Source organism: Lissotriton vulgaris, chromosome 11 (genome assembly GCF_964263255.1).
Source record: "Lissotriton vulgaris chromosome 11, aLisVul1.2, whole genome shotgun sequence".
Lineage (NCBI taxonomy): Eukaryota > Metazoa > Chordata > Amphibia > Caudata > Salamandridae > Lissotriton > Lissotriton vulgaris.
In genome coordinates this window covers 114,923,318-115,211,675 of record NC_141699.1, presented here as the reverse complement: position 1 = coordinate 115,211,675, position 288,358 = coordinate 114,923,318, and the positions used below count along the sequence as shown (strand labels likewise).

The 288,358-nt window shown below is 47.0% G+C and overlaps 1 protein-coding gene across 3 annotated transcripts; it reads left to right on the top strand.

Moving 5' to 3' along the window:
- The first annotated feature begins 62,810 nt into the window (after window positions 1-62,810).
- CABP1 (calcium binding protein 1) lies at window positions 62,811-272,116 on the top strand. 3 transcript variants are annotated; one of them, XM_086942850.1, is made up of 7 exons: window positions 62,811-65,084; window positions 253,597-253,773; window positions 256,517-256,547; window positions 263,555-263,698; window positions 266,085-266,194; window positions 267,384-267,531; window positions 269,702-272,116. In XM_086942850.1, the coding sequence occupies exons 1-7, from the start codon at window positions 64,038-64,040 to the stop codon at window positions 269,725-269,727; spliced, it is 1,683 nt and encodes a 560-aa protein (XP_086798976.1). In that variant the 5' UTR covers window positions 62,811-64,037; the 3' UTR covers window positions 269,728-272,116. The 3 variants fall into 3 exon arrangements, with proteins under 3 accessions (XP_086798976.1, XP_086798977.1, XP_086798978.1); XM_086942851.1 differs by lacking the exon at window positions 253,597-253,773; XM_086942852.1 differs by lacking the exons at window positions 62,811-65,084; window positions 253,597-253,773 and adding an exon at window positions 205,935-206,157.
- The last annotated feature ends 16,242 nt before the right edge of the window (window positions 272,117-288,358 follow it).

Genomic DNA, 288,358 nt, shown 5'->3' with positions numbered 1-288,358 from the left:
GAAATTTGCAGAAACCAGGCTGGATGATTATGAAGAATGACTGCGTCGCAATAACGTACGGATCTTAAGTGTCCTGGAAAAAAACAGAGGGGCAGGCCACAGATCTCTTCGTGGAAGAACTCATTCTTAAACACCTGCAACCCAAGGGGCTGGGAATTTTTTTTCGTCATCGAGAGAGCCCATAGAGTCCCCGGAGGTTGGCCGAAACCCGGGCCCCCCCCTCGTCCAATCCTAGCCAGAGTCCTCAACTTCCGAGATCGAGATGTCATACTTCACCTTGCCAGGGCAGGACCGCTCTTGAAGTAGGAAAACGCAGACATAACATTCTTTCCAGAAATTACCCAGCTAGTCCAGAGACAGCGACGCTCTTTTTTGGGGATCAAAAAGACGTTGAGAGATAAAGGCTATAAATACGCCATGCTGTTCCCAGCCAGGCTCACAGTGGAGGCAGACGGTAGGGCCTGGTTCTTTGAGCACCCAGAATCAGCGGCGAGTGGTTGGAGAGTCGCTGACCAGTGGTCCATTTGACGCTGGGGTAAAACTGGTAGCGGGGGTGGGTGGGATCCGGAAGGCGGAGGAGACGCTGATTTGGGCCTACATGCTGTACTGATCCGGTTGGGAATAGGACCTAAAGAGGAGGCACACCAGCGAGTATATTCATGCGCTTTGGACCTTAATGCACATTATTGAGTGATATTTTGAGTTACCTGTACGAGATTGCGTAATTGTTTTTGGAAATGGGGGGCACCACATACCCCACTTTTCTACCTTTAGTTATCTTGTGGGGCGACGGGCACTCTGCAAGTTTAATCATGGCGCAGTTCGAAGCCCAGAGTGCAGGGGAGCAGGGAGGGGGGCGGTTGGGAGGGAATGTTCATTTTGTTAGGATTTCATTTCTTTGCAGGATTAGCTCAATCAACTACACCTGGTGGTGACAAAGAGCGGGAGCAATGTGCGTATGCAAGTACAGATGGGTACACAGTGGGATGTAGGGATTAGAGTCCTTAGCTGGACCGTCAATGGGCTTGGCGACAAGATTAAGCGTAGTATGGTCCATCAGTATATCAAAAGACAGGCCCCAGATGTTATCCTGTTGCAAGAAACTCATCTGATTGGGAACACATGCCAAGCAATGAATAGTGGGGTACAAGTTAGTAGCACACGCAGGCTTTACGCCCGAGTGGTGGGCGTCTTGGTTAAGAACTCATTCCCCTTCACTGTACAATCCACATGGTCAGATAACTGGGGTAGATACGCAGGAGTCTCTGGACTGTCGGAAGGCTGGACAATTTCACGTGTCTCGAGTATGTTCCCCCTGGCCTTCAGAGTGATACATATCAGGATCTGGGTGCAGTACTGCTGTCATTCCCCAAGGCCTCCTCATCATAGGGGGAGATTTTAACGCAGTAGTATCCAGTGAGGGGGATCGTCACCCCCGCGGGACATTAGACCTGCACAGCGGTGGCTATCTAACTTGCTAGAGGCAGTGGAATTGGTAGATGGATGGAGGATGCATAACCCAGATAGGGCCCAGTGCACCTTCCTGTCCCATATCGACTATATCCAAGTCCCAGCGACGCAGACACGCGATATTCGAGAGATCCGCCATCTAGGCAGGGGCATCTCAGACCATTCTCCGGTTTGGATGCATATGGTCCTGGGCCAAATGAGTGCAGGGAGAATTGCATGGTATCTACATGACCCCGAAATTCGAAAGAAGATAACTCAGACCACAGATCATTACTTCCGAGACAATGAGGGAACTGTGCAATCATCCCAAACGTTATGGGAAGCCTACAAATCAGTCATCCGATGGGAAGCCATATCCCTTGTTACGGGTAACAAAAAAGTCAACCAAAAAGACTTTGTGAGGGCGGAAGATGAAGTGCTTAAATTGAAGAAGAGTTGGAGCATGCAGTGACTCCTGAGAATGTGCACTTCCTAAGCTTAAAGCAAGACAAATTCAAAGGCATAGCAATGACAGAGCTAGGGCGCAGGGGAGGGAAACGCAGAGTAGACTCTATGAACAGGGAGATAAGGCAGGGAAGTTGATTGCATGGCTGGATAGGAAGGAATGGGCTGCCCGACTGGTGCCCGAGCTGATTGGAGAGGGAGCCAATCCAATCACAGACCCGCAACACATAGCAGGCAACTATCAGAAAGTATACAGTAAGAAGGGGCAGTACACGGAGGGAGAAAATGTTGCCCTGCTCCCGGATATTGTGCTCCCCACCCTGCCGGACGAGAATCCTGAGTACCTTGAGTCCGCTTTCTCGAGTGATGAGGTGGCTCAGGCAATATGGGCACTTAATTCCGGGAAAGCGTCGGGTCTTAACAGCATACCGATCGAGTTGCACAAGATGAAACTGGACAAGATAGCCCCCTACCTTCATTCGATGTTTATGGAAAGCAGAGAAAAAGGGACACTTCCTATAGATCAGAGGCTTGCCAACATCCGCGATTAGTCATCATTGTGGTCATTCATAAAGAAGGTAAACCTAAAACCTGTTGCACATCCTATAGACCGATATCACTGCTCAATGCAGAACCCAAGATCCTAGCTAAAATGTTGGCGACACGCCTTGTAAAAGTGATCGATACCCTAGTGCACCCTGACCAATCAGGCTTCATGCCACACCGTAACACCGCCTTAAACCTGCGGAGGCTGCATGGAGTGTTGGACAGAGCTATAACTATCTTAGAACCCGCAGTATTAGTATCGCTAGATGCCACCATGGCATTTGACACGGTGGAGTGGCCATATCACTTTGCTGAACTAGACAAAATGGGATTTGGACCCCAATTTGTGAGCTGGATCTGGCTATCATATTCAAAACCAATGGCCCAAGTCGTAGTGAACAACTGCAAATCAGAGGCATTTTAACTCAGCCGAGGAATGAGTTAGGGGTGTCCATTACCACTGCTCCTATTTGCCTTAGCACTGGAGCTGCTGGCGGCGTAGATCCGGAGAGATCTAATGTTTCGCGGTATACGCTGGTCCCGAACTGGGAAGATAGGATATCGTTATATACAGATGATATTCTGCTGTATCTGACCTCCTCGAGAGACTCTTTGATATGCCTTCTAGACATCCTTGCAGTGTTTGGCAGATACTCCGGATTTACCATAAACTGGTCTAAATCCGTGATCTATGTCCTGCAGGGAGTTCTCCCGAAAGGCTGCCCGATACAGATAGCCTCAGATGGCTTTCGCTACCTCGGAATATTCATTACATTGAACTCCTTGCTCCGCTTCACTCACAATCTCCTACTGCCAATTCAGAGATTGAAAGGTGATATCAACCACTGGAAGTCTTTGCCTCTCATTGTTGAGCAAAGCTGTCCTTTTTAAAATGATGGCTCTGCCCCGTTTCCTCTATGTCCTCCAGAACTCAATGGATCCAGTTCCTAAATCATATTTTAAAGAGATAGAGAATCTTCAAAGAACTCTCTTATGGGACGGCAAACCTCGGATTGCCTTAGCTAAACTCACTCTCAACTGGTACGATGGTAGCATCAGTCTCACAGACATTAAAAAATGTTATTGGGAGGCCCATCTGGCAGTTGTAAACCAGGGGATGTATGGTCTCCAGGACGATCCAGGGTATGCAATGGATAGATGGCTCCTGATAGGTGGGGACTATAGTAGAGCACTCTATTCTAAACCCCGTAAATACCCCCTCGCAGGTCAGACTGCGCATTCAGTCCACGTATGGCATGAGGTGAACAAACACCTGGGATGGGATCGTAGCCTCACACTGGCAACTACCCTCTGAACTCCGAAAAGCTGGGAGCCTGTGACAAACTGAGGGGTTTGACAAATGGGATTCTATTGGTATTTCCCAGATCAAGGACCTCTGGGTCGAGGACGAAATCCTCCCCTTTGCCTCCCTTCAACAGCAGTATAGCCTGGCAGGCACTGAGCATTATAGATATCTTTAGGTCCAACATGCACTACACGCTCACCTCACTAGTAAGTCCTCCCTCCCTGATGCCTCCTCCCTTGAGGATGGAATACTTGACGGCCATCGTCCCGAAAAAACATCTCTGTGATCTACAAAAAACTAATAAACAATATGGAAGACCCGCTCCAGTCCCTTAAGGAAGAATGGGTTAAAGACGGCCTAGAACTGGATGAGGAAGACTGGCGAGAGGCAGTCTTCTCCCTGAGGGAAGTGGGGGTCCAGGCCAGGTTACGGTTAGTGCGGTGCACAGTCTAAATATCAATTCCTAAATATCGACCTACAGTAATATTGAGTTGGAAATATCGAAGGTAAAGAATATCAAGGTTAAGAATATCGTTGGACAGAATATCGACCCTAAGGTAGGTAATATCGATTTTTTTTATATCGATGTAAGTAATATCGAAGTTAGTAATATCGATATCAAATATATCGATGTTACTAATTTCAATGTTACTAATATCGATATTTGTTTGTTGTTATGTATTTTATTATGTATTTTATATGTATGTGTTATATGTTTTTTGTTAAGTATTTAATTTGTTTTAAATTATATGTATACTATTTTTTACATATTAATAATGTTATGTTTAATTTAATTTTATGTTTTAGTACTGGAGCGGGTTGTGGGTTTATAGGGGAATAGGGTGGGAAGTAATTTAATTATAGTAAATTAATTATTAATTTTTAGTAATTGTAAATTAATTGTAATTAATTTTTGCGTTTAAGTTCTGTAGCGGGTTGTGGGTTTATAGGGGAATTGGATTGGAAGTACTTTAATTGTAATTAAGTAATGATTTTCTTTTTATTGGTATTGATAATTATTTTATTTTTAATAATTATTAATTAGTAAATAATTATTTTAATTGGTAAATAATTTTTTTAATTGGTGATTAATGTTTGTAATGGTAATTACATTTTTTATTGGCAATTCATTTTTTTATTTGGTAATTACTTTTTTTAACTGGTAATTAATATTTTTAATTGTTAACTTTTTATTATTTGGAAATTATATTTTATTAATTGGTAATTATTTGTTCATACAAAATATTTTTTGATTTAAAAATAAATTTATTGTTTACCATTTTTTAATTGTTAATCAATTTGTAATTATTAATATGTTTTTTGTTCTGAAAAATATTTTACTGTTCAATATTTAATTGGTAACTAATATTTATTAATTAATATTTATTGATATTTATTGTTAATTTATTGTTAATTATTTATTCAATTGTAATTATGTTTTTAGTAATTAATAATGGGTATTTGCAGTGGGAATAGTAATTTTTACCCCTACGCTATCCAATGCTTTCCCTACAGTTGCACTCTCTGGAGTGGGAATAGTAATATTTACCCCTACGCTATCCAACGCTTTCCCTAGTATTGCACTCTCTGGAGTTAGAATAGTAATTTTTACCCCTACGCTATCCAACGCTTTCCCTACTGTTGCACTCTCTGGAGTTGGAATATTAATTTTTACCCCTACGCTATCCAACGCTTTCCCTACTGTTGCACTTTTTGGAGTTGGAATAGTAATTTTTAACCCTACGCTATCCAACGCTTTCCCTACTGTTGCACTCTCTTGATTTGGAATAGTAATTTTTGCCCCTACGCTATCCAACGCTTTCCCTACTGTTGCACTCTCTGGAGTTGGAATAGTAATTTTTTCCCCTACGCTATCCAACGCTTTCCCTACTGTTGCACTCTCTGGAGTGGGAATAGTAATTTTAACCCCTACGCTATCCAACGCTTACCCTACTGTTGCACTCTCTGGAGTGGGAATAGTAATTTTTACCCCACACTATCCAACGCTTTCCCTACTGTTGCACTCTCTGGAGTAGGAATAGTAATTTTTACCCCTATGCTATCCAACGCTTTCCCTACTGTTGCACTCTCTGAAGTTGGAATAGTAATTTTTACCCCTATCCTATCCAATGGTTTCACTACTGTTGCGCTCTCTGGAGTGGGAATGGTCATTTTAAGTTCCATGCTATCCAAAAATGTTATTACTGTATTTTTTTTACTTATGGATTTTGAATAGCATTTTTATTTATTTAGCTATTTAATATTTTTTGTATCATTTTAGATAATGTAGTATATAATTAATTTTAAAAATATTAAAAGTATATTTATGTTTTTTTAATTTATTAAACATAGTTATTTCCTTTTTATTTATGTTTTTGTTTTATGTTTGTAAATGTATTTGTAATTTATAATGTTTTTGATTAATTTATAAATTATTAAAATAATTATTAAAACCTATTGTTAAGTACGTATATATTATATATTTTCTGTATATGTTTAATTAATGTATTATTATTATATATCTATTATTTATTAATTTTAAACCTTATTAGATATTTTTAACTATGTTTATTTTATTCATTAGTGTTATTTACTTTATTTTACATTTATATTTTTACAGAAAAAAACGATATTTTCAATATCGATATTTTTAACATCGAAATTTTTATTTCGATATTTTTGTACTTACCATGTTGTAGATAGGATGTTGATATTCTTGCCTTCGATATTTCAGCATCGATATTTCTGTAGGTGGATATTTTCTAGGTCGATATTTTGTCAGTGATTCGGTTAGTGCAGCTAAAAATTCTACACAGAATTTACATCACTGGGCCGGGTTTAGTCCGTATTGGCAGAATGGATAGTGGGTAGTGCAGACATAGGAGTGGGGAGGTGGGTACATTTATCCACATTATATGGGAATGTAAACACATACAAATATACTGGCGTGCCTTACATCACACTTTTCGTGAGGTACTCGCAGTCGATTTGCAGCCCAAGGCACGCAGGTGCATCCTAAGCATTTGGGAGCCAATTGACCTTACCTCTTATACTAAGCAATGGGCAACCCTGGCATTAATGGTCACTAAAAGGAACATAGCACAAAATTGGGGGGCTCACCTACCGCCAACACTAGGAAAATGGAAGGAAGATTTGGATAGGTGCATGTTCCGGGAAAAGACAGTCTATGTAGCCAGAGGGTGCCCCAGGAAATGGAGCAAAGTATCGGGGCCCTGTAACTCATGTAGAGGAAATATCTGCACCCTGCCAGCACCCCTGAAAGATGGCAAGACTCTAATGGTCATGTATTGTCTATTGTGAATTGATTCTCTGTAACCCAGGTTCGAAAATCAGACGATGTATTGTCTCCTGCTCATGTAGCAAAGTGGTGTGTTATGTCGATTTGTTTAATAATAAAAAAAAATATTTAAAAAAAAGAATGTGCTTCAGTGGCCCATCTACATACAAAAAATTGGACCTAGTGAGTACTGAGTACCTGAGCACTGACTCGTGACATGCAAAGCATGTCTCCGGAAACTGGCACCCAGGTATCACCAAACACCCTAGGGTCAGTTTCCAATTTTAATACTAAATTCTGCTCTCAAGCCAGCCACTGGGAACAATCACCCTGCCAGGGTTCTGAGAAGGCTTGTCCTGAAGAACTCCAGGATCCTGGATAGGTTCTGTTCACCTTGGAGATATGCTAAATTTAGTCGAGGTAGATGCTAGTCTAGGTATTTCTGACAAGCTCGGACATTTGGTTACTGCTTAACCCTACCATGCCTCTAGATGGGTGGAGCCTCTTACCTATCGGACTCATCTCTGCAGCATCATGCATGAGTCTGTGGAGCCTGGTGCCAGTGGAATAGAGGCTGATGGTCTGACTGCCTCTAACCTGCCGCAGTACCATGGTACAAGCTCCCAAGAGATGTGCCATAAAGTACAAAGTACCATGGTGCAAGTTTCCAAGAGATGTGCCATGGTGCAAAATACAAAGTACCATGGTACAAGTTTCTAAGAGATGTGCCATGGTACAAAGTACCATGCTACAAGCTCCCAAGCGCACCTTGGCAATCTTCGGGACCAGAGCAAGAGGAAGCAGCAAACGTCACCAGGAATAAAACTGGAAGACAGGTGCCCTGCTTGATGCACATACCCATTTATTCTACTCTGATATGCCCAAAACCTTACACAAAGCCAGGATTGGCAATCCAGTCTGAAACCTACCAGTCCTTTTGATACCTGCCCGAATACATCTTGCGGGAGTACAGCAACGGACTACAGGGTTCTTGGTCACAAAGTGCCTGAATGTGGTGCAGCCGCTGACCCTAAAGCATCAAATTCCCTGTCGTCTACAAAGAGACACCAGGCAGTTACCCTCTGTGATACTGCAAGCTGCCCTTGTGTGCCTTGAGCATCTCCTGGTAGTGTTTGGAGAACTGAAGCTCCATTGGATAACATTATGGTCATCAAAAATTGTGGCTTTTCCTGATGAAGGCACTCCTGTGCCGAAACGCGTGTACACACTATACGGTTTTCAGGCACTGAGAGTTGTCGAAATTAATTTGCTTTTCAACCTTTGTTTAGAACCTGGCTTTGAGCCATTTTTGATTATACCATGTTTATGTATACACAGGAGATTCTTAAGATGAAATATGTATCGTAAATGAGAAAAGAACAGATAATTTCATGTTTCTTGTTTATGTCTTTGTATGTTTTGTCCTGATTGTACAAAAAGATGTTAGAGTGAATGTTGATAGGAGTGGAGTACGTATGTGGATATTTTTATTATTAATATGTATTGTATTGCGTCAATAAAATTATTTTTTGTATTGATTTATAACATGTTGTCCTTATCTGTTCACGTTCAGTTATGAATTATTGTCATGTTTGTGATCAATTTTGAAGTGCCCTAGGTTTTTGCAATTATATTATCTGAGATTTTGTTCTTCTTATTTGTGGCTCTTTTTTAGGATCTATTGATTTTACAAAAATTATATGTACAATGTACTTATTTATAGGGGTTTTTCATGCAGCCCTCTTCATCCGTTGGTCTGTCATTGCATCATTCACGTGTTTTTTCAGCCCACTACGGAATACATCATTGGTCACTGGGTCAGCCCGCTTTCGCCACCGGCTATCTTGATTGTGAGTGACGACATTCTGAGCTTTCACAAGGAGCACGTCCACTCATACAGTAGTTCCCTTAACTGCCAAAGACTTCCATGCCAACATGTGCTTTTCGAGGCCAAATATATTTTTGGTGTCAGACAATTTTTCTTTTAGATTGATGAGGGCCCCTTACCTTATACAATAATAAAGTTTTGCAAACACAATAATAATAATAATAATAATACAGCGTTTTATAAAGCGCGAACAGCTACCTCACATGGAGGTGTCCTGGCGCTAGAAGAACAAGGACCAGAATTAAGCACCTAGGGCGGTTGGGTGAAGAGCCAGGTCTTCAGCATCTGCTTAAAGCAGGGCTCGGAGGGGGCCTGCTGAAGTGCTGGGGGCAGGGTGTTCCATAGTGCCGCCACATTGGCCGAGAAAGATCGTCCTCCCAACCAAGCCCTTTTTGCTCGTGGAACTGCAAGCTGAACGCGGCAGTTGGAGCGGAGAGAGCGGGCCTCGGTGTATCTCGGCAACCGAGCTTTCAGGTAATTCAGGCAGGTGCCATACAGAGATCTAAAGGCCAGCGTGAGTGTCTTAAATTTGATTCTGCTGGCAACTGGTAACCAGTGAAGTGAAAGAAGGTGCATGAAGAAGGTGAAAGAATGACAAACCAAAATAGCATTGATAAAGCAAAAGGGTTGTCAGCTAGTGCCAGACCTATTTGTTTTTGCCAATTCTTGCTAATGTATAGTATTTGTGCAATGAATTCAAAGTGCTCAGTCTTTGAACTTCTCAGACTGATGACTATAGTTTAATCAAGTGGGCCACAGAGCCTTCATTTCACTTCTGCAGCCGCAGAACCCTTTTTTCATGTTAATAAGGAGCCCCTGTAGAACCACCAGTGTGTCTGGTACCTAAAGACTCCATGGACCTCATTTATGAGAAATGACGCATCGTAGCGTGAAAGCAGCGATGCGTCACTTCTCAGTGCGCACTCCTTGCGACATTCCTGATGTGTCATATTTAATGTATTACGCATCATGTCGCAAGGAGTTACAGATACGTCAGTATTTCTGACGTATCTGTAAGCGCAAAAGTCACGCATTGCTGGAGTGTGTCACAAAAGTGACGCAACTCCAGCAATGCGTCCTTTCACATGGGGCAAGCACCATGTGAAAGGGCCTGCGTCAGTCTTACGCCTGCTGTGAGGCAGGCGCAAGATTTTGACGCAACGGCGTCCTAAAAGTGACGCAGTGAAATCTCATAGATTTTACTGTGTCACTTCTACGACCCTTTCTTGCGTGAATACACCCCCCTTGCATACATTACACCTGGCGCAGGTATAATGTGGTGCATGGGTTTACAAAGTGACGCATCTACCTAGATGCGCACTTTGTAAATATGGCACAACAAGGTGCATTTTTTACGCCACTGGTGCATCACAAAAAGTGACGCACCCGTGCGTAAAAGTGACGCACAGCCTCATAAATGAGGCCCCATGCTTCCTGGATCTGGGTAATGAACTGACCACCTAACCATTTTTGTGAACAGAATCTCTGACCAACCAGAGTAGAGGCAAAGCTGATTCAAAATTGAAGGTCATTTTCTTACAATTGTATTTGGCAGCTACAATCTAGGGTCAAAGCTTTATTTTTGTGTGTTTTTATCTTGTTAATGTCATGAACGTGCTGAGGTTTTAACTGGGTGCCACAAAGGAGTAGCTCACTCCCATGTTTAGCCCAGTGGCTAAAGCCTCTATTCCCACAGGCTTAGAGAAAGTTTGCTTAAACCGAGGCAAAGCACGTCATTTCACATCACAGCCGGTTGGTCACCTTAGAATGTGGAGAGCCACAAAGCGCCCAGCATTCTGCAGCACACACAAAATGGGGAAAATGCCTTTGAAAACTGTTTGGTGCACAAAGGTTTCCCTGCCTGCATAAAAAGAACCCTGCCTGTAACGCAGACACCCTTGCATCATATCACAAGTGTGCCTGAGTTGGCGCCAGGCAGTGCACAGTTTGCCAGTGCAAGTAGACTGCAGGAAAGCTCCATGTCTTTGTAAATATGCAGAATTTCTGCTGTCTCCCTTTCACGCAATGCAGCACCGCAAGTTGTCTTGCTGTGTTGAGTGGCATGAAATGTAAGTAAATCTGCTGCATTGTTTTCAGTTGTGCTACTCTGGTAGTTCACTGGAATCAAAGCAAGACTACAGCACCCATAATGCATTAGATGATCACACAAACATTCAGGACTGTAGGCAGAGTCTGTAATGACCTGGAGGATGTGGTCGCTGTGTTCAAGAGACCTACGTTACCAAATGAAAACCCGTCTCCCTGTGCCATCCTCCAGTTTCCGCCACAGTGTGGTCATCTGGAAACACACAAGAGCTTGCCTGATGACCCAGCAAGACTCACACGACACACACTATGGCTCCAAGCTGGCTTTGGTAGAATCTATCTCTACCATCATCTTCCTTTCATCAGCTGCTTCAAAGCACACATGTGACGCCTGACTGCCAGCATATGGGCAAGGACCCCCTGGGGCTGCAGCGGTACTGCATTTCTGTCTGCCTGCCACTTTATATCACATACACAAATCACTTCCTGCATCCTGCCTCATCAGTTAGTAATTAACTCCTATCTGAGATAAATAAACGCCTCTCCTGAGAAAGTCCACAAGAGTCAGGCAAATGTTTCGCTCAATTCTTTCTGGTGGGTTCATTAGAACAATTTGTAAAATTACAGTATTTCATCACCATCAAAATCTTCTTTTTTACAGTTTATAAAATAACAAATTAAACTTAGGAGTTTGAAAATTAACCAAGGCTGTGTGAATGGGTTATTTTACTTGTCCTGGCTGTTCCTGCTAGATGCATGAAGGCTCTTTGGTGGACCAAAATGGTGTTACTATACTTATGTTAGCATTCACTTATGGTATGGTATATTTAGGTTATGACACTTCAGCGAAGTTGCAAGCTATGTTGTGACCTTATTTATTTATTTAGTTATTTATTTATTTGTTTATAAGGTTTTATAATCATCATCATCATCAATATCTTTATTTCGGTTAAAACAACCATAAAAGAATACATACAATATTTAAAAACATTCATCATAAACAGGATGTGCCAATTGAATGAAGTGGAGTTGGTACATACATACGCACATGAAATATCTACTCAGTAAAAGATAAAATTTGAAGGACACACAGTTTGTGGAGACATTAGAGATTCTTCCGGACACAATATAAATTCATCAATCCTTTGCATCAAGTCCAAGCATCCGTGGGCGAGGTAATACATATATAAAAAGATAAATATAATAAATAGCTTTTTTAAGAGAAGAACTTAAAAATACCAGGAACTATTATGTTAAGAAATGTTAAGAATAATGAGTATTTGAATCATGGCTATCTGTAAGACATTACACATGCTGTAATTAAGGTAAAAATATATAGAGGGGACTTTAGTAAAAAATCCACCGTGCTTAGCGTATTTTCATTCAATGGATTAAGCTTTAAGGCCAATACATGTCACATCAGTTCTTGTCCTGATAATACTGTTATATTTTTACGTCATTTCTTTTCCTAACTATCGCCACAGCAAGGAAAAAACGACTCAGACTGAATACTATAGTCTGTGACAAGTCGCCCTTGAACACTCTTTCCCCATCTTTAATATGCTGAAAGCCTAGGAGGAGGCAAATGGGTTTAATCCACTTTTTCCTTGCCTGCAAGTGTGGCAGGGCATATGAATAGAACATGGGCCTCGTCCTCCCTAGCACCCATGTCACACAGTTCACACAGGTCAGATTTGGTTCTGCCCCTAGGTCCTTTATTACACGCCCACGTTGATGTTCTAGATTTGATTTGTAGAATGCCATAACGGTACTTTAGATACAATGATTTAGCCACAGGTTTTATATAGCGCGAAAGTGACCCACAAAGGTTTCAGAGCGCTTTACAGTATATAGTTAAAGACATAGGAAATGAGGTAGTGTACATGCATTGACATTCATCATTACTCACAAAAGAGGTCAGAAGTATGAGATAAAAGAGGTATAGGATAACATAGGTAACCAGTGGACGACACGTGAGAATAATAAAGGGAAAAAGCATATTACAGTTTAAGCGATTATTACACCTTAGGTCAATATTGTGGAAATAAATAAACATATAATGATCTCTTACAATCCATGCGAGGTAGCCAGTTATGATAACGTCTTAGGATGTAAATTTGTTCATTAGGAGTATTTTTACCTCCTTTTTGAAGGCAGAAAAGGGAGAGATTCCCTGCACCACTGGAGGTAAAGAGTTCCAATTCTTAGGCGCGATCCCTGAAAAGGCTCTGCGACCAGTTCTCATTTTATGAAAGGATTGTGGTTTCAGAAGTAAAGACCTAACGCTCCTCAATTGTCTGCTACCTCTGGATCATTCAAGCTTCAGGGCTAGATAAATGGATGTGTTGTGGGGACTCTCTTCGTGTGTACCTGCTGCCCGTTTGCTGGTGGAACAGCTTTCTCCTTGTGGACCCAGCTACTCCTCGCCGGACCCGCTCCGCGGGTCCCGCTTCGTTGCTTGGGAGCAGAGGAACATCGGGAGTGCGTGCAGACGCCAAGGGTGCCGGTAAGCCTTGCAGGGCTGCGAGCAGCGTGGTCAGGGACTCCATATCCCAGGAGTCCCTGATAGCCCGGCAGCAAACACCTGGGCCGCTCTCCCTGCAAGCCCCGCCCCTTCACCTACGGAGCTAAAAGCCATCGCTCCCACCGCCTCTTTGGGACTCTCTTCGTGTGTACCTGCTGCCCGTTTGCTGGTGGAATAGCTTTCTCCTTGTGGACCCAGCTACTCCTCGCCGGACCCGCTCCGCGGGTCCCGCTTCGTTGCTTGGGAGCAGAGGAACATCGGGAGTGCGTGCAGACGCCAAGGGTGCCGGTAAGCCTTGCAGGGCTGCGAGCAGCGTGGTCAGGGACTCCATATCCCAGGAGTCCCTGATAGCCCGGCAGCAAACACCTGGGCCGCTCTCCCTGCAAGCCCCGCCCCTTCACCTACGGAGCTAAAAGCCATCGCTCCCACCGCCTCTTTGGGACTCTCTTCGTGTGTACCTGCTGCCCGTTTGCTGGTGGAACAGCTTTCTCCTTGTGGACCCAGCTACTCCTCGCCGGACCCGCTCCGCGGGTCCCGCTTCGTTGCTTGGGAGTAGAGGAACATCGGGAGTGCGTGCAGACGCCAAGGGTGCCGGTAAGCCTTGCAGGGCTGCGAGCAGCGTGGTCAGGGACTCCATATCCCAGGAGTCCCTGATAGCCCGGCAGCAAACACCTGGGCCGCTCTCCCTGCAAGCCCCGCCCCTTTACCAATCACACCATCTATATACAAACGCTTGCTCCACCGCTACGCGGGAGCGAGCGGGAGCGCGCCGGGAGAAGCCCGGGACAAGGGCGGGACCGTCTGTGGCCGTCCGGGGCCGGAGGAGGCCGGGCTGGGCCACATCCCTTGGCTCCATAAAGCGGACATCCAGCCACCAGGACTATGGCTTCAGGAACTCGGTCTTGCAAGACAAAGAAATCTGCTGGAGACGTTGTTTTAGGTACTATGGACCAGTTCATAACCCGTGCTGTTTCCATAGTTGAGAAGGAGATAATCTTGGCAGAGCGAAGGTTATCTCGGGACTCATTGAGCACGTCTAATAAGGGCTCTTCTTTGGGCGCCATTGCCCTAGCTGATAGCCCTGGTCATATTCCATCAACTCCTTTATTAATAGTTGATTCTCCTACTATTGATGAGAGAGTGAGTCGGATTAGGGCTAGCCTAGAAAGGGTAACCACCACAGCACCAAGTATTGTGCTCGACCCGACACACTCCATTTCCTCCCTTCTTAGTATCCCATCACCAGAGGGGCAGATTTCAGATTGTAATCCTAATACCCCTGATGACTCGAGCCCCCATGTGCTTGTTAATATAGCTGTGAATTCCCCATCCACTGCAGGCCATTCTGATACTAACACTCCTAGAGTAGTAGCCCCTGAAACTGTACCTGTAGGGAATCTAACCCTAGGCACTGTCCCTCAAAAGAAGAGAAAGCGCCCCACTAGTCCCCGTAGGGGAGGCTCTCTAAAACCTCACAGTAAGGTTAGTAGGAACATCACATCAAAAGGGGGTATTACCCCGAATCAGGTTCCTCACTTAAAACCCCAAGCGCCCCATATCGGAGACTCTACTGTCGAGGGTATTCCTGGGCAATTGGCTCCTATAGATGCTAGCATTTTCCCCCAAGTCGAGAGCATTATTAAGTCTGTGGTGATGCCACTCGTAGACAAGATCGATGGCCTTACACGCAAACTAGCCTCACTTGAGCAGTCAATGCTGGACAACTTTTACGCAGTGAAATCGTTAGTTAAATTTCACGCTAAAACCCAGGTTGAAGAAAATGGTGGGCTAAGGAGTGGTGCTGCTCTTACAGTTCCCCCTATTTCGACAGCCCTCCCTGAGCCCTCACCTAGTCAAAAAACGCTTGCCTTGGCTAAGGCTCCCAAACCTCAACAACCCAATACTGGAACCATACCCCTCCCATTGACCCCTACTCCTGAGTCTAGTGTGGCCCGTCCAACGAACAAATCCAGCACCCATGCACCAAAGGCACCTAAGGTCAAATTTGCTGCAAACCCCAAGCCTACCACCCCCAAAACTAAGGCAACCGGAGATACAGTGACCGTAAGCAAGGGTGCCACAATCACAATCACATCTCCTCCTACTTCTGCTTCGCATGCAGCGCCCAAATCTCCAGCAAAAACCTCAATAAAATCCCCAGCCAAAGACAGGATAAAACGGCGTACGCCAAATGCTAGCCTTCCGCCTGGCTGTAAGCCTTATGTGGTTATTCTAACAGGGGTACCCGAGCTTGAAGAGGGTTCTTGTGAGTCCTACTCTGAACTCAAATACAAGACGCTCTCCTGGCTAAAAGCTAATAGACCCCTCCCAGGGCACATTGATGGCAGAATAGCCTTCGTCCGACGGGTGGGTTGGATCGGTAACAGACGCAAGGCTATTACCGGGGACTGTGTGTTGATCAATTTCAATGATCCCAGAGCTGCTGGTATGATTTGTAGCCAACAGTCGCATCACAACTTTTGCGACATACAAACTAGGGATTTGGGGTATTTTTACCACCCCCCCCCCCCCTTAATGGGGCTCAACAATAATAATTTCTTCCAAGATGGGGGTAGAGGCGTATGGTTCCCTCATTACCCAACCTTGGATCCTAGAGCAAGGGTATGGACTCCCTCCCAACCAGCCACTCCACAGGGCTGGGGCTGGTGACTTAACACCTCAGAGGTAACAAATGTCTCCCCCCATAGGGCTAATACAACTTCTCTGGTAGGGGAGGTACCGCCGACCAATATTGTTGTGCCCCATCCCTCGCCTACCCCAATCCTACCCATTCCTTCAGGCGATGGGACAGATAAACTTGAACTAGTGGCTGGACCTCAAATTCCGGGTCCACAGGGTGGGAATAGCGGTTGTAATGAGCCCCAGCATCATGCCCCTTTGAAAATCATTAGTTGGAATGTGGCAGGCTTAAGCAGTAAGCTAGATGTCCCAGACTGGGTGGCGCTCGTTGAACCCCACTCAGTTTGCGCATTTCAAGAGACGTGGTGCGTAGAACCAAGGCACCGAGTAGGTAATGCCACCTTTTTTGTCCCGGCAGAAATCCCAGCTTCGGGAAGAGGTCGCCCCTATGGAGGTCTCTTGGTTTGGATAAACATCACTCTGGGATGGAGGGTACACCATCACCCCCAAAAAACTCCAGATTTGATGCACCTCACTGTAACTTGCCCGAGGAGAGCAGAAAAACTGGAGATTATTAACATCTATACACGAGGGGCCTCCGGGAGAGCCTTGTCACCAACGCTCTTGGACCTGGAGGTAGCCCTGGGTGAGTGCTGTAGCGATTCCCTAATTTTGGTTATGGGGGACTTCAATTGCACATTCGAGCCTTTGTTACCCGATGAATCCCTGGATCTAAATGATGAAGATTCTAGGAGAGGCGTCCCGTCACTTGACTTGCCCATCATAAATAGTTGGACCCCCAGAATCATCCAACTAAATTCCCTCACTTTAGAGCACGGCCTAAGGGCAGCCAATGGGAGGACACCATCAGACTTAGTGGGGGCTCATACATATAACAGGGTCGGTCATTCTTCCCGGATCGATTATATCCTTTTAAACTTTTCTTTGTGGGCACATATGAAGGATATGGTAGTTCTACCCTCCCTGGACAGTGACCATAATGCCCTTTCTTTGACCCTATCAACCTGGTGGAAAGAGAACTTCCCTGGAAGTGGAAATCATGATGCACTTGCGACAGGGCCATTGGGAGGAGTGGTTCCAACAAACTGCTTAAGACGCCTGAAATGGGACAAAGTGGCAATAGATGAGGAAAAAATGGCATGTATCAGAACTGTTACTTCCACAGCCTGTGCCATTTTAAAAAGTCAGCCTATTTGCCCAAATCAGATTACAGCATTGTTCTGTGAGGTCTCACTCTCAATTGGGGACCTTTTCAAGGCCAAAGTAAAAAATGGGAACCCTAATCGCAATAATCAGCAGGGCAAGTCAGGATGGTACACGAAGGAGTGTCGTGCCAAGAAGAGAGCCCTGATACTGGCGGTGAAAAGCGGAGATGCCACCCTAATATCCACCGAACGGAAGGGCTATAAATCGGAGCTTAAAACAGCAAAGAGAGACTGGGAAGACAAGTTCTGGCAGGATCTCCGAACTGCCAGCGGCGGAAAAAACGCAAAAGCTTTTTGGGACTTAGTTCACAAGAAAAACAGACCCCTTGATACAGTTATCACCTGTAACATAACCGAGGACTTATGGTTCACACATTTTTCGAAATTGTATACGGCAACCGCAGTTGAAGCGTTGGATTTCGTGTTACCACAGCCCTCTAGAGTGATGGAAAGACCCGAGGAAAGTCTGTTTACTAAGAAAGAAGCGGAAGGTGCAATAAAATCTCTGGTTCCACGCAAGGCGGCTGGCCCCGATGGTCTTCCGGGTGACTTGCTCCGAGTTGACATAGACGATTGGAGCACGCTGATCTCCTCGGTTCTGAATGCTGCCATGGTGGGCGCACCTCTGCCTGCCTCTTGGATGGCCGCTGAAGTGGTCCCCCTTCACAAAAAAGGTTCGAGAGAAGATCCAGGGAACTACAGGCCAATTAGCCTGATCGACTGCTCACAAAAAGTCGCAGGCAAGGTTCTTTTAACAAGAATACAGCAATGGGCAGATGAGAACAGGATCCTTTCGGATTTTCAGGCAGGGTTCCGTGCTGGCACTGGAACAATTGAACAATCGCTAAGGCTTCTTATGATCTACTGGAAGGTCGTCACAATTGGGAAGGGTACATTATATTTGGCTTTCATCGACCTCCGGACGGCCTTCGATTTGGTCCCCAGAAATAATCTATGGAAGGTTCTTAATGATCTTGGCCTGCCACCTTACCTGCTCCACCTGGTCATGAAGTTTCATGAAAACAACTACGCCCAAATTCGCTGGGGTCCCAATGGCCAAAAAACTCGAAGAATAGATGTGAACAGAGGAGTGCGGCAAGGGTGTGTTCTTGCCCCAACACTCTTTTCGCTCTACGTTAATGGGGTGGTGGACCACTTGTCAAGGATTCCAGCAGATGCCCCTCGTCTGGCAGGTCGTTCCATTCCCACCCTGCTTTTTGCGGACGATACTTTGCTCCTGTCAAAATCGCCAATGGGCCTACAACAGCTTCTCTCAGGCTTTGACGATTTCTGTAAACAAAGAGGACTCTGTATAAATACAGATAAAACAAAGTACCTTATTTTGAACCCTCCGCAAAAACTGGGCCCTCCGCCAACATTGGGCTCCGTGGCATTGGACAGGACTAAAACCTTCGATTATCTGGGCATCAGGTTGGTGGATTCCATGAAATGGGACCAGCATCTGCTCAAGATGTTGTTAAACCTAAAAAGAGTAACCGGGACCCTGCTAAAAGAGCAGAGAGCAGCCTCAACTAAACCCATAGCTGCAGTATTGGACATCTACGCGGCCAGAGGAGTAAGTGCTGCCTTGTACGGGGCGGAATTATGGGGAATGTCGAACTTGAAAGACCTTACTCGAGCTGAGAATACCTTCTTGAGAAGCCTGATGTCCCTTGGCCCTTCTGTCCCCATCTTGCCTCTGCAATTGGACATGGGCTGTCGGGCTATAGAAGATCTAGCGAAGATACGCCCTTTGCTTCTGTGGGCTCGCATCTGGAGAGTCCCTGAACTCTCAAGTTATGCGGATGGTCTACGGGAGATATTAAGATCGACAGGGTGGGCGAAAATAAAGTGGCTAACGGATATTAAAGCCTTACTTACCAATCTGGGGCTGGAAGAAGCATGGCACCAACAGTCAGCCCCCCCCAAATCAACAGTAAAACAACTTTATTGGAATTGGGTAACAAATAGAAGGAATTCCTCCACCTCGATATGCAAGTCGACCAGAAATTTCATGGAGTCCAAAGATACCCCCTTTAGAGAACTGTATCTGGACACTATCTCAGCCCCTTGGGAAAGGTCCCTGTACTTTAAATTCAGAACTGGTCTTCTCCCCGTAATGGAATTTACTAGTCACTGGAAAATCCCATACCAGACTGCTCCGTGGTGTCCGTTCTGCCCACAGCGCCGAGAATCTGTCCCCCACTTTTTATTTGAGTGTCCTGCATATATAGTCCCACGGTCAAAATGGCTCAAACCCATGTGTCGCACATTGGGCACTAGGCATTGTAACGTGGCTTTAAGGATTCTCTATTCGGACACTCGTACTTTTTACGCATGTGCCACCTCGAAGTACCTTGGGTGGGCATGGCGAATCCGGTCAAAAAGACTTAGGCAAATTGTTTAATTACATTTTTTACCATGGTCTGTTTTAAACTAAATGCTTATTTTAAGAAACTTATAGATCCATTTTTTGATAGCAGAAACTAACGGTTTATTTTAAAAATAATGCACTGAAAAGTATTTTTTATTGTATGTACGCTTTTTAAGATATTGTTATATGTCGAAATAAAGCCTTTTTGACTTGACTTGACTTGACTAGATAAATGGATGTGTTGTTATACAGTGCTTTATGGGTCATGCAAGCAACCTTTAGTTGTATTCTTGCCTCATAAGGCAGCCAATTCAAAGTTTTCAAAGTCGGGGAAATGTGGCTATTTCTTTTTGATGCTGATACCAGCCTTGCTGCAGTGTTAAGTGAGGCCCTCAGCAGAGCCAGCTTACATCTTGGGAGGCCACAGATAGTGGTGCTTGTAGATCTTGACTATAGCTGCCACCTTATTTTATGTTTACAAGAGTATTTTACAAGCACCATTTTATCCCTTTAAAGCAGAACCCGCATATGTAGCTTATGGCTGGCCTCTTTTGCACCCTGTTCCTCATTTATGCTACCAGCATGGGTGTGCTGTGCAGAGAAAATTGTCTTCCTTATCCACAATTGATGGTGTTGCAGAAGAAACTTTGATCCTAACCTCAGTTAAGATTTAAAGAAGGGGTACAGACAAGCAAACGTTATGGGGGCAACCGGATTCGAAAGAACTCGACAAAGCCTCCCGATCTTATCCGAAGAACCAATGCTAACCACTTGTCCCATTATCACCCCAGAAGTCACCATTGCAACCATGAAGTCCATCCACTCAGAATCCCCATCGGATCCATGACGCACCACGCTTACTCCAGAGGACTGAAATCCATCAGCACCATGCTCACACCCATTCTGAATGCCTCCACCTCTGCCATGGTCTTTCCACATGCTTGAAAACTCGCAATTGTCTACCCACTGCTGAAGAAACTCTCTGTGGACCCTTCAATGCTCACCAACTGCAGATCAATCTCTTTGCTATCATTCCTGGCCAAGGCCTTAAAGAAAATCATCACCTGACACCTCACCAAATACCTCAACGACCACCAACTCCTCTCCATCACACAGTCTGGTTTCAGACCCAACCACAGCATGAAAACTGCCCTCATCGCCATTGCAGATGTAATTGACATGACTCTGGACAGAGGAGACATGGTGAACCTCATGCTCCTGGACTTCTACGCAGCATTCGACACGGTCTCCTATCCCATCCTCATTTAAGGCCTACATGACATCAGAATCCAAGGAGACGCACTCCGATGGATCTGCTCCTTCCTGACTAGAAGGACCCAATCAGTCAGCCTGCACAATACACCTCAGATGCCCACAACCTCATCTGTAAATTTCTGCAAGGATCCTCCCTGAGCAAGACCCTCTTCAATGCGTACATGTTCCCTTTAGCCAGCACCATCCGATCTCACAACATCAACATCCTCTCCTATGCTGGCGACACATAGCTCATTCTCTCCCTCACAGACAAGATGTCCAGTACCTGGATCAAGTCCAATGACAAATCTCCCACTGGATGAAGACCAACTATCTAAAGCTGAACACCATCAAGACTGGTGGCCAACAGAGCTAGGACCGACACCCATCCCCACCATTCTATGCAAGAACCTCAGAATCATCATCAACAGCAAACTCAACATGATCATCCAAGTCAACGCTGTCACCCCCTCATGTTTCCATACCCTGAAGATGCTGATGAAAATGTTCAAATGGCTCTCAATTATCACCCGGAAAATCAAGATGCACACTCAGGTCACAAGCAAGCTGGACTATGGGAACACCATCTATGCTGGGTTCAGCAAAAAACTTACCAAAAGGCTGCAGATCATTCAGAACTCGGCTGCCAGAATTGCTATCAACCTCCCACGCCATACTCACATCACACCACGGTAAAAGGAACTCCACTGGCTTCCCATACACAAACGAACACAATTCAAACTCCTCACCCACACTTTAACGGCACTACATAGCACTTTCCAGCATACATCAACAACAGCATCTGCTTGTACAAACCTTCGAAACATCTCCGCTTATCCGGACTCCAAACCAGATCCGGTGGTTGAGCCTTCTCCTACATCACTTTTAAAGTATGGAATGACCTGTGGCTTCACATCATAGCCTCCTCCTCACTTCTTGAATTCCACAAGAAGCTGAAGACCTGGCTTTTCGAGTAGTCCCACTAGGCCCTAGGCTTGGCTGGGCTCAAGCCTGCTGAGTGCCAGTGTACCCTCCCCGTGACAGTGCACTTTACAAATCTGCATAACATACCATCTGCATAGCATAGTTGTTATTAAATTGTCATTAAATTGTGCAAACAGTCTTTAGGAAAATAATCATATGTAGTGTAAGGAAGTTCACTGCTTACCAATATGGTAACTATGAGGTACCCCAAACTCATGTGAAATAGCCTTAAAGCAATGTATTGCTCCATTTTAAACTATTTGACTGAACCTCAAATATAAATAATATAATTTGTCTGTTGAATGGTAGGGCATTGTAGAAGACGGGTGCAGGATACAGACGGATGTGGTATGCGGAAGGATGCGCAACGATGCAGGGTGCAGGAGGACAAAGGATGCAAATGGGTGCAGGATGCAGAAGGATGCTGGATACAGACCAATGCAGGATGCAGACAGATGTAGGATGCAGATGGATTCAGAAGGATGCAGAAGAGTGCAGGAAGTAGAGCGATGGAGAGTGCAGGAGAAGGCAGACTGCATGCAGACAGATGCAGGATGCAGACAGGTGTAGGATGCAGATGGATACAGAAGGATGCTGATGCAGAAGAATGCAGGATGTAGAGCGATGGAGGATGCAGGAGAAGGCAGACTGCATGCAGACAGATGCAGGATGCAGACAGATGTAGGATACAGATGGATACAGAAGGATGCTGATGCAGAAGAATGCAGGATGTAGAGCGATGGAGGATGCAGGAGAAGGCAGACTGCATGCAGACAGATGCAGGATGCAGACAGGTGTAGGATGCAGATGGATACAGAAGGATGCTGATGCAGAAGAATGCAGGATGTAGAGCGATGGAGGATGCAGGAGAAGGCAGACTGCATGCAGACAGATGCAGGATGCAGACAGGTGTAGGATGCAGATGGATACAGAAGGATGCTGATGCAGAAGAATGCAGGATGTAGAGCGATGGAGGATGCAGGAGAAGGCAGACTGCATGCAGACAGATGCAGGATGCAGACAGATGTAGGATACAGATGGATACAGAAGGATGCTGATGCAGAAGAATGCAGGATGTAGAGCGATGGAGGATGCAGGAGAAGGCAGACTGCATGCAGACAGATGCAGGATGCAGACAGATGCAGGATGCAGAAGGATGTAGGATGCAGATGGATACAGAAAGATGCATATGCAGAAGACTGCAGGATGTAGAGCGATGGAGGATGCAGCAGAAGGCAGACTGCATGCAGACAGATGCAGGATGCAGAAGGATGCATGATGCAAAAGGATGCAGCACGTTAGAAGAGGAATAAAGAGTGACAATGGGGTGGTACAGCAGAGAAGACAGGCTCATGTAGTAGTTGCATCATACAGAATGCTAGTTGAATGATGCTACGTGATAGATGAGTAACACAGGTTGCTAGTTGGTGGTCTCTGGCGAGTTTTTGCTTCATCCAGAAGTTCCCCGTAGCGTGTTTCTGTTAGTTTTTTCTTCACTTCAGCAATTATGATAGTCAAGTCTGTGTGTGTGATGAGGGTAATTTCTGATTTGGGATGAGACTCGGAGCATGGCTTTGTGGTCTGATGGGGTGTGCCAGGTGTGCCTTCCTTTTCTAGGTGTGTTTACCGTCCGCTCACTGCGCTCTGAACTGACAGTGATGGCAGATGCATTTTCTAGTGCCATCTCTGTGTGCCAATGGCAGGCCTTTTCACCTGCAGTCTCTCAGGGTAAGTTGTTTACTGGCTCATACTTAGCTCATGTTTTGAATGTGTATGTCAGTCACCTGCAACTGGGCCCAACATTCCATCTATATAGGACACACATGTATAGTAAACATATACAGTAGAACGTGTGCGGACGTGCTGCATGTGACTGTGGCAACGCAGAAAACCATTTTGATTTCCTGAAATAAAGCGGTATATAAAATGAAATGGAAGATGGAGGAGCCCCAGACTGGAAGTTGGATTGCAGGGCTGATCCAAAGAATCCTAAGGTGATTTTCAGTGGCCTACACTCCAGGGAGTGGAGGACAGAAGGCAGGGTCTTCATGAAGGTCTGGGAAATATCCCTGCCCTTTCCTGCTCAATGGTTCTCTAGAAGTGTTACCCCCAAAAGACTGAGTTGAAGTTCACTGGGGAAGCCTCTCCCTCTGGTGCTGTTGTTTTAGGGGGTCCCTTGATCGGGCCTGCCAAGCTTCCCGGGGCCATGCATGATCTGCTGCTCCAGTCCAGACTTTTGCCTTTGGATTCTGGGATTTGCAGTCTTATTTATTCCATTACTAAACTGGACTGGAAGTCCCCGAATTCAATGAAAAAACCTGGACTGGAAAAGCACATCACACATGGACCTGGGAAACTTGGTGCTATGGCTCACACTGTAGGGCAAGGACTGCGGTGGGACCAGTCTGTGAGGGATGAGCAGAAGCCAGGAACTGCCTGAGACTCATCCAGAGTGGACCTGTGGAATGAACAGATTGTCTACAACTGTGATATAAGTATTGAGAAGAAACAAACAGCCAGTGTGCGAGTATTTCTCTACTGGAACCCGAGGTACCCAGACTAATGGCAAACTAAAACTTTTCTATGCTCTAGAGTTGAGGGAATTGACTGCCAGCTTCCCTTTGCCAATTTTAGGTGCAGGAACCTAGATGTTCTGCAGATCTTCCAGCTAGAAGAGCCTGAGGCCTACAATAAGGGAAGAGTGGACTGACTACTGAGGAAGGGTGCTGATGGGGTCCTTTTCCGAAGAAGACACTGCCTTGAAAACGAGGCCTGCAAGGAGCCATGGTAGGTGGGGTGTAAAACAGCCTACTGCTAACCAGGGAGAAATCTGCTCTGCCAGGCCACCTGGTGACGCGTTGAGGCCTCAATGCTTATGTCATGAGTGGAATCTTGGCACTATACACTTCCTCTCATGGTCTCATAGCAAGGAAGCATTGGCAGCTGCAACTCCTGGGGCTCCTGAAGACTAGAAACCACTCTTCGGTGGTCACCTCAACTGAAACCAAAGACCCCAGAGAATATTTGTATTAAGAGGAGTCTGCATATCGAAATTGCACATTATAGTTATAATCAACCTCCACTGGAGGACCAAGGCAACCAATGCATGGGCTCTGCACCAGGCTTTGCGTTTGGGCCCCAGGAAGAACCACTAGAAAGGACCTGTTCCTGAGCAGGACTGGCTGAGCGCGACCTCCATCTTACCAGTGCTGTCCCACCGTCTTCCCCCGAACGAATGGCTGGGCAGAAGATGTAAAGGCAACAGCATGGCATAGGTCCGTTAAGCTCTACCATCGGGCTATCTGTCGAGCTCGAGCGGCTTTTTATGCCGCAGAATTCTGGAACAGTGCTAATCCGTCAAAAGCCATTTTTAAGGCCGTAAAAGATCTCATGGCAAAGCGGACTACCTCTACGACCGTAAGTTCCCTTTCCCACTGTGAATCCCTTGTTTCGTATTTCCTGGGGAAAGTCCAAGCTATTTATCGGACATTCCCTAGCATAGGGTCCGGTCGGGAAAGCACCAGTGGGACTCCCCATCAGACTACTCTGCTTGTCTCCCCCCCCCTTACCTTGGACGGGTTTGATAAACTTGTGTTGCAAGTCAAATCTGGATCCCCATCTGATCCAGTAAGGCCTGCTCTCTTTCGAGATCAGGCTTTTATGGGACGTTCAGTTGTATGTTCCCTTGTTAACCTTTCCTTGGAAACGGGAGTAGTTCCAGCTAAGTGGAAGCAAGCTGTGGTGTCCCCAATTATCAAAAAGCCCTCCCTGGACCCGTCCAAGCCTGAAAGTTATCGCCCCATTTCATTGCTACCCTGGCCAGCTAAGATCACAGAGGCCCATGTCAATCTGGCCCTGTCTGAACATCTTGTACGGACCAATGCCCTCGACCCCACACAAAACGGCTTCCGTGCTGGTCACAGCACGGAGACCGCGTTACTTGTGATGGTGGAACATCTCCGTGCAAGGTTGGATGCTGGTCAAACGGCGGCGCTTATATTGTTAGACCTTAGCGCCGCCTTTGACACGGTAGACCACAGCATCCTCCTGCATCGGCTTGAGGAGACTGGCATTGGCGGTCAGGCGTTGCAATGGTTCCGCTCCTTTCTAGATGACCGCTCCTTCTGTGTTGCCATCCCTCCCTTCAAGTCCAACTTCCAACCGTTGGCCATGGGGGTTCCGCAAGGGTCCTCGCTGAGTCCCACGTTGTTCAATCTCTACGTGAGACCGCAGGCTGATGTCGCTAGGCAGTGGGGCCTAACTTTGGTCTCATATGCCGACGACACACAGCTGGCGGTTACTCTCAGCGGGGACGCGGAGATTGAGGCCCCTAGGTTTCAGTCTGGACTGAAGGCGGTGGCTAGCTGGTTGACAGGCAACTGTCTCCAGCTAAATGCCACAAAAACGGAGGTGATGGTTGTCGGTAAGGGAGTGGAGATGTGGGGTGACGAATGGTGGCCTTCAGAGCTGGGACCCACTCCGACCCCGGTACCGGAGGTGAAAAACCTGGGGGTCTGGCTGGATGCGGGCCTTTCTTTTGTAGGGCACACTAAAAAAACTGCGGCCTGTTGTTTTGGACTGCTAAGGGGCCTGAGACCTGTTCTCAAGTTCTTTGACGCCCCGACCAGGCAGCTAGTGATCCAGGCAACTATCATCTCTCGCCTGGATTATGCTAGCTCTCTTCTGGCTGGGGCCAACCAGGCCGAGTTAACCCGTTTGCAGCGGGTTCAGAATGCTGCGGCTAGGGCGATTGTTGGCTTGTCCAGATTTAGCTCGGTGGCAAATGTCCTTCGTTCCCTACACTGGCTCCCTGTAAGGAAGCGCATCCTCTTTAAGGTTCTGTGTCTTGCCTTTAAGATTCTGAGAGGTATAGGCCCGGAAATTTTATCTAGCTGTCTCTCCTTTTACCTTCCCACCCGTACCCTCCATTCCCAGGGCTTGGCCCTTGCTGTAGTCCCCAGATTCAGGCTCAGTCGCATGGGAGGCTGCTCGTTTAGTGTAAAAGCTGCGTCAGCATGGAACTCCCTTCCTGTTGAAATCCGCCTGCTGGAGGACCTCTTGACTTTCCGGAGGGCTATAAAAACATTCCTGTTTTAGCTGCTTTTATGTTTTTCCATTTTCCCTGTTGTGTTATGTTCTACCTTGTCTCTGCGCCGGGACGCTCCTTGGCTGGAGTATCTGTGCACATAATAAATTAATATAACATAACATAACATAGCTTGAGCCAAACCACCATGACTGCTCCTGGCAGGGTGTGCAGGACCACCACCACAAACCATGCAGCTTGATCCACAGCAGAGAGGAGTGGACTGTCCTACCCAAGAAAAGTGGAGAGGAGCAGCATTGGGGTAAAGGCTACACTATTGTGTGATGTCTTTGAGTAAAAGCCCAGGCTGGACATTGATGTATTGATAAATATGGGAATGTAAGGCAAAGTAGGTAGAATAAATGCCTCCACTGCTCTTCTCCCCATTTCTGATTCTGGGAAAGGCCAAATTCAAGTCACAATTGATAAAGAAATACCACATATAGCTGTGCCTGTGTAGGCACCCTTGGTGGATTGTTGGACCTGATACTCGTCAGGTGGCATTTCCTTACACTTTTTTTCTTTTTCCGCCTGGGTTTACAGATTTTCTTGTGTGGCCTTCGGGCTCTGAGCACTTTCCCTCTGTAAATACAATGTGAAACTGCGGTTGACCTTCATATCTGTGTTGAGAGGTGGCACTGACTCGACATTTTGAAACACGGGCTGATCTGCCATTGCAATACACAATTCATGAGCCGCCTGCCATGGCAAGCCACTGTATGAGCGCACCTGCACCTATGGTGCTCGTGAGTGCGATGGCAGGCTTGCGCGTTAGGCCTGACACTCGTATTAGCTAAACCCATATCCAATCTGCAGTGGCAGACTCAGGCGGGCGCACTTGCACCCCTGGTGCTGGGGACTATGTGTCGGACCTGACATTGAAGGTCCGTGTGCGCACTAGCGCATGTGCGCCCCAGTAGTGAGTAATACCTGTGGGTGTTTTCACTCTCTATGAGGCTTGCTCTTCTCATAGGTAAGCATGGGGAAGTAGTTGACATTATTTCAGGCTGCAATAGTGGATTGCAGTCGAGCAGCCTCATAATGTTTCCGATCAATGGATTTGCCATGCCAAACCCTTTCCAATGGTAAAGGGGGTATTGGCATAACTCACTTAGAAATGCACTTCTAGAATACAGACCTTTTTATGCTCTTGTATGCCATGGTGCCTGGCTTCAGTGGACACCAGGAGTTGGGGGAGAACATTTGCACATTCCCCAGTGACAGCCATAAACAATGGGCATCCACGGGAACGGCAGACCTCTGCAATTTGGGATAGATTGGAGAGAGAGCTTTTGACATGTAGCCTTTAGGGGCCGAATCATGGTTCCACTAAAGATTAAGATCTGCATTCCATGGCCCCATGGCAGACATTCCTACAATTTAGGGGAGACATCTGTGATTCAAAGGGAAACCCCTTGAACCACCCCGAACATCAAATGCACACAGCAGTACACCTACTGGTGTCATCCTTTAGCAAAGAGTGAGATACGCTTGTGGGAACGTGGGACCGAAGAACCCGGCCTGTGTGGTGCACATTGCCAGAGGATTCTGTTGTGCACATGGAGGTTAACTGCCCATGAAGGGGACCACGTGCCCTTTCTGAATAGTGGCTGGCCTGGGCCGAAGACCTGCTGAAGTGTGGCGCCATGAAATGTGCTCTCCAAGGGACCAACCGAGGACCTTCTGTTCTCCTTGAGATCTCAGGGACATCAAAGATCTCCTGCGAGGCACCTACACCATCTACCTGTGACATCTAGAGAGCGATGCCCTCTCAAGTCTCCACATAGGCTACTGAATCCCAACTGGTAATGCGGTGTGAGGGTGTAACTAAGATTTCTCTTGGAGATCGGATTGTCTAGCGCGAGGACCCAGAAATCTTGCCCGAATCTAAGGCATGTGGTTCCTGTACAGCAGGGACTCTGACACTCATAAGCATCTAGTTGGTGGTGAGCGAATGTACCAGTTGCAGGACCTGCATGGCCCCTTTCATCGATAGTGCTGCATCTGTCTCATGCGACATGCCGACTGCATGCACATTGCTTGCGGCATCCGATTCAGAGGGTGCAACCCTCGGAGGTGGGGATGCACCCATAGTTGTGCCTCATTCCACCTCATGTGGCTTTACTGAACTTTTGCCTGTGTGTTTGACCGGACTGGTCTGGTGTAACCTTTATCATTGTGCACTGGACGCTGTGCCTCCTTTCCAGGGAGGTATGGAATTTGCAACTCTTCAGTCAGACAGTCAAAAGCAATGTTTATTTAGACCTTAGTCTTTAAACTGCAATACCCAACAATATAAACATTAAAACAGGGATAAATACGTATTCAGTAACAAACAATAAGAAACAACATAATCATCAATACATTCTTATTCCTGGATATGCTTTTTGATGACCAAATTCAACTGCCTGAGCACGAGACCTTATTTCATATTTTACAAAAGCAGGTCTCAAATGCAATTTACGCTGGGGTATAAGCGCCATACAATCTAACAAAATATGCAGCATGTCACCCTTATTGCCTAGCAAGCATTTACAATTCCCATTGTGTGTGACTGGAATTGCCTTATGCAACCCATATCAATGTGCACTGGTCACTGTGCCCCATTTCTAGGGAGATATGGAATTTTCAACTCTTCTTGTTGGACATCTGAAGTGTCTGGCATGACTCATACCAACGCACACCTAACTCTGAGCCCAAATTGCCTGGGCACGACCCTTATGTTACTCCCCAATTATCAGTTGTTCCCTCTTGACCTTCATCGCAGCGGACCAACTGCCCCCTCCGCACCTCGCACCTTCTGAAGACATTTTGGCGCCAGGTAGTAGCAAGAGTGATTGGCTGGGTTTAACAAGCGCTTCAAAGACAGTTTGGAAACGGGTCAAGATACTGCATGACTCCATTGTGTTTTGAGACCTGGGGGTGAACTTCCTGTGTGTCTGCTGAACTCCCCTTGTTTACGTGTACCTCCTAATTAAAGCTTGATACATATCCCCACCTGCTCCCGAAAACCCAGACTAAGTGTAACGTCGGCCACCTGCGGCCTAGTGTCCGGGTGGCGGGGCTTGTAATCTTCCATTTCGGGGGTATAGATCAATTGGTGTGAACAAGAGTGTGGAGGGAGGCCGGGGCCATGGAGTCTGTAGGGTTTCATCCACTGACCTGCTAGGTACCAGTGGCACGGCATTAGGGTGCCTAGCGCATATGTGTGGAAGAGCAATCCGTATGGACTGTCTGATATCTGTCGCACCGTGTAGCGGTGCAGAGTGAGTGTGTGCAAGTGGGAGCGATCATCTACAGACTGCCTGTGATTCATAACACTGGCTGGCTGTGCCACTGTAAACGTTGGCCTAATGCCAAAAGCACATTACATTTGACATTGGGTTTACCCGCGTGGCTCGGGCCCGCTGTGCTGCTAAAAAGTGTTCTATGTTTTGTGTATGTACATATCTTTGATATCGTTGTGACCTAGGTTGTACCCTATAACCGTGTGGGACTTTATTATTAGGACTGTTAGGGTGGGCCTGGGGTGGATAGCATGTCAGATCGCATCAGTGAGCTCACTCCATTGGGGGATTAGATTTGGAATTTTCCACCTTGTGCACACTATTAATGTCATACCAATACGAGTGAGCCTAGTACTGCTAGTAATATTTCCAAATGCTTTTCATGCCCAAAAGAATATGATTTTATGTGTGTTGAATATAAATGTTATTTACATACATCCTGTGTGAAATCTATTTTGTGATGCCCAGTGTATTTATCACAAGTGACTGCTGTGCCTTTTTTTTACACATTGCCTCTGAGGAAAGCCTGACTGCTCAATGCCAAGCTACCCAAGGGTGAGCACACTTTAGACAGCGATTGTACTCACCCATCCTTGATGGGAGCAGTGGGTTTTTGCCTGGCTCGGGACATCCTTTCAGCCAATCACAAAATGCCAGTACCAACACCAAACTGTAAAGGTTTGGAGGAAACCCACATACATTGGGAACATTTCTTTAATCAATGTTATCTGCATGTTTAATGTATTCCACTTCTATAGCAGCTTCTTAGTCAAGGGTTGCAATTATCCATTTATCTTATCCTATTAAACAAATTAAACAACTTCTTGGTCTATGGCTCCAGTGGAAGAAAATAGTCCACTATTATATGAATTAATTGAAATTGAAATTGAATTGAAATTAAAATTGATATAGAAAAATTCAAGAAAGAACTTAAAAGAATTTTTGATCAACAAACTTTAGCACAAAGTGTTTCTAATGAGCTGCCAGACATAAAACAGAGGAAGAGAGTACCTATATTGAACAATTTCAAAGATTGATGTTAGAGTTAATTGGCCTAAAGAAAAAGAACTGCTGTTTTCTATAAAGGCTTACATGAGGAATTGAAATGTGTACTGCCCCAAATTCCAGATAAACATAAGGATACTGAAGAATTAATTGGTGTACCTATAAAACTAGATCATGGGGTGCTGAAAGAAAAGTTCAGAAAAGAAGAATGGAATACGGAATAAGATGGTCTGATAGAAACATCTCAAGAAAGCAAGTTTGCTTTCCATCCCCTGAACCTATGCAGATTGGTGCTGATCCTCCATATCTCAGTAAAGAAGAAAAGGAGGTATGCAGATCACAAAATGTATGTTTTAATTGTGGCTCAAGCAAATATTTTGTTAAACTATATCCCCAAAAAAAGAGGAGTTGGGCAGGATGGAAATTGCTCAGTAAAAGTGAGGGGACAATTTGTTGAGAATTTGAGTGAGTAGTCCCATTCAGGAAATATTATTGAATACCTTACAACCTGGGACAGCCTATATTTGTCTTGATGTATTCTTACATGAAAATGAACAAATATGTTTTGACAGTTAATAGCAGTAATTGTTTCATGAAGTACAGGCAACTTAATAGACTGGGGGTTACATCGTTATTTAGATTTCAAACTCCAAACAATAGAAAAACTAGAACAAGTCAGAGCTGTAGACAGTACATCCTTTACATAAGGATGGATAGCACATTCCACTGTACCCATGCAAGTTATTCGTTCATACATACATAAGGAAACCTTCTCATTTGATGATATTGATACACCACACTTTCAGTTGATCTTGGGGATGTATTGGCTAACCAAACATAACCGTTCTATAGATTGGGTAGAAAGCAGTTTTTCCTCTCCAGTTTGTCAAGAAAAATGCAGTGTTTAGGGTTTTGAATGAGAATAAGGAGGAGGTCATCGATACTCATCAACAAGCAGCCACCATCTCTGAAACTCTAAATCAAGAGAATTTGAAGAACCTGAGACGATCCCTAGAGAACATCATGACTATATTGATGTATTTGGCAAAAAAGAAGCTAATAAATTACTACCACATAGGCAATGTGACTTTTGTATTGATTTGGAGCCAGAAGCCAAACTCCTTTGTATATACATCCATGCTCTCATTGAACAAGAGACTGAACACTTAAAGTATTATCTGGAAACATTTTGGCAAATGTATTTATCAGACACCGACAGTCTCCTGTGTCATCACCCTTATTCTTTGTACCTGAAGAAGACGGAGATTTTCATACATGCATTAATTATAGAACGATAAATAAAATAACCATTAAGAAACTTTATTCACTCCCCTTCAACTCAGTCCTGTTAGACAAAACAAAGGATGCACAAATATTTACCAAAATAGATCGAAGAGGAGTTCACCATCTAGTTCGTGAATGAGAGGTTGGTGAGTGGAAGATGGAAATTGGTGAAAAATGATGTCAAATTTCATTGGAGTTTTGATATTGACAATGCCTTTGTAGAACTGAAGCAACAATTTACCTCAGATCCAGTTTTAAGACATCCAGAGACAGGTTTATCATTCTACGGGGAAGCAGACACCATAGATTTCACTGTAGAAGCTGTACTTTTCCAACGACAACCTGACAATGGACAATTGCATCCAGTGGTATATCTTGCTAAAAAAACTGAGCAATTCAGAATGTAATTATACAATTGATGAAAAGGAGTTATTGGACTTCAAAACTGTATTTTCGGAAGGACAAAATTATTTATTTGGAACTAAAACAGCTGTTCATGTTTTCACTAACCATCTAAATTTGTTATTCCTAAGGTCAGCCAAATCTCTTACAGACAGACAAATAAGATAATCTCCTTCATTTTCATAATACAACGTTGTCATAACATTTCAACCAGGAGAATTAAACAAGAATGCAGATGCCTTATCTCACAATCTGGTTGCTGAACTATCTACAGACATGGATAAGGAAAATACAATTATTCCTGCAAATAACTTTGTGATTATGTCAATTTTTGATCATGTTAAAGAGGAACATGTCTTCAGAAATGATGACAGAGTGGGCCAAGGAAGGTGGAAAAAGACAGTTAAAGATGAATTCGCATGGTATGATAGAAAGCTGTACCTTCCAAAACAAAATAGACATCAATCAAATGTTAAAAGAAACTTGTGAATCACTATTAGTAGGCAATCCAGCTACAGTGGAATTTGTCAAAATAATTTTCTGGTTGCAAAATATAGAGAAATATATTATGGAGTTTGTCTTTACATGTGATATTTGTGTAAGAGATAAGAATAATCTTCAAACAGCATGGGTCTATTAAACCACTGGCATACTGTAACCATGGATTTTATAGTAGTTCTTCAATCAGGCGATGAATTTACTAATAGTTTGGTGGTTGTGGACTCATACACCAAAATGCCATATTTATTCCAACCAAGGCAAAGCCAACAGCATTAGGAAACAAGATTCCATAAACCCATCTGTTGAAGAAAAAGTACAAATTCTAAACAAAAACACACAAATAACTAACAGAAAATCTAACTAAAGCCAAGATAAATTACAAGAAACAAGCAGACAAAAGAAGACGGTACCAAAGAATACCAATATAGAGGGGTACTGTCATGATCATGTATAAGGTTAAAGAGGAATAATTGTTTGTGACAGACTCTTCCCTCCGCATCTTTCACCTGGTCTTGTAATTGATCCACTCACCGCTGTAGCTGGGCCATTTGTGTGGTGACTTGCTCATGGCTTGGGGTCAATGTCGAGAGTGTCAGTTTATTTGTTATGACCCTATCAGATAATTTGTGATAGTCATCTTTTAACAGGCTAACATCCGAAGTTATGGCCCTTAGTCATTGCTCCATCACCTGACGCGATTCTCTGATTTCTTCTAGAATTGTGTCTAGATTATGTCTAGTAGTTTGTCCAGTGTGGGTTGGTGTGATTGCGGAAGTGGCCATGTCTGTGTCCGCAGTCTTAATCGAGGAGCCCTCAAATGGGGGTGACTGAGAGAGAGCTGATAAAATCGCCCTGTTGGCTTTAGTCCGGATGCACCCCATAGTCGTCTTTACCCACCACAAGATGACCCCGCTCTCCCAGGTCTATAAGTTTACTGCTGCCTTGCGGGTTTCCCTAGGCGAGGTGCCATCCACCAAATCAACATCACCTCCAGAGGGAACCCCTGGGGGGTCCCTTTGTGTAAGACTTGTCTAGGTGCACCTGCTGCCTTAATTAGAAGATTATGGGTCCTGTCAAGGCAGGGTCCAATCGAGGGGGCACCTGGGTATTACCGCTAGACCAGCACTCTCTGTCCGTGCCCTTGGGTGCACCCATTGTTTGGTTAGTGTCTCCTCTTTCCTTGCCGGTGTATGCCAGTTTATTCAGTTGCACCCCTCACCAGAGCTCCCACAGCCCACTCTCTATGCAACCAACCCAATTGCACCTCTTTCTTGTAGGGGTCTCAGCAGCAGCAAGCTGGTGGCGGGGGGAGTAGAGGAAGCATGGAACTAAGTGGGGCCTCCAATTCACTGTTTTGACTGCCACCTCTGTGTGGTGTCCACTTTGAGAGGCCTTTGCTTCCCCAAGACCCCTGCAGGGGCCCTGCCTATGTGCTTCGGTGTCTCCTAGGTTGTGCAGTAAGTTGGGCCTCCACCACCTTGTGGTCCAGCCAATGCGTCTTACCAGGGCAGTTGTTAGGGGTCCTGTATTCTACCCTACTGGCCTGGTCCAGCCTCCAGCACGTAGCACCCTCCTCGGAGCCAGTAGCTCATCAGTGTGCATATCCCTCAATTTCACCTCTCCCCATTATGCCTTCTCCAACATTTGAGTCGTTCCAGGGGCCGAGCCAGGAACAAGATGCCTGGCAGGCGACTCGCCCCGAGGAAGCACAAGGACCAAGGACGGGCCCTCCCCCTGGCTTACTGGCCATTCGTAGGGTACCCTCTCACCTCCAGGGCACACACTAGGGCCCTGGAATATGTTCTTGGTTGGCCGCCCTGTCAGTGTTCAACCCCCCGCTGTGCAGCTCCTGTCTCCACAACGCCAGATGCAGCCAGCAAGGACAACTCTAGCAATTCTTCCGGGGCACAGGCAGGCCCCTTCTCCGGGTCAGCCTCTGCGATGCATATTGCAGCCATAGGACGCACACTGCCATAGTCCTCAACCCCCTGGCATTCAAGGGGTCTTCAGTGATGGACAGGCTGGGGCGCAAGGGCCACCAAGCCACAGGAAGGCCATCGGGGTCACTGGTAATACACACCCTGGGCACCTCTGTCACCTCCCAGTCCGCCACTGGATCAGGCATCGAGCTTCCATGCCACAGGTGGTAAGAGCAGCCCGGAGGCCTCTCATCTCCAGGCTCCGGCAGCACTTGTCCATGCAGGCTGCCGGGAGCTGCTAGTCGCGTCTGGCCACCCAGGAGACCCAGTGCTCGCCCCTCGTGTCTCTCACTGGGGCCGTCCTCTTGTCAGGATGCCCCACCCTCCATCTTAGTTTCTCTGCACAGCGGTTGGAGGAGAGGAACCAGTCTCCACCGGGCCCAGGTCACTCCGTCGCTTAGCTCTCCTCACCGCTAAGGCCCACCGCAGCACGGAAGAGGGTCCGTTAATGTTAGAGCACCTCCGGTGTCATTGGTAACCTCCATCCCATGGGGTCAGCCGCCGCTCACCATTTTGTCAACGAGGTGCGGCTCCCGGCTTGCTCACATCAGGAGCCGCATCACACCTCCTTATTGCAACTCCGGTGTGCTGTTTCAAAGCACCACGTCCCCTGGTGGTGTTGTTTCAGTGGGAACTGGTGATGGCAGGATTTAGGGAAAGATTTTGCTGGAGAACAGGGCCCGTTGCCAGACCCCTCAGTCTACACTTCTTCCATGCGTGGATGCTGTCCATGCCCCCTTCCCAGAATTCATAATATTCATAATATTTGCACTTTGGAGGGGTTAGATGTAATATTCCCACTCCAATGTAAGCAACAGTACGAAAAGTGTTGGACTTTGGAAGTGTTCGATTTACTGTTTCCAATACAATGGAAGCAAAACCAAGGAAAATATTGGACTTTGGAAGGATATATTTATTATTCTCATTCCAATTAAAGCAACAGTAGGGAAAGTTTTGAACTTTGCAAAGATTATATTTACTATTCCTACTCCAATCTAAGTAAAGGTCGGGAAGGTATTGAATTTTGGTGATTCAGATTTACAATTCCCAGTTCAATCTGAGCAAGAGTAGGGAAAGGGTTGGACTTTGGATGGGTTACATTTTCTATTCCCACTCCAACGAAAACAAAAACATGGACAGTGTTGCACTTAAAAAGGGTTACGCATGCATTCCAACTCCTACTCATTAAAAACATCTGATATTTAGAAACATAATGCCATAAAACTATTTTAAAAAACTTAAAAGAAATTCTATATACTATTTAAATAAATTGAATTAACTGTCAAAACATTAAAAATACAAAAAAATGTAATAAATAATAACAAAATAAATACATTTAAAATGAATACATTTTCCCTACTACTATTCAAAAAAACATTTACAAATTATAAATAAAATTACAACATTAAAATATTAATTAAAAAAATTAAACCAATAGCAACTATAAAATATATTTTACAAAGTGTATTATTATAAAACTCATGAATGTCAAGTCAAGAATAACTTTATTTCGGTTCAGAGAACCATAAACGTTTCACAAAAAAAATATTTACAATTCCTAAAACATCAATGAGAAAAGATAAAATACATAGGGGCATATTACCAAGGGGGGCGATAGGCAATTATCGCCGGTTTAGCGGCCGTTTTCGGCCGCTAAGCGGCGATAATTCTATCGCTATATTAGCAAGCTGTCGCTAACTGATGTTAGCGACTGCTTTTAGGCGATAGCGAGCGGTTTGGGGCCCGCTTTGCATGTCAGCGATATTTATCGCTAATGACATGCAAAGTGGGCGTACCCAACCTGTTAGCGACTGAAAACAGTCGGTAACGTCGCTATCGCCTATTAGCAAGGCGGGCGTAGCGATGGAAATATTCCCGCTATCGCCAAAATCTAACGCCTGCTCAGACCAGTTCTTAACCATGTTATCCAATGGGAGGTGGATAACATAGCTAAGAGCATTTCATCGCTAATGCGTGAATATCGCTGTATTCTCAGCGATATTCACGCTATCGCCGGAAAAATTATTGCTTTGGAGATAAACGTTGCTAATAGCACGTTATCTCAGCGATAATTTCCGGCGATGCTTAGCGATAAAAAAATCGTTGCTAAGCCTAGTTAGCGATAAATATCGCTACTCGTTGGTAATATGCCCCATAATGTTTCAGCAGAGGGAATTTATAAAACATCATATTACTTCCTTAAAAAACAAAGCCATACCCTGATAATCCTATACCAATTTCACTCAGAACGCTTTCTAATCAAAATAGAGCCCCTAATAAAGTTTGCTACGGCAATGCAGATATCGGAGGAGGCCAAAGTGTGCAAGTAATTAAAACCATCATTATATGAACAAGGACGAATATTCCTAAATATTGGAAGCAGGAATCTGATTCTCACCGACTTATATAATGTACAAAATAATAAAAAGTGTAACGTGCTTTGCCTAGAAAAATTATCACACGGACAAGGCATAAGCTCATCCGCCCATCCTCCTTGACAAGGAAACGCCAACAAAAAGTGCACAGTGCATAATCGGAACCTAGTCAGGTAAAATCTAATCTGGGATTTAGTAGAAAACATATAAATACAATTGTGAAGGGGCAGAAGGCAAATGAAACACCCCCATATTACCTTGCGGTTGACAACTACGGGTATTGCCCGGGTAAAAAAAGCCTTTTTAATGATGGCCTTAGCATTCGGAGGGATTCTTTCAGGATTTATAAAGAAGAGTCCTAGATCCAGAGGCACTTCCTCCACTTGGACGGAGGAGTGTCGCCTCACTGCTTTCTCGCTGTACGAGGTAGCCAAAACATAAAATGGTAATAACTAAAAGTTATTACCATTTTATGTTTGCTTTGAGCATTGCGGGCGGGTGGGAGGGGCTGCTCTGCTGTTTCAGCAGGGTAGCTGAGCAGGGGAGGAGTGGCTTGCCCACTCCTGAGTGCACACAGACTGTTTGGTCGGCCCTCTTGGGCCGCCCAAACCAGTCATGTGCACTCTGCCCTTCTCCATGCAGGTTGCATTGCAGCCTTCATGGAAAACATGATCACCCCATAAGCCCCTGGCTGGGTGAAGTCCCACCCAATCACAACGCTGCTTGCAGCGTTGTGATTGGCTATGGGGAGGGAGTCTGGCTGCCTGCTTCCTGTTCCTGTCGGAGACAGGAGAGCAGGAGCCGGGAAGACGTGGGACCCGGCAGAAAGGTAAGTTTAATTTTATGTATTTATTTTTTTAATTTTTGATGCGATTCCCCCATGACATCCCCTGCGAATCCCCGACCCCTCGCACCCACTCACCCACCCACGTGCAATGCCAGCCGCTTCTGCCTAGACCTATCTCTTGAAATTTTTCCCTCACAAAGCATAGGCAAGTAATATTTAGAGCATTATACGTATTAAGGGAATCCTTAGTAACATCTCTTGAAAACTCTAGGTCTTCTGAGAGCCAAATCTTGGCCCATAAACACAAAGGCAAAAAGAACTATTGATGGACAGAATGCAGAACAATGCCATACATTCACCCCAGTACAGAGATCTGGGCCAAAATCCATCGTTTTTTTGCTCACCATGCCATTCCAGTTTGGACCCAGCCATATTCAAATCAGTCTTGATCCTGCGCCCAATGGGAATAGTCCAGCCCAAACTGCCAGGCCAGGTCCTCCCTGGAATGGAAACAAGCATCCTAGGACCGGTTTCAGGCTTTCAGCCCTCATCAGCCAGAATAGCTTGACTCCAGTGGCATGGAGCGCACGGGACTCACGTCTGAGCATACCCGTCCCACTTGGGGTGACAAATGCAAAAAGAACAATTGATGGACAGAATGCAGAATAATGTCATACATTCACCCCAGTACAGAGATCTGGGCCTAAATCCATCGTTTTTTGCTCACCATGCCATTCCAGTTTGGACCCAGCCATATTAAAATCAGTCTTGACCCTGTGTCCAATGAGAATAGTCCAGCTTGAACTGCCAGGCCAGGTCCTCCCTGGACTGGAAACAAGCATCCTAGGACCGGTTTCAGGCTTTCAGCCCTCATCAGCCAGAATAGCTTGACTCCATTGGCATGGAGAGCACGGGACTCACGTCTGAGCATACCCGTCCCACTTGGGCTGACAAATGCAAAAACAACAATTGATGGACAGAATTCAGAACAATGACATACATTCACCCCATGTGAGAAAGTGCCATCTTTCTTGCATTGGTATGCCCCCACATTTTCCTGAACTGCTGATGTGCTTTGACTGAGTGTGCCCTGGGTTCCTGCCATCCAGGTACCCATCTTAGAGATGCCCTCCAAAACCCGAACCTACAATCCACGTCTGGGCTGAGTGGTTGCAGAGGCTGCCACACAAGCAGGCATGTTGCTGGACCCCTGGGTGGAGAGCCCCCCGCTCTCCTGGGCCTGCAACAATGCACATCCTGGGCGAGGTGCTATGTCTCCTCCTCCAGGATGGACAGGGGGAAGCTTCAAACGCATGCCGCCTCTGAGAGCTTCTCCAGACCAGTTCTACCCCCACATTGGCGGGAAGACTGGCGGGAAAAACTACGTCAGGAATGGGGGGTGCCAACCTTTGCCAACTCCACCCCTCAGGTGGAGAAGGCGAGGTGAAGCATGACCCCGGACCCCGGCCATCTTATATATGGGGAGCCCTGCCCAATCCCAGCTAGACTCCTGCCCCCCCCCCCCACAGGAGAGGAGCAGGCAAGGGGGTGTACTCACCCCAGGAAAGGGACCCATTGTCCCTGCCCTTGCCCTACCTGTAACACCCCTAAATTTAGTATTTAGGGGCTCCCTGAACCTTCCTTCCTCTGATCCTGATACCAAAAAGAAGAAGGAAGATCAAGAAGAAGAGGACCCGCCGTGCAGCTGCTAACAACAATACAACAACAACTGACTTGGCCCCAGCCCTACCGGCCTGTTGATCCTGGAACCTGCTCCTGCCTAAACCTGGTGATCCCCGCGGACAGCAACCTTGGGACACCCAGAGGACTTGCCTGCCTTGACCCTCTTGAAGATTGGGACTCCCATCAGCAGAGGCTCTGCTGCAACAACCCACCTGGTGCCCACCAGGAAGCTCCGGAGCAGCCCAATCTGCACCAGCCAAGCCCGGGCCGGGCCAACCCGAACCAAGACCACGAGGATATCCCCGGGGTGACTAGGACTCAAAGTCCAATGCCCAATGATCCTCCTCGATGAACCAGCCAATGCCTGCAGACTCAGAACCAGGGGCCACCCCAACCGTGACCAGCAGAGGGTAAGCTTTTCCGACACCCAAAGACACCCCTGCACCCGGCACCCTACAGCCCCCTGTGCCTTCCTTTGGGGTACCTACCTGTGCTCCAAGATCCCAACTTACCTCTCGAAGTGCTGATCGCCCATGGAGAGTCTCCGTCCCCGAGCTTGCAGCCTTTGTTTCCTTTTCAAGATCCTCATTGGATAACATTAAACGCCCGACGGCTCAAAAGCACCCTGCAGCCAGCCGCCCGGGTGCCACTGGCTGTGACCCCTTTGTCCTATCCTACTTCCCCCCTTGCCCTGAGCAAGTGACAAGGAGCCTGGCTCCCTGAGCCACGTGGCCTGCTAGCCAGCAGCCACCAACCTAAGGCCCCCTTTCCCTCATTAGATATCATTGGGCCTACCTACCTCTGCACCCGGCCGCCCCTGTGCCGCTGGGATTAAACTAACTGTACTTACCTGACCATGGGAAACCCCTGAGTCTATACCCGGCAGGAGACAGCTGCTAAAAACTTCCTTTAATCAAAGAGGTATCAGGACAAGGAGACAAGCTGTCCTGGCATGCTTTGATCCCTCATCACCACAACTGAACACTAGGTTAGTTAAATTTCTCGAAGCAGCTCGCTTAAAAATGCCAAACTGATTGTCACTTTGTAGTCTATTGCGCTATGGGGGAAATTTCACTAAGTGATTGGATAAATCTTACAGCGGATTACACCCTTTCACAGGCAGTAAAGACAAAAACATCTGGGACATTTAAATTGTATTGACATTGAAACGTCCTTTGAAGCTCATGTTGCGACGCTCATGAGGGAGCATTCACTTTTAATTATGGAACATTTTAATATGGTTGTATTAATTGTATGCATTGCAATGGTTTTAAGTAACTATGCAAATAAAGTTTTACCTGATTACCTGATTACCTGAGTCTATACCCAGAACCTTAACTTTACAAACCAAGTACTCACCTGGAAACCTGTAATTCACTTACCTGCCATTGGATAACATTGACCCCTTTTGACTCGAAAATGTTTTACGTGTGAAGTTTTGAAAACTTAAAATATTCACATAAAATCAGCCAAAGTCCGAATTCCGAAGTACTCACCTGTGACCAGGGGAGAAGCCAGTACTGTACCTTTTCAGCCCAGTACTGAACCGCAAAAGTAATCCCTAGCGGGTTTACTAGTAATCTGTATTTTCTCCGTAGGAACCCATTGTCTGCTTTTCTATGAAATTTCTTCTGTCTACTTTTGAAAACTAGAAATATTCTTTAAAAATCATACGAAATGAGGGAGGAGCCAAGATGGCGATCGGGGCAGACGTGTAAGCCCTCGGCTCCGCCAGCCCTTGAGCCCCGCGTCGATATCCTGTCTATTATCCTGGTGCATTTTGACGGTGGCGTGTTTTGGAGGTTGCGCTGATTCTGTCTGCGTTCTCCCGGGATCTCTACCTGCCCGGTGACTGGAGTTACCTACGAGGTCGTCCCGCGGCTCCGGCCCCAGCTTGAGCCGCTGTGCACCGCCGGACCGGGAGGGACGAAGGGCGGCCGTGCTGAGTGGTTGGTGCCGGCGGCTGGGAAGTGCCGTCTCCTGCCTAGATACGGACCGGACTACATCGCCCTGCTGTGATTTTTCGAACATTGTGCCTGCAGCACGACCGCGAGGAAGGGATATGCGGTGTATTTGGCTTCTTTGTGCAGTGCTGGAGGCGTGCTGCCTAGCCTCCATTGCCGTCTTTGCCCGTCACCGGCGAGCAGATCCTGTTGTGCCCCAACCTCATAGCTGAGCCACGTATGCTTCCAGCAAAAGACGGCCGACTGCAGCTCGCTTTGCAAGATCAGTGGCTCGGACTGCAGCTTCTTATTGCCGCACCCGCCCCAGCTTCATCGTTGGATTGCTAACAAGATGGAGGTGCTCCGCGACTCCCAATGTGGGGAAGATCGTCTACCCTCGTCCCGCGACCGCCTAAATCGGACTGAGCTGGGGCACGGATTCCGGGAACCCTCTCACGATTCCGAGACGGAGGTTCCACATTTCACTCCTACCTACGGAACCGTCCTCGCTGCCCTTTGGGACCTGCGATCTGCGCTGGAACTTGGCTCCCGCACAATGGGTGAGAAACTCGACGACATTTTACTTGAACTGGGGCGGGAGCGGAGGGTCGGTTCTCTGCAACGCATGGACTTGCCTTCTCTGCCGGTTGATGGGGCTACAATGTCTGCACATGTTTCTAACAATGAGGGGGCAGCTACTGACAGTACTGGCGCACGCAGTCTGCCATCCGCCGGCACTACTCCTGCTACTTTGTTTCCCCTTCCTCCAAGGACTGCAACTTTGTTTCGTTTACCACTGCATCGTATCTGGGTGCCATCTGTGTGGCCTCCATCCCTCATGTCTAACGCTTCTCGGAGGCCTCCGTTCTCTAGATTGTGCAAAGTGTGCCATCGGACTATCCTGGAGTCACTCCTCATTGGGGATGACGGATTTCGTGAGGACTGGAGATGTCCATTTTGTGATCACGAGCCCTCCTTCTCCTACCCGTGGCCATTTTGTTTCATCGTTTTAGAGGGGGTCGGCTTTCCTCGGAGGTTACGCTTTGGGGGCCATCCCAAATCGGGCCAGGGCTAGGTGCCTATCCTTGCAGTTATGACTCACTGGCAGACGGAGACTGGGATTGGACTGTTTTGTAACTGATTCAGACGCACCATAAGTGATGACTCTCCCCACTTGGAGCTGTGGCTATGCCTGGTGTGATTCCGACGTTCGGGACGGGGCTGATGATCCTTCCCTCGCTGGTACTGACTGTCTGCCTGGTTGTGACCCCGGACTGAAACACTTGTGGATGCATTGATTACGTATTACATGCGATTATCACCCATTTCAGATTGTATTCCCTGTTCTGCGCGCTGGCCTCTTCCCCATTTCAAGCCGCAATAATTGTGTTTTATCATTTTCGTTTCTTCTTTATGGGGCAACTGTTTTTTTGCGGGCTGGTGGTTTAGGGGCAGATGTTGTGGTTTATGGCTGCAGACCTTGTATTTGTTTAGCCGGGGGGGGATCCGGATCGGAACACTAAACGGCGTAGGGGTTGCAAATGGCGGAGGGTTCGGAAGATCTGTTATTATGTGGGCTCCTCCCCGCCTCCTTCTTTTTGGGAGTGGTAGATCAGCTTGTTCTTTTCTTCCTCCCTATATTCAAGTGTTGAAATTCTTCGTTTATTATCATCTTCTTTTTCCTTCTTTCTACATTTTCTTGCTTTCTCTTGCCTTTTTTTCTTTCTTCTTCTCTTCTTTTGCTGTATTTCGGGTTTATGGGGCGACAGACACTCTGCTAGGGGGGGGGGGGGGGGGTAGGCCATAGCCTCTGCATGTGTGTAGGGTGGGGGGTTATATTTCATTTTTTGTTAGTTTCTATGGGACCTATTTTTGCTTCTTTTATTATTTTTCCTTTCTCTTGGCCCGTGTTCAGGCATACTGGGTGAGGGGTGGCGGCGGAGATACGAATGGGATGTTGAGAGGGCTACCCTGTAGCGTGGATATTGTGTGGCCATCCTGCCTGGTCGGGACTTGCATGTTGAGATGTGAATTGACCGGAAACTGTGCTAATGTCATGTCCCACCTGCATGGTCCTTGTTCTTATTTTATTATTTTATGAGTACGGAACAACACGACCTGAACTCAATAGTTGCACACAAAAAAACTTAAAAAACTTACCCTTCATTACTCCTGTGTCATGGTCTTGCGGCGTCCTCCAGTTTGATTTCTGCTTAATACCGATGTGCTGCTGTATTACTATGTCACCGTATTGCATGCACTAGTGCTATATGAGAGTTCGTGGCCGGCCGGATGGTTGTGGGCCCGTATTTGTTCTTTATTTCGTGCACAATAAAGGTTTTCAAAAAATACAAATAAAATAAAAAAATCATACGAAATACTGAAACGCAATTACCTACCTGTTTTGAGTTAAGCCCCCAGTGCTGGCCCTAGGAGACCAGTGCTGGGTTACAAAAGTAACGCGATCGTACTTTACCTGCAACCTGAATTTTCTCCCATTGAATAACATTGTCAGATTTACATTGAAAAGTTTCGAAGTGTGAACTTTTAAAACAGCTTTATATTCATGAAAATTCACAACAGTAACTAAAACGTTTTTGCTAATCTGGTTTCAGCTTAGACCCCAGGACTGAATCTAGGATCTAGTACTGGAACTACCAAAGTAATCCATATAGTAATCAACTGTACTTATATGTATGAAACCCATTGCGCTCAATGCTAGAGTGTGTGTTAGGATTGTGTTGCTTACTACCAATACTGTAATCATTGTGTGCACGAACTTTATTGCTCCCTTGTAAAGTATTTACATGAGAGTACTCATAACCAGAAAAGTATATTTTTATAACTCTTGGTTCTAAAAATAAAACAACTATATCTATGGATATAAAAACAATTGGCCTGGAGTTCAGTCCTTGAGTATTTGAACCCTTTTGCTGACTGAGTGTGTACAACAAATGCTTTACACCGTCCTCTGCTACTGCCTTACTGCTCGACCAAGCTACCACTTTGGAGAGTAAGGTCAGTTCTGACTTTAACCTCTGTTATACCTCTGGGGTTGCTGGACTCTATACACACTGTACCTCATTCTAGTCCAGTATATATAGAGCCACTTTCTCACATTGGTGGATCAGCGGTGGGATACAAACTTGCATTTTTTGGACTACTTGGCTACCATCTGATCAGACGACAGAACTCATAAATTGCCTTTAGAATTCTGAAATTGGTCTTTTCCAAAAATACTAAAAGTCTGATAGGGCCTTGCTTAAGTCCCATTAGAATTTTTGAAAAAATAAAAGTCATTGCAAGCTAGGGTAGAGGGTTAGAACTATCAGGTTAGAATGTCTCAAAATAACCCAGCTAGTAGTGAAGATAATATAAACATGGTGGAGGAACTCGACCTCACACCTTACTTGCACTTGGACTTCAAGGAATTGAGGGCCCTATGCAGAGTAAAGGAAATAACTGTAGGTCTGCATCCAACCAAACAAGGGCTCCAGGAGCTCCTGGCTGAGTATGCAAAAGTCCACCCCTCTGAGCAGAGTGACACCTAGCCAGAGGGAGAAGGGGTGGAAGAGGAGAATGATAATACTGATGACCCCCCATCATTCCTAGGGAAGAAAGGGTCTCTGTACCCTTGACTCCAAGAGTCAGCCTTTGGGAGCCTGGGAACCACACAGGTTGACTGGTCCCCAGGGAATACATTGGGGAGAGCCCCAATGAAGAGGACAACTTCTTAACAAAGTTGGCCAAGAGATTAGACCTAGAGACCAGACTCCTGGCTCTGGAAAAACAAAGAAAATAGATGGGCTTAGCCCCCATCTCTGGTGGCACCAATACCAATAACAAAGATAGAGAGCAATCTTATGATCCTAAAATCCCCAAAGGGATTGTCCCTAAATTTGAGGAAGGTGATGACATCACCAAGTGGTTCACAGTCTTTGAGAGGGCTTGTACTATCAGACAACTAAAGAAACCTCTCTGGGGGGGCACCTCTCTGGGAACTGTTCTCTGGTAATTGCAGAGACAGGCTTCTGACCCTCTCTGGGACAGATGCAGGGTCCTATGAACTCAGGAAGAAAACTCTGATTGAGGGATTTGGACTCACTACTGAGGAGTATAGAATTAAGTTCAGGGGGGGCTCACAAAACCCAGACCCAATCCTGGATAGATTTTGTAGACTACTCAGTACAAAAAAAGAAGAATACAGAAAAAGCTGGTGTAACACACAAAGTACCGGACAACACTAGAGAGGAATCTGATAAATTAGCACCACCGGGTCAATTACACCCAGAAATAGATCTGATAAATGGGGATGTCAGCTCAATGAGCCTTGAGGCCTCTGCCATCCTTGTGGGTGATACCGACACTGATGAAGTCGAGGGGCGACTTTTTACTAAAATAGACAAGCTATTTAAATTCCATCTTTGCCCTTTAGAGGTTAGACTGTCTTGTGTAGAGAATCAGCTATCTGAATTATGTGCCCTTATCAAAAATGGAACAACTAAAATGGTACCTAAAAGAATGGTCAATAAAGCTAATCAACCATCCAAGCCACAAAGTAAAAATCTAGGGGGGGGACCCCCGCAAATATTAAAATAACACCTACCCCAGCATTGCAGTCAAAATCAAAGACCCCTGCAGTTATAGATAATAATAAGGGAACTAGTACCAAGAACCTTACTACCCACCCTACCCAGGAAGCGAAAACAAATGGGGCTCTGTCCCCACTTCCTACCAAAGCACGGTAGGGGGGAGGAGGTGATGGCAATCCGATTGTAAACTTACCGCCCGAGTCAGCCCCCTATGTGGTAGTGATGACGGGGGTTCCAGAGCTGAACGGCCATAAGGAAGAAGCAAACTGGTCACTGAAAAATAAGGTTATACATTGGTTAAACATCAACAAACCGCCCCCACCAAATCACTCTAGCAGGATCCTAACGGTCCGTAGGGTACACTGGATAGGGAAGGAAAGGAAAACAACCCAGGGTGATTGCATCGTGATAAACTTCGAGGACCCTTGTATGGTTGACCACATCTGTTCTTGGAATTTGCATGGAGGAAACAGAGGGATTGAGACTAAACGTCTCTCTTTCTTCTACCCCCCCTAGCTGGCGTCCTGGTTTTGACTATGATGCCTATGAGGGAAATTGGCGAAGAGTAGGTAGACGTGACTGGGGGGGTGATTGGAGGAATTGGAACGGAAACTTTAATTTTAATAGAGACCGAGCCTTTAGAGAGCCTTGGAGAGGCATTCAGACTACCAACAGATTTGATTGTCTGGAGATGGTAGACTGACTGGCCCCGGTTCCCGAGGGCAAGGTTATGGATCAAGTAGCACTCTCCAACCCTCCATGCCCCATAGTAAGCGAAAGGTTACGGTTAAGTTCACCAGTTAAATCCTCAATTGAGTCGCCCAGCATAAGTAGCCCAACTCGAAGTAAGTTTCCTGATGAGATTATGAGGGACGATGACAACAGTTTGGTTCACATATCTAGCCCAGGTCAAATTTCGAATCCTATTAAGCGAGACAAAGGGCCACCACTACATGCCCAAAGGGTCAGGATGGGGTTATTATCATGGAATGTAGCGGGCCTTTCAAATAAAATAAGGGACCCAACTTTCCTGGAACTTGTAGATAGGTTTGAGGTAATCTGTTTGCAGGAATGTTGGGAGAAGGCTGAGATACACCTAGTGGGCTATCGTACACATTTTCTTGCAGCACAACCTAATAACAGAGGGAGATGTTCTGGGGGGTTATGTACTTTTATATCTAATAAAAGCAATATAATCACCAAATGTTTATCTAATGGGGGGACTCAATATTACCAGGTCCTCTCCCTAAGGTCAGGAGAAAATCACCTAATTCTCTTGATTAACTTCTAACATCCCAAAGGCCTTTTTACATAGGGCCCTAGAGGAATTAAATGATGCCATGCGTAGGGGACTGGGTTCCGACCAGAAAGAACATTTCATCATTTTGACGGGGGACTTTAACTGCCACTTATACATGCATAGTGATACAGAGATATGCGGTATGGTGAACCTTAGGGGAGATCCCTGTACACACTTTGAGCACTCTGTGCTCGGAAATGTATTTAATCATCTATTATTTGAGTGGGGCTTGGGTTTTGTAAATGAACTTTGTGATCCACCGATCGAATTCCAAACCACCTTTGTTGGGCGGGGGTCCCGGTCTATTATAGACTACACTCTGGTCTCTACAAACCATCACCGTAGTGTACTCTCATTTAATATAGAGCACATTGCACTTAGTGACCACTATCCAATTAGCTCTAGTTTTGAAATAGGGCAGAGTGGCAGGAAAGCTCCCAATGTAGTGGAAAACATTTATTCACATGGGATTTCCTTGGCTAGAACCAATGGATATGTAATTAAATGGAGCAAGGTTAATCCGATCAATTTTTTAGAGAATTTAGTAGTGGATCAGAAAGATGATTTTATGATCTGTCTAGAGGAGAATCCTAATCCCACTAAGGGTTTTGCAGCTTTTGATAAGATCTCAGTCCACATCAGCAACAAATTAACAGGTACAGCATGAAAAGCGGGGCAGAGTAGAGCAGAGGGATGGTTTAACCATGAGTGTTCCAAAGCACACTCTCATCTGATCCAAACCTTAAAAAAAGTTCCTAGTAATCAGATAGATATTAGGGTAGCCAGAGCTTCCTATAAGGATGCTTTAAAAAAACGGAAGAAGGATTTGAAGCAGTCTGCATGGGAAGCACTAATCAAGGCGAGTGCATTAAAAGATACTACTGCATTCTGGAATGCAGTCAATGCCCCATTCTTTGTGGAAAGGAACTCTGACCAGGTAGAGATTGCTATTGATGAAACTCTATGGGTCAAACATTTTACCGAGCTATATCAACAAGAGACTCGACCTGGACTGAGGAGTTCAGGAGTGGGACAGACGAGTATCACAGAACCTGGCGTATTAGATCTATTCCCCCTCAACGTATTCTTTTCTTTAGCAGAGGTGGAATCAGCATTAGCAGATAGTACAAACAGTAAAGCACCGGGACCAGACGGTATACCAATTGACATCTATAAGGACAACGTCGCCCTGTGGGTACCGCTCCTGACCGATTTTGTATACAGTTGTAACATCAAGGGTTTTCCAACTACCTGGCAGGAAGCTATTGTAGTGCCAATATTTAAGAAGGGGGATAGAAACGATCCCAAATGCTATAGGCCGATTTCCCTCCTCGACTCTTGATGAAGGTGGCGGGAAAAATTCTCTTAAATCGTCTCCAGTTTTGGGCGGAGGAGAAAGCCGTTTTTTCCAAATTTCAGTATGGTTTTAGGTCAGGCCTTGGTACTGTCGAACAAGGCCTAAACTTGGCTTTAGTAATAGGTAAACATACGGCAGCAAAGAGGGGAAACTTATTTGTGACCTACGTAGATCTCAGCTCGGCCTTAGACTGCCTGAACCATGATATTCTGTGGGCTACCTTAGCCGATCTTGGCATTGATTTTAACATTCTTAACTTTCTTAAAGAGTTGTACAGAGGAGCAGGGGCTAAAGTCCGCTATGGGAGATTGGGTGAATGCACGCCCAAATTCCCAATTGAGAAAGGTGTCCGCCAGGGATGCATCCTGGCTCCTTTTCTCTTTAATTTATATATAAATGGGGTGGCAGACCATTTATTAAAATTAGAGGTGGATTACCCACAAATTGATGGTGAACGTGTCCCTATTTTTCTGTATGCCGACGATGCGGTTATTATGGCTAGGACTCAAATTGGCCTCCAGAAGGCTTTAACCAGCTTCTCGGCATACATGGGAGATAGGGGCCTTAGGATTAATATAGGAAAGACCTTTACCATGTGCTCCTCGAACAAGGTAAATGTTACCTGTAACACTCACTTAGAAAAATCAAAGATAGGCCTAATTGACACCTTTTCCTACCTAGGGATTGTTTTTAATAAAAGGGGCACCTGGAGATCAGCCATTACGACTAGGAATCTAGCTTTTTCACGGGCCATTGGTGCTTTGAAGCAGTTCGCAAACAAGCTAGGGGACAGGCCAGTACGCATCCTGATTGACATATATAGGGCTAAATGTGTATTGACGGCTGTGTACGGAGCTGGTATATGGGGGATGGCAGATTGCCACGAAATTCAAACAAAGGAAAATGGTTTTCTCTGCTACCTGCTCGCTGTTCCCCGTTCCACCTCCACTTATGTCTGTCATAAAGAATTAGCTTTGCCCTTTATCTCAGATCTAATTAAAATTAGCCCTATGTTGTTGTGGCATAAGATCTGGACTTCAACAGAAACTGGTTTTAACAGGGCGATTATTGCGGACTGTACTAAACTTGAAGGGTCTAAAAAGATCCAGTGGCACTCCTATGTTCAGGAATTTTTTAGAAATATAGGGCGCCCTGAACTTTATGATTCTCCTGTGACATTGTCGTCAATCTCCAGAAGGGCATTGAAGGAAGTTTGCCTTGCCCATCTGGAAGATCGACGCTGGTGTCTAGAGGGGAACAAGGCTTCTGTCATTTATCATCAATTCTTGTTGCAAAACTCTGGGCTACAGCTTTATTTGTCACTCGACCAGACAAGTTACAGCAGAATGCTTCTAGCACGCCTGAGAACTGGAAGTTTTTTTAGGATGTTAACTTTTCCTAACCCAAATGATTGGTCGCCACAATTAACCACTTGTCCGTGTGATGATTCTTCCACTCAATCAATCATACATTGCGTTCTGTTCTGCAGATTCTTTGAGTGGGGGCGGAAAAGATATCTATTACCTCTTCTTAAATTTTGGAATCTGAGACAATGCAGACCAGCATTATTTAAACTACTCACCTTGTCTAATGAAATGACTATTACTGCTGTGTCCAGGTATCTGAAATTTGTGATTAGATGTAGATCCACTATGGTTCAATTGTAACCCTTTATGAAATTTAATGACTGCTGTTTTATTCTAGCATCCTTTGAGTAAGGGGTGTGCTGTATTCACGAACTATGTACTGTATATAGCTTTTTAAATATCAATTGTAATTGTTCTACTGGATGTATTCATTTTATCTGCTTTTATGATTTTAATGTAAAATCGAATAAAGCTATCTTTGATTTCATTTGATTTGACTACTCAGTAAAGACACTTGATGGTTGGTTAACTGGACACAATGTGTATGATTTTACTGGACTTTATAATTTGTTTATGAAGGAACACATTTTGAGTAATTGCACAAATGAAAAGTTGCATCAGCATTTGGTAGACCTAGGTCTAATTTCTACCCAAGAATTGGGAAAGAAGGCAGACCACTGGGTCAAGACTAGGGTGACAAGGACAGCCACTGGGGGTGACCTAAAGAAAGTGGTCACAAGACCTCCCTAGGGGAAAGGTGGTGAGAATCCCCAAGATAAAAAGTCTGAGTCTTCCAAAGGGACCCAAAAACCTGTGCAGGTGGGTGGGTCCCAAACTACTCCCTATGTGCCTCAGCCCTATAGGGGAAAAAACGCTGATCCTAACTAGGCCTATTGTAACAACTGTAAGAAGTTGGGACATTTAACTTTAGATAAGAACTGCCCCTACAACAAAGCCCCTAAGGCTACCCCAGGGACAGTAATGGGATCAGAGGAGTGTCCAGAGCAAATCTTGGAATACGCTCAAGCTAGTCTAGTCTCCTTGGGGGACATGGAGTTTGCCAGTGTAGCTGGGTGGCCACCCAACTGTAAAAAGTATTTACAATACCCCTCCATTGATGGAAATAAAGTAGAAGCACTGAGGGAAACGGGTGCCAGCATCACTATGGTGAAGGAAATGCTGGTTTCCCCAGAGCAATACCTGATTGGGAAAACGTACCCAGTCACCAATGCTGACAGTATTACCACCCAACGCCCTATGGCTATGGTGACATTAGGTTGGGGGGAGGGTACTGGCCTGAAACTAGTAGTGGTCTCTCCACAACTTCCAGCTGACTGTCTGCTTGGAAATGACCTGCAAACATCAGCCTGGGCAGAGGTTGAGCAAGTAGCCAATGCAGCCATGCTGGGTATCCCTAGACTGGTGTGTGTGCAAACCAGAGCACAGAGCAAAAAGCAGGGTGAACAAGCAGGTTTGGAGCCTGAAAATATGGCCCAACCAACCAAGAGAAAAAGCAAGAAGACTTGGGGACCAGCTTCTACACAGCAAGCCTCTCAGGACCCCTCTCCCCAGGGAGAGGACTTGAAAACCCTAGAGGGGAACTGAGCCCATGGAGCTTGAACCTTACCAGGTTGGACTCCTGTGCCCAGGGGGACCCACTAGGGAAGAGCTGTGCCAGGGCCAGCGAGACTGCCCTACTCTTGAGAGCCTGAGGCAGCAAGCTGTTTCAGAAGCCAAGGGAGATGTCAGTGGTACCCACAGAGCCTATTGGGAAGAGGGATTAATGTATGCTGAGGTAAGAAACTCCAATCCTGGAGCTACCAGGAGGGTGGTAGTACCACAGAAGTACAGGGAGTTCCTTCTAACTTTAGCTCATGACATCCCCATAGCTGGACATCTGGGGCAGACCAAGACTTGGGAAAGGCTAGTTAGTCATTTCTACTGGCCCCAGATGAACCAAAAAGTAAAGGAGTTTGTGAGCTCCTGTGTTACCTGTCTGGCCAGTGGCAAGACAGGTGGCAAGCCAAAGCCCCCCCCTGATTACACTACCAGTGGTGGGGGTACCCTTGGAAAGGGTAGGTATGGACATTGTGGTTCCACTGGAACCTCCCACGGCCTCAGGGAACAAATTCATTCTAGTAGTAGTGGATCATGCTACTAGGTACCCTGAGGCAGATCCCCTTAGGGTGACTACAGCTCCTGCAGTACCTAAGGCCCTCCGGGGTGTCTTCACCGGGGTAGGGTTTCCTAAGGAGGTGGTTTCAGACAGGGGTTCCAACTTCATGTCTGCTTACCTGAAGCACATGTGGAAGGAGTGTGGGGTCCAGTACAAGTTCACTACTCCCTAACACCCACAAACCAAAGGTCTTGTTGAGAGGTTCAACAAGACATTGAAAGGTATGATTATGGGACTCCCTGAAAAACTCAAAAGGAGATGGGATGTCCTGTTGCCATGCCTGCTTTTTGCTTATAGGGAAGTGCCTCAGAAGAGAGTGGGGTTTTCACCCTTTCAGCTTCTGTTTGGCCACCCTGTGAGGGGACCACTTTATCTTGTGAAAGAGGGTTGGGAGAGGCCTCTCCAAGAGCCCAAACAAGACATTGTAGACTATGTGCTTGGCCTAAGGTGTGGAATGGCTGAGTACAGGGATAAGGCATCCAAGAATCTTGTGGCCAGCCAGGAGCTGCAGAAGCACTGGTATGACCAAAAAGTAGCCATGGTTGATTTTCAACCTGGGCAACAGGTGTGGGATTTGGAGCCAGTGGCACCAAGGGTTCTCCAAGACAGATGGAGTGACCCTTACCCTATCCTGGGGAAAAAAGAGTGAGGTCACTTACTTAGTGGACCTGGGCACCAGCAGGACACCCAAAAGGGTTATCCATGTGAACCGCCTTAAACTCTACCATGACAGGGCTGACCTCACCATGCTGATGGTGACTGATGAGGAACAGGAAGCAGAGAGTGAACCTCTCCCTGAGCTCCTCTCTTCCAGCCCAAAAGATGGGTCAGTGGATGGAGTAGTCTTTTCAGACACCCACCTCCCCAAAGTAGGCTGTCTGCAAGCAAGACTTGCAGCAGTTTGCTAGTCTCTTTTCCTTGACCCCTGGTCTGACCCGCTGGTGTACCCATGATGTGGACACTGGTGACAGTAACCCTGTCAAAAACAAAATCTATTGACAATCAGACCAAGTCAAGGAAAGCAATAAAGCTGAAGTCAGCAAGATGCTGGAGCTAGGGGTGATTGAACCCTCTGAGAGCCTCTGGGCTAGCCCAGTGACGTTGGACCCCAAACCTCATCAACAGGGTGGAAAGAGAGAGATGAGGTTCTGTGTGGACTATAGAGGGCTCAACTCTGTCACAAAGACAGATGCTCACCCCATTCCAAGGGCAGATGAGTTGATAGACAAACTAGGGGCAGCCAAATTCCTAAGCACCTTTAACTTAACTGCAGGGTACTGGCAAATTGGCATGGCCCCAGGAGCCAAAGAGAAAACAGCATTCTCTACCCCTGATGGACACTATCAGTTTACTGTAATGCCTTTTGGGTTAAAGAATGCCCCTGCCACCTCCCGGAGGTTGGTAAACCAAGTCCTGACTGGGTTGGAATCCATTAGTGCAGCCTATCTTGATGATATTGCTGTCTTTAGCTCTACCTGGCAGGAACACCTGATCCACCTTGGGATGGTTCTACAAGCGCTGCCATCTGCTGGACTGACTATCAAGGCATCCAAATGCCAGATAGGGCAAGGCACTGTGGTGTACTTGGGTCACATTGTTGATGGAGGCCAGGTTCAACCCTTACAGCCCAAGATCCAGAGCATTCTGGACTTGGCAGCTCCAACCACCCAGACCCAAGTCAGGGCATTCCTTGGCTTGCCTGGGTATTTCAGAAAGTTTGTGAAGGGATATGGAACCATTGTGACCCCCCTCTCAGAACTCACCTCCAATAAAATGCCCAAGAAAATGAACTGGAGTGTTAGCTGCCAAAAGGCTTTTGACACCCTGAAAAAAAGCAATGTGCTCAGCACCCATTCTAAAAGCACCAGACTTCAATCAATGTATAGTGCAGACTGATGCCTCAGAGCTGGGGATAGGAGCAGTCCTCTCCCAGGTCAATGAGGAAGGCCAAGACCAACCTGTTGCTTTTATAAGCAGGAGGTTACTCCCCAGAGAGCAGCGTTGGAGTGTCATTGAGAGGGAGGCCTTTGCTGTGGTTTGGTCCCTGCAGAAGTTGAGGCCCTACCTGTTTGGAACTCACTTCCTGGTTCAAACTGACCACATACCTCGCAGATGGCTAATGCAGATGAAAGGGGAAAATTCAAAACTACTGAGATGGTCCATCTCCCTACAGGGAATGGACTTTGAAGTGGAACACCGACCAGGGACTGACCATGCCAATGCAGATGGACTTTCCAGGTTTTTCCACTTAGACAATGAAGAATCCCTAGGGCAAGGTTAGTCTCATCACCTTTTGTTTGGGGGGGTTGTGTGAGAAAGTGCCATCTTTCTTGCATTGGTATGCCCCCACTTTTTTCTGAACTGCTGATGTGCTTTGACTGAGTGTGCCCTGGGTTCCTGCCATCCAGGTACCCAGGGCCTGTGTTCCTTCCCTAAAACTATGCTGAAACAAAAGACCCAATTGGCATCTCTGGCCACCTGTCAGCCCATAATAAATGGTACCCTAGGTACCCAGGGCATGGTGACCAGAGAAAACCCCTGAGGGCTGCAGCACTTATTGTGCCACCCTTAGAGGCCCTGTGCCCTGACACACACACACTGCCTTTGCAGCCTGAGTGTCTAGGTACAGAGCTAAACCAAGAGTCGACATGGCACACATCCCTGTGTGCCATGCCCACAGAACCCACTGCCCTGGCATACTTCAGTCACCCCTCTAGCTGGGTGCCCTATGCCAGAGGTGAGGGCACAGGTGCATGAGCCCTGTGCCCCTACATTACCCACGGCCATTCATGGGCACTGTAAATGCAGTGATGCCATTAAGAGTATATGTTGCTGGGAGGTTGTCTTTACGAACTCCACAGCATCATAATGGCTACACTGAAGACTGACAAGTTTGGAACCAAACTTCTCAGAACATTAAACCTGCAATAATGCCAGAGTAGAATTTAATGTAGAATGCACCAGAGGGCATCTTAAAGATGCCCTCCAAAACCCGAACCTACAATCCACGTCTGGGCTGAGTGGCTGCAGAGGCTGCCACACATGCAGACATGTTGCTGGACCCCTGGGTGGAGAGGCCCCAGCTTTCCTGGGCCTGCAACAATGCACATCCTGGGCGAGGTGCTAGGTCTCCTCCCCCAGAATGGACAGGGGGAAGCTTCAAAGGCCTGCCGCCTCTGACAGCTTCTCCAGACCATTTGGTGTACCCAGCAACTGGCCCCCACCAGTTCTACCCCCACACTGGCGGGAAGACTGGTGGGAAAAACTATGTCAGGAAGGGGGGGGGGTGTAATTTTTTCCAACTCCACCCCTCAGGTGAAGGAGACAGGGTTGAGCACGACCCTGGGCTCCGGCCATCTTGTAGATGGGGAGCCCTGCCCAATCCCAGCTAGGCTCCTGCCCCCCTCCCACAGGAGAGGAGCAGGCTAGGGGGGTGTACTCACCCCAGGACAGGGACCCATTGGTCCCTGCCCTTGCCCTACCTGTAACGCCCCTACATTTAGTATTTAGGGGCTCTCTAAACCTTCCTTCCTCCTATCCCGATACCAAAAAGAAGAAAGAAGATCAAGAAGAAGAGGACTCGCCGTGCAGCTGTTAACAAAAGGACAACAACAACTGACTTGGCCCCAGCCCTACCGGCCTGTTGATCCTGGAACCTGTTCCTGCCTAAACCCGGCGACCCCCGCGGACAGCAACCTTGGGACACCCAGAAGACCCACCTGCCTTGACCCTCTTGAAGATTGGGACTCCTATCAGCAGAGGCTCTGCTGCAACAACCCACCTGGTGCCCACCAGGAAGCTCCGGACCAGCCCACTCTGCACCAGCCGAGCACGGGCCGGGACAACCCGAACCAAGACCATGAGGACGTCCCCCCGGCGACTGGGACCCGAAGTCCAGCGCCCAAAGACCCTCCTCGACGAACCAGCCGACGCCTGCAGACTCAGAACCAGGGGCCACCCCAACCGCGACCAGCAGAGGGTACGCTTTTCCGACACCCAAAGCCACCCCTGCACCCGGCGCCCTACAGCCCCCTGTGCCTCCCTTTGGGGTAACTACCTGTGCTCCAAGATCACAACTTACCTCTCGAAGTGCTGGTCGCCCCTGGAGAGTCTCCGTCCCCGAGCCTGCAGCCTTTGTTCCCTTGTCAAGATCCTCATTGGATATTATTGAGCGCCCGACGGCTCAAAACCACCCTGCACCCAGCCGCCCGAGTGCCGCTGGCTGTGACCCCTTTGTCCTATCCTACTTCCCCCCTTGCCCTGAGCAAGTGACCAGGAGTCCGGCTCCCAGAGCTGCGTGGCCTGCTAGCCAGGAGCCACCAACCGAGGGCCCCCTTTCCCTCATTGGATATCATTGGGCCTACATACCTCTGCACCCGACCGCCCCTGTGCCACTGGGATGGAACTAACTGTATTTACTTAACCCTGGGGGACCCCTGAGTATATACCCAGAACCTTAACTTCACCAACCAAGTACTCACCTGGAAACCTGTAATTCACTTACCTGCCATTGGATAACATTGACCCCTTTTGACTCAAAAATGTTCCAAGTGTAAAGTTTTGAAAACTGGAAATATTCACATAAAATCAGCCAAAGTCCGAATTCCGAAGTACTCACCTGCGACCAGGCGAGAAGCCAGTACTGTACCTTTAAGCCCAGTACTGAACCGCAAAAGAAATCCCTACCGGGTTTACTAGTAATCTGTATTTTCTCTATAGGAACCCATTGTCTGCTTTTCTATGAAATTTCTTGTCTACTTTTGAAAACTGGAAATATTCTTTAAAAATCATACGAAATACTGAAACGCAATTAACTACCTGTTTTGAGTTAAGCCCCCAGTACTGGCCCTAGGAGACCAGTGCTGGGTTACAAAAGTAACGCGATCGTACTTTACCTGCAACCTGAATTTTCTCCCATTGAATAACATTGTCAGATTTACATTGAAAAGTTTCTACGTGTGAACTTTTAAAACAGCTTTATATTCATGAAAATTCACTACAGTAACTAAAACGTTTTTGCTAATCTGGTTTCAGCTTAGACCCCTGGACTGAATCTCAGATCTAGCCCTGGAACTACCAAAGTAATCCATATAGTAATCAACTGTACTTATATGTAGAAAACCCATTGAGCTCAATGCTAGAGTGTGTGTTAGGATTGTGTTGCTTTCTACTAATACTGTAATCATTGTGTGCATGAACTTTATTGCTCCCTTGCAAAGTATTTACATGAGAGTACTCATAACCAGAAAAGTATATTTTTATAACTGTTGGTTCTAAAAATAAAACAACTATATCTGTGGATATAAAAACATATGACCTGGAGTTCAGTCCTTGAGTATTTGAAACCTTTTGCTGACTGAGTGTGTACAACAAATGCTTTACACTGTCCTCTGGTACTGCCATACTGCTCGACCAAGCTACCACTTTTGAGAGTAAGGTCAGCCCTGATTTTAACCTCTGTTATACCTCTGGGGTTGGTGGACTCTATACACACTGTACTTCATTCTAGTCCAGTATATATAGAGCCACTTTCTCACACCCCAGTACAGAGATCTGGGCCTAAATCCATTGTTTTTTTGCACTCCACACCACCCCAGTTCAGACATGGCCATGTGCAAATCATTCTTGACCCTGCTCCCAATGGGAACAGTCCAGCCCAAACTGCCAGGCCAATAAGATCTTCTACGAACTCATGAACCAGTTCAGTATGGCAAAATAAAGTGGGGGCACCTTTTGGTATCATTAGTAGTCTTTTTATACATTTATTTTCTACTAGTTGGAGTTGTTGGCTTCTATTGTATCCCCAAATCCCGGCCACATATGTGGCAATAGGAAGGCATTTATCTCTGTAAAAAGTTAACAATTCTTTTACTGGTTTATGCCTCAATTTACAAGCAAACTGAAACAACACATCCACAGCCCTGCTTGTCTGCTTTGCTCAAATTGTTCTTGGTTTTTGTGGACTTGTGAATGGAAAAACAATTAATTAAAAGACAACAAATCATTTACATAACAAGTAATCAGTAATATAAGTTACATAATTAATTGACAATTAAATATTTAATTGTTACATAATTAATTGACAATTAAATATTTAATTGGCATAAAAAATGAATCTGTAAAAAACATTTTAATTACTTCTCACTCAATTCTTCTACAAATGGAGCAACCTGCTACTAACATATACATTAGTAATTAAACTGTCCAACAATAAAATAACATAAAAAAAATACAAAATGCACTTATATATTTCAATTAACAATTTATCAATTATGTAATTTACATATTTAATGACCAATTAAATATTTAATTTGCATAAAAAATAATAAAAATATAACATTTTTATTTTAAATGACTTCCAACTCTATTCTCTTACAAACCCAACAACGTGCTGCTAATTTATACATTTCTAATTAAATGTACACATTTTAATAACTCAACAAACTGCTGCTAATTTATATATTTCTAAATAAATGTAAACACATTTTTATAACATATTAAAAATTACAAATTATCCGAAAAAAAAATGTCAATGATACTAATAATATTAACAGTATTCAAATAACTTTATTCGGTTACTATGAAAAAGATAACCAGAAAAGCACAGTTCATAGGTCACACCAAAAAAATCACAATAATATCAGATACTTTACACAAGAGCTAACACCTAAAATGAATGTAACTAAAATATATTAACACAATACACACAAACATATATACAATATATTCAAAACTATTTTTAATACAACTATATTAAAGTAAACTATATTATATGCAACGATAATCCTAAAAACAATATTATATACATAAAAAAACAATATTCTGAGCTGTCATGTTATGTTCCTCGATATTTTTGCACTGACTATATTTCTGATACAATATTCATGTTACACAATATTTTTGATTTTCCTGTCTGGTCATTCCCCATCTGGCTGCTCGTCGAGTGGTAGCGCGTGGCAGCTGAGTAATATGGCGGCAGTGCCAGGGGACGGCAAGTAGTCGAAGGGCACTACTTGGCAGGTGCGTGACAAGGCAGAACAATGATGTGGCGCGGCAGGTGAACATACAGCGCCTGGAAGTTGAATTACAAGGCACTCGAGTGACGCTGCCGGTGGTTGGACGGTAGGGCATGGTAGCTGAATGCTATCACACAGCAGACACACGCTGCTAGATTAATATGGATATCGATATGGATTTTACTTGGTGGTTTGTGGCGATAATTGATTAGGGCCACAAAATCCCACCCGGATGCTTGATGCTCTGTTCGTCCATCTCATGTTCATTATCACAGGGCTCTTTGACGTCATACAGCAGCTGTACGACACGACCTGACGTCATCGCTGACCTTGCGGAGGTCACACTGTGCACCGTGGGCTGGGGCGATGGGGGGGGGGGGGGGGGGGTTCGATGCATCTGAGCAGCCGGTTGAGCTGGATCTGGGTCAGTCACATGGAAGCCGAAGGCGCGCGGCCCTCTCTGGAAATCTAGAGATTCTGCAACAGGCGGGTCTTGTAGGACTGGGGCAGAGTCAGTCAAATGTCTGAAGCAGCTGAAGTGAGCCTGGGGATGAGGTCACACGTCGAGGGTTTTGAGAGTGAAAGGACCGCCATGAGGGACGGAGGGTCCCCCGTATGTGGCTACTGTGACCGATACATGGGTTTTGGGGCTCCCCCCTGCAGGGACAGGCCGACGAGGGCCTCGGTGGGTGGCGGTCACCTGAGAGGACTTTCCTTTTCCAGCTCGGTGGCGCGGAAGCAGGCTCCCGTCGGCTGGGAGAGAGTTAAACGGCAGTCAGAGGCAGCAGCAGCAGCCCTGCGCGCGCCCAGGCAGGCAGGGGGAGGCAGGCAGCAGGCAGCTCCACGAGCAGGCAGGCAGGAAGGGGGCTCCAGGTGCTGCCGGATCGCCTTTCCCGCCCTCCGACCCGCTGCACCTTTCACTCCTTCTCCGGTTGCCCGTTAAATATTCATACGCCTCCGGCGTTGTATTTATTGCAGCCCTGCTCCAGCCCGGCAGGCAGCAGCCCTGCGTCTCACCCGCCAGCCCGCAGCCGCCCCCACAGTACCTGGACCCGGGCTCCGGTCCTCAGCAGGTACCGGCCACTGTCCCAGGGGAGGGGGCAGGCAGAGGGACAGGGGGAGGAGGGCGGGCAGGAGAAGTGAGGAAGGGAGGAAGAGGCAAGGAAGGCAACAGGGGGGGGGAGAGATGGTGAGAGAGAGGGGGAGGTAAGAAAGACGTAAATGAGGTAACAGTGAGGCAGGCAGGGAGATTTAGGAAGCATACAAAAGAGGACAAATTGGGTCTGAGGATTGAGGAAGATGAAAGAGAGGTAACGACGAAGCAGGCGATGAAGAAGTGAGACCAAAGGATAGTGGAGAGGGGGGGAAGAGAGGACGGGGGAGGCATAGGTAAAAGGGTGAAGTAGGCAGGGGCGAAAGAGGGGGGCAGATGTAAGAAAGAGGCAAGAAGGTGTAGCTGTGATTGGGGTGAGGGGAAATTGGGATAGGGTGAGAGTTAAAGGAGGGTAAAAGGGGAAAGAGAGAAAGAGGGGCAATAGAGTGGGGGCAGAAGTGAGTGGGGAGGAGGAAGTAAAGAGGAAAGAGGAGGCAGAGAACAGGTTAACAGAGGCACGTGGGGGGGGGGCTCGTGGAGGAAAGGAGGCAAGAAAGGTCTCTTGGAAGGTGGACTTAAGGGTGAGGGGGAAAGATGGGTGATAACTAAGGGCAGTCAGAAAGGACAGGGACAAAGTGCAAGTGAGAGCAGGAGTTAGTAGGGGAGAGCCGCGGGGACTGTAGGGGCGGGATGGGGGGACTTGAAGGGCGGAGATGAAAGGAGCGCGGGGGGCGCGAGGGGGCAGGGACGGACACGTGTGGTGAAAGTAGCAGTAAGGGAGGGGAGAAAGGGGGAAGTTTGGAAGCTGAGGGGTGGAGGGAAGGAACTCAGAAGTCACAGAAGTGTTGGAGCTGTAGAAGTGAGGCAGGGAGGAGGCACGAGGAGGCACGAGGAGGAGAGGGAAGAGTGAGAGAGGAGAGGGGGCAGCCAGGATTCGGAGGGGAAGCTTTCAGGGAGGCACTCCCCCTGGGCAGGGGCTGGAGGAGGAGCGCGCGAGACAGGAGCTGTCCCCCGGGCCCCGGTGCTGAACAGACTCCTGGACTCTGGCGACTGGCACGACGTCTACCTGGACTCAGGACCCCGCACCTACCCGGGCCGAGGGCCCCGCACCTCCCAGGGCCGAGGCCCTCGTCTCTGCTGGACTCAGGACACCGCACCTGCCCGGACCGAGGGCCCCGCACCTCCCAGGGCTGAGAACCCTGCACCTCCCAGGGCCGAGGCCCTCGTCTCTGCTGGACTCAGGACACCGCACCTGCCCGGACCGAGGGCCCCGCACCTCCCAGGGCGGAGGGCCCCGCACGTCCCTGGACTGACGGAATCCACCTCCCTTCGCCGAGGGACTGAGACCACCATGGGCCGTCAACACTGCAACTCAGCGGTGCTTTAATTCCTTCCAAGGCCAGTTTCGCCTGTATCACCCGAGGCTTAGGGTGCACCCCCCTTCCCACCCTTGACTGGAATACCTATACCCAACAGGCCAGGGATAGCCTGTGGTCCCCAGGTCTGAGGTCAGATCCCTGGGTAAACACCCCATCAGAAGCCCTCCCTGTGACCTCTTCGCATGCCCCCTTCCCCCCCCCCCCCCCCCCCCGCTTGGCTGTAGAAAGGCATCTCTAGGGGCCAGTTCCACCCCAGGACAACTCCACCAGCTGGCCGGGCCACCTTCCCTGGGCTGAGGGGCTGTTCACCTCTGTTGGCTGAGGGCATCGCTTCCACCAATGAGTCCGTGGTGTGAGGACAGACTCGCTTCCTGGGGCCTAGGACACGCCCACCTCCTTCAGCTGAGCAGATCTGCACGCACGGGGCACGCGACTCCCCTTCTCCGTCCATGGGCCGATGACACGCCCATCTCAATGGGTTGAAAAGTTCGTGGGACTCCTCCACAGACGTCCCTCCCTCCCTTGGATCTCGACATTTTTTACCTGCCCAGGTAGAAGACATCTGCCCCTGGGCTCAGTACCGGTCCATCTCTCCAGGCAGAAGAAGCCCTCTCATCCCCTGAACTGGGGGCCTCTCCCTAGCCTCCAGACAAAGGACTTTGCCTCTCTGTGTGAGTGAGGGCTTGAAGCCACTTGACCTGTAGTATAACTACACCCCAACACCTTGTGCCAAGGAGATATCTGAGCCCTCGAATTGAGGCCACACCCCACACTCCTTACTCCCTGGACACACCTCTCCTACAAGGCATGCCACACCCCCACCTCCCAGAGAGGTGGGCCGTCGCGTCTCGCTGACCTGAGAATATATGCCCCTTGCTTGACTGAGCTCATCTGACACTCCGTGGACTTCTTGCTCGGGTGACTGTTCATCCTGACTGTTTGCAGTCCTCCATCCTCCATCCCTCTCTTGCTGATGCTCCACCGAGCTGAGGGAATCAACTCATCTCTCCGTTAAGAAACATCTCTTCACGGCTCATCTCTGGGTGGAGAGGCCCCCGCCCCCCCCCCCCCCCCCCTCAGCTGAGAGAGACAACACAGTGAGAAAAGGGCATCTCCCTTGCTTCCAGCCGAGACATCTTCACCCTCAATGGGTTGAGACCACCCCCACCTACCCTGAACTGCAGACGCCTTCACCTTGGATTAGCTGAAGGCACCGCAAGCTGTCAGAACGGATCACATTTATATCCCAAACCACTGCTCTTGGGCAGAAGACACCACCTCGCGTGATTGGTCCGCTTCACCTGCTCTGGGTGGGGATCTTCTCTGTTGGCTGAGGTCCCCTGGCTCAGGAGCTCCAGGCAGGAGTTTAAATCCAATGGCACCTGCGCTGGTTTCCCAAGAGTGGAGCTTTAGGCACCTCCAGCAATGACCTCTCCCATCCCCAAGAGCGAGTCCAAGACATCCCTGCTGAAGCCTGATGGGGGCAGCAGAAGGTCCACCAGGGACAAGCCGCCCAGCAGACCCCACGGGAGGGACGGGCCGGGCCCAGGTAGGAGTGTGGGAGATGACCCCGGCAGCCAGGACTACCAAGAATCAGATGCCAGCTCCAGGAGGCCGCTCTGCCACCCGGGAGCCAACGGGCACCGAGTGAATGGGGTAAGAAGGCGCCAGTCCCATGGTGGGTCCGATAGCCATCTGCCACCTTCTGAGGTGGACTCCAACGTCAACCACAGCAGGAAAAACAGTAGGACTTCTAATGGAAGGCCGGTGAGGTCACTGTCCCAGGGGGAGGGAGGCCAAGCCATAGCCCACCGAGAGAAACACAGCCATGCGCCCAATGAAAGAGAGGAAAGCCATGACCCATTCGAAGAAGGAGGTCCAACCACAGCCTACAGGAAGAGGTCATCAAGAACGTCCAATGGAAGCGCTGACGGCCACCAGCCGCCATCAGAATCCCACAGCCAGAGACACTCAAGGGCCCCCAGGCACCACCAGCGCCCAGGTCAACCCCAGGAACACGCCAATCAGATTCAACACCACCCAAGCCACCAGCACCAGCCCACTGACAACCACACTCATCTCCAGCTCCATCCCAGTGCTGCCCAGCAGCAGCACCACCGCTCGCCACAGCATCCTAGCCACCGGTCCCCTCACCACCCTCCGTCCCAGCAGGAGTCCAGCCCCAAGCAGGCTCACCCCAGCCCGGGCCAGCGCCGGCCCAGCCCAAGCCACCTGTACCCCAGCTTCCAGCCAGAGCCTCCCCCGGCGGGGTCTCCTGGGGTGGAGGAGCCCTCCCACGGGCAGAGGGACCGCCCCAGCAGGGATCCTGTGAAGACCCCCGAAGGCTCCTCGCCACAGCTGGCAACCTCTAGCGCCAAGTCGCCAGCCAAGAGCAGCGGCAGCACCCAGTCTTTGGAGGTGGACCCCCTCTTCCAGCAGCTGAACCCCATCCTCAGCCCCGTCTTTGGACAGGTAGGAACCTTGTGTTATTGCCCCTGGCTCACTGTGTCTCTGTCCGGTGTGAACATCTGTGGGTCACCGCTGTAAATGCACTGGCATCTGCCATGGGGCACCCCCTAAACATCCACAGCTGGTGCCCCCACCTCTTTTGGGCAAGATAGCCAAAGAGCACGGGTCTAGTTGGAAACATCTGGGGAGTAAAGGTGGGTCCAGGCCTGGTGTTCTGCCGCACTGGAGACAGGATGCAAATTCTTGACCCACATAAGGGGTATTTGGGGAAAGAGTGCGGACATCTCGCGTCATCTAGATTAGGTGCCAAGCACAATTCATTAAAGTGCTTAGATTCGGAGTAAAACGAATGGGAGCTATGTCTGCCCGTGACTGATGTGTCTTTCTCTTTTTGTCTCCTCCCTGCCCTGAGCAGACCGCGGGGGTGGGGCGTGGGGGAAGGGACGGAGAGGGGGCGGCGGTCTGGAGGCCGCCAGTGGCAGAGAAAGACAAGTCACTCTGAGAATTAAACGCTGATCCCGCACTGTGAGTTTGAGGTCACGCGTGGTATTAAAATACATTCCTGCAGAAGGGCCGCCGCGAAGGCAGCAGCCGAGAGCAGAGGCTGCGCCCAGCAGACACGCCGGCTCCCCACTGCCAAGACAAGGATCGCCCCCTACGGCCACACCTGTCGCTGGGCTCTCCCTATAACTGCATACATGGCACATCGTCCCCTACTCCCCCCCCCCCCCCCCCCCGCCACTGGGCTCTCCCTACAACTGCATACATGGCACATATCACCCTAGTGCCACACCTGTCACTGGGCTCTCCCTACAACTGCATACATGGCACATCGCCCCCTACTGCCCCCCCCCCCCCCGTCACTGGGCTCTCCCTACAACTACATACCCGCACATCTCACCCTATTGCCCCACCTGTCGCTGTCCGCTCCCTACAACTGCTTACCAGCACATCTCACCCTACTGCGTCCCGCCTGCCCCACACGTCTGCCCACCCATCACCCACTCTACCTACCTTCCCCTCTTCAAACTCCTCTCTGCCCACCTCTCTCTTTACGCCAAACTCTCACCCTAGAGTTTCTCCCGCCTACCCACATCTCTCTGCCTCTCCGTCTACTAACAAGTCTCACCCCACAGACCCCTCGCGTGCCTCTGCACCCGCACATCTCACCATTCCCCCCTCCTCTCGGTCTGTGAACTCGTCTCACTCGTGGCCAAGCTGCCTCATACCTCACCCTACAACGTTCAAATAACGTTTTACCCTACCACCTCCTCCACATTCCACAAATGTTGCCCGCCTCTCAGGCTACCCAGAAATATGCCCCCACAGTCTCCCCCACCTCTAATACCTATCCACCAATCCCACCCGGCTGCCACTGCCTGCCCTACTCCTCTGCCCATCTCCCTGGGTACCCACAAACCTGGACCCACCACTAAAAACTACTGCAAGCCACCAATAACACCGTACTGCCACTTCCTGCCCTACTCCTCTGCCCATCTCCCTGGGTACCCACAAATCTGGCCATATCGGCTTCCCCACCACTAGTACCTACTCCAAGCCACCAATCACATCCTAGTGCCACTGCCTGCCCTACTTATCTGCCCATCTCCCGGGCTACCCCCAAACCTGACCATACAGGCTTCCCCACCTGGACCCACCACTAATACCTGCGCCAATTTACTAATCAACCGTACTGCCACCCCCTACTCTACTCTTCCGCCCATCTCTCGGGCTACCCACAAATATCAACCTACACACTCCCGACTCTGCCTACTTCAGTCCACCCATAAGTGCGTCTTCTACTGCACTTGTTCCCTTCAGCCCACCCACATCCCCGAAGCCTGCACTCCCACCCTCCCCAAAAGCACCTTTAATGTCCACGCAAGCCTCTCCTCGCTCTTTTCATCCCAAACCTCCATCTATATATATTCTCCATGTATCTGATCCAAATATTGCAGAAATCGCTATAAATATATGTTTTTCACCCGTTCCACCTTCCCCCTGTCTCTGCACAGCCTCCCCTCACCCCCCTTGCATCCATTCTCCCTTTTCTCTCCTCCCCTGAAACGTCCTGCCTTTATCAAATTCACCCCTTACCCTTTCCCCTATGGCGCCCACTTTTTATCCAGTTAATCTATATGCAATTCCTACATTACCCTCCCTCCATAAAGCACAACTATTTAGCCAAATTCACCCCTTATCCCTGTTCCCTGAGGCACCCCGTCTTTTCTGTCTCATCCATTGCCCTCATTCTGGGAGGCCCTAAAGAACCCCCTTTTATCTGACGGCCTCTCCCTAAGGCACCAATATTTGCATACATTTCAGTCTTTATCTTCCCTCCTAAGAGCACCCCCTTTTCACCCATTTCACCCCTTTCTTTCGCTGGGATATCCCTTTTTATCTAGCTCATCCTTTACCATCCCTAGAGCACCCCCTTTTATCCATTTGCCCCCGTTACCCTCTCTCCCTAGAGCAGTCCCCGTTTCATGCATTCGCCCCACTCTTTTTGAAGCACCCCCGGTTCATCTCGTTCACCCTTCAGTCTCTCTTCCTAGAACACCCCTTCTCATCAAGTTCACCCCTTACCATCTCTCCCTAGAGCACCCCATTTTCGTTCAGTTCACCCCTTACTCTCTTTCTCTCCTTAGAGTAACCCTTTTTCATCCAGTTAAGCCCATACGCCCCCGAAGCACCCTTTGTCGTCCAGTTCACCTCTGACCTACCCCGTATCTTCCCTTTACACCCAGTTAACTCCATAGCTCCTCGAAGCCCCTTTGCCATAGAGTTCGCTCCATGAAGCACTTCTATCCTGGCCTCTTCCCCTCAATGTTCTTGCACCCTCCAGTCCTTCCTTCTCACTACCTCAGCCCCCTCCATCTCAGAGCTCTCTCTCTCTACAGCCTCTTCTCCCTTTACCCTCTCCCAATCACACCCAATGCCTCGCTCACCACTTATATTTTCCCACACCCCCTACTCACTTCTAACTTGCCCCACTGCCCACTTCTAGGAAGGCCTCCCCACCAGCCTCCTACATCACTTTCCCTCTGGCATACCCCCCACCCCACCCTTCCTCTCGGATGCTTTCTGCCCCCTGCTTTCTTCTCCTTCTCGTGTTGCAGCCCCCCTCTTCCCCCCTCACCACCTCTTGACCACACCCCACATAAACACTTTGGAACCCCTTGTTACTCAGCGCCTGCTGTTTCACTTTCTGCCACTGTGAGTTGTGACGTCACAATGCCTGGTGCCAACAACCCGTCTTGCAGCAGCGCTCAGAGCGGTTCACCAACCAGCACTTAAGCAATTACAGCTTCTCAGCCCTTTCTTCGGAACTTGATTGCCTGAAATTGTAGTCATTAGCTGATTAGGAGATAGTTAGGGTAGTTAGTGAGTGTGTTCAGTCCAGGAGCACAAATAACACAGGTTGTCGCGCACATTAAACTAGGCCTGGGTGAAATTTGAATTACGCCGGAGTCATTGGAGTAAGTTCAGTAATTATGTAGTACTTTTGTGATGCGAAATTAAAACAATTACGCAATTACGCCAGTTTGAGTAATTGAGGCTAATTTGGGGCAAAAATCCGACAGCAGGAAGACAGGAGCAACGAACTAAGAGACAGCGAGCGACTGCTGGGTACTGCTGGTTGTGTCCTGTAGCATTTTGTGCTATTTTCCTAGTGCAAAATGGTTTCGTGGGCCAATTTTGGATGCAATGGTGCATTTTGCAGGAAGATAATAGCGCTGAATGCTGGATTATGCTTCTGAAGTAATTATGCGTAATTTTGCAGTAACTATGCGTAATTATGCTAAAGAGAATTACACCAGCTGCGCCCACCCCTACTTTAAACCACAAAATTGGCTTAAAAAATGACATTAATTGAACTACAAAAATATCTGCAGTGAATGACAAGCTGTGTGTTGATATGTTTAGATGTGTAATACAGATTCAATGTGTTCTAAAAATTGCTGACCAGATGATTTTTTTACATTAGAAGCAGCCAGGGGCGTAGCTATCAATGGTGCAGCAGGTGCAGTGGCACCGGGCCCCAGTGGTGTTAGGAGCCTAAATGCACCAAATTATGGCTGTATTTATCTATTGAGCCAGTGGTTGGGGGAGGGGGCAATTTACTTTGCTTGCACCAGGGCTCTTGGTACCGTTTCTACGCCACTGGAAGCAGTGCGCGCCCACCAGGGACATTTAGGCACGTGCCCTAGTGCTGACCTTGGCACGAGCAGTGGCAGATTGGTTAGTAGGCCAGTGAGGCTATTGTCGGACCGGCTGACTACATTAAAGGCTCCAGGGCTGGCCGGCTGCTGACTCTGGGCCACTGCACCGTAGCTGCTCACACATCTCCTTGTTAGCACCACTGGAGTAAACATGTTTCTAAAGGTACAGATGTTCATGTCTGCTAACAGGAGCAAGTTCAAGGTGCACCCGATGGTACACTAGTGCTCACATCGGACAGGCCTATAGATCAACCATGCAGCGCCGAAAGGGTTAGTCTGACTGGTCGATGTGTGGGCCAGTTTCTTGTCTGGTTGTGGGCCTGTTTTATGGTCTGGTAGTCCAATTGTCCTGCTTATTTACCTGATTTTCCCGCAATCATTGCCTCTGGCAAGCACAAATTAACAAATGCATTTGGTCGCCTATACGAAATAGTTACACAATGTCTACACAAGTTCAAAACTGCCCTGATTTGCAAATGTGGGCCTCCTTTGAGCTAATTTGGGGCATATTTACAAGGGGATTGCGTCACTTTTTAGGACGCTATGGTGGCACAATGCCCTGCTCCATATTTACAAAATGGCGTTAAGCCACTTTGCGTGGCTTATTGACACTTTGTAAATATTTTACCCCATGAAAGGGGCGTGCAGTGGGGATTGCTGTGGGTGTTTCACCTCAACACCCATTGCTTTTTTACACTCTGCAGCACACATTGAAAGAGGAAATCGCCTTTAAAGATTGTTTATGTGCAGGAGGGTGTCCCTTCCTGCACATTAACAATCATCCCTGCAACGCAGGCATCCTTGCACCATGGCACAAGAGTGTCTGTGTTGGCGCTAGGCAGCTTTTTTTAGCGCAAGGGAAAACACAAAGGGTGCGCCGTATTCTTGTAAATACAGCGCCTAACTGTGTTTTTTAAACGACGCTGAACAACACTGCTAAATTGCTTACAGTGCCACGCTGCGCCATTTCTTTCCAAATATACCGCATTATTCGCTAATGGTGGTCACTTTTATTTTGGCGCTCGGACCTATTTTCTCTCCGAGTCCTACAAGCGCTAAACGTGTTAGTCGTACTACAGGCACCTACCTCTGAGTTTAATCTGGCACTTTAGCAGCAATGCAAAATGTAAAAAAAGGGTGGGTTTAGTAACGGGTTCAAAATAGCTGCAAAATACATGTGCCGATATTGTGTCCAGATGTAAAAATCTTTGACAAAAACATGCCCAGTACCTGGTTTCTGTGTAATTGACCTTCAGATGTTTTTTATACAGAGAAACAAACATCTCGTGGGTTTAAATGTTCCTATAAATGTAGAAACGTAGGAAAGGATAGGAGCTCATCACACGACTATCTATTATGAGAGGCAAATACCCCCATCGTGCGTAGAGTGAATATTGCGAGTCATGCGAGTTGTCCTATGACCCTACTCGGTTATGGAACCCCGCGGTGTCTCGCAGTGTTTTCATTACGTGCAGTGGGGTGTACTTCACCCCATACAGAGCGCTTACTGAAGGCCTACAGCTTCGTAGCGCGGTGCGTGAAATGTGATATTATATAATCACCACCCAGCCGCGCTCTTGTTATCCAATGAGGAGGCGAGGCTTAATTTAAGACAGGGTTCCCTTCACAGTTGATCCCACATACAGTGCGGCTGAACTATTAATAGTGAAACCTAAGCTGAAACGGCTGACTGTGCGGTAAAGATAACATTTCGGCGCACAGAGGCGCGTATAGGCGCGTTAATATAGGCGCAGCAGGCAAGTACAGGCTGGGGGGGGGGGGGAGCAGCTGGGACTCCGCACAGCGGTTTTCATATTCGCGCCGCCAGCAACAGCTGGCAAGAGCCTCCCCCCCCCCCCCCCCCCCCCCCCCCGCAGTACCATCCTGAGCCCTGCAGAGTCACTGTGGGGGGAGAGAGAGCCTTGTGCAGAAAATGTCACAGGGGGCTTCACTCCAGCAATCCAGGTAGTGGTGTAGCAAGGGTGCCCTGGCTGAACCCCAATGCTAGCAGGGATAACACCCCTACCCGCCCCCCCCCCCCCCTTCGAGAGGCATACTTGAAATGTGCACTGGGTCCTTTGCACGCCTGGGCCCGGGTGCCACTGCACCTGCTGCGCGCATTATAGCTGCGCCCCTGAACCCATGTATAATCCGCACCCCTCTTTCCCTCGCGCCCAGTCTCTGCAGGAGGCGGACATCCCATTATAAGTGGCGGGGGTGCTCCTCGCACAGCTGCTGCTGAGGGACGTTGAGTGGATGAAAAACTAGTGGGCGGGGGAGGGATGGGAGCCGGGAGGGGGGGGGGGGGGGGGGGGGGGTTAGAACCAGATTATAGCGCGCGCGCCGGCCTGATCAGCCGAGCAGAAATATGTCAATTTGTATGAATGTAGAATGACTGCAGAGTGACACATGACTGCCCGCCCCTGCCACTCCACGGCGCGGCCTGCCAGGGCCAGCGGAGCGGACTGCGATCCGTGGCTGCGACCGGCGCCTGTAGATCTATGCAGGGATCCGTCCATGCTGAGCTCCGTCACTGCGCGCCGGCGCCTGTAGATCTATGCAGGGATCCGTCCACGCATAGATCTGTCTGCGCGACCGGCGCCTGTAGATCTATGCAGGGATCCGTCCATGCTGAGATCCGTCACTGTGAACGGGACCTGTAGATCTATGCAGGGATCTGTCCACGCAGAGATCTGTCTGTGCGATCGGCGCCTGTAGATCTATGCAAGGATCCGTTCAAACTGAGATCTGTCTGTGCGGCCGGCACCTGTAGATCTATGCAGGGATCCGTCCACGCCGAGATCCGTCCGTGCGATCGGCGCCTGTAGAAATCTCTTTAGAGATCCTTTCATGCTGAAATCTGATGGTGTGGCCAGCGCCTATGGAGATCTCTGCTGAGATCTGTAAGTGCAAGCGGAGCGGACTGAGATCCGTCTCTGCGACCGGCGCCTGTAGATTCATGCAGGGATCCGTCCACGCCGATATCCGTCCGTGCGACCGGCGCCTGTAGAAATCTCTTTAGAGATCCTTTCATGCTGAAATCTGATGGTGTGGCCAGCGCTGAGATCTGTAAGTGCAGGCGGAGCGGACTGAGATCTATACAGAGATCCGCCCATGCCGAGATCTGTCCGTGCGACCGGCGCCTACAGAGATTTCTGAAGAGATCTGTAAGTGCAAGAAGAGCGCCTATAGATCTCTGCAGAGATCCGTCCTGTCCGTGCGACCGGCGCCTAAAGAGAACTCCGAAGAGATCCGTCCACGCTGAGATCTGTCTGTGTGACCAGCGCCTATAGACAGAGGCGTTGTAAGGCGTGGGCAAAGTGGGCTTTGGCCCAGGGCCCCAGTCCCCCCCCCCCTCCAGTGACAGCTCTGTTCTGCAGAGTCTTGTCCTGATGACCGTGAATAATTCTTTAACAGATGGCTTTAAATGCTGCTTCACGCTATTTTTACCGTGAGTGATGTGTGAGTCTATTGCAGACATTTTGCAGAGGAATGCTATATTTGTGATTCGTGCAACATCGATAAAAAAGTGTAGCTTAGATCAAAACAGGACTCACATACGAGAAGTGGGGGGTGAGGGGGGCCGTCACGGAGATTATTTGCTGCGTCACAGCATCGAGAACACACGTCACTATCCCCGAATAATAGATGGAACAACGATAGAGTCTGCACAAGTGAGCTCTGTCACTGCCACGGATCCGGGTACTGACGACAGGACAGAGCCGAAACTGCATCATACATTCAAAGCTGTTCCGTACAGGGCAGGCCCCACCAAAATACGTTCGTCCCCGGGCCCCCAAATCCTTAAAATGTGCCTGACTATAGAGATCCGTTCGTCCATGCTGAGACCTGTCCGTGCAGCCAGCGCCTATAGAGAACTCTGCAGAGATCTGTAAGTGCAAGCAGAGCGGGCTGAGATCCGTCTGTGTGACCGGCGCCTATAGAGACCTCTGGAGATCTGGCTGCGCTAGTAGCGCCTTTACAGAACTCTATAGACACCTGGCTGTGCAATTAGCGCCTATAGAGCCCTTGACACAGATCTGCAACACCTAGAAGAGAAACTGCGACCTGTCTGCAAATAGCCCCTATGTAGATCACTATAGAGATCTGTTCCTGCAGGGAGATCCTGCGCAGTCCGTCCGTACCAGAAGAGCACATTGAGGGCTGTCTGTGCACGCAGCACCTGTAGAGATCTGTCCAAGTTGGCAGAGCCTATAGTGATCTGCCCATGCAAGCAGAGCCTATAGGGATCTGTTCATGCAAGCAGAGCCTATAGTGACCTGTACATGGGTCAGAGCCTATAGGGATCTGTCCATGCAAGCAGAGCCTACAGTGATCTGTCCATGCAAGCATACTGAGTTCTATCTTTATCAGTCCACGCAAACAGAGCATACTGTGATCTATCTATATCAGTCCATGCCAACGGGGCTTACTGAGATCTGTCTATATCAGTCCATGCAAACAGAGCGTACCGAGATCTATCTATATCAGTCCATGCAAGCCGAGCATACTCAGATCTAGCTATATCAGTCCATGCAAACAGAGCGTACTGAGATCTATCTATATCAATCCATGCAAACGGAGTGTACCGAGATCTATCTCGGGGCGTCTTAGACGTAGCCCACCCTGCGGTGCAGGAAACACCCAAGTCCACAGCTTCCTCCAGGTACGTTAAAAAATGGGAGACCACACCACTGGGAGTGAAAAAACACAGGTTTATTAATCTTACACAGGAATCTCTAGAGATGGAAGAGTGTCCGTGACCCACTGGAGGTATGTAATGGGAGACTGTTCTACTTGCCAGGAGCACGCAGCATTCTTTATAGGATGTGGACACTCCCTTCGCAAGAGAAGGAACAGAGAAAGTCCATATAGCCTGCGGAGATGGAGGTAAACATCACCTGCCCTTTGTCATGGAGCTTGATGCAAGAATGGGACAGTCTAAGCCTTAGGCACATCACCTGCCTCTTGCCGAGTAGTTGGAACAGGAATGAAACCTCCGGGCGAGGTAATCTGCCATCTCAACATTCCGGGAACATTTTAGCTTGGGTGCGGGGAAAAGGTCAGCTCGAGTGCAGGTTGACACGTACGTGGTCAGTGGAACAGAGGTGAAATGGATGCTGTAGTCACAAAGATGGTGGGGCACATGGCAACTTAGCAGGTTCAGGTTTCACAGGGCCTCCTTTTGCCATGGGCAACACCTCAGTCAATATCGATCCGCATAAGCTGGTCTACAGCTTGTTGATACAGTATTTTACTATCTTTGGTCCGTTGAGGCGGCGTGGTAGGTGGTGTACATCGGATAGCACAGATAGAACAGAGTGCGGGGCCACAGTGGTTGCACAGACAGCAGAAAAACAGGAGAGCTAGCGGAATCAGTAAGATTGTTATCATTTTCCAACCCCAGGAGACAAGTAGTTGCCAGAATTCAGAGCTCCAAGGCCTGGGAGTTTCCGTTTCTTGATGGATTTCGGAGGCAATTCGGCGAAGCTTGGAAAAAACATCATATACTGACGGTGACGAATCAGGAATATACACAGAACAGCTTGCGCCAATGATGCGGCAGGCTCCTCCCCTATCCGCTAAGATGACGTCCAGCACCATACGATTTTGTAGGGCAACCATGCGGGTTCGCTTCAAGTTCGGCAGAGTAGTTGGTCATTACTCCTGCAGTCACATTAATTGTTGCTTCAAGGACTCTGGTTAGTCTTCTGATTTGGAGGCTGATGGACATAAGACCCCAGTACAGCAACCGTCCTTTCATAGCATTATAGAACTGTTGACCTGTGGTGTCAGTCTGGTCCACATCTGGCAATTGTCTTTTCTGGCGATGGTACATATTGTCTCTGTTGAAAGCGGGTGGTAGGAGGAAAGCAATGTAGCATGTACCACTCTAGTATGGGGGTAACCACGTGTAAGCTTTGTTTCCACACACCAAATGCAATCCTGTAGGAAGGCGGAGATATGGGGTGAAATTGTCAATAAGTCATTGTAGCACTGCATAAACTGACTCCTACCGGTATTTTTCCTCAACCTTGCAAACATAATGTACCAGGGCGTGGCGTGACAGAAATGGCAACTGTTTTAGCTCGAATGGTAACGAAAGTGTAACCCCACGTACCTCGCATAGGGGTGGACATGATGGTACGCATTGGTGCAGAGTCAGAGGCAGCAAGACTTGGAGCACATTTCATGGAATCCTATCACAAGCTGTCCTCATTGCAAGTCCTCACTACCTTTCCTTAGGAACGATATCACCTTCAGAAAAACGAGTAAAAAAACCATAAACATAATAATTGCACTTATTAACGGTCGTTCACTAGGTAGGCATAGACAGGACATAGCTGACCTCATTAGAGATAGGAAAATAGATATACTATTCGTCACTGAGACCTGGATGGACAGTGCTTCCGGTCCAGATCTAGTGGTCGCTGTACCTCAAGGATATAAGGTCTACCAACAGGACAGACAGGGAAAGAAGGGCGGTGGTTTGGCAATAATTGCCCGAAACACCTTCACAGTGAGAACGCTTCTGGATCCCTCACTTACATGTGAGGCGATTCACTTTGCCATTATGCTGACCCCATCGCATAATTTCAAAGGAGCACTCCTATATAGACCGCCAGGAGCACGTGCAGAATTCCTCTTAAATCTTAATACAATGCTTGAATCACTAGCAATAGAGGATGCCTTTACGGTTTTAGGTGACCTTAATTTCCATCTAGATCAGAGGTATTCAAACTTTTCCAGGTTGAGCCCCCCCAGCTGAATTCCCCCAGATGTTGGGCCCCCCACCACCCGACCGAAACCTCGGGAATCCGGCACACCACATGATCGACTGCAACGCGCACACCACGGGCCATATCCGGCAAACAATGCTCAACACAACAAGAGGGCCTAGCAAACTGCAGGCCTGTGAGTGGGTGTGGCAAAACGACAGAGGCGTACCACACAGCTCAAAACACAATCCTCCAAGGCAAAGGAAGTCATCACAATCCCCATCCATCATGTACACCTTGTCATCCACCAACTCCCCCACCATTCATTCCTTCCCTCCATCTGTGCCCCATCCACATCCAGACCCCTTCAATCACTTGCAAACCCATCCACCATCCATCCCTCCATCCATCATCTCACCCATCCATCCCTCCATCCACCCCCTCACCCATCCATCCATCATCCATCCATCCCTTCACCCAATCCATCCCCTCACCAATCCATACACTCTTCCACCCATCCATCCACTCATCCATCCAACCACTCACCCCTTCACCCAAGCTATCCTCCTACTCATCCATCCACTCCTTCATTCATTCATCCATCCACTCCTCCATTCATCCATCCATCCACTCCTCCATTCATCCATCCACTCTTCCACCCATCCATCCACCCACTCATCCATCCAACCACTCACCCCTTCACCCAAGCTATCCTCCCACTCATCCATCCACTCCTCCATTCATTCATCCACCCACTCCTCCATTCATCCATCCATCCACTCCTCCATTCATCCATCCACTCTTCCACCCATCCACTCACTCACTCATCCAACCACCCACCCTCTCACCCATCCAGCCATCCCCCCACCCACTCATCCATCCACCCAGTCACTCATCCGTCCACCCACTCACCCCCCCACTCATCCATCCACCCACCCATCCATCCCTCCCGCTCTCCACCCTCCCCCCACTCATGCATGCACTCTCTGACCCATCCATCTCCATGTTCCTCTCCTCACCCATCTATGCACACACCTGCCCATCCACTCTGCCAATCATTCATCCATGTCCTCACTCATCCATCCATCCATCCTCCCCCTCTCTCTCCATTCCCCCCTCACCCAGCCACCCATCCCTCCATCCACCCTTCACCCATCCACCCACTCATCCATCCATCCACTCATCCACTCATGAATCCATCCATTGACCTCTCACCCACCCCTTCACTCCTCCATCCATCCCCTGTCCATCCACCCTCCTCAATCACCCATCCATCCCCACATCCACCCCTTCACTCATCCATCCATCCATTCACCCCTTCACCCATCAATACATCCATACATCCATCCATCACCTCTCTCATCCATCCACCCACCGACTCGTCCACCATCCACCCCCCATCAATCCATCCACCATTTCACTGATCCATCCATCCCTCCACCCATCCATCTACCCTTCCAACCATACACACATCCATCCATTCCCATCCATCCCTCCACTCATGCATCCATCCTCTCTCCCACCATCCACCCACCCCTTCACCTATCCATCCATCCCCTCACTCATCCATCCACCCCCCACCCATACATCCACCATGTCACCCACACATCCACCATTCCACCCATCACTCCACCCATACATCCACCACTCCACCCATACATCTATTCACCCACATGGCAACATAACGGACGTCTGGTGGCCGGCTCCACCCGACATCCCTTGCTCTCCCTCTAGCTGCCTCTGTCTCCCTCGCTCTCCTTATGTCTCCCTCGCTATGCCTCCCTCGCTCTCCCTCTGTTTCCCTCGTTCTCCCTCGGTCTCCCTCGCTCTCTCTCACTCTGCCTCCCTCGCTCTCCCTCTGTCTGCCTGTCTCCCTCCCTCACTCTCCCTCTGTCTTCCTGTCTCCCTCCCCCCCTCTCCCTCGCTCTCGCTCTGTCAGCCTCTGTGTCCCTCCCTCGCTCCCCCTCACTCTGCCTCCCTCGCTCTCCCTCTGTCTGCCTGTCTCCCTCCCTCGCTCTCCCTCTGTCTGCCTGTCTCCCTCCCCCCCTCGCTCTCCCTCTGTCTGTCTGTCTCTGTCTCCTTCCTCCCTCCCTCTCACTATGCCTGTGTGTGCCCGGGCTGATACAGCTTCTGGGCACACACACATTCAGCCAGCCAGCCGCACCCGAGCACTTCACACCTTTTTAAGAGACCATTTGCATGCTAATGAGGCTCTGTTCAGCTCTTAGGCCCCTGCAGCCCCACTCTGGCGGAAATCGCCCGCCCTCACAGAGAGTCTCTACATCGCACTGCACAAAGGGAAGACCGGAGTGGAGTGCGCGCCCCCCCTGGGATGGTGCCACGCCCCCCCAGGGGGGCGCGCCCCACAGTTTGAAGAACCCTGATCTAGATAAACTTGACAGCAATGAAACACAAGCTCTGCTGTCTGACATGGAAACCATAGGCCTTTCACAACTAGTCACCTCACCTACACACGAGGCAGGCCACACCCTGGACGGCATTTTCTCTAACTTAGAAGGGATCCAAATACAAGATATCCTCCCTCTCCCCTGGTCTGATCACCATGCTATTCTCTGTGAAATTTTAATCAAGGATGCCCCTTTAAACAGACCAGCTCCTCCCAGCCGCGAGCCTTTCAAGGTTTGGAATAACATAAATAATGCAGATCTTAGAGCAATGTTGGACAACACCTGCCCTACTATCTCCTCAGACCCAAATATAGCTATGACCCAATATTCAGAATGGTTAAGTAACGCCAGGAAGGAACTGGTACCATTCAAAAATACTTCCAGAAATAGGACAGCGCCTTCTGCCCCCTGGTTTACGGAAGATCCCAGAAAACAAAAACAAATTAGTAGGAATCTAGAGAGACATTGGCGAAAATCATACGATTCGGAAAGTAAAATTCGTTATAAAGAGACACTAGCTATATATAAAAAAATGATCACAGAGGCTAAGAAAAAGTTCTTGAGCGAACAAATAGAAAACGCTAAGAACTCTAATAAACAACTCTATGTGGTGAAACAGTTGGCAGGGAATAACCCTGATATGACCCCCCCACGCTCCCAATTATTCTGCGACGCTCTAGCGAATTTCTTTTTTACAAAAGTTAACGATATTTACTTAGCTTTTTCGTCCAAGGATAACATTATCACCCACTCTACCTGTTTTACACCCCCTGATTGCTCTCTAATTCAATTGAAAGAAGTCACAGAGTCACAAATAATGGAAATTATTAAACTTATAAAAACAGGATCAGCACTGGATCTTTGCCCACCAAAAATCTTCCCTCCCGTTATGGACTTACTAACACATGTGATTACTCAAATATGCAATGCCATGTTTAAATCAGGGATCTATCCATATACGTTGAAAAATACTCTTTTAAAACCACTCCTAAAAAAACAGAATCTGGATAAAGACGAATTAAAAAATTACAGACCAATAGCTAGTCTTCCTTTCATGGCAAAGGTGGCAGAGAAAGCTATGAATAACCAGCTGTCCGAATACATCGAGGAACACCACCTGCTGGACATTACCCAGTTTGGATTCCGTACATTTCATGGTACGGAAACTGCCCTCATTAAAGCTGCTGAGGATATCAGAGTCATCAGAGATCAAGGAGGAACATTAGTACTTGTACTGCTGGACCTATCCGCGGCTTTCGACATGGTCGATCATTCCATTCTGATCGACCGTGTCGAAAAAATGGGCATCCAACTGAAAGCTAAGAACTTATTAGCCTCCTTTTTATCCGGAAGGACACAAGCTGTCACCTTAGGTCCGTTCCAGTCGGCTGACTTGTCCCTACCCTGCGGGGTCCCCCAAGGCTCATTCCTAAGTCCGACACACTTTTTAACATCTATGTGTCGGACCTAGCTCAAGTTATCAAATCTTACGGGATGAGCCTTACTTCCTACGCCGACGATACCCAGTTAGTCCTCACCATCAATAATGATGGAGAAGAGGTGGCGGAGCGCTTCCAGGAAGGCATGTGTGCAATTGGAAAGTGGATGGCCTCCAATTGCCTTAAGCTTAATTCCGAGAAGACGGAGGTCTTCATCTTTAGGAAACTCTCCCCAGGCTGGTCCACTGCCTGGTGGCCGTCATCCTTTGGAACGCCGCCTAATCCTGTCCCAAGGGTTAGGAACCTGGGAGTCATTTTCGATGAAAATCTTAACTTTGTTGCCCACGCTAATCAAATAGCAGCAACAGCATTCCATAAGTTAAGACTCATAAGAAAAATTATCCTGTTCCTACCAGACAGTGCCGGAAAAACCTTGGTAAGCACACTGGTATTATCCTCACTGGACTATTGCAATGGTCTTTTTGCCAATGCACAGATTAGAGTTGTCAACAAAATGCAAACTTTACAAAATGCTGCGGCAAGACTGCTTTCCAAGATTCCTAAATTTAAATCGATTGCCCAAACGATCCGGAACTACCATTGGCTAACGATCAAAAATCGCATAAAATTCAAGACACTGTGCCTCGCATTTAAAGCATTGCACAAGCAAGGCCCACAGTTCCTTAGAGATCAGTTAACATTCTACTGCCCTTCTAGACAACTGAGATCCACAACATTGCATCAATTAGTAGTACCACGTACAAAGACAGTCTCTTGGGAAGACAGACGGTTCACGGTCACTGCAGCCCGACTTTGGAACACCCTCCTATTGTCAATTAGATCAACCCCCTCTCTCCTTCTATTTCGTAAAAAGTTAAAGACCTGGCTGTTCAATCAGTAACCCTTTGTATAAACCATCTCTGGAGAGTCATATACTGAGTTTATAGCGCCGAGACGCCTACGGGAATTTGTTCGCGCTTAACAAATATAAAAAATAAATAAATAAATAAATAAATAAATAAATGGTATTGTTGTGGGTAAGCATGGGCGGAAAATCCGTTCCGCTCGTGGATTTTGCGGATTTTCAGTAAATTCGCAATCCGCGAACGCTCGCGAATTTACCGAAAATCCGCAAATTCGCACGCAGCGGATTTTTTTTTCTTGGTGATACAATTTTGCGGCGTGCGGTGTAAGTTCGCAATTGCGAACATGTAGGTGCGGCGGGCAGCAACAATCTCGCACTCTCGAAATTACAAAAATTGCAATTCTGCACAAGAAATCTACTAGCAAGAAGCATAGACCTTCTGAAAATGATGATTTTTATCAGAATAACTCCTCAAGTTGACATTTGCCTGCACTTTTTTGGATTTGAGGCCTTTTGATTTTCTTTGGATAACTTTTGGATTAGAAATCAACTTTCTCCTATAAGCTTGTTTGGGGCATTACAGTTGCTGTAATGCTGTTCTGCAGAAAAACGAGTTTTGCAATAGTGAAAGCATTCAGCAGGTTCAAAAGTTCAAACTCATCATTAGTAACCATTCCCTGTAGTGCTTCCTGACAAGGGCCCCTCCAGAGTTCAGTTGCTAGTTGCAACAATTGTATGACCCTGCTCTGACCCTCACAGCAGGCTCATAGAATAGCTACAAGTAGGCCACAAAGGTCCTGGAAAAAAAAATTGCACTGCAACAGAAAGCAAATTACAGATAAGGAAGCAGGTGCCAGACTGGAATTTTAAAACAGTGACACATTAATAAATCAACCCCAAATTAATTCATGTCAGTTGAAGCAGGCAGGTGTGCTTGCTTTTTCCCCCCATAATCTACAGTGATGATGAACCAGAGGGTGACATTGATGTACCAGAGGGTGGCATGGGTGAAACAGAGGGTGGCAGGGGTGAAATAGAGGGTGGAGGGAACCTGTGATGATGAACCAGACGTAGAAACAACATAATCGTGACCGTTGCGAGCCGACATGTAAGTTCGCAATTGCGAACTGGTACAAAACCCTTGCGAACTGGCAGAAATCCTTGCGAACTGGCAGAAATCCTTGCGAACACAAAAAAAAAATCCGCAAATTCGCGAGAATTCGCGGATTTTGCGGATTGCGAGTTCGCAAATTCGCAAAATTCGCGAACGCCAGATTCGCAAAATTCGCCCATGCTTAGTTGTGGGCATAGAATGTCCAAAGAAAGGGCTGGAATGTGGTAAGGTTGCCAGCATCGCCACGTGACGGAAAGACGTTTGTCAGGTTGTACATTAGAGTGCAAGTATAAGCAAACGAGGCAGGGAACACTAGGAACTGTACAGTGTGTTGAGTTGCATGAGGTAGAAGTCCACAAACATAACAGTCAGTTGCACCCGCAACTTGATTACACTGGTGTAGCATTTGGATGAAAGTATTATTACTGAATTCAGAATGTCTGTTGAATAGGGAATCAGGCCACGGAACATACGAATGTTTAGGAACTTCAGGTTGGTGTGGGGTGTGAGGCAGGACAGTGTGATGGGCTGGAGCTGTTTCTTCAATAATCCAGAACACTACACTGAACAGAACAGCTAACGTAGTCAGGACAATCAGTACTATTGTCCGGGAACTGTAATCTCTCATTCTAGCTTTCTTCAGCGTGGAGGTAGTACCACGGGTGCATGTGGCCTCTGGATTCATACAGTTCCCGTGTCGTTGACTGTTTTCTTCATCGGGGGGAACATTGGCAGACCTGGATGATGGCCCTTGTTGGTAACCATTGTACAAGGGGGTGCGTAGTCTTTGATACTCATGAATAGGATGGATCGTGACATATCTGGGTTTTGGGGACATTGGTCCCACATTATTGTAACCTCCAGCCATGATAGCTCTACAAGTGTCCCGAGAGTACTGCAATGTCCCTAATAGCCGCCAATAGTTGTTGGTTGCTTCACTGACCAATATTTGCCCCGGTAACCCACTACTAGGGGTACCCAGGACCCTCAGTCAGGTTTTACTACCGCCCTGCAGCAATGGACAATGGTGTACTAACGGCCCTTGGAGCTGGGCTGGTTCTTCAGCTTAGCCTTGGATCGGAGGTAGTATCCATCTGTTCCCTTGTCACAAAGTTCTAGTTCAGGTTCAGAATCTGAGTCACAGTCTATTGGTCTGTTGTGGGTCAGAACTTCTTTGTGTACTTTCAAGTTGTCTTCAGTTATGGTATCCACTTTTCTGCAGTGGGAGGCGTGGACCCAGGATTTCTTTCCCTCTACTCGCAAGGCCGTTCTGGTCCCCAGCAGCACCTGCAAGGGACCCTTCCAGCGAGGCTGCAGAGACTGGGTGCGTGCAAAGTTCTTCACCAGAACAAAGTCTCCTGGTTTGATATCATGGCCAGGGCCCTGAGATCTGTCTGTGACGGAGGCCCGAACCTGTTCATTGAGTAAAGACATTGTTTTAGTGAGTTTGTACAGATAATCAGTCAACACTTCCTGGGGAAGGTCAGTCAGGGATTTAGGAGATGGGGCATTCCAAATATTCATAGGTCTACCAGGGGCGTAAGGTGCGACTTAGAATGTGGGACTAATCATATAGACAGCAGAGCTAGAGGTAGAGCATTTACCCAATTCAATCCTGTCTCAGTTGTTATCTTAGCTCATTTCTCCTTCAGGATTCCATTATAACGTTCCACTAATCTTGCTGCCTGGGGGTGAAATGCATCGTGGAATTTTTGCTTGACCCCCAGTCCCTCTAAGATATGTTTGACTGTCTGGCTGATGAAATGTGATCCTCAATCACTTTGCATAAATCTACAAAGGCCATACCGGGGAAAGAATTCCTTCAGGAGTACTTTAGCTCTAGTAATGGCAGTGTTATCCTTGGTGGGGTATGCTTCAACCCTTTTACTGAATGCACAGACCACCACCAAGACATACTTGTAGCTGTTAACTCTGTTCATACGGATACAATACATCTGGAAGACTTCGAAAGGGGCAGAGGCAGTACAAATCCTGCTGTCGGAACCTTTGTTTCCTTTCCCACAATGTATCTTAAACAGATCAAACAGCGCTTGACAAATCGCTCAGCCAGGGGTCTCAATTTGGGATAGTCCCATACTTCCTTGAGCATAGTATACATGGCTTGGGACCCAATGTGTGCAAGTAAGTGTGTCATTGTAATTAACGGAATAACATATACTGTTGGTAGTTTCCAACTAAGAGTATCCTGAGACCTCCAACATCCCTCCTCATCTAACACACCATTCGTTTTCCACTGTTCTTTTTCTTCTATGGTAGCGGATTCTTGTATGTCCATAATCTGTTGTCTGGCACCATGCCATTTCTCAGCTTTTGATTTTAGGACGTACATTGGTGCAGGTATTATTCCTAAGGCTGTGTTCCTGGCTGTGCTGTCGCCCGAGCGTTCCCGTGTCCTACTTCGTCAATAACTTTCTTGTGTGCCTCGCATTTGATCACCGCTAACTTAGCAGGGAGAGTGATGGCTTCAAAAAGGCCATTAACCAATTCACCATGTTGTATTGGCGTCCCATGAGAAGTGAGAAACCTTCTTTCTTTCCACAGTAGTGCAAAATTGTGTACTACCCCAAAAGCATACTGACTGTCGGTTTAGATGTTTACAGGCATGACTGTACTGAGGATGCAAGCGCTTGTAAGTGCTGTTATCTCTGCCGCTTGGGCTGATTTCTGTAATATTTGTGCAGTCTCAACTACTGTAAGTGCTGTTGTGACAGAATAGGCTGCAGATGTGGTGCCATTCGGGAGTTTCAGGCAAGAACCGTCTACCCACAGGTGGCCTTCTGCATCTGGTAAGGCTGTGTCTTTGAGGTCCACCCTTCCCTTGGTTTCTGCTTCTATTCGGAATACACAATCATGATGAGGTGGTTGAGTGAGGGGGTCGGTATCAGGTAGGGGTAAGAGTGTAGCGGGATTCAGAGTGGTACAGCGTTGAATAGTTATGTGCGCATTTAACAGGGTAAGTTCGTATCCATACAGTTGGGCACTAGTAAGGTGTTGGGTTTTGGTTTATTTCAACAGAATATCAACAGCATGTGGTACCAGAACTGTTAATAGGGACCCTAGAACTATACCCTCCGTCTGGCGCACTGCCACAGCAGCCGCTTCTACAGCGCACTGACAGGTAGGCAAAGCTCGGGCAACTGGATCCAAAACAGCAGAAAAATAGGCACAGGGTCCTTTGAGTGTACCATGCATTTGACAGAGAAGTGAGAGGACACAACCTGACCGTTCGTGTAAAAAGAGAAACAATCATTTGCAATGCAATAGGTCTCGCATTAGGAAAGTTTGAGCTATTGGTATTGTAAATGACAATTTTTTTTATGTGTTGATTTTGAAAATAGCGAAATTAATAGCTTTGTTATTTACAATGCCAATAGTTTTAACTTTCGCAAATGGGACCCCTATAGCATTTGTAATGCAATATGTGTTGTATTTACGTGACTTAGATGTACTGATATTACAAATAAAAATGGCTTTTAATTTTTTTACTAATTAATACTTAAATAAAAGTTATTGTAATTTATAATGGCAATAGCTTTTGTAAATAACCAGACCCTCCAGGATATCGCGATTTCGCGATTTTGCAATTTGCCGCGAAATCGGCACTTTTTAAAAAATGCCGCGATTTTTACAAAAATGCCCGCGAAATCGGCATTTTTGTAGAAATCGCGGCATTTTTCGCTATATCCTGGGGGGTCTGCTTTATGTGGCTATCGCCTGTGCCTCTGTCTCCGATGCTGCACCAAAGCTCCTCAGATACTCAGCAGCATTGAAGCGTCACAGCGGGATGACAAACCTCACACCTCCAGCCCTTGATGACCTGTTAAGAGGTGCTTCGAAGGTGACTGAGAGGGAGGGGCTGCAGGTTCAGGAGCTGCGACATCTATTCACATGCAAACAGCCCTGAATGTGTCATGTCTCTGCTATTTAGAGGGGGGCTCACACATTCCATTTCTACCCAGGGCCCCAAACATCCGAGACTTGGCCAGATTACACCCCTGATTACACCAAGGCAGCACGTGGTTCTCTTCACAGAGCGTAATTACTGTCACTAAATTGTAAGCAAACCTCGGTTATTCAAACATGCAGTCTATATTTTAAGAAAATACAGAAATGGCACAATCGCACCCACACTGATTAACAGAGTATGGAGGACAATCAGTTCAATCAGTTCTCTTAGAGTATCTCCTGTAAGTACTGTACATCTCAGTGGGGGATGGCATTTTGGACAGAGAGCCTGTCTTCTCGTTGTCTTGTGCAGGAGGGGGCGAGGAGCCCAAGATGATACTAGAATACTGCATGCCCACCCCTGTGCCCACCCTGGTGGATCCTGTTCCCTCTCCTGTGATGGCTCCTGCCCTCCCCTCAGAGATGGCTCCTGTCCCTCCATGTGGTGGCTCCAGTCCACCCCCCGCCTGTGATGGCTCCTGTCCCCCCATGTTGTGGCTCCAGTCCACCTACACCTGTGATGGCTCTTGTCCCCCCCTGTGGTGGATCCTGTCTCCGCCCTGGGTGGCTTATGTCCCAGTCCTGGAACGGCCCCTGCAGCGAGGGTGAAGTTCTTGATGGGCCTCTTCTCAAAAGGGCTCAGCTCAAAATTAATATGGCAAGGTCGGCGAGTAAGTAAGTGAAGGGATGGGTGAATGGCTGGATGAATTAGTGAAAGGGTGAATGGATGAATGAAAGATCGAATAAATGGATAATGAGAGAGGATGGATGGATTGATGAGAGGGGAAGGATGGAGAGAAAATGTAAATAGCTGGATGTATGGGTGGAAGGGTAGCTGGATGATGGATGAGGGGAAAGATGGATGAGGGGAAGGATGATGGATGAGGAGATGGATGGATGGATGGAGGGGAAGGATGGATGGATGATGAGGGAATGGATGGATGATGAGGGGGCGGGTGAAAGGGTGGATGGATGATGAGGGGAAAAATGGGTGGATGATGAGGGGAAGGATGGATGGATGAAGAGTGGGTGGGTATATGGATGGATGGATGATGAGGGAAAAGGATGGATGGATGGATGATGAGGGAAAAGGATGGATGGGTGATGAGGGAAAGGATGGATGATGAGGGGAAGGATGGATGGATGGATGGATGGATGATGGGTGGGTGAAAGGATGGATGGAAGGAAGAATGGCTAAGTGAAAGGGTCGATGGAGAGAGAAAGGGAGGATGGATGGATGACTAAAATAGTGGATGGGTGGAAGGATTAGTAAGTGAAAGGATGGCTGGATTGGTGAAAGGGTAAATAGCTGAATGGATTAGTGAATGGATGGATGGGATGAAGAGTGGATGGATAAGTGTACAGATGGATAGGGTGAAAGGGTGGATGGATAATGGAGATGAGTGAAAGGATGGATGAGGGGATGGATGAAGGGATGGAAGAGTGAAATGATAGATGGAAGGATACATGATGGATAGGTTTGCAAACGGTTGAATATGTTTGGAAATGGCTGGGCTTACTTATATACTATTGCGCGACCTCTGATGTGTCTGTAAAACGTACCTATTGTCCTGAAGTTTTGTCCTGAATTTTGAGCTCCTGTCCTGAATTTGTGTCCTGAATTTTGACCCTTTGTCCTGAATTTTTACACTCACCATCCTGAATTTGCGTCAATGCCAGTTGGTCACTCTATTCGCTGGCTTGGAGACGGAGCACCGTGCAGAGATGTCTGTCCCTCAAGATAAACAGACAGAACCACTCAGCCAAAAGAGCTGAGGCGCACACGGGACGGGGTATCTGCAGAGGCGCGCTGGACAAGGGATGAAGTCAGAGGGTTGAGCTCACCTATTGCAGACCATTTCCCCCTGGGAGTGAGCCATGGGAAAAATCCTAGAGGCGAGAAATTTAACACGGGCGTCAAGTGGCCCCATGTCATGGGTGTCAACTTCAACCAGTCCCCGCTTTTAAATCGGAGACGATTTGCAGGCTGACATTTTGCAACGAAACTACAAGTACCAACATGCAGTTCGCTACTGTTTAACAAGTGACCACTTGGCGGTTTTGACTGCTCTTTCTCTAGTGGTTAGGTCTGTCGAACGGGCATCCGGTGGGATATCAGGTCGTGTTCAAAATATACTGTACTATTTAACGTGCTTACTAATAAAAGGGGCGATAGGTATAGCCATCATTAGTGCAGCAGGTACAGTGGCACCAAGCTCTAAGGCTATTGCAAGACACAAACTGACCTGTAATGGTACGCCTCTTCTGGCGCAGAGCTTTGCAACGTGACGCATCTGGGAGATGCGTCACGTAGTAAATACCCCGCACCATGGTGCATCTTTTGCGCCGCCGCTGCGTCACAAAAGCGACGCAACGGCGGCGTAAAAGCAGCGCAAAGGGCTTGTAAATCTGCCCCAAAGTGTCTACATTGTAAAGAAACCAAATATACATAGCTTCATGTTGTTAAATAACTAATACAAGTAAGATATCAGTGTTTGTTGTAGGAAAAATGGCCACATAAAATGCCGCAAAATTGCTGCTAAATTTCCATATTTGTGCTGCTAAATTTCCATTTTTGTGCCGCTAAATTTGCTAATCCATGCCGCTATATCCTGGGGGGTCTGAATAACTTTTGTTAAGATTATGTTCATTGTATTTTATTGTGACGAAAATCCAAGAACAGAAGTGAAATATTAACATCTTTTTGTGACATTTGTAATAAATCTTGAAACATTGAGAGAACGTATTTGAACCAGTTGTTGTTGAATGGTTGCACAGATTGATGCTGTGGTGGCGCTGACTGATGTTGTGGTGGCGACGAGTGATGCTGTGGCATTCAGTTAAGCTGTGGTAGCGCATAGTGATGTTGTGGTGCCCCTGAGTGATGCTGTGGTGCCCCTGAGTGATGCTGTGGTGGTGCTGAGTGATGCTGTGGTGATGCGATAGATAGATATAGTGAGTGCGATAGATAGATAGTGAGAGCGATAGATAGATAGAGGGAGGGCGATGGATAGAGTGAGGGCGATAGATAGATAGAGTGAGGGTGATAGATAGACAGATAGATAGAGTGAGGGCGATCGATAGATGGATAGAGTGATGTCGATAGATAGAGTGAGTGCGATAGATAGACAGATAGAGTGAGGGCGAAAGATAGATAGACAGATAGATAAAGTGTATTTATGTTGCATTGAGTAGAGTGCAAGTATGAGGTGTGTAATTATATGGCACTGAGTAGCATTATGTGGAGTGTATTTACTTTGCATTGAGAAGAGTGTAATTATGTGGCACTGAGTTGTAATATGGAGTGTATGTTGTATTCAGTAGAGTGTCATTTTGTGGCGTGTAATTATGTGGCACTCAGTGGTATTTGGAGTGTATGTTGCATTGAGTGCGGGGTAATTATGTAGCATATAATTATTTGGCACTGAGTGGTATTGTTTGGAGTTTATGTTGTATTGAGCGCATTGTAATTATGTAGCATATAATTATGTGGCACTGAGTGGTATTGTGTGGAGTGTGTTGCATTCAGTAGAGTGTAATTATGTGCTGTGTAATTATCTGGCACTAAGTGGTATTTGGAGTGTATGTTGCATTGAGTGCAGTGTAATTATGTTGCATATAATTATGTGGCACTGTGTGGTATTATGTGGAGTGTATTTATGTTGCATTGAGTAGAGTGTAATCATGTTGCCTGTAGATATGTGGCACTGAGTGGTATTATGAGGAGTGTGCGTTGTATTCAGTAGAGTGTAATTGTGTGGCGTGTAATTATGTGGCACTGAGTGATATTGTTTGGAGTGTATGTTGCATTGAGTGCAGAGTAATTATGTGGCACTGAGTGGTATTTGGAGTGTATGTTGCATTGAGTGCAGTGTAATTATGTGGCGTGTAATTATGTGGCACTGAGTGGTATTTGGAGTGTATGTTGCATTGAGTGCAGTGTAATTATGTGGCGTGTACTTATGTGGCACTGAGTGGGCTTTGGAGTGTATGTTGCATTGAGCGCTGTGTAATTATGTGGCATGTAATTATGCAGCACTGAGTGAGATTTGGAGTGTATGTTGCATTGAGTGCTGTGTAATTATGTGGCGTGTAATTATGTGGCACTGAGTGGTATTTGGAGTGTATGTGGCATTGAGTGCAGTGTAATTATGTGGTGCTGAGTGATGCTGTGGTGATGCGATAGATAGATAAAGTGCGTGCGATAGATAGATAGTGAGGGCGATAGATAGATAGATAGAGGGAGGGCGATAGATAGAGGGAGGGCGATAGATAGAGTGAGGGCGATAGATAGATAGAGTGAGGGTGATAGATAGACAGATAGATAGAGTGAGGGCGATCGATAGAGTGAATGCGATAGATAGACAGATAGAGTGAGAGCGATAGATAGATAGACAGAAAGATACAGTGTATTTATGTTGCATTGAGTAGAGTGTAAGTATGAGGTGTGTAATTATATGGCACTGAGTGGTATTATGTGGAGTGTATTTACGTTGCATTGAGAAGAGTGTAATTATGTGGCGTGTAATTATATGGCACTGAGTTGTAATATGGAGTGTATGTGTTATTCAGTAGAGTGTAATTTTGTGGCGTGTAATTATGTGGCACTCAGTGGTATTTGGAGTGTATGTTGCATTGAGTGCGGGGTAATGTTGTAGCATATAATTATGTGGCACTAAGTGGTATTATTTGGAGTGTATGTTGCATTGAGTGCAGTCTAATTATGTAGCATATAATTATGTGCCACTGTGTGGTATTATGTGGAGTGTATTTATGTTGCATTGAGTAGAGTGTAATTATGTTGCGTGTAATTATGTGGAACTGAGTGGTATTATGAGGAGTGTATGTTGTATTCAGTAGAGTGTAATTGTGTGGCGTGTAAATATATGGCACTGAGTGGTATTGTGTGGAGTATATGTTGTATTCAGTAGAGTGTAATTGTGTGGTGTGTAATTATGTGGCACTGAGTGGTATTGTTTGGAGTATATGTTGCATTGAGTTCAGTGTCATTATGTAGCATATAATTATGTGGCACTGAGTGGTATAGTGTGGAGTGTGTTTTGCATTCAGTAGAGTGTAATTATGTGGCACTGAGTGGTATTTGGAGTGTATGTTGTATTGAGTGCAGTGTAATTATGTTGCATATAACTATGTGGCACTGAGTGGTATTTGGAGTGTATGTTGCATTGAGTGCTGTGTAATTATGTGGTGTGTAATTATGTGGCACTGAGTGGGATTGTATGTAAGGTCCCTGTGCTTGAATAAAAATAAATTAATGTTACAATGGTCTTATATAGCGAGAATATGAGCGCTTTACAACACTGCAAAAAAAGCCAAAACATCAAAGCAGAGACCGCGGCCATCAGATGAACTGCTGCCAGCTTTGTGAGCAGGAGGGAGTGGGAGGAGGGAGTGATAGGGGGAGTGAAAGGGGGGGTGATAGGGATCAAAGCTCTTTGCCGCAGGCTGCCTAATGGTGCACCCCACAGGATGTGACATAGAGGCTTTACTTATGTGCACAGTGAGATGTGCTATGGTTTCTTAGAGTGCTGTGTCTGCACACCAGTGTTCTTAATAGAAGCACTCTGTTGTACAACACATCGGTTCTGTTAGGGCTACTGGAGCAAAGCAGAGTTCGGACGATTACCAGGGACATGTCTATGTGTGCCTGTATACTCGCCACTGTAAACAAGAGTGCATATCTCAGACAAAGAGCATCTGGTCTGTTATCAGTGCTGCACTTTGGTATTACACATCCAGATTTAATCCGATAGCAGCGTATCCGCCTGCATCCCTTACTTGGGGGCTCATTAGGATCACTGTTTTCTCGCATCCTCCGGGCCGGCGGAAGCCACCGCCGGCCCGGAGGATGCGGGAAAACCGCTATCAGACACCGCCAGCCATATTAGGATTGCGGAAATCATATGCTTTTCCACAGCTGCTTTTCCGCCGTGGAAAAGCATACGGACATTGACTTTGGGGGCCCGTTTTGTGCACGCAAAAGCCGTGCATGCATTTTTAACATTGCGGTGGGTGGAGCTTGAAGCTGCACCCGCCGCAATGTTAAAGATTGAGGATGTGACTGCCACCCTGGCGGTCACATCCTAATCTGCATGGAGGGACCGCCGCAGCCCCTGCGGATGGTCCCTCCTACTCTATGGTGGCGGACGGGCTCAGGTCCGTCCGCCATCATAATCGGCCCCTTGATGTACATATGGATGAAGAGATTGTGTGAGCAAACCTGTTCTTGTACAGTGCCCCATGACTTCTAAATCTGCACCCAGAATGGGCACACAGAGTATACAATCGAGAGACAGCTGACTGTGGAGCGAGGTTTTAGTCCCGGCAGCACTGAACCTGTGATTTTGAGCAAATTGCTCAATCGCCAGTGCCTAAACCAACAAATGAATTTTTTTTTATGTAAGGTCCCTATGCTTGAATAAAAATACATTAATGTTACGATGGTCTTATATAGCGTGAATGTGAGCGCTTTACAACACTGCAAAAAAAAAAAAACATCAAAGCAGCGACACAGAGTATACCAGCGAGAGACAGCTGACTGGGGAGCCAGGTTCGCGTCCCGGCAGCACTGAACCTGCTTAATCGCCCGTGCCTAAACCAACAAATGAACAAAAATGTATGTAAGGTCCCTGTGCTTGAATTAAAATAAATTAATGTTCTGATGGTCTTAAATAGCGCGAATGTGAGTGCTTTACAACATTGCAACAAGCATTGGCCGTACGCCGTGCTGAAAGTGAAAAAACTGTCGAGGAGCTGAGAACGTTGTTGTGAGAGGGGGAGCAAGAGGTGTGGTGCGCGGCAACCAAATGGTGTGCGCGCAGGAGGAAGTGGGAGGGACAGGGGAGTGATAGCCATGAAACCGCTTTGCTGTTCTCAGTGTGGTCATAGGCTGCCAAATGGTGAGCGCGCACCCGGCGCACATGCACTGGCCATAATCCGCTTTCCAAAGCCCTCTGGGAGCATTTCCTGGAGCCCCTACATGTCTCGCCGGAGCAATGTGCAAGCGCATTGGCTCAGGTGAGACCTAAAAATGGCTTCTGATAATCAGGTGTACCTAAGACTGGGGCTGAACACAGCCTGTCGAAGGGTCATGAGTGCTTCTGCATGCTGTGATGTACAGGGAATAGGATCAGAAATATCTTTAGTCATCAGGGAAAGAAGTGGCTTGATAATGAGTGAAAAATTTAGGACCCACGGTCTACAGAAGGAGGTGAGACCTATTAGTGCTCTCACGTCTCTTTGGGTGGTTGGAGTAGAGAAGTTCAAAATAATCTGAATCCTGTCTGGTGTAAGAGTGCATCCCTCCTTAGAAAACAGGTGACCTAAGTAAGTCACCTGTTTTCTACAATACTGCAATTTGTCTTTGGATATCTTGTAGCCATGTTCAGCAAGGAATTTGAGGGTTGTAAAGAAATCCATTAGACACAATAAATATAATTAATTAATATATCTTTAATGGAGCTTGTAAATCAGCTTCCATATCTGTCCTGGTATGTCCCATGAATGTTCCCTCAACATCCTTTATCCTTGACATTCTTTTACATCTCACATTATGATGTCATTTATACATCATTACATTCTCCCCCCTCCCCCCTAAAATAAGTGAAATAATTTAAATAAATAAATAGATTAACATTGTTCAATATTAACACTGTTCAATTAGTCTCTCGGGTCTTTTTGAAATTCTTTCTGATCTCCTTTGTATCCACTCATCTTGTTGATCATTTGGTTGTATGTTTCTCTGTGAATTGACTGTTGCAACTTTCCTAAAGAAAGACTTGTTTCTTGTAATTGTTCTGCTATCATTTTCTGCAGTCACTGCTGTTCCATGTATTTTTGTAACTTCCAAAGGCATTGGGGGAAATCTAGTTTGTGATTTCTTAACTTGCTGTTGTTTAACTAAAACTAAATCACCAATTTGATAATCTTTGCCTTGATAAGTTGTTCCTTTTTCTGCATAGTACTTCATTTTCTCGTTGGCCTCTTTGTCTTGTTTTAAGACTTCTTCATGTGCTTTTGGTGGACTTGCAGGTAATTGTAGTAATCGAGTTCTCCTTGATTGCCCAAACATTAATTCTGAAGGGAACTTCCCAGTTGATGGATGAGGGGTATTTCTATAGTCTCTTAAAATTTGACACAAAGCTTGATTTACTGAAATCTGTGAGAGTTTTGCTCTTTGTACTCCCTTTTTAATTGTTGCCATCAATCTTTCTACCATTCCATTTGCTCTAGGCCACATTGGAGTTATCTTCCTATGTACTATTCCCAAATAGTTCATACATTTTCCAAAATCCTCTCCACTAAATGATGGCCCATTGTCTGTTTTTAATATACTAGGTATTCCCCATGTTGAGAATATTTCATCTAATATTGGAAGTACTGTTGAAGTAGACGTAGATGATATCAATTTTACAATTGGAAAACGAGAATATTCATCTACCACTGCTAGTAGGTATCTTTTACATCTCACATTATGATGTCATTTATGCATCATTACAAGGGTCAGTAATGATGCCTGTGGAGCCAGTTGGGTAGTATCTGCTGCTAACAAAATGTCATCTACATATTGAATAAGAGCCACTCCCTCTGGGAAATGGACCTGGTCAAGTTGTTTTTTCAATGCTTGGCTGTAAATGCTCAGACTTTCTGTATAGCCCTGAGCGGCGTGACAGAATCTATACGATCTGTTCATTAGGGTGAAGCCAAAAAGAAAACGCGAGTCTTCATGAATGGGGATGGAAAAGAATGCGTTTTTCAAATTTATTATTGTAAAGGCTTCAGCCGTAGGTGGAATCATGGTGAGGATAGTAGTTATGTCTGAAACTACAGGAAATTGTGGTACTACTATCTTATTAATGGCCCGCAAGTCAATCACAAATCTGTTCACCTTTTGGTGTGTAGCCGATCGTTTTAATACCGGAAAAATGGGGCTGTTGCAGACGTTAGAAGGAACCTGTTGCACCACGCCAGCCTGAATGAGGTCTGTTACAATTTTTTGAAGTGCGAGCTCTCCCTCTTTAGATATTTTATACTGTGATAATCTAGGCAAGTGCGCAACTTCCCTGCCAGTGATGTGAACTGGTGGCATCTGGATAGTACCAACATCAGTATCAGAAGTTGCCCATAAGGTGTTTGGGATGGTAGCTAAATCTTCCTGAATGTCGGGCAGTTGGAGTAGCTGTACAGACAGTTGGCACTGGGGACACATTGTCATACAGAATGACTATAATATTATCTGGAGAACATCTGATAGTGGCACAGTAATGTTTTAACAGATCCAATCCCATGAGATTCTCAGGACAATCTGGTGATAGCAAGAATGTTGCAGAAGTGTCAGCACCATTGATAGAGAATGGCGTAGGTTTGGAAAGGGGGTTCACAGAGGGCTTACCATCGAACCCAGTCGATGTAATTAGTTTGCCGGATGGAGGAGCCCTCGGAATCAGTGGGGTGGTCAAGGTGCTGCGGGATGCTCCTGTATCCACAAGGAAACATCCTTTAGCGCCAGCCACCGATGTCCCTGTTGATCTACAGGTACCTCCACTGGTTCCTTCCCCCATCCTTGACGTCCCTAGGCTGACCAATATACTGGGCTCATCTCAGTATCGTCTTCAGCATAATCCTGAAGGGTAGCCGGCGTCCTGAATTATTATCAAACCTGTTGCCTCTATATTGATATTGGGGTAGGGAGGGGGTGTTGAACTGTCGCGGTTGCGTTTTCCCAGCGGCAATGTTGGCTGCTAATATTGTACAATCTTTCTTCCAATGTATTGGTTTTTTACAGTAAGCGCAAATATCAGTGGGTTGGGGGCCCAGCCTATAGAGTTGCTGGTTTGGTGCTGGAGGGCTCAGGGGTTGCTGGGAAAACCTGACAGTTTGCTGGCGGGCATTGTTTTGACCACAGGGTGGATGCGGATGTCTAACTGACTGAGCAATACTTGCTCCTTCAACTTCTTTTTCTTGATTTCCTTTTCTTCTTCTGCGTTTTTGTAATGGCTCTCATAGTATTGTGCCATGGTCAGTATTGTCACTGGTTATGCCGCTGGCCAGCTACTTTCACTGGCCATAAGCCTGTTCCCCACTGCTGGTAAGAGCCCTTTAACAAAAGTTTGGATGAGTAAGTGGTGGCCAGTTTTGGTGGCCACATCCTGACCACTGAAGTCGGTGTATGCTTTTCCTAGTCTCGTAAAATAATCAGAGACTGACTCCTCAGGTTTCTGTTTGCAAGCAGTGAGAATGGTCCAGTCTATCTTTCTCTCTGGGGCCAAAGTTTTTAGTTTAGCTAACAGCCTTTGAGGCAGTGCTAGGATATCGCCGTGGGATTTTTTGCCGGGTTTTCTGTCCCCATCCCTTTTCTCCAGTTCTTCCCATGTACCATGGAAGGCTGGATGGTCGTCAACATATCTGAGTGGTTTCCAGAGCCCGGCCGGTAATTTTAAGACAAAGAACTGAGTAACATCCATTAAAGTTAAGGTATAAGTGTTCAGTATCTGCTGGACATTCTCGTAGAACCCAGTAGGATTCTTTCTGATGTCTGGTATATCTTTCTGTAACTGCAACATTTCAGCCTTTGTCCAGGGAGTGTACACAAAATTAAACATCAGTCTGGAACAAGCATTCGGGTCATGGGGTTATTGAGGACTGACCCATCACCCCTTGGAGGAACATAGATGGTGGCAGCTTCTTTAACTGGCATCTGTTTCCCTTTTTCTGCCTGACTGTCATTAACCTGCTCAGCCTTAATCATTCGGCATCCCTCTATATTTCTTTATATCTCTCGTCCTCTAAGGGCTGCGCTTTCCTGCTGAGCAAGTTTTCTGAGTGTCTTATTTTCTCTAGCTTGAGATCTTCTCTTTTTTCATTAATTTATTTCCGCCATAGACCAAAGGAATCAAACATACTCGTTCGCACCTTCCGTCTATGCAACTGCTCTTCCAAATATGTCAGTTTAGGTACCTCAAAAGAACCGAATTCTGTCCACTGTAACTCAGCATTATATTTTGTGTATTTCCGCCATCATTTAGTATAAATTATACCGGAAATACCATATTTTAAAAAATATATATTTTTATTAAGAAAACAATCATGGCAATTATACATACAGACATAGTAATATACATTGTGTGGATCACGAGAACAAAGCAGCCCAGTCCATTAATTGTATTATACAAGAGGATCACATAAATTGACCCTCAATCCAATGATATCTTTACATGGCCAATCTAGGTCATTCTGTGGCACTGTCATCATCGTCAAGGTTCGGAGGGTCACAAATATTACCACGAAACTTATTCCAGGCCCCCCGTATTTTGGAAATACCATATTTGATGTACATCTCTTTATTAGGGGTCCCCTCTGGAGGGGCTGGATGACTTTCTTCAAATACATTCTGACTGTTCGAGCGACAACAACAGAGTTTATAAAACCTACTAAAAACATGCATGTTCACTGTACTTAAATAATATTTCGCTCAGAAACCAGACAGTTCCCCAATCAGGAAAACATTACATGTCCTTTGGTCTTTGCAAAGATCGAATTAGAAACCATCATTCAAAACAGAAAAACAGACACATGCATGCGTAACTGAATCAGTATATAGGAATTATTTTTATGTCGCTTAAAGCGACCCTACCAGAATAACCAATGTGTTTCTCTGCTCCCAGGTGGTTCTCCTCCTTATTTACCAGACAGACTAGACAGACCAGAAAGGGATTCTAGTCAGGACCGGGGTCACTTGTAGTCAAGGACACTGTTGAGGGAAGAAGATCCAGGCGACGTTGGCTGCCGAGACTCAAGTCTGCTTTCCGCAGGTGCACTCCTCCCTTACCGATCTTCCCCTCCTCTCCGGGCCGTCAAGCTGAGACCACCGAGTCTTTGATGGAGCCCCGCGTTGATGCGCCAAATGTAGAACCGGGGGGTCTTAGAAGTAGCCCACCCAGCGGTGCAGGAAACACCCAAGTCCACAGCTTCCTCCAGGTACGTTCAAAAATGGGAGACCACACCACTGGGAGTGAAGAAACACAGGTTTATTAATCTTACACAGGAATCTCTAGAGATGGAAAAGAGTCTGTGACCCACTGGAGGTAGGTAATGGGAGACTGTTCGACTTGCAAGGAGCATGCAGCATCCTTTATAGGATGTGGACACGCCCCTCGCAAGAGAAGGAACGGAGAAAGTCCTTATAGCCTGCGGAGATGGAGATACAGACCACCTGACCTTTGTCACAGAGCTTGATGCAGGAATGGGGCAGTCTAAACATTAGGCACATCACCTGCCTCTTGCCGAGAAGTTGGAACAGGAATAAAACCCCCGGGCGAGGTCATCTGGCATCTCAACATTCCTGGAACATTTTAGCATGGGTGCGGGGAAAAGGTCAGCTTGAGTGCAAGTCGACACGTACGTGGTCAGTGGAACAGAGGTGAAATGGATGCTGTAGTCACAAAGATGGTGGGGCACATGGCAACTTAGCAGATTCAGGTTTCACAGTCATGCAAACAGAGCGTACTGAGAACTATCTCTATCAGTCCATGCAAACAGAGCGTACTGAGAACTATCTCTATCAGTCCATGCAAACAGAGCGTACTGAGAACTATCTCTATCAGTCATGCAAACAAAGCGTACTGAGATCTCCCTATATCAGTCCATGCAAACAGAGCAAACTGAGATCTATCTCTATCAGTCATGCAAACAGAGCGTACTGAGATCTGTCAATATCAGTCCTTGCAAACAGAGTGTACTGAGAACTATCTCTATCAGTCCTTGCAAACAGAGCGTACTGAGAACTATCTCTATCAGTCATGCAAACAGAGCATACTGAGATCTATCTATATCAGTCCATGCAAACAGAGCGTACTGAGAACTATCTCTATCAGTCCTTGCAAACAGAGCGTACTGAGAACTATCTCTATCAGTCATGCAAACAGAGCGTACTGAGATCTGTCAATATCAGTCCTTGCAAACAGAGCGTACTGAGAACTATCTCTATCAGTCCTTGCAAACAGAGCGTACTGAGAACTATCTCTATCAGTCATGCAAACAGAGCGTACTGAGATCTATCTATATCAGTCCATGCAAACAGAGCGTAATGAGATCTGTCTATCTCAGTCCATGCAAACAAAGCGTACTGAGATCTATCTATATCATTCCATGCAAACAGAGCGTACTGAGATCTATCTATATCAGTCCATGCAAACAGAGCAAACTGAGATCTATCTATATCAGTCCATGCAAACAGAGCATACTGAGAACTATCTCTATCAGTCATGCAAACAAGATGTACTGAGATCTCCCTATCTCAGTACATGCAAACAGAGCGTACCAAGATCTATCTATATCAGTCCATGCAAACAGAGCGTACTGAGATCTGTCTATCTCATTCCATGCAAACAGAGCGTACTGAGATATGTCAATATCAGTCCATGAAAACAGAGCTTACTGGGAATTGTCTATATCAGTCCATGCAAACAGAGCGTACTGGGAACTATCTATATCAGTCCATGCAAACAGAGCGTACTGAGATCTATCTATATCAGTCCATGCAAACAGAGCGTACTGAGATCTAGCTATATCAGTCCTTGCAAACAGAGCGTACTGAGATCTGTCCATATCAGTCCATGCAAACAGAGCATACCGAGATCTAACTATATCAGTCTATGCAAACAGAGCGTACTGGGATCTGTCCATATCAGTCCATGCAAACAGAGCGTACAGAGATCTAACTATATCAGTCCATGCAAACAGAGCGTACCGAGATCTATCTACATCAGTCCATGCAAACAGAGCGTACTGAGATCTTTCTTTATCAGTCCATGCAAACAGAGCATACCGAGATCTATCTACATCAGTCCATGCAAACAGAGCATACTGAGATCTGTCTATATCAGTCCATGCAAACAGAGCGTACTGAGATCGCGCTATATGAGTCCATGCAAACAGAGTGTATTGAGATCTGTATATATAGGTCCATGCAAACAGAGCGTACTGAGATCTGCCTATGTAAGTCCATGCAAACAGAGCGTACTAAGATCTTGCTATATCAGTCCATGCAAACAGAGCGTACTGAGATTTGTCTATGAAAGTCCATGCAAACAGAGCATACTGAGATCTGTCTATATCAGACCATGCAAACAGAGTGTACTGGGATCTGTCTATATCAGTCCATGCAAACAGAGCGTACTGAGCTCTATCTATATCAGTCCATGCAAATAGAGCGTACTAAGATCTCGCTATATCAGTCCATGAAAACAGAGCTTACTGGGAATTGTCTACATCAGTCCATGCAAACAGAGCGTACTGAGATCTGTCTATATCAGTCCATGCAAACAGAGCGTACTGAGATCGCGCTATATGAGTCCATGCAAACAGAGTGTATTGAGATCTGTATATATAGGTCCATGCAAACAGAGCGTACTGAGATCTGCCTATGTAAGTCCATGCAAACAGAGCGTACTAAGATCTTGCTATATCAGTCCATGCAAACAGAGCGTACTGAGATTTGTCTATGAAAGTCCATGCAAACAGAGCATACTGAGATCTGTCTATATCAGTCCATGCAAACAGAGTGTACTGAGATCTGTTAATATCAGTCCATGCAAACAGAGCGTACTAAGATCTCGCTATATCAGTCCATGCAAACAGAGCGTACTTGGATCTAAGTATATCAGTCCATGCAAACAGAGCGTACTGAGATTTGTCTATAAAAGTCCATGCAAACAGAGCATACTGAGATCTGTCTATATCAGTCCATGCAAACAGAGCGTACTGAGATCTAACTATATCAGTCCTTGCAAACAGAGCATACTGAGATCTGTCTATATCAGTCCTTGCAAACAGAGCGTACTGAGATCTATCTAATCTAGTCCATGCAAACAGAGCGTACTGAGATCTCGCTATATCAGTCCATGCAAACAGAGCGTACTGAGATCTGTCCATATCAGTCCATGCAAACAGAGCATACAGAGATCTAACTATATCAGTCTATGCAAACAGAGCGTACTGGGATCTGTCCATATCAGTCCATGCAAACAGAGCGTACCGAGATCTAACTATATCAGTCCATGCAAACAGAGCGTACCGAGATCTATCTAAATCAGTCCATGCAAACAGAGCATACCGAGATCTATCTTTATCAGTCCATGCAAACAGAGCATACCGAGATCTATCTACATCAGTCCATGCAAACAGAGCGTACTGAGATCTTTCTTTATCAGTCCATGCAAACAGAGCATACCGAGATCTATCTACATCAGTCCATGCAAACAGAGTGTACTGAGATCGCGCTATATCAGTCCATGCAAACAGAGTGTATTGAGATCTGTATATATAGGTCCATGCAAACAGAGCGTACTGAGATCTGTCTATGTAAGTCCATGCAAACAGAGCGTACTATGATCTTGCTATATCAGTCCACGCAAACAGAGCGTACTTGGATCTAAGTATATCAGTCCATGCAAACAGAGCGTACTGAGATTTGTCTATAAAAGTCCATGTAAACAGAGCATACTGAGATCTGTCTATATCAGTCCATGCAAACAGAGCGTACTGAGAACTATCTCTATCAGTCATGCAAACAGAGCATACCAAGATCTATCTCTATCAATCATGCAAACAGAGCGTACTGAGATCTCGCTATATCAGTCCATGCAAACAGAGCGTACTTGGATCTAAGTATATCAGTCCATGCAAACAGAGCGTACTGAAATCTGTCTATATCAGTCCATGCAAACAGAGCGTACTGAGATCTGTCTATATCAGTCCATGCAAACAGAGTGTACTGAGAACTATCTCTATCAGTCATGCAAACAGAGCGTACCGAGATCTCGCTATGCGAATAGAGCACACTGTGCTGTGTCTGTGCACAAAGAGGGTCTCGAGATCTGCTGTGCAAGTAAAGGTGAGTGCCCGCTCCTCATATCAGTGGAGCTGATTGATATATTTCCACACAAGAAGAGAGTATTAAATTCTTTACAGGCAAGTAGCGTGTATCAGCATCCGTGCTTGCGAGGGGAGCGCACTGAGTTCTGTCCATGCCTGTAAAGCATCTTGAGATCTGGTCATGCGAGATCGGTTCATGAATGAAAAAGGCCTCAAGATCTCTCTTTGCAAGAACAGTGCATTGAGACTCAACTATGGAGCTAGAGTCTACGGAGAGCTGACCATGCAAGCAATGCACAATAAGATCTCTCTGTACAATTGCAGCATACCGAGATCTACCCAAGACCCATGTGAAGAGAGGGAACTGAGAGCTACCCATGCAATGGGAGGGAACTGAGAGCTACTCATGTGACGAGAGGGAACTGAGAGCTACCCATGCGACGAGATGGAACTGAGAGCTGCCCAATGCGATGAGAGGGAACAGAGATCTGCCCATGCGACGAGAGGGAACTGAGATCTGCCCATGCAACGAAATGGAACTGAAAGCTACCCATGCGACGAGAGGGAACTGAGAGCTACGCATGCGGCGAGAGGGAACCGAGAGCTACCCATTCAAATAGAGGGAACTGAGAGCAACCCATGTGACAAGAGGGAACTCAGAGCTGCCCATGCGACGAGAGGGAACTGAGAGCTACCCATGCGACAAGAGGAAACTGAGAGCTGCCCATGCGACGAGAGGGAACTGAGATCTGCCCATGCGACGAGAGGGAACTGAGAGCTACCCATGCGACGAGAGCTACCCATGCGATGAGAGGGAACTGAGAGCTACCCATGCGAGGAGAGGGAACTGAGAGCTACGCATGCGACGAGAGGGAACTGAGAGCTACCAATGCAACGAGAGGGAACTGAGAGCTACCCATGCGAGGAGAGGGAACTGAGAGCTACCCATGCGACGAGATGGAACTGAGAGCTGCCCAATGCGATGAGAGGGAACAGAGATCTGCCCATGCGACGAGAGGGAACTGAGATCTGCCCATGCAACGAAATGGAACTGAGAGCTACCCATGCGACGAGAGGGAACTGAGAGCTACGCATGTGAGGAGAGCGAACTGAGAGCTACTCGTGCAACGAGAGGGAACTGAGAGCTGCCCATGTGACAAGAGGGAACTGAGAGCTACGCATGCGAGGAGAGGGAATTGAGATCTACGCATGCGAGCAGAGGGAACTGAAAGCTATCCATGTGAGGAGAGGGAACTGAGATCTATGCATGCGAGGAGAGGGAACTGAGAGCTACCCATTCAAGGAGAGGGAACTTAGAGCTACTCATGCGAGGAGAGGAAACTGAGAGCTACCCATGCGACGAGAGGGAACTGAGAGCTATGCATGCAACGATAGGGAACTGAGATCTACGCATTCAAGGAGAGGGAACTGAGACCTACGCATGCGAGGAGAGGGAGCTGAGAACTACGCATGCGAGGAAAGGGAACCGAGATCTACGCATGCGAGGAAAGTGAATTGAGATCTACCCATGCTAGGAGAGGGAACCGAGATCTACCCTTACGAGGAGAGGGAACCGAGATCTACGCATGCGAGGAGAGGGAACCGAGATCTACTCATGCGCGGAGAGGGAACCGAAATCTGCCCATGCGAAGACAGGGAACCGAGATCTACGCATGTGAGGAGAGGGAACCAAGATCTTGCCACATGAGGAGAGGGAACCGAGATCTACTCATGCGGAGGAGAGGGAACTGAGATCTACAAATGGGTGGAGAGGGAACTGAGATCTACGCATGCAGGAGAGCGAACGGAGATGAACGCATGTGAGGAGAGGGAACTGAGAGCTACACATGCATCGAGAGGAAACTGAGAGCTACGCATGCGACGAAAGGGAACTGAGAGCTACCAATGCAACGAGAGGGAACTGATAGCTACCCATGCGAGGAGAGGGAACTGAGAGCTACCCATGCAACGAGAGGGAACTGAGAGCTACACATGCGACAAGAGGGAACTGAGAGCTACGCATGCGAAGAGAGCGAACTGAGAGCTACTCGTGCAACGAGAGGGAACTGAGAGCTGCCCATGCGATGAGAGGGAACTGAGAGCTACGCATGCGAGGAGAGGGAACTGAGATCTATGCATGCAAGGAGAGGGAACTGAGATCTACGCATGCAAGGAGAGGGAACTGAGAGCTACCCATTCAAGGAGAGGGAACTGAGAGCTACCCATTCGAGGTGAGGAAACTGAGAACTGCTCATGCGACGAGAGGGAACTGAGAGCTACCCATGCGACGAGAGGGAACTAAGAGCTATGCATGCAACGACAGGGAACTGAGATCTACGCATGCAAGGAGAGGGAACTGAGACCTATGCATGCGAGTAGAGGGAGCTGAGAACTACGCATGTGAGGAAACGGAACCGAGATCCACGCATGCGAGGAGAGGGTACCGAGATCTTCGCATGCGAGGAGAGGGAACCGAGATCTACGCATGCGAGGAGAGTGAACTGAGATCTACCCATGCTAGGAGAGGGAACCGAGATCTACCCTTACGAGGAGAGGAAACCGAGATCTACGCATGCGAGGAGAGGGAACCGAGATCTACCCATGCGAGGAGAGGGAACCGAAATCTGCCCATGCGAAGACAGGGAACTGAGATCTACGCATGTGAGGAGAGGAAACCAAGATCTACCCATGTGAGGAGAGGGAACCAAGATTTACTCATGCGGAGGAGAGGGAACTGAGATCTACAAATGCGTGGAGAGGGAACTGAGATCTATGCATGCAGGAGAGCGAACTGAGATGAACGCATGCGAGGAGAGCGAACTGAGAGCTACGCATGCGACGATAGGGAACTGAGATCTACGCATGTGAGGAGATGGAACCGAGATCTACCCATACGAGGAGAGGGAACCGACATCTACCCATGTGAGGAGAGGGAAGCAAGATCTACCCATGTGAGGAGAGGGAACCAAGATCTGCGCATGCGGAGGAGAGGGAACTGAGAGCTACGCATGCAACAATAGGGAATTGAGATCTACGCATGTGAGGAGAGGGAACTGAGATCTACCCATGCGACGAGAGGGGACTGAGAGCTACGCATACAACAAAAAGAAACTCAGATCTACGCATGCGAGGAGAGGTAACTGACATCTAGTCATGCGAGGAGAGGGAACTGAGATCTATGCATGCGAGGAGAGGGAACTGAGATCTGCCCATGCGACGAGAGGGAACTGAGATCTACCCATGCGACGAGAGGGAACTGCGATCTGCCCATGCGACGAGAGGGAACTGAGATCTACCCATGCGAAGAGAGGGAACTTAGAGCTACTCATGCGACGAGAGGGAACTGAGAGCTACCCATGCAACGATGGGGAACTGAGATCTACGCATGCGAGGAGAGGGAACTGAGATCTACCCATACAAGGAGAGGGAACTGAGATCTACCCATGCAAGGAGAGGGAACTGAGATCTACCCAAACAAGGAGAGGGAACTGAGTTACTCATACAAGGAGAGGGTACTGAGATCTACCTATGCAAGGAGACAATATTGAGATCAATCCATGCATCTAAAGCATACTGAGAGCTTCTCATGTCAGTGGAGAGTGTCAAGTTCTGTCCGTGCAACAAAAGGATATCGAGATATGTTTAAGCAAGCAGACTGTACCAATATCTGTCGGTGCAATTAAAGGGTATGGAGATCTATCTGTTAGTAGAGTGTCTCCAGATGTGCCGATGCAAGCAGAGTCTATCAATATCTGTCCTTGCAAAGTGAATTTATCAAGACCCAAACATGCAAGTAGGGGCTCTGCAGATCTATCCGTGCTAGAAGAGCATATTGAGATCTGTCTGTAGAAGTGGAGTCCATTGAGAGATGTTAATGCCAATAGACCAGATTGAATTTTCTGTGAGCAAGAAGAGACTATTGAGATCTGTCTGTGCATCGGGACCTGCCAGTGCATGGAGAGGGTATTAAGATCTGCCAGAGGAAGCAGTGCATGCCCATGCAAGAAAAGCATTTTGAGATCTGTCTTTGTAAGTAGAGTACATTGAGAGCATCTAAGTAAGCCACGTTTATTGAGGTTTGTGTATGCAGGAAGAGCCTTTCCATATCTGTTTATGCAGGTAGAGCAAAGAGTGCGTAGTTTACGGCACTGTGTACTTGTCTGCACTGTACAATAATTGCAAATGGCAACTTGCACAGTGACAATTATGATAAAATAAGTATCTCTATCTTTATATGCTACAGACCATATAGTACTTTTACAAAAGTGAAACTGAAAAAGTAGTAAGCAGTGAGAGAGGTGATGATTTTGGGATCCTCCCTAATCTAGGGAGAGATCCAGGTAGATGCCTTGAAAACAAAAAGCACATCTTGTTGAACGATTCAGTGGTTGTCCCATCCTCTTAGGACAACCCCAAGCACAGTTATTGGCAAAAAAAACACTCCCAACCAAAGGCCCTGCAAAGCATTATGGGACGAGATTAGCAGTGGGCAGTGAATATTATAGTATCCAATATCGAAATAATTCTACAAAGAGCTGCAGTTCAACTAGTCGTTACTGGATGTCCCTCACGAGTCAAATGCAAAAGCATTGAAATTATTCTTACATCAAGCTGCAGTTCCACTAGTCGTTACTAGATGTCCCTCACGAGTCAAATACAAAAGCTTCATGAAAGGGTTTCAATGCTCATAAGTTATCTATGGCCTACTCAAATTGTCTGCCCCTTCTTTCAATTCTTACTCAGGGGCAGAAGAGTTATGTGGGATCCATGCAAAACATGGCCTCTCTGCTGTGTGACAAATCTGGGGGGAAACTGCCATCCCCCCCTCCAGCTCTATGCCTTTCTGCCCCCTCCCCAGTGGGTAATTTGTAAAAATATAAGTCCGGGGGCTCTCATCAGGAGGCAGCTTGCACTAACCCATTTCTAACTGCTAGCACTGCCTAAAACAGTACCAACTACTAACCATGAAAGTGGTAAGAAGATGTGGTGTAATGGCCAGAGCTGCCGGCTTCAGAACTGGGGAACCAGGTTTGAGTTACAGCACTGGCTCAACATCCTGGACAAATCACTTAATCTCCCAATGAATGAATTTGTCCTTAGCTGGTGCTCATGAAAAGCGCCGGTGTTGATAATTAAGTGCTGGTGCTGAGCACTGGAAACCACTGGCTCAAATTAAGCACTGCCCCTCCCGTCCCAAAGCTCTGATAGAGCCAGCACTGCACTGACAGCTGCTCATAAAACCCTGTAAAAGGAGCCTGAGATTCCTTTATGACATAGCAACCATAGGAAATATTTTTTGTTTCCACTATTGCTACGTCATACCAGTGAATAACTGGAATCGGATCATCATGAGCGAGTCTTCCAGTGAAAGCCATTCATAGCATGTGCTGTTGCACCATGCAACAGGCAGGCTTCGAACCTTATACCTTGTTTTGTAGAGCGGGCGGCTCTCAGGATACAAGGTGGCCAGCTGGTGCCGCGGTTAGAGCAGGATTCAAAGAAGAAGAGTATTGCCATCATGCTAGCATTTTATTCGTTTCTTGCTCAAAATCAAAAGTTTCTAAAAATTTAGATCTATATGTTGCTGCACAAAGGGAAAGTACTCTGCAAAGGTTGACTAGTTCCATTTCTGTTGCTTATTGTGAAACTCGAACTAATGAGGGGAAACAGTTGCCCGGACAGTGTTAACCTCTGTAAAAAGGACAAATAAGGTAGTCATACTTTCCCAAAATATGCCACCTTATGCTACATAATTTGCCTTTTAATCCTGCATAAGTAAGCATTGGTCCTCCCATGCTGCATAATTCCGGTGGCCTGAATATAATGCACTTGTAATAAGGTAGATGGGATATCTGTCATGTTTGTGACAAAGTAACATCGCCGAACTCTAAACCCAGGCCCTTTGCTTTGGGGATGTTGGAATGCTCTAAGAGGCGAGTTCGGTTGAGCATTAATGCAACGTGTCTACCTACTTGTAGACTGCTGATAGCTGTTAAAGCCAAATCTGAACATAGCCTTGCAATCTGTAAAATCATATATGAAATGAACAATCTATTGCATATGCCCATGGAAAAAAAACGAAAGAAAGAAAAAGTTAACTGAAAAATTTGGAAAACGACCCAAGGATCTAAGAAAGAAAATATAATTGGGGAAGCAAAGATATAAAGCTAAAAATGGAGGGTGGGGCCAATTAGTTGGTCAGCGCAGACAAAGCTCCTGTAAACAAGGGTACCGTGCGGAAACACCCCACCAATACCATGCCCTTACCAGTTAATCCCCACAGAATGCGGAATAACTATGTGGACTTGTTTTTTTCTGGGTCACATTAGAATAGAATGTCCAATTCTGTGGCCATTAATCCTCTAGTATCCCACCCCGGGATGCCTCCACGCCCAACTCGTAATCTTGATTTATGCGGTAAATGAATGTAACACTAGTGCATAGAACTTGCACTATTCAGCGTACATCAGCAGTACTGAGACAATAGTGAAAAATGGGGATGCTAAGTGGCATTTGAAGAAAATAAATTGCAACTGACTAGAGCTGTTTTAGGGGTGAAGGATGAGAAAGAGAATCTAAGACTGAAAAACACGGAAAATAGAGAAAAATGTTGATATAATTGCAAGGAATGTTAAAATAGTGCCGTGGAATGTTTTCTAGATAGTCTTAAGAGACATCAAAAAGATGATAGAGAGAAATGTGGAAACTCTTTTTGTAAAAGTTAAAAGAAATTGTTGAAAAGTGGAAATTGTTCAGTTTAGGGATGTGGGCAGAGCAGAATTTAATTAAAATTATAATTCCTAAAATCACTTACATTTGTAATAATGTTTGGATTAAATGGTCTTCAAAATATTGTATTCAATTTAAAAGGACTATCTTAGGCTTGCTATGGAATAGGGAGAAGGCACAAATTTGCATATCTCATTTGGAAAAAACTTGTCAAGAAAGGTAGGTTTGGGTGACCTAACATTGGGATATATTATGAATGTTTTGAATACAGCAAGCTAGAGAGTGGTTTAGCAAGACGGATCGGGCGGTTCCGACTCAGAGTTGCAATCTAATTTCTAAATCAAAATAATTTGTTAATAAACTTTCCATCGGGTTAATAGAAATGCCTCCCAATCTAGAAGGTGCATTTCCTGTTTCTATGTGGGTTAGTCATCTCCGAAGCGGATTAATTCGTGCCTCTGGGCGCTGCCTCTTGACCGAAGTGTATCTTGCGTTTGCTACTTGCTTTCCTTCACTCTGAGCAAATCTGTTTACAGGAGTTTGAGTAAATTCTCTTGACGCTAAAGTTTATTTACAATATAATTTTAGAGAGTTTGTGTGTCACCTTTTAGTTGCTTGAGAGTTTTTTTAGAGTAGTTTCTAGTTTGGATTGATTTACAAGGGGACGGGGATGCAGGCTCCAAAAGGGGGCGGGCCTAAGAAGTGTCTCTAGGAAAGCGCCAGAGGTGGATGTTCTCTAGGGGGCGTGGCTGAATTGTAATTCTAATTGCATTTACTACCCCTGCTGAGGTGTCGAAGTGCTTTTTCGGCAGGTAGCACACGCTACTCCGGATCCCATAAAGGATTAGTGGTGATTTAGTATAGAGAAATATGAAATTCATTTGAGTGGTGGACGTTAGTCTGTTATTTGGATGGAAAAGGATAGTGGCGGGATAGAAGATGGAAGGGTTTGCATTTATATAGCGCCTGCAATACCTGATGAGGTGTTGAGGTGCTTTTCAACGAGTAGCACGCTACTCTGGAACCCAAAAAGGATTATTGGTGAATTAGTAAATATAAATATTAAATTAATTTGAGCAGTGGGCATGTTAGTCTGTTATTTGGATTGAAAATTATAGTGGAGGGATAGAAGAGGGAAGGGTCTAGAAAGTTGTTTTTTGGGGTGTTTTCATAGCAGTAGGAGGAGGGTTGGGATGAGTAAAGGGGATGTGGAGTCAGAGGGAAGGGTTTAGACAGCCTTGTTTGGGAGATCTGAATAGTAAAAGAGGTATGAGATGATGCAAGGAGGGGTAGAGGAGGGAAGAGTCTAGAAAGGGTTATTTTGGGGGTCATAGTAATGGAATGGGGTTTGGGTAGTGTGAGAGAGTGGAGGTAGAGGATATATTGAGAGAGGTATAGGGTGAAGAATACATGTAAACAAGAATCCTATACTTGACAATTCATAAATGGAGCCTTACTGCACAAAGAACACCCAAATTCAGCAGGCAACACGATATTTATATACCAATTTATATAACACTATTATCCTGGGCCAAAAGCAAGAAAAGAGTTGACATTACAGTGCTTAATTTGAGCAGGTGGTTGCAGGTGGGGCCCACCGGCACTTATTTTTCCCTCATCAGACATTGACTCACAGCAAGAGAATGGAAAACACAAGCAAGGGAACAAAGGGGGAAGAAAAAGAAGAAAAAATCGTGCCAAAGGTAGAAAGCAGGAACTGAGCGGGATAAAGAGGCAGCGAGTGTTCAGTGGTGGATTAAAGAGTCATGCGATGAAATCAAGACTCCGCAGCCGTGGTATTCAGCATGCCGACATACAGTAGCACTGGCTGCAGGCTTCTGAGCATAATACTGGGCCCTGGCTCTTATTCTTCTCCAAAATAAGCAGTGCTTGGCAAGGTAAATTCATATGGAATTGTACCTGCCTGCTGTTGCAGCTCCTGAGGAATCAAGTGTACAGGAAGGACATTTGGGTCATTCAGTTGGAATGAAAGAATACCTTATTCCTAGGTCACCAATGGTAAATGACAGTATCCACGGTGTCACTATGTTGCCCTATTACAAAAGGGACCTCTAGTGACTTTGCTTTGCAGCATGTGTGATGCTTCATTGTGGGTGGTACCCCCTTGCATGACTTCATGGAGCACGGGGTTTGTGAGGCTTCATGGAGGGTGGTGCCCCTTTGTATGGCTTCATGGTGCATGGGTTGTGTGAGCACAGGTGTGTAAGGCTTCAGGCCAGGTGGTACCCCCTTGCATGACTTCATGGTGCATGGGTTGTGTGAGCACAGGTGTGTAAGGCTTCAGGCCAGGTGGTACCCCCTTGCATGCATTCATGGTGCATAGGGTGTGTGATGCTTCAGGCCGGGTGGTACCTCCTTGCATGGTTTCATGGTGCATGTGGTGCGTGATTTCAGGTGTGTCAGTCTAAATAGTGCAATGGAAGCAAAGCAAGACTACAAAACCCAGAATGCATTGGTATATCACACAAAAGTCCAATACTGGAAATAGTGTCTGTAATGAGTTGGAGGTAGATGACCACCATAATTGGAGAAGCGTCAATCTTCGATCTTCAAGGGTAAAGTAGTCCTAATACCCTCCCCCAATCCTGAAGCACTTTCCACCAACTTTTGTACGTCCTGACCCCTGTGCTTTTGGTGCCCCCATAGACCACTTTTCAGTATCCTTTCCACTGTTTGTTTTTAAATAACTTGTATCATTCTTTTGATGTGTTTGTGTTTGTTCCTTGACGCCTGGCCAGTAGTGCTCTGTTCTTTTTTGCGTCGCTGTAAACGTAGACAACAGACTACTGCGCCTTCAGTTTTATTAGTCTCTCACTCTTTTATTTCAATAGAAATATTCAATTTTTTGTGAAACTTTAATTTCTCCAAATTGTAAATTCAGCAGTCTGAATCTGGTGGTACTTTCCAATTTTGCATTTTCTAGGATACACAGTGCATCCAACATAATGAACATCTTAATATTAGCAGCACGCACCTTCTAAAAGGCTTTTATCTGGCACATGGTGGCTATTGCGTACTGGATACTAATGTATTTCTCTGGCACATAATGTTCAGCCTGCATGTTTTTTCAGTGGGGCATGCTTTACGAGGTATCCACTGCTTCCCCTGTGACACAAATACTTACTTGTTGTGGCATTATGTTTTTGTGCTGGGTACCTCATTTACATATATGGGCATTATGAGTCTTTACTGTGGAGAAATGTTGCTCGTGGGTGCTGTTAAAGAACCTGAAGTATTTGAATATTTAATAACTAGAATTCAGAACTGTATGTAATCATATACGTTTTTGCCGATATATTTGAACATTTTGTTGTAAAATGTGTAAAGATGTACATTTATATTGAGGACAGAGACCTTTGCGGGTGGTAAGAAGTATTATTTATTTAATTAATAGACACACAGAGCGCCGAGCGTGTTGTCTGCACACAGCTCCGGCGCCCGACTGATGGCGCTCAGAAACGCGTGATCCCAAGATGGCCGCCGTTCACGCCACGTCATCACGTAGTGTGAACAACTAGAGCGGCGACTCTACATATCTCCGCTTTTTTGTCCAAACAAGTAACTTAGTCTGTGGTGGTTTCAGAGCCCATCACCCATCTCATAGTCCCGGAATCTGGAGGGTCTCACCACCAATCACCCACCTCTGGTGCAACTTACCGGAGTGGATGTTGCTTCCTGTTCCCCTGGATCAGGGACTTCGCCTCCTTGCCTTTGTGGACAAACGATCTTTCCCTGCCCACTGGCTCTTTCCCTTCTCGTCATATCATCCTTGCACGTGGGGTTTCTCCGCCTTCTTGTTCCAACCCTGGTTCAGTGCTTTCCATTTCTCCTTCCTGATTGTCTGTATCATTCCACGATGTGCACTGGTCCGTCTCTTCTGGTTCTCGCGCCTCCGGGGCCCATTGTACTATTTTGTTACATCGAGCCATGCGATCCTAGGACCACACATTCCCATCACTCAACCTAGCTGCTCGGCCAAAAACCTCTCTGACTTGGAGAGGTCTGCTGTATTTACTGTCCCCTTTTCGTTGAAGTGTGGCCAGTTTGGCTCTCACCCATTCTCCTTCTTCCAACTGCGTGCCCTTTACATTCCTTCTCTTATTGTAGTGTTCCGAATATATTCTCTGGGCCCTTTCTAAATTTGCTTGTACTACCGCCGGAGACCACTTGCTGGTCACCGTCTTCTCTTTCCACGCCAAATTGTCCTTGGTAAATGGGTCTCTTCCTCTAAGAATATGGAAAGGACTGTACCCCGTCCCGGTGGGGGTGATGCGATACGCCCAGATCATGTGCAACAGGTCCTTTTCCCAATCCTTCCCCATCATGATGGCTGCTTGAATGGAGCTCATTAAGACCCTATTGAATCTTTCTACTTGTCCATTCCCTGCAGGATGGTATATGGATGTGTGTTTGGAGCAGACTCCATTCCTTTCCATGTATTTTAGCCATTTGTCTGAAGTGAATTGTGGTCCGTTGTCCCTTTATATAGGTTTGGGGATGCCTTCCCTGAGGAAAATGGCAGTGAGGAACTTTAGTATGGTGTCTGTGTCCATTTCTTCATTGACATGTACTTCTGGTCACTTGGAGTATTTGTCCACCAGGACACATAGATATTTTGGGGTTCCTTGCTCGTCCAGGATAGGTCCCAAAATATCAATGGAGAGTTCTTCCCATGGATTCCTCGGTGTGTCGAATTTTCCTATGGACGGCCTCAATGGTGTCATGGTCTTATCAGCTTGTTGACATTGGTTACACTCTCTTACGTGTCGTTCTGATTGCGTGTCCATGCCTGGCCACCAGTAACCCTGTTTGGCTCTCAATTTGGTCTTTCCAATTCCTAAATGGCCTTCGTGTAGTATTGCTAATAGTCTAGGGACGAGTCCTTCTGGCGGTACTACTTTGTCCCCTCGGTACATAAAGACTCCCTTGTCGCCGAGTGAGAGCTCCTCTCTCACTTCAAAGTACTTTCTCATGTCTCCACTTAGGTGTTTCTTTTCCAGCCATCCTCCGGTGATGTACCCTTTCACCTCTTGGAGGCTCTTGTCTGCCTAATATGCATTCTTTTATTCTTGGTTGCTTATCACCTTTTCCGGGTCTTCCATCAATACCACCATTTCATCCCCTTCTTCCTTCTCTTCTTCCGCTAACTCCATAGCTGCTGCCCAGCTTAAATAGTCGGCGACTTTGTTTCTGCTGCCTGGGATGTATTCTACATCATAATGATACTCCAGCAGTTTTAGAGTCATTTTCGCTATTCTCGGGGTGGCACTCGCATGCCCACTGGACGTGAGGACTCGCACCAATGGCTTGTGGTCTGCTGGAATCTTGTGCCCCATAGGAACTGGCAAAATCTCTGCATGGCCCAAACCACTGCCAGCATCTCTTTTTCAATAACACTGAACTTCTTCTCAGTGTCTGTCAGGGCCCTGGACGCAAAACTGAGGGTCTCCATCATTCCTCCACCTCTGTCTTGCATAAGGACCGCGCCGAGTCCTTTGTCACTGGCATCTGTTGTTACCACTGTCCGCCCCTGTGGATCGTACCCTTGGAGGGGTTTGCCTTGGGTCACATCTTTCTTGACGCCTTCAAACTCCCTCTGAGTTTCTTCTATCCATGCAAACGTCGTTTTCTCTCTTGTCAACAGCCGCATGAGGTGGGTTTTGGAAGCAAAATGCTGTATGAATTTGCTATAATACTCGGCCATGCCTAGGAAGGACCTGACTTCCTCTTTGCTAGCAGGCGGCGGAGCGTCGCATATTGCTCCTACGTTCTCCTTCTTCAGTGTGATCCCTAGTTCACCAATTTCGTGCCCCAGGTAGGTGACGGATGCCATGCCTAGGTGGCATTTCTCCCACTCAGCAGTCAGCCCCTTATCTTCCAGCATCCTCAGTACCTTGGCCAACTTGGCGTCATGGTCCCGTTGATCACCCCCCATGACCAAAATGTCATCTTGGAAGTATTGGACCCCTTCCATGTCCTTGAAGAGACGGTGCATAAGCTTTTGAAAGACCGCCGCTGCCGATGCTAGACCGAAGGGCATCCTGCAGAATTGGTAACATCCGAAGGGGGTGATGAACGAAGTCAGACTCCTGCTCTCAGGGTGTAACGCTATCTGGTGGTATGCCGACGTCAAGTCGATGGTGGAGTACCATTTCTTTCCTTTGGTCTTCGCCAGCATTTCCTCAATACGGGGCAGCGGGAACTTCTCCACTACGATATTTTTGTTAAGTTCGCGCAGGTCCACGCACAGCCGGACATTGCTGTTTGGTTTCATCACCACCACCAGGGGGGCCAGCCACTCCGCACATGTGATGGGTTCAATAATGCCATTTCTTTCCAAGTCGCGCAGCTCTTGCTGCACCGCCTCCCTCACGGCTATTGGTACGTTCCTTACTTTATGTGACACTGGTGTAGCATCCATCTTGAGGATGATCTTATGCGAAAACTTCTCCAATTTCCCGACTCTTCCGCCGAATACTATGTCTGGCCACGTTTCAGGTTGCGTCAATAGTACCTGCACTGCTCTGCCGGGGTCCAGCTTGATGCCCAAGTCTCCTTGGTCCATGCAACCCAATACCGATGGGCCTTTCTCCGTCACATATAGTTTGCATGCTGCACTGCGTCCTCTGAATTAGAATGTTAGTGGTCGATAACCTGCTATGGGGATGCGGCTTCCCAGGTACGTGACCGGTCTGATGTCCGGTGGTTCCAGGTGCGGGCCTAGATAGGGCATGAACTTCTCTGTCCACACTGTTCTTTGTACTAAAGTGTGCGGTGAGCCTGAATCCGCCACAATGCTTATCATCACGCCACCTATCAAAATGTCCAGCACGGGTTTGTTCGATCTTCTGGTGCCTACACTCAAGACTTGTTCCTCGATGCACAGTACTTCATCCTCTTCCACTTTGCTTCTTCCTTCCCCATCTTCCTGGTCCATGTCAACGAATTTCACCGTGTTGCGGGCCATTTTCCTCCGACAAACCTTTTCGCAATGTCCCATCACTCCACAGAACATGCACTTAGCCCGGAAGGCTGGGCACCTTTTGTCATTCGCCTCATAGGCCCAGCTGCCACACCGGTAGCATGAAGTCTTACTTCCTTTCATCTGCCTCCCTGGCAGTCCCGGCTTTCCTTGCCACTTGTTGGGTCCCTTGTAGGTCGAACCCGTGTTCCTGCTCCCGCCTTTTGGCTCTTCGTCCTCTATTATGTTGACCAAGGGCTTTGCCGCCATTTCTCTTTTCGCCGCGTCCGCACATCTTCGTGCTAACTCTGCTTTCTTCACCATCGCAATCGCCTATTTCAACGTGGTATCACCGCATGACCATAGCTTGTCCTGTACTAATTTCATCGTCGTATGCATTACTATTTAGTCTTTGATGAAATCATGATGGAGTCCGCCAAACTGACACGTGGACGCCAACTTTTTTAATGCCGCTACATACTCATCGATAGATTCGCCCTGTTCTTGCTTCCGCTGTCACTCCCACCTCATTAGGGGCTCTCCCGGTTTTGGTAGGAATGGAACCAGCGTCGTCGCCGAGGATGATTGAGCACACATGGTTTCCCGCCTTTTTGGCTCAACACTCTTGGTTTTGGGGCTGCCTGGTGGGCTGTTCTCCTCTCCTTCGCCTGGTCAGGGCTGGGTGTCTCCCTCTTCACCACTATCTAAGGCTCCTGGATCCGCCAGTGCTACTATCCAGGTGGGTGCTCCTACAGGATGTGGCTCCTGTGCTGCCCTGCCGCCCTTCTAGCACGTGGCAAGTATCAGTGGTGCCCCTCGTACCTCGGTTCGTCGTCCAATATCTGTTTGCACTGGATACAACTGCTTCTGCCGCGCTCTGTGTGCTTCCCTGAGTGCTTCCCCTCTTTCCAGTGATGCAGCTTGCTGAGTAGGCCTCTCTGACCTGTGGTAGTACTGTGGGGAGATGATCAGAGTTTGTTTATAGTTTCTCTTTGTGGGTCCTCGTTGTTTTCTCGTTCACCTCGTCGCCATTGTAAAGATTTATATTGAGGACAGAGACCTTTGTGGGTGGTAAGAAGTATTATTTATTTAATTAATAGACACACAGAGCGCCGAGCGTGTTGTCTGCACACAGCTCTGGAGCCCGACTGATCGCGCTCGGAAACACGCGTTCCCAAGATGGCCGCCGTTCACTCCACGTCATCACGTAGCGTGAACAACTAGAGCGGCGAATCTACAAAATGCACCATTGTTGTCCCATTTTACTCAAATGTCTCCTGTGGGGAAACCCCTCTCCCTCCTAACCCCCCTAGGGCAGGTCAGGGTTGCTTGTTACACCTGCCACCAGCTCCCGAGATTCTGGTGTAGTAACAGACACTGAGCTTTGAGTGGACTCCACATTCTGGGGATTGTAAACATAGAGAAGGGACAGAGGTCACAAAGATCTCTTACTCTGGAAGCAGGTGACATCAGTATTTCAGGCCCTTCAGAAAGACCTGCAGTGCTGGGGGTGCACCACGAGGAGATGCTATTTGTCCCCTTCTGATGCCATCAATGCGGCCTGTGGCTGCGTCTCTTGGGACGCATGCGCCGCTTGCACGTCTGATTCTGCCTCACGTCACTTCCCGCCTCCGCTTCCTGCAGCGGCCCCAGGGTTCCTTTGTAACCAGTGACCCCCTCCTTCAGAGGTCCCAGCTCCTCCCATTTGCGGTGCCCTGGGTGGCTCCTCCTGTAAGGGCAACAGTGTCCTGTGTATGCAGTGCAAGCAGTGGCCTCTCAGATATCTGCATAGTGTGTGCTGCCCCAGGTCTAAAGTGTCTCCTGTTACAGCGCCTTCACATGCATTATCTCCAATTTCTCCTCAGTTGCAGGGTCCTTCACATGCGGGGTCCTCGGTTCCGTCTCATTGTGGCCCCGCAGGTTCCCCCGCATGTATTGTCCCAGGTTATTCTCCATCCAGGGGCTCCAGGTTCCTGTACAAACAGTGTCCTCTAGTCCTTAACGTGGAATGTCGCAGGTTCCGCTAAATGCAGTGTCACAGGTTTCTCCTCGGATGCATGGTTCCTCTACATTTAGCGTTCCAGTTTTCTATACATTTAGGGTCTCCGGGGTCCTCCACAGATTGTAGAGTGGAGTGGTGTGGCTCACTGGTTAGAGGCGGCAGACCCGGACGCAGAGAACGGCCCGGGACCAGGGTTCAATTCCCGACGCGGCAGGGTCGTGGACCAGGGTCAGCGGACTCCATAATTCTCACCTCGGTGCCTACTCTAACCAGGGATCACACTCGGCAACTCTGGGCATTAGCTTGCCTCATCTCTACAACGGCCCCCCACATACGCCGGGATGCCTGGTTTCACTTTGGAGATACCCAGTAGGGACCATCTCACAGGGATAGCCAGGACGGGTTCCCCAGCGGTCTACAGTGCCACAACGCCTCAGGGCAGCAGTGCGCTTTACAAGAACACATACATTACATTGTTCTCATTTTGAGGTTGCAGGTTCTCTGTCATGTAGTGTTCCAGGTTCCTCCGCATGTAGTGTCTTGGTTTCCTCCTCATTGAGGGTCCCGAATTTTCTGTATATGCCATGTCCCAGGTTCATTCACATCTGGTGTCCCAGGTTACCTCATATGTGGTGTCTTGAGTTCCTCCATATTGGAGGCCCCGATGGCTCTTTCATATATGTGGTGACCTAGGTTCTCTGATAAGTGATGTCCCAGGTTTCACCCCCATGTCTTTGTCTTGTGTTTCTCTTCATTCAGGGGATACAGGTTCTTGTAAATGTAGTGCCTCAGGTACCTTCTCATTGAGGGACCCCACATCTCTACTCTTGCGGTGTCTTAGGTTCCTCCACATACGAGGTCCCAGTTTTCTGAACCAAGGAAGAACAAGTATAGCGCAATGCCACAAATTGAGTCGCCTCAAGGCACTTCCTATTCGGAGCAGTGAATGTGCTTGGAATTCCATAAAGATGGATCTAAGGTCTTTTGCTAAAAGTGAGGGAGTTGATCTCTTCGTATATGATTATGGAGAGCCCATGCCATAACTGGGGTGTATGGACTGAGACATGGCTGTCTCCTTTTGAGATGCTGCGTGTCCAGGGGATCTGGAGTAGATGCTGATCATATAACGCAGTGCCTGTCTTCGGGTGATTTAGAATACATTTTTTTAGAGTTTTATATAGCGCAAACTAGACCCGAGACATCGGGTATCAGAGTGCTTTACATGAGCACCAGTTTCATTACATGAGGACACATTCATTTTTGTTAGGCACAGGGAGATTAAGTGATTTGCCCAGAATCACAGAATGTTGAGCGTCGTTGATGAGACTGGAACCTGGTTTCTCCAGCTTCAAGGTCGACCGCTCTAGCTGTACGGCTACATCCTCTCCCCAGAGGATGTATGTTTTGATGAGCCTGGTATGAGGAACTATCTTTTGTTGCTAAGTTATGAAGGGGTCTTTCTGTGAATGCAGTTGTGCGAGGGTGAGAGAAGGCTTAAAAAATTCTCAGTTGTAGAGCAGCAGCTGGCATAGTATTTCAGGGTCTTAGAAATGGAATCCCGGTGCATCCTGTCATCTCCTGAACTGGCTTTGTGGTAGTGGACCACCTAAAGCCAGTTAACTGGGTATTAAGGCAAGCCAATGTAGAAGGAGTTGGTGTACTCTTGATGGATATCGATGCTACTCCCAGCTTCTATTATGCGGTCGCCCACATGGCTGAAACAATGATGGAGAAGGGAGAATGAGGAACATAGTAGTTTGTGCAGCGTGCTGAGATGTCCTGAGCATCAACGGGTATTCTTATTCCAGTGTGACCTTGGTGCTGAAGTAATTTTCAGGATTACGACCAGTGACGCCATGAAGGTGAGGTTGGCAATGTCTGTGACATTGAGTAGCAGTAGATCCGTTTTGGAAGCTCCTCACCACTTATGTACCTGTGGTGAGCAGGCAGGTTTCTATGGCTTAAACTGCTTGAGCGGGTCGGTGGTGCATGCGTACAGTTGAGTGTCTCCTGCAGCGAAGACGCAAAGTAGATCAAAATCACCATTGATCTTCAGAAGGGGAAATTGGAAGATGTTGCAGTTTTCTGGTGACGGGTGATCCTTACGGGGCTCTGCATGAGACGTGATGAGATTATGAGAGAAAAGGGCCTAGTTTGAGGTAGTTAGGCTGGACATGTAGGAAGGACAAACAGCAGGCGATACATGTGGCCAAGTCTCCTACTGTCTCTAAGAAGAGCTGAAGCAGGATCCCAAGGTCAACATTATTGAAGGACATGGTGACATCTAGTTGAGCAAGGAACAAAACGGCCCAAAGAGTGCCTCTGGTGGGCCAGAGGCCAAACTATAGAGGGATAAAAGCTCTGTTTTGCTTGAGGTATGCCTCTAATTCCATTACAGTCTCCAGAATCCCGCATTCGGTGGTAAGGAAGGTGGTGCATCTGTAGTTGCTATTTTTGAGCTGGGATGGCATGATGAATTATTCAAAGCGGGTGAGGACTATTTCTCCTACCATAGACTGGTTGATAAGATTGGCGATGGGCGAGGTCATAGGATCTGGACATTTTTTGAGGTCATTGCTAGATATGATGTCACTGGGTCAAGACCTGCTCTGTATGTTTCTTTGGATGTGCTTGGTAGTGACTTTGTGTTTCAATGTGAGGCAGTAGCAAGGGGTCAGTGTTTGGTTGAGTTCCTGTAGGTCTGTTGTTTCTCTTTTTCGTTAGATACTGTGACTTGTGCTGATTTTGTTGACAGCAGTTGTGTCAAGGTGGGGTTTGTTGACTACGAGATGACAGTAAACAGCAGGAACCAGAACAATGCATGACGTTGATGTGTTTTGTGGCAACTTTGTATTTTGTCACAAATATATCTTTGAAGTTTTTAATGGAGCTGGATTTGAATACATTGAATTCAGGTATGGCTGGTAGACAGTCATGTTCAGGCTGCGTTGCATCTTCTGAGCTGCTGTTTGAGTGAACTGAGACATTCACTCAGGTCGATGGGGTTGATTTGCAGTAGGGTGCTTCTCAGGGGGAGGCAGCCAGGCCTATATCTGGAGGGGTGGCAGTATTGAGAGCGGTATAGAGTGATAGTATGTGACTGTAGTTGAGGACAGTGATAAAAGTGACAGTGGTAAACGTCATCTGGTCCCACTACCTGTATGTTTTAGTATTTTCACACATAAAATGTAGAGCGATACACAAAAAGTCAAGTCAGGGAAGCAAAGAGTCCACTTCCCTGCATGAGTGACCTTGCACTGACCTCTGATAGCAGAGATGTAGATTCTGCCAGCAACCCATCTGAATGAAAAAGATTTATAAAACGTAACAAATGCCAAAAGGCGTTGAGGCGCTATAGAAGTTAGTCGTCGAAAAGGAGATTCTTACAGAGTGAACAGCCAGGTCTTTACGGCCTTACGGAATGTGGGAGGAGATTGAAGACTGGAAATTGATGGGGGAAGAGAGTTCCACAACCTGGATGCCGCCACTGAGAAAGCTCTACCTCTCCATCTCCATCTCCTGTACCTAGGCGTAATTAAAAGATGCTTGCCTGAATGCGGAACTGTCTAGATGGAATGTAGGGTTGAAACAGATTCCTAAGTTGTTGAGGACCTCTATTGTTAAGGGCATTGCGAACCAAGCAGAGAGCCTTAAAGGTAATTCGCTTGTTAACAGGGAGCCAACGAAGTGTCTGAATCCCTTCAGAGACAGACTGGGATTTCGGGATGTCAAGACTCAGTCTAGCAGCTGCATTTTGGACCAGCTGCAATTTAGCAAAGACGATCTTATTGATGTCCAGATAAAGGGCACTGCGATAGTCCAGTCTGGACATAACAACTGCCAGAGCCACCTGTTTTGGAGCCGGAAGAGGGAAAAAGGGAAATACTTTTCTCAAGAATATAATCATCCAAAAACTGGCAGAAACTGTCCTGTTTGCCTGTACATCAAATGGTAATTTTGTGTTAATCAATACTGCAAGATTTGCTTGACACTTGGTACAGCCCCTCCTGAACAGCTGGTTTGACAAGCAGTGGTAGACCGTACATGGGCATGGAAGCCCCAAGCAGATCTGATCCTGCCTGCCATCTTAAGATGCTGTGCCTAATTATTAATAAATGCAAAGAACCATCCGGGCTACCTTCCGATATACATGTATTTTGGGGGAGATGCAGAGATATTTGAATCGAGAAAAATAATTTCAGATCAGAAGAGAAATGTCGGAAATACATTAGTGTGGAAATAAGTTTTGGCCTGCAGCAAAAACATTTTGCTGAAAAAACGGAAAGAATTTAGGTAAAAGGTTAAACTCCAGGCCCAGAGTTGGAAAAAGAATGTTTGAGGTAGACATATATACTTCAGTGTATACGTATGGCTGTATTGGATCAGCAATAGAGATATTTAATATGACGCATTGGGACATTTTGGTGAAAAACCTAGGTTATTTTAGGAAGAAGTCTAGATATTCCAGGGAAGAAACAGAAAGCATATGCTGCAGATATTTTAAATAAGAAAAGTAAACATATTTTGGTCGATACGTATAGATTGTTGTGTGAGTAGAGCGATTTTAATCAGAATGTAGATATTTTAAGGAGTTGTAGACACACTTTGGAGACAGAAGTGAGAATTCTGCAACAAAGGAATTTGTATAGATTGCATAGAGGAAGTAGGGGTATTTTGGAGGAAATTAGAAAAACATATTAAGAAGTCTGTAGATGTAGGAGACATTGATACAATATGAAGAAGAAGCAGAGCTGTTTCAGGGCAGAGATTAGGGTATTTTGGAGGGGAAGGAGATATATTTTTAGGTAGCAGTGTAACAAATTGATGAATGAATGAGTCTCAGAGTTGTTTTGTTAGGAAATTGATGACGTTGAAGCCATTGAAGTCCTTCTAGAAGGTGGACAATTAGCCTCCCTGGGGACCTCATTGTTCCTTCTACTGTTCAGCTATGAAACCCGATTACACGAGGTGTCAGTTTTACTTTCTTGGCCAATAGATGGGACGAACGTTTAATACGCGCTGAACGCTTACGACAGATGATCTGTGAGCGCCGCTCCCTACAGAGCCTCGCTTTGTGTGCTGCCAGCAGGTCCACTGGACTTAATAAAATATTTATCTCCTTCTGCCTAGACATTGGGAGAGCAGATGGCAGAGGAATCAAATCCCTTTCTCTGTTTATTACCAGCTCTGTTTGTCCCATTAAAAGGCTACTGTGCGATGCTCCGGTCCAGGCCGAAAGATCCGCGGGAAGGCGCTATTTTAAGAGAGATGGCCGCAGCGGCTTGTCTTCCTGTCATAGGAAATACTCTAATCTTTGGAAGCTAAAACTCTACCTACCAGCTCCAAAAGCTCTTCTCCTATCTTGGCATCTTGGACATAAGCAGGGACCATATGGTGTGATGCCCCTATCTTTATTTTAGAAGGGCCATATGGATTAAGTCTGACTTGTTAAATACAAGATCAAAGAATTTCAGAAGCATATGGCTCACATTGGTTTCCCTGACCATATTCCTGGACTCATTTCCCTGACAGAAATTATTTTTTTTAAATAAAACTTTACGTTGGTATTGAATACTTAAGTATACTCTATAATGTATTTAGGCTGAGTAGTGTGGGGATTGAGGATTCTTATTTTAGGTTACGCCTGAAGGAACATTTCTGTATATATATATGATTATATATATATATATATATATATATATATATATATATATATATATGCAGACAAACCCCTCCATTACCGAAAGAGAGAGGCCACACGGGGAAATTTCGCTTGGAAGCCTTTTATTTAAACAGATGTCTGGCACGATGCATTTCGGCTGGTTAGCCTTCCTCGGGTGCCTCTGAAATATATATATATATATATATAGATAGATAGATATATTACCTACTGGCGGTCGCCAGTAGGTAGTTATAGTTAGGATAATTTTCAATGTTAAATCTCAACATTCTATTTTGAATAACTTTGGCGCCGGTTGACGAATCTGCCTGAAATTTTCAGGAAAATGGTCTCATGGCGGTCCGGTCCTTCCCTGAAAGTTTGGGGGGGATTCGTCAAGCGGGGGCCGAGATAAAAGGGGGGTCCCAAAACGCGTTTTCCCCATGTTAATTTCCATAGGGCGGTCGATTTCACTTTTAGCCCGAACGGCTGAATGGATTTCCACCAAACTTGGCAAAATTGTAGGGACTGGTAGCCCGATGTGCCTTTGCTATGTCTCAAGATATGTGCTCCAGTGGATTTTGAGTAATTTAGGTTCAAAAAAATATATATATCTATAGCCGCGCTCCCGTGCGCGCACGGGAGTGCGCTCCAGGCGCGACACGCGACTTGCGCGCAGGAAGCTGATTGGATCTCAGTTGTCTGTAAACATTCTAAACAGTGCGGAGCGGCCGCCATCTTGTGTCTCGGTAAAATCGAGACACAAGGGGTTTGAAAAAAAAAGGGGCAAATGACCATAAGGGGGAAGAGTAGACCCCCTCTGACCCCCTAGGTTTGATGTAGGGACTAAAATAGGGTCCTGCAGGGCATTAAAAATTTTTTTTCGTTTTGCGCGGGGATATGCGCTCTCCCGTGCGCGCACGGGAGTGCGCTCCAGGCGCGACACGCGACTTGCGCGCAGGAAGCTGATTGGATCATAAGGGGGAAGAGTAGACCCCCTCTGACCCCCTAAATCCAGGACTATATTTATGAAGGCCTTGCGCTGTTAGTTTTGCGCTTCCTGTGCGTCAATTTTTGTGACGCATCAGCGGTGTAAAAAAATGCGCATTGTTATGCAATATTTAAAAAGTGACGCATCTATCTAGATGCGTCACTTTTTAAATATAGTGCAACGAGGTACATTTTATTACACTGCTGGTGTTATGCGTCACTTTTCTGTGCGCACTCCTTATGACGTTCCAGATGTGTCATATTTAATGTATGACGAATCATGTTGCAGATACAATATGGCGCAGAGTTTTAAAAAGTGACCCATGTACCTAGATGCGTCACTTTTTAAAAATAGCGTCAGGTATAATATATGCAGAGGGGGTGTTCTCCCGCAAAAAGCTTTGTAATAGCGACGCAGTGAAATCTTTGAGATTTCACTGCGTCAGTTTTAGGATGCTGTTGCGTCAAAATCTTGTGCCTGCTTTACAGCAGGTGTTAGACTGAGGCAAGACCTTTCATATGCTGCTTTCCCCATTTGAAAGGACACATTACTGGAGTTGCGTCACTTTTGTGACGCACTCCAGCAATGCGTTACTTGGAATGTCATAAGGAGTGCGCACAGAAAAGTGACGCATTGCACCAGTAGTGTAAAAAAATGTGTTGCGTTGCGTTATATTTAAAAAGTGAGGTATCTAGGTAGATGGGTCACTTTTTAAAATCAAGCGCCACATTATATCTGCGTGAGGTATAATGCATGCAGAGGGGGTGTTCCCCCACAAAAAGCTTTGTAATAGCGACGCAGTGAAATGTTTGAGATTTCACTGCGTCACTTTTAGGATGCTGTTGCATCCTTTAAATATAGTGCAACGAGGCACATTTTATTACACTGCTGGTGTGATGCGTCACTTTTCTGTACACAGTCCTTATGACATTCCAGATGTGTCATATTTAATGTATGACGAATCATGTTGCAAGGAGTTACAGATACGTCAGTATTTCTGACATATGTGTAAACATAAAAGTGATGCGAGGCCGGCGCAAAATTTTGACGCAATAGCATCCTAAAAGTGACGCAGGGAAATCTCATAGATTTCAGTACGTTGTTATTACCAAGCTTTTTGCGAGGGATTGCCCCCTCTGCATACATTATACCTGATGCAGATACAATATGGCGCAGAGTTTTAAAAAGTGACCCATGTACCTAGATGCGTCACTTTTTAAAAAATAGTGTCAGGTATAATGCATGCAGAGGGGGTGTTCCTTGCAAAAAGCTTGGTAATAATGACGCAGTGCGTCACTTTTAGGATGCAGTTGCGCCAAAATCTTGCGCCTGCTTCACAGCAAACCTTTCACATGGTGCTTTTTCCATGTGAAAGGACACATTACTGGAGTTGCGTCACTTTTGTGACGCACTCCTGCAATGCGTTACTTTTGTGTTTAGAGATATGTCAGAAATACTGACATATCTGTAACTCCTTGCGAATTGATTAGTCATATATTAAATATGACATATGTGGAATGTCATAAGGAGTGCGTCCAGATAAGTGACGCATCGCTATTTTCACGTAGCGATGCGTCACTTTTCAGAAATGAGGCCTCCAGTTTATTCACTGTGTTATAAATTTCTTTTCTAACACTCACCTTCTTTCAGTCCTCCTACTTCACTTCCTTTCACCTCTCATACCTTTCTGTTCTTTCTTACTCATTCTCCTTTCAATTATCAATGCACTATATTTCACTTACTCTTCATTTTTTAAGATTATAGCTCTTTGATGAGAATTGGAGGTAGTTCTGAAAAGAACTTTTGGTTTTCTTCTTTTAACTGAAGAGGAACAAAAACAGGGAATAGAAACTGCTCAACAGGAGCAAAAAGAAAAGAAAAAAATTAGGGGTGGGAAGGGCAGTGATGGTTCTCTAATGCCCGAACCATGAGCAGGACACTTTGCTCCCCATAGGTGAGGAGTTGATTGCAGTATCTGCATCTGACGACCCCATGGTTGAATGCAGGTTGGATGTTTGCTACCTGCCCCTGAGATTGTTCTCTTCCAGAAGAAGTTGCTCCTCCTGTTGATGTAGAGGCCCCACCTCTGGGAACCTCCTGTGCCAGAGCCCTGACACTTTCTCGGGCAAAATTCTGGGGGTGCCTGGTCTCCACATGGCGAATCATAGTGAAGTTGCCAAAAGAGTATTTTTTTTGGGGGTTACCCCGTGACAGGACCTTTTTGCAGATCCTGCACTCTACTTTTGGTGCATTCACCTTCTTCTGGTCTGCTGGAAATTTAAAGAATTTCCAGATGAAATGTCCCTTCACCTTTGGGGTAGGTGGCTCTTCATCAATGAAGTCATCTTCACTGCTGGATGATCTGGCAGCCATGATGAATCCAGGAATATGGAGCAGCAAAAAAGGCAGGTCTTTCAGTCACAAAAGTGAAAGAAGAAGTGAAGGAAATGGGTGGGGATTTCATTCATTGTAAAAAAAAACTGTTAGCAACCAATGAAAAGTGTTATTTTAGGGTCACATGACCTGACGCGCTTACGATGCGCGCTCGGGTGCACTTCCGGGTGCGTTTACGCAGCGCGATCGTAGGCGCTTCCGGGGCGCACACGTGGCGCGATCGTAGGCGCTTTTGCGTGCGTTTAGGCGCCGCGCACGTATGCGCTTCCGAGGGCACGTACGTTGCGCGCCGAAGTGACGTCATCAATCTTTAATAGAAATGCATAATCATTTTCCATATTAAAAAAAACAAATTTTATTTGTATGGTACGAAATGTTTTGCATTATTATTAACTTTTCATTCATATTTTTTTTTCACGAACGACAGTTGCGCTCTGGGTGCGCTTTCAGATGAGCTCTCGGAGAAGCTTACAGGAGAGCTTAGCTGAAAGCTTCCCGGAGCGCGCACCCAGAGCGCAAAAAAAAAAAATTATAAAAAAAATGAATACTTAAAAAAAACAGCAAATTGTAAAAAAAAAAAAGGTTAGAAACTCGATATACAAAGGAATTAGCATTTAAAAAACCTATGAAATACAATGAAAAAACCATAGGTTTCACACCAGTTATAGTTAGGAATTAGCATTTAAAAAACCTTTGAAATTCACTGAAAAAACCATAGGTTTCACACCAGTTATAGTTAGGAATTAGCATTTAAAAAACCTATTAAATTCACTGAAAAAACCATAGGTTTCACACCAGTTATAGTTAGCTGGAAATTTTACTGATATAAAACCATTGAAATTCCCACGTTATAGTTAGTCGGACTCACTATAACTTGCGCGTGCAATGCACTGCTGATGACGTCACATATTACATCACTCATGACATGGTCAGTGACATCACTCATGACATCACTGATGACACCATCCAGTGATTATGTGTCTTTCTGAAAAATAAATATTAGTGAGTTATGTTTAAATATTTAAATACATATATTAGTGTTTCACTTTGTGTATAAGTGGCTACATGTGTTGATAAGTAGCTACATGCGTATGTATATGGGTTATTTGATATTTTTATTAGTATTAGTATGAGTGTCTATATGGTTTGGTGGAGGTATTACTTAGCACATAGATGCATGAGTGACTGACTCTTTGTTTGTATGTGTTTTGAAGACAGCATATGTACAGGACTGTATGGGTGGATGAGTGTCTATATGTGTTTGTTAGTGAGTGAATGACTGTCTCACTAGTGTCTTTATCAGTAACTACATATGTTTTAATCTAGTATATATGAATATTGATGTATATAAGTGAGTATATGTGAGAGTAAGAGATTGTAAGATTTCCTGTTTAAATAAGTATGTGTTTCTATAAGTGATTGTTTAAGAGAATAAATATGTGTAATTTTCAATAGAAGTAAGGTGGAAGTGTGTGTATAACTCTATTTTCAAATAAATGGTTGTTCAATAGTTTATTTGCACGTGTGAATATGTGTGTGAGTAACTTTTGGATGAATGTCGGTGTGTAACAGAATGTATAGGTGTATCTCTTCATATGATGAGTGAGTATATGTATGAGTGACTATATAGAACTGTTGGTGAATGAGTGGATGAGTATATAGATAGTGGAAGTACAGAATTGCTTGTTGTAACTGATATAGGTATGTCCATTTTTTAAAAATTTCAGTTTCTATTTTTGAATATGTGTCTCAAGGGTTACTTTACACTGAGAGGAGGTCTGTGACTGTGTCACAAGGATGGTGTCATCAGTGATGTCATGAGTGATGTCACTGACCATGTCATGAGTGATGTAATATGTGACGTCATCAGCAGTGCATTGCACGCGCAAGTTATAGTGAGTCCGACTAACTATAACGTGGGAATTTCAATGGTTTTATATCAGTAAAATTTCCAGCTAACTATAACTGGTGTGAAACCTATGGTTTTTTCAGTGAATTTAATAGGTTTTTTAAATGCTAATTCCTAACTATAACTGGTGTGAAACCTATGGTTTTTTCAGTGATAGATATATAGATATATATATAGATATATAGATATATAGATATATATATATAGATAGATATATAGATATATAGATATATATATAGATATATAGATATATATATATATATATATATATATATATATATATATATATATATATATATATAACAAAGCAGTCATGAAGGTGGTGCACTCGACTGCTGGAATATATATTAAATACATACAAAATAAAACCATATAAATATAAAAAATCAATAACAGAAAATATATTAATGAAAGTAGGCACTTAATAAAATATTCAGGACCTAATTTACAACAAAATGAAGCAGCGCAGTGGGGCAAGCCATTTATCTGCACCGAGCGGTGTCATTTTAAACGCATAAGGATGCGTCATATTTACAACATGACGCATCCCTGTGCTTTCCCCTGCGCTGGCACACAATTGGCTGCCATGTGCCAGTGCTGGCACCCTTGCACCATGCTTTGCAGGATGATTGTTCTTGTGCAGTAAGGGACACCTTCCTCCTACACACATACAATCGTTGATGGTGTTCTCCTCTTCCTGCGCGTGCTGCAAAATGCAGCATGCATAGAAAGAGGAAACAAATAGGACAAACAAAAGTATTCCTCCTCGTTGCGCCACTCCTACGCCTCCCCTCGGGAGGGGTAGAATTCTGACGCATTCCAAGGTTTACAAAATGTTGTAAATATGGGAATGTTCCAGAATCCATGGGTTTTGAGAGGGAACAACCACAGCAACACCAATGACACGTCCCTTTCATGCAAAGTGATGCGTGAAAAGGGGCCGTATTTACACAAGACCGTGAAAAGCAACACAGGGTGGCTGTGCGTGGCCTTATAAATATAGGTCAGCACATTGCGCCACCTGTGCATCCAAAAATGTGATGCACCGGCGGCGCAAGGGGCTTGTAAATAGGCCCCTAAAGATTTAAAACTCCAAAAACACATTTACTAAAAACATTAAAATAAATTTAAAACAAAAACAAATAGTATAAAATATAAAGAACCCAAAAAAATCAATGCAATAAATTCTATTTAACTAATATTTGGGAAACTATTCAAGTCTATGCATATTAAGTATTCTATTCCCACTCTAAACAACGCAACAGTAGGTGAAGTGTTGCACTTCGGAGGGTTAACATTTACTATTCCCACTCCAGTCTTTGCAACAGCACAGAAAACTTTGGACTTCGGAGGGGTAAAATGTATCATTCCCACTCCAATCTGTGCACCAATAGGAAATCGTTGGACTTCATAGCGGTTACGTTTACTATTCTGACTCCAATCAACACAACAGTAGGGAAAGTGCTGGACTTCGGAGGAGTTACATTTACTATTCTCACTCAAAACAGGAAAACAGTAAGGAAAGCGTTGGATTTTGGAGGGGTAAAATGTATTACTCCCACTCTAAATGGCGCATTACTAGGGAAAGGGTTGGACTTTGGAGGGATAACATTTAGGGGCCGATTCCGATCTCGGTCGGAAGGGCACCGAATCGGGTTCGGCATTAGCGGATCGAATTCAGAGGCTGAATTTCCATCCGGTTTGTACACGGGTCCGGACGTCAAAGTATGATGGGAACAAGCGCAAAATCTCCGTTCGAATCGTTTCCGAGTCTGAACTGCTCCGTACGTCTCGCCGTAAGCTAACCGTGGCACGCAATGGAGGTGAATTCCGACCGAGCCAGTACGATGATTGATTCGGACAGCCGGATCGAGTCGGAGCTTCCGGCTTGCAATAGCTCCCGGAGTTGGGCTTTGGGGGTCCGCATCGGACCCCCTGTTACCCGCAGCCTTACGGCTCAGACACAGGGGGAGACCCATAGGTCTCCCCAACACAGGCATGTAAGGTGCGGATGGCACCAACGCATACCCACTGTAGGGGGTGCACTTGTCCGCAACGTACCCATTCAGTCAATGGGAGCCCATATATGCGTCGTACGATCGGCTGCCATTGACTTCTATGGGAGTCCGACCGAACCGAGTCCGACAGCATACGGCCGCATCGTACTCGCTCGGTCGGACTGCTGGAGTCCGGCTCGGTCGGAAAACACCCCGGATCAGGCTCGTCGGAGTGGTTTCCAACCGAGATCGGAATCGGCCCCTCAATATTCCCATTCTAGAATGTGAAACAGTAGGAAAAGCATTGGACTTTGGAGGGGTGAAATTTGCTATTACCACTCCCTAATTCCACTCCAGTGTGTGAAACAGTAGGGAAAGCACCGGATTTCAGAGGGTTGAAAAGTACTGTTCCCACTCCAAACAGCGCAATATTAGGGAAAATGCTGAACTGCGAAGAAGTTAATTTTACCATTCCTACTGCAGTCTAAACAACTGTAGGGAAAATACTTCCCTTCAAACACAGTACATAAGTATCACCATGAATGTAGAATAAATATTAGACTCTTCATATAAAAATTATAATTTTAAATGAAAATATATATATGTAGTAAAAAAACTAAAACAATGACTCAATTTACATAATTAATATTCAATAACATAATGAATTATCAATTAACTAGCAGCCCGTCCCGACCTTGTCCGTGAGCAACAGGCTTCCCCGACCCCCGCCCGCCCCGACATTGTCCAGCAGCCCGGGCCCCCGCCCGGCCCATCCCCCGCCTGCCCCGACCCCCGCCTGCCCCGACATGAGTCCCCTTACCTCAGCGGCCGCTCCTCCCGCCTGTCCGTTGCTCGCACCACCGCTGGCCTGTCCGCTGCTCCTCACGTCACCGCTCCTCCCCCGCGCCATGTCCGCCGCTCCCTTACCTCAGCCGCCGCTCCTCCAGCCTGTCGGCTGCTCGCACCGCCGCTGGCCTGTCCGCTGCTCCTCACATCACCGCTCCTTCCCGCGCCATGTCCGTCGCTCCTCGTCGCGCTCCTGGACGCCACTCCTCCCCGCGCTCCTGACGTGAGCACGCACGTCGCGGCCGGCGCTACTTCGGAGGGTCTACTTTTTTTTTACTGTCAATTTTTAAAATAACGTTGTTTTTAAAATTTATATAGCCTATAACCATCTACACACCCTGACGATTCCAACGGTGTATCAGGTGTGTGGATTGGCGCTGTGGTTCCCGAGTTTACCCGCCTCAAAGGCTGAAAGTTCTTCCTTTATTATAGTAGTATTTTAAAAAATGTTTTTTTTTAAATTGATATAGCCTATAACCATCTACACACCTTGACGATTCCAACGATGTATCGGGTGTGTGGATTGGCGCTGTGGTTCCCGAGTTTACCCGCCTCAAAGGCTGAAAGTTCTTCCTTTATTATAGTAGTATAGATAAATAATTGTTAATTAACCATTACTTAATTAACATCCCAGTCTAAATCCTTACAAACCTAGCAATAGTTAAAATATATAAGTAATTTACATATGTAAAATTCAATTAAAGAATTAATTTACATATAATAATTAATAGGTTATGAGTTATTACTTAATTACCTTCCCATCTTATACTTCTACAAATCTAGCATCCCGCAACTAAAATTTAGGTAAAATAAACAAGTATTCCATTATTTTCAGTGCCCCTGCGGCGCAGGGCCTCAATAATAAAATAGAATGAACATGTGTATAAGCCACTCCCCAAGGTACACAGATCAAAACTGTGTTGTTCTCCTAATTACAGTTAATTGTAGGGAAGCACATTACTCTTTACATGCAAAAAAACACTGCCCTCCCCTTATCTGAACTCTGCTACTTGTGAAGAGCCTGTGTACGTCATTAGATGCACAAAATAGGTCATCAAAAGAATTTGGTAACATAGGCCCCTCGTGTGAGATCACTGGTTCACAAAAAAGATAAATCTGTGAAGTCAGATATATTTTCACTTTCTTGTTCAGCAATTCATTATTATTACTGGACATAGAAAAACAAGGGTATTAAATGCTCTTCAGATGCAACTGCAATAAAATAGAATGCATTTCATATTTAATGTATGTCCATACTGAATTAAGGTAGCTTTCCCTCTGGTAGCAGGGTGCTGCATGAGTCACTTCTTGGTAAAACTGTGCTAGGGAAGGGCGCCAGGGTGGTGCGTAGGTTCAGTGTTGATACAAACCTTTTTTTGGCCGCCCGCCTATAATGTTTGAGGTTTTTACGTTTTGACGGAGATTCTGTTTGAGAAGAGCAAAAGTAAACCAGCTGATGTTTTTTATTTTTTATAGGTAAAATGTTATGTAATTTTCAGCAACATTAAAAAAAAAAATCATTTTATTATATATATATGAATAACCAGCTCCATAACATTGCACATCAGTTAGCAACGGAAGTTCATTGACAATTACAAATAAAATCAACCACAGATTTGCTAGAGATGATTAAACCCTCCTACCTCGACAGACCCCCCCCCCCAAGAAACATTAACATAACCCCAGTGGACCCCCAATTTTGAACCCATTGGAGCAGACAAATTGTAATCACCAACCCACTCCCCCTCTCTCCCCGCCAGGTCCACGTTGCGCCCCCCCCTTATTACAGCCGCACCCCAAGGAATCCAGTGCAGGCGGGGTGTCACAGGCCCGCAGTGTTAAGTACACAGACATGGAGTACAAAGTTCCATACTGACCACCCCTCAGGTCGGCGCCTCATCCGTCTGCGAATCCATCCACTCTCCCCGATACCTCCTCCAAGCCGCCCATATTTTCTCCCATTTCTTAGGGAAACCTCGACTTTTATAGATAACCTTTTCAGCCCGTTGTTTCAGCAACATTTTTAATACAATTTTCATGTTTGTTTTATACTCCTCTTTAAAACAATTGTTAAATATTTGTTCTCTTTTAAAATGGTTTTAGGCAAATGCACTTTATTGAGTTTTATGCCAAACTCACAATCATAAGAAACAGATAAAGCAACAAAGAGCCCATCTGAGATTGGCCCATCACTTATTGCCTCTAGCCAGGTCGAACCTCTCGCAGTTAGTCCAACATCCATAGGTACTCATCTGAGATGGGCCCACCACTTATTGTCTATAGCAAGGTTGACTCTCACTCAGTTAATCGAACATTCTCAGGGCTCGCTTAGTTCAAAGTATAATACTACGTACAACTGCGTGTAGTTCTACTACGCAAACTACGCCAGGGTTAGTCTATAGCAGGGTTGACTCTCAGTTGATCGAACATTCTCAAGGCTCTCAGGCTAGGTGGAGAGGTCATTTCTCTGTTCTCCTCTCCTTGAAGTACAAAATTGGTAACTTTACTAGCAAAAAGTCATCACCGTCTTTCTTGACATGCCCTGGTTTCCCAAATCCTCCCGCACCATGCATGACTCGTGGGACTGGAGCATTGCGTCCACTGCCTGGCATTGGTCATCCTTTCTATAAGTGGCGGCTGACAGACTTGTTTTCATAGCCCCGTGAGGACCCAATGATAGATTTCATGAAGCCCAGCACTTCTTTCTAATAGCTGCTTAAGAGTGAAGGCCCAACAGATGTGACTCGGGGTGCCCTCACCGTTACAGCCTCTCCAGGATCTGTCAGATGCTATCTGGAACTTTTACATAGTTTGTAGGGGATAACTACAGCCCCATCATAATGCATAAGGTGGATTTTCCATGCTGCACAGAGAGCCTATGCTTACATATCTCTCAACGGGATTTCCAACTCTTCCTGTGCTATGTCCCTACCTATATGCCCCTTTCCCATCAGGATACTCGTTCCACCTCTCTTGTCCCAATGGTATCAGTAGTAGTCAATATATGCATGAAGTCCACCCATTCGTTGCCCGGTATTGTAGGAAAGTGGGTTGTCTGTCGCAGTACCCCCCTACATTTAGTCTGGCTTTTGATGCAACTTTGACTGTAGAGTATTGGGTCCCTAATAACCAGGTTTACAGTACCAGTGTTATTTCCCTAAATCAGTACCATGATTATCACAACCTCAGACCGCCCTGTAAGTCCCTAGTAAATGGTACTCCTGGTACCTATTGCATTGGGACTGAAGAGAGTCCCCTAGGAACCCCTCACCAAGGCCATGCAAACTGCCACCTGCATGCCTTGGTGCAGAGAAAAACGACAATGTCGATATGGCACACTGCTGGTGCGCCATGTCAAGTAGCCCTACCTAAGGTATAGGTAGGTCATCCCTATAGCAGGCCTTACAAGCACTAAGATAGGGTGCACCATATTTCAGGTGTGGGCATATCTGCATGAATAGTTTTGCCCCTACAATATTCAAGTCTATTCTTAATATTGTAAGTGGCAGGTAAGCCATAGAGAGTAAATGGGCTGCTCCCCCAGCACCATGATGGCGTCACTGAGCCCTGACGCCTTTCTGCTGCCCTTTGCCCTTGCAACAAAAGATGACTCATGGGAAGACTGCCTGCCTTCTATAAAGATCAAGGGCCTTATTATCAAGAACGGCAATAACATTATCGCCGCTTTTATCGGCAGGAAACTGCTGCTAAAGCGACGATAAGGGGCTTGATAATATGCCCATGTGAATTACCATAGACGCCCAGGTTCTGGTGTTAACCTGGGCTTCTATGGGAATTCACACGGGCATATTATCAAGCCCCTTATCGCCGCTTTAGCAGCAGTTTCCTGCCGCTAAAGCAGCAATAATGTTATCGCCGTTCTTGATAATATGGCCCCAAGAATCTCCAGTGGACAGCGGACCTGTCCAAGAAAAAACCAACTTTAAAACCAAAGAGCTGTGCCCTAAGGAACTGCGAAACCGCCTCCAGACCTACCTCTGCACCCGACGCCCACGGAACGGGCCCAGGTGTCCCATCAGTCCTGCGAAGGTTCCCCAGCGATTATGAGTCCACCATCGGCTGACCCCTGCTGAACTCTACATCGCTACTGCCTGCAGCCTCAATCTGAAGACTCCCCCTGACCGTGACCTGCTCGGTAAGCTGTTCCAGAAGGAACCCCTGCACCTGAAGCCTGTGGGCCTTGGGGAGCTTGACCAATGGTGTCCCTAAATCTCCTAGCATCAGAACTTACCTGGGCAGCTGTGGGTTTTCTTTGTTCAGCCTGCTGGCCCGAGTCTGCAGTCTTTCTCCAAAACCGATCTCCCCCATTGATTTGCATTGGGCACCTGCTGCTGCGTTGGCACTCTGCACCTGGCCGCCCGTGTGCCGCTGAGAGTGTACGTTTGGTAATGCCTTGTGGCCCCCCCCTGTACCTACCTTAAGCCCTAGGGATTGACCCCTGACACCACTTTACTTTCCTGTGAGCAGCGCACCTTCGATCACCCCTAGTCTCCATTGATTAACATTGGGCACCCAACTCTGTATATGACGTCTGCACCCATCCGCCCCTGTGCCACTGGTGGTACAGTCTTGGTACTAATTTGAACCTTGGCTGATTTTGACCTCAAACCCTGAAGACTGGGGGGCTAATTTATGAGTCCTTGCAACACTTTTACACCGCTGGATGGTCACTTTTTGGGGCACGTTGGTGGAGTAAAAAATGCATCTCCCTTATTTGCAAAGGGAATCATCTAGGCAGATGTGTCACTTTGTAAATCCCTGCCCCAGATATAATGTCTGCAGGGTGGGCATTCTCTCTCATAAAAGCCTTGCAGAAGTGGCGAATTGAAATCTATAAGGTTTCAGTGTGCCACTTCTAGGACACAATTGCGTCAAAACCTTACACCTGCCTCATGGGCAGGCGTAAGGGTGACCCAGGATAGGCCTTCCCCACGCATTGCTGGAGTTGCGTCATGCTTGCGACACAACTCCAGCAATGCATGATTTTTGCACCGACCGATATGTCAGGATTCCTGACGTATCTGTCTTTCCTTGCGACATGGAGCGCCGTACATTAAATATAGCGCATCCATCATGTCGCAAGGAGGGCGCAGTGAAAACTGTTGCATCACTGTTTTGTCGCAGAGATGCAACAGTTTTAATAAAAGAGGCCCTGGAGTTATAAGTTATGTACTTACCTTCAAAACTGCATTCTTGTTTTACTCCCAAAATTTAACATTGCTGAATTGAAAAAATGCACTAAGTGTCCACTTTTTAAAGTGAAAATACATTTTAATGAAAAACTTAATTACCTTTTAATGTGCATCATGGTCTTAAAATAAAATTTCAAAGAAGCTTAGTTTTATAAAATCGGTGTGGATCTCCTTTTTGAGTTATGTTTCTTACACTCCAGTGCGTTAGGCCTAAGGCTGCTGGACCACTCTACCACAAATAGAGTCTTTTTGGCTTGCATTGAACGCTGTACACTTCTGGGGGAATCTCAGGACTCTTTACCCTATATAACCAGTCATTGCTATATCACATAAAGAAAGAGCCAGCTTCCTACAGGTATGATGTCATAATCTTTTGTCAATGGCTTACCGGTCTTGTGACTGACTTCCTATTCTCCGAGTGTATCACCCAGTGTCATATCTGATGCTATTGAAACCTGTTGACCTCTACCAGACCAAATGTGCATTTACAGTCTTCAAATTATCATATCTGTCTCTTCTCAGAGAGTAGAGCAAAAAAGATGGCTGACATCTTCTGAGGGATGTCAGACATCATTCTACAGTTGAGTCTGCTGTTGCTAGGCAAAATTTTATTGTTGTGGATGGGTGTGACTAGGGATGGAGACACTGACTTCTTATGTTTTATTACTATTATGTCTCACACATTTATTTATTTAGTTGGTTAGTTATTCATGTATTTATTTATGTCTTTATTTATTTATCTGTGTGTTTATTTATTTATTTAATTTGCACAATGCACTACTACCCTACAAATAGGGTGTCCTGGCACTAAAGAACAGATACTGAGGCAGAGCCCCCCCCCAGAGTGTGGTGGAGAAATACTGGTCTGTTCAGCTGAAGAGGAAAAGAGATGGGTTTTCTCTGAAACTAGTCAGATTGGAGTTAGATCGCAAAACAGGAGCAAGGGAGATACAGGCGTAGGTCACGAGTGCCGGAAGAGCGCTACCTGCCAAGTGTGGTCTGCGGTAACAAGGAGGAACGACAGTCTTGCGTTAGCTAAGCGTAGTGATTGGCTGTGGAACCAGCTGGCATAAATAGGGTGAAGACGATCACTAGAGTGCCTTACGACAGAGACATAGAGGTTTCAATAGGCACCTCTTACATATGTCAAGCCAATGAAGTGAAACCAGATTAGAGGGTGAGTTCTCTTGTTCCACAAAAGATTGAGGGGTGCAGCAGTATTTTGTATTCTCAGGAGTCTATATGTGAAGGTTGTGAGTCGAACATAACACACAAGTTGCGCGCAGTCTTGGCTATGGCTGGAGGAGGGCCCAGCTCTGGGGCTACCAATACATAAGATTGTTCTCCCAAGACTATCAATGCAGTCTCATCAGTATTTAATTTTAGGGATTTAGAATTCACCCAAGTGGCAGCAGCACATATGCACTCTTTGAGGTATAGTCGACGACCTTCAATGTTGCCGTCCAATCGCAGAATGCGTTGCATATCATCTGGTTGAAAAAAGAAGCCACATGGATATTGTACGAGATGGGGCTTAAAGCCAGACCATGAAGCACTGGGATATATTTGAATTCTAAATCAAAAAAAGTAAATGAGAATGCCTGAAAGTGGTCCTCCAAGAAGGAAGCTAGCTAACACATCCTGCTAGTTACTTTTTAAAATGTATTTTTACGGAGTTTTATAAAGCGCGAACTTGACCCGAAGGTATCGGGTATCAGAGCACTTTACGGTAGCACCAGTTGCGTTACATGAGGACACATTCATTTCTGTTACGCACGGGGAGATTAAGTGATTTGCCCAGAATCACAGGATGTTGCGCGTCTCAAACCCGGTTTCCCAGATTTGAGGTCGACCATCCCAGCCATTAGGCTAACTCCTCTTGTGGTGGACTGCAATATACATTTTTGGGTCAGTATTTTGTGGTCATGGAGATCAAATCTCAAAGAGATCTCCCAGGGACAGCCCTGACCATGTGGACCTAATGTTAGTGCGACCCCTCTGAGACCACACTCCAACAATCCTAAATTGGCCCGCACTATAGTATTCTATTAATTAGGAAAGCCCAGACCACCTTCATCCCCCATGCCTTTAAAGGCTTACTCACTGCTCTCGTGATTTTCCTTGCCACACAAAATCAGGAAGGCTCCTTTGGAGATCTTCTAAATCCCTTGGGCCCGATTCACACAACTACCTTAAGACAAAATCCTAAACTTACTACTTTTGGTATTCACAGCAGTTAGGATTTTGTATTAAGTTTGTCTTAAGACAAACTTAAGAAAGACTTAAGGCAGAATCCTAACTTAAGTCTGTCTTAAGTCTGTCTTAAGTTTGTCTTAAGACAAACTTAAGACAAATCCTAACTTCTGGAGATTACCAAAAGTAGTAAGTTTAGGATTTTGTCTTAAGTTAGTTCTGTGAATCGGGCCCCTTGTTTCTATCTTAATTGGGGGTTCTTGAAGAACATTCATAAACTCTGTATGAGGCTCCTTTTAACTGCAGCGGTTCGACCCAGCCAGGAAGCATAAGTGTGTCCACCTCCTGAGTTCTTCCTTTGAATTTATAATGACTTACAAAACCAGAGACCAAATGCAGGAGGCTCAAAATTGAATTGCTATGTACATATTAGCTGCTTTTGGAAAGCGCTGTAATCCACAGCTGGCCGCCTTCAGAGCAGTGTGTATGTAAATGGTAAACAGGGAGGTACAGAGTTACAGGGTTGAAACATCTGGTATTGGGAAGAAAAGGAGTGTTTTGAGTTTGATTGCATGGGGTACACTAACATGATGGACAAGCCCACCTAAGGTTCTGATTTAGAGTCTGCCACAAATGCGATGGAGTAACCTGTCCACTGAACTCCCAGTCCCCCCGCCTTATTTAGAGATGAGCACCATTAAGTATTACATTGGTCAAGCCCCCGTTGGCTCCGTCGATGGACGGCCCAACAGAAAAGGAGCCAGTGGCCGTTCCTTCGCTAAGGCGGAGGAGCGTCGCCCCACTGCTTTTAAGCAGTGTGACGAAAAGAAAATGATAATAACTGATTATTATTTTATTGTTTCCAGCTGCTTTGTGGGCGGGTGGGTGGGTGGGACTGCTCTGCCTGCAGCGCAGGGGAGGAGTGGTTTGCCTACTCCAAGTACGCATGAATACTTGGCCGGCCCACTGAGGCCGGCCAAACAGTCATGCATACTTTGCATGTTCTCCACTCTGGCAGCATTACAGCCTGTGTGGAGAACATGCCCAGGCTACCAGTCAGCCTCTGAGCGCTGAACCACAGCAGGCTGACCAATCACAACGCTGCATTGCAGCATTGTGAGTGGCCATGGGAGCCTGGGTGCTTACCAATCACAACACTGGATTGCTGCGTTGCTGTGTTGTGATTGATCAGGGAAAACTGGGTGTGCTTGCTGGTTGCTGTTCTGGCCCAGGCCCCACAGAGGAGAGACGGTGCAGAGACGAGGGACATGGTGATAAGGTACTTTTTTGGTTAAAAAAAAATCACATCCCCCCTTCTTCCTTCTCTCCCTCCGTGCCGGCCGCCACTGGAGCAGTCAGAGGAATGACATTGCAACATTCACCAATGTAATGCCTTTTTTCAGGCCATCACCACCAGCAGAAAACTGGCTGTAACGGATAACGGACAGGAAAAAAGCAATAACGACCCCCATGTAATGGGAGGAGTCTCACAGTGTGAGGCAGTCATTCATCTTTTGTGTTTCAGAAACAATCTCTCATCTTGGGAGTTTGTTTCTGAAAAAACAATTACAAAAATGTGGTCAATGACTGTCAAAACTGTGCCAGCGGTCATCTCTAAGGGCCCGATTGCGGGTTTTGTGGTGCAGTGCCAGGTCCGCTCTGCCACCACCCCGCCATACCGGTGGTGAGGCCACTCTCCAGATTAGGAGTTTCCTCCTGTGAGGCGGGCTTTTTTATGGCATTCCTACAGTGGTGCCTCTAAAAATAGGCACCTCAATGGGAACGCCAAAAACAGTTCCTGCACGGCATGGACTGAAAAGTCTATGCCGTGCAGGAACTGGTGTGCATTCACACAGGGGTCACATGTTGTGCCCTATATGTGCATCCACAGGGCGCGGAGGCACAGGAGGCCCAGTAGGGCCCCCTTTGTTTCCTCTCCGCCTGGTTTTCATGGAGAAGGACCAGCCATGAAAACCCTGGTGGAGAGGTAACTCCTAACATGCTTGGTGGGAGCGCGGCAGTCCCGCCAAGCATATTGATGCCCTACACTGCTGCAACACCACCAGAGAACAGCGGTTCCCTGACGGCGGGGCTGTGGCGGTCCCACCGCTCAACTTATAATAGGGCGCTGGAGAGACTGCCACTGCCACGCCCCCATGGCTGGGTTTTTAATCCATTTATGGCTTTGATGGTTCTAATGGACAATAATGAGCAAAGGGATTTTGCACTTCTTTGCCCATGTTAATTCCTCGGCACACAGGTTTGCATGTGCAGTTACAACAAAGTGGCAATTTCCTTTGCAAGATCCGGGAGCAAGTGCAATTTGCACTCTGCTCTTAACGGGAGAATTGCCCAAAATGGGCACGCATGATATTAGCACATTTTTAAGCATTAGCATCCCATAGTACCAGGGATCCCTGCAGAGGATCCTTTGGTGGTGCAAAGAGTCACAATTCTTGCAGAGGTGGCAAATTTGTCATTTTCTTGACAGAAAGAGGCTAAGCTTATGATATTGCACTTTACAAATATTTTCCAGCCATACCGCTAGTAAGTTTTATTGCAAAACTCCTTTTACATGAATATCTCTGTGCAATAAGTTGATTTGCAAATCGTTTTACTGGCAAAATAAGAGAAAAAAGAGACAAACCTTTTCAAGGATGTTGAATATTTAGTTGAAAATGGCTGTACACTGAAGCACACCCATATTTTAACTCCACTAATTTCTTGAACTATCCCAGACTAATGCCATGCACAGACTAAGGGCAGTGCGAATATAAACATGCCAATAGCTCTCCTAGGTGTTTAACAATCACTGACAAGTTTTGCCCCGTTTTTGGTTCCTTGGTGTGGGATAACTATGCTTCGACAGTAGACTAGCTCAAAAGCGAGCTAATGTCAAATGAAATGTAACGCAGAGTAAAAAAAAAAAGACATTGTAATGAAGCAGAAACATTTCCTGGCCATGTCAGTCCTAAACACCGCACTAACTGTAATACCTCGTGAACGGATGCTGACCTGGAAGGTTTAGCCCAAGATATGCCTAGGGGCAAATGTACAAGCCCCTTGCGCCACTATTGCGTCACTTTTGTATTTGTATTTGTATTTGTATTTCCGATTTATATAGCGCCATCTCACCGGCAGGTCTCAAGGCGCTTTTGACCGAAAGGAAACAACATCTTACTCAGCAGGATGACCAGAGGGGGAGCGTGCTTAGGCTAAACTCAAAGCCTCTCTGAACAGAATTGTTTTCAGAGACTTCCTGCAGCGAAGGAGGTTTCCCTCTTTACGGAGGGACTCAGGTAGTTTGTTCCATATTTTAGGGATCAAGACCGAGAAGGATCTTCCACCTTTTGTAGCGAGTCTAAAACGGGGACAAACAAGCAGTTGTGCATCGAAGGACCTAAGACACCGTTCTGGCTTGTACCGCTCCAGCCGTTTTTTTATGTATGACGGAGCTTGTCCATAGATCGCTTTATGGGTTATACAGAGGCTCTTGAATTCAGACCGCTGCCTTATGGAGGCTCTGTAGCAATGGTGAGGCATGTGAGCGTCTCGGTAGCCTGAAAATAAGGCGAGCCGCATCATTCAAGGTCACCTGCAGTCTGTTAGTTAGTATTTTCGGAAGGCCTAAGTACAGCGCATTTCCGTAGTCCAGCCTGGATATTATGGTCGCAGATACGACTTTTCCCATGTTAGAAGTGACGCAAAAGTGGTGCAAGGGGCTTGTAAATCTGCCCCCTTGTGTAAAGATTTCAAGGTCAGACTTTGTACATCTGGTCCTTACTTCCTTCCATGCGCCCGTCTATCAATCCAGGAGTTGCACTGTCAAATTAACACGTTCCGTCGTCGTTCGTGTGCGCATCTCTGCCTGAGCCAGGAATAAATTGCTGTGGGTCTAGTTCAGCTCTACCGTCCTGCCTGCGAGTATAAAATTCATCTGTGGTGCTGAGGCGCCCCCTGGAGGCTAATCATTGAATTCCCGACCCGACCGCCTGCATCAAAATGAGCGCGGATCCTTCCGTGTGACACTATTGGGTCCAACCTTTCTCAGAGAAAAACACCGACCTTTTATTCTTATTTTGGGATTCTGGAAAGGACAACCGTTATTAACCGAATAGGAATTTTTAATAAAAAGGTGTTCTCGTTTAACCTGGCAATTTAGTCTCTGCATGAGAAAAGTCTAAACTATTTTTGAGCTATGCATTTTTGTATTTGAGGTTTTATCAAAGGGGTAAAATATGCTTCTGCCTGGTTTTCGTATTATTTTTACCGGCCTTTATACATTTTGGGTGGCGACTGAAGGGGACACTCTTGCACTTGGATTCCTGTGTGTTTACTGTGTGCATGTTCTCAGCGAGGCTCTGACTGCTGGACATGCAGTCGAGCTCTCTGTGAAGCTCTCTGTGTATGTATCTTTTAAAGGTTGCCTCTGCAGCTTTCATCAGGGGACCAGGTTCACATGTAGCCCTAGGGGTGACACCTATGTCCATAAGACTGGTCCCATAAATTGGCAGTTTGCTTTTCTTTATCTTCGAAAGTTCCTGAATGCAATGCATCCAGTCTGTCGCCTGTGGCACCCATGGACTCATAGAAACCCCACGCATGTCTGGCACCCTCACACTCAGGGGATTCAGAGGACCAAGGCTGAGGGTCACGCCTTGGCAAGAACATGTGTCAGCTGGAGGAAGATTGGAGAAAATGACCTTGTTTTGGAAAAGAAATGCAAAAAATCTGACAAACATTATGTTAAGCACCATTGTCAGCCAATCAGGACCAGGAAGGTATGGCACCTAGCAATAGAAACATTAGGATGTGTAGATGTTAAAAATATAGGATTGCATAATGTTTCCATTGAGTTTAGGGGTGATGCCTGCAACCAACAATAGATAGCCTAAACCCACATTCCTCTTTCAATTCTTTCCAAATGACCCATATGCACCTCACCCTGTTTATTGCCTTTGTGTGGCCCAAACTTACAGAAAACCTGGTCTGGTGCCTTAATGCTCCAAAGACCCAGAGGAGCAAAGCTGGAGATCGAGCCTTGGCAAGGATACTGGAGGGAAATGCCATGTCTTGGAACAAAATTATAACCATCGGACAAACATAATGCTCGGTTCGATTACCTCCTGGCCAGCTAGTTATATGGCAATGGAGGTCTGACCCCCAGAGATAGAAACCTTAGGATATGTAGATGTCAAAAATACATGGCTGTTTAATGTGACTCCATACGACTAGTTGCGCCTCCATCAGGAAGGCATAGCATGCTGACGCATTCCCAGTTTGACTAATCGTGGTAAATCTGAGAACGCCCCAAACTCCCTGGGTTGAGCGTGGGAACAGCCATGCGGCCCGCAGGGAAGGCCTTCCCAGGGCAGAGGAACTGAAGGCAGCAACCTACGCTGTATTGACCAAGTTTTATCAAGCCATGCAGGGCCATAAATGGTGGCCTTGTGATGATTAGTTATTCTGATTTAAGGATTGCACTGGCCTTGCAACACCACGTGTGACACAGGGGCAACGCAATCCACTGATAAATCCGGCCCTTAGTTCGTAGAGGTCGTTTGGGAGAAAACTCTGGACATTTAGATTGTAAAGATGGTGTGTGTGAAGCTCTGGTCATGTAGCCTGTAGAGAGGGTGTGTGTGAAGCTCTGGTCATGTAGCCTGTAGAGAGGGTGTGTGTGAAGCTCTGGTCATGTAGCCTGTAGAGAGGGTGTGTGTGAAGCTCTGGTCATGTAGCCTGTAGAGAGGGTGTGTGTGAAGCTCTGTACATTTAGCTTGTAGAGGTGGTTTGTGTGAAGCTCTGGTCATGTAACCTGTAGCGAGGGTGTGTGTGAAGTTCTGTACATTTAGCCTCTAGAGAGGGTGTGAGTGAACCTCTGTACATTTAGCCTGTAGAGAGGGTGTGTGTGAAGCTCTGGTCATGTAGCCTGTAGAGAGGGTGTGTGTAAAGCTCTGGTCATGTAGCCTGTAGAGAGGGTGTGTGTGAAGCTCTGGTCATGTAGCCTGTAGCGAGGGTGTGTGTAAAGCTCTGGTCATGTAGCTTGTAGCGAGGGTGTGTGTAAAGCTCTGGTCATGTAGCCTGTAGCGAGGGTGTGTGTGAAGCTCTGGTCATGTAGCCTGTAGAGAGGGTGTGTGTGAAGCTCTGGTCATGTAGCCTGTAGAGAGGGTGTGTGTGAAGCTCTGGTCATGTAGCCTGTAGAGAGGGTGTGTGTGATGCTCTGTACATGTAGCCTGTAGAGAGGGTGTGTGTGAAGCTCTGGTCATGTACCCTGTAGAGAGGGTGTGTGTGAAGCTCTGGTCATGTACCCTGTAGAAAGGGTGTGTGTGAAGCTCTGGTCATGTAGCCTGTAGAGAGGGTGTGTGTGAAGCTCTGGTCATGTTGCCTGTAGAGAGGGTGTGTGTGAAGCTCTGTTCGTTTAGCCTGTAGAGAGGGTGTGTGTGAAGCTCTGTACATTTAGCCTGTAGAGAGGGTGTGTGTGAAGCTCTGTACATTTAGCCTGTAGAGAGGGTGTGTGTGAAGCTCTGTACTTTAGATTGTAAAGATGGTGTGTGTGAAGCTCTGGTCATGTAGCCTGTAGAGAGGGTGTGTGTGAAGCTCTGTACATTTAGCCTGTAGAGAGGGTGTGTGTGAAGCTCTGTACATTTAGCCTGTAGAGAGGGTGTGTGTGAAGCTCTGTGCATTTAGACTGTAGCGAGGGTGTGTGTGAAGCTCTGTACATTTAGCCTATAGAGAGGGTGTGAATGAAGCTCTGTACATTTAGCCTGTAGAGAGGGTGTGAGTGAAGCTCTGTACATTTAGCCTGTAGAGAGGGTGTGAGCGAAGCTCTGTACGTGTAACCTATAGACAGAGTGCTTGTGCAGCTCTGTACATTTAGCCTGTAGAGAGGGTGTGAGTGAAGCTCTGTACGTGTAACCTATAGACAGAGTGCTTGTGAAGCTCTGTACATTTAGCCTGTAGAGAGGATGTGTGTGCAGCTCTGTACATGTAGCCTGTAGAGAGTGTGTGTGTGAAGCTCGTACATTTAGCCTGTAGAGAGGGTGTAGGTGAAGCTCCGTACATTTAGCCTGTAGAGAGGATGTGTGTGAAGGGTTGTGCTACTTTGCGCTTCTTGGATTCCGAGGGCATGCCAGGGGCGGCACATGCGCGTTCCCATGCTATCATCCATGGTTTTTGGCACAGAGTCCTGTCTTCCAAAAAAAGTAGACTGGGCTTTGCTCCAAAAAATGACGCAGCCTCAGGCCAGGCATAATGTTGGAGCAAAGTTTTTTTTATTAATAAATGTGGTTCACTGTTTACTTGAAATGTAGGTGGTTGGTGCCCAAAGCAGCGCTGGGGTGATGTGCAGTTCCTTGTGCATGCAGTGTGCACGAAGGGTTTCAATGAAGCTCTGTGTGCGCTGTCTCCTGCTGTGCAGCATGTATCACGCATTGTCTTGCAACGTTTCTGCGAGACTGTGTGTGACATATAACAGTAAACCTGGGGTACAGAGTAGCCCCGCCCATCGAGCCCGCCTGTTCCTCCCTCACTTCACGCGCAGACTAGACATGTTTGAATTCATTTACTGTCTCGTCTTCCTCGTCTGCTGGCAGGTTATTCGACGCATTAATTGCCCTTTCTGTGCAAGAAACATTCTAAAAATAACCATCAGCCCCTCCCTCTTCCTACCCCCGACCGTCTCATACTGTGACCTTTACTTCTGGAAGGATTTCCTGCCTGGTAAAATGCATTTCTTACATTTTATGAGTTTCAGAGCCTCGTCACGCTGCGCGCTCGTGCCCCACGCCGCCATAGTCTCCACTCGGTGCAGGTTTGTATCCTTCCGCCTGCCTCATGGGACTTGTAGTTCGCCCCGGAGCCATATTCATCTGCAGCTTTTGGTCGGGCTCCGGTCTGTCGTTAACCTTCTGCGGCTGTGACGTCTCGGCCCAGAGGAGCCCTTGTCAGTGTGAGGGTCAGCCCTCAGGGTATGAGGGTTCTGGAACTGGACACAGGACTCCAGAGGAGCCCTTGTCTGTGTGAGGGTCAACCCTCAGGGTATGAGGGTTCCGGAACTGGACACAGGACTCCAGAGGAGCCCTTGTCTGTGTGAGGGTCAACCCTCAGGGTATGAGGGTTCTGGAACTGGACACAGGACTCCAGAGGAGCCCTTGTGTGAGGGTCAACCCTCAGGGTATGAGGGTTCTGGAACTGGACACAGGACTCCAGAGGAGCCCTTGTCTGTGTGAGGGTCAACCCTCAGGGTATGAGGGTTCTTGAACTGGACACAGGACTCCAGAGGAGCCCTTGTCTGTGTGAGGGTCAGCCCTCAGGGTATGAGGGTTCCTGACCTAGACACAGGACTCAAGAGGAGCCCTTGTCTGTGTGAGGGTCAACCCTCAGGGTTTGAGGGTTCTTGAACTGGACACAGGACTCAAGAGGAGCCCTTGTCTGTGTGAGGGTCAACCCTCTGGGTATGAGGGTTCTTGAACTGGACACAGGACTCAAGAGGAGCCCTTGTCTGTGTGAGGGTCAACCCTCAGGGTATGAGGGTCCCTGACCTAGACACAGGACTCCAGAGGAGCCCTTGTCTGTGTGAGGGTCAACCCTCAGGGTTTGAGGGTTCTTGAACTGAACACAGTACTCCAGAAGAGCCCTTGTCTGTGTGAGGGTCAACCCTCAGGGTATGAGGGTCCCTGACCTAGACACAGGACTCCAGAGGAGCCCTTGTCTGTGTGAGGGTCAACCCTCAGGGAATGAGGGTTCTTGAACTGGACACAGGACTCCAGAGGAGCCCTTGTCTGTGTGAGGGTCAACCCTCAGGGTTTGAGGGTTCTTGAACTGAAGACAGTACTCCAGAAGAGCCCTTGTCTGTGTGAGGGTCAACCCTCAGGGTATGAGGGTCCCTGACCTAGACACAGGACTCCAGAGGAGCCCTTGTCTGTGTGAGGGTCAACCCTCAGGGTTTGAGGGTTCTTGAACTGAACACAGTACTCCAGAAGAGCCCTTGTCTGTGTGAGGGTCAACCCTCAGGGTATGAGGGTCCCTGACCTAGACACAGGACTCCAGAGGAGCCCTTGTCTGTGTGAGGGTCAACCTTCAGGGAATGATGGTTCTTGAACTGGACACAGGACTCCAGAGGAGCCCTTGTCTGTGTGAGGGTCAACCCTCAGGGTTTGAGGGTTCTTGAACTGGACACAGTACTCCAGAAGAGCCCTTGTCTGTGTGAGGGTCAACCCTCAGGGTATGAGGGTTCCTGACCTAGACACAGGACTCCAGAGGAGCCATTGTCTATGTGAGGGTCAACCCTCAGGGTATGAGGGTTCTGGAACTGGACACAGGACTCCAGAGGAGCCCTTGTGTGAGGGTCAACCCTCAAGGTATGAGGGTTCTTGAACTGGACACAGGACTCCAGAGGAGCCATTGTCTATGGGAGGGTCAACCCTCAGGGTATGAGGGTTCTGGAACTGGACACAGGACTCCAGAGGAGCCCTTGTGTGAGGGTCAACCCTCAGGGTATGAGGGTTCTTGAACTGGACACAGGACTCCAGAGGAGCCCTTGTCTGTGTGAGGGTCAGCCCTCAGGGTATGAGGGTTCCTGACCTAGACACAGGACTCCAGAGGAGCCCTTGTGTGAGGGTCAACCCTCAGGGTTTGAGGGTTCTTGAACAGAAGACAGTACTCCAGAAGAGCCCATGTCTGTGTGAGGGTCAACCTTCAGGGTATGAGGGTCCCTGACCTAGACACAGGACTCCAGAGGAGCCCTTGTCTGTGTGAGGGTCAACCCTCAGGGTTTGAGGGTTCTTGAACTGAACACAGTACTCCAGAAGAGCCCTTGTCTGTGTGAGGGTCAACCCTCTGGGTATGAGGGTCCCTGACCTAGACACAGGACTCCTGAGGAGCCCTTGTCTGTGTGAGGGTCAACCCTCAGGGAATGAGGGTTCTTGAACTGGACACAGGACTCCAGAGGAGCCCTTGTCTGTGTGAGGGTCAACCCTCAGGGTTTGAGGGTTCTTGAACTGGACACAGTCCTCCAGAGGAGCCCTTGTGTGAGGGTCAACCCTCAGGGTTTGAGGGTTCTTGAACTGGACACAGGACTCCAGAGGCGCCCTTGTCTGTGTGAGGGTCAGCCCTCAGGGTATGAGGGTTCCTGACCTAGACACAGGACTCAAGAGGAGCCCTTGTCTGTGTGAGGGTCAACCCTCAGGGTTTGAGGGTTCTTGAACTGGACACAGGACTCAAGAGGAGCCCTTGTCTGTGTGAGGGTCAACCCTCTGGGTATGAGGGTTCTTGAACTGGACACAGGACTCCAGAGGAGCCCTTGTGTGAGGGTCAACCCTCAGGGTTTGAGGGTTCTTGAACTGAAGACAGTACTCCAGAAGAGCCCTTGTCTGTGTGAGGGTCAACCCTCAGGGTATGAGGGTCCCTGACCTAGACACAGGACTCCAGAGGAGCCCTTGTCTGTGTGAGGGTCAACCCTCAGGGTTTGAGGGTTCTTGAACTGAACACAGTACTCCAGAAGAGCCCTTGTCTGTGTGAGGGTCAACCCTCAGGGTATGAGGGTCCCTGACCTAGACACAGGACTCCAGAGGAGCCCTTGTCTGTGTGAGGGTCAACCCTCAGGGAATGAGGGTTCTTGAACTGGACACAGGACTCCAGAGGAGCCCTTGTCTGTGTGAGGGTCAACCCTCAGGGTTTGAGGGTTCTTGAACTAGACACAGTACTCCAGAAGAGCCCTTGTCTGTGTGAGGGTCAACCCTCAGGGTATGAGGGTTCCTGACCTAGACACAGGACTCCAGAGGAGCCATTGTCTATGTGAGGGTCAACCCTCAGGGTATGAGGGTTCTGGAACTGGACACAGGACTCCAGAGGAGCCCTTGTGTGAGGGTCAACCCTCAGGGTATGAGGGTTCTTGAACTGGACACAGGACTCCAGAGGAGCCCTTGTCTGTGTGAGGGTCAGCCCTCAGGGTATGAGGGTTCTGGAACTGGACACAGGACTCCAGAGGAGCCCTTGTGTGAGGGTCAACCCTCAAGGTATGAGGGTTCTTGAACTGGACACAGGACTCCAGAGGAGCCATTGTCTATGGGAGGGTCAACCCTCAGGGTATGAGGGTTCTGGAACTGGACACAGGACTCCAGAGGAGCCCTTGTGTGAGGGTCAACCCTCAGGGTATGAGGGTTCTTGAACTGGACACAGGACTCCAGAGGAGCCCTTGTCTGTGTGAGGGTCAGCCCTCAGGGTATGAGGGTTCCTGACCTAGACACAGGACTCAAGAGGAGCCCTTGTCTGTGTGAGGGTCAACCCTCAGGGTTTGAGGGTTCATGAACTGGACACAGGACTCCAGAGGAGCCCTTGTCTGTGTGAGGGTCAACCCTCTGGGTATGAGGGTTCTTGAACTGGACACAGGACTCCAGAGGAGCCCTTGTGTGAGGGTCAACCCTCAGGGTTTGAGGGTTCTTGAACTGAAGACAGTACTCCAGAAGAGCCCTTGTCTGTGTGAGGGTCAACCTTCAGGGTATGAGGGTCCCTGACCTAGACACAGGACTCCAGAGGAGCCCTTGTCTGTGTGAGGGTCAACCCTCAGGGTTTGAGGGTTCTTGAACTGAACACAGTACTCCAGAAGAGCCCTTGTCTGTGTGAGGGTCAACCCTCAGGGTATGAGGGTCCCTGACCTAGACACAGGACTCCAGAGGAGCCCTTGTCTGTGTGAGGGTCAACCCTCAGGGAATGAGGGTTCTTGAACTGGACACAGGACTCCAGAGGAGCCCTTGTCTGTGTGAGGGTCAACCCTCAGGGTTTGAGGGTTCTTGAACTGGACACAGTACTCCAGAAGAGCCCTTGTCTGTGTGAGGGACAACCCTCAGGGTATGAGAGTTCTTGAACTGGACACAGTACTCCAGAAGAGCCCTTGGCTGTGTGAGGGTCAACCCTCAGGGTATGAGGGTTCCTGACCTAGAAACAGGACTCAAGAGGAGCCCTTGTCTGTGTGAGGGTAAACCCTCAGGGTATGAGGGTTCCTGACCTAGACACAGGACTCCAGAGGAGCCCTTGTCTGTGTGAGGGTCAACCCTCTGGGTATGAGGGTTCGTGAACTGGACACTACTCCAGAAGAGCCCTTGTCTGTGTGAGGGTCAACCCTCAGGGTATGAGGGTTCCTGACCTAGACACAGGACTCAAGAGGAGCCCTTGCCTGTGTGAGGGTCAACCCTCTGGGTATGAGGGTTCTTGAACTGGACACAGGACTCCAGAGGAGCCCTTGTGTGAGGGTCAACCCTCAGGGTTTGAGGGTTCTTGAACTGAACACAGTACTCCAGAAGAGCCCTTGTCTGTGTGAGGGTCAACCCTCAGGGTATGAGGGTTCTTGAACTGGACACAGTACTCCAGAAGAGCCCTTGTCTGTGTGAGGGTCAACCCTCAGGGTATGAGGGTTCTTGAACTGGACACAGTACTCCAGACGAGTCCTTGTCTGTGTGAGGGTCAACCCTCAGGGTATGAGGGTTCCTGACCTAGAAACAGGACTCAAGAGGAGCCCTTGTCTGTGTGAGGGTCAACCCTCAGGGTATGAGGGTTCCTGACCTAGACACAGGACTCCAGAGGAGCCCTTGTCTGTGTGAGGGTCAACCCTCTGGGTATGAGGGTTCTTGAAATAGACACAGTACTCCAGAAGAGCCCTTGTCTGTGTGAGGGTCAACCCTCAGGGTCTGATGGTTCTTGAACTGGACACAGGACTCCAGATGAGGCTTTGTGTGGGTCTCGCTTCAGCCCTTCAGAGGAAGGTTTGCATCACTAGACACAGTATTCCAACAAGGCTTTGTATGGGGGGCGTCTTCAGCCATATTAAGGTGGTCTATCTGAACTATACACAGTACTCTAGAGGAGGCCTTATCTGTATGAGGGTCAACCTTCTGGGTATGAGGTCTTCTGAACTAGACACAGTACTTCAATGAGGCTTTGTCTGGAGGATGTCTTTGGCCATTTTAAGGTGAGATCTTGTGAACTAGACACAGTTCTCCAGGTCTTCTGAACAAGACACAGTACACCAGTTCTTCTGAACTAGACACTGTATTCCAGGTCTTCTGAACTAGATACAGTACTCCAGGTCTTCTAAACTAGACACAGTACTCCAGGTCTTCTAAACTAGACACAGTACTCCAGGTCTTCTGATCTAGACACAGTACTCCAGGTTTTCTGACCTAGCCACAGTACTCCAGGTCTTCTGACCTAGACACACTACTCCAGGTCTTCTAAACTAGACACAGTACTCCAGGTTTTCTGACCTAGACACAGTACTCCAATGAGGCTTTGTCTGGAGGATGACTTTGGCCATTTTAAGGCGAGATCTTCTTAACTAGACTCCAGGCCATCTGGACTAGACACAGTACTCCAGGTCTTTCCTAACTAGACACAGTACTCCAGGTCTTCTGATCTAGACACATTACTCCAGGTATTCTGACCTAGACACAGTACTCCAGGTCTTCTGATCTAGACACAGTACTCCAGGTCTTCTGATATAGACATAGTACTCCAGGTCTTTTGACCTAGACACAGTACTCCAGGTCTTCTGATCTAGACACAGTACTCCAGGTCTTCTGACCTAGACACAGTACTCCAGGTCTTCTGAACTAGACACAGTACTCCAGGTCATCTGAACTGGACACAGTACTCCAGGTCTTCTGAACTAGACACAGTACTCCAGGTCATCTGACCTAGACCCAGTACTCCACGTCTTCTGAACTGGACATTGTACTCCAGGTCATCTGAACTAGATACAGTACTCCAGGTCTTCTGATCTAGACACAGTACCCCAGGTCTTTTGACCTAGACACAGTACTCCAGGTTTCCTGAACTAGACACAGTACTCCAGGTCTTCTGAACTAGACACAATACTTGAGATCTTCTGATCTAGACATAGTACTTCCTGTCTTCTGAACTAGACACAGTACTCCAGGTCTTCTGATCTAGACACAGTACTTCCGGTCTTCTGACCTAGACACAGTACTCCAGGTCTTCTGACCTAGACACAGTACTCCAGGTCATCTGAACTGGACACAGTACTCCAGGTCTTCTGAACTAAACACAATACTTGATATCTTCTGATCTAGACACAGTACTTCCTGTCTTCTGAACTAGATACAGTACTCCAGGTCTTCTGACCTAGACACAGTACTCCTGGTCTTTTGACCTAAATACAGTACTCCAGGTCTTATGATCTAGACACAGTACTCCATGTCTTCTGACCTAGACACAGTACTCCAGGTCTTCTGAACTAGACACAGTACTCCAGGTCATCTGAACTGGACACAGTACTCCAGGTCATCTGAACTGGACACAGTACTCCAGGTCTTCTGAACTGGACAGAGTACTCCATGTCTTCTGACCTAGACACAGTACTCCATGTCTTCTGACCTAGACACAGTACTCCAGGTCTTCTGAACTAGACACAGTACTCCAGGTCATCTGAACTGGACACAGTACTCCAGGTCTTCTGAACTGGACACAGTACTCCGGGTCTTCTGAACTAAACACAATACTTGAGATCTTCTGATCTAGACACAGTACTTCCGGTCTTCTGAACTAGATACAGTACTCCGGGTCTTCTAATCTAGACACAGTATTTCCGGTCTTTTGATCTAGTCACAGAACTCCAGGTCTTCAGAACTAGACACAGTACTCCAGGCCATCTGAACTAGACACCGTACTCCAGGTCTTCTAAACTAGACACAGTACTCCAGGTGTTCTGATCTGGACACATTACTCCAGGTATTCTGATCTAGACACTGTACTCCGGGTCTTCTGACCTAGACACAGTACTCCAGGTCTTCTGAACGTGGCACAGTACTCCAGGTCTTCTTATCTATATGCAGTACTCCAGGTCTTCTGATCTAGACACAGTACTCTAGGTCTTCGGACCTATACACAGTACTCCAGGTCTTCTGAACTGGCCACAATACTCCAGGTCTTCTGGCCTAGACACAGTACTCCAATGAGGCTTTGTCTGGAGGATGTCTTTGGTCATTTTAAGGTGAGATCTTGTGAACTAGACACAGTACTCCAGGTCTTCTGAACTAGACACAGTACTACAGGTCTTCTAAACTAGACACAGTACTCCAGGTCTTCTGACCTAGACACAGTACTCCAGGTCTTCTGACCTAGACACAGTACTCCAGGTCTTCTGACCTAGACACAGTACTCCAGGTCTTCCGGCCTAGACACAGTACTCCAGGTCTTCTGACCTAGACACAGTACTCCAGGTTTCCTGAACTAGACACAGTACTCCAGGTCTTCTGAACTAGACACAGTACTCCAGGTCTTCTGTACTAGACACAATACTTGAGATCTTCTGATCTAGACATAGTACTTCCTGTCTTCTGAACTAGACACAGTACTCCAGGTCTTCTGATCTAGACACAGTACTTGTGGTCTTTTGATCTAGTCACAGTACTCCAGGTGTTCCGAACTAGACACAGTACTTCAGGCCATCTGAACTAGACACAGTACTCCAGGTCTTCTAAACTAGACAGAGTACTCCATGTCTTCTGATCTAGACACTGTACTCCAGGTCTTCTGACCTAGACACAGTACTCCAGGTCTTCTGAACTAGACACAGTACTCCAGGCCTTCTGATCTAGACACAGTACTCTAGGTCTTCTGACCTAGACACAGCACTCCAGGTCTTCTGAACTGGCCACAATACTCCAGGTTTCATGGCCTAGACACAGTATTCCAATGAGGCTTTGTCTGGAGGATGTCTTTGGTCATTTTAAGGTGAGATCTTGTGAACTAGACACAGTACACCAGGTCTTCTGAACTAGATACAGTACTACTGGTCTTCTGAACTAGACCCAGTACTCCAGGTCGTTTGACCTTGACACAGTACTCCAAGTCTTCTGATCTAGACACAGTAATCCAGATAATCTGAACTGGACACGGTACTCCAGGTCATCTGACCAAGACACAGTACTCCAGGTCTTCTGAACTAGACACAGTACTCTAGGTCATCTGACCAAGACACAGTACTCCACGTCTTCTGAACTGGACATTGTACTCCAGGTCATCTAAACTAGACAAAGTACTCCAGGTCTTCTGAACTGGACACAGTACTCCAGGTCTTCTGAACTATACGCAGTACTCCAGGTCTTCTGATCTAGACACAGTACTCTAGGTCTTCTGACCTATACACAGTACTCCAGGTCTTCTGAACTGGCCACAATACTCCAGGTCTTCTGACCTAGACACAGTACTCCAATGAGGCTTTGTCTGGAGGATGTCTTTGGTCATTTTAAGGTGAGATCTTCTGAACTAGACCCAGTACTCCAGGTCGTTTGACCTTGACACAGTACTCCAAGTCTTCTGATCTAGACACAGTAACCCAGGTCTTCTGAACTAGACACAGTACTCCAGGTCATCTGAACTGGACACAGTACTCCAGGTCATCTGACCAAGACACAGTACTCCAGGTCTTCTGAACTAGACATAGCACTCCAGGTCATCTGACCAAGACACAGTACTCCAGGTCTTCTCAACTGGACATTGTACTCCAGGTCATCTAAACTAGACAAAGTACTCCAGGTCTTCTGAACTGGACACAGTACTCCAGGTCTTCTGAACTATACGCAGTACTTCAGGTCTTCTGATCTAGACACAGTACTCTAGGTCTTCTGACCTATACAGAGTACTCCAGGTCTTCTGAACTGGCCACAATACTCCAGGTCTTCTGACCTAGACACAGTACTCCAATGAGGCTTTGTCTGGAGGATGTCTTTGGACAAAACCAAATCAAATCAAATCAAATAACTTTATTTCGATTCCACAAGGAAATCATAATAGTATACATTAATATAAAAACACAAGCTACAATAAAACCACGGTACATAATTACATAATGCTGATTTTCATAAACATTCACTATCGGTTTCTAATAGCAAGAGCTGATCTAATAGGGGTAGGATAATTGATCGTACGTACCCCTACCTAGCAGATGTTTGTGTAGGGCTGTTGATCTTGGTGGGGGGATAGGTGGGGTACTCGGATAAAAATCACACAGATCCCAAACGGAGATGGAGCCATCATTTTCATGGGGCTGGGAGGATCGTAAGTAGGGGACTGTGTGCCTGTCCCTAAATGTAACTAGAACTAGGTCCCCATGAATTTCTTTAGGTGATGAGCCTAACCAGCCCACCCTTCTAACACTCAGGATGCCACCGTCTTTGTTGGGTGGGAGGGGTCTATTTTTTGATAAACAAAACAGGACCTTGTACAATAGGTCCTGATGCCTTTCAGGTCTCCCGTGGATGGGTGCAGGTACTCCTGCAAGAACAAGCACAAAGCGGGCGGCTTCTGGAGGCAAATCTATACAAGCTACTCTGTTAGATTCTGCTCTAATAGCAGAGTATTTAGGTAACGCAGGTTTACGGGCAAATTTGGTGGCAGTTGGAGGTAGTCTCTTGGGAGGTTGTCTATCGGTTAGGACATTTTTTGTGGTATTGATCACAGATGTATGGGCGATTTTGGTAACGGTGTGAGGTCGGCAGTTGGGAGATTGACTTACGGTTGGGACAATATTAGTAGTGTGAGGCACTTTGGGAGCAATAGGGAGAGTGGAACAATTAGATCTAACAATCTTTGCGGGAGGGAAAGAATTGGCTTTAATAATAGTCTCTAGGCTTGTCAAACTATCCCCTAAGATGTTGATTTGGTCAAGCAGGGGTGCTATTACAGATCTTAACATCAATTCAAACTGGGGCAATAGTTGCAGACGGGGGGATGCTACTTCGTCATCCAGAGTTTCAGTGTGCATTTTGGAAAAGATAGGATTTATGGCAGGCGATGAGGAATCAGTACAGAGTCTTTGTATTTTAGCTTCTGTTTCGTGATCATTAACCCCGTCGTGCTTCCTTTTCGCACTTTGGCCTTGTGACAGTCCAATAGCTTGGCTGCTATCCTCCTTAGGTGATAGGGGTGGATGGCAAGGTCTATCTACGCGAGGGTCGATAGTAGAGCCTTTTACGTGGGAAGGGGCTATAACAGGAAGAAAGTTAGTCCCGCACAAAGCATTTAATTCCTCCCAATAAGACAATTTTTCCGGACTGACAGAGGATTGTGGAAGGGTTTGAGTTGGGTTAGTCCTGCAAAAAGCATTTAATTCCTCCCAATAAGACAATTTTTCCGGACTGACAGGGGTTTGTGGGAGGGTTTGAGTTGGATCTAGGGGTTGACGGCGATCATCGGTATCTGTTTCGCTGACAGTGGTAAGGGTCCTATGGCTCTGAGGGTACGTGTCCATTTCCTGGCCCGGGCATCGTTTTTGAATGAAAATTGGATAGGCCCCCTTAGATGTCATGATTTATGTAATATGACTATGTTGGTGAAACAGAAGTCCATAAGTCGTAATAGGCACTATACCTTCTCTTATGGGGATGCCAAGGGGAGTGGCCCGTCCCCGTCCTCCTCGTGCCGATGAGGGCGGTAGAGGGCCTGCCCTTTGCCCGGGCTTCGCCCGGCGTCCCGCGGAGCGGAGCGCTGCTTTAAGGCGCCTCCTGGCACTCTCCTGATGTCAGAAGGCAGCGCTGCCGCTGAGGCTGCCGGGAGATGTAGTCCCGGGGCGGCGGCGCTGTAGGCAACAAAAGTTTGACTCCTGGCGGTGGCGGCTGCAGTGGGGGCCTCCTCGCCTCCCCTCCAATTCGAACAAGTGTCCCCGCGCTCCGCCGAGCGGAGTGCTGCTTTAAGGCGCCTCCTGGTGCTCTCCCGATGTCAGAAGGCAGCGCCGCCGATGAGGCTGCCGGTAGATGTAGTCCCGGGGCGGCGGCGCTGTAGGCAACAAAAGTTTGACTCCTGGCGGTGGCGGCTGCAGTGGGGGCCTCCTCGCCTCCCCCCTCCAATTCGAACAAGTGTCTTTGGTCATTTTAAGGTGAGATCTTGTGAACTAGACACAGTACTCCAGGTCTTCTGATCTAGACACAGTACTCCAGGTCTTCTGAACTAGACACAGTACTCCAGGTCTTCTGAACTAGACACAGTACTCCAGGTCTTCTGATCTAGACACAGTACTCCAGGTAGTCTGAACTAGACACAGTACTCTGAGACTTTGACTGGGTGTCACACCGGCCCTGTGGCCTCTACTTGCCCCACTTTGTTTTTCTCAGGGCAAGTAGGCACTACTGGGGATTAGAGTCGTTTGTGTCTGATGACCCAGTTCCCCTTTCCCAAATGTTCCGAACAGCAGTGGCAGGCACAGGTAAGAGTGCAGCGAGGCAGGGCGGGGGTGAGGTGTGGTGGTCGAATCGACAGACGACGGAATAGGTATAATTAAACAAATAAATAATACCTAATCTGTTGTCTGTAGACTCCCCACAGCCATTACCTGTGCCGGCCACCACTGGTTCAGAGTTATAATGTTCACTGAACATTTTCTCCAGAATTAAAAATGTGGGGATATTTAGAAGGGCTTTTAGCGTTACTGCTGGATTCTTTTTTATTTATAGGTCTGGGAGCGCATTATTAAAATGTATTTGCATTATTTACTTGGATTGTCTATATCTTCCATTTAATTCTTTTCTTTGAAACAATGAAAAGTAATGATGGAAATGAGCTCTGGGAATGCCTCTTGGTGCAATATAGCCGGTCTGTGCCTTTTAGAAGGTGTCCCACAATAGGTTAATCTGTCTTGAATTGGCCCCTAAGCAGTGTCCTGCCTCAACTATTAGGGTACATCTTGTATGCATAGTAACACCATGCAACTCTTTTCAGCTTCACATGGCATCATCAGTGAGATGCCTCTGAAGCCCCTAAGCACTGCAAGCTCAGAACAAACGCACCTTTCTCCAAATCCTCATATAAAGTACTTAGTGCAATTCGAGGGTTTTCTTTTTTCCAGATAAAGGACTCGACCTTTAAAAAAAGATGCAGTAATATACACGGAATAGCTGAAAATAAGCAATTGCATAGCAGGAGTACAGACACCTTAATCAGCGAAACCCTCCCCATAATAGTTAGTGGAAGAGAGTTCCAGAGTGATAATAAATCCTGTACTTTTAAAAACAGCTGGAAGAAATGTAAATCATATAAATCTGCAATCAATGCAAAAACTTAATTCCTAAATATCTTTTTGGTTGAAAATGTGCACATGGGGCAATATCTACATGTAAAACATCTGGCTTACATCCACATAATATTATTTCTGTTTTCATTTTATTGATTTTATACCCACCAAGACCTTCATAATGTGTAAAAATCTCAAAACCTTTTGCCTGAACTCCCTTATCACAGTCGAGAATTAACATAATATCGTCTGCGTATAATTTTAATTTCCCCATAGATGGCAGAGAGGGACGAATAACAGCATTATCTCAGATGGCGATGGCCAGTGGGTCAATAAAGAACCAGATAATAAGGGGGACAAATGTCATCCTTGTCTGGTCCCTCACTTAACACCGAATTTTCCTACCTCGGCAGAGTTGACTATAATGCAGGCTTTGGCGTTGTGGTACATTCCTTTTGTACTTTATCTTTTTAAAAGATTTCTGCATCTTCACTTATTCCCAGCCCACTAATGTATGCCTTTAAGGAGTCCCAAACAATATGAGGGGGAGTAGCCCTGTGATTAATTGCCCAAAATTCATATTTCTGTTTTACAGTATAGCACCCAGTTGTCTTCCTGTAAAAATAGTTTGTTAAAAACCCAACGCCTAGGATGTGCTAAGATTCTCCCTAACTCAACCACAAAAGCGATCATTGCGTGGTCTGAGTATCCATTCGGTAAGTTTTGTTGATTCGAAAGAAATCAGGGTTTTAAATACGAGGAAGAAATCTATACCGGAAGAAATTCGAAATCGACCCGAAAAACAGGTATATGCAATTTTAGTAGGAAAGCTTCCCTCAAGGGATCAATAAACCCCAGGGTCTTACTATAATTTTGAATAACCTTAAAGGTTTTTGGTTTTAATTGCCTTTTGGTTTTAACTGAGGAATCAAGCCTAGGGTTTTGCAGGAAATTACGATCCCACCCTATAATTACTTTCTCTTAGAATTTGTATTAGAGATTGGAATAATTCTACATATGGCTCGGCATTATCTTCGACTGGTGCATAGATGCTGGCAAATGTGAGACACCTTAAGCCCAACCTACAGGTCACCCAACATCAACTTCCATTAAAAAAAAACCCTCTTTTTATTAAATAAGCAAAGAAAAAGAGACATTACAAAAAGGAAAACAAAACCGCAGGTGAGCACATACCGTCTTAATCACATGGGTTATTATGGCTAGGTACCAAATCAATTGTTAAAAAGTTCAGTGTTGGGATCACGGAGATTCCTGCGCCTCCAATTCCAACCTTGGCATAGGCGGTTCACAGATCTCACCTCGATAACTGTTCCACGCCCCCCATATCTTCCCCCACTTCTTCGGGCAACCCCTGGCCACATAGACTGTTTTCTCTCTAAACATGCACCAGTCGAGATCTTCCCACCACTTGGTGACTCTGGGTGGCTGACTGGCTCCCCAGAGCTGAGCTATATTCCGTTTGGCCACCATTAAAGCCAGCGTCACCCATTGTTTCTGGTACCCCTTTAGATCTGTAGGCTCCCACACATTCAACAGACATCTTCGAGCTTCTGGTTGTATCTTTGCACCCAAAACTTCCCTCAGTTCATCATGAATCTTCGTCCAGAATGACTGTATCAACACACAAAGCCAGAGGATATGCATTAAGGTGCCAGTTTCCCAATACTCTCTCCTACACTCTCCACTCCCACTTCGTCCCATTCGTACTAAGCGAGGCCCAGTTATATAGGATCTATGTAAAATCTTCAATTGCACGAGTCGGAGCCGCATCTGAATAGCCACCATATTTGGGGAGGAAACTGCCTCCACCCAATCTTTGTCGTCCAGTTCTAACCGATCCACACTCCACTGGGCTCTACTTTGCTCCAACAGGTTCTCCATGTTATTCCTATAGATCAAAGAAATAGTTTTCTCAGGAATGTGTCCATCCAGTACACGGTCTTCAAGAGGCGACACCTCCGGGAGTACTGTGTTCTCAGGGACGTGAGTGGTGAGGGCATGTCTCACTTGCCGAGACCTGTAATGTTCATTATCGTGTAAACTATACAATTGTTTAAGAGACTCAAGTGTATGCATTGTATCCTTCCCCCACACATCTTTTATCTGGGTAATTCTGATAAGGTCCCACTTGTCGAACCCTTTAGTTTCCCACAGACTACCCAGCTTCTATGAGTTTAATATGGGGGGTAGCCAACGTCAACTTGCCTTCCCAACCAAGATGCCAATTGTCCGCGTGCCACACCTGTACCGCTTTCGCGGTTGGGCCAGTCAATGAAAACTTTCCCAGCTTGGAATATAGAGCTCTGTCTATCATCCCACCCGGGGTCTGACCCCGGTCCATGGCGTAGCCTGGATCACCCGGGAGTCCATAGATAATATGGTTCACCGCAGCGAGCTGCGAAGCCCAATAGTACTTCCTCAAGTCTGGGAGTCCAATCCCGCCATCGTACCATGGGAGAGTTAGTTTAACAAACGCTATACGGGCCCTGCCGTCTCACAGGAGTTGTCGCTGAAGAGACTCAATCCCCCTAAAATAGGAGGTCGGCACTGGGTCCATCGAATTCTGCAAAGCATACAAGAACCGAGGCCAAGCCATCATCTTAAAGAGAGCGGCTCTTCCGAGCAGAGAGAGTGGAAGTGCCCTCCAGCACTCCACATCCTTCTTACACCTGTTCAATGGGGAAGCTAAGTTATTGACATAGCGCAACTGTGGATCAAGCATGATGTAAATACCTAAATATTAAATCCGACTGTCTCAATCTGTATTGGGCATGATTGTGGGATCACTGGGGGGTCTCCCACAAGGACAAATAGCACTGACTTTGCCTAGTTTATAGCCAATCCGGAGTTACTACCGAAAATGGCGAGTACGTCCAAAAAGTTACACAAAGATTCCTTGGGACTGGTAAGGTAGAGCAAAACGTCATCTGCATAGAGCGAGATTTTATCTTCCCAGTCGGTCGACCATCGTAAGCCCCGTATCGATCTATCCCATCTGACCTAGGCCGCCAAGGGCTCCATCGCGAGTGCAAAGAGTAGTGGGGACAGCGGGCATCCCTATCTCGTGCCTCTTCCCAGCGGAAAATCACTAGACTTCCAGTTATTGACAACCACCCTAGCCAGGGGGTTTCCATATAATAGACGCACCCAAACAATGAACTCACTTCCAAAGCCCAGCTTGGCCAAAATCGCAAATAGATATTGCCACTCCACTCTATCAAAGGCCATGGTGGCGTCCAGAGAGACCAGCACCGTCGGCTCGTGGATCCTCGAGGAGCCCCCAAGAACGCTGTGCAGCCTCCGCAAATTCAGCGCTGCGACGCGGCATGAAACCGGATTGGTCCGGGTGAATCAGAGTCGTAATCACCTTAACTAGCCGAGTGGCAAGAAGTTTCGCTAATATTTTAGGCTCCGCATTAAGGAGCGATATGGGCCTATACGAGGAACATTGTGTCTTAGGTTTACCCACTTTATGTATGACCACTATATTGGCTAATCGTTGGTCGTATGGAAGCTGACCCCCATCTCTGCTTTCCAAAAACATAGCATGGACATGCGGGGCAAGTCGACCGGCATTTAAGCCTTATAGCTCAATCGGTATCCTATTAGGGCCTGTCGCTTTCCGGATTTTATCTGTCAGATGGCCTGCGCAACTTCATCATCAGAGAAAGAAGAGTCTAGATAGCTCCTGTTCTCCTCCGACAAACTCGGCATAGCAATGTCCTTAATCATATCGCTATTCTCAGCCTCAGTGAACTCACTGCCGGCCTTACAGACCTTCTGATAGTATTCCGAAAACTCGTCTGCCACCACCTGCGGATCCGTGATTCTACGGGACTCAATCCCCTCCAATTCAGGTACCAGCCTAGATGCCCGCTCCCCGTGCTCAAGCCAAGCGATCAGTTTACCGGCTTTATCGCCGTGCTCATATATACGCTCTGCACTGCATTATTTTGGGCAATCGCTCTATCTCTCACAAGGCCTTTATATTCCTCCTGCCGGAGTCTCAGTAGGTGGAGCACCTTAGGCGTTTGTGACTTAGCAACCCTCTCCTCCAAAGTAGAACCTCTGCCTCTTTCTGAGCTACCTCTGCCTGACTTTTCCTCTTTTTCCCCGTCACTAAGGACAGGACCTCACCCCTCGCTACTGTTTTATATGCTTCCCAGAGGGACTGCGCCGAGTCGACTGACCCCACATTTTCCAAGAAATAACGGTCTGACATCCGGAGTACCTCTTTTTTAATAACAGGGTCCTGTAGCTGCCAGGCATTAATAGGAGCTATCCTGCCCACTGCAGGTCGACCCAGGGTAAGCTGTAACCACAATGGAGAGTGATCAGAGATACCCCTGCCAAGATGATTCACCTCCTGGATCGTGATCGCCATCACCACCGGCAGCAATATGTAGTCTAACCTAGACAAGCTACCATGCGCTGCTGAAATGTGAGTGAAATGTGTCAGTGTTGGGTTGCGGACTCGCCAACTATCGACCAACCCTAGTGTATACAGGAATTCTGAAAGCCACCTCTGTGATTGTCCAAGCGCTCGCGGTGGGCTACGGTCAACCTCTCCATCTAATATGGCATTAAAGTCGCCTCCTAAGACTAGGCTACCAAGGGGCAGCGTGAGAAAGACAGAGCCCAAGTTACGAAAGGTCGCAGCCTGGAGGCCCGGTGGTACATATATAGAAAGGTGACCGTCCTGTCTCCCACTCGCCCCAACACTCCTGGATACCTGTCCCTCTGATCCAACCACATAGCCTGCACTGACATGGGGAAGGAGTTCTTGACCAAAATCCCAACCCCCCTAGAACCGGCGATAAACCTAGCGTGTGCCACCAACTTATAGCCCCCTTTATGTAAATGTATAAATGTGTTGTATTTGTATAGCGCGAACAGTAACCCGTAAGCATCCCGGCGCTTGTACTCCTACCACAAGGGAACCCCTCCTGGCTTTTCCTTGTGGGGTGTCCACTCCTGGGCATCCCATGGTGAAACCAGGCATCCCTTGTGCATCGGGGGCCGTTGTGGAGACTAAGCAAGCTATTGCCCAGAGTAGCAGCGTGGGGCCCATGCTTAGATTCGGCACTGAGGCGAGAATATCCGGTCAGAGGAATTTAAGCCCGATCCCGACGAGGCGGAATCGAACCCAGGTCCCTGGCCAGCGTTCTGCATCAAGGTCTGCCGCTCTAACCATTGAGCCACACTTCTCTTTATGGAGGGCCAAGCATCTATTACCGACTAAGTGTGTCTCCTGCAGCAATACCACATCTGGGGAGTGTCTCCTAATAAGCTGGCTGACCATCCCTCAGCACTCTCATCTCCGATCCTCGACTACCCTGTGCCATACAACCCACGTAGAGAACATTGCGCTACATTATATTCACCTGACTCGAAAAATGAGGTTAACCTTAATGGACACAGTGTCCAGCTTATGGTCCAGTGACTCCATCTGGTGCCCCAGGGATGTCTTGACCCCATCTATGGCGGCCATCACATCTTTTAGTGTGGGTTCAGGTGAAGAACCCATGGACTCTCTATGCACATCCAATATTTGTCCCGATCCAGAAGGCGAGCTCTTGGGCTGCGTATAGCGGTCCAACCTATTGAATGGATCGGAACCCCTTAGTCGACCTGGATGGTTGTTTCTCACTCTCAGACTGTGGCACCATCGAAGGGCTGCACGTGGAGGGCTATAAAACCACAGTTACAGTGGCTGCGATGATGGTTAGTCAGAAAACAGGAAAGCCACCACTGCCAATTCGAGCCCGTCAACCCTCCGTTAGGGGAACCTGTGTTTGTGCCATGAATCGTCAACCAGAGCGGCAAGATGATTGTCACAAGCTCAACAGGTCACTCCACAGCCCCGGGATCAGTCCCATTCACACACAGATGGAGATGATGTGGAGGGAATCTGGGAATATAGACCGCTATGCGGAGCATTGCCCGTCCACAGTCCCGCGGTACAAGAGGCGCCCGTCGATGGGGCCAACCGCCATGCTCATTCACCACCAGCCTCTCCTGTTTCGACTGGGCCCCGCAGGAGAAGTGGGAACCCCAGCCGCACCGCGATCACCAACTGTCGACAGGGCACCAGCAGCCAGTACCACAGAACTTCATACAGGGATCCGTGGTGCGTATCCAGGCGGCGGCCAAGGGCTCCCCACACAGTCTGTCACATTGGGCGGTCGCAGGAGTATCGAAACCAGGGAAGTGATATGGCAGGAGGGCCTCCGTCTGTAACTGCAGGCAGTAAGTGCGCCAGTAGGAAGTCCTGCCTCAATGTCTCCCACTCACATCCTGTAGCCCACCATGACTCAGGCCAGTTTAGTAGCTGGACCCCCGGTGCGCCACACCACACAGCCACTCACGCCTCCACTCCGCCAGGCCGGGGCCTCCCCTGGCTTGGGGGTGTCAGTAGATGCCCTCAGGGGTTGGAATCACCAGAGGGACAGCAGCCGTTGGCCCCTCCTCCAGGCACAGCCCCGCGGGTCCCCCCGGTCACCCGACATGTCTACTCCCGACCGGGGAGCACAGCCGAGTCGCCCCTCGGCTTCCGGCGGGCAGAACACCGCAGACGGAGCCCCGCTGCAGGCGTCACAGGGGCACAGGTCACTTCGTCCGATTCTGGGCCGGGCGCAGCCAACAACTTCTGGGCGGCCTCGCGGGTGTTGTCGCACTCGAAGCCGGCCGCTGAATCACGCCAGTCTCTGGCTTCAATGGCGGTGGAGGCCTAAACCTCACGGGCGCACCGCTTCGTCCCACCACCACGCCGTGGGCCCGGAGTGGCACCAATGCGGACTGCTTCGCTTCCATGGAGCAAGCCACCTGACGGCGCATCAGGATGGGCACAGGATGTTAGCAGGCGGGGTGCGGGTCACTCGGAGCTACTGACCTACGTGGCCATCTTGAATGCTCACATTGCTCCGCCCCTCACCTTCCATTTTTATCATTCTCAAAATGTATCACGTTTGCTTCAAATTTTTTAGCCAAAAACATTGCAGTGCCAGATGTGCTGCCTGGGAGGAGGAAAAACTCTGGTATGTTGCCCAGGATCTAAACTGCAAAATTTTGCTAACTTCCCCACCAGTATATGAGTCTCTTGGATTAGAACCACAGATGAACTTTCTGTTTTAATCCAGGCTTCAATGGCCCGCATTTTCTTTTAATTATTAAGGCCATTAACATACAGGGAAACCACCTTGAGAGTGTTATTCTTCTTATCTTATCTTATCTACAATACAATATATTTCTTAAATATTGAAAGTTACAATATGGCATGAACATTTGAGTTGAGTAAATGCTCTAGCGTGTGGGGTGGGCCCTGGATGCTTTTGCAAGTTAATAAAACACTCAGCACAGCAGTGGTGCTTCCAATCAAGAAAACACTTATGAAATTCCTTTATCAGTCTGTTCTTAAAGTTAAGTATGACAATAAATTGTAGGGTGGATCTCTTTTTACCCCCTTGCTTCCCATTCCTCCATACCACCCCTTGCAACCCATACCTCCACACCACCACCAAACCTCCCCCTTTGACCTCCCCCTGCTCCCGCCACCCAAAAGCCGTGGTAAGGGGTCACCAACCCACTCTCACCTGACAGGCTTGTCACTTTCCCAAAACTGGCACCTTGACCTAGTGCCAGGAATTATCGGCTGACCCGCTCCATCTCCCACCACTCCAGAGCTCTGAGAAACAAAGAAAGACCCAAAAAGTCAAAAAAGATGCAGAGCGAAAGGCTTAGAGGAAAGAGAAAGAAAATAATAGTGAAAAAAGTATTACATATATTAATAACCTTAGGATCACACTAGAATGACTGGACTTGGGACTTATTAGATATTTGCTGTAGCAATTCCTGTGCTTCTGGGACATTACAAAAGATGTGAAATCGTCCTTTTACAAGCCCTTTCAGTTTACTTTGCTGTGCGACAATTGCCTGCGACCCCTGTTCCTTAAACAAATCAAGCATTTTAACAAACGCCTTCTGTCTTTTAGCAGCCAAAGCTGACATATCTGGAAGAATGCATACTAGTGGGACTTTGGGTGTAATAAATTGTCGCTGCTTGACTGCTTTGGATAGAATTTGTTCTTTAACAAGGTAATCTCCGAAATTGACAAGTATCGTCTGAGGAAATTTTGAATTTGGAGGTAAATGTGCGGGCACACAATGGGCTCTCATGAGAGTCAGATCCCCAGTGTATTACGGGATGACATATTTTTTAATTAAGAATTGTACCCATTGGAGTGGCTGCTGTCCCTCAAGTCCCTCCGGAACACCGATAATTTGAAGATTTGAACTCCTGGAGTGATTCTCCAACTCCTCCAACTTGTATTCCAAATAGGACTTTTGGCTCTGAAAAGCAGCATCGTTATCCTTCATTATGACAACCTGGTCCTCCAACTGCGATATTCTCGCTTCAGCCTCATTTAATCTTGCTGGAATCTGAGCCATAAATCTTCAATTTTTGTAAACCAGGCATGTATAGCTTCTATCTCTATAGTTTGTGCGGCTTTAAACTCCCGAATATGCTTGGGGAGAAGGAGGAGTGCTGGTGGCTGAGCTCACCGCAAACCACTCCCTCCCTCCAAGTTGGAACGCTGCATGCGCAGCTGGCAATGGCCACGTTAGGAGGAGAGAGAAGCTGCAGAACTCACCGCGCCCCCTAACAGATCTATGCCACTTCAGATTGCTTTTTCGTTTGCCACTGCAGGAGCTCCTTTACGCCCTTTCCTGTTTGCCCATACTTTCATCAGAAAGGAAAAAAAAGAAGTCTGTTGGTCTGTTTGGTGCAGTAGGTCAGTGATTATTGCAGACCAGGAGATGGCTGAGGGGTAACTGGCTTTTCTAAGAGTTGGACATTTTGACATGAGCTGAGAGCCTTTTGGAGATCACTAAAAATTAAGCAGCGGGTTAGACAGCATGCAGCCTACAACGGATGCGGCTACCAATTAATTACTAGATGCTGGGCGTAACAGGATATGCTTTTGCATGTGGTGCTGCCTCCCTCTCCTTCAGAATCGACACCGGACCAGAGACGCATAGGAGGGAAATGGAGCTTTTTTTGCAGCGGACCACCAACTTTCTCACTGGTTGGTAAGTGCACTTGCTCTGTTGCTGGCAACGTGCTTAGGTGCTACCTTGTAGAGGGTCACTGGAGTGTCTCAAGCATGGTTAATACACAACATCTTGTTTTTTTAAAAATTTACAATTTACATTCACACATTCACAGACAGTAACCATCACTCAACAGTAAGGAGTAGAGGAGGAGAGAGCTGGAAGGACGGGAAGGAGCGAAAAGGAGGAAGGCAGAAAATAAAGTCACTGGAGTCAGTTTCAAAATGTGAAATTATTCTAAGACTGCTGACTCTCCTGTCCTGGCTCAGATGATCAAAAACCCAGTAGGACAGGGTACAGCCTGGGCAAACCGCGCCGCCTCCCTACCGAAAGATCTGGTAATGTCCATAGAGAATCTGGGGCGGCAGCCCCAGAACTTGCTCCGAAAAGTTGTCAGGAAGCGAAGTCAGCTGATTTAGAAATAATCCTCAGCCCTGCCACCAACAACTTAGTGGGGGGGGGGGGGGGGGGTGGGGGGAGGGCGGGGGATTTCTTCCAACCAAACACCTGTGGAAGACCTAGAGGGGGCTAATTCTGAACATGAAGCTGGGACTGTAAAATCTAAAGAATTTAAAGAATTCCTCTTTTTCTCTTAGGCCTAATGTGGAGTAAGCTCTGGCATAAATAGGTTGGAGAATGCCCAGCTGGGGGTTTCACAGTCTTAATCTCAACCGAGAATACTTCTACTGGTGACCTTAACATTTTGCAGCAACCTTCAGCGTCTCTCCCACAGATACGCCGGAGCCGTCTGAGGGCCCGATGTAGGTAAAACCAAAATAGCGAGTTCTTAATAGCGAATTTTACCGATTCGCTATTAAGAACTCACTGTTTGCGATGTAGATAAAAAATTGCTAAAAGTTAGCGATCCGTTAAAAGTCGCTATTAAAAATACTGAATCCTCAGTACCGATTCCATAATACAGAATCGGTAATTAGCGAATCTGGTATTTCAAAAAAACCGCAAAGCTGTGAATCAGCCAATCCTGTGCTTCCTGATGACCTCACAACCAGGAAGGGGCCACACCCATGCAGCTACACTGATCCTGAAGCTGTTGGAGAGGCCGGGAGCAGAAGCAAAAGCACAGGAGCTGCACAGCTACCACCTAGCTGATACACCAAAACAGAACCATGGACTCACAGGAGAAGGGGAAGGATGCTGGAGAAAGAAAGCGTAAACACCAGTTCAGTGAGAGGGAGTTGGAGATCCTAATAGAGGAGGTGGTGAAGGATCAGGACAAGCTCTTCGGCAAAAAATGACTGCACGTCCCTGAGTCACAAAAATGGAAGATTTGGCTAGTGATCCAGCAGAAAATCAATGCCATCAGCCTCACCCATAACTCAACAGAAGACCTCAAGAAGTCCTGGTAGGATCTCCGGAAACGTGTCAAGGAGAGGGTGGCCGAACGGCTCAAACAAGCCAGAAAGACAAGTGGGGGGACATCAACAGCACCTGCACCGACTGCATTGGAACAATGGTGGAGTCCACCCTCCAGCCGGAGAGCGTCAGTGGCATTGGAGACTGGGACAGTTCAGCCACAGGGTCCAACAAACAAGGTAAGATACATGCACAGCATGCTGTGCACCCCTCCCTAACCCCAATTCCCCTGCAAGCATCCCACACCAGACCATGTTTTGCCTAAAATCAGCAATGCATCATGGGCGATGTAGCTAGTCCCTATCAACTAATAGCATATCAGTCAGACAACAAAAAGCATATGCATGTCACACTCATCAATAGATATGCAAGCGGGGGACAGACAGCTGGATTGGCAGTCATAAAATGTATTTGTAGGCAAATGCTGCCAGACAAGTGAGTAATAGTACATTCTGTATCCAAAGGCGAAACATCGCACCATGCTGCAGAACGAGAGACAAAAGAGGCTTCCAAGGAGCAAAACATACTGGAGGAGGATGTCCTATCACTTGCTGACGACACACCGCCATCACCACCATCACCACCATCACCACCACCACCACCACGAGCTAGGAGGTATACAGTGGGAAGCCTCCAGGAAATGGAGGGCACAGAGGATGAGAGCCAGGGAGCACAACAGACCCCACAGGATGATGATATACACGCATCTGTAACACAGTCCCCCATGGAGGTTGGCAACACAGATGCACGAAGACGCCGACCAAGGGCACAAAGTCCTGAGGCAGAGGAGTCCAGTGTCTTCTCTGGTCTGGAGGGGAAGATGCTTAAAGTGCAGCACCTGTAAGGCAAAACAATGAGGGCAATGCAATGCCAGATGGTGGCAAACAATTAAAACATTCATGACATGAAGGAGGCCATATACTGCCTCAACAACACTGTGGATGAGGGCATGAGGGAGATTACTGATGCTGTTAGGCTGCTATGCAGCAAGATTGATAGCAACAGTGGTGCAAGGCGCAGGGACAGAGACTGGAAGGGTACACTAAGGCAGTTAACAGGCTGTGCAATGCCACCCATGTCCTCAGCAGGAGCTCAGTGGCCATGTAATTGGAGATGTCCAAGTGCAGCCGTGATGTCACTCGGGGGTTGGTAACAGTCACCAGTACCTTGGAAGTGCTTCAGACCAACCAAATTGTTGCCACAGGATCGGGGGGTGGGGCTGAGAGTGAGGCGACCACAAGCTGCAGCACCCCCCCCCATTACAGGAGACCCAGAGGCGCAGTGGTATGCACAGATCAGCCACAGTACACAGCACTGGGGAGGACAATGTGCATGGGCGCAGAAGATAAGCACTGCCATCACATTCCAATGTGTGATGGGTGACATAACCCATTTGACACAATGATGGGACTAGGGATTTTGCATGGTGGAGTTACTATGCCATGTTTGGCTTGACCAGGCACTGTGAGGCCATCATAGTGTTGCGGTGTGCGGTCCAATTGCCTGACTGAAGGTCAATTAAACACCGTCACACAATTGCAGTTACTAGCTTTGTCTCATTACTTACTCAGAAATAGTTGTGTGTGATCTCTGCCCGACTATGTCTCCCATCTTCTGCAGCTGCGACACCTGCAGCGCTGTGCTGTGGTTGGGGACATTCCTCGTCCTCATCCTCTAATTCACTGATTTCACTGGTGTCCCCCTCTTTGTGGCAAGGTTATGCAGCATGGCACATGTAGCTATTATTTTGCAGCAGATCAGGGGCCGGTACTGCCAGCGGAACCTGCTTTTCAGGAGTCCAAATGTACACTCCACCACATTGCACGTAGATTTATGTGCGACATTATATCTCCTTTCACTTGGGGTAGATGGGTTGAGGTATGGAGTCAGGATGAAAGCACACACCGCATATGCGCTATCACCTAAGTGTAAAAGAAAGGAAAATTATTCACAGTCAGCAATCGTAGCATCAAATGTATACATCAGGGTGTGTCACATGGATTTACCTAGCAGGTATCCTTCTCCAAATTCACCCCCAACAAGACAGGGATAGATCCCACTGTTCCTGAAGATGTAGGAATCTTGGGTGCTCCCTGGGAATTTTGCAACCATGTCAGTGATGATGTGAAAAGCATCACATATGACCTGTACATTGATTGAATGTGTGGATTTGCAGTTGCGAGAGATGTACTCAGTCGCAGAGGGGGGGCAGATTGATATATGTGTCCCGTCGATGCACACTATGACATGTGGGAACTGAGTCTTCTGATAAAAGTCTGTCTTTGTCTTATGCAGTTCTGCCTGTGTGCTGGGAATTGGATATAGTGTGGCATCCTTTGCAACATGGCATCCAGGAATGTATTGAAGAAACGTGAGACTCCACCTGCCACAGCTATTACCCCCTGGTAACTGCTGGATGCTAGTAGGTGCAGGCAACAGAGTACCTGTACCCTGTGGTGGTATTGCGTGCGCCCTCGGTGTCTGGTGCTCCAGGATTGGGTGCAGGTCCTGTATCAGGTCCAGGATGGTGTTTGGGTCGCGCTGTACCTCTCATGAATTTCAGTCTCTGTGAGTTGGAATAATGTGATGCGCAATCTCTATATGCATTCCTGTCGTCTCCAGATCCTTTGTGCTGCAGATTGAATCCCTAACCGCTTTGCAATGACATAGAGGGCCGCCATTGTGTTCAGGCTGATACCTTCTGGGGCTGTTTATATGCAGTGCACCTGGTTAACACCTGCTTTGAGTTTGTGGTAATTTGCGACTCTTAATTAGCGATTTTTTAAGGATTCGGTAATAGTGAGTTTATGTACATTGCTTACCGAATATTTTTAACGATTCCTTATTTTTTGCGAATTGCTAAATTGTGAGTCGGTGTGGCATTTTCCCTACATGAGGAATCGCTAGTTGTTTTCCATTGTTTTTAGCGATTCCTTATTTAGCGATTCGGTGTTTCTGCCTCTACATTTCACATGGTTTATTAGCAATTGCAAATGTGGAAATTCTGCAAATTTCTGCCTTTGCCATCGCTAATTTGCTACCTACATCTGGCCCTGAGTCGGGAATCATTGAGCGGGAACCCCTAAGAAGGGTAAAAGCGCAAGCAGGACAAAATGAGCTCAAGCTTTATCCATCTCAGGAGGGTTCCTCAAATGTGGCTACACCTTTTTCTCTGCAATGGCAAGCTGATAATCAATTATAATGAATTTACTCAGTTCATGTGCTACAGGCTCAGTGAGGTTGTACTAATATTTTAGAACTTTACTTTAGTGCTAATAAATAATTAAAATCAATAATTTATGGGCTGAGCAGAGTGCTGAGGCATCAGTGCACCCTGAGAGCAGTGAATGAATGAATGAATGAATGAATGAATTATTTTTATTGTTTGGTTACTCAAAACCATTACATTAAAACAAGATATAAGGTTACAAAATTACAAAAGTTAAAACCGAGGGAGTTTGTGCCGCCCAGGGGGCTGGGGTTGCGGTGAGTAAGGTTCATATTGAGGCATGGGTCTGCAAAGTCGCTATGAGGGCAGGCCCTCCGGGGCCATCAGCAGGGATCGTGTCTGGTGAATGAACTTTCCGAAGGAGGCCATGTGCTTTACCGTTGTCAAGATATAAAGGTAGGTGGTCGCCTCCTTTGCGGTGCGGATTCCTGATTGTCTTAGAATTGGCCTGAGGTAGAGACTGCGGGCCATGTGCAGGGCCGGGCAGCAGAATAGTAGGTGGGCCAGTGACTCACGTTTGTACCTGCAGAGCCTGCATTCCCGGACTCCTGAGCCGGCCGTGCCGACGGCATATACGGGCGTATGCATCAACATTCGGTAATACACGTCGGTAATAGCGAAAAATACCGAATCGCTATTAAGGACATGCAAACCGCGATGCATCAAACAAATCGGTAAAAATTACCGAATCGGTAAAAATCGCTATTAAATAGCGAAAGTACACCCGCACGAGTAGCAAATACCGAGTTAGCTAATACCGATTCGGTATTAGTGAATCCGGTATTTGCGATTTCGGTAATAGCGAAAACGGGCAAATTACGCGACGCTTCGGAAGCGGGCCGATGACATCACAACCAGGAAGTAGGACAGCCACGCTGCATTCTTTGTTCGGAGTTGCACTGAGGAGGAGGCAGAGCACAGGAGCTGAGGACCAAGACTGAACCTGTAGCAAGCAGGACAAGGCAAGCAGGACAAGATGGAGAAGGAGGCCCCCCAGCAGGGAAAGGATACACACCGAAAGCGCAAAAGGAAGTTTTCTGATAAGGAGCTGGAAATCCTCATCGAGTGTGTGACCAGCAATAATGACAGACTGTTTGGCAAATTGTCCCTGAAGGTGCCAGAGGCAGAAAAACGCAAGATGTGGCTGCGCATCAAGGACAAGGTAAATGCCTGCGGAGTCACCCACCGCAGCATCGACGACCTAAAAAAACGGTGGTATGACCTAAGGAAGAGGGCCAAGGAGAAGATTGCGCAGAGGGTCAAGGATGCTGGTGGCACAGGAGGGGGCACAGCCAACGTGACGCCAAACACTGCCCTGGAGGATCTAGTGGAGTCCACCATAGAACCGGAAGCTGTTGTGGGGGTCACACGTCTGGACACCTCTGGTGCTGCGGAAGGAGGACAAGGTAAGAAGCATGGCAGCGTAACAATGCAGCGTGTACTAAGTCCCTGCCCAATCCCCCATGCCAGACCCAGTGCCCATGTAGTGTTGCCCTAAACACATACCCTCACCAATGTGTTGCACCATGGGAGTTGTAGTCCATACATGAATGGGTGCATGCCAGAGCACAGAGATGAATACAGCAGCAAAGGGCCAATTGTCAGACTGAAAATGTTATTTATTGTGAGATGCCACTGCTATTTCCACATACTATACCATGATTATAACTATGCACTGTTTCACACACAGATGCATCCCCCTACGATTCAGATGACAGTGCCCGCCTCGTCATCTCTGAGACGCCAGTGTTGTCAGAAGCCGAGTGCTCACATGGAGCTGAAGCCATGTCCTACCCTTCACCACCACGGCGGTCGACACCTCCACCATCCCTGCGGTCCAAGACACCACCACCACCACCAACCTCGCGGTCCAAGACACCACCACCACCACCACCACCAACCTCGCGGTCCAAGACACCACCACCACCACCACCACCAGTGCGGGCCACTCCGCAGAGCCGCAGAGCTGATGTTCCCTCCCTGCCCCTGATGGAATCGGATCACAGTTCAGCACCCCCAAATGTTCCACCCCAGGCTGTCGTCACTCCAACCAGCCAAACATCATCACGACAGCGCATCAGGCAGAGGGCTGTGACCCCGGCTCATGGTGCTGCAAGACCAGTCGATCTGTCCGAAGGGTACGGAGTTGTGGAGACCCGGATGCTGCGTGTCCAGCACCTGCAGGAGAGACACATGGGTGCCATGAAACTCTCCATGACCAAGCTATGCAACAAACTTAGCAACATAACAGACGCTATGCGTGAGCACACCACTGCCGTAGCTGCCGGCAACAATGAAATTAAGCTGTGCCTGCAAGAACTCACACGTGCCGTAGTGGCAGGCCAACAGAGTGAGCGGCGGCGTCACAGGCAGATCATGCTGGCAGTGACTTCAACCAACAAGGCAATCAATAAGCTCTGCAACAGCACGGCTGTGCTGTCCCGCAGGTCCGTGTCCCTGCAAGTGGACCTAGGTCATTACTGTGGGGATGTGGCAAAGGCCCTTGAGAGGGTGACCACCGCAGTGGAGCAACTGCAGCCCGGGTCAGCCAGTGTCAGCATACTGGGGGCGGAAGAGGGGAGTGAGGCAGCCTCCAGTGTCAGCAGCGTCTCCCTATCGGACACCAGCGGGAGGAGGCGCAGTGGCCGCAATGCAACTGCCACAGACTCCCATCGAGTAGAAGCCGAGGAGTCACAGGACAAGAGACTGGGGGTACGCGGCAAACGGAAGTGAACATGTGACAAAGTTACACTGTCCTTGGTGACGTAACCATGGCCAGACTTAAGTGCTGCACGCATCACCCATTCTGAGGACGGACAATGAAAATTTGACTTTAACTGCAGCAGCAGCATGTTTTTGTTTTGTTTCTCTGCACCACTCAGGTGTCCATGCCCATTAAACCCTTGCAAATCGAGCCCTGTTGTCAAGTCTCTCTCTTACCTGTCTCAGAAATGATTCCGTGTGATGTGTGTCCGCCTCCGTTGCCCTTCAGCTGTGTTGGGCACATGCGCCTGTCGGTGTTGGGGGGGTGGTTGCTGTGCACGTAGTTCATCCTCTCCGTCCACCTCTATGGGTATCCCCCTGCGTGTGGCGATGTTGTGCAGGATGGCACACACAGCAATGATCTGGCAGCAGGTCACTGGGTCGTACTGCAAGGCACCTCCAGTCTTGTGCAGCATACGGAAGCGGCTCTTGAGGATGCCGAATGTACGCTCAACCACATTCCTTGTGCTGATGTGTGCTCTGTTGTAGCGCTGCTCTTGTGGTGTCGCTGGGTTCAGGTAGGGAGTGAGTAGATATTCACGCAATGCGTATGCGCCGTCACCTGCAGGATGGGGAGAGAATGGTCATCAGCATGATTGAAAATATACATGTGGGGATGGAGTGGGTGGAGAGTACGATGATGCATCAATATGTACCTAGTAGGTGTCCCTCTCCACATTCTCCATTGATCAGGCGCCTGTGGAGTCCACAGTGACGGAATATGTAAGCGTCGTGTGTGCTCCCGGGGAATTGGGCAACAAGGTCCGTAATGATGTACTTGGCATTGCAGACCACCTGCACATTTATAGAGTGATATGACTTCCGGTTGCGGAAAATGTATTCGGTGGCTGATGGAGGACAGATGGGGACATGCGTGCAGTCAACACACTCTATGACATGGGGGAATAGTGCCACCTGGTAGAATTCCCGTTTGGTGCGGGTCAGCTGCTGGGGGGTTGTGGGGAAGGTGATGTGGCAATTAATTAATGTCAGCATGGCCTCTAGGAACCGGTGGAAGAAGCGTGATAAAGCGCTTTGCGACACGCCTCCAGTCTCAGCTATTACCCCCTGGAAGCTTCCAGACGCAAGCAGGTGCAGGCAGCATAGGACCTGCACATGGGCTGGTATGGCGTTGGTCCTACGGGTCTCGTGCTGCAGTAATGGTTCCAGGTCTGCTATTAGGCGCATTATCATGGCACAGTTCAGTCTATACTTGTCGTAGACCTGTTCCTCGGTCTGCCCCAGCAAAGTGATGCGCACCCTGAAGATCCTGTCCTGGATCATCCTCCTGCGCTGGGCCTGGGCGTTGATCCTCCTCCTCCTAGCAAGCACGTACAGGGCAGCCATTTTGGTAGACATGTGGGGTTTCCCAGGGCTTTTTTGAAGGGTTACTGATTGTGAGCACCTGCAGTTGGGGGTTGTAATTTTTTGTTCTGTCCTTCCGTTTACTTTACCTCCTGATTGTGATTCCCCTTAATTTGCTCATGCTAAATAGCGATTTTGGGGTTTTTCGGTATTAGCGACTTTTCATGCATACCATTGCGATTCTTTATTACCGAATCAGTATTACCGAGGGCCGCTTTGGGGTTCGGTAATTCCGATTGTCTGTTTTGCGATTCGGTATTTTACCGCGGGGGTTATTTGCGATTCTTTATTTTTTAACGATTCATTGTTTGATGCATAGCATTTTCTGGTTTTGCGTTCGGTATCGGCCTGTTTTACCGATTCGCTGTTTTACCGGGAGGTATTTCCGTTGATGCATCTGCCAGATAGTTCTTTAAGAGGCAGCGGATGTAGTCTATAGGCTAAGATCTTATGAAGAGCTGCGCGGCCCACTGCCTGCTTGAGATGGTGTTTGGGATTGTGCAGGATGTGTGGTAAGCACAAGGACTCGTGAAAGTCTTTTTATGCCAGCGACTCCAGGTCCAGTTCTCGTGACCGCGCACACACTTGATTTTTGATGGAGTGTTTGATGGCGGTATAGCTGACATATTCGGGATTCCAAGACCCTGAGAGCAGTGAACAACAGACTCGGACAGAGCAGTGATGATGTAAAATAAATATAGTGTACTGTTGGCTCAAAAGTTGGACGTCCCTGACCAGAATGAAACAAATGGCAGGATGCGACTGACTCGTACGGTATATTCCAATCACCCGAGAAACAAAACTAAATACCATTGAGATCTGGATCAATACAGGAAGCTTAGAGTGGAGCTGAGGTGCGCTGCCCAGCAATGGCTAAGGAGAGCAGTGAGCAGAGCGGACCTGTAACAGGCAGTGAGTGATGCTCTACATTAAATATATTGAAATAAGCAAACAGGATGTCTGGGGGGGGGGGGTTTGATTAGAGTTGTGATAAACCTTAGACCATTAATTCCAAAGTTTTCAAGCTTTATTTCGCTTATTTTTGATATTTCAACAAAGACATTCATAAATCAATAGAGCATGTCTTTTCAAAGAAACACCACATTAGTAAATCGCACAATTCAAAAATGTTTGAAATATAACTATATACATTTACATAGTGCGAAAAAAATGTTGTGAGAAAAAATTATAATATATGGAACGTTTTTGCAAGCAAATAATAACAACAAATTAATCATCACAAGAAAAACATCAATAAAGCATGTGTGCCAGCCTGAAATTAAACCAGTCCTACATTAACAGAACACCTGACGGACAGTTGCCCATTTTCGAAACACGGCTGCAAATTGCTGCTGGGAATCGAAAACAGTCAACGTGCAGGAGCTGATGAACGTGTATTGGTGCTTCAAAATTTCACTGGGGCACGTTCAACATATTTCTGTGAGGCCCAACTTTTTAGCAGGGGGGACAGCGTGTACCCCCGACTCGTGCCCTGAGCCACCGTATTTGTAACTGCAGGCACAGGAAGCATGCATGCTCACCACTTGAAAGCACAGCTCCTTGCTGTGAGGCGCCTCGCACGAGTCACAATCAATCACAGTGCATCATTGAGTCTACCCAGGCAGCCTCTGTTCACGGGGGACCTGACTGACAAGGATGAATATATATTAATACAACGCTAACGTTTTCCACGCATGGCCTTACCACGCGACTTTTACTTCACATGTGTCTTTACCACGCAGCATTTGAGCACGCACGATTAGGCACCGCCATATTTACGTTACGATACTTCTAACGTAACCAGCGTCGAAACACGTCTTTCAAAATAGAGATAGGACTTCTATGTTGACGTGCACGCCAGGTCGTTGTTGAGGCTCTTTCCTTTCTCTCCTTTGGCACTGAATAGCGTTTTTTTTTTAAGTTTTCTTCTTTTTTTTTTATTCCGCTTGTGTTTTAGGGGGGGAAACCACCCAGCCCCCCTAGCCCCCTTTTTGTATTGTCCCTTTCTCCTAATGATATACACGCAGGACGAAGGAACGAAGACTGGAAGGAATGAAGCTTGCTTTGCGTGGTAAAGATGTTCCTGGAATGCACCCGCGTTGAAAAGACGTTTGCGTGGTAAGTGAACCATAGTAAACGTAACGCGTGGTAATACAATCGTAGTAAATGATGTTTCCCGCAAGGATGAGAGGCGCCAGCACGAATCTCAGCTGCCGCCATTTAACCAATATTACACCACTGCACCAGCGGAGGTGAGCACAGCAGAGAGTTCCAGGATCAGGCTGTAAAATTAAATATTCGCAATATTACCATCAGGATTCACACAGACTTGTCGGCCGAGATGAGTCCGGCAGCATGCACCAGAGGCAGTCAGATCCGTTTGTATTAATCATCTCATTATTATCCTGCCTCTGCGATGACTGTGCAAACCCTTTCACCAGCTACAAATATGAATATAGCGCAATGGTGGGCAGCAGTAAACTAAAGACATATAGCTGCTGCCTGCCATACGGCATACTCAGAGAGAGACAATCCAGTTCTATATGGATACACTCTGTTGTAATCACGTGACGATACCATGTCACGTGAGTGCTGTGCCAGCCGGTTCGCAGCAGCTGTGATAATCATGAATTCTCATTGCTGCACTAGGCTGGCGTGAACCACTCCTGACCTGGCATTCAAGCACACTTGAGAGCACATTACTGCAACCACTGCACACACTCTAGGTCATATGGGACTCTTTGTCCAGTCTTTCTAAGATGTAGGCTGGAGAGGACGTGTCGTGGAGTGCACACTGAAAGACTAAGCTTCTCCTCTCTAATGAAAGAAATAGTAATACCGCGCCTCTGCCCAGACCTATGAAGACCTAAAACAGAAACTAAGGAACGGACAAAGAGTCCCTTATGACCAAAAAAGAAAATAAAACTTCGAAAATTGTAGGGAAAGTGACCCATTTGATTTAATTTGACTTAATGAAGGGATCCTGTAAAACACCCTTTCGTACCTGATGAAAGCCATCGACCCACAGGGCGCAAAGTTGGCTGAAACATGTTGATCTGGTTCTTCCAGAGATGGATGTGAGAGACACCTATTTCCTCTCTTTTCACAACTCACATTTTTTAATCATCCCACTACCTTTGATATTCTTAATAAAATGTGTCCTTTCTAAAGGTAGGAGGTATTTTAAAACTTTTTTTCCTCCCATGGTGGATCCCATATTGTCTCAGATTCAAGAAAGAATCCCTCCTGCTGGAGGAAAAGACTGAATAATGTAACAATCAGTTACTAACTACGCCATCGGGAGACATGCCTTTGGCAGAACAACACTATTGAAGGTCTCACAACAATTTTGGTGTTGCCCCCCCCCCCCATCTCAAAACAACACTTCCACTCCTTTTGATCTTACTTGTTCATTTAAGGGAAGTTGAGACGAACTTTAACTTCTCCCTCCCTCTTTTGATTTTTGAGAAAGATAAATATAGCAACATATTCTTAAATGTAATCTGTCTACTTGCAGAGAAATTTCACATACGTAGCTTACATCTGGACAGCTGCCCTTGTGTTAAAATTTGCATTTGAGGTTGTACCTCGAGTGCAAATGTTACTCACGGCAGCCCTGACTCACCTTTGTACCATAGCTGCACACTTGGTTTTGTTCTTAAATGTATTTAGCTGCACTGTTTGAATGTTAGTTGATCTGGTCCAGAGCAAGGTCAGTGGAACAGAAATAATGGGGTTAATTGAAAAGGATGAAAAGAGAAATCTTGAATAAGGTACAGAAAAAAAGCAGAAGGAATATAAAAAGGGTCGGACTGGCCTATAGGGCAATCTGGCAGTGGCAGTCTGGCAGTGGCAGTAGCACTGGTCGGACAGGTCACAGTATGGGCCGTTTTTTTTGCTGCTTGTGGGTCTGTTTTACGGGCTGGTGTGCCAGGTTTTACTGTGCATTTCTCTCTTACCACAAACATTATCTGCAGGAGGCACAAATGCATGCAGTCTCCCATACATTGCAAAACACCTGTACAGCGTATCTTACAAGTTCAAAACTGCCCTGATTTGTAAATGTGGGCCACTTTTTTTTTAATCTATCTGATTTGCTAATTGGGACCCACTTTTATTTGGATACCCAGCCCCATCTTCTGTCCCAGCCCGACCCTTAAAAAGGTTAAATAAATGCAGCACTGTTGATGAAAAAGGAACTAGAAATCAAAAAGATGGGCAGAGAAAAAGGAAAACATGTAAATATTAAGAAAACTTGCAGAAGAATTAGCAGTTTCTTTGTGTTACAGGCTAAAGTGTTGAGTGACTAGCTGCATGGTATAAATGTGCATATTACAGACTAATCTGCAGGTGACAGGTCTCAGTCCATGTGAGATAGCACAGTGGGTTATTACCCCAACTGTAGAGAAATCTGTACATCCTGGAGGACACAAGTTTTAATCCCTCTCTGAAAGCTATAGGTAGATGTTTTGTCACAGAGGTATGTGGGTAACCTCTACTTCACAGGTTCCAGCTCTAGAGAATGACTATTTACTGAAAAACTGAGCTGGACTTTAGCAAAACCCTAGGGTTAAAACGAGGCTATTGAAAAAGTGAACAAACTGAAACATGTGATCCTAAAGTACACCATTGTCTCGTCTGAAACTACCAGGAGCCCCCACTACCATAAGCTCTGCCCCTACTCTACATTCCATCAGTACTTGCTTGTTCGATCTTGCATACAAATACAGACCTGCCAACTCACATGGTGCCACCGTGGACCACACACGATATCGGCTCCCATCACACGGTCACACAGTGACGAGAAGATATCACACGGTGGCAGGGAAAATAAGCCTAAAACCACTGTAAATAGTTCAAGTTCAAGTTCAGTAATTTGTATAGCGCACTACTCACCCAGAGGGTCTCATGGCGCTTGGGGGAGGGGGGGTCCTTTATTTATCAAATATCCAAGTTTTTAGTTGCTTTCTGAGGGAGAGGTGGTTCTGTGTAAGGCGGAGGTGGGTGGGGAGAGAGTTCCAGGTTTTGGCCGCTAAGTAGGAGAAGGATCTTCCCCCCATGGTAGATCTATGGAAGCGCGGAATTGCGGCGAGGGCTTGATTGGACAAACGTAGTTGGCAGGTGGGGGTGTAAAAGGACAGGCGCGTGTTGAGGCATTCGGGTCCTAGATCGCAGAGGGCTTTGTGTGCGTGGGTGAGGAGACGGAACGTTATTCTCTTGTTGATGGGGAGCCAGTGGAGGTCTTTCAGGTGGTTGGAAATGTGAGCTTGGCGGGGGATGTCTAGTATGAGTCTGGCTGAGGCGTTTTGGATGCGTTGGAGTTTTTTCTGTAGTTTGGCTGTAGTTCCAGCGTAAAGGGTGTTTCCGTAGTCCAGTCGGCTTGTGACTAGTGCGTGGGTGACCATTTTTCTTGTTTCGGTGGGGATCCAACGGAAGATTTTTTTGAGCATACGTAGGATGTTGAAGCATGATGAAGAGACGGCGTTGACTTGTCTGGTCATCGACAGGGAGGAGTCCAGGATGAAGCCCAGGTTACGTGCGTGGTCCATAGGTGTGGGTGCGGTTCCCAGGGCCGATGGCCACCATGAGTCGTCCCAGGCAGAGGGGGATGATCCTAAGATGAGGACTTCCGTTTTGTCCGAGTTCAGTTTTAAACGGCTGTTCTTCATCCACTTGACTACTTCTTTGAGCCCTTCGTGTAGGTTGGTCTTGGGGGTGTTTGGGTCTTTGGTGAGGGAGAGGATCAGCTGGGTGTCGTCTGCATAGGAGATGATGTTGAGGTTGTGTTGGCGAGCGATGGATGCGAGGGGACTCATGTATACGTTGAAGAGGGTGAGACTGAGTGATGATCCTTGTGGTACGCCGCAAATGACTTTGGTGGCCTCTGATCTAAAAGGGGGGAGGCGGACTCTCTGGGTTCTTCCTGCGAGGAACGAGATGATCCAGTCCAGTGCTTTTCCTTGTATTCCGACGTTGCTGAGGTGTTGTATAAGGGTGTTATGACAGACTGTCGAAGGCTGCGGAGAGGTCAAGTAGGATGAGGGCAACTGTTTCTCCGTTGTCCAGTAGTGTTCGAATGTCATCTGTTGCTCCGATGAGGGCGGTTTCGGTGCTGTGTTTGGCTCGAAAGCCGTTCTGTGAGGGGTCGAGGGATTTGTTGGATTCGAGGAAGGCGGCGAGCTGACTGTTGACAGCTTTCTCAATGACTTTGGCAGGTGATGGGAGGAGCGAGATGGGACGGTAGTTCTTAAGTTCGGTGGGGTCTGCTGTGGGTTTCTTCAGAAGGGCGCTTAGTTCGGCATGTTTCCAGCTTTCCGGGAAGGTCGCGGAGTTGAGGGAGCAGTTGATGACGTCTCGGAGATGGGGTGCGATAATGGAGTCTGCTTTGTTGAAGATGTGGTGGGGACATGGGTCGGTTGGCGATCCTGAGTGGATGGAGTTCATCAGGTGGATGGTATCTTCGGTGGTGATTGGGTTCCAGGCGCAAAGGTTGTTAGAGGGGGGTTTTGGTTCAGTGGTGGGTGGGTTGGACTGGTCTCCGGGCTGGTTTTCAAAGCTGTTATGTATGTCAGCGATTTTGTTGTGGAAGAATAATGCTAGGGAGTCGCAGAGGACTTGAGATGGAGTGATGTCGTTGGTGCCGGGGGGGTGGGGGTGGTAAATTCTTTGACGATGTTGAATAGTTCTTTGCTGTTATGGACGTTGTTGTCAAGTCGATCCTTGAATGCTGATTTCTTGGTGGATTGGATCAGTTGGTGGTGTTTGCGGGTGGCGTTCTTGAAGGTGGCCAGGTTATCAGTGGTTGGGTTTTTTCTCCAGACTTTCTCGAGGGTACGACAGGACTTCTTGGATTTCTTAAGGTCATCGTTGAACCAGGGGGCTTTTTTGCAACCTTGCTTGATTTGATGGTTTTTCAAGGGTGCTAGTTTTTCGGCGCTGTGGGTGATCCATTGTGTGAGGTTGATGGCTGCTTGGTTTGGGTCTGATGATTTGGCAGGAGGGTTTTTGTGAAGCGATGTGAAGAGCTGGTCGGTGGTAATTTTGTTCCAGTTTCTTCGGGGAATTGGTTGAGGGAGGTTGTGGGTCATGGTCTTTTTGTAGTTGAAGTGAACGCAGCTGTGGTCCGTCCAATGGAGAGCTGTGGTGTGGTTGAAGGAGATGTGCTTGCTGGAGGTGAAGATTGGGTCGAGCGTGTGTCCGGCATAGTGAATGGGGGTGTTAACAAGTTGTTTGAGTCCAAGATTGGCGAGGTTGTCCAGAAGGGTGGTGGTGTTGCTGTCGTTGTTCTTTTCCAGGTGGAAGTTGAGGTCTCCCAGTAGAATGTAGTCCTCGGAGGGGAGGGCGTGTGGGCTGATGAAGTCAGTGATGTCTTCGCTGAATTGTGTGCAGGGTCCTGGTGGCGTATAGATGAGGGTGCCTCTGAGTGTAGTCTTGGGGTCGGTGTGGATTTGGAAGTGAAGGCGTTCGGCGGATGTGAGGTTGTCGTCGGAATTGGTTGTGATGCGGATAGTGTTCTTGTGGACGATGGCGATGCCTTCTCCAGTTTGGTTGATGCGGTCCTTTCGGATGATCTTGTATTCTTCCGGGATGGCTATGGCGATGTCGGGCGTGGAAGAGGCGTTCATCCATGTTTCGGTAAGGAAGGCAACGTCTGGCGATGTGGTATTGAGTAGGTTCCAAAGTTCAATGGCGTGTCTGTGGACCGAGCGGGTGTTGAGTAGGATGCAATTCAGGTGGTTAGTGTCGGAGTTCTGTGTGGAGTCTGTGGGTTTGGTGTGGGTCCTGATGCAGTCGAATTTGCAGGAGTGGCAGGTGAAGGGTCCATGCCTGCCGACCAGTCAGGCTGCTACCTCCCACCTGCAGTGGGGGGGGGGAAGAAGGGAGGTGGGGATCAGGTCAAAAAAACAACAACAAAAAACAGATGGCTGTCGCCACCTCTCCTGCGTCTTCTTCCTTCTTTGGGGAAACAGGAAGCCGAAGGGCCCCTACGCCCACTGCAGCCAATCACAATGCTGCAATGCAGCATTGTGATTGGTCTGAGTGTCCAGTGGCTGGAGGGGTGGTAATGTTATCCCTGCAGACTGTAATGCAGCCTGCATGGAGAACAGGAGAAGTGTGCATGACTCTTTTAGGCGGCCCGATAGGGCCGACCAAACAATCATTGCGCACTTAGGAGGGTTGTACCCTCCTCCCCTGCTCTTCAGCCCCGCCCTGCCTCCTCACACCAGCTATTGCAGCAGGAGGACAAAATTAAATAACAATAACATTAAGTTATTATCATTTTATGTTGTCCCTTCTTTTGCTGCAAAAAGGCAATGGGGTAACGCCTTTGCCTTAGCGGAGGAGCCGCCACTGCTGCCGACAGCCATTAAGGGGTGTGAAAACATCCCAGGACATCAGCACCAGCCCCAGGAAGCTTTTTTTGGAGAGGGGAGAGACTTGGGGGCAGGGTAGGGGCAAAAGTGCTTCTCACATGAGCCCCCACCTCTAAGGCCTGTCCCCCCCTCACACGGTGAGATTTTTGTTCAAGTTGGCAGGTATGCAGGTAGGTCCAGGTGAAACTTAATTTATGCCTGCATACTTTCATGTAATTTCACATTACAATTATTACATCAAATGCCTGACATTACGCCATTATGCAACATCACGCAATTGAGTCTATATTCGGGAAAAAAATCCATTGCAGGATCAGTGGAAGGACGCAACTAAACCGAACAGCTCTTGTTCACGTCACACATGAATTTGTTTTTTACCCACTGTGAATGCGTCCACGCACCAAAAATAGATGTTATGACACATTTTGTACTAAAATGTATGCAAAATATCAAAGTCGACATTTCGAATTGTAATATGTCAATACACGCACCAGTTTCTTTGGACTGCATTACCATAAGTTAGACACTGGCATTTCAGGCAGGTTTACTTGCTGCCTCTGGGCACTCTGCCACCCCTGCATCACTGTCAGCCTGACTGTGCCCCTGTCATTGCATATCATTGTCTCTGCTCCTGCCCATCACTGCTCATCGATCGGCCTTTGTGGCTCAAGGAGACAGGCATCGCTCGTACATTGAGAAGGATGCAGCGCTCCAGTCTGACCTTCACTCTGCCTCCTGCCCCACATCTTAGCATCAAGGATGAGTTACTTCAGAGTTGGGCCTGAGGATGACTAGTCCGGCTGATAGTCTTTGGTTCACCCCAGTGGTTCTGGTTTTAAAGAAGCTGGTACAACCTAACTGAGATTCTGTATAGATTATCCAGAACTGAGTTGGGTTACCTAAGACAACCCTTGGGCAGACCACTTCAGGGGTTCCAACAACTCCTCTTACCCACTCACACACTCGGGGACTATATCAGGAGTGTCCAACAAAGAACCAGCTAGGCCATATTCAGGCCAGACTTTCAGGATATCAGCACAAGATACATTTAAATACAGTTAGTCGAACTGGAACTCATTTGCGTAGTCCGTGGGTACCCTGGAAGTTTGGCATGGATTTAGTCCTTCTGCGTATACTTTGGGCACCCGAGAGAAAACAAAGAGGTGTGATTCTGTTTTGCCAGGCTTTCAGGCTACTAGTCCCCAAACATGTTGGCCTCTGGTTGCTAAATGGTCTTGGAGAGTTCATATAGAGACACTTCGTTCAGCTCTTGTAATGGAAACAACCAAGGACGTTCACTCTGGTCACCATAGTCTAAGAGGTGTGGCTGCCTCTGGGATGTGCTAGTGTTTGCTCATTGAATTAAAGGGCAGAAGAGCACTCGTTGGCTTTTATCACTAGGAGATTGTTACCAGGGGAACAGTAGTGCACAACCAGTGAGTGTGAATGCTTTGCTGCTACCTGAACTTCAAAGAGCTTTATCCCACGCCTGTTTTGCAAACACTTCACTCTACAGACCACTCCATGATGCTTAGGTGGCTGATCATGGGAAACGTCTCCCATAGGTTTACAATGCAAATGGACTCTCTAGATGTCTCTCTCTTGGTGGAGCAATTCCTCAAGGAAAGAACCAGAAAGTTTCACTGTTGCTCAGTACTAGGATGGAATGTGCAGAATATTTGTTTACCAAGCTGTACTCCTGAATATTTTACCTTTTATGTCTGTAAGCGTTTATGAGATATTTGTACAGCCCAAACCTAGCCGAAAGGCAGCAGAGTACTGTACAGGGTCAAAGGTAAAGATATAGTCAAAAAGTGATTGAAAAGGTAGCAGGATTATAAGAGGGTAAGTGGACTAATGCTGCGTCATGCTGTAGTGTTCTTAAAGAGGTGTGTCTTCAGCTCTTCCCTTAACTTGAGCAGGGTTGCCGCAAATGCTTAATTTGTAACAAACTTAAGTGTCTGGGAACAAGGTATCACTAAGGATGCAACTGTAGTTTGCACAACCCACTGCCTGGCTGGATATACTGGAGGGAGAGGTTTGACACTTTGCCTCTGGGAAGCCAGATCATGGCCCCACTAAAGATTAAGATCTGCATTTTAGGGCCCCATGGCAGACAGGACTGAAATTTAGGGGAGACATCTGTGGTGCAAATGGAAACCCTCTGAACCACTTTCCACTTCAAATGCCCACTACAGTATAACTACTGGTGCCATATTTCAGCAGGGCAGAGATACACTTGTGGGGAAGCGGGACTGGACATCCTGGAACTGTGTGGTGTGCACTGCCAGAGAAATCTGTTGTGCACAAGGAAGATTACTTCCATTGGAAGGGACCGTGCACCCTTCCAGAATAGTGGCTCGCCTTGGCTGACTACATGCTGTTGTGAGGCACCCTAAAGTGTGCTCTCCAAGTCCTTGTTGGCTTGCCCCCTGTTCTCTTGTGGAGGTCTCAGGGGCATCAAAGACCTCCCACAAGGGACCCACACATTCTACTTGTGACACCTGGAGAGTGGTGCCCTTTTAAGTGCCCACATCATCTGCTGGAACCCAACTGGTAGCATGGCGTGAGCTGCAACTAAGTTTTGTGCCAGGAGACTGGAATGCCTATTGTGAAGCCCCAAAGTACTGCCTGCATTCAAGGAGTGTGGCCCCTGCATCATGAGGGCCTCAACAAGCATAAGCGTCTTGTTGGTGGTGAGCGGATTCATCGATCGTGCGCATCCCTCTCGTGCAACACACCGACTGTATGTTCATTGTGTGAGGTGTCCGACTCATAGGTTATGACCCTCGGAGGGAGGGCGTATCCATAGGAGTGCTTCATTATACCTCGTGCTGCACTGGTAAACTTGCAGCTGTGTGTGTGACCGGAATTATCTGGTGCAACCTGTATCAACGCACACCAGGCGATGTGCCTTATTTACAGGGAGGTACGGAATTTGCAACTTTTCATTGTGTGTGACCCGTAGTGTCTGGTGCAACCCATTGTCAACGCGCACCAGATATTGTACTTCATTTCCAGGGAGGAACAGAATTTGCAACTCTTTGTTGTGTGTGACCGAAACCGTCTGGTGCGACTTGTATCAACGCACACCAGACGTTGTGCCTCATTTCCAGGGAAATGTGGAGGAGCGGATTCATGTTCCATTGTGCCAGGTTTGCCCGGGCAGTACTTCGATCGACGTGAGTCTGACAAGCTGCCTACTTCTGCCTTGAGGCTCCCCTGCTTCACCCCTCATTCATTGATTGTTCCTTTTGTGACCTCAGTGTGGTGGATCAACTGCCTTCTCCTCTCCCGGCTCAATGACTTTGTGTTGCTGGGCAGCATTGCCCAGATTGGGTAGTGGGAGTAATTGACTGGGCTGAGGAATGCGCTGTGAGCAATTGGAAGCGGGTTCAAGAGAGTGCATGACTCCCTCGGTGCTTCGCAGAACTGGGCTCGTGCCGGAAGGCAAACTATAGAATATTTTGATTGAACGACTATCGCTCTCAGCCCGCTTCTACTCCGCATTCTGTGGGTGAACTTCCTGAGTGGTGATCAAACCCTCCATTTGTCAATGGCTCCCTAATTATTCCTGCTACCTGCCCCCACCTTCATCCCGGAGACCCTGACTAAGTGTGACTCCGGCCTCAAGTGACCTAGTATCAGGGGGAGGGCCTGATATCTGTGGCAATGCGTTTCAGTGCTGAGTGAGTGTGTGGGAGTGACTGCATGAGGACTGCCTGTTATTAATTACACTGAACGGCTGAATTGATTCCTCACCAGAAGAATACTACATTTGACATTGGTTTTTACCCATGCAGCCTTGGCCCACAGTGCTGTTTAAAAGTGTCATAATTATCTGTGTGTACACATTTTTATATCGTGCTCTGGGGTGCACCCTATATTTGGGTGGTATTGAATTGTAATAATTACCAGGAAGCATCACTCAGCACCACAGCAACAACAGCACAGCAACACCTGAGTACCACCTCAGCATAATCACAGCACCACTCAGCATCAGCACAGCAGCACGTCCTCATCAGTGCACCACCCCCAGAGAAGCACAACTCAGTATCAGTTCAGAACCACCTCAGCACCAGTGCAGCACCACCTCAGCACCAGCGCAGCACCACCTCAGCACCAGTGCAGCACTGCCTTAACATCAGCACAGCACCATCTCAGCATCAGCACATCACCACTTCTGCATCAGTGCACCACCACCAGCGCAGCCCCACCTCAGCACCCGTGCAGCCCACCTCAGCACAGCACCAATTGGGCATCACTCAGCACCAACTGAACAACAGTGCAGCACCACCACCTCAGCATGACTCAACACCACCACAAGCACAGCATCCCTTTGCACCACCACAGCATCACTCGGCACCGACCCAGCACTAGTGAATCTCCTCAGCATCACTCAACATCACCACAGCACCACCTTCGAATCAGCACACCTCCACCTCTGCATCAGTGCACTACCACCAGTGCAGCCCTACCACACCATCAGCCCACCACCACCTCAGCACCAGCCCAGCACCACCTCAGCAGCAGCTCAGCACAAACGCAGCACCACTTCAGCATTAGCGAAGCACCACCTGAGCATCAGTGCAGAATCACCTCAGCACCAGCGCAGCACCAACTCAGCATCACTCAGCACCAGCAGTGCACCACCTGAACACCACCAACACATCAGTCAATAAGCACCACCTGAGTACCACCTCCACACAAGCACACCGCCACCTCAGAATCACTCAGCACCAGTGCAGCACCACCTAAGCATCAGCGCAACACAACCTCAGCATCAATGTAGCACCACCTCTGACCTACACAGCATTTGCACAGCACCATCTCAGCATCAGCGCAGCACCACCTCTGCATCAGTGTACCACCACCTTTGCTGCCCCATCTCAGAACCAGAACAGCCCCAGCTCAGCACCAGTGAATCCCACCTCAGCAGCAATTCATCACCAACACAACATCACTTCAGCACCAGTGCAGCACCACTTCAGCATCATCTCAGCACAGCATGAATTTGGCATCACTGAGAACGACCTGAGCACTAACTCAGCACCACCTGAGCACCAGCACAGCACCACCACCTCAGCATGGCTTAGTACCACCTCAGCATCTCTCGCCGCCACCTCAGCATCACTCAGCATCACCTGAGCACCACCACAGTGCCACCTAGCATCAGCACAGCACCATCTCAGCATCAGTGTACCACCACCTTTTCAGCCACATCTCAGCACTAGCGCAGCCCTAGCTTAGCACCAGTGAATCCCACCTCAGCAGCAATTCTGGGCCACCACAGAATCACTTCAGCATCAGAAGAGAACCACCTCAGCATCATCTCAGCACAGCACGAATTTGGCATCACTGAGCACCACGTGCGCACTAACCCAGCACCACCTGAGCACCACCACCTCAGGATGACTTAGCACCACCTTAGCATCCCACATCACCACCTCAGCAACACTCAGCACCACATCAGGATCATTCAGCATCACCTGAGCATCACCACAGTACCACTTCAGTATCAGCACAGGACTATCTCAGCATCAGCACAGTACTACCTACTCATCAGTGCCTCACCATCAGTGCAGAAACAACTCAGCATCAGAACAACACCAGTTGTCGATGATGAGGAATACCAGGGCCCTTATTTATGAGGCCTTGCGTCAGTTTTGCGCCGCCGGTGCGTCACTTTTTGTGACGCACCAGCGGCGTACAAAATGCGCCTTCTTGCGCCATATTTAAAAAGTGACGCATCTAGGTAGATGCGTCACTTCTTTAAACCCCTGCGCCACATTATACCTGCGTCAGGTATAATGTATGCAGAGGGGGCGTTCCCCCGCAAAAAGCCTCGTAATAGTGACGTAGTGAAATCTATGAGATTTCACTGCGTCACTTTTAGGATGCTGTTGCGTCAAAATCTTGCGCCTGCCTCACAGCAGGCGTAAGACTGACGGAAGCCCTTTCAGGTGGGGCTTGCCCCATGTGAAAGGACGCAATGCTGGAGTTGCATCACTTTTGTGACACACTCCAGCAATGCGTCACTTTTGCGCTTACAGATGCGTCAGAAATACTGACGTATCTGTAACTCCTTGCGACATAATGCGTCATACTGTAAATATGACGCATCATTGGTGTCGCAAGGAGTGCGCAGTGAAAAGTGACGCATCGCTGTTTTCATGCAGCGATGCGTCACTTTACATAAATGAGGCCCCAGGTTCTTGACATTTTTGTCAGAAGGGGTCGTTACGCCTAAAAAAAGTTTGACAGGGAGTCTCGGCATCAAAACGTTTGAAGACCTCTCGTGTAGGGTGTGTGGTTGGAGGAGCATGGTCTTTGTTTTACTGCTATGTGAGAAGTGTTTCCATGTCCGGGAGGATGGGGGTGGCTTTTACCGTGATGCCCTTGTGTGACTTTCCTCTCTCTCTTTCTTCCTCCCCGTTCCCCTCTTCTTCTTCACCTCTCTTCGGTTTGTTATCCGTCACATTCTTCCACATCACTCTCATTTCAGCTCCTTTCTTACTCTCCATGTGCCATGCTCTATTTCCATCTCTGTCTCTCTCCCTGTCTCTCTCCCTGTCTCCCTCCCTGTCTCCCTCCCTGTCTCTCTCTCTCTGTCTCCCTGTCTCCCTCCCTGTCTCTCTCTCTGTCTCCCTCCCTGTCTCTCTCTCTGTCTCTCTCCCTGTCTCTCTCCCTGTCTCCCTCCCTGTCTCTCTCTCTGTCTCTCTCTCTCTCTCTCTCTCTCTCTGTCTCTCTCCCTGTCTCTCTCCCTCTCCCTGTCTCTCTCTCTGTCTCTCTCCCGGTCTCTCTCCCGGTCTCTCTCCCTGTCTCCCTCCCTGTCTCCCTCCCTGTCTCTCTCTCTGTCTCTCTCCCTGTCTCTCTCCCTGCTCTCCTCCTGCCCGTCACTCCTCCCTCCCCTCTCCCAGACCCTCCATTCTGCTCTTTCTGCCATACGTCTGTCTTCTCATTAAACCTTCTGCTCGGATTAGCGCTCTCATCCCATCCCGTGGCGGTCTCTGACTGGCTGCTGAAACCCTGCTGGAATTGTTTGTTTATGAGGCTTATAGAGAGCTTGCTCCACAACAAACAACGTCCAGGCGGTGAAACGCAAGGATACCATAGGTTTTCAGACAGAAGTGAATTCCCGAAGGGCCCACGTGGTTCCACGTCACTGCGGCTGCAAGATTCCTCCCAGGGCTATCTTTTTACATATTCTGACATTTCCATGACTCAAATCCATTTACATGAAGTGCCAAAAAAGCTTTTATTAAAACATGTTTTTAAAGGACACCAGAGGACAGCAGTGCACCAGGAACTGTCCTTAGGGACCCCTGCCTGAGGGGGCACATTAGCTGGAAGAGCTGAGGGAGGGCCGCGTGCCTCGAAGCGCTGCTTCTCGGTGACATTCCGAGGAGGTTTTTCAGGAATCTCAAGGCAGGTTTCCAGGGAGTCTGTCCTACTTAAAGAAAAGTTTCAAGTTCCAAGTACAAGGGCATTTTACTATCAGAGATGCTCTTCGGACCGGTGCTCACTGCCGCCCCCTGCGGCTCTTCTCGAGAGCTTTAAGGGAAGAGAAACGTCAGCAGTGCAGGTTTAGTAATGGTAAGAAAAGTTCTATACAAATATCAATCAGACACGATACAATTGTAAATACTAAATGATCCGCCCTGCTTGCTCTGTGCTTTCTTAGATTGGGCACGTCATGCACTCATCCCCCATGCAGGCTCGCACTTCTATGGAACGGCTTCGCTTGAAGATGCACCCACTCGGTTCTCTCTAAATAGAATAAATTCATGATTTATCCATCCTGCTTCGTATGATGTATCCACCCTGCTCCCTTACCTTTGTGTCTAAATAGAATCACTTCACGGTGTATCCACCCTGCTCCCTTACCTTTGTGTCTAAATAGAATCACTTCACGGTGTATCCACTCTGCTCCCTTACCTTTGTCTCTAAATAGAATCACTTCACGGTGTATCCACCCTGCTCTCTTGCCTTTCTGCCTGAATGGAATCACTTCACGGTGTATCCACCGTGCTCTCTTGCCTTTCTGTCTGAAGGGAATCACTTCACGGTGTATCCGCCCTGCTCTCTTGCCTTTCTACCTGAATGGAATCGCTTCACGGTGTATCCGCCCTGCTCTCTTGCCTTTCTGCCTGAATGGAATCACTTCACGGTGTATCCGCCCTGCTCTCTTGCCTTTCTGTCTGAATGGATTCACTTCACGATGTATCCGCCCTGCTCTCTTGCCTTTCTGTCTGAATGTAATCACTTTATGGTGTATCCACCGTGCTCTCTTGCCTTTCTGTCTGAAGGGAATCACTTCACGGTGTATCCGCCCTGCTCTCTTGCCTTTCTGTCTGAATGGATTCACTTCACGATGTATCCACCCTGCTCTCTTACCTTTGTGTCTGAATGGAATCACTTCACGGTGTATCCGCCCTGCTCTCTTGCCTTTCTGTCTGAATGGAATCACTTCACGGTGTATCCGCCCTGCTCTCTTGCCTTTCTGTCTGAATGTAATCACTTCACAGTGTATCCACCGTGCTCTCTTGCCTTTCTGTCTGAATGGAATCACTTCACGGTGTATCCGCCCTGCTCTCTTGCCTTTCTGTCTGAATGGATTCACTTCACGATGTATCCACCCTGCTCTCTTACCTTTGTGTCTGAATGGAATCACTTCACGATGTATCCACCCTGCTCTCTTGCCTTTCTGCCTGAATGGAATCACTTCACGGTGTATCCACCCTGCTCTCTTACCTTTGTGTCTGAATGGAATCACTTCACGATGTATCCACCCTGCTCTCTTACCTTTCTGTCTGAATGGAATCACTTCACGGTGTATCGGCCCTGCCCTCTTGCCTTTCTGTCTGAATGGAATCACTTCACGATGTATCCACCCTGCTCTCTTACCTTTCTTTCTGAATGGAATCACTGCACGGTGTATCCACCCTGCTCTCTTACCTTTCTGTCTGAATGGAATCCCTTCACGATGTATCCACCCTGCTCTCTTACCTTTCTGTCTGAATAGAATCACTTCACGGTGTATCCACCCTGCTCTCTTACCTTTCTGTCTGAATGGAATCCCTTCACGATGTATTCACCCTGCTCTCTTACCTTTCTGTCTGAATAGAATCACTTCACGATGTATCCACCCTGCCCTCTTACCTTTCTGTCTGAATGGAATCACTTCACTGTGTATCCACCGTGCTCTCTTGCCTTTCTGTCTGAATAGAATCACTTCACTGTGTATCCACTGTGCTCTCTTACCTTTCTGTTTGAAGGGAATCACTTCACAGTGGATCACTGAAATAATATCGAGGGACAAAATATCGACTTGCCAAAATATCGTGGACAAAATATCGACAGTCAAAATATCGAGTTTGTATCTACAAACAGGTAAGTACAAAAATATCGAGTACAAAATATCGTTAACAATAATATAGATGTAAAAAATATCGACTTTATTAAAAACAGTGTTAAATTAAATTAATATTAAATTTTAATTACTAAAATATACTTAAAACTACTTAAATTAAATTATAATAATTAAATAAGAAATGAAAATAATAAAAATAATTTTTTACAATCTTATTTGTTGACCCTGAACCCTAAAAATACCCCTTTACCCAAAAACCCAAAACTGACCCTGAACCCTAAAAATACCCCTTTACCCAAAAACCCAAAACTGACCCTGAACCCTAAAAATACCCCTTTACCCAAAAACTGAAAACTGACCCTGAACCCTAAAAATGCCCCTTTACCCAAAAACTGAAAACTGACCCTGAACCCTAAAAATACCCCTTTACCCAAGAACTGAAAACTGACCCTGAACCCTAAAAATAGCCCTTTACCCATGAACTGAAAACTGACCCTGAACCCTGAAAATACCCCTTTACCCATGAACTGAAAACTGACCCTGAACCCTAAAAATACCCCTTTACCCTAAAACTGAAAACTGACCCTGAACCCTAAAAATGCCCCTTTACCCAAAAACTGAAAACTGACCCTGAACCCCAAAAATACCCCTTTACCCTAAAACTGAAAACTGACCCTGAACCCTAAAAATGCTCCTTTACCCAAAATTTATCAATATTATTTAATTACCAATTAATTATTAATTAACAATAACAATAAAGTAATTATATTAGAACATTAGCTGTAATTATTTTAATAATTAATATTATTTTTTCCAAATTAATTACTTAAAAATAACACAAAATTATATATATTAAAAATTTACTCTAATTAATGTAATTAACTAATTACAATTAATTAATTAACAATTAATTACTAATACAAAATATGTTCAAAATTATATTAATTAATTAACTAATTAATATTAATTAATTATCAATTAATTATTAATTAAAAATATTAACAAACATATATTAATTAATTAATTATTATTAAATTACTTCCCACCCTATTCCCCTATAAACCCACAACCCGCTACAGAATTACATTACGCAATTATTATAAAAACAAAATTCATTTAATAAAATATTTTATAACATTAATACACACTATTCACACATATTATTACATAAAAATACACTATAAAATATTATATATTATTAAAAATTCGATATTTTTGCTATCTATATTTTATACAGTCGATATTACTTCACTTACCTGAAAAACGATATTTTTGTAGTCGATATTATGTCCAGTCGATATTTTGTCCAGTCTATATTTAAAACTCGATATTATGTCCAGTCGATATTTTGGAGTCAATATTTTGTCTGTACACCCTTCACAGTGTATCCACCCTGCTCTCTTACCTTTCTGTCTGAATTGAATTACTTCACTGTGTATCCATCCTGCTCTCTAACCTTCCTGTCTGAATGGAATCACTTCACGGTGTATCCACCCTGCTCTCTTACCTTTTTGTCTGAATGGAATCCCTTCACGATGTATCCACCCTGCTCTCTTGCCTTTCTGCCTGAATGGAATCACTTCACGGTGTATCCACCCTGCTCTCTTACCTTTCTGTCTGAATGGAATCACTTCACGGTGCATCCGCCCTGCTCTCTTGCCTTTCTGTCTGAATGTAATCACGTCACGGTGTATCCACCGTGCTCTCTTACCTTTCTGTTTGAATGGAATCACTTCACAGTGTATCCACCCTGCTCTCTTACCTTTCTGTCTGAATTGAATTACTTCACTGTGTATCCATCCTGCTCTCTAACCTTCCTGTCTGAATGGAATCACTTCACGGTGTATTCAACCTGCTCTCTTGCCTTTCTGTCTGAATGGAGTCACTTCACGGTGTATCCACCCTGCTCTCTTACCTTTTTGTCTGAATGGAATCCCTTCACGATGTATCCACCCTGCTCTCTTACCTCTTTGCCTAAATGGAAATACTTCACCGTGTATCCACCGTGCTCTCTTACCTTTCTGTCTGAATGGAAACACTTCACAGTGTATCTATCCTGCTCTCTAACCTTCCTGTCTGAATGGAATTACTTCACGATGCATCCGCCCGCTCTCTTACCTTTCTGTCTGAATGGAATCACTTCACGGTGTATCCACCCTGCTCTCATACCTTTCTGTCTGAATGGAATCCCTTCACGATGTATCCACCCTGCTCTCTTACCTTTCTGTCTGAAGGAAAACACTTCACGATGTATCCGCCCTGCTCTCTTGCCTTTCTTTCTGAAAGGAAACACTTTGCGGTGTATCTACCCTGCTTTCTTGCCTTTCTGTCTGAATGGAAACACTTCATGGTGTATACGCCATGCTCTCTTGCCTTTCTGTCTGAATAGAAGCACTTCACAATGTATCCATCCTGCTCTCTTGCCTTTCTGTCTGAATGGAAATCCTTCACTGTGAATCCGCCAAGCTCTCTTGCCTTTCTGTCTGAATGGAAACACTTCAGGGTGTATACGCCCTGCTCTCTTGCCTTTCTGTCTGAATGGAAACACTTCACTATGTAGCCACCCTGCTCTCTCATCTTTGTCTGAATGGAAACACTTTTACCTTTCTCTATGAATAGAATCACTTCACAATTTATCCGCCCTGCTCTCTCGCTTTTCTATATGAATGGAAACACTTCAGGGAGTATCCACCCTGCTCTCTTACCTTCTTTCTGTCTGAATGGGATCACTGCACAGGGTATTTACCCTCCTCTCTTGCTCTTCTATCTGAATGGAATCACTTCACGGTGTATCCACCCTGCTCTCTTACCTTTCTGCCTGAATGGAAACACTTCACGGTGCATCCGTCCCAGTGGCGTAGCTAGGATGAAAGTGAGGGCGGATAACCCCAGGAGGCATGAGTTTTGGGGGCGGTGGCCAGCTCCCCTTCCCCAGCTTCTTACCTGCGACCATAAGAATCAGCATCAACCCCCCACCCCCGCTCTTTCCTGCAGCCGTCGTGGCCGCATGACTCGCGTGCACCCCAAGGAGGTGTCTTGCGGGTGCATAGAGTCTGATGGGGCAGGCAGGAGTGGGGTATTGAGGGGCATAGAGTCTGATGAGGACAGCTTCGAGTGGGGTAGTGAGATGCTTAGAGTCTGATTAGGACAGGCAGGAGTGGGGATGTTGAGGGGTATGGAGTCTGATGGGTGGGGATGCAGTGAGAATAAATAGAGTCAGAGGCCTACAGGTAACAATGGGGTGTAGTAAGGGTATGTGGGGAGTGCCTATTGGGGTTGCCGTGAGGGTGCATAGAGTTTCAGGGGGCAGGCATGAGTGGGTGATGGTGAGGGGCGTGAAGTGTGAGGGGGTAAACAGGAGGTGGCATTGACTCCGATGTGTAATGAGGGGGTATTGAATCTGAGGGGGTTATATGGGAGTGGAGTAGTGAGGGCAACCAGTGTCTGAGGGGAGCAGAAGGGAACATGGAGACTGGTGGGGTCAGACAGGGATAGGGGTGAACGGAGTTTGAGGGGGTAGACATGAGTGAGGATGTAAAGGGTGCCTGGATTCTGGGGTGGGGTCACACCGGGTTGAGGGAAGGGTCAGACTGGAAAGGCATGCAGTCGGGCTTTGGGAGATGGGCCTGTGTCTCAGGGTGGCCTCCAATGAGGACTGGCCATTTTACCTCTGTTGTTACACAGTATGTCTTATTTAGTCAGTAAGCACTATTTTCTTTAATGAGTTTCTCTTACTGCAGGCACTACATGTTTTCCTGTAACATTCAGCACGCCATGCACGCTTTCCCTTTCCAAGCAGCACAGGACAATGGCGGCCGCTTCTTTGAATAGGTCTCCCATTTACAAATTTGAGCTATTGGAATTGTAAATGACTATGCCTTTTATTTATGTGTTAATTAGCCAAACATATAAATAAAAGGCATTGTCATTTACAATACCAATAGCTTAAACTCTCACAAATGCAAGACCGATTGCATTGCAAATGCTTGTTTTTAGGGCCTCTGTTAACCGGCCCACAGTATGCCAGGGTATGCCCTTTGCTAAACTCCTCCCCTGACAGGTTATCGCACTTCAGGCTATGATGGGAGGGGGTGAGCCAGAGATGGGTACCCGTGGGGCCAGCTGTTGCTCTGCCCTTGGACCATTCTGTGGACCAGCCCAGCCCAGAAGCAGTGTCTTTCCCCTTGCTGCCCCATTGCTAGGCCATTGCATCTAGGGCATGGTAGGAGTTATGCAGGGCTGCACGGCAGAGGGGTGGGGGGAGTGTAGGTGACTTTGTGATCATTGGGCCATCTTCACCTCAGCTCCTGGAGTTGCAGCTTTGTGCTTTTTTTTACTCCTCCCCTGCCATCACCCTGAGGCTAAGGTGGGCTGGAAGGAGACGAGTAAGAGAAGCAACATGAGCCTCACTGGGGGCAGGTGATTTTGTGGCCTTTCCTTGGCCCCCTCCTCCCTGCTTCTGGAGCAGTAGCACCTGTGTGCTTTTTCTGGCCCATTCTCCTGCCACCTTGGCCCTGATGTCTTTCAGGCCTTGGTGGAGGAGGTGTGTGCTTGCCTAGGCCTGCTGCAACAACACCTTTCCCAGAGGCAACAGAAAAGAGGATGAGGTGTTATGGTCAGAGCTGCCGACTTCCAAACAGGGCAACTGCAATCGAGGAGTCCTGGCCTCAGCTCAGCATCCTGTGATTCTGGGCAAATCACTCACAGAGCCTAAAATAGAAATTAATTTGATCTCGTGTAATGTAACTCTTCAATTGCTCTGGTGCCCTTTGGCTGCATTCACACTATATAAAGCTACAAAAATAAATAACCTGCTATTCGATCATGTTTTAAGATTCTGCAAAGGCCAGAGCATGATCATTGAAGAGGGCTCTTTATATAAAAACGTCCATATTTCTTTTTAACTTGGTTTTATGCCTTTGTTTAACTATCAGTCATAAGGCAGCTTTAGGACATATTATGAACTGCTTTTTACTTATGTCTACTGTATAAAGTGATGAGAGGGAAAAATGCCGGATTTTTATTTATTTGTTTATTTTCGTTTCAGTTAGGAGATTAAGATACCGGTCATGTCGCGAGGTGGCAACCCTAGCCTCATCGGGGGTTGTGGCTCTTCGGCCATTTTTATTCACCTTGCCCACCTGGCCAAAATGTAATGCTTTTCATTTATGCCAATGTCACTGGCTCTGAAAGCTTACAAATGCTTAGTTTACCAAACATTTCTCTAAAAATTAATCCAATGAGACTAACCAAATGGTGATTCATGAAAGGGCGTGGTCCAGGGATGTGGGCCACTTTTTTGGGGACTGCCTGGGCCTAATTGTGATTCCAATCTGACAGTGGGTAGGGGTGTAGTGAGGGTGCATGGAGTTTGAGGGGGCAGACATGAGTGGGGATGCGAAGGGCTCCTAGAGTTTTGGGGTGTCATGCATGGGTAGGGGTGTAGTGAGGGTGCAGGAGTTTGAGGGGCAGACATGAGTGGGGATGTGAAGGGCGTCTGGAGTTTGTGGGGGTCACAAAGAGGTAGGTGTGTAGTGAGGGTGCATGGAGTTTGAGGGGGCCGGCATGAGTGGGGATGTGAAGTGTGCCTGGGGGGAGTCACAGAGGGGCAGGGGCGGGGCTCAAGTCAGGGGCAAATGGAGATACACGGCGTCCATCCACTATTTTCAGGGGTGGACGTTGTCCACCCTGCCAAGCAGTTGAGCCCCACACAAATGTGTTTGTTCCGGTGTACTTTTCAGACACCAGGACACGTTCAGCAGTGCCTGTATGTTGCCTGCTTCCCATTCCCAGCAGCAACGTACAGGCAGTGAGGGGGTGCTTTTTTTCACCTTCAGCTGGGCCGAAGCTAAAGGCCGAGGTTACGGGGCCATCAGGCCTCCTTTTTTTGAATATCCTGACTGAGGTGGCCTGGAACCTCGCACTTAAAAGTAAATGTAATGGAGGGGAAACAAAAGCACACAGCCAGGTCTGGACTGGCCATAGCGGGCACCGGGCAATCCCCTGGTGCGCCGCATAGGTGGGGGCCGGTTTTGAGCCCCTGGGGGCCGGTTTTGTTACAGGGCCGTTTTTGCAGCAAAATCGGCCCTGCAACATAATCTGCCAAAAACCGGCCCTAGCAAAGCGCTCGGCGGCACTTCCAACCCCCCCCCCCAACCCCCCTGTGTGGGGAGGGGGGCCGGCCGAGCACTTTGCCAGGGCTGGTTTTGGTTCCCAGTCCGGCCCTGCACACAGCTTGTTATCTCGTCACAGGTACTTAAGAGAGGCATGCTTTTGACTTTGTTCACTCCCTGTATATAAGTGCATGCACTGTAAGAATGTCAGGTGTGTTGGTCTGTCCCAGTTTTTATACAAATAGCAATTTCAATAGCACTGTTTTATAGAGCTACGCATCCCAATGCAGGGCGTCAGAGCTCTGTACAAAAAATACACATTATACATTGACAATAAATCATGTAAGTGTGTAAATCAATGAACAAGATGAGTGACGTGAGACATGGTTACAAGGTGTAGGAGTCACATGTCCTTCATACCTCACTGTGCAGTATTAGAAGGATTACAATTTATGAACTGCAAGTAACAAAAGGATCCCTTATTAAAAGCAGTAACCCACTTTACTATCTACATAAAATAAAAATGTGTCATCTTTGTGTTTGATAATGTGCTTTGCAGGAGGCACATTTACCTTCTCTACTACTTTGATTCAATACTGGGACTTCACAAAACACAGATCTCTCCCACAAATGTGTTAACCTCCAGAGTTATCTCACCATTACTACTATTCCCTGAGAGTTACTGGGCACCTGTACAGCAGATGCCTTAACCCAATCAAATATTTTAAAATGCAGACTTTGCAACCAATTAAGCAGAACAGATCTACTGCCATGCTTCTCCTTGTTGCCAATATCTCTGTCGCAGAGTCTAAAAAATATAAATGTATTAGCTGAGGCCCAGATTTTGCATCAGGATTGCTCCACTTTTTTGGCACAACCCCAACGCAAAAATCAAATTTGTTAAATCTCATAATGCGCTTAAATGTACTCGATAAACCTGATGAACATAAGTGTGAGGTCTTAATATCTGATGTCACTTCTTGTTATGTCACTTCCTGTGATGTTACGTACAATGTCATGACATCATGCGCTGTGATGGCAAGGGTCATGCTTGCACTTGCATACTACCTAACTTGGTTAGTCCCCCACTTCTTTTTTTAGGACTTGTGCCCTGGGCAGCGGTATGATGAGGTTGCATGGAGTTTTAGGGTGTTGACATGAGTGGGGTTGTGAAGGGTGCCTGGAATTGGGGGGGGGGTCAAAGACGGTGTAGAGAGGGTGCACAGAGTTTGAGGGGGGCAGACATGAGTGGGGTTGTGAAGGGCGCCTGCACTCTCTGGAGAGGGGAGGGTCACTCAGGGTAGGGGCGTAGTGAGAGCTGAGGGAGTCTCCCTAAGTGGCCGGATTCCCCAGGCTCATCAGTGAAAGCGCTTTGCTCGCTGCCTTAAAGCCATCGTCCTCGACAGTAAAATAATCCCCGGGATGGGGTGGGGGAAGGTAGTAATCTGCCACAGATTGCAGCCATCTTCTCCTCTCCTTCAGTTCCCCATCTCCGGCTGGGCCTCTGGCTCTCGGTGATGTGGCCAATCTATCTATCTATCTATCTATCTATCTATCTATCTATCTATCTATCTATCTATCTATCTATCTATCTATCTATCTATCTATCTATCTATCTATCTATCTATCTATCTATATATCTATCTATCTATCTATCTATCTATCTATCTGTCTATCTGTCTGTCTGTCTGTCTGTCTGTCTGTCTATCTATCTGTCTACCTATCTATCTATCCATCTATCTATCTATCTATCTATCTATCTATCTATCTATCTATCTATCTATCTATCTATCTATCTATCTGTCTATCTATCTATCTATCTATCTATCTATCTATCTATCTATCTATCTATCTATATACCAATCAATCTATCTAGCTATGTATCTATTGTTGTGTCTTAAGAGTCCTGCTCCCTTCCTGTCTCCTTTACCTAACTCCGCTTCATGTTTCTTTCATAGGTCTCTCTTCGTCCTTCTCCCCCACGCTCCCATGAGGTACATTTGAGCCCATCTCTGGTTAGATGTACCTGACCCCGCCCCCCCCCACACACACACGCACACGCCTCCCACCCATCCTGTAAGCTTTTGGTGGCTCCCACTGTTTAGCACCCTGTGTCTCTCGTTCTTTTCCTGACTTTGTTTCTCACTCTTTTCCATTCTGTGTCTTTCACTCTTTTCCTTTCTGTATCTCTCACTCTTTTTTTCCGTGTCTCTCACTCTTTTGCTGCCTTTCTCTCACTCTTTTGCTGACTGTCCCTCATGCTTTTTCTTTCTGTGTATCTAGCTCTTTCCTTTCTGTGCCTCTCACTCTTTTCCTTTGTGTCTCTCACTCTTTTCCTTCCTGTGCCTCTCATTCTTTATCTTTCTGTGTCTCTCCCTCTTTTCCTTTCTGTCTCTCACTCTTTTCCTTTGTGTGTCTCTCACTCTTCTCCTTCCTGTTCAAGAACCGGGCTTTTAGAACCCAGCGGCGCCAGGGGCACGCCCAAAGTCTTCGGATTCACCTGTCTTGGTATACAGAGACACGGAATACTTCTGGGTGGCGTCAGAGACCAAGTTTATTGGCTGCAGCCAGTAACAGTGATCCTAAAAATACAGCATGGTATATTTCAGGAGACTGCTCAAATTTGTAGAGCAAGACATCTCCTTTTATACACAATATTCACATTTACAAACATACTCCCACTGCGCAAAAATCTAACCAATGGAGCACATTCTCAAACAAGGTATCACATGACAAGAAAGCTCAATTTGTAATGTCCCAACCCAAAGTTAATCATTGGGAATGTCCCAAACCCAATCTCCACAAGCCGGACAAACCCATAATTGAAAAGCACAATGCATGTAGTAAAGAGCATTGAAAAAGAAACAATGACTGATAGCGAGCAAGATAAGGCATGTGTAAGGAGACTAAAAGTTAACGATGTCCTAAACAATGATTGGCAATCTCAGACAACTATCAAACCAGGGAAATTGACTCGGAAGGGTCAGCTTCAGGTGAAGGAATCAGATCCTTGCAATTCACCTCGAAGTCAAGAAAGACCCTGTTAATGTATGCCAATACATGAAGGCCAGGCCGTTTCGTTCGTTCGACCACACTCGTCAACCTGCGTGATGGCAATACAAAATGGAGACTCAAAAACAAAATGGAACCCATGTTCAAGACGAAATCTCCAAATACGTAATGACGAATTCACTCCATATTAGCCGAACTTACTAAATACGGTTCAACATCACCAAAATCATGACGGAACCATGGCCTTACGAGACAAGGCCCGTTTTCACAGAACCACACTGTGTCTCAGATTCTTTTTCTTTCTGTGTCTCTCGTGCTTTTCTATCTGTGTCACACACTCTTTTCCTTTGTGTCTCTCACTCTTTTCCTTCCTATGCCTCTCACTCTTTCCTTCGTGTGCCTCTCACTCTTTTCCTTTCCGTGTCTCTAACTCTTTTCCTTTGTGACTCTCACTCTTTCCCTTCCTGTGCCTCTCACTCTTTTCCTTTCTGTGTCTCTCCCTCTTTTCCTTCCTGTGTCTCTCACTCTTTTCCTTTCCGTGTCTCTCCCTCTTTTCCTTCCTGTGCCTCTCACTCTTTTCCTTTGTGTCTCTCACTCTTTTCCTTCATGTGCCTCTCACTCTTTTCCTTCGTGTGCCTCTTACTCTTTTCCTTTCCGTGTCTCTCCCTCTTTTCCTTCCTGTGCCTCTCACTCTTTTCCTTTCCGTGTCTCTCCCTCTTTTCCTTCCTGTGCCTCTCACTCTTTTCCTTTCCGTGTCTCTCCCTCTTTTCCTTCCTGTGCCTCTCACTCTTTTCCTTCCTGTGCCTCTCACTCTTTTCCTTTGTGTCTCTCACTCTTTTCCTTTGTGTCTCTCACTCTTTTCCTTCCTGTGCCTCTCACTCTTTTCCTTTGTGTCTCTCACTCTTTTCCTTTGTGTCTCTCACTCTTTTCCTTCCTGTGCCTCTCACTCTTTTCCTTTGTGTCTCTCACTCTTTTCCTTCCTGTGCCTCTCACTCTTTTCCTTTCTGTGTCTCTCCCTCTTTTCCTTCCTGTGTCTCTCACTCTTTTCCTTTCCGTGTCTCTCCCTCTTTTCCTTCGTGTGCCTCTCACTCTTTTCCTTTCTGTGTCTCTCACTCTTTTCCTTTCGATGTCTCTCATTTATTTCCTTGCTGTATCTCTCATTCTTTTCCTTGCTTTGTCTCTCACTCTTTTCTTGACGGTGTCTCTCTCTGTCCTCCTTTCTGTTGCTGACACTGTTCGTCTCTCTGCACCAATCAGGTCAGCCTCCTTTGGTCCACTGTAAGTGCACCTTTGAGTTCTAGGCTCTCTCAGCCCATCTCCTTCTGTCTCTGCCCTTATCCCTGCCCGATCAGAGACCTTCTCTGCCCATCTCTATCCCTGCCTGCTTGGAGCCATCTTTCGCTCTGTCCATTTCCTCCTGTCTCTGTCCCTATCTGCCACTGTCCCTGCCCGCTCAGACCCCTCTATCTCTACCCAACCCCCGTGCCTCTTTTCTTGTCTCTGGGTATCCTTCTGAATCTGTCTATTTCTTTCTCTCTATTTACCTCTTTCTCTGTCAGTAACTCTACCTATCTCTCTCTTCTCTGCCGTGGCCCCTGTCTCTGCCCACCCCCAGCCCCGCCTCTGCCCTTCGCAGTCTTCCTACCTACCTCTCTATGTTCCTTTGACTACCTGTGCTCAGCCCTCTGTCCTGCCCCCTCCCCTCCTCTGTTTATCTCCATTATAATTCCTCTGTCCAGCCCCCTCCCTGACTCTACCCACCTCTCTCTGCCCTTGTCTCTACCTGTTTCTGTGCTTCTGCCTCTGTCCTGCCTCCTCCCCTCCTCTGTTCATCACTATGATAATACCCCTGCCCAGCCCCCCCCCCCCTTGACTCTGCCCAATCTGTCTCTACCCACCCACTCTGCCCGGTCTGTCTCTGCTCACCCCTCTATGCCTAGTCTGTCTCTGCCCACCCCTCTTTGACCAGTCTCTGCCTTCTCTGTGTTCCCGCATCTCTCTCTCCCCCGTCTCTGCCCAATCTGTATCTGCCCAACTCTGCCCAGTCTCTACCCATCTCTTTGCTCCTGCATCTCTGTCTCTTCCCCGTTTCTCCTCCTCCGTTTCCCTGTCTCTGCCCACCACCCTGCCCAGCCTGTCTCTGTCCACCTCTCTCTGCCCAGTTTCTACCCACCTCTGTGTTCCCGCATCTCTGTCTCTTCCCCGTTTCTGCTAATGTTTCCCTGTCGCTGCCCACCGTCTCTGCTCAGTCTTCCTCTGCCTACCTCTCTCGGCCCAGTCTGTCTCTGCACACCTGTCTCTGCCCACCTTTCTCTCTGCCCAGACTGTCTCTGCCCACCTCTTTCTCTCTGCCCACCGCTCTCTGCCCAGCCTGTCTCTGCCCACCACTCTGCCCAGCCTGTCTCTGCCCACCTCTCTCTGCCCAGTTTCTACCCACCTACTTGGTCCTGGCTCTCTGTCCCTCCTACGTCCCCGTTCATCTCTCGCCCCCCTCCCTGTGCCCTCGCCTCCTCTTCGCCCCGCCCCTCTCTGTCCTGTCCCTTTCCTCCTCCAGTCCGGGGACAGTGAGGGATGCGGGGAGGATGCAGTCGGCGCGCGCCGGGGCAGGGAGCGGACCCCCCGGCCTCTTCTTCCACATCTGACCCCTCCTGCTCTCTGATTTTCTCCCCAAGGGACGTTAATGGGGCCCCCGGAGACGGGGCCCCTGTAGCCCGGGGCCGGTCCGGCGGGCTATGGGCAACTGCGTCAAGCCGCCTCTGCGAAACCTCTCCAGGAAGGTGAGTGTCTTAGGGGGCACAGCATCCCCGGGGGAGGGGCTGGGGTGGAGGGGTTGGGTGTGGGATGGGGGGTGGGTGGAGGGGTCACAGCCTGGCCCTATGTGTGAGTCCCGCGGTGCGGCCGGGTGTATGTGTGTGTGTGTGTGGGGGGGGGGGGGGGAGGGGGGGGAATGGGACGCAAGAACAGACAGACTGAACCCTAAACACAAAGAGAGAAAGTGACAGCCCCCCAGAGAGACTCGACTACGAGAAAGCGACAGTCATAACCACTGGAGGGACACGACTGGAAGAAAGTGACAGCCACGACCACTAGAGAGCCTCGACTGAGAAAAAGTGACAGACGCGACCACTAGAGAGACTCGACTAAGAGAAAGTGACAGCCCTGCCCCCTAGAGAGACTCGACTCGGAGGAAGTGACAGCCCAGACCACAGGAGAGACTCGACTGACAGAAAGGGACAGACCAGACCACTAGAGAGATTCGACCGAGAGAAAGTGACAGCCCCACAACTGAGGCGAATCTACTGGGGGTGGAGAGACATCAAGGAAACATCACAGGAAAACAACGGCAGAGCGGCCGCAGAGTGACAGTCGACTGCGGGAAAGTGACAGCCTGCCCCTGAGGCGAATTTACTGGGGTAAAAACTGACAGATCAGAGACGGATGCAAATGTATTGGGGGCGGTGAGGGCTGACAGAGCTTAAACGGAGTTGCATCTACTAGGGCAGAAAGTAGCAGCCTGCCCCCGAAGCTGTTGCCCGAGCATCCTAGCGGCAGCCGCCGGGGCAGAAGCTGCGGGCAGGATAGGGCTGTACCCCGGGGGCACGTGCAAAGCAAAGGCAAGCGGCTGACCAACATCTTGGTTGTTTAACACACTTGAATAGCGTTCATTAGGTTGAAAGCGTTTCTTGGCGCCGAGCTTAACTAGTGAGGCGGGAAGGGGGCGTCGAAGCAGCCCTGTCACAAGGAGAATCTAAAGGCAGTTTCCAGCACCGATCCTGTATAGTAAGTATTAGCGGGGCTGGCGACCGTAACAGGGCACTAGTAGCGCCTGCCACAGGTGTTAACATGCATACGGGTCATGGAACCGTGCCTGCGCTTCTCAGCAGGACTGATGTACCTTTAACAGAACCGTGCCTGTAAATGTAAATGTATAGGCATTTATATAGCGCACTACTTACCCGGAGGGTCCCAAGGCGCTTCGACCGCTGCGAAACCCTTCCTGGCTTCCCTGAGAGATGGTCCCTTAATGGGTATCTCCAGGGTGCGACCAGGCATCCCCGGCGGTCTGGTGGGGCCGTTAGTGAAGATGAGGCAAGCTAATGCCCAGAGTTGCCGAGTGTGATCGCTGATCAGAGTGGGCACCGAGGCGAGAGAATTATCGAGTCCGCTGACCCTGGTCCAGAAACCTGCCGCGCCGGGAATCGAACCCTGGTCCCGGGCCGTCCTCTGCTCTCGGGTCTGCCGCCTCTAACCAGTGAGCCACACTACCTGCACTTCTCAGCAGGGCTGCTGTACCTTTAACAGAACCGTGCCTGCACTTCTCAGCAGGGCTGCTGTACCTTTAACAGAACCGGGCCTGCACATCTCAGCAGGGCTGTGGTACCTTTAACGGAACCGTGCCTGCACGTCTCAGCAGGGCTGCTGTACCTTTCACGGAACCGTGCCTGCATTTCTCAGCAGGGCTGCGGTACCTTTAACTGAACCGTGCCTGCACTTCTCAGTAGGGCTGTGGTACCTTTAACGGAACCAGGCCTGCACATCTCAGCAGGGCTGCTGTACCTTTAACGGAACCGGGCCTGCACGTCTCAGCAGGGCTGCTGTACCTTTCACGGAACCGGGCCTGCACGTCTCAGCAGGGCTGCTGTACCTTTAACGGAACCGGGCCTGCACTTCTCAGCAGGGCTGTGGTATCCTTAACGGAAGCGGCCTGCACTTATCAGCAGAGCTGCGGTACCTTTACGGAACCGGGCCTGCACTTCTCAGCAGGGCTGCGGTACCTTTAACGGAACCATGCCTGCATTTCTCAGCAGGGCTGCGGTACCTTTAACTGAACCGTGCCTGCACTTCTCAGCAGGGCTGCGGTACCTTTAACTGAACCGTGCCTGCACTTCTCAGCAGGGCTGCGGTACCTTTAACTGAACCGTGCCTGCACTTCTCAGCAGGGCTGCGGTACCTTTAACTGAACCGTGCCTGCACTTCTCAGCAGGGCTGCGGTACCTTTAACTGAACCGTGCCTGCACTTCTCAGCAGGGCTGCGGTACCTTTAACTGAACCGTGCCTGCACTTCTCAGCAGGGCTGCGGTACCTTTAACTGAACCGTGCCTGCACTTCTCAGCAGGGCTGCTGTATCCTTAACGGAAGCGCGCCTGCACTTATCAGCAGAGCTGCGGTACCTTTAACGGAACCGGGCCTGCACTTCTCAGCAGGGCTGCTGTATCCTTAACGGAAGCGCGCCTGCACTTATCAGCAGAGCTGCGGTACCTTTAACGGAACCGGGCCTGCACTTCTCAGCAGGACAGTTGTACCTTTAACGGAAAGCAGGACTGCTGTACCTTTAACAGAACTATACCTCTATTTCTCTGCAGGGCCCATTTAACTTTAGTGGAGCAGTGCCTGCATTTCTCAGCATCTATAACTTCAAGGGTACCGACCGTAGCTGCACTTCTCAGGAGGGATCTTATACCTTTAATGGAACCGCGCCTGTGCTTCTCAGCAGGGCTGCTGTACCTTTAAGCAGGGCACGAGTCGGGGGAACACGTGGATATACGGCGTCCAGCCACTATTTTCACAGAGTGAACACCGTCCACCCTTCCAAGAATGTGTGCCCCACCGAATAGTAAGCTGAACTTGTCCCACACCAGAACACATTCTGCAGCGCCTGCACGTTGTTGTCTGCTTTCGATCAATGGGGCTTTCTTATTTTAGACTCTTACTGGCCCATAACAAAGGCCAAATTTGAGGGGTCATCAGGCCTCCTTTTGTTGGAGTCTCGTGGCTGGGAGCCCTCAGGAGCATCACACCTGGTGCAAATGCTGAACTTTGTTCAGACTCTGTTTACCAGATATGCATGCATTGTAAGAATGACAAATGTGTTGGTCTCTCTCTTCCAGTATTTACACAAAATAAATGTCATTTATATAGCGCTACTACCCATGAGGAGGCGTTGAAATAATTTGTTACCACCATTTTTTCTTGTATAATGGGTACTCGTCCCTAAGCAGAGTGTCAGAGCACTTTACATGACACGTGCATATTAAAGTCGTGGCTTGTGATGCCACTTCCTATGATGTCAATTCCTGTGATGTCACATGTAATGTCACGCGCCGTGATGTTACGCACCATGATGTCACTTGCATACTGCCTAACTAGGTTAGTCCCTCACTTCTTTTTTTATTTAGGTCTTGTGCCCTGCCTTTAAGGGAACTTTACCTTCACTTGTCAGCAGGGCTGCTATAAATTTAACAGATCCATACCTTCAATTCTCAGCAGGTACATGTACCTGCACTTTTCAGCAGGATTGCTATAATTTAGCAGCATCCTACCAGCGCTTCTCTGCAGGGCTGCCATACCTTTAAAAGAGCCATACATGCACTTCTTAGCATGGCCTCTGTACCTTTAGTGCACTATACCTATACTTCTTTGAAGGGTGCCATGCCTGCCCTGTACCTGCACTTCTCAGCAGGCCTCCTATGTACTCTCAAGGGAGTGCTTTCTGCAGTTCTCAGGTGAGAGTTCACATGGTTACAGGAGCACTTCCGGTATTTCTCAGCAGGGCTGGTGTACTCTGAAAGGTTCGGTACCTGCACTTCTCGCGAGGAGTCAGGGGCTGCCAGATAGAGTCGTCACGGGTCATTCTATTTCAACCAATGACGTCAGTAGCTCGGCACTTATTGGGCTGGAGGAACCAGGGCAGTGAGTGGGAGCAGCAGGCAGTGCTCAGGCCTTAGAGAGATAGTGCCCTCCTGACATCATCACAGACATCCCTAGCATGGATGGTTAAAGGGGGCACGTGACTGCAGTCCCGCCCACCAGGAGAGCAACGAACCACAGGGTATGTGACGGCAGCCCTACCCCCACTCCACCCAAAAGACATTGAAAGATAATGTGACAGGAGCCCTATTTTCCCTGGGGCGAGAAGGGATTGAAATAACATGTGACAGCAGCCCTACCCCCAGAGAAAGAAGGTATTGAAACATGTGACAGCAGCCTTAACCCCACTCCATCCCAAGGTGAGAAGGGATTGAAAGAGCCTGTGACAGCAGCCTTAACCCCACTCCATCCCAAGGTGAGAAGGGATTGAAAGAGCCTGTGACAGCAGCCCTACCCCCAGAGGGAGAAGGGATTGAAACAACATGTGACAGCAGCCCTAACCCCACTCCATCCCAAGGCGAGAAGGGATTGAAAGAGCCTGTGACAGCAGCCCTACCCCCAGGGCGAGAAGCGATTGAAAGAGCCTGTGACAGCAGCCCTACCCCCAGAGGGAGAAGGGATTGAAACAACATGTGACAGCAGCCCTACCCCCACTCCATCCCAAGGCGAGAAGGGATAGAAAGAGCCTGTGACAGCAGCCCTACCCCCAGAGAGAGAATGGATTGAATGAGCCTGTGACAGCAGCCCTACCCTCAGAGAGAGAATGGATTGAAAGAGCCTGTGACAGCAGCCCTACCCAAAGGGCGAAAAGGAATTGAAAGAGCCTGTGACAGCAGCCCTAACCCCTGCAGGGAGAAGGGATTAAAAGTGCCTGTGATAGCAGCCCTACCCTCAGGATGAGGAGGGATTGAAAGAGTCTGTGACAGCAGCCCTACCCCCAGAGAGAGAAGGGATTGAAGGAGCCTGTGACAGCAGCCCTACCCCCAGAGAGAGAAGGGATTGAAAGAGCCTGTGACAGCAGCCCTAACCCCACTCCATCCCAAGGCGAGAAGGGATTGAAAGAGCCTGTGACAGCAGCCCTACCCCCAGGTGCGAGAAGGGATTGAAAGAGCCTGTGACGGGGAGGAGCCAAGATGGCGGACGGACCAGACGTGTGAGCTCCCGGCTCCGCAACCCGCCTGTTCTTTTCACAAAATCCTGATATCCCCTCTTACCTACAATGCGTGCAGATGCAGCCACGAACGTGTAGATGCTGACCGCGTCCTGCCAATATCCCTGCCGGCTGTTTTGGGGGCGGATTTCGATGGTCTGAGGACTCCCGGCTCTGCCCCTGGACTCTGCCCCGACCGCCGCCGCCGGGCGCCGCTGGTCGTGCTCGGTGGGACGGGCTGAGGCGGAGCCGCCGATTCAGGATCCGTGGATGACTGCAGTGGTGGGCAGACCGGCGAGGCTGCCTTCGGCGACGGAGTGGGTGCTCGCGGGGCTGGGGCGGTGTGGCGACGCTTCCTTTGTTGTGCGGCCATTACCCTGAGCAGCCTCCATTTTGGGACGCCTCTTCCGCCGCGTCTCACCCGCACCTACAGAGAACGCGGGGGTCTTCTCACTGTACAGGTACCGGATTGCGTGCTGTGTCGCCTTTGGTGGCCCTAACTGCTGTCCCTGCTGGATGTTGAGTCGCCCCCCCCCCCTCCGCTGTGGATTAACCGCGGGGACGATGGAGGCGCTTGTCTGCCGAACCGGTGAGGCGACGGTCCCCTCATCCCCAGTGCTCGCTGCCCGGCCTTCTCTCGAATTGGTAGGTGCTTCGGTGACGTCGCTGCAAAGTGCTCACCGGCCGCTGCGGGGGAAAGCCTTGAACTGTGCTGACATCCTGATGGCCCTTGCAGACCTGAGGGCGACATGGCAACGGAACACCCAAGAGCTGGAGCGAAAGATTGAAGGAACTGTTTCTCACTGTGAGCGACGGCGGCTGGCTGATCCCTTATTGCCTTTCATTCCACTCGCGGTGGATACAATGTTGCTGCACGAGCCTGTCGAACGTTCTGTCCCTGGCTACTGTATTGAAGGTTCCCTTACTGACGACGCTGTAGCTACAAAGTCTCCTCTCACTACGGCACCTGAGACTTTGCCTCTGCCAGTGCTATCATGGCCTTTTTTGCAATACTGGTATATTTGCAGTTATGCTGTGGGAAAAGTGCTTGTCATGGTGGACATGGTGGTGGACGGTGACTGGGAACGATCATTTCCTCTCCCTCTGTTCCTTCTTTATCGAGAGCGGCCATCTTGCTCCTTTGTTCTGACTGCGGTGTGCACACGGAGGCGCCTATGCTTGGGAAGGTTCCAACGTTCAGGCCAGGGCTGAAGCGCTCTTTCTCGCTGATTTTGCCTGCTCGTCTGACTGTGACCCGGACTGGACTGCTTGCCGACCTGATGGTGTTGATACATTTGTGAAACCCCCTATTTCAAACTGTAATTGCTATTCTTTGGCGCGCTTATTTTATTTCGGGTCGTAATTACGGCATTCCTGGCGCTGACTCTGTCTGATTGGCTAGCGGAGACCCGGACTGAACTGATGCCTTGGTATTGTTAATGTGCTCTGTGTAATGTTTTCCCACATAAGGTTGCTTGCTGGGCGCATTTGCTGGTTCATATCTATGGGGAGGGATTTCTGTGGTCAGGTAGCCCGATGATAGGTGCTGATGGCGACGTCTTCCTTGGATTTTTAAATGTTCTGCTGACTCGCACCTGAACTGTCTTACCCCTTAGATGCATTGTGCGACTATACTGTTGCTATTAGTCTTCTTTAATGGATGCAAATGCTTTGTACTTCTTCATGCGCTTCTTTTTGGGTCTGTCTGAGGTCGGGTCAGGGCTAGGTTCTCCTTGCACTGTCGGTTGCTGGGTGGGTGGGACCGGGATTGGAAGTTGTACATTCTTGCTTAAGTCGCACAGGTTATGATGTCTTTCCCTAACTGCTTTTGTATTAATAGCTGGCTTTCAATGATTGCAAATTGTGTGGGGACGGGGTTTCTGACTGGGGTACTGGGAATGGCTTGATTGGCTCCTCCTCCCGCTTCACTTGTGGTTTTTTGAGGGTTGCAGATTGGGGTGGCCTTTTCTCACTCTCTATATTTCATGGTAACATTTCATTATTTTTCTTCCTTCTTCTTTCTTCTTCCTTTGCTTGAACTATATTTCGGGTTCTTTATGGGGCGACAGGCACATTGTCGGGGGGGGTAGGCCGTAGCCTCCGCGTTGGTGCAGGGTGGGGGGGTAGATTTAATTTTCGTATTTAGTTTCTATGGGCCTTTTCTCTTCTTTTCCTGCGCTTTCTTATACTGTTTCCTTTCTGGGTCTGTGATAGAGGATGGTTGGGAGTGGGTGGCACTGGGAGCGGCACGAATTTGACTTCTGCTGTGCGCTTTGTTTTTTATTGTTCTGCCGCTTTGAAGAAGAGCTCTATGTAATTGTTGTCACTTATATTGTTGCCTATTCATGTGGACTCAATGTACGGACTCGGATCTCCTTTATACCTATCCTTTATTGACTTTTATTTTATCAAAAACTTTAAAATTTGACCTCATTGATCCTCCTCCCTGGCGGCGTGTCCTTTCCAGTGTAACTGTTATTAATAGTTCTTGTATCACTTGATACCGCCGGAATACCGTAATGTTGACACCTGTGCTCATAAGTCTTGTGGCCGGCCGGATGGTTGTAGGCCCGTATTTGTTTTTCTGCAACATGCACAATAAAGGTCTTCAAAAATTTTTTAAAAAAAAGAAAGAGCCTGTGACAGCAGCCCTACCCCCAGATGGAGAAGGGATTGAAACAACATATAACAGCAGCCCTACCCCCACTCCATCCCAAGGCGAATAGGGATTGAAAGAGCCGGTGACAGCAGCCCTACCCCCAGAGGGAGAAGGGATTGAAAGAGCCTGTAACAGCAGCCCTACCCCCAGGGCGAGAAGGGATTGAAAGAGCCTGTGACAGCAACCCTACCCCCAGATTGAAATAGCATGTGACAGCATTCCTGCTGCCAGGGGTGTAGGAATTGGGGAGCACATGATAGCAGGCCTACCACAAGGTTTTCAGGGCACTAGAGGGTTTGTGACTGCTGTCCTGCCTCCAGGAGGAGAAGGGATTGAAAGAAAAATATAAACAAATAACCTTCATATCATAAAGATATTATTTCTCTTGTTAAGCAGCAGAACATAGAGCTAAGGAAGGTTCCCCACATATCGTTGAGTTTCTCAATGCAATCTTTCATTTTACAAAAACAGATTTTCCTTTGAGCGTAGAGAAAGCATTTCTTGCAGCAATTCAGATTCATCCAAACAAGATGTGTTATTTCAAGTTCCTAGAAGTATTTTCTTTCCAGTTGATGTTTTTACCATCCATATTTCAGACCAGCCCAAATACCTGTAAGATAATAAACTTCACAGCTCAGCTCTGAATCAACTCAAACTGGTAGAGGACGGGGCTGCTGGCTCCTACGGAATTCCCCAATCAGGAAGGCCTTCATGCCCTTAGGGTCAGACACTCAGGGGTGGCCTGTGGTTCTTTTTCCAGCTAAACATTTCTTTTCAGGGTCATCACAAAGGGAGGGCAACAAATGCTCTTTGCGTCACGTCCTTTTTTGGGACTCCGCACTCCTCTTACAACAGGTATTTACTTTAAAAACAAGAGGTCTCGTGCTGCCCTTGTGGTGCTGCGCACTGCAACCCTAGGCGCGAGACCTAAAAAGACAGCCTTGAAGTTTTTTTTGTGCTAACAGATCAACACCACTAGGGGGCGCCAACATACCCTGTTTCCCCTTTTCTTTAATTATGCTTCCTTAATTGTGAACTCGTCATTGGATTGGCAAACTAAGAGGGGTTCAATTGAAGATTTAGCCCCCGTCCAACAATAGCTTCTTGTCTAGATGTCTAGGTATTTCTTCCTTTACAGCAGGAGTTAACTTTCTCTCACAATTACTCCCTTTCCCCCATGCCCCGTCACCCTGCTTACACTAAGACATTCACTGCACTCTACAACTCAGGCCCCACCTATCTGAACAGTTGCATCCTCTTCCACCAATCATCCAGGCTCATTCGCTCCGCAGGACTCCTACTTGCCAGCATCGCACGCGTAAACAGAACCAGAGAAGGAGGACAGGAGTTCTCTTACATCACTCCTAAAGCCTGGAAAAGACGCTGTCTCCACATGAGAACCTCCTCCTCTCTTCTTGAACTATGCAAGAAACTGAAGATCTGACTTTTAAATTAACCAACCTACTATAGGTAGAGCTAGACATACACACCTGCTGAGGGCCAGTATCAGTGCTTAATTTGAGCCAGTAGTTTCCGATGCTCAGCACCAACACTTGTCAACACTGGCACTTATGACAGTTTGCCACATGGTGGCACTGTGTGTCTACTTTAGAGATGACCACAACAACAGCTGTTTATAAATTAAATATACATTAATAAGACTAATAGCTGTTACCCAGCCATTCTTATAGCTTTGGGTGACTGAATTGTCACACTTAAAGGCGTGTGATGGCCAGTAGTTATATTGGTACTGCCAGGCGCACAACACCCATTGGGCTCACGGGGCTTCAAACCCGCCCCCCCTCTCCCGCCTCCTTCCCCATTGTGTGTGTCAGCCCGGGCTACGACAGCTTCGCGGGCTGGTGAGCATCTAATTGCAGCTGCACCCGAGTACTTAATAGGTCTTTAAAAGACCATTTACTTGTAAATGAGGCTTTTGATGTGTGTTCACCCCTTCTTACAGCCACTCTGTCTATGGTTGGAAGAATTAGCCCGCCCCCCCGAAATATTTTTCACCCCCCCAAAGTGTGGCTCTAGTTGCCTGCCTGGGTACTGCTTTAGCAGGTGTTATGTGTGGTGCGAGCTGAAGCAGCCTCCTGATAGGGCCCTGGCACTTATGTTTTTTTCACAAATTAAGCACTGGCCAGGATGCCCTCGCGGGCGATAGTGCACTGTACAAAGACACATAACATCACGGCCCTGGGTGGCCTGGGAGCGGGCCAGATGCCCAAGTAGTGGATTCATCTCAAATTAATATGGCTTCAATTGCAAAATGCATCGTGCTTGCAGCAGAGCCAGGGATTGCAATAGGGGGGGGGGGGGGAGTAAAAGGGGGCTTCTTGCATCTCATTACGCTTCGGAGGCTAGTCCGGCAGTCACCCAGCTGGCCATGGCATGGCCCCCTTCCAGCAGTCACTTCTGATAATGAGTCTTTGTAAAAGGGATATCAGAGGCCACTGAGCTCCGGTGCCCGCGGGGGCGCCCGTGCCACCAGGGTGGTAGGTCAGGCCTCCCTACTGTCCATCAGAGCCTGCTGCTTTTGCATCACTGGATTTCTTGACAGATGTTCAGACTTTGGGCCTTTGTCCAGTGCTTGTAATGGAAATATAACAGCGAAGGGTCTCTGCATCCCAGATGCCTGTGTGCTACTGAGCCATGCAGGGAATGTCCTATGAAAAGTGCACGTGAGGCCGGCACAGGTATGAGTGGTGGGGAGGGGGCAGGGCAGGGCAGGGGGGGGGGGGGGGTAAGTCGACAGACGAGGGGGTAGGTAAAGTTAAATAGAAAAATGAATAAAACGACTTACCTCGCGTACGCCGCATCGCCGCCAATGCGGCGAGTGCAAGGTAAATGGTTTTATTATTTTTATTTAATTTTACCTATCCTGTCTTCAGATGACTAAGCCCCTCCCCCCACCCTGCCCCGCCTCACCGCTCTTACCTGTGCCGGCCGCTCCTGGAAAAGTATTGGGCCTCTGCTAAGGAGTGCAGGTACTCTCCCTTTCAATTGAAAGAAGTGTAGGAACTGAGTACCTGTGAATGCCGGCCCATTTAAAGCACTGACTATATTTCATTGTATTTTGTATGTACCCGGAGACCCAGGCATGAGGATACACGAACACGGGAAGACAGGGACACTGGGAGTCACAGACACCTGGACAGACGGAAACTGGGAGGCAAGGGCAAGAGGATGCATGGAGACACAGGCACTGGGAGACACAGGCACTGGGAGAGACAGATGCAGGGAGACACAGACACTGGAAGAGACAAATACAGGGAGGCACAACCTCTGGGAGACAAAAGGCGCTGGGAGGCCGGCACTGGGAGAGACAGACACTGAGAGACAGACGCAGGGGGACACAGACACTTGAAGACACAGGCACTGGGAGACGGAGACATAGGTACTGGGAGAGACAGATAAAGAGAGACACAGACACTGGGTGACGTAGGCTTTGGGAGACACGGATACTGGGAGGAGACAGACACAGGTAGACACAGCCACTGGGAGAAGTAGGCTTTGGGAGACACATAAACTGGGAGAGACAGACACAGGGAGCCGCAGCCACTGGGAGACACAGGCACTGGGAGAGACAGACGCAGGGAGACAAAGCAAGAGGATGCATGGACACAAGGACACAGGCACGGGGAGACACAGACACTGGGAGAGACAGACACAGGGAGACACATACATTGGAACACACTGAAACAGGGAGACAAAGGCAAGAGGAAACATGGACGAAGGGAGAAACAGATGTGGGAAGATTCAGGCACACACATGGAAACCGGGAAACACGGGCACAGGAGACACATACAGGGAAACACAATGAACTGGGAGACATGAACAGTGAGAATCAGATGTGGGGAGACACAGGCACACGCATGGAAACTGGGAGACAAAGGCACAGGGAGACACATCCAGGTAACACAATGAACTGGGAGACACAGGCAAAAGCAAACATGAACACATGGAAATACAGACGTGGGAAGACAAGGATAGTAGGAGACACAGATACAAGGAGACAAATACATGGGAACACACTGAAACTGGGATATTCGGGGAAACAGATGCATGGATACATGGAGACACAGACACCAGGAGACGTACACTGGGAGACACAGATGTAGGGGCAAACTCAAACTGGGAGACACAGGCATGAGGATACAGGACCACACCAAAATACCGACACAGGGAGATATGGACAGTGGGAGTTACAGACTTGGTGATAAACAGAAACTGAGAGGCCCGAGCACCAGCATACATTCACACACAGAGACACAGGTCTTGGGAGATATAGACGTGGAAGACAGATGCAGTGAGACACAGGCATGCACACAGAAACTGGGAGAGAGGGGCAAGAGGAAACATGGGCATGCAGAGACACAGATACTGGGAGAGATACACAATTAGACACATGGGGCCCGATTCACAAAAGTAATCTGAGGCAAAATCCTAACTTTGCGACTTTCGGTATTCACAGAAGGCATTTAGGAGTACTAAAGTTAGGGTTTTGTCTCAGTTAAACTTAAGTTGTGGTCTTAAGTTAAACTAAAGACAAACTTAAGTTTAACTGAGACAAAATACTAGTCATAAAGTTAGGATTTTGTCTCAGTTAAACTTAAGTTTGTCTTAAATTTAACATAAGACCAAAACGTAAGATTAACTGAGACAAAATGCTAACTTTACTCCTCCTAAATGCCTTCTGTGAATACCGAAAGTCATAAAGTTAGGATTTTGTCTCAGATTCCTTTTGTGAATCAGGCCCATGGACATAGGGAGACTGACATAGTGGAGATAAGGATATTGAAAGACACAGCTAAGAGGAAACATGAGCACGAGGAGACACAGACACTGGGACACAGGTACATAGGGAGACTGACATTGGAGAGACAGGGATACTGAAAGAGACAGGCAAGAGGATACAGGGACTCACAGGAACACGGACACTGGGCGAGACAGTCTTGAGAACACATGGACCCTGAGAGAGACAGACACACCATCATAGCAAAGGCAGACATGCTACGCAAGTACAAAACAATGTAGCATAACTTGACATTCTGTGGTATAGGCAAGCATCAGTGTGTGTAAAGCCATAACTTTTCTTCCTTGGCATTTAAATTCCCGAACCACATAGGTATTGGGTGTGCGATGGCAGAAAGGTGTTACCTTCTTACCCCAAAACAACACAACAATTGGAGTGTGGACGCGGGGGTGGGTGCTGTCCCCCCACATTCCCTAAAAGGGGGGCCACCCTGCTAGCCAAGAGGGCCCAATGCTCCTGTGTCATGACAAGTGGTGCTGGCCTGTCCCTCGCCACCTTCGCTGTAAGCCAGGCCAAGGGTCTAATTACTTACCTTATTCCCCTTTACTTTGGGTTGCAGTCTTCCTTGTCTCTGTTATTCCTCATTACTTCCAATCCCACTCTTCCATCTAGTAATCGTGAGTTCCACTCGGCGGTCCTCCTGGAGCCGCCAGCACCAAAAAAAATGTATGTCTATGGTATAGGTATAGGATTTGCTATTGGAGAAGACAGGACTTTTTTGCAGACCTGGTGCAAGCAATAGTGAAAAGGATGGCAGGGCCAAACTCATTGCTTACTTACTTTATCAAAAACATATATATATATAACTCTGACTTGGGTGCAATTTTAATACGTCAGTGTAATTCACGTAATTCCTGGAATTTTGTGTTACACTTGTTACGTAAAATTCCTGAAATGTTGCCATCATGTCAAGTTCCATATTTAAACACATTTGCGGTAAAATGTAGCGCAGGAACAATGGAATGACCAAAATGGAGTTCATTTTTAGAGCAATGAGGGCCATATTATCAAGAACGGCAATAACATTATCGCCGCTTTATCGCAGGAAACTGCTGCTAAAGCGGCAATAATGGGCTTGTTAGTATCCCCTTGTGAATTCCATAGAAGCCCAGGTTTGATGTCCTTCACACCAGAACCTGGGCTTCTGTGATAATTCTCAAGGACATATTATCAAGCCCCTTATCGCCGCTTTAGCGGCAGTTTTCTGCAGCTAAAGCGGCCATAAAGTTATCGCTGTTCTTGATAATATGACCCTATGTGTCCAAATTGGATGCGAGGCCAAATTTTGCACTAAAATATATTGCTAATGTCAAATGTACATGTCTCGTCATTATGCATACCTTTTCAGCATTTTACATAATTATGTGAAAGCAAATTGTGTGAATATCACACACCCAACAAGAAACAGGGCCCAAAATCTTTCTAAAGAAGCCGCCACTCATGGCCATTGGTGGGGCTGACCATTTCCACCACTGGCCCCGCCTACTGCCAGCGTGGGCGGTAGTTGGGGCGCCCTGGGCTACGTGAAGGTTTGCTTCAGGCCCCGGTGAGGATTATGGCTTCAGCAGCTATCCCTGAGCTGGAATCAAGGTCCAGATCTGCCACGGTGAACCCTCATGGTGCAGTTTGTCAACAGTAGATACACTTATTACATGTGTGTCCGTGTGCGTCAGTTCAGCAGTCTGCGCGATAGGGGGCAGGAGACTTTCCTGCCAGCCACTTGCCCTGCAAAAAGCTCTCTTCATAGACAGTCAATATGTTTGTTGTTTGAATTGTGTCCTGGCTGGCAGCACTTTGTAAGCCAAATGTGACCCGCTGGGCACTCACAGCTTGACCACAGATGAATCACTCCATCAGGGCACAGGCACACCCAGCATGCCACTTCACAGGGCAAGAATACATATATACTGAGATCTGAAAGTTTGTGGGACTTTACTTTCTCAATCTATGTAATATAGTTGAGATAGAGCATGTTTATGTAATCTCACTCGTAATAACCATTTAGATCGCAGATGATACCCACTAAGTTTTTTTCACATAATAGCAAGTGCTATTATAACACAGAAGAATCCATTTATCAGCTTTAAAATAAATACAATTGATTTCAGACCTACAAAGATTCAGATTTATGTCTTACATGTTTCATTCAGCTAGTACACAATGCACCAAGCTATTATACCTTCATGATTGTAACTTGGATAATCCTGAGGGTTTATATGAGGATCTCTGCACGAAAGCCATTGACTATATTATGCACGCAATCCTCTGCAGCTGGCGCATTAGCCTGCTAAGCTATTTTATGATCATACAAGCCTGTAACCAGAGATTACACACAGACCTTCCCAGCAAGTGCATTAACCACCTGAGCTATCTTACTAGTATTGTAGGATGGGGCCTGCTGAGCACACTTACATCCGTGCAGCCTGTGCTTTATGACTTAAATACCTTCTTCATGTACCTATTTAAGCGGGCCACATTTATCAACTTGTTGGCAGAGTTTGCAAAAAATAATGTCCATGCTGCAAGACCATAGGTGGACTTTTATTGACTCTGCTACTGTGCAAGGCGCCACCTTCACCCTCTTAAGTCAAGCCATATACTGCACATGCATTTGCTGTATAAAAACCAAGGGCCTGATTTAGAAATGGGCACACAGGTTAATCCATCACAAACTTTAAAAATAGTCTGTTCGCCTTATTAGAAGTGGATTATATCTAGAGCTCCCGGTTTTATGGTATTTTTTTTGGGCCATTTCCGTCTGTATTTATCCATATTTATTTTGTGTTTTGCATATAAATGAAGTTGTAAAACGGTACATTTCCATATCTATTTAACTGACAGACGCACACTCATACTTTGATGTCTGTCGTGTGTTAGCTATTTAAGCTGCCAAGTATTACCCAACAATACATCCACTGGTAAATACTAGTACTATACCATAAATGTATATTGATATATGGCATTATTTAAAGGCATTTCATCCTGTTTTTCAATTTCCCCTGCTGTCCATCTGCTCAGATGCTGGCATATAAATCATGTAAGACAGCACTGAGAGTAACTTTAAAAAAGCACAATTTTCTGTATTTATCCACTTTTAAAAATAAATGCAGACAGAAAACACATTGTTTTCTGTCTGTATTTATCTTTAAAAATCAGTAAAAACGGAAAACAGGGAGCCTTAATTATATCCTATGGCACATGTACGGAGTAAGCCTTCATCAAACTATATATCAGGACCTAAAGAGCTTACATTTGTATGTTGGCAGTAAGGATACTCTATTGCAGTGGCAACGGAGTATCCTTACTGCCCATTTCAAATGCCCACAGACCATTGGTATAACCACGTCAGAGGCTACTCAGTCTGTTACATCCCTTCATGGCTGAAGGAGTAGGGGCCGTCAGCGGTTGACCTCTATGTCCGCCCACCTAATTTAGATAGGTTGACATACAACTCAGTTTTCACTGCCCATCACTTCCACAAAAACTCTGATGGTAAGGGGGAGTGAAGACAGTCTAATGCCCCTCTCCATGGGAAATATCTCTCAAGGTGGGGATGATGCATTTTTTAAATTTATTTTGAAATAAGTTTGATGGACCGCTCCGTCATCTTGTCCGAGCCGTGCGTCAAACTTAAAAAAGCATTCACAGGAATCGCGGTGATGGTTCCTGCAAATGTTTAAAAAATAACTGCCAGCTTTGTGGTCATTTAAAATTTGGCAGGTGGGGACTCCGTCAGGGCGACAGAGTAAATTGCTTTGTCGCCCTGATGGAGTAACTTCTCTCCCCAATAATTGAATGAGGCCCTAAGCCTGTTTTTACTCTTCCAGCTTGTGGTGAATGCTCACACAGGCCGAGTAGGGCTCTACTCCTCACGTTGGGGTGGGGTCTACTAATCTCAGCTCAGGTGATGGACCTGGCTGTGTCAGGTGCTGCTAGTGAAGGTGTCACAGTACCATGTGTGGCACGGCTGTACGCCGTTACAGTTGTGTAGAGTTTGGGTGGTCACTGTGTGCCTGACCGATTCACAGTATGTGCAATGGTGGGGCTTAATTTGTCACTGTTGTGTGTTATGTTTCCAGACGTATGTGCCTGCACCACAGTTTGTGGCGATGCTGGGTCGTGCATGCCACCAGTGCAGGAATCAGGCTGGTCGAACAGCTCTTTCGCTTGAAGGAGGAGGAAGTTCAGGCCACATAGGTGGGCCTGCGGCACAGAGATAGACCCAGTATGGAATGCAGATGGCGGCAAAACGAGGGTAACTGAGAGGGCTCAGGTTGACAGAGAAAAGGTCACGTGGATGGGCCGCCCCGGATTACTGACAGAGAATGTTTAGAGCATGTCTGCTCCTCGATTGGTTTAACAGACTGAAGCATCAGGCCTGCAAGTTAACAACAGCCTCGCCAGGGCCAGACTGGCCGTAGCGGGCTCCTCGCATTTCCCCGGTGGGCCGCTAGGGTGAGGGCTGGTTTTGGGCCCCTGGGGGGCCGTTTTTGTTATCGGGGTCGGCAATATCAGCCCCCTGTAACAAAATCAGCCGAAACCGGCATTCGCAAACAGCTAGGCTGCACCCCCCCTCACCCCCGACCAGTTTGCCAGGGCCGGTTTCGGTTCCCAGTCCGGCCCTGAGCCTCGCCATGCTTGTTATGTTATGTTATGAGGATTTGTAGAGCATGCTTATCACCCGCGGGGTATCCTGGCACTGGAGTAGATGAGTAACCCAATTGGGCTCCTAGTCGAGTTGCCAAATTGCGCCTGATTTAAGAGGTGAGGTATGACTCTGGGTCTCACCCTGGAACTCTGAAGGGAGGGTGGATAGTCCATGCTTCACTCGCTGGATATGCTCCAGTGAGGAGGCAAAGTATTGCCAGTTGAACTGTAAATTCTCTCGTCTCACAGAGCGGATCTCCGGTGGTGACCACAGAGAAGAGACAGGCGCCAGCATTGTCCAGACTACAGTTCAACACTCACTACAGGAAGCAAGTTTGAAGAAAAGTATGCCAAGTCAAGGAGCTAGACAATTTCGGGTACCCCTATTTTGTTGACCATCTGTTTTCCAATTCAGTCTTCTGTTTAGGAGAGTCACAGGTGAGATCAGTTTAACATCTCCATCTGGGAACAAACATGGCCGTTGGGATCCAGACTCTGACTATGGCGAGAGATGCCACACAGTTGGCATGAGCTGCGACGGGGTGCCCGTGTTGCCCATGCAGACAGACAGAAAGAGGTGAGAAAATGACCAGCTCATCTTTCGTAGACAGGCAAGAGCAGCAAAAAAGGCTTAAAAGAAATCACCATAAGGTAAGGATGTAAAACACCATGACAGGCAACCACCCCAGTCACTGAAACAAAGATCTGGAAAGTCTGCATCAACTTAAATCAGAATTTAATTAGTAAAAATAGGCCAAAAATGGGTAAAAATAGTCTCTGGATTGGATGTACTTCTCGTAAACGGTCCAATGACCGTTTTGAAACCAAATTGGTTAAATATAAAACTTAAAAATATTCAATGTCTAAGATGAAAAGGGTTTCATTGACAACATTTTTTCACAAAGAATAGAACATTCAGCATGAAAATAGTTATCAAAAAGCAGCCACAAGAGGGTCAGTACGCCAATAATCTCCGCTACGAGATTTCATGCCAGGAGTTTGTGCAAAGTACGGTAGGTTTGGGCGAGGTCAGTTATCGTAAGGATCACCATGTCTGTGCATCAATGTTGTAGGTTTTCCAAGGTGGCCTCTCGGGGTTTCCTTCTTGCATCAGACAACAGCCTCATGGAATAGAATTCTTGCTGTTGTTCGCTCCTCCGAAACCCTCCCAGAAAGCTGCTCCGAGCACCCCAGACCTCTTTGCTGTGGTAGTGGGGAGGGAGATGGGACAATCTCAGCAAGTTCTACAGTGGTCTGGGATTTTCTGAACCGAGCAGAATGCACCAACAGCCCTGACCTTTCTCAGAACCCACAGCACACCAGGCTTAACAGGAACCATGCTCCCCAGCAAGAGTGACTTAAATGCATCTGCCAGTATGGCCTGGAAAGGGCCTTCCCAAGTTCTTGGATTCATTCCTTGAAGTAAAGAGAGTCAAGTTAGAAGTATGGACACTTCTCCCAGAGTCTGCAGCACAACAAGGAGGCAGGCATCCATTCTTTCTCAGAGCAGAACAATTTCCCCCTTTGGAAGAGATTGGTTTGTTGACAACAGTTCATGTTCTTGGCAGATGGAGGAAGCAGCCCTCCAGGCCAGGGGATGGGAAACATAGTACACATCTGCATGTTGAGGGTCCCTAGGGACGTTTTCTCTCTGCGGTTCATTATTTCATTTGAATCAGGACAGAGCACGCTTCGAGTACAATATGCAGATAGGACTGTCTGGAAGGGGCAGGAGAGTCCATGTCTATATTATTGAAAAGGGAAGTTTCATGTAGAGAAATATAAAATAATGTCTCACATTTGGTTTGGAAAACAGACAATATTGCTTTTGGAGGGAAGTTGGATGGATATGTGCAGGGGGCAGGGCAGTGGTGGCTGGTGTGGCTTGCGGATGGCGGGGCGGGCTAGCGGGGGTGTTGCCCAGGGTGGGCATTCACAGGAGGGGCTGATTTTTTTTATTTTTTAAACTCACTATGAGGCCAGGTCTCGCATCTCTGGTCTTGCTCCTGCTCTCCTGCCTCCAAATCTGACAGGAACAGGAAGCAGTCAGCCAGGTTCCCACCTCTAAGCCAATCACAATGCTGGAAAGCAGCGTTGTGATTGTTTTGAGCGCCGTGACACTGTGCTCAGCCAGGGGCTGGAGGGGTGAGCATGTTAATGCAGCCTGCTTAGAGAACAGGAAAGTACGCATGAGTGGTTTGGGGGGCCCGAGAGGGCCGACCAAACAGTCATTGTGCACTTAGGAGTGGACAAACCCCTCCTCCCATGGACCCTGCGCCGAGAGCAGGGCAGCCCCACCCACCTGCCTGCCGCAAAGCAGCAGGAGTCAGGTACAAAGCATAAAATGGTAATAACTCTTAAAGTTAATATAATTTTATGTTTTTCACTGCTTAAAAGCAGTGGTGCGATGTTCCTCCGCCATAGTAGAGGAGCCGCTCCTGGGGCAAGGGCGTCTTTATTGGAGCAGAAAGTTTATATGAGAAAGGAAATAGGAACATGGGCTATTTTTACTGTGAAGGGACCGAGATGTCTGTTTAGAGACAGCAATTTGTACTGGGAGATGATGAATGCAGAGGTGGTTTTTGTGACAGAGGAGATTTGTGTCGAGGTGGGATTGGTAATAGAGCAAAGCAAACAATGTGTGCTGAGCAAACCCTGAGGCAATGTTTTTAAACAAGTGTAATCTCATGTAAATCCAAATTGTCGGGTTTTGCGTAATTCCCATGTTTTTTGTTTTTCTTATTCTTTTCGCTTAAAACGTTTACTGTATTTTGAGCAAAAAATGGTTTGCAGGAACAATGGAATTGGATGTGTGTTCCGCTAGCAACCTTCCCTGCATGACTTTAGAAACTTTTAGATCGGAAATGCACTGCACAGAGGTTGCATGACTTTTACATTTAAGGGTAAACCGCAAGTACAGTTTTAGTGCAGACAGTTGCCCAGCCATATTTCACATAATACTCCAAGGTTTCATGAACTTTACAAATTGCACACAGTGGTTCAATTGCAAAAAAATATGTGCCAGGGCTCTCGTCCAGAGGCAACTTGCACCAGCCTATTTCTCCTGTTAGCCCCGCAACTGCTAATCATGAAAGTGGGGAGAGGATGTGGCATAATGGTCATAGCTGCTGGCTTCAGAGCTGGGCAACCAGGTTTGAGTCTCCGCGTCAGCTCAATATCCTGTAATTCCGGGCAAATCACTTAATCTCCCTGTGCCTATCATAAAATAATATGTCCTTAACTGGTGCTCATGACGTGTGATGGTGTTGATGATTAAGTACCAGTGCTTAGCACTTAGCACTGTCTCAAATTAAGCACTGATTGCACATGGAAATAATAAGCAGTTTCACCCACCCATCTTGTGAAGGTGCAGTTACTGTACAAGTGTGTGTGTTGAAATGTGTTAAAAGGGTGTGTGTTGAGGTGTGGTGTTTGCACTAGATGGTGGCAAAGCATTGAACTGAGAGGTCTGTAATAGAGGGCGGATATGTTTAGGGGATTCATTATAGAGAAGGGGTGTTTAAAGAGGTGGGAGATTCGTAGAGAAAACACGTATGTATTTAGGTGAAATGCTTGTTGTAGAGTATTAATATGTGTTCAGTTTGGCTGTTTTTAATAGGCAAACATTGTCTGTTTGGGTGTGTTTAATGGGGTAGTTGTGCTTTGGGGTGATGTTATTGTGTTTGTTATGGAAAAGGGTATTTGTTGTATCAGGTGTGTGTTGAGGTGTGGTGCTTGTAATGCAGGAACAGTATGCTTTGGGCTGGTTGTTTGTAGTGGAGAAAGGGTGTACATTTACATTGTGTGAATTTAATGGAGCAGGGTCTGTTTTAGAGTAGGTAGGTGGGGGAGAGGAGGCGTCCCACATGTTGCATATGCAGGCCTGGAAAATGATAAAAATGTTACTAGACCTGCAGGTCTAGCGACTTGAATAATCTACTTGACATAAATGTATTACGCTTGATACATAAACTTGTTCAAATTGTGTGACCCTGGGCAAATATTTTATCTCACTGAGTCGCCTTTTTCATTATTATTAAATGGGAGAGCACCTTCAAATATGTGAGTTCAGAATATCTGCTGTACAAAAACTCTTATGTTGGATTTACTAGCCTATACATTTGCACAGTGAATAATAAAAATGTAGCCCACATAAAAAGGTACAATAGTAGCATTGGCATAAGGGTGGGACAGGAATGTTTCTAAGTTCATGTTAAAAACTTGTAGTTGGTGGTAAATAACGAATCCTTATAGGTGAAAAGCACTCACTTGAGTGCTTCCTATATTTCAGATTCGGTAATTTACCGAAACGGTATTTAAGAATTCGGTAATTTACCAAATTCTTAAATACCGATTCGGTAAATTACCGAATCTGAAATGTAGCCACCTACATCCCAAATGCCTAATACCGGTCGGTAACGGCCGAAAATTGGTAATTTCGGCCGTTACCGACCGGTATTAGGGTTTCTACATCTGGCCCCAAGTGTTTTGATTTGTTTTGAGGCCATTAAAATATTTGTTCCCATCACACCTTAGAATTAAAATAATGTGAAAAGTGCTTTCCCAACTACTGAAATATATTTCGAAATGTTTGTATTGTTCATTTATAAAGTATTTAAGTGTTTTTTTAGAAACAAAACGGACATCCTATGGCCTTAGTTGCCTTTTCCTGCACACAGCATGATTGTCAGACAGTTCACTTTACTTTTCTGTCTCAGACTGCAACTTTAGAGGATTTTGTAAACACAATCTCCAGGATAAAATAAGGAACAATCTGTTAGAAGACATAAGCTGACATCTGACCTCTGTCTTTGAACACACAGCAAATTTAACAAGATTTAAAAGCATCTTTCTTGTTCTTTCACTTTCTTAATTACAAGAGCACCTGTTCTTTGCCAGCTGGCGTCTCCCACCAAACCAGGCCAGTAGCCCCTAAAAATAGCTCGCCCTGATAACATCTGACTCCGATTGAGCCCTGATATGTAATGGTCATGTTGCATTGAATCATTCTCATGCAGAAGGGACAAACCTGGCATGTTTGGAAGCTGGATGAGTAGAAGCATTGCCGGGGAAATTTGAGATCAGGAAGAGCCTTATGATGAGTTGGCTATTCATAAAAAAGAAAGATTTCTTTCTTTCTTTTTTTCTTTCTTTCTTACAGGCACATGCATCAACGATTTTTGCATTCGCAAACGGTGCGATTCGCTAAAATCGGCCGTTTGCGAATGCAAAATCATGTTTAGAGATGCATCATGCATTTTTGGGAAAAATCACTATTTTTAGCGAATTCCAAAAATGCAATTGCTTTTAAGGAATCGCAAATTTGTGATTCCTTAAAAGCAATGCATGATTACTTTTAAAATTGCGAATTCGTAATTAGGGGGTGCAAATTACCACGAGGTTGAACCTCGTGGTAATTTGCGAAAATGTGTTAAAATGCTCTAATTTGCATTTAAAAACACTGTCATGTTACAGACACACATGTCCTTAGGACATGTATGTTTGAAACATGCACTCCAAAATACATTTCAGGGGTGCAGGGGGGGGGGGTCCTTTGGACCCCCCCCTGCACCCATGGAATGCATCAACATTTTATGAATTCCAATTTGCGAATTCGCAATTCCCATTGATTCCTATGGGCCAAAAGGCCTATAGGAATCAATGGGAATTGCGAAATCGCAAATTGGAATTCGCATAATATTTGCGGTTCGGTAAAAATTGCGATTTTTACCGAATCGCAAACTTTATGCAATTTAAATCATGCATCCCGTTTTGCGATTCCTTATTTGCGATTCCTTAAAAATAGCTAATAAGGAATCGCAAAACGCTTTATTGATGCATGTCACCGTTTGAGTTTTATAAAGCGCGAACTTGACCCATATTGGGTTACAGAGCTTTGTACCTGGGGTGGGCAGCATGTGACAGTGAAGGATGCTGGTTCATGTGGGCTATTTCTAACAGGTATATTTTTGTTGGCTATTTTGGAATGGGTGTTTGTGTAGATTCAGGTGTCTATCGTAAACATATTGATTGTGATGAGGAATCTGTAACAGAGAAAGGCTGTTTGTTGGGGTGAGGTGTTTGTAAGAGTGAAAACAGGTGAGTTACAGTAGGGTACTGAGAATGAAGAAGTGTGATTTGGGTGATTATTTTTGTCACACAATGTCCAATAGAAGGTATTCTACAGAACACTGAGCACCAGCCAACACAGCTCAGATGTTCCAGATATGTTCGGACTACAAGATGAATGGGGCACAATCCATTGTGGAATTCTGCTCCGCACAATTGTAAGTGTACCCTTGTTCCTATAGCTGGATTTCATGAGCCTGAGAACCCCGAATACATATTTATCAACCCGAAAATGTGGCTGGCAAAATCAACTCGGACAAAGGCTGCGTTGCAACCCAGACCTAATCCCTGTGATCCCCCCAACATGAATTAAGAGGTATAAAGTACCTCCTGCTATACATTTTAACACCTTGGCTGCTAGGGAGATTTTTCTCCTGTGCTGTCATTCCATGAGTCCCATTGTTCATGACGAGCTCAGCTCGTCATCAGCACAGCTCAACCGTGCCTCATGACGAGCTGAGCTCGTCATGAGTATCGAAGGGGTTAAGGATATTAAGAGTTCTGTGCCCATAAGGAGAAACAATTACAAAAAGAACAGATGATGGACTTATTTATGAATCAATCGAACATTCACCCCCAGTCACAGGTCTGGGTTAAATCCACTGTTTCTTTTGATTGCCATGCCATTCCATTCCATTTTGGAACCATCCATATGCAAACCAGTCTTGAGCCAGCTACCATGAGAACAGTCCAGCCCTCCCTGACCAGAAACAAGCATCCTGGGACCGGCTTCGGAGTATCACTTCTAATCAGCAGGCTAGCTTGAATCTGGTGGCATAGCGCACACGGGACCCACATCGGGCAAACCCTTCCAACTTAGGTCGACAAATGCAAAAAGAACACATGATGGACGGAATGCTGAACAAATAAAACATTCACCCCCAGTCACAGATCTGGGTTGAATTAATTGTTTTTTTGCTCGCCACACCATTCCAGTTTGGACCCAAAAAAACACGATGGCAGCAGGCTATAAGTCTATAATACAACACAGAGATGGCATGCATGTTAAGGTGGAGTGATAGTGGAGGATAGGGAAAGAGGGTATATTGTGGAGAGGTTTTTGTAATAGGTAAGTGTTCTTTCAGGTGGGATAGCTGTAAGAGAGACATAGTGATTTGTGGAGGGTTGCTTGTAATATGATTGAGCAATATATTTGTAACTGAGAAAGGGAACACTTGGAGGAATATGCCCATAACAATGGCAGGGCTGGGAATGTTTAGCACTGACAGAGCACTGCAGGAGGACGCTTACACTGCTGGAGTTCCATAGCACTAATGCTGCACTTTTACAGTAAGTGTGCACTGTTAGGCCATAGTTGGAAGAGGCTCACACTGCTGGGGTCCCACAGCACTGGATGCACACGGCTGGAGAAAGCTCACATCCATGTGTTCTTGTGGCACTGTATGGCCATTGCTGGGGAAAGCTCACCTTGCTGAGGTCCTAGACCACTGTCAAAGCACCTCTTCACTTTTTTCGAAAGCTCACATGGACAGGGTCCCACAGCAATGGATTGACACCGCTGAAGGAAGCTCACACTGATGTGGGCTTGTGGCACTGTATGACCATTGCTGGGGAAAGCTCACTTTGCTACAGTCCTAGACCACTGTCAAGGCACCTTTTCAACTCTGGTGGAAGCTCACATGATTGCGTTCCACAGCACTGGGTGCACATCAATGGAGGAAGCCCACACTGATGTGGTACTTGTGGCACTGTAGGCCATTATATGGGGAACTCGCCTTGCTGAGTTCATACGCCACTGTCAAAGCACCTCTTCACCTCTGGCAGAATCTCACATGTCTGGGGTCCCACAGTTCTGGATACACACCTCTGAAAGTTGTTCACACTAATGTGGTCTTGTGGCACTGTAGGGCTATTGGTGGAGGGATATCTCATTGCAGAGGACCCGACCTCTGGAAGGGGCACCTCTACACCTCTGGGGGAAACTCACACTGCTGGGGTCCTACAGCACCGGCTACACACCACTTAACCCCTCCCATGCTTGTGACGGAACCATTCCGTCACGAGCCTCGGGTGGTCTGTGCTGGTGACAGAACTGTTCCGTCACGGCCCGCTCGCGGCGCCTGCGTGGCGCGAATTCCGTGCTTGCGCTGAGGTTCTGAAGAGCGGGCGGGGCCGTGACGGAACCGTTCCATCACAAGCACAGCTCACCCACGGGCCGTGACGGAGCAGTTCCGTCACCAGCGCAGGACCACCGCGAGGCCCCGCCTCTCCCTTAGCGCTGCGGCGGAATAGCCGCCGCAGCGAAGGGGTTAAAGAAGCTCACACTGATGTGGTTTTGTAGCACTGACAAGACACTGCTGTGGGAGGCGTACACTGTTGTGGTCCTGTTACCCTGACAGGGCAGAGCGGGAGGGGTCTCACACTGAAGTGGGTTCTATAACACTGACAGCACATCACTAGGGGATGCTCACACTCCTGCACCCTTGTGGCAATGGTGTGCCACTGCTGGAGGAAGCTGACATTACTGGGAGCTCACAGGACACCACTGTTCATATTACTGAGAACATAAAGCACATATAAGGCCCTGCTGGAGTACATTTTAAACAGTTGTGGTCCCACCACACTGATAGGGCTTCCATGGAGTGAACTGTGCTGTGATCTTGTAGCACTGACAGAAAGAAACAGAGGGGAGCTCACCCTCTTCGAGGTCCACGACACTGTCAGGGCACCTCTGGAAGAAGCTTGCACTACTGGGTCTTGTAATACTGACAGGGCACCTCTGGAAGAAGCTTGCTCTGCTGGGGTCTTGTAATACTGACAGGGCACCTCTGGAAGAAGCTTGCTCTGCTGGGGTCTTGTAATACTGACAGGGCCCCTCTGGAAGAAGCTTGCACTACTGGGCCTTGTAATACTGACAGGGCACCTCTGGAAGAAGCTTGCTCTGCTGGGGTCTTGTAATACTGACAGGGCACCTTTGGAAGAAGCTTGCTCTGCTGGGGTCTTGTAGTACTGACAGGGCACCTCTGGAAGAAGCGTGCACTAATGGGTCTTGTAATACTGACAGGGCACCTCTGGAAGAAGCTTGCTCTGCTGGGGTCTTGTAATTCTGACAGGGCACCTTTGGAAGAAGCTTGCTCTGCTGGGGTCTTGTAATACTGACAGGGCACCTCTGGAAGAAGCTTGCACTACTGGGTCTTGTAATACTGGCAGGGCACCTCTGGAAGAAGCTTGCTCTTGTAATACTGACAGGGCACCTCTGGAAGAAGCTTGCTCTGCTGGGGTCTTGTAGTACTGACAGGGCACCTCTGGAAGAAGCTTGCACTGCTGAGGTCTTGTATTACTGACAGGGCACATCTGGAAGAAGCTTGCACTGCTGGGGTCTTGTAGTACTGACAGGGCACCTCTGGAAGAAGCTTGCACTACTGGGTCTTGTAATACTGACAGGGCACCTCTGGAAGAAGCTTGCTCTGCTGGGGTCTTGTAGTACTGACAGGGCACCTCTGGAAAAAGCTTGCTCTGCTGGGGTCTTGTAATACTGACAGGGCACCTCTGGAAGAAGCTTGCTCTGCTGGGGTCTTGTAGTACTGACAGGGCACCTCTGGAAGAAGCTTGCTCTGCTGGGGTCTTGTAGTACTGACAGGGCACCTCTGGAAGAAGCTTGCACTGCTGGGTCTTGTAGTACTGACAGGGCACCTTTGGAAGAAGCTTGCACTGCTGAGGTCTTCTAGTACTGACAGGGCACATCTGGAAGAAGCTTGCACTGCTGGGGTCTTGTAGTACTGACAGGGCACCTCTGGAAGAAGCTTGCACTATTGGGTCTTGTAATACTGACAGGGCACCTCTGGAAGAAGCTTGCTCTGCTGGGGTCTTGTAGTACTGACAGGGCACCTCTGGAAGAAGCTTGCACTGCTGGGTCTTGTAATACTGACAGGGCACCTCTGGAAGAAGCTTGCTCTGCTGGGGTCTTGTAGTACTGACAGGGCACCTCTGGAAGAAGCTTGCACTGCTGGGTCGTGTAATACTGACAGGGCACCTCTGGAAGAAACTTGCCCTGCTGGGGTCTTGTAGTACTGACAGGGCACCTCTGGAAGAAGCTTGCACTGCTGGGTCTTGTAATACTGACAGGGCACCTTTGGAAGAAGATTGCTCTGCTGGAGTCTTGTGGTACTGACAGGGCACCTCTGGAAGAAGCTTGCACTGCTGGGTCTTGTAATACTGACAGGGCACCTCTGGAAGAAGCTTGCACTGCTGGGTCTTGTTGTACTGACAGGGTACCTCTGGAAGAATTTGCTCTGCCGGGGGCTTGTAGTACTGACAGGGCACATCTGGAAGAAGCTTGCTCTGCTGGGGTCTTGTAGTACTGACAGGGCACCTCTGGAAGAAGCTTGCACTGCTGGGTCTTGTAGTACTGACAAGGCACCTTTGGAAGAAGCTTGCTCTCCTGGGGTCTTGTAATACTGACAGGGCACCTCTGGAAGAAGCTTGCTCTGCTGGGGTCTTGTAGTACTGACAGGGCACCTCTGGAAGAAGCTTGCACTGCTGGGTCTTGTAGTACTGACAGGGCACCTTTGGAAGAAGCTTGCACTGCTGAGGTCTTGTAGTACTGACAGGGCACATCTGGAAGAAGCTTGCACTGCTGGGTCTTGTAGTACTGACAGGGCACCTCTGGAAGAAGCTTGCACTGCTGAGGTCTTGTAGTACTGACAGGGCACCTTTGGAAGAAGCTTGCACTGCTGAGGTCTTGTAGTACTGACAGGGCACATCTGGAAGAAGCTTGCACTGCTGGGTCTTGTAGTACTGACAGGGCACCTCTGGAAGAAGCTTGCACTGCTGGGGTCTTGTAGTACTGACAGGGCACCTCTGGATGAAGCTCACACTGCTCGGGTATTGCAGCACTGTTGGGCCTCACTAGAGGAAGCTCACAGCACACATCTGGAGGCAGCGTCGAATTGGTAACGCAGGCATTCGGGCAATGCCCGAGGGGCCGGTGTCCGAGTGCAGCTGTGGGCTGCTTTTTTGAGCAGTCTGGGGGGCCATTTGGGCGCTGTCTGTATTGTTCGAGTACAGCCAGCGGCCCAGTGGGTGTCTGAGTGGCAATCTGGGTGCAGATGGGCACCCATTACCTCTGTTTATAGCAATAGGCAGAGGTATCACTCCCTTTGTCTCGCTGGCCGGCCCATTAATGTGTGCAGTAGAAGTGGCCTCACTTGTATCACCAGTGTAAAGTAACGCGTTCCTTTTTTTTTTTTTTTAAACCCTCCACTCCTAAAGTTTTCTTATAACATTACACCAAAGTAGTGATTTGAGGAGTGATTATGCAAATGTGGGCTGATTTTTGTTTGGGTCGTGCCCGGGCCGATTTTCAATCCCAATCCAACCCTGTCTGGAGGGCACACAACGGCATTCATGCCAACCCTTCCGATTCAGGCGGGAGGATACAGATTTCGAGGCTAGTCTCCCTCCTCCTGATTCCTGCATGCAGAAACCCGATTCGGACGGCAGAATCATGAGCTGCTGGAAACAAGACAGCTTGAGCTCGGAAATATCCTGAGCCCGGACACTTGGACCTTAATTCTTGGAGAGGAAGATTAGAGGGTGTGACAGACCTCGACATTTCATTTCTTGGCAGTTTCACATAGTTTAGAACTCTGAGAACTTTGTTTTTGATTGTACTGTGTTATTAGACTGCTAAAAGTGAAATGCTGATTGTCTGTCAACATACATGCCAATAGACCAGATTCAGACAGACTGCCTCTGCTTGAATCTAAGTCAGTGGGGAAAATACATTCTACCGACTATTTTTTTATTCACACACTTGCCTGTTCTAAAATGTTGGCATGTATGATACTGCTGCAGGGCAATCAGCGGCGGTTCCACCACAGTGGCACTTTATAAAAGCAGCTGTGCACTTTATAAATGCAATTTGGCTGGTTGGTTGGTTGATTGATTGATATTTGATTTTTCCAGAGTTTTAGATAGCGCGAACTTGACCTGAAGGTATAAGAGCACTTTACGTGAACACCAGTTGTGTTTCAGAGAGACACATTCATTTTTTGTTAGGCACAGGAAAATTAAGTGATTTGCCCAGAGTCACAGGATGTTGTGCGTCCCTGCCGAGACTTGAACCCGGTTCCCCAGCGTCAAGGTTGACCGCTTGAGCCATAAGGCCACATACTCTTCCCTAATTTAGAGTGTCCAATGTGCTTCTGCGCCTGAAATCTATTATGTAAGATCTTGGTAAAAGAACTGGCAGCAGTTGGCACTGAGGGCTGGTGGGTGGAGTCTCTATCCTGAATAACCGCACTCTTGTTTCTGACCCACAGATGAGCCTGGCATTCTGCTTGAAGAATCCCACCTCCTCACAAGGGTTCTTCAGGGTTTATGGAGATGCATCAGTGCTTAATTTGAGTAGGTGGTTGCAGGTGGGGCCAGAAGGGACTCCATTTTTTGGGGACCTGCACTAATTTTTCAATAGCAGACTTTGACTAAGAGGAAAAGAGAAAAAAGCACAAAAGAGGAAAAGACAAAGGAAAAGAAAGAAAGAAATATAGTGAAGAGGGAGATAGAAGGGATAAAAAAGAACCTACAAGAGAGAGATAAAGAGTCAGGGAGTGTTTGGTGGTGGATAAAAGAGGAATGAACACTAAGATGCTTGGGTATTCAGCACCCGACCTTCAGTACTGCCATCTATGAGTTTCTGACACTCTGTTCATCACCACCCCCTTTTCTGAATCGTTTTTGGCCACTATAGGTGTGGCAGGGTATACTCAGACATGAGTCCCTTTCTCACTGCACCATCAGGATTTAAGCAAGCCAGGCCGAAGACTGCTGAAATGCCAGAAACCGGTCCCCGGTAGCTTGTCTCCTTTCTGGTGAAGAATTGGCTTGGTAGTTTAGTCTGCCCTGTTCCCATGATGCACTGGGCCAGGGACAGACTGAATTGCATATAGCCAGGTTCTGAGCTGGGATGGGGCAGTGAGATAAATAACGGTGATGGATCAAGCCCTGATCTTTGGACTGGGTAAGAGTGGTCTGCTTAATTCAGACACTCTGTTCATCACCACCCCCTTTTCTGAATCGTTTTTGGCCACTATAGGTGTGGCAGGGTATACTCAGACATGAGTCCCTTTCTCACTGCACCATCAGGATTTAAGCAAGCCAGGCCGAAGACTGCTGAAATGCCAGAAACCGGTCCCCGGTAGCTTGTCTCCTTTCTGGTGAAGAATTGGCTTGGTAGTTTAGTCTGCCCTGTTCCCATGATGCACTGGGCCAGGGACAGACTGATTTGCATATAGCCAGGTTCTGAGCTGGGATGGGGCAGTGAGATAAATAACGGTGATGGATCAAGCCCTGATCTTTGGACTGGGTAAGAGTGGTCTGTTTAACTCAGACACTCTGTTCATCACCACCCCCTTTTCTGAATCGTTTTTGGCCACTATAGGTGTGGCAGGGTATACTCAGACATGAGTCCCTTGCTCACTGCACCATCAGGATTCAAGCAAGCCGGGCCGAAGAAGGCTGAAATGCCAGAAACCGGTCCCCGGTAGCTTGTCTCCTTTCTGGTGAAGAATTGGCTTGGTAGTTTAGTCTGCCCTGTTCCCATGATGCACTGGGCCAGGGACAGACTGATTTGCATATAGCCAGGTTCTGAGCTGGGATGGTGCAGTGAGATAAATAACGGTGATGGATCAAGCCCTGATCTTTGGACTGGGTAAGAGTGGTCTGCTTGATTCAGACACTCTGTTCATCACCACCCCCTTTTCTGAATCGTTTTTGGCCACTATAGGTGTGGCAGGGTATACTCAGACATGAGTCCCTTTCTCACTGCACCATCAGGATTCAAGCAAGCCGGGCCGAAGAAGGCTGAAATGCCAGAAACCGGTCCCCGGTAGCTTGTCTCCTTTCCGGTGAAGAATTGGCTTGGTAGTTTAGTCTGCCCTGTTCCCATGATGCACTGGGCCAGGGACAGACTGATTTGCATATAGCCAGGTTCTGAGCTGGGATGGGGCAGTGAGATAAATAACGGTGATGGATCAAGCCCTGATCTTTGGACTGGGTAAGAGTGGTCTGTTTAACTCAGACACTCTGTTCATCACCACCCCCTTTTCTAAATCGTTTTTGGCCACTATAGGTGTGGCAGGGTATACTCAGACATGAGTCCCTTTCTCACTGCACCATCAGGATTCAAGCAAGCCGGGCCGAAGACGGCTGAAATGCCAGAAACCGGTCCCCGGTAGCTTGTCTCCTTTCTGGTGAAGAATTGGCTTGGTAGTTTAGTCTGCCCTGTTCCCATGATGCACTGGGCCAGGGACAGACTAATTTGCATGTAGCCAGGTTCTGAGCTGGGATGGTGCAGTGAGATAAATAACGGTGATGGATCAAGCCCTGATCTATGGACTGGGTAAAAGTGGTCTGCTTAATTCAGACACTCTGTTCATCACCACCCCCTTTTCTGAATCATCTATGAGTTTCTGAGCAAAGCGTTGGGCCATGGCACTTATTCTTTTGCAAACAAAGCACTGCTGCAGTACTACAAACATTCCAGTGCAACCAAGAGGGGTATTTTTGAGGAGTCAGTAGCAGAACAATTCTAAAAATGTACTTGAAGTCTGTTCTTGGAGATTCCAGGGAGAAGCAGAACGGTAAACATTCCAGTGCATTCTAAGAAATGTTTTCTTGGAGTTTCTAGGGAAGTGCAGTTCCAAGTATTTTCTTCTGTGTTATGAGATGGATATTCACCAGACTTTTTTTTTCAGAGGTGCAGAACTGCAAATATGAGTTCTAAGGATGTGCTCTTGAGATAGAATTTTGGGCAGGTGCATAAATGTTCCAGTGCTCCTCCAATTAGTTTTGCATTGATTACTATGGAAGCATAGCCTGCTCCCAGTCTCAGCTGTCCTGGGAAGGTATTTTATAAAAGCTCAAATCCTATAAGGAGTTGAGGGACTGATGCTTAGGGCCTTATTGGGACGACGTCCTGGTGGCGGTCAGTGGTGGCACTGACTATGGTGGTCAGACTGCCACAAAACCACTGCTGCTGCCAGGGATCCACGATTCCTGGCGGCTTTGCAGCGGTGTGAGGTTGGTAATATCCCATGCATATTAGTAGTTTAGTCACCGCCACAGTTTTCATGGCGGTGAGCCTGGTATAAAAAGTGTGGCGGGGAGGAAACAAAGGCACCTCAGGGCCATGGGGTGCATGCATGGGGGCACATGCTGTTCCCCCTTGTATGCATGCACCCCAGTTCCTGCACGGCATGAACTTAATAGTCCATGCCCTGCAGCAACTGCCTTTGACGCTCCCATTGTGGTACCTTTTTTATACGCATCGCCATGGGACCGCCAAAGAACCGCCCGCCAGAGATTAAAAAAGTTGTTATCTGGCAGGCGGTTTCTTATGGCTTTTGGCTGTCTTGGAGCGGATGGCGGCGTAGCAGCTCCTCTCCAAGACTGCCAAAGTCATAATAGGACCCTTAGTCCCACATCAAGGCTGGTACAAAAATAAATGACAATGTGTAATAGATATTGTTCATACCATGGGACTCAAACTTTTACCTACTATGGATCATAAGACCATCCTCGTGCAGAGGATCCCACAGGAGCATATGTTTTCGTTCAGTTTTTTATCCCGCAGTCTGTGAGATATAGCGGATAGGCACCTAATAACTTAGATTATTGCTGTTGAGACAAAAGCATCAACCCCGGCCCTTCTGAGACACAGAAGAACACGGATGAGTGACAAATAAGGAGAAGAGGAGGTAAAACATTGTTCAGTCCGCTGAATAGAGTAGTTTCTTTAACTATGGTAGGTATATTTCTGAAGAAAGATTAATACACTACTAATTATGCCAGCTTTAGGCGCAATCAAATGATATACAAGAACTAATAGTAACCTACACCCCCATCACAACCACCTTCGAAGACATAGTTAAGGGCAACCAGACCCTGCAGTACGTGGTCTTACAAGACCCTACCAGACTACTACTGACAGCAGACACTGGCTTGGCTAAGGATAAAAATGAGTGCCCCATGCCACAATAAATCATGCACAGATCTCTTAAACATATACCTCGAATCTGGGGAACTGGGTTTGAGTCTCGGCAATGACGCTGAACATCCTGTGATTCTGGGCAAATCACTTAATCTCCCGGTGCCAAACAAAAAAAATAATGTGTCCTCATGTAATGCAACTGGTGCTATATTAAGTGCTCTGATACCCGATTCGGGTCAAGTTTGCGCTATATAAAACTCTGTAAAATAAAAAATAAAAATACCAATTTCAAATGGTTAGGGACAGCAAGTCTCAAAACCAATCCTTCTACTGAGAGGCGCAGCCGTACAGGTAAGAGCGACTGGGCGGTGGGGCGGGGGGTAAGTCGTCATACGACGGGATCGGGAAAATAAAATAAATACATAAATAAAACTACTTACCTTGTGCTCGCCGCATCGCTGACTCGGCAATGTGGTGAGCGCAATGTAATTGGTTTTACTTATTTATTTATTATGTTTTCCAAATTCCCGGCGTATGTCGACTTACCCCTCCCCGCCCCACCGATCTTACCTGTACCGGCCATGTCTGATCCTGGGAAGCCTATTCTTGGGATGTGCATGAATTATGGGATGGGTGTTGTTGAAGTTGTGCAGGGGATCCAATACATCAAACATTCCATTGCATTCTGGGATAGGTGTTGTTGAGCATCCTATGGGGATCCAATGCTACAAACATTCTAGTGCATTGTGGGAACGTTGTTCTTGAGCTTCCAAAGGGGATCCCATGCTACAAACATTTCACTTCTTTAGAGATTGGGCGTTTTTGAGTTTTATGTCGGTGTACAGTACTCAGTGGTTAAATTGTCTTGAGGGAGCTTGCGCCTGCCCATTTCATGAAAGAATCACTTGCAAAGCTAATGTGTCTGCCTTGGCCAGCATGCATTTTGAAAAGACTTTGGATGCCTTGGCATGCATGCAATTCAAAAACACTTTTTTGCAAACATGTACAATGCACAAAAAGTATTGACAACAATATAAAAACATAGGAGCAGCCCAGCAGCCTAGGCACACCAACCTTTGCACTGACATGCACTCCTTTTCAGGCAGCAGCTCACCTGTGATTAGGCAAAATGCCATCACTCACACTGCAAGAAGACAGCCAATGGATGAATTGGGAAGTCTCATTAACCCATGCTGTGCTGGAAGGAAGCAAAATGCGAACAACAGGTGACTGACTAATGAATGAAAAGGGCTGACCGAAAAACCCTTCATTATGTTTTTTTATGTTCGAAGGTGGCAAGCCCAGCTGAAAGCCTGGCCCTGGATCTCGGGTTCAGACCCGCCGCGTCAGACAGTCCAAGAACTGGGTTGGCGTGGAGCTGGGCAAGGCCAGTCACAAGTCTGCGGATACACCCCATATATACCAGGCCAAGACTACTACCTGCTGCTGGGTCACTGAGTACATGGCGGGAACTAATGGCGGTACTATGCTGCGCTAGAGACTGCAGGACTGGGACCCTTCCTGCTACCCTCTGCCCAGATACTGCGGGCAGGGTTGGTGGGTACCTAGCTACAGGGCCGGACTGGCAGGAACGGGCATTGGGCATTTTCCAGGGAGGCTGGAAGGGTGGGGGGCCGGTGGGCCCATTTTGCAGTGGTGCTGCAATATCAGCCCCCAGTAACAAAAGCAGAAGTGCTTTACTTGCAGCCTCCTGCCCCCACCTTGGGTAATGGGGGGGGGGGGGGGGGGGGGTGGACTGGTCCTACAAAATTGCCAGGCCCGCTTTGGGTTTCCAGTCCGGTCCTGCCTAGCTAGCCCAGTCCAATAACAGGCAGTCGCAATTTAGTCCAAGGTCAATGAATATCTGTGGGATACGGGAGACACAAGGTTCACTCATCACATTCTGCGGGGGGAGGAGGGGGCATCATTTTGCGGTACCCCACTGGCCCCAGAAGGCCTGTGATCGCGCAGTGCGCGCGCGCGCCGCCAGGCCCCAGGGTGGGCAGCGCGAGCCTTTTATAGCCGCGTGGGAACACAAAAGGACAAGGAAGACGGGTCTATATTTGGAAAGAGATGCTGAGATTCTCATCCGAGCCGCTCCATCTTCGTCTCGCAGAGACCGGAGCTATAAAGAAGAGCCGTGAGTGACAGGAACGCGGCCTCTCGCGCCGACAGGGACGCGGCCCGGGGCGGCCGCGCGCACCTGCTGCCTCTGCGGGGACGGGGCCCGCGGGGCGGCCGGCCGCGCGCACCTGCTTCCTCTGCGGGGACGGGGCCCGCGGGGCGGCCGGCCGCGCGCACCTGCTGCCTCTGCGGGGACGCGGACGAGTGCAGGCCTGACCACCCGGCACAGGCTCTGGGTGCAGCCCAGGTACACTGACTGCACGACAGGTGGGATACAATAGATGCCTACAGATTGAAATCTGAAATACTGACAGGTGCGATGCCACCTGTGTGCAGAGGCACTGATTGCCCGGCAGGGACACTCACTGCAGGGCAAAGATAAATACACAGAATAATAAAAACCTGAAATGCTGACTGAGGCACTGCCACCTGTGTGCAGGGTCACGGGTTCTATGACAGGGCCGGGCACGTACCGCAGGCCTGGGATACAGATGCAGAATAAAACCTGAGCACTGGCAGGGCTCTACCATCTGTTTGCATGGGCCCTGACTGCTACTCTCTCTGCTGGGCCACTGATTACATGCCAGGGCCCATCTACATGCTGTTCTGAGACGCCCACTGCTGCCCTCTGGTGGCATACAGACTACTGTACTTCAAAGCCAGGGACAACTACCTGAAGTCCTGGCACCCTGAATATACACGCCCAGGGTACATTGGCTGCAGCCTCGGGCTGAGATGGACTGACAAGAACTGTCATTCATGCAGACATTGGGTGCTGAAGGGAAGCCTTAAACTGATTGCTGCCCACTGTGCTGGGACACTGACTGTATTTCACAGGCTAGCAGCCTGCCACGTTTCCTAGGTCCATACATGATGTGATGCTCCAGTCCAGGGTTTTTCAGTGAATTGTGGGACTTGTAGTCTTCTTTATTCCAGTATGAATCGGTACTATAAGTCCCAGAATTAATATTTTAAAAAACCCTGACTGGATTAGGACATCACGTGTGGGCCTGGGAAAACTGACAGCTATGGGCTAGGGCAGTGACTGTAGGCCTGGTACAATGAATATTTGCCAAGCCAAGACCCTGACTACTGCCCTCTGCTGGGACATAGGCTGTATGGCAGGGGCGCTAACAGCTGTAACACCACCTGCAGGACTGGGGCAGTGACTCCTGCAACCTACTGTAACACTGACTGCAGGGCTGGAATACCTAACACAGGCTCGAGGGACTGACTGCACGACAAGATGCTGACTGCAGGGTTGGATCACTGAATGTACGACTGACACATTGACTTTCTCTGAATGCCACTGCACTCACTGGGCCATCTCCGCTTACACTGATTTTGGCCCCTAGAAACTCCCTGAGGAATCAACAAAGTGGTGCATCGATTCCTTGAACTAATGTCAGTCACTGATAATTAGCCTGGACCACAATCCCATTCATCATGTTTTTTGCCCATAATGTCACCCCAGATGGGAGCCAGCCATATGCAAATCAGCCCTGGTCCTGCTTCAAAAGGAACAGTCCAGCGTGACAGCCAGGCCAGGCCCCCTCGGAACAGGAAAGCAAGCCACCCAGGCCAATTTCTGCCTCTTTGGGCCTCTTCAGTAGGACTCAGTTTGAGTCCTTTGGCACAGTGAGCACAGGACCCACGTCTGGGCAACTCCACCACATTTAGGTTGTCAGGCTGAGGAAAACAAAAAGTGATGGGTGGACTTCTTGAACTAATCTTAGCCACTGGTAATTATTCTGGGCCACAATCTAGTTCATAATGTTTTTCCCATGGTGCCATCGCAGACAGGAGGAACCAGATGCATGCTGGGAGGGGAAGGGGGAGAGAAATAGAGCCAGAATCTTCCCTGCAGACCACTCAGGCGCTACAAGTTCCATGTATGTCAGCCAAGATCGTGCATGGTGGCCCCAGGGGGCTTTTGAACTAACTTTGTATTCTATGCCCTGGGTCAGGGGAGGACAGGAAACTTTCCCATCCTCCCTACCCTCAAACCCCCCTCCCATCCCCCAACACCACCACCCCCTGAGCAAAAAGCTATCTTTCCATCTGTGCTGTAATTTCTCCAGGATCTCTTGGGGAAGGCGGCCTGGTATGTTCAACACAAACATCCTTCAGCCAGTAATCTTGATTGGCTGCTCGTTGAGATAATGGAATAGACCTGATGTTCAGTAAGTGAAGTGTATTTACAGGGCTTTAGCTTTGTGCTGTGGTCATTGAGGTCTTCCAAATGTAGCTCTTGAAATAAAATTCACTTTGAAAACTTGCATGGTGTAAAAATGGTATCTCTTAATTGTTTTGTTGGCTGTACTAATGGGTTAGACAGGAAGCCCATTGCGCCAACGGTGTCACTTTTTTGACGCTCCGGAGGCGCAGTGTGCGGGCCCATATTTACAAAGCCACGCAAAGCCACCTTCATGGCTTTTCATGGCCTTGTAAATATGGCCTCCTTTTACCCAGTATTCTGTGTGAAATGGCCGTTCCAAGGGTGTTGCTGTTGGTGTTCCCACACAACACCCGTGGATTCAGACGCATTCCCAGATTTACAAGGTTTCAGAAACTTGGGAATGCTCAGATTCTAACACCTCCCATGGGGAGGTGTTCAAGTGTCGCAACGAGGAGAAATACCTTTATTTCTCCTCATTTATTCCTCCTTCTATCTGTGCTGCTGCAGCACGCATAGGAGGCGGCAAACGCCATCAATGGTGCAAAGGTGCTTGCGTTGGCACTATGCAGCCTATTGGCCACCAGTGCAGAGGAAAGCACAGGGATGTGTCGTATTGTTGTAAATATGCACTTTTCTAATGACGCAGCTCTGCACAGCAAGCTGGCTTGCAGCTCCGCGCCATGATCTTGTAAATATGCCCCAATGTTTCCAGCCTGCACATGCTTCGCTGTGGGTTACCCTGCTCTAGAGCTCTTTCAAGCCATTGAACGCAGCTTTGGCAGCCTCAGCCTGTGATCGGTCCTGGACGCCAGTTCAGGCGAGAAGGATGAATCCCTAGGTGTACCCCGTGATTGTTGTTTTCAAACACTAACCTACAACAGCTTTTAGCTTCACGGTATAGTAGGAGGATTCCCAGTGATGCACCAGCCTCTCCAGACTGTCTTCTATAAAGACATTATAGAATACATACCTGTATTTCCAGCTGAAGACTCTTTCCACTATATGCATTTGTGTGGCACATTCTTATAATGTGTATGATCCACTCGTAACACGCTTTACGGTTCTGAGGTTTCCTTTGTCCCGAATCCAAGTGGTTTGTCATCAACATACACTTTCTTTCCCCTCAAAATGCACATTTTTTAAACCTCAAGGTACTTTTTTTGGAAGGTTTTTGCTCCCACCTCCTTGTCTTTTAGGTAGCTCATTCTGTGATGCACCTATAGTGTTACAAGGACTATCCCGACATGTAAGTGTACCGGATGTGGGAATGCACGTCCATCGCCGGCCTCACCGGCCACTCCACAGATAGCATCCCTACCTTTGTCATGGCTCCTCCATCTGTGCATTTAATACGGATTCTGCATTGGGCTGGAACCCACAGAACCGCGGGATCCCAGAATTCTAAACAACGTCATCATGTTTTGCTTTAACAGCACCATGTGCAGTGATCTCACACTAGGGACAAGGTTGAAATAGAATGGCAAATCCCTCATCACTCTTAAAATATTAATACTGAAGAAATTTGTTTGCCTCCATGACGAGTCGATGATTGATCGTGGAAATATGTGACAGATTGCGACAAAGGGGTTACCCGGAACCTGCCCTCGTTGAAGTAATAAAAAATGTGAAAACTTATACTAAAGATCAACTGTAACACCGAAACCTAAAGTACCTCCTCCAGAACTATCCTTGAAATGCAACATCCCATTCAGCAGAGTCACTGCATGAGTAGTATAATTAAACACAACTGGAATTTGGTCTAAATGGACAACTTAAGCTTGAATTTGAACCACCATATAAATATCACACAAACATCAGAGTGGGTTATAACAGCTGAGATGAAACCCAAAGGACTTAAACTGGCTAAACACAAATTATCATTTTTCTGTACCTATGTTGTGGTTACTGGTCTAATGTCATCAAAATCAATAGAGAAGTGTGGCTCACTGGTTAGAGCAGTAGACCCTGATGCAGAGGTCTGGTCCGGGACCAGGGTTCAATTCCTACCTCGGCGGTTTCTCGGACCTGATAATTCTCGCCTCAGTGCCTACTCTAATCATGGGTCCCACTCTGCAACTCTGGGCAATAGCTTGCTTAATCTTCACAACGGCCCCAACAGCGCTTGGATGCCTGGGGTGCGCTATACAAGCAACACTACATTTACATTTACAATATTGTTCCCTACCCGAAATCTAATGAAATTATCACAGTGCTGTAAGGAAGTTATTGAGATGGGCAAGGCAGCAAATTAACATGGAGAGACAGAGCCAAGCCAAGGGCCTGGGTTGGCTGTAAGAGCCGGTGCACGAGCTGAGAAAGTAGGCTAGGCATGTAGATCATGCAACAAAGGTCATGGAAAATATGATAAAGACGCTTCAAAATTCAAAAAAGTATTTTTTAACGTGCGGAAGCGTTTCACTTTAGTGCATCAGATTATACCACTGTATTGAGAGGCATGAATTAAAAGTGATAGTTTTCAAACATCAACTTGGAAACATTCATGTCCCTCTTCCCGGCCTGATGACAGTGCCACAAGTCAATTAAAAAAAAGATATACATATTTACGGCGTTTTATATAGCGGAAAATTGACCCAAAGGTATCGAGGCGCTTTACACGAGCACTAGTTGCGTTACATGTGGACACATTCATTTTTGTTAGGCACGGGGAGATTAAGTGATTTGCCCAGAATCACAGGGTTGTGCGCGTCCTTGCCTAGACTCCAACCCGGTTCCCCAGATTTGAGGTCAACCACCCTAGCTGTTAGGCCAACTCCTCTCCCCAAATTAAGAGATTAGTCAGTTGTCATGTGCACCTGCATATGTACAGACAGGAACCAGACACATGCGGAGAGGTGAAGGGGAACCATTTTTGCTTTGGTTGTGGTGATGCACGAAATCTGGTAGTGATGACGGAACACAGGACCTCTAAGTGTTTATCTGATTTAATATCATAGAGACGTTTTCATCTATAGGTTTGGAGATTGTTTTCTAAGTTACCGTAGCTGTTTAGTATGTCTCTTATGCATACTTTCTGTTGCAAACTACACCTGTGCTATAGGAAATTATTGTCCCACAATTTGCATAATTTAAGAAATTTCGCATTATGTTTGTTATGCAAAATTCTAGAAATCACACCATTACATCATGTTGTGCAAATTCACCTTCATTCTCTGCATAACTATTGCACAGCAGTGGCGGAACAATGCAGACAAAAAAAACAAGCAACAGTTATTTTTAGCACATGGTTTTTTGTGCAATTATTTAGCACAAAATGTGACCTCACATCAAAAATTACCACCAAGACAAATTTCACTCTAAAATTCAGTGCTATATGATAGATTTGCATTTCATGTAACTATGAATAATTGTGAGTCATTTTCCTGAAGTTTCGCATAATTACAGCAAAGCAAACTATGTGAATTTTTTTCATTGGAGATTTTATTAATTATAAAGTTAAAAAAAAGTTAAAAAGAGTCAGACATGAATTTTGTTTGGATTTGAGTAAGAACCCTAAAGAATTATTTTTGAGTCAACACGCTTATTTTTCAACCACGACATTTGCTAGTCTTTTTACACACGTGCACGTCAATGCGATGTTTGATACCCCATTGAACATTTTCTGAAACATGTCGACACCCTCTTAAATGGTGGGTTTAATAATTAACTTAAGCAGTTTGAGTGCTTCCCACTTGTTGATTTAAGGAGAGGTTGTCAAAGCACTTCTGTTTAATTGTCTGCCTCCATGTCTTCTTCATTTGAAAATAATCTTGGGGCATATTACCAACAACTAGCGATAATTTTTGTCTCTAACTTGTTTAGAGACAAAAATTATCGCCGCACATCGGCGATTTTTATCGCAGATAAACCTTGCTATTAGCAAGGTTTATCGCAAATGCGATAAAAAACGGCCGAAATGCATGAATATCGCTGAAAAGTCAGCGATATTCATGCATTATCGAGCAAATGCTCTTAGCCATGTTATCCACCTCCCATTGGATAACATGGCTAAGAACTGCTCAGGGCAGGTGTTAGCTTTTGGAGATATTTGCGCTTAGCGCGAATATCTCCAAAAGTTGGTAATAGGAGATAGCGATGTTAGCGACTGTTTCCAGTCTCTAACATCTTGGCACGCCCACTTTGCATGTCATTAGTGATAAATATCACTGACATGCAAAGCGGGGCCCAAGATGGTCGCTATCTCCTATTAGCTGTCGCTAACTGGTGTTAGCAACAGCTTGGTAATAGGGAGATAATTTTATTTCCGCTTTCTTGGCTTTTAAAGCCAAAAAAGCGGAGATAAACCCCCTTGATAATATGCCCCAATCTTGTCCCTTACCTCAGTCACAGTAACACCATCTTACCACTCTCACTTCTGTGTGCCTGGTGTGACATCAGCTTATCATTACGTATGCATGGAATAATGCTTAATTTGTAATCCTTTGCACCAAATTATTATAATTATTACTGCAACCAGTTTAAACCAATGTATTCTTCAAGTAAGTCTATTGTGCATACACTAATATTTACCTTAGGATCTTAAATTGGGCTATTAAATATTGGACCCTTTCTATTGCTAAATTAGCAGCATGTCATACCATCATAACAAACATCCTGAAAGCTCTCTCACAGAATGGAAGTCCCCACAACACCTTTATTTTCACACTTGGTGGGCCTGGGTATCCCACCTTCGTAGTGCTCACACCTTGTACTCTGATAGTCACTCTTCTTCTACTATTGCTAGCACTGTCTGGAGATCTTTGGACAATTATGTTCAACACTGTGCTCAGGATTCTGGGGCCCATCTCTCCAACTCCCCTATTACCTGAACCATTTTAACACTTTTTTCGATTTTTTTTTAATATCTTTTTCTTTTTGAAGCAGTTGTTCCACTGGCGCTCCCTTACCCCACCTTCCCTATCTTTCCCCTTTTTTCTCCTTTACCAAGCTTTTAAGGTATTATTTGTTATACATGGCTTGTTTCCTCCCTGTTCCTTTATAACATATTTGAATGCATTGGGGTTTATATCCTTCCTTTGCCTGTATACAGTTTCTTCATATTTTGTACAGGGATATATTGTAATACTTTTTCTTTTTATTATTGCCATCTGGCTTTTGTTTATATCTGTTTTTCAAATGTTCATTGATACCTTTTAAATATGTACTGGTTTGTCTAACCTATATCACTGAGTCCATTTATTATTTGTTTTTCCTCTTCGTTTAAACTTCAATAAAATTCCTTGAACAATAACCATCCTGGGAACAATGTGCCCACGTTACATTTTTCGCCCGCCCTCCTCACCTCCCATTTTTCCTCTTCCCTGCTCTCTAACATTGAGAGGTCATAAATACAATAATTACTTTGGCACTGAATATGTTCTTTAGGGGTCTTTCCCTTTCATGGTAATTTAGCACAATGTATTCATAGCATAATTCCCAATGGCTGTAGTTCTTTTCTAATATTAGGGTTGGCTGGGCCTTGGTGAACCAGCCTCTTGTGAGCAGGAATTGTACACTGCAGTCTCCTGGTGGTGCCAAAACCAGCCTCCAGGTCCAGCACTGTACACTTTGGATGGGCAGGGACATGTTCTATCCAGTTCATGCAGTCCTCGACAGATGACAGCTGTAACACCTTAAACCTATACACTGGCTGCTTTAACCTTGCGGTTCACCCCATGCTCTGTTTTTTTACAATAGGTGTTTGCAATATTCTGAGATGTTTGCCTAGGGGAAAGTTTGCAGAATTTCAATTTTATCTGTGCAAACTTTTGTTTGCATGATCATTTTCACTCGGATGTATGACGTTACAATGCATGCTTTTACCACGCATGCCTTTACAACACGTTTTTTACAACGGATGCCTTTACAACGCATAGTGCTTTGGGGCGCTGGATAGTGAATAGTTTAATTTACTATTCCAACTCCAGTCCCCGTGGATAGTAGGGAAGGTGTTGGATAGTAAATTAAACCTATTCCCTATCCTAGAGCGCCCCCCAGCGCAATTCTTTGTAATGGTTTGCGTTGTAAAAGTTGCGTCGTAATGGTAGTGCGTTGTAAAAGTTTCGTTGTAAAGGTTGTTTACCTTTTCACTCTATTCAAGCCCAGCCAAGCTGCAAAATGCACGGCGAGTTTCTCCCTGCACAATTGTACTGAGGAGGTTGAGTGAGAGATGCTCCTTTTGAGGGCCTTATAAGATGATGCGGTAATGCCACAAGGAAATCAGATTTACCCCAGAGGTGGTATTACTATTTCTGCAGGTTGGAATGGGGGACTACCCATTTCAAACCTGCAAAATTCGATTTATTGCCAGCCCCAGATTACACAAACTCCAGTACACAGCCATAAACTTGACATGTGGCGGCTGCACAGATGAGCAGCCTGCAAGCTACCAATGAAATGAGCACTTACTCAGGAGAATGAGATGTGGCATCCAGCTTAAATAGGTTTCAACAACAAGAGAGAGAGGGAAAAAAGACACTCTCAGTCCCCCAGGTAAATGTATATCAAGCGACAGAAGAGTGTCAGTTATTCTATGTGTGTAAGCACAAACACATGAGAAGGATTGAAGAAAACAAATCACATTGGATTTTACAGGAAGCCCTCACTCACCACCCTGGTTGGTGACATGCTTCATCATCGGGCCCAGCAGGAGAAGCCGAAGGCCTCCCTGGTGTGCTACCACGCAAGAATACTGCGGAGCTGGTTTTTGTGACAGTACTCAACTCAACACTCATCACAAAGGTTAACATGACGGGTTGTCCACAGTTGTAAGCAGGCTTAAGAAGGTTCATCAGTGGTAGTTACAAGCTACAAGTAAAGCTGTAGCACTCTAAGAGGAAGGACCACGTGGTAATCAGCTGAACCCCAACACTAATGAGGGAGGGATCCAGCCGAACCCCTTCAGTTAAAACTATCCCGCCCTCCCCTAAGCCCTAAAAACGACCCTGACCCCCTGCCCTAAAAACTACCCCACCCTTCCCTAAGCCCTAAAACTTACTGTGCCCCCCTAAGCCCTAAAAAGTATTACCATCCCTGCCCCCTCTATGAGCACTAAAACAGCCCCCCAAGCACAGGCCCTGAAACCTAAACGTCCCCCTCCCTCCTAAAAAACAACCCCCTCCCCTCCAGCCCTGAAAACTACCCCCAGTCCTGAAAATGACCCCGAAACCCTCCAGCCCTGAAAACTACCCGAACCCCCACCCCTGAGAACTACCCCGTCCCCCCAAACCATACAAACGTACCCCCTCCAAAACCCGTCCCTAGCCCCACTTACCTCACCACATCACGTCCTCTCCCAATCCTTACGGCTTCTGACAGTCGGCAGCTAGACCGCGCACCTGTGGTTAAGGCAAATGCGTGTTTAAAGCAAGCGTGGGAGCGCTTGCAAAGTTGGATCACTCGTGGCTCGGCCCGCGTTGTTCCGACTGATTCCCCTCCTGTGGTTTGGACGTGGGTGCCAACCTTCTAAGTGTTCATTATTGGTGCCAGGCAATGGCGTGGGTGCACGTGGGAATCAATGTGGCTCAGGTGGGCACCTTGGTTTTCGTACTCTTTCAATCTTTCTTGGCTCTCAGTGCATTGTGAACTCTGTAGTTGTATACTTGGCTTTCACCTGTTACATCTCCGTTGCAGTTTTCAGTAGCCCAAATTCTCTTGCCCAGATGCCGCTCGGTCTTTATAGCGCCTCGTGCGATAAACAGGTCCTTCTCTTTTACTCCTGGCACATATGTCCCTCTAGTTGGCACGCATCAGAGGTCTTCAGCAGGTTGTAAGCAAGTACTTGTGGGCATTGTAGAGTTCGCTGTGTATCTGTCTCATCACAAGTGCAGGTTCCAGTGCCATTAGAGTTCCAGGCTCACTCTGCTTTGCACCTAAATATATTTCTCAGGGGCAAGGTGGACATTCATACCCTATGGAAATGTCAGATATGCACACCAAATGAGAGTCCTACTGTCAGTCCTTTCTCCTCTGGTCGTAGCAACTCTTGTGAGAAGAGCGCAAGTATCCTGTGCTGATCACACCAGGGAGTGCAGTCCAGATGTTCGGCAGAAGTGTAACTTCTGTCAATGGCTGCATCAGAGGTCTCATCTACAGCTGATACACCCTGAAGGATGCCTATGTGGGTTCCACCAAATCTCAGGCACCACCAAGGGCTTTCTGGAGACTTGCCTCAGCCATGGAGCTCTTTAGGACATCCACATGGGCTTCTTTTGGACTATTCGTCTTTAAATGCATTAACAGTCTAGCAACTACTCCTAACAACTTCCTTGCTGGAGGCCTGGCATTGTCCTGTCTCAGCACCACCATCAGGAAGTTTGTTTGGCAACCTGTTCCTAAAACATGATAGAAGGGTTTTATTTTGTCATACTATCTATACAGAAACATGGTTTGATATTAGGATTGTGTTCTAAACATTACTTACAAAAATATTGTCCTATTGGGTGTAGAGTATCTGTCATTAACACTAATGGGGCAATATATTTGTAGACTATGGTTAGGATATAATATGTATGTCATATGGTGTTCTGATAATGATATATTCATGTACCACCCTGGTAAAAGAAGTGTTCAGACAAGGAAGTAAAATAATGGGAGGTGCCAATAGCGGCTTGTGCGCAGTCTCCTCCTCGTTGTCGGTACCCGTCTTCCATCCCCCGCTCAGCATCAGCTGCTTTGTCTAAAGTGAGCCAAGGTTTACAGGAATCCTACTGGGAGCTGAGGTTCTCAGCAGGAGGAACGTTATATAAAGGGCGAGTGGCTTAAAATTGTTGATGCTCTGGAGGCCGTCTCTGGTCTACAATGCAGCAACGTTGCCAGGGGCTGGAAAGGTGAGGCCTTTGATGGACAGGAGGAAGCAGAGTTACAGGTAAGTAAATTTCCTTCTCCCTCAGGTAAGTAAATTTCCTTCTCCCTATTGTAGTTTCGGATCCTAACGCTAAAGCTGTACATTTGGGGTCAACACGTGAAGTTACAGTTTTCCGTGCTGGGAATGAAGCTAGGAGTCCTGAGATATGGGGGTGCTTTGGTGGTGTGTCCTGAGTCCTGCAATCTCTGGTTGCAGAGTTGGGATTGTAAATCATGTCTGCGGGCTGCTGTTCCTGTCCCTGAGGTTATGGCTTCATGGGGTGGACTTGGTGGTCGGGCCCCATTCTGGGCAAGCGTCTACAGATCACAGGCCTGAGTGTGTAAGTTAAAGCTGCAAGTCAATAGGTTAGTGTTGTAGAACTGAGAAAGTAGAGCAACAAGTCAAGGCCCGGCTGACATGAAGCAAAGTGTCAACAAATCATTGAGTAGACCCACAGAACTATTGGGAGCCTGGACTGGGGGGGCTTAGGGATGCGCTGTGCAAGCTGAGACAAGGAGAGCTAAAGAGGGCTTTGAGGGAGCTTCTTCTGATAGACTCGGGCGGGTGGGTGAAGATGCCCCTGGAAGTTTACATTGAGCCGATGGAAGAAGATGGGTTGTGATAGTCTAGACTGAGATGCTAAAGTTGCTTGTTTGACAGTGGCTCCGGATGGCCACATCCATGCCAGATTTTCAGGATTACAGACTATGTGATTGTTTTGCTTTTGGGTGCATTGCATGTACATTTATTTTATGTGGATAGTCCAAAATCTAGCATGGATCCAGCCGCCCTGGACCTCCCTTTGACACGCCTGCCCTACGGGAATTTGTTGTGGGAGCTCAGACTGAGAAACTGAGGTAGCTTGTTGTGGGACCATTGACTGACAGGATCAGAGAATTTGTCGCCTGATCTCAAAATAGGACACCCTAGAGGCTAAGACTGAGACATGGGCCATAGTATTGCAGTAGTTCAGACTGGGAGACCCTGGTGAAGTGCTTCTGGAGCTCCCTGCAAGAGATTCATGACAATAAAGCTCTCTAATGTGTTGTTTGCTTGCTGCTGGGAAGATCCGCCATGACGAGAAGGCGAGCTATAGCGCAGTCCAGACCAGTGAGGACAGGATGTCGGTATTTGAGCCGCACGGCCCGCTCATGGCCCTCGCGCAAAACTGTGCAGTCATGCACAACATGCTGGGCCCAGCGTGTATATTCCTGAGGAAGGGCTTCGCGGAACACAGGCTGCCTGTACGTAAGTGTCGTCTGGCGGTGCATGAAACCTGCCTTGACGCAAATCTGAATGCATATGTATCTAGCATATGCATACTCCCCTTCATGGCCATACGACACGCGCATATGGTCAATCCATGCATGAGAGCACCCCTGTGACCAGTGTCCAACATGATCATGTGAGAGCGCTAGCAACAACTTATGGTCTAGCGGTAGGGTTTAATAAGCTTCTGTTATGGTGGTCAAGCGTTTGACCGTATGTCTTAAAATGCAATGAATTCTTGAAATGCTGACTGATGCGCGCCACATGCATACACCAACATGTACCGTCACGCACACATGAATCAAGTCTAAGTCATCAGCCATATCCACACTCCATGCAAAATCTCAAAGACGCAAATCTCCAGCTGTTTCTCTGCATTCACTCCATACGTGAGAACAGGCGCATCTCCCAGCGGCCGCTCCATCTCAGCAACATCCAACAGACTCACCTCTTTGTTCAGTGGTTTCTGCCATCCACATTCCCATTCGCTCACTGTCCTTAGTAACTGCTACCCTGCATTGAGCTATTAGTCCTATTCCAATCCTGCATCCTCTAAAGCACCATGTGCAGTCATCTATCCTAGCATCATCCATCCCTTCAGACCCCGTCCATCATCTTTCATTCTCCCCCTACTATCCTGCCTCACTCCCACATCACCCTTTCTTTCTCTTTTCTCCAATCACACAGCCCTGATCCATACCCTTCCAGCTGTTACTTCCACCCTGTGCCCACCAACACTACATCTTCTTTTTGCACGGGGCATCAATGCCCCCATTTCTTTTCTCCCACAATTCCTTCTCCACCAGTCCAACTTCTCATCCTCTCTACATTGCTCACAGTATGTGAATTGTAACCCTGCAATGCAACAGGACAGCCCCGGGAGGGTGGGCTTCATCCATGACAACTATGGAACTCCTTCCCAGCCCACATCAGGAACCTTCATGATCATCTGACCTTTTGCAAAGCCCTCAGTAGAAGATTGTTCCCACTCCCTTGAGATGACTGCTGTGACACACCCTTGGTAGGAGTAAATCTGTCTAGAACAACATCTTTGATCATACTCCACCTGGTACAGGTCAAGATGCGCTACTCTTTTCAGCTGTGCTCACTGTCCACTCTGCCACAATCAGAAATCATCTCTGGCCCCAACACATGGCACCTCCACATTCCCACACCTTTGCCACCGCACTCCTGAACACACATGCTACGCGCATGTGTACCACTTCCATCCTTATGTTAGCTATGCTCGTCTCACATGCACCATAATCAGAGCACATCTGATGGCCGTGTGCGCTTCACCTGCACCTTGTCATAGCTCCACTACTGCACACACTCAACCAGCCTTTTCACCGCTCCTCCCACTCTATGTTAAGTTCTTTGCCTAGCCCCCTCATTATTATCCCCTTCACATGCACCTTGTGATGCTCTGCTTCCTATGATCTGAGGCACAATTGGAGAACCTTTCCAGCAATCACCCAATCACCTAGCGCTCTGCGCACAGGTCACACCCCAACCACAAACCACACTTTGGTGAGACACTGAAGACAGCAACACAGTGTACACATGACAATCACAAGGCCCCGGTCCATCAACTTAGCACCAGTCGTTCTACTCCCTAACATCCACCTTCAAACCTCCAACCCCCTTCCTCCTAACTTCAACCCTAAGCCTCAATCCTCCACCTTCGAACCCCTAACCCTCATTCCTCTGCTTTCAACCCCCAACCCTCATTCCCCCACCTTCAATCCTCCAACCCTTATTCCTCCACCTTCAACCCACAACTGTCATTCCTCCACCTTCAATCCCCCAACCCTTATTCCTCCACCTTCAACCCACAACTGTCATTCCTCCACCTTCAATCCCCCAACCCTTATTCCTCCACCTTCAACCCCTAACCCTCATTCCTCTGCTTTCAACCCCCCAACCCTCACCCCCCCCTCCTTCAATTCTCCAACCATCCTTCCTCCTCCTTCAATCCCCCAACCCTTATTCCTCCTTCTTCAATCCCCCAACCCTTATTCCTCCACCTTCAATCCCCCAACCCTTATTCCTCCTCCTTCAATCCCCCAAACCTCATTCCTCCACCTTCAACCCTCCTTCCTCCACCTTCAACCCTCCTTCCTCCACCTTCAACCCTCCTTCTTCCACCTTCAACCCTCCTTGCTCCACCTTCAGCTCTCCAACCATTGGATGGTTTCAGAGGTGTCTGAATACATACAGGTGTGTGCGAGGGTGAGTGAAAGCGCGGCTGCGCGAGAGGGGGGGTGCAGAGCTCCAGCATTTGACAGACTAAGAGCAGGATGGGAATAACGGACAAGTGACCCCAAAGTGCCACAATAGATGGTTCTTTGGAGATTCCTGATGTTGCAAGGCAGCAGAGGTACCTGGGGGTGCCTTGTCACAAGGGTCTACGGCAGGAGAGCGAGCGCGTAAGGCTTTTTGCAGGAACAAGATGGAGAGCGGACCATGCTGGCGGGAAGGACACAGGGCTGTGCAGGGGGTGCATGCAGGGGTCCCTGCAGGTGTACAGAAGTGCATTTCCATCCTTCCTTAACTCATTCCCCTGTTATTGTTGGTGTTAGTCAAGACTGTCGTCATCGTCTCCTTTCTGCACTTCATGTATTCCCAGTCACCCACCCATTCAAACATGGCTTCAGCGTGTGGGCTGCGGCCCTCCAGCGCCAACACTAACAGCAATTCTCCTTTCTCTCCTTCCAGGACCGGGAGCTGCGACCAGAGGAGATTGAAGGTAAGAACTGGAGCTCCGTGAAAATAATGGGGCTACTGTCAAGTGTTTCAAGCAAACTTCCAAAGCCAGGGAAGGGATTGCGACTGGAGGGAGGTATGCCTCCCCCCTCCGCCTCCACCCCCAGTTCTTGTTCCTGGCGCCTCCGTTGTTCGCCTACATCTTGGAGCACATGGGAGAGGGGTTTAGGCTCTGGGCAGAGCTTTAAATGGAAAAAACAGAAGGACAGGTACTCACTATGTAGCGCTTACCTGTTAGCTCCAGAGAAGTACGGGTACTGTCCAATAAATTGCAACAGTACTGAGGAATGCAGGTACTCTCCCTTTCAAATGAACAAGTTTATTAACTCAGTACCAGGCAGTGGTAGCCCATGTAAACTCTGGATGTTGGGGTCAGATTATCTGACTCTTTAGCCAGGTACAGCGCGTGCGAAGCCTGCAAAAGGCATCACGTGCTCCAGGTTCATGGCAGCCATGATGAGTTCAGGCCAAGGTCAGGCAAAATCTGGCCAAAGAATTTCACATGCATGGTGTGTCCGGGTCAGGTGGCAGGAAAAATGTGCCACGACCTGGCTTCAGACAGCAACAGAGGCAAAGGAGCAGCCATAGAAATTAAAATGACCCCTCCCCCTTTGAACCATACCCTTAGTGAGGTAATCATGTGGGCTAGACTGGCCCTCCATAGAAGACTTCCTTGTATCCTTCCACGCCTGCTATTAACTCGCCCTTTCACATTCCCATCTACCCATCCACCTACCCTTTCCACAGCAATCCATTCCTTCAACTTTCCACCCACCTAAACCCTCATCCATCATTTCATTCAGGCACACATTAATCCGTCCACTCAACCATCTACTCATCCATCAGGCCATCAGTCTGCCTGTCCCTTCATCCTTTCACATATCCACCCGTCCTTTCATCTTTTCATTAGTTTATTTTCTCACCCTTCCAAACACCTTTTCACCCCTCACAACTTTGCCCATCTATCCATCCATCCGTTCACACTTTCAATCTTTCTTTCACTATTGCTTCCTTCTTTCTTTTCGCCTTGTTTCTCTTCAACCCTTACTGCCACCCTTACTTTTTCAGTACTTCTTTCCTTTCACTCTTCCTTGTTTCACGTTTCCTTCCTTGCTTTAGTTTCTTCCTCTCTTTCCCCCCCTTTTTATCTACCCATCTCACTTTTCTCCCTCTGCACGTTTTCTTTCAACCCTTCTCTCCCTACATGTCTCTCTATTTCCCTCTTTCTTTTAAACCCATTTTAATAATGTATCTTTCTCCTATTTTCACGTCCTTAGCTCCTTTGACAGCCCCTGGTCTCCACACTCGTCGGCACTGCGCCCCTTTATTTCTGAACTTTTAATAGTTAGTAATTAAGTTGGAGGCTGTAGCACCCTCCCCGGACTTCAGTTGCAAGGGGTGGTTCACAATGCCACAAGATGGAGGACATGCATAATGCACTGTCCCAATCAACTTGTATAGGAGCTTCTTGTACAGATATGGCGGTTGTTTAGAATACCTCTGGCCTGATCCACAAAGGTAAACTGAGACGAAAGTCTAACTTTGCGAATTTGTGTATTCACGAAGGGCACTTACGAGTCATAAAGTTAGACTTTTGCTCCATTAAACTAAAATTTTGGTTTAAGTTTAACTGAGACCAAAGGTCCTGGTTTAAGTTAAACTTAAGACCAAAACTTAAGTTTAACTGAGACAAAAGTCTAACTTTACGACTCGTAAATGCCCTTTGTGACTACTGTAAGTCGTAAAGTTAGACTTTTGTCTCAGTTTACCTCTGTGAATCGAGCCCCTCGTGTCCATCATCAACCACAAGGGCTGCAAGTATAGAAATGGTGGTTGTTTACCATTCAACGTGCCCATCAACACCCACAGCGACTTCATGCATAGACACGGTGGCTGTTACCAGTACCTTGTGCCCTTCAACACCCACTGTGGCTACATAGGCTCCCATTGCGAGTGTCCCAGAGCTTCAAGCATGTAGTACGTGTTTGCAGATTATGGCCCATTATTCCCCCTGGAAGGGGGAAAACATGCGTAACTGGACCTGGAACCCCAGGTTCTGCATGTTATGTAATGTAATGTAATGATGTCTTGTAAAGCGCATGAATCACCCCACATAGGGTATCTCCGCGCTGTAGACCGCTGGGGAACCCGTCCTGGCTTTCCCTGTGAGATGGTCCCTACTGGGTATCTCCAGGGTGAAACCAGGCATTCCCGGCGTATGTGGGGGGCCATTGTGGAGATGAGGCAAGCTAATGCCCAGAGTTGCCGAGTGTGATCCCTGGTTAGAGTAGGCACAGAAGCGAGAATTATCGATTCCGCTGACCCTGGTCCACGACCCTGCCGCATCAGGAATTGAACCCTGGTCCCGGGCCGTCCTCTGCTTCCGGGTCTGCCGCCTCTAACCAGTGAGCCACACCACTCCACACCACTTATTTCACATTCCAGGGGAAAACTTTCAGTATGTGTTGTCTCACAGTGAGATACCAGCTGGAATCTTTCATTCTGTCCCCAGTATACCGCCACAGAAATAACAGGGAGCTGGTAATGAAGTACATTAAGGATGTTTACACAGTGGCGTAACGAAAGTTGAGTGGGCCCCCCCGCAAGGTACATGGAGGGGCCCAGCTCCAGATTTAATTCAGAACTCTCAGGCCAGAGTACTATGCTGAGGGGGCCCCCTGCAGCTCAGGTGCCTGTGTTACACCACTGTGTTTACAGTACCTTGTGCCCATCAACACCCACAAGGGCGTTGTGTATAGGTATAGTGGGTGTCCGCGATACCTTGTACCCATCAAGGCCCATAATGGCTTCCTACACAGATACAGTGGGTGTTCACAATGCTTTACTTCCAATACACACCAACTGGTGGCCTTGCAGACAGACTTAGAGGGTTTTTCGCAATGCGTTCTGGTCATCTACACCCGCAATGGCTTCATATGAGGACTTAGAGGGCTTGCACAGAGGTTTGTGCCCATAAGCACAGCCGGATTGCTCTATGTATAGACCTAGATGGTATTTGCAATTCTTTGCACCCCTTAAGAGAACCAATGTCCCCATACACAAATATAGGGCAATTCACATGGCATCTCTTCATTCAGTATCCATTGCAGAATTGTTTAATAGACATTAAGCAACTTCTCAAAGTCCATATTCACAATATATACCTAGGGCCTCATTTATGAGCCCTTGCGTCACTTTTACGCCGCTGGTGCGTCACTATTTGTGACGCACCAGTGGCGTAAACAATGCGCCTTGTTGTGTCATATTTACAAAGTGACGCATCTAGGTAGATGCGTCACTTTGTAAACCCCTGCGCCACATTATACCTGCGGCAGGTATAATGTATGCAACAGGGGCGTTTTGACGCAAGGAAGGGTCGTAGAAGTGACGCAGTGAAATCTATGAGATTTCACTGCGTCACTTTTAGGACACCGTTGCGTCAAAATCCTGCGCCTGCCTCACAGCAGGTGTAAGACTGATGCAGACCCTTTCACATGGGGCTTTCCCCATGTGAAAGGACGCATTGCTGGAGTTGCGTCACTTTTGTGACACACTCCAGCAATGCGTCACTTTTGCGCTTACAGATACGTCAGAAATATTGACGTATCTGTAACTCCTTGCGTCATGATGCGTCATACATTAAATATGACGCATCAGGAATGTCGCAGGGAGTGCGCACTGAGAAGTGACGCATCGCTGCTTTTACGCAGCGATGCGTTATTACTCATAAATGAGGCCCCTAGTTCCTCAGACACAGAATCAATGGATTTCAAGATGGCCCATTGTTGGGTGTCTTCCTGGTTGGTTTCAGATTCCAGAAGGACCCTTTATTTGATCAAGTCGGATTGATTTTGGATTACAGAGTTCTCCCTTTGATAGTATCGGTGTGTGTTAGGAATCCCAAGATACCACTTTCTTTGATTGTGTCAATTTCGGCTTCCCATTCCAGAAATGCCTCCGCTTCATAACGTTTGCTTGGTTTTGCATCCCAGAATTGTCCCTTTGCTTGATCTTGGCTGCTTGAGTTTTTTTTATTCCAGGTTGTCCCTTGTCTTGTAATTCTATGTTATGCTTTACATTCCAGAATGTACCTTTATCTGATGATGTTTGCTTGGTCTTGTTTTCCAGAATGTCTCTTTGTTCGTGTATGTTTTCTTGGTTTTGGGTTCCATGACATATCTTCATTTGATGGTGCCATGTTGAGTTTTGAATTCCAGAATGACCCTTTGTTTGATAATGTCTGACAAGGACTGAATTCTAAATGGTGCTTGTCTGATGTTGTCTGGTTGGGTTTTGGGTTCCACATTGCTCCTATATTTGATGATACCAGCTTGAATTTTTAAACCTAATTTGATACCATTCCCTGGATGACCATTTTAATACAACTCTTGGTTGGCATAGTAACAAGTCCGCAGGAATTGAGAAGCTGTTTGTTTATACTGTTTTGTTGCCATAGATCCGTCTGTGACATTTCCAGCCTTGTTACTGCCTCTTGCGTCTTAGTTTATTTTGTGTAATAATACACATATTTCCCTGTGCAGTGATGTCCACTTATGCCCAAAGAAGAAGTTTCACTTACAGTCACCAAGTGTGCATGAGCGCTGTGTACTTGTGCGCATGCGTCTGTATATGTATGTGCTTTGTAAAAATGTTTCCTCCAGAGGGTCCTGGTACTACATCTAGCGAACATGCTATCATACACTAGGAGGATGAGGTCCATCTGGACTTATGTTGGACATCACACACATATTTGGTGGGAACCCGTGTGTACATGTATACCTTTGTTTTTGGTGTGTTGGTGTAAACGATTTAGTATTCGTGATCACCTCAGTAGTTATATATTCACTGACAAAAACACATTTAATGTGCAATTAAAATATGTCCAATATATATCATATTCCATAGTCAACCACTTAAGTATTAGTTTGCATCTCCTTGCCCAGGTAAAATTGATTAATGAAATCTCAGTTCAAGATGATCAAATGGAGGACAGGTTATAGGAAGGATTATAGAAATTGCATTTTTTAATTCAAACTCCTATAGGGATTTGTGTTCTCTGAACAGACCACGCCCATAAGGCAGGGCTTGGTGAAACTTTAGCTTATTTGGGTTTGGGGTAAATATGTCTGGCAGTTCATTAAAAAAATGAGGATAATATGAAAAATTGCTAGCGGAAATTCCCCTTTGATCTCTTAACATTTTGTGTGGCAAAACAGGGCGTCAGTTTTAAAATAATTAAGCAATGTTCTTAGGTTGTTTCTCAATGTCTGGTGGGTAGTTTTGAAAGATTCCTGTCCAAGAATACAGTGATATTGTGCACGAGAACAGGAGAAAAGTCAGCGGGAATGGACTCAGAGTGCCTGTCCTTAATATGGTGGCCACAACCAGGCCATTCTTGCTGGTGTTGGATCCACTGAACAGTTTACCTGACCGCGGAGTCGGCAGTCGCTGCACAACCAGGAACACCCCATCCCAAGTGCTTTAAATCAAGAGGGTGGCAAGAGAGGAGGGTGGATAGGAAAGCTGCCTGTTTTCGGCAGGTGACCCTTTACCGCTCACATCTAAGTCAATCCCTAATTTACTAATCAATACTCCTTACGTTTTAGTCCTTTCAACTGCCTGGAACCTTCCTAGGAAATTCCAGTCCTGATTATCTCTGAGCCCAAGCCTCCTTTCAGCAGTTGTAATGTACTCAACAAACACCCCTGCAAAGAGTGTGATACCCCTTTTTAATTTTCCGATATCGACGTGCAACAATATCGACTGCGACTAGAGCAATATCGTCAAGATAAGTGGATGTGGAGTTAAAATAGTAAATCTACGCCCCGTATGTATGTTTATGTATGTTTATCTTGACAAGGAGGTGCAATTCGACATCTTGTAGTTACAGGTTTTTATATTCAATACTTTGACATAAAACCCATTCTAAGGCTTTCCAAGAAAGTTAGCTGACTACCCCACACCTTTCTTCCAACAAAATCCCTGGATACCAAAACCCCAAAGCAAGCACTCTCACCCATAAGCGTAAACCTATATATCTAAGGGGCATATTAGCAACAAATAGCGATAATTAACGCTAAATGCGCTTAGCGCATTTTTTTTATTGCCGGATATTATCGCAGAGATGACGTGCTATTAGCAACGTTTATCTCTAAAGCGATAAAATATCCGGCAAAAGCGGCTCAATGCGTGAATATCACTGGAAATTCAGCAATATTCATGCATTATCGCTAATGGGGACTTAACCTGAATATCCACCTCCCATTGGATATAAAGGTTAAGTCATGGTCTGAGCAGGCGTTAGGTTCTGGCGATATTCGTGCTTAGCGCACATTTTTTAATCGCTTCGCCTGCCTTGCTAATAGGCGATAGCTGTGTTAGCGACTGCTTTCAGTCATTAACAGGTTGGGTACGCCCACTTTGCATGTCATTAGCGATAAATATCGCTGACATGCAAAGTGGGCCCCAAACCTGTAGCTATCGCCTATAAGCTGTTGCTAACTGCTGTTAGCTACAGCTTGCTAATAGGGCGATAAAAATATTGCCGCTTTACCGGGAAAAAGTCCAGCTAAAGCGGCGATAGTGCCCTTGCTAATATGCCCCTAAATGTGCTCTAATCAGACTGTAGCCTCCTGTCCACATCACTATTTGTAACTCTGAATCCTATTTGTATTTCCATGCACCCACCCTGCTGACAAGTCTTATCTTCTGCTGCTTTGATGCTGTGTAAAACGATTTGTTACAAGTGGTTCCACATTCGAATAAAGGTGAATACACAATATGAACAATGCTCTTTAGATATTGCATTAAAGCTATATGATGAATCAGTTATATTGGGTGTTCACGTTTTCTGCCCTGGAAGGGTGAGAGGTTGAGTTGGCTTTCACACCGGTGACCTCTTGCTGAGGTAATGCTTTCTGGTGTGGTGTGTTGGCGGTCTGAGGGAAGCTGAGGGCACGAGAAGTCTGACTTGTGGATTTGCTGTTGCAGAACTGCGGGACGCCTTCAAGGAGTTTGACAAAGACAAGGATGGCTACATCAGCTGCAAGGACCTGGGGAACTGCATGAGGACCATGGGATACATGCCCACCGAGATGGAACTCATCGAACTGTCCCAGCAGATCAACATGAACCGTACGTAGCATAATAGGACAGAAGGACCACCAGACTCGCCTGTCCAGCAGCTCTATCAGTCACAGTGTGAATGTATGATGTTACAACGCATTCTTTTAGAACACGGTTTTTACATTGCAACTACCATTACCTCGCATGATTTTACAACGCATGCCATTACAACGTATTTTTAAAAGCTACCATTACAACGCATTCCATGACAATGCATACCATTACAACGCATAATACTTTTAGGGAAACAGTAGGGTAAGTGTTGGATAGTGTAGGGGTAAACATTACTATTCGCACTCCAGTGAGTGCAACAGTAGGCAAAGTGTTGGATAGTGTAGAGGTAAAAATGACTATTCCCATCCACCCCAAAACCCATACCCACCCTTAAACAAAAAAATATCCATTACTCACCTTATAATGCGTTGTAATGGCATGCGTTGTAATGGTATGCGTTGTAATAGCATGCGTTGTAAGGACATGTGTTGTAATGGCATGCAATATAAAGGCAGTTGTGCTGTAACAGTTGCGTTGTAAAAGCAGTCTGATGTAATGACTGTGTTGTAATGGATGGTTCCCCACTGTGCAGGGCAAGGAAGTGGTGGGCATCATCTGGGCATGCTGAGCTGCAGAAGAAGATGTGGCTTATTAGACTGCAGAAGATGTGGCTTGTTAAGTCGCAAACAAGTGGTGATGAGATGTTGTCGGGGACCAAGGAGGGGTTGCTCAGATAGGAATGACTGGCTGGGGGTGCAAATTATTTATCAGCTGTTGAGAAATACATGAAAAAACATAGTCAGCAAGTGATGCAATTGTACGCCTCAATCTGCTGAGTTTTGAAGTTACTGTTGTTTGCTGTAGTTTCATCACCAACAAAGTGCTCGGTACATCAAATAGTAGATGCAGTATTTGACTCTACCACATACTGACTTTGTTGAAACACATATTGGGGATTTTGAGCTATGGAAGTCCTGCGTGACCGAGAGTTGTATTTGTTGATACACATTTCAGAAATTGATGGAGAGCTACATTTTTGGGGATACTGTTAGCTGGGTGTTGGCTGTGTTAATGTGACTGAGTGAAGGGTTGTTTTGTGTGCCGCTGATGGTGTTACCTAGTGTAGGATTGGCAAGTTCAGGTTGGCTTGGGTGTGGTGTAAGGGTTGATGGCTTTTTGTGTTTTTTGTTACCTATATATTGCTGGAGTGTGACTGAGGTGACCCACAATAGTGATGGGTTACTGCAATTGGTTTTACTTTGTGGATGAATTCGTGAGGGACTGTAATTAGGGTCACCCAGTGTAGGCATGGTTGAGTTGCTGCAGTTAGTATTCTAGTTAGAGATTAAGAGATTGTTACTCTGCTATTGTTGCCTGTCATGATCTCCGTAGGATATTGGAGGTGCTATATTTGGCTTTACACTATGTAGTGCTTATTTGGGATGCTGTGGTTAGTGTTGCTGAGGACATTGGTTGTTGTAGTGCTGCTGGTCGGTCTACCCTTTGGAAGGATTGTTGAAGTGCTGTAGGTGGTAGTATCCATTGGGGTACTTATTGGCATCCTGGGGTTGGTGTGACCCAGAGTACAGACCCATATTGTGCTCTGGCTAGTAATAGCAGCATAGTTATTGCTGGAGCGGTGACATCTGTTTTTATCTTAGTGTAATGATCGGAGAGGTATTGTGCATAGTGTTACCAATAGTAGAGTTTATTGCTGTTCTGCAATTGTTGTTACCCACTTTAGAAATAGATAGGTTGCTGCAGTTGTATTTCCCAGTTCCTGACAAATTGAGATGCTGTGTTTGGATTTACTTAGTACATTGGCTGTGGTGTCAGTAATTACTGCAGCGTTGAAGTTATTGTTATGTAAGGTAAGGAACATTGGGGTTCTCATTTTGCTGTTACCCACTTTCATGTCTTTTAAGGTGCTCAGGCTGCTGATACCTAATATATCGATTCTTTGCATGTGGAGTTTAGTTTTTCTTGTTGTTGCTTTTACCTACTACCAGGTGCAAAGATAGTTGAGACGTTATGGTTTGTAATACTTAACGAATGTAAGTAGTATTGCAGTGCTGTGTTCAATATTAGTTAATGTGGGGATTGTTGTGGCATGGCTGTCGCTCAAGCCCAGTATGGGGATTGCTGGTGTGTTGAGGTGGCTGGTGCCCTGTGGGTGGTGAAGGCGGTGTTACTCCGCGTAGGGGATGCCCTGGCCCTAGGCTTGGTTGTACTCACTGTAGGGACAGCTCGTGTATTTGATGCTGCCTACTGCAGGTAGCGTTGTGGGTCTGCGTAAATTATACTAATTTCATGAATTACAGTGCTGCTACATTTGGTGTTACACTGCCTTGCTGGGATTGCTGGTTTTCATCTTGTCACTTTTTCCCCTTTTGTTCCGCAGTGGGAGGTCACGTTGACTTTGACGATTTTGTGGAGTTAATGGGACCAAAATTGTTGGCAGAAACCGCAGATATGATCGGCGTGAAAGAACTCCGCGATGCCTTCAAAGAGGTGAGACATCCCCTTTACCTGTTGCTTGGTGCGCGTCCTCTCATCACTGCCTAAGGACCACTCGACAGAGCCTTACCCTTTCACATCTCTCTCCTCATCCATCCTCCATCACCTCTAATGCTTCAGATAAGTCATTTTATACACTTCTATGGTAAAAAAAAACGAACTTCCCAAAACAGAAGCAAAAAAGTCAAAAATTTCTTAGACTTCAGTGTTCCATTTGTTCGCTTTGATGCCTTCACTGAATACATCTTGGAGCGCCTCTCTGCACAGCATGGGCCCGATTCACAGAACTAACTTAAGACAAAATCCTAAACTTACTACTTTTGGTATTCACACAAGTTAGGATTTTGTCTTAAGTTTGTCTTAAGACAAACTTAAGACAAAATCCTAACTTAAGTCTGACTTAAGTCTGCCTTAAGTCTGTCTTAAGTTTGTCTTAAGACAAACTTAATACAAATCCTAACTTCTGTGAATACCAAAAGTAGTAAGTTTAGGATTTTGTCTTAAGTTAGTTCTGTGAATCGGGCCCTACATGTCCAGGAAGTGATTGGTTTAGATGTAGGTGGTAACTTTTTGTTTTGGAGGAAGTTCTAAATCCAATGTAGAATCCACCAGTTGGATTTTCTTCCCCTATATTAACTGCCTCTGAAAGACATTCTACTGGTGGATTGGCCTCTGGATTTTGCATTTCCTTCAGAATATAGAGGATTTTAACTCACCGCCCAACTCTAAATGAAGCCCAGATGTTTTACAAACCCCACTGCCATCAACAGAGGGATCCTTAGGCTTGAGAATGGAAGGTCATATGCTCATAAAAATCTTAAACATGAATATATTCAGAATTCTAAAAGTGTGTGTCAGATTTTAAGGAACTAAACGTTATAATATCCACACCCAAAATGTAGATGAAGTACTTGCTTATGTCCTTTCCTGTTCTGCACATGATGCACTTGGTCGCAAAGCCAGCGCTCAGACAAACATCTGCGTTTTCAAGATAGATCAGCTGGAAAGGTAGAGATAAGAATAGTCTGCAGCGGTGGTGCACAGATGTGAGAATCAATCACAGGTTGAGAGGCATCCCAGAATAGGACGAAGGAGCCAATGTGGAAAATAAACATAAAGTGTCAGAAGAGACTAAGCTGCTTTTCCTGTTGTCATGCTCCTGCACTCTCTTCGTTCTCCACAGTTTGACACAAATGGTGACGGGGAGATCAGCACGAGTGAGCTGAGGGAGGCCATGAAGAAGCTCCTGGGCCAGCAAGTGGGACATCGCGACATTGAGGACATCATCCGCGACGTGGACCTCAACGGCGATGGACAAGTGGACTTTGAAGGTAAGAGCATCACCAAGCTATCTCTACCAAGCGAGACAGGAAGGTTGTATGTGGCTTCCATCAGAGGCCCTTCTAAAACCAATGCATTTCCAAAAGGCAGAATGGGCAACACATTGGGCCCAATTCACAAAGGTAAATTGAGGCGAAAGTCTAACTTTACTTCCTTCGGTATTCACAAAGGGCATTTGCGAGATGTAAAGTTCAACTTTTCTCTCAGTTAAACTTTTCACTGAGACAAAAGTCTAAATTTAGGACTGGTAAATGCCCTTTGTGAATACAAAAAGTTGTAAAGTTAGACTTTCGTCTCAGTTTACCTTTGTGAACCAGGCCCAATACCTGCAGCTCCATGGCCCAACTTCCCCCATATGATTGCAGCTGCCCCACCACACCACACCTCTCCTCACCCCTTACTTAACAGGACAGGTAAGAAACTGTCGGGTGGAAATGCTGCAGGTGACGAGTCCTCTTTTAATATAACATTGAACAGAAGTGAGTATTCTTAAGAGGATGTCTATGATCTCTAGTTTCTGAATGACATCACAGACACCTCAATCTTCATTCTTCATTCTTATTGTCTCTGGTGTGACTCAGAAGCCCTTGATGGAAACATCTTCATCGTGATGCCTACCCGGGTTAATTCTATATCATGGAACCGGGTTCCTCAGGCCTGTGGGTCAAGAGTCCAGTTGTGTCAACAGATGCTGTGATGTGAATGCTGTATGCACATGAAAAGATAATCCAGGAGGAATAACTCAGCAGTACTTACAATGGAAGTAGTGGGGACAACAATATTGAATGTGGGTATGCGTGTGTGCCAACAGTTTAAGTAACCAGGTCTAAGAGAGATGTAGGTATATATTTGTAGATTACAGTCACTATCTTAAATCCCTAGTAATTTGTACTTCAACCACCGAGGAAGAAACCAAAAATACCTGCTGTGATTTGGAATTCAAGGGAAACGTGTGTGTCGATTGGTTTCTATAAACAACTAACATTTTTCAGTACATTGTGGGGGCTAAAAAACTGACACCAAGAGAAACCTGTGGGGCGTGGCCTGCAATTCCAGGAGAAACAAACAGAAGAAGTGAGGAGGAGAAGGTATGGTGGGCAAGAGACGGCTGTTAATATGAAAATGCCATGAAAAAAGATGAGGACAGCAATGCAACAAGAATATATTTTGAAGAACATGGCATGGAACACGAGGCGTGATGAGGATTTTAGGGTAGAAGTTACTATTGTGTCACAAACAAAAATATCGCCAATCAAATGCCGCAGTGTAAATCAACAGCAATCCTGAAGCCCTTCCCTTCCTTTAATTCATTTTTGTCCTAATACCTGCCATAATTCACAAACTAGCGTTCACCTGCCAAACCTCGGCAAATGAGAAGGGGGAAATGCTACTAAAACTATTTAAAAAAACTAAAAAGGAGAATAAGAGAAAAGATAAACAAGCGTTAGCAAATCCAATCGGACTCGCCTTTGTAACCTACTGGGTTTGCAATGCTTTTTGGCTATGCTGAAAGGCATCAGTAAAAGCACAATCATTTTAGATGATGCTGTTTAGCATCGGGAAGAAAGGCGCAGTGAGGGCAAAAGGGCATGAGGGAGAGAGCTAAACAATGTACTCTTTCATGAAATGCTCAAACAAAAAGAAAAAAGTAGTCCCTCTTTGCAGCACACCCTAGTGTTATGCTTATCATCTTTAATACACCCTTTGCCACATACACAACCAGTGAAGCTGTGATGTGAGCAATATCTAGTCCATCCACCAAAGTGCGACACAATGCCGCACCCCGTCCTTTCAATATGCCCTAGTGCCATGCTGTAAGGAACCATGGGCCTCATTAATGAAAAGTGACGCACCGGCGGCGTAAAAGTGACGCAGAGGCTCATAAATGAGGCCCCATGCACGCGAACAGTGGTGCATCACACTACTGATCCTAAACTTCTTTAAACCACAGTGAATACAAAAATTCATCTCCATGAATTCGCAAAGAGCTAGCTACGTAACACACGTCAGCTCCAAGCCATCCACTAATTTCTCCAGGTAAGAGTTTCTGGTGTCACCCTGAGCACTGCAAAGGTAGTTTGGTGAAAATGTTGAAGGTGCAAAGGACAAAGAAAAAATGTGTTCTTCTCTTTTAATTGAGTCTCTGTTTCTCACCTGCAGAGTTTGTACGGATGATGTCTCGATGATCGCCGGCTTGGAGAACAAAGCATTGAGAGCAGATGATCTGATGGGACCAATTGGCGCCGGCGAGCCTGTTTCATCATGTTCTCTGGCAAAAGCTCAGGAGATGGCCTGTTCCTCTCATCATCTTTGTGCCTGATTCTTCACTATTTTTGACTCCTGCCACCATCCATCCTGACTCCCGCCTCAACCCCTCTTCGATTCCTGCACCTACCTTCTATCTCTGCCCACCTCATGTCACTGTGAAAGGCATGCAGACCCCTAGAGCTGGCCTACTCTGCCTAGTGGAAGACCAGCAAAAGGCTGCTTGTCTGGGATACTTGCTTTGCTAAGTTTGCAACACTGTCTTTTTGATGCCTTCACTTTTAAAGAACACATTGCAAAGCACAGACTACAATAAACTTTGCCTTTGGGCACTCCACGAAGGAAAGGACTCCAAGAGATAACTAGAGAAAGGATCTTTGGGATAACTGGTTAGAGAGCATCCCAAAGAGAATGGAATGGTGTCTGAAGGTCACTGAAAGAGGGGGAGTAGATGTTTGATTTGAGAACTTCAAAGAAAGTAGGAGAGTGACTGTTCAAGACAACGATGAGAAGACTCTTGCGAATGGTGAAGGCAGACGGTCTACCATGAGAAACGTTAGAGAGTATTTCTGGTTTTTGAACACGGAAGGACTTATTATAATGTAGAAGAGTCTCTCTCTGCAACTGGTGAAAGAAAAAAGACTTCCAAATGAGTAGACAAGAGGATCACTATGACTGGATGATAAGAAAGAATAGATGAGAGAAGCTTTGTAATTGGTGGTCAAAGAAAGATTTCTAGGAGAGTGAAAAGGGTGTCTCTCTGACTGTTCAATGCAGAGACACTTCAAAGCAAGGGGGCAAGAAAGTCCCTCTGTTTGCTAGACGCAAACATACTCCTGATCTGTGCTTCTCTTGAGTCTTCGCATTGGACTTTCCCTGTGATTTTTGATGTTTCACTGTGTGTGTTTGATACATCTCTACCAAAATTGATATTTGCTTGTTGCTAGAAAATGTTATTGTGACCCATAACCTAATTTTCCAAACACAAATAAAATGTGGAAGATAAAATAGTATTGGTCAATTGTGTTTAGGGGCAAATAAGGACCGTCAAGTGATAGATTTCAAGATTTAAAGGTCCAGAGACAGAGACCAGAGACTGATCCTAGATAAATTTACTTTGAAGGTCATGTCTACAGTGACCAAAGGCTATTAGAATGTTCAGTGACCTTAACTCATGCTGAGACTGGTGTGATGTTCAGCTGAACCTGTATACCAGCTACAGGTGAACATTAAGAGACAAAAACTCCTCAGGGACCTATTTATTTCGAAATCCGGTGACTTCCCAATATTTGGCCAAGGATAGAGTCTGATAGAGTTTTTGGCGGAAGTGGTAAATCCCCTGATTTCTGTATCAAGTGCTAATTGTAGGAGAATCCACTGGTGGAATTCCCTTGGCCATATCAAGTATACGCTAGAGAATATTTTTCTAGTGCTTTTTCCTCCAGAAATACCCCATCCTCTACAAATCCAAGGATTTGCTGTAACTTTGCAACCCTAATTCATGTCTGATGGCTAATAAGGTGGATGAGATGCCAGGCATAAAGGGTGACGTGGATGAGGGTGATGGTCAGCGAGATTCTTGATAGAGATTCGGGTCAGACAGATAACGAGGAAGCAAAGGATGGAGAGAAAAGGAGGATTAAAAAACTGAGGGCCATATTATCAAGAAAGGGCGATACATTATCGCCGCTTTTATCGGCAGGAAACTGCAGCTAAAGCGGTGATAATGGGCTTGATAATATGCCCTTGTGAATTCCCATAGAAGCCCAGGTTCTGGTGTTAACCTGGGCTTCTATGGGAATTCACAAGGGCCTATTATCAAGCTCATTATCACCACTTTAGCGGCAGTTTCCTGCCGATAAAGGCGGCGATAATGTATCGCCCTTTCTTGATAATATGGCCCTGAGATGGTCATGCAACGCCTACCAGATGTGGTATCATGTGGTTCAGCTATTTACACAGGTAAACTCCTTCACATTGGCTTATCAATGGGTACTAAGAGCATCACATTTATAATTCTCCTTCTTTAAGTAGGTGAAATTCACCATTTGAAATTTCATAAAATTGCAATTTTTCAAATATATTTTCAGTTATTCTTCTGGTGAAATGTTCTCGGTTTTGGGGAAAAATTCAGCAATTGAGTCACTTTCAATGTCTTTAGTGCAAAGTAAATTCGGAAGCTTCTAAGGATTTTCCACGTATTTGGCTGATAAAAATCTGCAAATAGTTAATTTGTGGATTACTGCCTACTGCAAAAAAAGATATTTGTTATGACCTTTTCTCACACAATAAAAAAAGCCTCAAATATTATAACATTTCCAGTGTTTTTAAGAGAACTTCAGGTAAGCAAATATCTGCAAGTCCTCAGACCTCTAAGGCACCTCGGATTGGTTGAGCGTTTTACAAGATCATGTCACCTTGCATGACAATGCAAAGAGTCAATTGTAACACAGCAGAAGGAGGGATGGGTGACCATGACGAATAATATGGAGAAAGAGTTTGGACAAAGAGCTTTAAAGTAGAGAAACAGTAGGCAGTTCTATGAAGAACTGGAAGGTTTGATGGAAAAAGGACTTTGGTCAAACGTAAGCATGCACAGAAGGAGCTTGAGTCTAGGGAGTGAGAGCTAAAGATGGTAGTAAAGAGAGCTAAAGATGAGAAAGCAGATATCATCCAACAGCAACAACAGATTATTGTCACCTGCGCAAGTACCAGGTAAGCTTCAGGCCACTCTGAATTATATACATTGATTATCCTAATTGTGGATGATGCCTGCTCATCACAGATAATTGTAACCATTGCTTCCTGGTCCATCCTGAGTGGCAACAGCTTCAAACAAGCCCAAATCCAGGAGTGGCTCTATCTGATGAACTTGGATGGCTTTACCCAACAACTGTAATATCACTACCATCAAACTCTCTTTAAAGCTAATAAAACAAAGACACCCTGATATCAGCTACCTCTGGTCTACAGCAGTCTTCAGAACAACTGAACAAGCCTTTGTCCTCTGCCACTGGGATGCTGGCACCATACCGTGTCCACGATTTCCAGGTGGTTCCCCCGCAGAGCATCTTACACTTTGTCACCTGACTTATCAAAGATGTAAGGGCATCATTAGGAAGGAGGGCGGACAAAGTCTGCCCGCCATCCCAACGTAAAAAGGGACCGCCCGCCATAAGTGTGGCGGTCCCATGGGTGTGATTAGGATGTGCCCGCCACACTGGCGGGCGCATCCTGCATTTTCAATATTGCGGCGGGCGTGCTTTCAGCACTTCCCGCCGCAATGTTGAAAATGCATGATGTGCATATGCATGCACAATGTGGCAGGTACCGTGCGGTGCCTGCCATGTTGTGCATGCACATGCAGGGGGGGTCCATGTGCCCCCCCATGCCCCCAGCATCCTGGGGGCCCGCAACGGGCCCCAAACTTCAAAATCCACACTGAAAGGCTGCCTCCCGCCTGCATCCTGATATGGATGGCGGTGTCTAGCAGACACCGCCACCATATTAAACCCTTTTCCGCCTGGTTGACTTGTCGACCGGGCGGAAAAGCGGCGGACGCTCTTCCTTTCCGCCCGCGGTACCCCCCGCCATACTAGTATGGGGGGGGGGGTGGCGGCCGGAGAAGATTGTAGGGCGGATCGCCACCACCAACGCGGGCGGTGGCGATCCGCCCTACATCTTAATGGGCACCTAATTGTTTATGACTAGAGAACCACCTACAAACCTGCATCTAACGTCTACATGGCAGTAACAATATTCCATTCAATTGGGTTGATAAAAATCAACATTTTAGGAGGCTGATGATGCACGCATACAATGATATACAAGCCAAGCCCTGGGGAGGTGTAACGAGGAGAAATATTTTCATTTCTCCCCATTACTTCCTTTTTCCATAAATAGAATACTATACCTCAGGGGATTGTTTTTGTGCAGGAAGGTGTGCCTTCCTGCACAAAAACAACCCTGCAGGCAATGCAGGCACACTTGCATCAGGGTGCGTACCTGCGTTGGCAGCCCATTTTTCGCCAACGCTTTTGAAAAGTTCGGAATGGTCTGTATTGTGTTAAATACGGCGCATTCCTGCCCTTTCCCTGTAACGCAGGTGACTTGCTGTGCTGCGTTGCATTACTTTTGAATAAATATGCCCCATGGTGTGCAATACCAATACTAAAAGAGAACTTTTCCAAATAAATTAAAGGCTTTTCACAAGGCTATCATGAATAAAGATGGAGGGAAATTCTGGAAACTTGTTGAAAAGAGCATCAAGGCACTTAAGAGGGATTACATATAATCCCTGAGACTCACAGGAACAACCATACCTACGCAGTAGAGACATCACCAGTGGGCGGTTCCTTAGAATAATCATAAGGTTCCAATATCCTCTGCACAGTCCTCTTATGATGAGTTGTGGAGGTGGCTGTACCTGGAAGTCATTCCTGATCAGGCCAAGATTGATGGTCTACTTCAACCAGGACATGGTGGATGTTTATCTTGCTCTAGCCTTTAGCACAGATGCTACATCAAGAAATATGGCACACTCATGGAAAGTTGCATTCTTGATCCCTGTATTTAACAAGCACTGACAAGTTAACAGATCTGTTTTTCATGTGGTAAAGCATGCGGACACAGTGTAAGCACATTAAAAACCAGATACATTTAAGCATCAAAGGCGGTCTGTATGGAGAGCACCCTTGCCTTTGGTATAGTCCTGTTTATATATCAAGGTTGGAAGGCAAGGAAGCTTTTTTATGTTCAGTCTTTTGTAATTATGCCATATAAAGAAATTAAGGATGGAAGGGCACTAATGCTCACAAAGTGTGCAGCAAGTCGTGCTGTCCCAGCATAACATTCTGCCTGTCCATCAACAACAAACACTTTATGTAAGAAACGGGGTTATTAGTTGAGGGGAATAAGCACCCACGCCAAGTAATAATCACAGACTTTGTCTGGCTAAGCCACCAAAGTCAGTAAATATACATGAGCTCAACCCCCTGGTAGCTGTGGCATAGCACAGAAAGGCTTAACTTATAGTAATGTGTAAAGTATTTATGCAGTACTAAAACAGTAATCCAGTCAAAATGCAAAACAATAAAAAAAGAAAACAAATTAGAAAAACCGAGTAACATTTAATACACAAAATGACACTAAAATGACAAAGAATCCAATATGGGGATCTGGAGATATGAATTTTTTAAGTTTTAAGAGGAAATAGCGCCAAGGAGCACAACGTGCCAATTTTAGTTAATGGTCTCGGTAGAATAGAGCCTAGGTACAATTTGACACTGACACCAACCAGGTTCGTCTTGGGCAAAAACATTCTGAGTCCTTAAAATCCCAAACCACCACAGGAGTACACCTGCAAAGAACCGCAAGTCCTCAGGGGAGGCACGTAGAAACTCACAGGGTGATAGGTATATTCCATCCAATGTCTGATTGCCACTGATCAGCTGGACAGTTGTAGGAAAAGCCTCTTGTTGCTTGATGCATCCCTGTAGCTTTAACAGGACCCCCTTTTGACCTTTTGAGGTCACTTCTTTGCCCTGTATACAAGAGAGGGGGCAGGTCCAGTCCTCGTCCTCCAGGGCTCTCCTTAGGTTGCAAAAAGGAGGTTCTGGCCTCTTCTGAGCTTTCTCTGGTCCGAAAGTGGGTGCCTCTGGATACCCACGAGCGAGTGGGCGAGAAGGACCCTTGGAAACATCCTAACCAAAGGGGTATAGGTTACTGGGGCACACCCTACCCGTTTTAGGTATTTTCAAAATGACTGATAAACGTATAAACAAACCATGCAAGTCGGGGCGTATCACAGAGTGAACATTACATCAGTTAAGTGTTGATACCAGAATCACAATCAATTTGCATTCACCAAGACATTTTACACTCAATATATTTACTGGTGGAATCCACGAAGATAACACTGACACAGTGGATCTCCGCACCCCAGCAGTTCACAATTCTTGCAGCTAGGGAAGGTCTGTAAAACATGACTCTACAGAAATGCCCCTCCACTGGGGGGCTACATGGTATATGAACTGCTTCCCCCCACCGAAGGTCAATGATTCCCTCTCACTAGTTGAGGAAGTTTAGCTTTACAAAACCTAAGTAGTGTCTTCATGTGACATATCCTTTTGGAGATTATATAAGAATGACAAATCAGGATACGGTATGTCACATTGCTTTCTTTGTGGTTGGTTAAGTAAGAGACGAATGGGAGCATCACACTTCAAATATTGAGCTTTGTCTCTGCACCATTTGACTGTATTCTACCTGTAGCATCTGCTGCTTTCTTTGATGGCGCTAGTAAAAAGTAATTTCAGCCTGATAAGAAAGCAATGAAGCAAAGATTAACAGTGACTCAGCCCAATTGTTAGAGTTTGTGTATCAGTACGCTGACTGAGGTAGCAAATCATTCTAATAACAAGCATTGGCAAACCCAATAGGTCTCTTCTAAAAGTCCTATTAACTTTGTGAATGTTTTAGCCATACTCTACAGCACTGCGGCTGCTGAGCACCATGGCTACAGAAAAAAAGACCTGATGATGCAACCATTCATTTTGAAGGTATGTGCATTAGTTCAACACAATGCATGTGCCTCTAAAATACTAGGGGTACAAAAGGGGATGATGGACGGAGCGTTTGAGCAAATCAAACACTCACCCCAGTCAACAGATCTGGGTTTAATCCATCACCATTCTTTAGCTCACTCTGCCACCCCAGTTCAGACAACTGAACCCAGATCAGTTGACTGGGGGTGAGTGTTTGATTTGCTCAAACGCTCCGTCCATCATCCCCTTTTGTATCGCTTTGTTCGCTCTAAAAGACTAGGGGGCATATTATCAAAAAAGTGGCGAAGAGACGCATTAGCCATCTTGGCTTAACGCCTCTCTTTGCCACTTCGGGAACGCTAGGCTGCACCATATTACCAAGGATATGGTGCAGCCTAGCGTTTCCCGCTGCAATGGTTTTAGGTTTTACAACTTATCGCCAGCGCAGGCACCCTTGCTGCGAGCAGGGAGGTTTGTTTATGTTCAGGAAGGAGTTCCTTCCTGCACATAAACAAACCTTAAATGCCATTTTGTAACTTACATGTGTGCTGCTTTATGCAGCACACATGTAAGTTACAAATTGGCATTTTTAAAAAGAGGTTTGTTTATGTACAGGAAGGGACGCCTTCCTGTACATAAAGAAACCTTGGCGTTTTGCTTTTTCCATGTGTGCTGCACAAGGCAGCACACATGAAAAAAGCAAAAACGAGGAGAAATGAAGCATTTCTCCTCGCTTCATTTCTCCTCGTTTCGCCACCTTAACGCCAGGGTTTTTCTTCTCTTAAATTTGTCACTGCCACCTATTATCGCCAAGCTTGATAATAGGTGGCAGCGTCAAAGTGAATGGGTGTTGCGGTGGAACGCCCACCACAACACCCACTACACGCCCCCTTTCACGATGAGTTTATCGTGAAAGGGGCCCTATTACCAAGGCAGCGTTAAGTCAATTAACGTGGCTTTAAGCCACGTTGATTGACTTAACACTGCCTTGATAATAGGGCGATGCAAATATCGCCGTGTTATCGGCAGAAAAGTGCTGATAACGGGGCGATAAGGGGCTTGATAATATGACACTAGGTTTTGTTTTTTATTTACTGATCTGAGATAGATTGGTACATTTGAAAAAAGTAGCATGAAAGCAATGTTTTAAAAAAAGAGCTTAAAAGTTCTTTAAAAAACTAATGGATGAGCAGGTTGCAGAAGCGGGTGGGGTGAAGCAACTCGGCAGGTGGGGAGAAGCAACAAGAGGGGTAAAACACAGGCGAAGGACAGCAAAGCTAATATTTGTGGGGCAGAAGCATATGGGGAGAGAGCAACTTGGAGTTAGGGAGGCAGGAAGCACATAGGAGAGAGATGCCAACACAAGTGCAGCTTGGGCAACACATCTCAAAAACAGAACAGAACAGATGCAACCACATTTGAGATCAAGGAGTGCAAAAATTAAGAAGCTGAGATCAGTTAAAAGTAGAAACTAAAATGCATCTCTGGTCTAGTTAGTATTCATGTTGACCAGCATAAAACAGTGCAAACACAAGGAGATGATGGACGGAGTGCTGAAACTTTTCATACACTCACCCCCAGTCACAGATCCGGGTTGAATCCTTTATAGTTCTTTAGCTCACTTCGCCACCCTAGTTCAGACCCCGTCATAGGCAAATCAGTCTTGACCCTGTTCTTCATGGGAGAGTGACTGGGTATGTAAGTGGGTGTATAGGTGAGTGGCTGATTGGATGTTTGGTTAAGTGAGTTGGTGTGTGAGTGACTGTATTGGATAGTGAGCATCTGTGTGAATAGCTGGATAGGTGAATGAGCAGATTTGGGAGCGGATGTGTGAATGGGTATGTAAGAGGGTGTGTGACAGAGTGTGTGGGTGCTTGCATGGGTGTGTGTGTGGCTGTGTGAGTAACTGTATGGGTGAGTGACTGGTTGTATGAGTAGCTGTTCGGGTGAGTGAATGGTTGAGTGAGTGGCTGTGCGGGTGGCTATATGGATGAGTGAGGGGTTGTGTGAGTACTTATTTGGATCTGTGAATGGATATGTGAGTGATTGTGTGGGTGTTTTTGTGGGTGGATGGATGAAAGTTTGTATGTGGTGTGACTAGGTGTGTGAGTGGTTCTGTGGATGATGGCATCAGGGAAGCCATCAGTGGTATCATTTGAGATATCATCAGTGATGTCACTGACCATGTCATGAGTGATGTAATATGCAAGGTCATAACCAGTGCATGGCGGGGGTTACAGTTAGCTCAAGTAACTATACCTGCTGAATTTCAATGGTTTTGTACGAGTGAAATCTGAGCCTTAATATAACGTCCCTGTAACCTTTGTTTTTTTAAGTGAATTTCTAATATTTTTTTAATTTTATTTCCTAACTGTATCCTGTAAACTTTGAGAGTGAGTGTGTGAGTGCGTGCATGAGTCTCTCAGTGGGTCTGTGAATGGGTGTGACAGTGGGTCTGTCAGTGGGCGTGTGAGTGTATGAGTGGGTCTGGGGAGTGGCTACATAAGTGTCTCATTGGGTGTGTGAGTGTCTGAGTGGGTATGTGACTGGGTGTGTCAGTATCTGAGTGATTGTCTGTGACTGGGTGTCAGAGTGGATTCACAAGTGCCTCCATGAGAGTGTGAGTCAGTATGTGAGTGAGTGCATGCCTGAGTGGGTCTGTAAGTGGGTTTGTAAGTCTCTGACTGGGTCTGTGAGTGGGTGCAGGAGTGAATGGGGCTGTGAGTAATTTTGAGAGTGTGTGAGGATTTCTGTGAGTAGGTGCATAAGTGGGTCTGTGAGTGGATGTGAGAGTGCCTGAGTGCATCTGTGAGTGGGTGCATGAGTGTCTGAGTGGATCTATGAGTGTGTGAGTGGGTCTGTGATTTGGGGTGTGAGTGTCTGAGTGGGTCAGTGAGTGGGTGAATCAGTGTCTAAGAGGGTCTGTCAGTGGGTGTGTGAGTGGGTGTCTAAGTGTCTGTGTGGATGTGTCAGTAGCTGTGTGAGTCGCTGGGCCACAAAGGAACCACACCTTCTCCTTTATCCAACAAGAGTCCAAAGTTTTGCATAAAATCTCTACCCAAATGGAGGACTTTTTACTTGGTAATTACTAAGTGCTACCTCGTTGGGTAAATCTCCGGTACATATTCTACACTATTGCTGCGTAATGAAGCACAAGGAAATGTCACCTGTAACCTTGTGTGCGTTTTGACAAGGTGATTGTTCTTGGTGCATCTTTAAACGTAAATATGTGATAACATAAATCCTCCTATAGAGAAGACAACAAGACTACAAAGAGGCAAATCTTCATCAAACAAGGGTCTTTCTTCTGAACTATATGACGCAAGTGCTTCTATGTTTGGTGGAGATGTCCTAAGATTCCATGGCATCAACTAAGGCCTCACCAAAATCGGCGGGAAACTTTCTGGGGGGCCGCTAGTTGAGCTGTCCATCATCCTAGCAAAAGACAGAAAGACCTTTGCATACTACTAAGGTGGGCGGGGCCTAACAGTGAAGCTTCCAAGTGATTTGTGCATTTACATACTTGTAGCAATTTAAAGGGAGAACCATGGACTCTGTAACAAGATAGGACCCACTTGTCACAGTCACTACAGATCAACAAAGCATTTACCTCCACCAAGAATTTCAGATTTTCTTTCAATATGGAATTGCCCAGAAAACACACTCGCTTTGCCTTCGCAAGCCAAGGAGTTAGGTTTATTTGTCCTTTACAGAAGTGGAGCTTCAACTGAGACACCTGCTATGTTTATATTTTTATAAGTGCTTGCCATTGAGGTTTAATTTCTGTGAAATGAGCATCAGGGCCAGAACAGCCTCCAGCACCCTATTCCTAGGGCCCAGCCATGACTTAATGGGCAAAGGAGGTTATGCAGCCCCCCTCCCTGGGCTTATTTTGGCCCGGGGACTCCTTACCCCGGGGCCTGCCAAAATTTAACAGGGGAGCATGGAGGCACGGTCACCTTCCCTGGGCCAATTTCAGCCGTAGGGACCTCATTCCTGGGGACTGAGAATAATTTAATGAGAGAGAGGTGCCACGCCCCCCCCTTGCCCAGGCTGATTTCAGCCCCAAGGACCCATCCCCGGGACCTGGCAGTGGATTCCCTGGAGCCCACCCTGGCTACCCAGTGTGCAATAATGGTGCCGCAGGAGAGACTCAAAGCCCAGCAGACTCCCTGCCTCCTGCGGGAGCTGCCATTGCTCCCGCACACAGGGAGCTGCTAAATATGCAGCTTCCTGCATGCAGGAGCAATTTTCTCATCTGTTTCACTGCCCGCATTACAGCAGGCAAGGAAATAGGTGAAGACTCTGCTTCCAGCAAGCGGCAGAGGTTTGACAGCTCCCACTTGCTGGCAGCAGACTTATGTTTGCTCTCGCTAAAGCAAACTGCTATGTCCCGGGAGCTAACCTTGGGGGTCATGGCAGACACCAGGGCCATAATTGGCTCCAGGAGGTGGGCTGTGTGGCCCCAAACCTTTCATTTGCACGGGCCGGCCTCAGGGAGTTAGTGGTCCCCGAGGCTGTGTATGGCCAAGGAGGAAGGCCACACCACCTCTCCATGTTTACACTTTGGATTTGATCCCTGGTCAGTGGTGGTGCCCGGGGACCGGTGTCAGCGTGGACCCCCTCCATATTGTTTAATTTAGCCCCGGGAGGTGGTGGTCCCAGGGACCTAAACCAGTCCATGGAGGGCGGTCTGCGCCGCCCCCTCCAATAAAATAAATAAGCCCTGGGGAAGTGGTGGTCCCCGGGGCCCAACTAAGCCTTAGGAGGGGGAGCTCAGTGTGCCCCCCTCCTTTTTCATAAAATATGCCCCAATTCCCCACCCCGGGCCTATAGTGTAAACAAGCATGGGAGACAGCGCTTGTTTTTTTTTTCAATTTTGCTGCAAATTTGAGGCTCGACCTAAGAATTTGCTGCAAAATTGCAACAGATTCTTATTTTTTTAACCCCCAGCCAAGTCCCTGTTGAACCCCACAACCACACCCTGGGGTAAGGGTATTCCGACCTCGCCCCTTTTTCTTTATCTTTAAAAAATGTTGTGGGACTCAGCTTAAGCCCAGTCCCAAGACGGCTGCAACACTTCATGGTTGAAGTGTTGGCAACCAGTGGCGGCTCCTCTATAGGGGTGTTTGGGCGCTGCCCCCCTGCTTTCTCACCGTGAGAGAAGGCAGAAAACATAAATGGTAATAACTACCATTTATGTTTCTGCCTTCTCGCACGGCGAGAAAGCAGAAGTTCCTGGTTGGGAGTGGGCGGTGTTGCTTGAGGGCAGGGGGGAGTGGCTTGCCCACTGTTGTTCGTACTGACTGGGCGTCCTCAGGCAAGCCACTCCCCCCTGCCCTCGAGCAACATCGCCTACTCTCCCTGTTCTCTATGTATGCTGCAGCATACATAGAGAAAATGACCCGGTGGGGCAGCGGCTTCACCAATCACATCGTGCCATTGCAGCGTCGTGATTGGTGGAGGGGAGGGAGGCTGCCTTCCTGATGACTGCAGGAATTCACTGTGCAGGCCGGCGGGAGTCTCGGGACGGTAAGTGTTACTTTTTTTTCCAATAAACCCCTCCTGCCTCCCCCCCATCCCCTCTGCGGCGCGACTACCCCATTTCCACCACCCCTACCCGCAATGCCGGCCACGAATGGAAGCAGATAAGCAGACTGACGCTGCACTTTAGCCAGCCGCTACACTTTAGCCAGCACAGGTCCCCAGGCCCGCCTCCTCCTCGAAGCCCACATACTCACACCTCTAGAGGGCCGCTGTCCTTGGTTTCGTTTCCTCAGCAGTTCCTCAGCAGCACCTCACCACTTTGAAATAACACCAGCCGCCACTGTTGGCAACCAATTAGATTTCAGCACGGGGACTGTCAATTCTGCAAAGGATCCGGGGCCCTAGATATACAAATCAGTTTTTATTTATTATCTCTAAAACTACTGAACGGAATTACACCAAATCAGAAAAAGCACACTTTCTGGAACAAGAGTTGTAATTTTGCCAAATTTGGTTTAATGCCGTTCAATGGTTCAGGCAGCAGTCCTGTTCAAAATCGCTATGGGCTTAGATTCGTGCCAACGAGTGGAAGAAACAGTGTTTAAAAGTAGAGGATGCTTAAAGAAATGGGAGAAAATATGGTCCCTGTGGCATAACTATAGAAGTACATAGAGAGGAAGAATGCCTCCCTATCACACCAACACACCTGCTCTGTATTGAACACTATCGAGCTTGATACATTTTACTTCCCTGCTTTTAAGCAGTATGGTTAATCCAACATTTATGATAATTCCTATGTTGTGTATGATGGTATAACCCCTCCCACGTTGTGCACTTGTTATTAAGTCAAACTAGTTGTATGCATATGCATATATTCAATCCTGTAATGTCTTACGAGCGTGTTTTATAAAAATAATTAAAAAAAGAAATCTCTATGGGGATTAACATTGAAAAAGGTGTTTTGGGAACTCCTTTTTTCTCAATTCCCGCCTGATGGATCACCCCAAAACTTTTCAGACAGCAGCTGAAGTGAGCGTCGAATTGTTTTGGAAATTTCGTGAAGATTCATCAGCTGGCACCAAACATACAGCCAAGTCCAAAAAATGTTTTCCTATGGAAACTAGGTCCTAACTATAACTACCTACTGGCGACCGCAGTAGGTTTTATATATATGTATCACCAACCCGAATGTGGATTACAGTGCACTCTGGGAGCTGTAGGCGGTATTTGACTCCAGCAAGAGAGCAGGTGAAAAAAATTTGGCGGGGAAGCGGAATGTGTGAAGGGAAGCGGGACTACAATTTGAACTCATTGTAGTGAAGGGCGCTGATGAGGGCACTTACACCCGCCCGAAATGCATACGCCGCCACTACTCTGCTGTGCCTCAAGAATAAAGCTTACCTGTTGGAATCCCCTCTGGACCCCTGCCTGATTTCTTCTGAAGGATGGTGTTATTTGATATTTATGCACTGACCAGAGGCGCATTAAGGGTGTCCCTGCCGCACAAGAGACCCGGACTAACACTGGCGCTGCTCTGCAGTAGTTTTCGAGTTGAGGGATCGACAAATCCGGAGTCCACCACAACGCTATGAAGGGACACAGGAGGTCCGAGGTAATCACCTCGGGACGCCCGCATGTACTCCTTTGCCCTGATCTTCAAAGACGCTACTCCACATGGAATGATTTACCTGAATCTTTATTCAAAGCCGCACCAGTGCCTCCAATCACAATTACTCATTGTCCCAACGTGTTTCAGAGCGCCTGCTCCTTCTTCATGGGGTTATTTTGACCAACACAGAAACACAGCAATTTCGTTTCCGCTTTTAATCATGCACGCCCAGGTGATTAGCATGCCGGTAATTGTAGTGTTCTTTTTCCCCTTTAGTGGGGTCCGTTCTGTTTGGTCAATCAAATTTCATCCATTATTAAAACAAGCACACTACAATTCCCGGCATGTGAATAAAGATTTAGGTGAATCATTCCTTGGAGAGATGTTAGCACGGCGCGTCCTAGCCGTGAAAGATGCACCGCCCGTGTAAAGGAAGTGCGGGGCTGCGGGCAGAAACCTTTTCAGTCTGAATGCAGCACGTGGAATTACTCAAAATAAAGCCGCATCGGTGTCTCTGAGGCCCACAGGAGGGTCATGAACATTGTTTTAATAATGGATGAAATTTGATTTAACCAACAGAACGGACCCCACTGGAGGTGAAAAAGCACACTACAATTCTTGGCATGCTACTCACCTGGGAGTGGATGTCATTTGAGATGTCATCAGTGATGTCACTAACCATGTCATGAATGATCTAATATGTGACATCATCAGCAGTGGATTGCAGGTGCGCGACATATAGTTAGTACAACTAACCATATAGGAGTAATTTCAATTGTTTTGTATGAGTGAAATGTCCAGCTAACTATACACCCCTAAAACGTATAGTTTTTTGAGTGAATTTCAAAGGTTTTCTAAAAGCTAATTACTAACTATATAAGGCCTGAATCCTATGGTTTTTTGAGTGAATTTCAAAGGTTTTTTAAATGCTAATTCTTAACTATATAAGGCCTGAAACCTATGGTTTTTTCAGTGAATTTGCAAGGTTTTTTAAAAGCTAATTCCTAACTATACAAGGCCTGAAACCTATGGTTTTTTCAGTGAATTTGCAAGGTTTTTTAAATGCAAATTCCTAACTATATAAGGCCTGAAACCTATGTTTTTTTCGGTGAATTTGCAAGGTTTTTTAAATGCTAATTCCTAACTATATAAGGCCTGAAACCTATGGTTTTTTAAGTGAATGTGCAAGGTTTTTTAAATGCTAATTCCTAAGTATATAAGGCCTGAAACCTATGGTTTTTTCAATGAATTTGCAAGGTTTTTTAAATGCTAATTCATAACTATATAAGGCCTGAAACCTATGGTTTTTTCAGTGAATTTCAAAGGTTTTTTTTAATGCTAATTCCTAACTATATAAGGCCTGAAACCTATGAATGTTTAATGAATTTCAATGTTTTTTAAAATGCTAATTCCTAACTATATCAGGCCTGAAACCTATGGTTTTTTCATTTAATTTCGAAGGTTATTTAAATGACAATTTTTAAATGTATTGTTATTTTTTTTATATTGATTTACTACATTTTTGCAGGCAGGTGTTCAGAGGGCATGCCCCCTTTTTACAACACTCTGCAGCGCAACCCCTGGCGCGTTTGCAGAGGAGGAACTAATTCCCCTTGCATACTGCGGGTCCCTGGGGGGCAACTAGCCCACCAGGAGCCTCCAGTATAAGCTAGTGGGCTGCTTTGCAGAGAGGTGTAATGAGGCCACACCCTTTTTTACATCTCTCAGCAATGCAGCCCCCGGGCATGTTTGCAGAGGGGGAACTAATTCCCCTTGCATACTGAGGGTCCCTGGGGGGCAATTAACCCACCAGGAGCCTCCAGTATGCGCCAGGAGGCTGCTTTGCTTTGCCCTGGAGGGCGGCGGTCCCCGGGGCAGTGTGGGGGGATTGGACACCCCCCACACTTCTTTATCACTATGCCCCCGCGATTTGGTCCCCCTTGGGGGTAATTTTCTAAATAAACATACCAGGATTTTTTTTAAAAACATTTTTGGCCTTGGGGGTCCTTGTGGGACTCCCTGAGCAGGCCTAGGGGGTCAGGGTGCTTCTACCCTGCCCCCCTTTTTTTCTACACGTTTGTTTTTCTGCTTTCTTGTGCCTCGGTCTACCTAGCACAAGATGAATGCCAACACTTCCTGGTTAGAAGTGTTGACAGCCAATGAGCATGCTGCTTTCCCCCCAGACCCCCCCCCCCCAAAAAAAAATTTTAAACCGCGGGGTGCACGCACCCCCGCGATTTTTCAAAAAAATAAATGGGGGGGGGTCTGGGGGGGTCCTTGTGAAACCCCCTGAGCAGGCCTAGGGGGTCAGGGTACTTCTACCCTGCTCCCTTTTTGAGTTCTACACGTTTGTTTTTCTGCTTTCCTGTGCCTCATTCTAACGAGGCACAAGATGGCTGCCAACAATTTCTGTTTTGGAGTTTTGACAGACAGTGGCAGCCAATCAGCATGCAGCTCGTACTCGGGAAGGTACAGAGTTCAGTAAGCTTACAGTGCACGCACAGTGCAATGCCTATAGATATATATATTTTTTAAATCCGATTTTCTGAACAACTACTGGAGCGATTTACACCATTTAAACAAAAGGCTCTACTGCGTACCAGTCTCTACCATTTTGCCAAGTTTGGTGTAATTCCATTCATCGGTTCGGACTGTAGCCTTGTCTAGATGTCCTATGGAAAATTGCATGGGGAAAACACGTTTCGGGACCCCCCTTTTTTCTCAGCCCCCGCTTCATGAATCCCCCCGAAACTTTCAGGGAAGGAGCGGAGCATAACGGGCCATCTTCTTTGAGAACATCCTGTACAATCATTAACCGGCGCCAAATTTATTCCCAATAGAATGTTGCGGATTTCCTATGGAAACTATGTCCTAACTATATATATACCTACTGGTGAACGCCAGTAGGTTATATATATATATATATATATATATATATATATATATATATATATATATATATATATATATATATATATATTCAAATCCACAATGCGTAGCAGAGCCACGCCACTGCACTCTCCTCGAGAAAACCAGGGATCAAAATTCAAACCCAAGTGCGCTTTTCCAATTCATTTATTTATTCCATTGCAGCATCGTGATGGAAATACGAAAACAACCCAACGCGTTTCGGCGAGGAAACTCGCCTTGGTCACGGGTGGTTTCAACAACAGTGAACAAACAATAAATAAAGTTTCACGTGATTGTGTAACACAATAAAAATAAACAACAGACTCATAGCCTCAATGTTTCGGCCATCTTGGAGTGTAGTACGCCTATATGCAATGAATGGCCAATTCTGTACATCTAACCAATACATTATACACATAATAATGTTTGCAGTTTGTTCATATAAAGGAACAGTTGCCACACCTGTCAAAATTATGCATTTCTCATGCAAAAATCACATTTGCGCTATATTCTAAAGTGACAACTTATTTCACCAAAATGACATCTCAAGTGAGAAGGCATTCCCGAATATTAGAAATAACATTTTGTAAACCCTGGTGAGATAAATGTTTAGCGTCTAGTCATCTCTAGTCATGTGATATCAACCCCAAGTAAGTTGTGATGCGTGGGCTCTGGCAAAATGGCATACTCGCCATATTAAAAAGTAACAACATATTGCAACATATTATCTCAAGTGAGTTATCAATATAAGAAAATAATAATTTTATCCAGAACCTCGTGGGGTTGATGTATCTTTACATTTCGCCTCATGTATGACTTGTTCCCTCACAAGTCAGTTATGTTACACAGACACTGACAGAGTAATGTATTCGAGTATATAAAAATAGTTTTCATAAAGTAGATAGTCCCAAGTGAGTAGAACAATAATACAAATACTCGAACCAATCCAAACTTCAATTCCTCAGAACGGTTTTTCTTCCTTTGCATCTTTACAGTATCAATGCCTACAGTTGAAACACAGAAAAAGAGTAGGCCCATCAGAATGTTCATAGTTTAAAGCATACCAAGAGGCTGTCAAATTGGCCATGAGTTAACAACTAAGTGAATTTAAACAGAACTTCAACAAATTTCTATTACTTTTGTGCAGTTCTTCGAAGTGACGCGCAATTGGCGAATTCTGGTCCTTATTATCAATGGATCTCATGTGCTCCAGGACACGTTTTTATATATATATTCGATTCTCACCCAGCACAGCAGCCGCTGTGCGAATGCACTTCCAATCCAGTCTTGTCACAATATCAATCCAAATAGCGCGTTTGCTCAAGGTGAAATGTTATCCATTTCCATTTCGGTTCCAGCATGTTACAAACGGAATCATGTAGCAAACCCAACGCGTTTCGGCGAAAAGCACTCGCCTTGGTCACGGGTGGCTAGTTTGTTTGAAATGAACTTATTAAATAAAGTTACCACTTTACAAAATGCACATATATATAAGATAAATACACAAGTATGTAGTCAAATTTACAAAAATAAATAAATATCAACTGATGAACCTATTCCTAGAGTGCTGTCATGCACAATATAACAATTCTTAAATCAAGGTCTCCTTTTTAGGTCTCGGCTAGCATAGGCTGCGCACATGCGCAGTATCGCTGGCGAGATTTAATGATTTGGAGTAGCGAGGTTAAGCCCCGCCCCTCTTCTCCATTGACTGGCCTCCTAAACGTTGGCCAGCCATTGGAGAAGAGGTCCCAGTGATGTTCTTCTTTGGATCTAAGCCCCGTCCTTTTCGGATTGGGGGGCGTGTTTCTGACTTTCTTTCTCCCCTCTTCTCCATTGGCTGGCCTCCTAAACGGTGGCCAGCCAATGGAGAAGATGTAAATAACAGTCAAAAACATGCCCCTTAGTCTGAAAAGGACGGGGCATAGGAGATGGCGGGCGCTTGTCTTGAATGGTGCGGGTTCTGAACTCTATGGACTTAACAGGATGAGTAGTGCACGT

Excerpts from the sequence above, each read along its gene's own strand:
- CABP1 (XM_086942850.1), top strand. The coding sequence starts at position 64,038 with ATGACCTCTCCCATCCCCAAGAGCGAGTCCAAGACATCCCTGCTGAAG. Across the intron at positions 65,085-253,596 it reads TCAGCCCCGTCTTTGGACAG|ATCCGCCATGACGAGAAGGC; the intron begins GTAGGAACCTTG and ends GCTGCTGGGAAG. Across the intron at positions 263,699-266,084 it reads CCAGCAGATCAACATGAACC|TGGGAGGTCACGTTGACTTT; the intron begins GTACGTAGCATA and ends TTTGTTCCGCAG.